The sequence below is a fragment of the Cupressus sempervirens genome, chromosome 10 (assembly GCF_028749045.1).
Source record: "Cupressus sempervirens isolate cs-2001-9-10 chromosome 10, ASM2874904v1, whole genome shotgun sequence".
NCBI lineage: Eukaryota > Viridiplantae > Streptophyta > Pinopsida > Cupressales > Cupressaceae > Cupressus > Cupressus sempervirens.
Window position 1 is genome coordinate 247,443,800 of NC_143127.1, and position 288,358 is coordinate 247,732,157.

Sequence of the window (288,358 nt, forward strand, 5' to 3'; positions counted from 1 at the left end):
CCTTTGACTAGCCTTAAAAAATTGACCAAAAGACCTAACCAGGCTCGAAAACCATACAAACTAATTTTTTGTTCTGCATACTATTACCATTTTGAATCTCATCTCATGAAGAATACTAAGTCAAAAGATATTGACTGTCAAAGTTGCCTCCTCAAAACTTCCTACAAGAAAACATGTCAGAAAACCACAAAATGCATTCGGATTTGGCTTTAAAAATAGGTCAAACTGATGCTTGGGGGTATGAAAGCCGGGGCATTAGTTCAATACCATGAAGAGAGTAAAATTTTTTGATTGGGGCTCATGATGAATAACGAGGAAAATTTGGCAAGCAGTCAAAGTGGGATACTCATAATTTGCAAATTCTAAACAATTGCAAAAAGGTGGTTTTTACAAATGGAATGGACCTGGGAAAGTGTGCAAATGGATTCATCAAGATGTGAAAATTGACACTCTTAAATTATCTTTATATAAGAATATAATGGTTCAATCCATTCGATCCCACCTATCACGGATTTGAAGATATGACATCATGAACAGGGGTATCAACCAATCTGCATTTACTAACACCAGTAAAAATTTACAAATTGTATTTGGAATCACGTTTGAAAACTGATCAAACAGATTCGTCATAAGCTCAAAATTGAAACATAACAAGTTTCTAATCTCTAAAATGCAATGCAAAAGGAATTTTAGCATTTTAGTCAACTGGGTCAAAGTTATAATGAGTCAAATAGGGCCTCCCAGAATTCTGAACAATTTGCATTAGCATGATAACAATAAATGACCAACTTTGAAGGATTCAAAACCTACTCAAAGCATATCAAAATGACTTGAAATTTGAAACATAGGTTCTCTGGTATAGACACTACATACTCTAAAAGTTACAAGTCATGAAATATAACTAGGTGTGAGATATTCAAATGCAAATGAGGACTCCTATTGTTGTTTGACACCTAGGCAAAAATGTAGATTTGGACATTGCTCAAAATGGAACTTCACAGGATGACTCAGAATGATGAGTTATCTTCATGGGATGAGTGGATATGCTGAATGCAAGGTGTTAGAAATATTAAACACTTCTTAGGCCTCTAACAGATAGTCGAGTGCACATGCACTAAAAAGCACTTTTAGGGCTTTTTTTTTAATGTTACTCAAAATTAGGGCTTTAATTTTGAGTCCCAATAGTGGCTTTGTCTAGGGATGCATGTCTCTTGTGGGCATGGAAAGGATTCAGATCTCTAGAAGAAGTAGACCACACACTTGATAGCAAAAACTTCTCTCGAAGGAAGGAAGGAAATTGAATTCATTTTCCACCATAAATTTTTGAGAGCTATTTGCAAAAGAAATTTATGTGCTTCCAAATGATCTATGTGTTTATTTTTGAAGATTTTTTTGTTTTCATAAACCCTACCAAGCATGGTGTCTTCTAGTAGCAAAACTAGGAAAGTATCTAAGATGTTGGTTCGAGGAATTGATTAGAAGGCACTAGACTTAAAGTTGAGTCTGAAAATTGCAGAAGCACTTGACCCAACTATAGCTCAATCATAGATTTCTCCCAAGGTATTACTCATTCATGATATCTATTAATATTTTTATTTTTTAATACAAGAACGTGGAACCCTAGAGATGGATGAGACTCTAAAAAAATTTATGTGTGAATGGTGTGTTAAAACCCAAGCATCAACATTTGGAGACCAAGGGTTTAACACATATTCCACATAGCCCCGAGACTTTCAAATAAAGTGGATAAGGTTTATCCTCAGCCATGTACACAATGGGAATTTATAGTTGGAGCATCCTATTTAAAACAAAAATTATTCATAAAATCACAAGGCTCCCAATGTTGAACAAAACCAAGACTACCAAAACCTTAAGTCGGGTAGAACTAGAAAACAAGACTCTTGCAGAGTGGGGATGGAAGAGGAATGAAGATCAGAAATGTAACTAACATAGAAACTAAATTTTAGAATTCATGTGATCACTCATAAGATTAATAGCTCCATTCACCTTAACAGTGTGTTGGGTAAGGCAATTAATCTAGCTCTCAAGGTAGTGAAGAACAACATGTCCTTTGACCTTGCCGAGTTAATGATGAATCAATTCAACAAGAACATGGAGAGCATCAAAACTTCCAAAAATATTTTTTGTAAGTTTGGTTCACTCTTAACTTCTTTATTCTTTTATTTGCAAAAATTTTTCCCTTCTAAAGGCACAGTTGTACGGAGAAAAGATGTACCAGTTTTATATTAGATTAATCAGTATGTAGCAGAGATGGGTGAAAACTTTGTAAGTATCATGGACAAATATTTTGATTCATTCAAGGAAAAGATGAATAGAAAATATAGAATAGCAAATAAACTTGTAGAAGATTACAAGGATGATATTACTTTTTATGGTAGACTATGACAAAGTGTACATTCAAGCAATCAGACCTAGAGTGGTGTGGGTTAAGCCTCTAAACTATGAGGTTAACATTGATGACACCAAGGATATCATTGAGGCACTACTAAATGAACCTATGGATCCCAAGGCCACATATTTTGGTACTTATGAAGAAGCCAAGGTGAGGGTAGAACTTGAAATTAAAGTTACTCAAACAGTTAACAAAGGAAAGAAGAGGATAGCAAAACTAAGGCAAGCAAGTTCTATTCTCCTATTGATAGAAGGAAAAGGAGATGATGTGGAAGAAGATGAAGTAGAGGATGAAGCAAAAGAAATAAAGTCTAAGGAAGAAGAGACTATAAGGAAGAAAGGCAAGGTTATCATAAGCATACTTACTAAGTCATCTACTACAATATTCACAAGAAGAGTACCAAAATCTAGGAAGAAATTGAAGTTAGGTGAGGAGGATGCCAAGAAAATTATTTTCAAAACTCTTCCACCTACATTTCAATAAAAATTAAATGAAATAGAAAGAGGAGTTGGAATGGAAAACTTCAAATCTCTCAGATATGAAACTAGGAATGCAATTGAGAAAAAGCAGGTTGAGGACATGATGATGACAAAATTGGGTAAATGGAAGTACTCTCCTGATCAACTTGTACAACAAATTCCAAATGAGCTTATGCAAGCAATCAAACCTAGATGGGAACATACTAAGAAGACTATAAAAGACATATTTGAACAAACTTTGAGGCAATTCATGTCGAGTCTTAGTGACAAAGAGGTGAAAGAATTAATGAAGAAAAATGAAGAAAAACACACTCTTAAATTCAACACATGTCTTGTGTTAATGAAAGATATAGAATCTGCAATAAAATTTGCCACTACCACATGGAAAGACATTTATAGCCTTCATCAACTGAGTGACTTCATTGTCCATGTTAGCAATAAAGATGATGAAGATGTCAAGGAAGATGATGACAATAATCATGAAGAAGATGTGGAAACAGAAGATGTAAATATGGATGATAAGGAGGAAGGATAGGAAGCTACAAAGGAGAATCTCCCTGAGATTCAAAGTATTGAGGAAAATAACCCAAAAAAGATTGCAGCAATAGTGATGGTCTCATTTCCTCATTCTCTTAGAAAAGTTTTAATTCCATCAAGCTCTAAGAAATCTTCTACCAAGTTGGTTGTGGCAACCACTACAACACCAAGCATCCAACCAATCTTTGCACCTATTTAGCTGAGTATGTAGTGTCTCTCATGTTTGCAGTCTACTCCATGTTGTTATTTTGATTCGAGAGATACTTGACGCTCTTAGTATTAATTTTTACTAGAGATAACCTGAGGGTTGGATGTTATACTTACATTTTAGTACCATAGATGCTTTACTGCTATGATGTTTAGTTTATCATATTTTCATGTTGATGCCATTTTGAGATGACTTTAGGTCTATGATGATATCTGATTATCTGGTATTTGGACATATCTTTGATTCTATCATGTGATAGATTTTATGCTATGGTTATGTACTTCATTGTTGTCTCTTTATGCTTTATGTGAACACAAGTGATGTAAATGTATTATTTAGGTATAATTGAATAAATGGTCAAATTAGTTATTTAATGCATTTATTGCTTCAACTATGATATTATATGCAATTGCACTTGATCATGTGTGTTAGTGTATATGATCTATATCCTTGGTAGTGGCACATGGAGTTAGTGATTCAACTATTCATATTTTACCAATGTCATCCCTATATGGTTGACGTATCCTTATTTTAAATGTTTAATTGAACCATTCAGTGATTATTAAATCCAAACTCATATGCATTATGTGATTAGACCAATGAGCATGTTTGTTCATTTAGAGGTTCACATTGTCACAAAAGTTGTTAAGGGATTTTATGTCATTTTGGGCTTTCAAGCTTTAAATCTTATTGAATTTAATTTCTAGCAGCTTTGCCTTAGGTGAATTCCTATTATGAGGGATAACCTATTTTCATTTGGGTCGATTTAGAGTTTAGCTAGTCTAACTAGCTATTTTCCCTAATCAATTATTCACTCAAGAAGTGAATAAGTATTAAAAAGGGATTTGTTTTCTCACTTCTCACTTTTGAAAAATACAATTTTGAGAGCTTTTTGAGAATCCTCTTCTAGAGGATCACATTTCAATTTGTTGTGAGAGCTATGAGTATGGTATCTTCATGAGCTTAGTCTCATTGGATCTGACTTGGGTAGACCTTGCTTTGCCATGATTTCTGGTAGTTTCAGTGGGCAATTTATTTTATTATGTTGCTTTTGGTTTTAGCCCCTTTTGCTATCAGGTAGGGATTTCCTTTTTTCTTGTTTTTGCTTCATTTTAGTTTTTGTTTCTAGTAGCAGTTTGTTAGGAGGCTATGAACTAGTGTTCCCCACTATTTTTGTTTGTTGGTTCTACCAAGTTGGTCGAGTATGAACTTTTTTCCCTGATTTTACCTGATTGGTCGGGTATGAACATTTTAATGTTCTTCTAGATCAGAATATTCATATTCATCACACATATTAACCATATTGCAGCTTACATCATCATGATTCTTTCCTCCTCCTTCTTCCTCAATTTGCACATTCTGATCTACAACAGATGACTAGGCTATGGCACAATAGTCTAAGTGAGGTGACTGGCATACGATGCACCATGGTACATCATCATTCATATTGATAGAATTTTTCTACAAAGGATCAGGGGTACCCTTTTCTTTCACATTTTGAATCTAATTAAGAATAGGTTTACCATCTTTCCACTGAGTGGTGTATGGGTAGTTTTGCATTCTTGGTTGCTTATTAAAATGATTGTTTCTCACTAGGGCCTTTTCACCAACATTAGGTTTGTGTGCATTGAAATTTGGTGGGTTCATCTTTTTCAATGAATCCAACACTTGACCCATTGTGGCTTCTTTAGGTTTCTTATCTATAGGATTTTTATCATTTCCTTCTTATTTCTCTTAAGGTTGAACAATTTTGGGTCATCTCACCTTCCTAGCTTACCAGATGCTTTTCTATTGTTCTCAATATTCACAACTACTTTATAGGCATCCCTTAAAGTTTTGGGATCTTTATCTCTCAAATGATAAGCCATTTTACTATCAAAGGCATTGAAATATGTTGTAAGACATACATCCTCATTTAATCTCATTACCTAAAATAGCTTGTACGTCCCCTTCTGGAACCTTACATTAAAATCAAAGGTAGATTCATTAGGGTTCTTTTTGATGTTGTTGAAATCATTCAACATGAAGCCAGTGTTAGTGTTATCTCCATATTGTTCTTTGAATAACTTCTCCAAATTACTCCATGAACTAATGCTACCATCTAGTAATCTTCTAAACTAGTCCCTTGCATCTTTAGTTAATGAGTGCACAAACAACTTCATCACTACATCCTCACGTTCTACCTCAAAATCATTTTGCATGTCTATGAAAATTCTCAAATGTTCCTCACAAATAACAATATTATTCCCTGAAAACTTCACAACTTTATCTCTGTGAAGAACCTCCTTATAGCAATATCGTGAGAATGCTCGAAATAACAGAATACAAAATGATAGCAGAACTCAGAATGAATCTACTGATCGCAGGCCACTTCGAGGGGGTAACCTCCTTTGAGCAAGCTCAATACAATAAATTCGTCCATGCCCATCAAGGGCCTCAACCTATTCTTATATACTGGGTACGATCTAGAAAAGTAATACTACCTATGCATGTGGGATAATAAAATATACTCACGGGACGACTTACAAAGCATATGCGTCCAACACTATTCTAACAAAATAAACAGAAGGAACACACAGGTTCCTAACATCCCCTCTCCCTTAGAAAAAAGCTTTTTCCTCAAAGCTTAAGGTGTGGAAATTGTTGTTGAATCTGAAGAAGGGGTTCACAGGTAGCATCCTCTGGTTGCATGCCATGCCACTGAATCAAGACCTCAGAGATGGAGCGAGAGTGAAGCTGGCGAGTGCGCTGGTCAATGATTGCCACCGACTCTAGGATAATGGATCCTTCCGTATCCATTTCAGGGAGAGTAGTTTGTGCTCTGACAGTGGTACCCAGAACTTGCTTTAGACAAGAAACATGAAAGACTGGATGAATGCGGGAAGAAGGAGGAAGTTCCAGTTTATAAGCAACTGAACCAATCTTCTGCAGAACCTTATAAGGCCCATAAAATTTTGGGGCTAGCTTATGACGCCCTTTCAGCTTTAGGGAGGATGGTTTGTATGGCTGTAGACGAAGAAAAACCATATCCCCAACTTGAAATGAGCACTCAGAACGGTGTTGATCTGCTTGTTGTTTCATCCGATTACGGGCCATGTGAAGATTATCCTGTAAGGTACGAAGAATCTGATCCTTGCTGCGGAGAACTATGTCAACTGCCTGGACTGGTGAGCTGTTGGGAGTGTAGGGAAGGAGCACTGGAGGTGCCTGACCATAGACTGCTTCATATGGAGTCATTTTAGAAGCAGTGTGGTAAGAGGTATTGTACCACCATTCAGCTAAAGGGAGCCACTTGGCCCACTGATGTTGCTGTTTGGAAGTGAAGCAACGAAGATAAGTTTCCAAGCATTTATTGACAATTTCAGTTTGACCATCAGTTTGTGGGTGATAGCCCGAACTCATCTTCAGTTTGGTGCCAGTTTTCTGAAACAGTTCAGTCCAAAAATGACTGGTAAAAGTTGCATCACGATCAGAGACAATGGAAGAAGGGAGTCCATGAAGACGAAATATCTGGTCCATGAAGATTTGTGCAACAGAGGACGCAGTATAGGGGTGGCTGAGGGCACAAAAATGACTATATTTTGAGAGACGATCAACCACAACCAAGATCACTGTCTTGCCACCGGATTTAGGAAGCCCTTCAATGAAATCCATAGAAATATCAGTCCAAATCCGTGTAGGGATGGGCAATGGTTCGAGCAAGCCAGGAAGGAGGGTCGTTTCACCCTTGTGGCGTTGGCAAGTATCACATTCAGCCACCATCTGTTGAATCGTCTATTTCATCCCTTTCCAAAAGAAGTTTCTCCTTGCTCGCTCATAAGTTTTGAGGAAGCCTGAGTGCCCTGCTGAAGGAGAAGTATGGAGTTCATAAAAAATAGCCTGATGTAGAGCTGGGTTCTGAGGAAGCACTAGCCGACCCTTGCATCGAAGAGAAGCACCATCCCAAGAGTAATGTGGTATAGCAGAAGGATTATTGGCTAGCTGGTGAATGATTTGAGATAAAGAAGAGTCACTGTCATAGCCCTGCTGAACAGACGCTAACCAATTGGGAATGGGCATAGAAATAGCGGAAAGGGAAGCTTGATTATCAAATGTGCGAGAAAGAGCATCTGCCACAATATTCTCCTTACCCTTCTTGTAGGTGATCTCATAATCATACCCCATGAGTTTGCTGACCCATTTTTGTTGTGTAGGAGAGGATACCCGTTGTTCCAGGAAGTATTTCAGACTTTGGTGATCGGTTCTGATGCAAAAATGACTCCCTAAGAGGTATGGCCGCCACTTCTGTACAACATGCAAAATAGCCATCATTTCTTTTTCATAAGTAGAGAGGGCTAGATTCTTACCAGAGAGAGCTTTGCTAGTGAACGCAATAGGATGGTCATCTTGCAGGAGAACAGCACCCAATCCATTGCCGCAAGCATCACTCTCAATAGTGAAGGGTTTGGAAAAATCTGGCATCGCGAGAACAGGTGTACTGCACATAGCCTGTTTCAGTTGTTCAAATGCAGTCTCAGCAACAGGGGTCCAGGAGAAGGCATCCTTTTTTAACAGAGCTGTCAATGGTGCTGCAATTTTCCCATAATCTTTGACAAACTTGCGGTAGTAGCCAGTCAACCCCAAAAAACCCTGAAGGCTCTTGAGAGTTTTAGGATGCGGCCAAGTTTTCATGGCATCTATTTTTGTAGGATCCACCCGCACTCCATGGTGTGCAACAATATGCCCGAGATACTCCACTTCCTCCTGGCCAAACACACATTTAGATAGTTTTGCACAGAGTTGATGATCAGAGAGAAGTTGCAAGACAAGCTCCAGATGATGGAGATGCTCAGCCCAAGTTTTGCTATATATGAGGATATCATCAAAGAAGACCAGAATGAATTTTCGGAGGTATGGTCGAAATATGTTATTCATCACTGCCTGAAATGTTGAAGGAGCATTCATGAGGCCAAAGGGCATGACTAAAAATTCATAGTGACCATCATGTGTGCGGAAGGCAGTTTTAGGTATATCCTCCTCATGAACCCGAATTTGATGATACCCAGAACGAAGATCTAACTTGGAGAAAAAATGAGCCCCATGAAGTTCATCAAGAAGTTCATCAACAACTGGAATGGGAAACTTGTCCTTTATAGTGAGATGATTAAGTGCTCGGAAATCAATGCAGAGTCGCCATGACCCATCTTTTTTGCGAACAAGCAGAACTGGAGAAGAAAAGGAACTGGTACTAGGGCGAATAATACCTTGCTTCAGTAAGTCACGGACAAGTATCTCGATTTCAGTCTTCTGATGAAATGGGTAGCGGTAGGGCCTGATGTTGGGCGGAACACTGCCAGGAAGGAGCTGAATACGGTGGTCCTCTGGACGAGAAGGAGGTAATCCCACAGGTTCAGCAAATATACCAGAATACTTGTCCAAAATGTGTTGGAGATCGGCAGGAGTGCTAGAGACTGCTGATGGCGGCATCTGAATGGAATGGAGCTGAGCGATGACACCATGTGAATTCTTCTTAAGAAGTTTTTCCATACGGTGTGAACTGATGATGCTGAGAGACCCTGGTTGTAAGCCTTTCAAAGTGTGTTGGTGCCCCTCGGCTGAAAACTGCATCCAAAGTTCAGCAAAATCCCAGAGAATGGGGCCAAGAGTGCGTAACCATTGGGCACCCAAAACCACATCACAGCCACCTAAGGGTAAGGCAAACATGTCAGAGCGCATGTTATAATCTCCAATAGAGAGACGCACATTGCGACATTTCCCTTTACAAGGTAAAGTGCCCCCATTGGCAATCATGACTTCAAAGCTAGAGCAGGGATGGATAAAGCAATCAGCCTGTTTGGCTATTCGTGGATCAATGAAGTTATGAGTGCTACCAGAATCAATGAGTATAGTAAGAGGGATCTTCTTGAAGAAACCCTGGACCCTCATGGTTTGTGGAGTAGTGACTCCTGCCAAAGCATGGACAGATATCTCTGGTGGAGCTTCTGGTGAAGGAGGTTCAAGCTGGTGAGGCTCAACCTCATCATCCACTGTTTCCTGAGCATCTACATATTCTTCCAGTTCCGGTGGAGAATCCACATCCAAGAGATAGAGCTTTTTCTGAACACATCTATGGCCCCGAGACCATTTCTCATCACAATTATAACAAAGCCCTTTGTCTCGCCTGACTCGCATCTCTGTTTCAGACAAGTGCTTGATCGGAGTAGTTCTGGGAGCTGGTATGACTGGAGGGTTGTGAGAACCTGTATTTCTGAATGGAACAAAATTAGATCTGGAGCGTTGTAGAGCACTAATCTTGTCTTCCGCTAACTTAGCCAACCCAAGGGCTTCCATCATTGTAGTAGGTCGAAACATTTTGACTTCTGAGCGAAGTGCATCCTTCAGACCACTGACAAAACAACTACGGAAGAATTCATCAGACAAGCCCTCTGTGTGATTAGCTAATTTTTCAAACTCTGTCTGGTATTCTCTTACAGTGCCTATTTGACGCAGTTTAGTGAGTGCTGCTATGAAATCATCAAAGGAACTAGGGCCAAAGCGCTCCAAAATGAGGGTGCACAATTCTCTCCACGTTGGGCCTACATTAGCCTTGATGTACCAACGGAACCATTGAAGAGCTTCATGTTCCAAATGAAAAGATGCAAGGGGGACTTTGTGGGTATCCAAAGTATTATGCAAGCTGAAATACTGCTCTGCCCTATAGATCCATCCAGTCGGATCAGAACCATCGAAGCGTGGAAAATCAAGCTTTGGTCCACGGAAATTGCCAGAAGAGGACCCAGTATCTCCTGAATGGTTTCGGCTCATGGCTGACTGCTGAAAGTTAAGACCCAGAATTTTGTCATCCAGATCTTGAAGTTTGGTTTTGAGGGATGCAATTTCCTCTTCCATGATTTTTGCTCCTGTACACGTAACAACCATAAAACAAGGTTTTTTTTTTTTTTTTTTTTTTTTTTTTTTTTTTTTGGAATGGGTAGAAGATGAGAAACAAAAACTTTTTTAGTTATGGCAAACTTGGATTTGGGTAGAACTCATATAGGAAATGGGTGTTCGACGGGTGGTGGGAGACTATCTGGGGACAAGGGAAAAAGAAAAATGAGGGTTTCAAGGGTAGGGAGGCGAAATGAGGCGAACAGTCCAAGAGGGATAAGGGAGCAAAATGAGGAATTGAATCTTGTGGCTCAGTTTGGTGGCGATTGGATGAGAGGTGAAAAAGATAGGGCAAACCCTAAAATTAGATAAACGAGGGATTTAGGGCTTTGATATGTAAAATTTGGGGTTGGGTCGCCAAGGAAGGAAGTATGCGAAATGATATTGCAGACGTTCTGCGGAAGTATGAGCAGAAACAGAAAGCAAACAAGGAAGCTACGACTAAAAAACAGAAAAATTTTTACTCTTTTTTTTTTTTTTTTTTTTTTTTTGAACAGTCGACTTAGAAAAATTCACTCACAGACAGAACAACTGAAAAGAGTTATTGCAATAACAAGAGATATTAGAAGTGAGAGGAACCTGAAGGCCACGACAGAAAAAAAAAATTTGATGTAATTTCCACCCAGCGAGCCCAAGAGAGTGCTCTGATACCAGATGTGAAGAACCTCCTTATAGCAATATCGTGAGAATGCTCAAAATAACAGAATACAAAATGATAGCAGAACTCAGAATGAATCTACTGATCGCAGGCCACTTCGAGGGGGTAACCTCCTTTGAGCAAGCTCAATACAATAAATTCGTCCGTGCCCATCAAGGGCCTCAACCTATTCTTATATACTGGGTACAATCTAGAAAAGTAATACTACCTATGCATGTGGGATAATAAAATATACTCACGGGACGACTTACAAAGCATATGCGTCCAACACTATTCTAACAAAATAAACAGAAGGAACACACAGGTTCCTAACAATCTCTTAAATCAAATGATATTGGTAGTGGGATGCCAGGGATACCTAAGAATGACATTTGTCTATACTTTTCCATGTATATAGTGTTTTTTCCAAAAACCAACAGCATTTGATGTGCTTGTTGCATTGTTCTAGTTATGGACAATACCTTGAGATTGCTATATTTGAATAGCAGGGATCTGGGTACTAGTGGTAGATGATGAAGCAGGGGCAGATTGAGACATATTTTGGCTAGAGACTAATATTCCACAAGTAGGTATAGAAGTTTTGGCTTGGGTGGATAAATTAGGTCATGAGGCTAAGGCAGAGTTAGATTTGATGAATTGAATCGTCCTTCTAGTTTCTGTTGCATAAGCTTCATTTTCAACTTTCTCAAGTTCTTTTGCTAGATCCTCCTTCTCCTTCTTGGCCTTTTCTAAATCCAAATCTAACTTGTACATAGGAGAGTTTGTAGACTTGCTTGGTATAGCTTGAGGTTCATCTATCTGGATCCCTACAACCTTACTCTTTCCTTTGTCTATTGGTTTAACAGTAGGCTCTACATGATCTAGTTGAACAGGTTTATAAGGTTGAACTTGAGATATAACAGGCTCTTGCCTCTAGCTTATGAGTTTTTCTTGTTCTAGCACCTTGGCTCTCAACCTATCTACATCTCCAAGAATGTTAGCATGAAGGACTGAAGTCCTTTCCTCCAATTTTTTGTTCTACTCTTTTAGGGCGGCCATCCTTCTAATAAAATTATCTCTTTCAATAAGAGTTGTATTGCATAAAAATGTAATAAACAGAATTAACACTAAGAAACTAACATCTATTCCTACATGATTATGCAAACCTCAAAATATGTAAGAGAACATGTAACTAAGAATGACATGAAATAACAAAGATCTTAAACTATTCAAAATAACACCAATGCAAACGTCATGAAATCACCAAGTGGTTGATGATTTCTTTGCTTATGGGATGTGGTTGCTCACAATTCCTATAGCATAATAATAAGGTAGATAGTAGATCATGTGAATTGAGGAGAGAGCTCTCCTTTTATAGGAAAAGACATGCAATGGATGGTTGAGATTCAATACAAGATGGAGGGCTAGGATCTCTCAAGATTGATGAGGTGTCCATGAGGTGGAGGCCAAGTAGACTCCATGTGGATTAGGGTTTTGGCCAATTCAAAGGGGGAAAGATGATCATACATGTGTGAGAAACCTTTGAGGTGATAGATCAATGACAGTTGTAAGAGGTGTGAGAAGCATGGTCTCTCACACATGTGTGAGAGATCTTGACTCTCATGCAAGAGGACACATATACAAAAGGCATGGAAGGCATGAGGGGTGTAGGAAGTGTGAGTGTTCCTCACACATGTGTGAGGATTCCTCACACATGTGTGAGCACACAAAAGGGGTTAGCAAAGTGATTAGGAAAAGTAAGTGGGATTAAGGAAGTGGGTAGGTTTAGAATGATGAGTTAGGTTAGGAAAGTGAGGTTAGGTGAGGGTTAAAGTTAGGAGCCATGTGCTCAAATAGGATTAAATGTAATATTTAATTCCAAGTTGGATTAGGCAAGGACTAATTAAGTAAATGAAGTACTCAATTAAAGTGAATGGGGTTAGAATGCAAGTGGAAAGGCTAAGATTTAAATAAACCTTAGTTTATTTAAATCAAGGAAAGGCGAATATAATTAAATAAATATAAATTTATTTGATTAATGGTAGGGTGATTAAATAAATAATAAGTATCTATCTAATTGGTCAAGACATGGGATTTGGACAAATTTAGGTGTCTATAAAGAACATTCAAGGTGGCTTGCGCTCTCTCTTTCTCCAAATGAGCATGTTTGGCTTCTACTTTTGCAACCCATTTCTTTAAGACTCCTATTTTTGAGTAACCTCTTTTGGATCTGCAAAAGTTACTTCTACATCAGTAAGGTTATCAAGATCTATAAGGTTTGTTTTTACATATGGAGTTGTTTTGGGATTAAAAGGATCTTCCATAATATTTGTATACCCAAGCCTATGATTCATTTCATCTATCACATCTGGTCTATGTAATGCATCTCCTAGTAAGAAAATAGTATTGTCCTAATAGGCTCTCTCTTCTTGCAATGGCATACTAAACATCCCTCCTAAAAGTCTTGTAGTTTCTGATTCAGAGCTCAATGAAGAAGATTCTCTCCCTACCATAGGCTAGTATTGAGAGTTTACTGATACACTACCCCTTGGTTTCCAAGTAGGATTTAAATCTATTTTCTTCTTGTTTTGGTTCTTCCTACCACCTTGGGATAAATTAGTATACAATGGTACTTCTATATTGGCTCTTGTATAAGCACGTGTACTTTTCCTCTTGTCAACCATTTATGGGGATTACTTATTTGTAAGCACTAACTTCAAAACCTTAACTAAGTCACCACCCTATTCTAGGGCAATATAACATGAAATAGTTTTTGACTTAGGGAAAATATCACGAGATAAATATGTATAAGTTTAATACACAAAGAAACCAATCATAAAGGACATGGGACTACAACTCTTGCTTGATAGATAAGACACTTTTATAAGGCCAGCATATGTCAGTCTGTACCTATGGTACTAGGGTTTTCTCCTTTCTTAATTTATCAAGGTTTGTCACTGGAAAATTCCAAAATAACCATGAGCAATTACTAGTGGAAGCTGACAAACACGTATACAGACAGGATCAAAAACTGCAGTTTATTTCACACACAAGCATGTGTTGAACAACTTCCCAACAAAGTCACCATTTTGTTGGTGTTTTTACACTACTAAGAAAAAAATACTTAATACCAAGATAATGAAGATCAAAATAACCTAAGGATTAGCTACTTCCTATGCTTAGCTAGATGGTCTTTAGATTTGGATCCAACTTCAACAAAATCATAAAGATTTTCTACTCTTTAGGCTCTGCAAAATCAAGACAAGTGCCCCTAAGGGATTAAAAAGGTTCAAAACTTCACACAATCTTCACACATCATTCATTCAATGACAATTTATTACAATACTCATCCCATATAGCAGATTGGTCATAATTATTTTCAGATTTACAAGTATTTTTGGGTAACAATAGCTAACTAAAACTCAGAGATTAAATGCAAATAAGTATTGCCAACTATGATATTCTTCATACATTTAAAGTAAAATTGATTTTGATTTTAGGATTTTTCTTGATGCTTATCCATGACTTCTTCATATGCAAACTAAACTAATTGATCAGTGCCTCATCCATTGGAATTCAAAATCTATCCAACTATCTTGACCTAATTTATTGCATTATAATCAATATTATCAATAGTCTTCCCTAAAACTCATTCTTATGCATATCCTTCTTACTGCCTAGAAATCCTAACACATTCACTGAATCATTTACTTAATCCATTGAATTAAAAGCAATAGTGAACTGATATACAACCTATCCTAGTTGCATTTAATTGAGAAAGGCTTTGCCCATATAACCTCAAAATAACTATTCAATAAAAATGGAGACAAGATTCAGAGAAAACAGATATAGTGGTGATTAATATTTGTGTTAATTCTCTTTGAAAATTATGTAACATTGGATTAGAACTCAAAACAAGACACCATGATCCTAGAAAATTAATGTATCCTCAAAATTGCAGACAAAATACATCACAGAGTTGACATCAAGAAAAATGGACCGAATAAAGACTAGCAAAACTAAAAGTTGTACAATAGTTTGGACCCTTTCTCTAGCCTTGGAATCTCACTTATATAGTGTGAGATGCAACAAGCTTCAGGCTTAGAGAGTACTGATAGTTTTCCTTAAGACAAAAAGATATTTACAAGGTTATTGTCACAAAAGACAAAATTTGGTGCAACAGAATTATTTACATCATGAATATTCTTTTATGGGGACCACTTCCACTACACCTTTTGTTGCTAAGAGGTTCATGATTGGCTTTATTATTTTTGTTTTTCCTTGAAAGATGTAGCCAATGGACTTGCTTGTGATGGACCTAGTTCTAATGTTTGTAAACTTACTTCAACTCGAGGTTTTCCATCCACATCATCATGCACTGACAAACTAACAATTATACCTGATTGTCATGTTGTGAAGTCATCAATTTGGGTATCTATGCTTGTTACTATAGTTGATTTTTGATATTTGTCTTCTTCTTCTTTAACTAATGTATCAATTATTTGTGACTCATCTTGGTCTATCTCCTCTTCATTGGTCTCTCCAATCACTAACTATGTTGAATGCACAAAATCCTCCATCCATTTGTTGAAAATTGTGTCATCTGGCCAATCAAAACTCAAGACCTCTTGTTGTTTCTTCAAAAAAAAGTCTCCTAATTTATTTATTTCAAAAAATTCTTCCATGATAGAATTATAGAACATTTGAACTTTAACAATTTCTTTAGTTGTTGTTGCCCACAAAATATGTCTCTTTTCATTTATAACTCCATTAATTCTAAGGCATAATAAATCATCTATTTCTCTGGCCCATTCCTCCTTATCTTTTAATTTATCTACTTTTTGAAGTGCATGGGGAAAAAGTTCAAATTTCTCAACAAGATATCTTGAGAAACAAATTATTATTCTCTTATGTACTGCAACCCTCTTATCATCAAAATCAGATGGATCATTAGTCATGTCCAAAAAAAATTCTATCTATTCACAAGATAGACTAATGACTAAAATACACAAAAGGGAGACATCCTTATCCCTACTACCCCATTTACTCATAATGGGCTTCAAATAATCTTCACCACATTTTATTTCATTCCACATGTCCATTATTTTTACCAATTGTTCATAAAATGTTGGCTAGTCAATCTTATCTACTAGATACAAGATTTTTTTCCTAATTTTATCCTCATATAAGTCATTTAACTCCACATGTAATGCCTAGAGTTTACTCTTCTCTTCTTCAAATTTCTCATTTGTATAAATTTTTTGTCTTTGTGGGGTATCAGGTAGTTCAACAAGGGGAATTGATTTAAAAGGTTCAATTAGGGGGCGAGAAAGATAAGCAATTCTAGGCTGGCTTGATTCTCCCACTTTTCTCTTTCCAAGTTGCTTATCCATTTGGGCCACCTAAACTTCCAACTAGTGTATCATATTCCCTCTCTCCTCATATTCTTATAGCATTTCTTCAAATTTAGCATTTAGCTCCCAAAAAAAAAATTTGTTCTTTTCTTTAACAACAACCCCAAAATCTACCATTTCTTTGGTCATTCTCAATACTTTCTTGCTATCCACCTCTTCTACTCTGTAGACTATTAGGCTGCCTGTATGCTCAACATTTGAAACTTCCTATATTCAAGCCTTGTCCCTTTTCTTAGTGGACCATATCACCAATGCTTGATGATCATTAATAAATTTCAATCCCTTATGTGCTTGTAAGACCTTCTCCTCAGTTTTAAACTAACTATCCTTTACTTTCCTCATAGCATCAAAAATTGTAGCATTGGCTATGTCCTATTCAAGTAGAATTAAAATTCTTGAGTCTCTCAATAATTGTCTTCCCCCTTCAGGGGTTACCTATGCAAATTCTTCTATGAAATTGGTTTTGACTTCCTCTTCAATTTTAGAGTCCTTTTATTAGGTTTCTCTACTTTGATTAGTTTATACTTAGCCTCAAAATTATCAATATTTCTCCTCCACAAGAATTGAGAAAATGCTCTAGATTTTACAAAACTCTCATCATCAATAAATATTTTAGTAGGTTGTGCTATCACAAGATCTATTTCTTTACCTCTATAATCTCCCACAGTGAGAGCTAGTGTGGGCATAGGAGGTTCTTCAAGTACTCCTTCAATATCTATAGTTGTGACCACAATATCCCTCTCCCCTCCAATTTTTCTTAGCTATTCTCTCAAGGATACTTCATCATATATCTTGAGTGGGGTCTAGGTAGGTGAGTACTCTTCAACATTAGAAGATGATCCTTGCTCTAATTTTTGTTTCTTAGGAGCATGTGTGTTCGGTGGGCTCTCAGACCTTGGTCTTTTGTATGGAGGAACATATAGTACATTCCTATCCATTATGTACTTGGCTCTTTTCTATAATGTATACTTCCCTGGGTTCAAAATCATTTTTCTTGACAACCTCCTTTCCACCTCAATAGCTTTGTTTGGGTATGCTTATGTCAAAAAAAAAATTAATTCAATGTTTTCATAATTCCAAAAAAATTATCCATTAGTATATCTACTTTCATACCCCAATATTTCCTATTAGCTAAGGGATCATAATCTAGCTCAAAAGCATTTATAAAATCTAGGGCCTTGCTATATACTTTCCATTTTTCTTTCCTAAGCTCCTACTCTTGAAATGAAAATTTATTTCTAACTATGTCTTTAGGAAAGTATACAATTTGCTTATGAACTTTTGCCTTGATATTTTCTCTGAAGATGTCATAAAATTACTCTGTATCTATGAAACAAGCATGGGATTGAGCCATTTGATATTTATCTAAAACTTTCTCCAAATTTCTCCATCCCTTCTTAACAAAAACAAAATTATGAACAATAGTAACTTGGGGGAACAATTTACTTTTAGATTTACCCAACAATTCTCTCTCTTCAACTAATCCAATTTGTCACAAAAGTTTAGCAATTCCTACTTTTAGAGGCACTTGATAGGTATCACATGTGGTTTTCCCAAAAAACCATAAACTCTAAAAATAGTAGACATTACATATGGGATAGTATCTCCCTAGTTATGGCTCACCATTAATCCTTTAGTATAATCTTTTGGTCTAATCATTTCTAGTAGAGGTTGTGGTATCCTTAGGTTATCCCCTATTAACAACATTCTGAGCCTAAAATTAAAATCTCTATCAAATTGAACAAATCTAGCATCACTCACCTCCCATGTCATATTTGCACTCCATAGTTGGATGGGGAGCTTTTCTCCATCTCTTTCCAATTCTAACTTCATTTCTCTGGAGAAAAAGTTAACTCCTTTGTACAAACATATGTAGATCAACATGGAGTACCAACATAAGATCTTGTCAACCGTAGCCTTTGCAATTCCAATTAAGCCATTATGAATTTCTTCTACCAAGTGAGTAGCAAAGTCAAAAATTGAACTCATGCCATACTGAAAAGTTTGAGCAATAATGAAGACAATGGAGCCTAGGATGTGGTCTTGTTCATCCATGCCAAAGATCTTGCAAAGAGAAAAATACAAGGCATGTGCTCTAGGGTTGAAATATTTTTTCAATAGAGGCATAGGAGTGTTTTGTGTAACCAAGGGCAATGATCCAATCTTTACAAAATTCTCTTGCAATGTTCGTCCCCATAGATATAGTCTTTGTGCATCATACCTAGCCTAGAGGTCTTCCATGTCTATCTTTTCATGAACTACATGGTTAAGGTTTAGCTTTAAAACTTCTCTGATTAGTTCTAGTGAAACCCTAAAGAGATTATCACGAGCATGATTCTTTATAATTCTAGTAATTGGGTCATATTTTTTTGCCATTATGGCTAGCAAATCATCATCAAAGAAAACTCCTAGAATGATCAATTTACCTATATCGAATTCCCATACATTGTTCAAGGGAGTATCTAATTTTCTCTCTGTAAACCATTTGCAGAAAAATCCTAATCCTCCAATAGATACTTTAGCATCCCTTAACTAGTTTTCTTTATCATAAAAACCCTCACTGACCAATAACCTAGGGCTTTTTGAAATAAGCTTTTTTCCCCTAGCTAACTCATTCATGGACTATGGCATCTTCTCTACGAAATCATCATATATTGCTCTCTTCAAATAATCTAATTTCCCCAAAAAAACCTATTGTGGAAGAATTTTTGAAAATTACCCTACTGCAAATATAAATTCTCAATTTTCCAGAAGCTTAGAAGAATTACCCATTTTTCTTGCCTTTTCTTCTCTAGAAATTGCTTAGCAATATGTTGAAACCCTTAGAAAATTTTGCCCTTCACTTTGGAAATATTTGTGTTGTGAGAATTCTACAACCTTATTGATCAATAATGGAAAATTGGGAATTTTATATTACAACATTAAACTCACATGAAACAACATTGATCAAAATTAATGCTTTAATAGTCACATTCTTGTCGCATTGTGAATTTTGAAATTCCATTGTCAATCTTCAAGAATTGGATGGCTTAGTTTGAAACCAAAAAGACAACATTAACTCTTTTTTGGAAATGGCCAAGCATCAAAAAGACACTTCCCTAGATTCATTAAAATTTGGGCACCTTCATATTATAGGAAAGCATTGATCAAAGATCAACAATCATGAAAATCCTTATAACTTTATAAGTCCGCTTTAAAAATCTTGGGCCCATAGATACAATCACCTTCTAGCTCAATAAACACATAGACTGCTCAACCAATCAAGATGAACCATATCAACATGTGCTCCAACTTAGTGTGACTAAGCAACCTTCTAAGTGACTAGCCCCACTTATCTATGTGGCAACCAAGTGCTTCCTCGATTTGGTTAAACATCAAATACTTTCATAAAGTGGTAAAGCACTGATCATTGATCTTTACAAGATTTATGGTCCCATACAACTCACCTTTTTATGATCCTATCAGCAAAGATGACCAATAAAATGAGTTACCCTTTTCCAACGTGTCCTAATAGTTTCTAATTGTACTACCACCTTTTTCAAATTGGGGGCACATGACCTCACTAAGTACATGTGTTGCTAGGGCACTTTCCCACATTCTATAAACATTCCACATCTTTACATTATGGGGAAGTGCTCATCATAGATCTTCCCAAGATCAACAGAGCAATGTTGTATTACCTAAAAGTAACTCTGATGCTCAGCTTGACCAATGAGATGGCTTGAAATTCCCAATGTGCACTGATAACCATCTGACAGTTCTAAGCTTTTTTTGACACACCCAATTTTTTGCGATGCAGTAAGGAACTATTGTCACAAAGGTCCACATGTCAATTAGGCACTTTCTCACATTTGATAAAGTTCGAACAAGTTTGTAATGGGGGCAAGCACTCATCGTTGATCTTTTCAAGATCAACGGTTAGCAAATGTAAACCCTGCAATAGTTAAAACACTTTGGAGCAAATTTAGGATTTAACAAAGGGTAAGAACCATAGTTAAGACAATGTTTTATGGGAAGAGATATTTTTTGGGAAAGTAATTTTTTTTTTTAAATGGGACAATGTAAATATAAAACCTTAAGGCAAAAAGCTTCCTACACATTTTTTTCAAATAAGACACTACTTTCTAAAAAAAAAATTTAGACTAGGGCACAACAACAAGGGTTTCATGAAATTTTAATAATTCCATCTAGGGCTTTTAACACATCTCTCCTTTAAAAAAAAGAAACATCAAGTTTTCACTATAAAATGTAACAAAAGTATGCAAATTAAAAAACCAAGCCAACATCCTAGTTGGCAAAGGAAGTTTTTTATAAGTGATAACTAAATACACTAGGTGGTGATAAAATATAAGATCATTAAAAAGTGGGATTGTGTGCCTTCCATTGGGAAGTTGATGTTGCCTAGATTGTGTGCCTTCCTTTGGGAAGTTGATCTTGCCAATACTAGCTTGGGCTTGTTAATGCCAAGTAGCTCTCCACAATGTAAGCCCCTACTTAGTAGCCCATTGAGTGTCTGACCAGGACCTATAGTTTATGCATTGTCTATGATCTTGGTTTTAGTCATCATACTATTTAGCATGAGTGTTAGCCATGGATGTTGTGCTTTTTGTGTGTTTGTGGTTAGATCATCATCTCCATAAGCATGGTGGGAGCTACAAGTTTTGCATGGTTGGAAGGCATAGCTACCTTTATGACTGATGTGGACTAGTGTACAAAGAAGATCTATTTTCCTAGTGTGACCATTACTAGATGTTTTCACTTGGTACTTTAGGTTTTGAAGTATGCTTTCTTGTGATTTATGCTTTCATTGGAATGCTTGCATATCACGTTTAGATGATGTTAGTTTATTGACTTATTTCCTCATTATGATGATTAGCATATGATAGATGATGTTATCTTCTTTGTAGGATTATCTTATGCTTTACTTCTATCATGTTAGATTGTCGTATGCTTATGTTGTAGCATGTTTTAGTAGTGACATCCTCATAAGATAGCACCGATGATCTGGTCAGTAGGTTAGGATATTACGCATAGGGGATGACTAGGGCCCATGATGGTCTTATGATGTAATTATGGTTGGGAGGAATTGTGAACTTAGTTGGGTTGTTCAATCTATTGTGATGTTAATTCTATATATTTCGATGTTGCTTTTAGTCATTTTTCCCTTCACTGTAAGTTAGATGGTTAGATTTACCTTTCATCTTTCAGTTATTCATTTGAGTGTCTTTTCCTTAATATGTGGATCTGGTACTCCCTAGTGTAGAGGAATTCATTTTCTAGTTTTCTTCCCTTATTGCTATTTGGCTTGTTGTTTTGGATTCTTGCATGAAACTATAGTGTCATGCCCAGACTACGAGGGCAAAAACACACACACAAAAAAAAAAATTGAATAATAATTAATAATTATAATAAAAATGCTATAAGTCCGATATGGTCATATACACAGTTAAAGTAAAGGTTCTCTACATTTCATTTACGTGTATAAACTTGTGGAAGAAAACATCATTAAATTTGCACTCTCCTTATAAATCTGTTATCAACATTTGATTCGTTATTACATAATTTTACTTAATTTAAAGTGTTTTAATTAGACTCTAATTTTAACAATTGCTAACCAAGTCTCGATTAAACTAACACAATTACATATAAATATTAAGGGGAAAAAAACTCAAACAATGTAATTAAAACTACTTATTAACTAGTACTACTAAATAACATTAACTAAATCTAATTTAATCTAAATTTAATTACATTTGACTAACTTTAATGACTTCTTCTAAATTATGCTAAAAATAAATTACTACTACAAAACAAATATATCTATAAATTAAAATTCTATCAAGCATAAATACCCAACTAAATAATTAAATCTAACAATAACTAATCTAAACTTAAACTAATTTTAACAACATAAAAAAAAATTTAAACAAACTAACTCAATAAACTAACCTATACTACCCTAACCCCTCCTCCCTACACCTACCCCCACCCTACACCTACCCCCTACCCACCTCTATGGGCAGCACTTCCCAAGGAAGTGCTTCCCAAGAGCTGTCCTTGGGATAGCGCTCTGCCCAAAACAGGCTTAGCGCAGACCCAAGTCAACAGAGAAAAAAAGGCACGCAAGAAAAATAAAACAAGTTTAAAACCAAGCTAATTCCCCCCTCAATAAATTGCAAGCACATTAAGGGTGAAGCCATAACCATGGAGAGGACAGGATGACGTCACTCTCCAACACAATAAGATTTACAAAATTAACACAAGTTATCAAATCTCATGCAAAGAAGGCTACGCCCAAAAAGGAAAAGAGATAGCATTAAAGACATAAAGTTATATGGGTAGACTAGGATATTTAGGAGAGAAGATAGATAGTTATTAGTTTATACAAGTGTGTATTATTATGAATATATATTTATTATTTATTCTTAATATTCAATTTCAAATCTAGGAATATTCTTTGTGAATTTATTATTGAATTGTAATAGACATTCTCATATTTTGGTTCCCTCATACATTTTCCAGAGAGATAAATGAACACCTACAGCAAGTTATTCTTTGCCCTTATTCATTTTATGTTATTCACTTGATTTTCTTCTTTTGTAATCTAGGATACTCAAGATAAGTTAGTGCAAGGATAATTTGGAGATATTTATAAATTAAGTATAGTCTTTAAAATGGTGATTCACTTAACATTCAAACATTCAACTTAATACAATGGATATACATTCCATGACAAGGCTTGATATGAAACTATCTGAATTGTTCCTATCTATGCATTATGAAGTTTAAAAACTACTTTCTCAAAGATTGACATTATATTCTCATGCAGATTTAAATTTGAATGTACATTCACAGCTACTATAAATTAGAACCAAAATGATAATAATAATCAACAAGGATAATCATTTCTATGAATACTATCTCTGCTATGATATCAAATTTAGTTTGGAAAATACTTTTGTTTATCACTCAAACATCAAGTATTCTAAATTCTTGAGAGATGTTTCTATCCAAGACAATGAGACAACCAAATTATGGCAATGGACTTCTCTTCCTTGATGTTCTTATACTACACAAAGGTGGTGGTCACAATAATGCATGGTAAATTTGATCTCCTAAATAACTTGAATTGCAATAAATCAACCATAGCCATTGTTTTCTTTCCTTAATCATAATTTTCATTTTGAACATAAAAGGAACTAGAAAATTTTGCTTGATTAACTCATCATCATAACTCCATCCTATTTAGATATGATTCCATCCAAAATTAGAATTTATGATTAAATCACATGACAAGCAATTATACTTAACAACAATTTTATTGGCAAACCTGATTCAAGGCTCAGCCGGGAAAGAATCAGGAAGAAAACCCAGCTTCGTTGCCATTAACAAGAAGGTTTAAAATACAATTTACAATAGGATCTTAATCCCAAATTCAACAATTTTATCAAATTTTCTTCATGATCATAATCAAGGAGTTTGTAATGTTTTCTGAATCTCATTTCAAGAACCATGGAGGAAACCAATATTTGATCGGGTGATGACCAAGCAGAACCAAAAGAACATCAAGCATGCATAATCATACATGGTTTACACAATAGGATTCACAATGAATCAAGACTAGGGAAAGGTGGATTCTTCCAACCAGGAGAAGTCAAGCACAACACCAATTCAAATGCCCAATCGGAGCTAATAACCAAGAACTTCCATTCTTCCATTAAAACTTGCGATACTCATACCAGGTTTGTGCTGACGGGTAGGGGCCCATAACACCCTACCCTTTATCCCTCTTTTCATCCTGAGAAGAGACTCTACACCGGTTGGAGTCCAACTAAACAGACCTCTCCCAAAATTGGTCACTTCTGCCCTCTCCAAGGGTGAGTAATACCAAAACACCCATGTAAGGAAAACTCAAAATTGCAAACATAAACAAGAAAGGAAAACAACCAAAATGACATGGTTTTCAAATCTTCCCACATACCCACAACCATACAACAGTGAAACAACAACAAGGTAACACGAACATGAAACCAAACATAAAAACTGAATAAGGGAGATGAGAATTTCCTACCTTCACAAAGAGGTAATGGAAATGAACCAATTTGAGTAGAGTATCCCTTTCCTTCCTTCAAGCTTTAATAAATCTTCTCTAAATGTAGAGATTGGGTAACAACCAACTAGTCCAAGGAAGGCCTCTAAATAAGCCTCCAACTCAACCACCCAAAAGGAGCAATAACTATTTCCACCCACTAGCAACTCTAGAAACTCCTAACTCAACCTACACTATGGTTAAACCCTGAGTGGAGATGAGGTGAGGTAACTCAAGATGACCATGGTCAATTTTTGCACAAAGGCAAAAAGGGACTTTTTGAGTGACCTCAAAAGTCAATAAAAGGGGCTTGGGGGTTGGAAAAGACCCCTAACCCATACCCATACCCTTTGGGTATAATAATTTCATGATTTAAGCCTTAGGAAAGAGGTTTGGAGCCAAATAAAATCTAGGAATAAAATAGGTCCAACTCACTACTCTAACTTGCAAATAAGCACTAATCCAGATTAAGGGATGACTAACCTTGATTAAGAACCTAATAGGAAAACTGACACTAACTCAAACCAACTTGGTCCAAAGGTTAAACAATTAATCCTAAATAGCACACCGAAGCACATAAACATTTTTTGAGTGTCAAGCGACACTGAAAGAACATAATTACGAACATTAACATTCACTGAACAAAGAAGATACATATATCTCACAATACAATACGTGAATTACGAACAACAAGGTTTCCAAAATTAACACATAGAGATCAGTTCTGTTCCTCCGTAGGGTTTCTCGGCTAAATATTTGCACACTCATTGCACACATTAGTAGTCCCGTAAAATCACATGTACATAAATGTATACGTATTCAAAAATTCACATAAATTAAAGCATACATCAATAAGGGTTTCTTTATCCTACTTAATTCTTAATCATTTAAAATCTCTTAAATCAAAGTCTCAATCCTACATTTATTGATTTCATCGACATACATATACATGAAACATTAAATGACAATCATCAAATATATCTAAAAATAACATCACACAACATGAATTAATAAAATATGTTCTAAGCATCAGATAATGTCTCGACATCTTGAGTCGTGAATATCAAAAAATAATAGTAATGCATCGCTATGCTATGATGGGTCAGGGCGAGGCCTCACATCCTCCCCCACTAGGCATGAACTTCCTCCTGGAGTTCATCAAAAAGGTATGGGTACTGAGATCGCATCTGCGCTACATCCTCCCATGAAGCCGTGACCTCATTGTAACAATCCCATTGGACCCTAACCTGGTCCAGCTCTCGGCCTTGAAGTGCTAGGGTCCGTCGGGAAATAATGTGGATAGGCTCCAGTGCTAGCTGTCCGTCTGACTCCACCTACAAAGCATCCCAATCTATAATATGAGACTCATCATAAATGTATCCTCTAAGTACTGAAATATGAAACACATCGTGGATGCGTGACAGGCTAGGTGGCAAAGCTAAATGGTATGCAACAGGTCCTATCCTCTCAAGGATCTCGAACGGCCCAACAAACCAGGGTGCCAACTTAGAGCCCTTTCCGAAATGAATCGGAATCTTGTGTGGTCGCACCCTCAGGAACACTCTATCTCCAACCTGATACTCTCGATCTGTCCTCTTCACATCTACATACTTCTTCTACCTATCCTGTGCCTCTCTCAGGTGTTGTCTAATCAGGGTCACCTGCTGCTCCATCTCCTTTACTAACTGGGGACCAATAGATATTCGATCCTCGATCCTATCCCAACTCAAGGGTGTCCTGCACGGTCTCCCATACAAAGCCTCATAAGGTGGCATACCTATGGAAGAATGATGCCCATTGTTGTAGGAAAACTCAACAAGATGTAGGTATTCCTCCCATTTGACCTGATGATCCATCACGTACATACGTAGCATGTCCTCCAAAACCTGATTCACTCACTTGGTCTGGCCATCGGTCTGAAGATGGTATGTTGTACTAAAATTGAGCCTAGTGCCCAAAGCTGACTGTAACTCTCTCCAAAATGAAGAAGTGAACAAAGAGTCTTTGTCAGATATGATCTTACGGGGAACACCATGAAGTCTAACAATGTCTCGCAAAAAGACCTGAGCTATGTCTCATGCTGTGAATGTAGTACGCACGGGTGAAAAATGGGCAACCTTGGTCAATGTGTCAACTATCACCAAAATGGCATCATGGCGACGAGATGACATAGGAAGACCAACAATAAAATCCATAGATATAGTGTCCCATTTCCACACTGCCATCTCATGTGGTTGGAGAAGCCCGCCAAGATGACGGTGCTCCGCCTTCACCCTCTGGCACTCGAGGCATCTTGCAACTATGCTAGCAATTTGCACTCTCATGCTTGGCCAATGATACAACTGCCTCAAATCTGCATGTAACTTCTTAACACCAGGGTGCACTGCATAAGGTGCTCTGTGAGCCTCAAGTACAATGAGCTCGCGCAAACCCCCAATGGAAGGTAGACAGATACGTCCCCTATGCCGCAAAAGTCCATCGGACTCCAAGGAATACTCTCCAAACTTCCCTTCCAAAGGTCTCTGAGAATGTACTAATTGACTAACTTCTGCATAAAGCTCATCAGCTGGTAAGTGCTGCAAGATCCGCTCTCTCAAGTCAGTGCAAGTAGTCACAGATGAAAGTTCATGGCGCCTTCTGCTTAAGGCATTTGCAACCACATTCTCCTTTCCCTTGATGTAATGTAAATCAAAATCATACTCACATAGAAAATCCATCCACCTTCTTTGCCTAGCATTAAGGTTCGGCTAAGAAAATATGTACTGCAAGCTCTGGTGATCGGAATGAAGCTCGAATCTATGACCCAGAAGGAAATGTCACCATCTCACCAAGGCATGAACCACTTCCGCTAGTTCTAGGTCATGAGTAGGATAATTGAGTTCATGAGTCTTCAACTTCCTAGACTCAAAGGAAATAGGTCATCCTTCCTGCATAAGGACTACTCCTAAACCATCTAAAGATGCATCGGTGCACACCACAAAATTTGCAACAGGATCTGGTACTGCAAGAATTGGTGCACTTGTGAGGGCTCTCTTGAGCTCTTCAAAAGCTCTACCACACTTCTCTGTCCACTCGTACTTCTTCCCCTTTCTCTAAAGAGAAGTGATGGGGTGTGCCAATCTAGAGAATCCTGAAATGAAGCGTCGGTAATAACCTACTAGCCCCATAAAGCTCCTCACTTCGGTAACACTGGTGGGTGCTGGCCAATCCATGATGGCCCTAATATTTGATGGGTCTACTAAGACACCATCACCCGATATGACATGACCCAAATAATGTATCTCGGGTCTAAAGAACGCACACTTCGACAAGCTTCCAAACAACTGATTCTCTCTCAGCCTCTGCAATACCTGTCTCAGGTGCTCCTCATGCTCCCTCTCATCATGAGAATAAATTAGAATGTCATCAAGAAACACAACCACAAAATTATCCAAAAAGGTACAAAATACTCCATTCATGAGACTCATGAATACAGCTGGAGGATTTGTAAGGCCAAAAGGTACCACGGTGAACTCGTAGTGGCCATATTGAGTATGAAAAGTTGTCTTGGGGATATCACTATCCACAATTCTCAACTGATGGTAACCCGACTTTAGGTCAATCTTTGAAAATACTCGGGCACCCTGCAACTGATCAAAAGATCATCGATTTTGGGAAGAGGATATCAGTTCTTGATGGTCACCTTGTTCAATTGTCGATAATCGATACACAACCTAAGTGATCCATCCTTCTTCTTGACAAAAATCACCGGTGCACCCCAAGGTGACACACTAGGTCGAATATGCCCCTTCTCTAAGAGTTCCTCCAACTGAGCCTTTAGCTCACTAAGCTCATGAGTAGTCATCCTGTATGGTGCTCTTGAAACTGGCTCGGCTCCTGGCACTAGGTCTATGTGAAAATCCACTGCTCGAGGTGGAGGCATACCAGGAAGCTCTGAAGGAAACACATCTGCAAACTCCTGAAGGATTGGAAAATCATCAAGGGATGGCTCCCTTTCTAAATCTTCCTCTCGGTCACTAATAGTGATAGCAAACAATTGACAACCCTTTCGCATGCACCATCTAAGCTCCATAGCAAAAATCATACAAAGGGACACTGGCCTCTTCACTCCAAAGATCTCCCTAGAGATACCATCGTCATCCACACATTCCACCCTCTTCTATCGACAATCCATCTTGGCACTGTGGGCATAAAGCCAATCCATGCCAAGAACAACATCATAAGAACCTAGAGGGGTAATGTGTAGATCAGTCCTAGTGGACATGTCTCCAATCTGCATCTGACAACTCCGCACCATGGAACTAACTAACACTTTGGCTCCTGAGGCTAACTCTACCTCCCAACTAACATCCTGTCTAACTGCCACTAGCCCGCAACGCTCCACCACAAATGGAGATATAAAAGAGTCAGTAGCCCCGGAATCAAATAAAATTGCAACCATATGGCCTTGCATAATACCTATAGCCTCGATAACTGTGGCCTAATGCTCAGCCTGGCAGTTGTCAACTGCTGCAAAAACTCTATGGGATCTACCCATGTCACCAACTGTCGGCTTTGAAAAAGCCCTGCTCTAGCCACTGGATGCCTATCCCTGCAGACACTCCCTAGCTATATGACCCATGCCACCACAAGTGTAGCATGGTCCACGAGTATAAGATCGTGCACCCTGTGACCCAGACTGTTGTGGGCCTCCTGACCTACTAGATCCGTTGAATCCTCCCCTAGAAGACTGTTAAGTCTTCACTGACTGTGACTGTGGGGCCTATACTTTCTGATCCTGCCTAGGACCCTGTGACTGCCACTGCTTGGGCTTAGAGCCCTGATAACCCTGAGAAGGTTTATGCTGCTGCTGCTGGGGTTTTGGCTGCTGAGATTGCTGGCCCCTAGAGGACCCTGCTGTATAGTTCTGATTCCCTTTCCAAGGGGGTTTCTGTTGGGAGGAGTTTCGGTTCTGAGACTGATCCCGTGACTCCTACCTACCTTGAGTATCCTCAGCAACTAGTGCTATCTCCACTGCCTATCTGAAGGTGGTAGGGTAGGCCATCTTAACTAGGCCCTAAAGAGAGAAGTTCAGACCCATGATAAAGCGATGCACCCGTAGTTTCTCGTCCTTCATGTATTCCACATAGGGAAGGAGCTCAAGAAACCTACTCTCGTACTGAGCCACTGTAAGGCCTCTCTGATAAAGAGAATGGAACTCCTCTATCTGTTTCTGCCGGAAATGCTCTAACAAGTACCTCTCTCAGAATATTTCTAGGAAAGATTCCCATGTGAGGGTGTCCATCCTCACTCCACCAATGATCTCCTCCTGATGCCACCAGTTGGAGGCATCCCCTCTCAACTGATGAACTGCTAGGCATGCTTTTAGATTACTCCCATAAGGGTGTAACCCAAAGCACCGCTGTAAGCTCTGCAACCATGCCTCTGCTACTGAACCCTCAGTGGTACCGATAAACAATGGTGGTCTGAGTCAAATCAATTCCCTGATGTCATCTCCTACATGTCTAGGAGGTCTGTCAAAAGGGGGTCCTCTCTAGTGTATGGACTCTTCCTCGTGTTCACCCTGACCCTCTAACTGTCTCGGTGGGGGACTCCTAGTCCTCTCTCTGACTCTGGGCCCACCTCCTCTGGGTCCTTCTGCTTCCACTACTGGAATCTGCTGAACTAGCTGAACTACGGGTACCACTCTCTGCTGAACTACACCGATCAAAGTCTGAAGTGCATCTATAATGTCCTGGTTCGGGTTCGGTGGTGGTGGAAGTGGAGGTGGTGGTGGTCCATCCTCCTGTCCTGCTCTACCACCCCTAGCCCTATGACCTATGTCTCATCAGCTACAAGTAACAGGCGGCATCTACACAATTAAAAGTTGAGTTAAGTTTAGGAAGCACAATGGTTTAAGGTTCCTAGTGTTGAAACACGGGCTCTGATACCAAAATGTCATGCCCAGACTACGAGGGCAAAAACACACACAGAAATTTTTTTTTTGAATAATAATTAATAATTATAATAAAAATGCTCTAAGTTCGATATGGTCATATACACAGTTAAAGTAAAGGTTCTCTACATTTCATTTACGTGTATAAACTTGTGGAAGAAAACATCGTTAAATTTGCACTCTCCTTATAAATCTGTTAACAACATTTGATTCATTATTACATAATTTTACTTAATTTAAAGTGTTTTAATTAGACTCTAATTTTAACAATTGCTAACCAAGTCTCGATTAAACTAACACAATTACATATAAATATTAAGTGAAAAAAAACTCAAACAATGTAATTAAAACTACTTATTAACTAGTACTACTAAATAACATTAACTAAATCTAATTTAATCTAAATTTAATTACATTTGACTAACTTTAATGACTTCTTCTAAATTATGCTAAAAATAAATTACTACTACAAAACAAATATATCTATAAATTAAAATTCTAACAAGCATAAATACCCAACTAAATAATTAAATCTAACAATAACTAATCTAAACTTAAACTAATTTTAACAACATAAAAAAAAATTTAAACAAACTAACTCAATAAACTAACCTATACTAACCTAACCCCTCCTCCCTACACCTACCCCCACCCTACACCTACCCCCTACCCACCTCTATGGGCAGCGCTTCCCAAGGAAGCGCTTCCCAAGCGTTGTCCTTGGGACAGCGCTCTGCCCAAAATAGGCTTAGCGCAGACCCAAGTCAGCAGAGAAAAAAAGGCACGCAAAGAAAATAAAACAAGTTTAAAACCAAGCTAATTCACCCCTCAATAAATTGCAAGCACATTAAGGGTGAAGCCATAACCATGGAGAGGACAGGGTGATGTCACTTTACAACACAATAAGATTTACAAAATTAACACAAGTTATCAAATCTCATGCAAAGAAGGCTACGCCCAAAAAGGAAAAGAGGTAGCATTAAAGACATAAAGTTATATGGGTAGACTAGGATATTTAGGAGAGAAGATAGATAGTTATTAGTTTATACAAGTGTGTATTATCATGAATATATATTTATTATTTATTCTTAATATTCAATTTCAAATCTGGGAATATTCTCTGTGAATTTATTATTGAACTGTAATAGATATTCTCATATTTTGGTTCCCTCATGCATTTTCCAAAGAGATAAATGAACACCTACAGCAAGTTATTCTTTGCCCTTATTCATTTTATGTTATTCACTTAATTTTCTTCTTTTGTAATCTAGGATACTCAAGATAAGTTAGTGCAAGGATAATTTGGAGATATTTATAAATTAAGTATAGTCTTTAAAATGGTGATTCACTTAACATTCAAACATTCAACTTAATACAATGGATATACATTCCATGACAAGGCTTGATATGAAACTATCTGAATTGTTCCTATCTATGCATTATGAAGTTTAAAAACTACTTTCTCAAAGATTGACATTATATTCTCATGCAAATTTAAATTTGAATGTACATTCACAGCTACTATACATTAGAACCAAAATGATAATAATAATCAACAAGGATAATCATTTCTATGAATACTATCTCTGCTATGATATCAAATTTAGTTTGGAAAATACTTTTGTTTATCACTCAAACATCAAGTATTCTAAATTCTTGAGAGATGTTTCTATCCAAGACAATGAGACAACCAAATTATGGCAATGGACTTCTCTTCCTTGATGTTCTTATACTACACAAAGGTGGTGGTCACAATAATGCATGGTAAATTTGATCTCCTAAATAACTTGAATTGCAATAAATCAACCATAGCCATTGTTTTCTTTCCTTAATCATAATTTTCATTTTGAACATAAAAGGAACTAGAAAATTTTGCTTGATTAACCCATCATCATAACTCCATCCTATTTAGATATGCTTCCATCCAAAATTAGAATTTGCGATTAAATCACATGACAAGCAATTATACTTAACAACAATTTTATTGGCAAACCTGATTCAAGGCTCGACCGGGAAAGAATCAAGAAGAAAACCTGGCTTCGTTGCCATTAACAAGAAGGTTTAAAATACAATTTACAATAGGATCTCAATCCCAAATTCAACAATTTTATCAAATTTTCTTCATGATCATAATCAAGGAGTTTGTAATGTTTTATGAATCTCATTTCAAGAACCATGGAGGAAACCAATATCTGATCAGGTGATGACCAAGCAGAACCAAAAGAACATCAAGCATGCATAATCATACATGGTTTACACAATAGGATTCACAATGAATCAAGACTAGGGAAAGGTGGATTCTTCCAACCAGGAGAAGTCAAGCACAACACCAATTCAAATGCCCAATCGGGGCTAATAACCAAGAACTTTCGTTCTTCCATTAAAACTTGCCATACTCATACCAGGTTTGTGCTGATGGGTAGGGGCGCATAACACCCTACCCTTTATCCCTCTTCTCATCCTGAGAAGAGACTCTACACTGGTTGGAGTCCAACTAAACAGACCTCTCCCAAAATTGGTCACTTCTGCCCTCTCCAAGGGTGAGTAATACCAAAACACCCATGTAAGGAAAACTCAAAATTGCAAACATAAACAAGAAAGGAAAACAACCAAAATGACATGGTTTTCAAATCTTCCCACATACCCACAACCATACAATAGTGAAACAACAACAAGGTAACACGAACATGAAACCAAACATAAAAACTGAATAAGAGAGATGAGAATTTCCTACCTTCACAAAGAGGTAATGGCAATGAACTAGTTTGAGTAGAGTATCCCTTTCCTTCCTTCAAGCTTCAAGAAATCTTCTCTAAATGTAGAGATTGGGTAACAACCAACTAGTCCAAGGAAGGCCTCTAAATAAGCCTCCAACTCAACCACCCAAAAGGAGCAATAACTATTTCCACCCACTAGCAACTCTAGAAACTCCTAACTCAACCTACACTATGGTTAAACCCTGAGTGGAGATGAGGTGAGGTAACTCAAGATGACCATGGTCAATTTTCGCACAAAGGCAAAAAGGGACTTTTTGAGTGACCTCAAAAGTCAATAAAAGGGGCTTGGGGGTTGGAAAAGACCCCTAACCCATACCCATACCCTTTGGGTATAATAATTTCATGATTTAAGCCTTAGGAAAGAGGTTTAGAGACAAATAAAATCTAGGAATAAAATAGGTCCAACTCACTACTCTAACTTGCAAATAAGCACTAATCCGGATTAAGGGATGACTAACCTTGATTAAGAACCTAATAGGAAAACTGACACTAACTTAAACCAACTTGGTCCAAAGGTTAAACAATTAACCCTAAACAGCACACCGAAGCACATAAACATTTTTTGAGTGTCAAGCGACACTGAAAGAACATAATTACGAACATTAACATTCACTGAACAAAGAAGATACATATATCTCACAATACAATACATGAATTACGAACAACAAGGTTTCCAAAATTAACACATAGAGATCAGTTTTGTTCCTTCGTAGGGTTTCTCAGCTAAATATCTGCACACTCATTGCACACATCAGTAGTCCCATAAAATCACATGTACATAAATGTATACGTATTCAAAAATTCGCATAAATTAAAACATACATCAATAAGGGTTTCTTTATCCTACTTAATTCTTAATCATTTAAAATCTCTTAAATCAAAGTCTCAATCCTACATTTACTGATTTCATCGACATACATATACATGAAACATTAAATGACAATCATAAAATATATCTGAAAATAACATCACACAACATGAATTAATAAAATATGTTCTAAGCATCAGATAATGTCTCGACATCTCGAGTCGTGAATATCAAAAAATAATAGTAATGCATCGCTATGCTATGATGGGTCGGGGTGAGGCCTCAATTATAGTTTCTTGCACGAGAATGCAAGTTCTCACATGGTGTTTTGGGTTTTCTCACGTAGCTTCTAGCACTTTCTTGCACGAAACCCAACACCAATATTAGGTGTCTTGTATGTTGGGCCAAGTACATTCTTGCGCTGTTTGGTGAACTTCCTCATGCGGATGGTAGTTTCTTGTGTGGCATTTTGCACTTCCTCACACGAGAATCTGCCAATCTGTTGTCCTCACATAGAAAATAGGGGGTATCTAAGCTTGGTTAGGGAAATTTAAAAAGTTGGTTTTGGACACCATATTATGTTTTAGACCTTCCTAGTTCAAAATAGATTTCCCATGGTGTTTTAAATATATTGTTTAAGTATAAGTTGACGTATATTCAGACCTCTACAAGCTAAGATAAAGATTTTAGAAAATTTCAGGGCTTCAAGATTTTAGACTTAGCCAATTTTCAAGAGTCATCCTTTGTCTTTCAACATGGTGTTCAATAATTGAGTTGTGCTTCCTTTACATCCTCGACATGTGTGAGAACCTAGTTGGTCTCTTGTGTTTTCTTGTTTATGTTTTGGTTAGTAGTGATGCTTGGAGAGCTTTGGTGTTTGGTTGATGGTTAGTCTTCTGTTGTGATCTTCATGATCTGCATATGATGGTTGTCTTTTGCTTTCATACTTTTTCAAAAAAAAATTGTTTGGCTTTTATCTATCCTTGTTCCAAGGATCTCTAGGTGGGGCATTACAGAGTACCATATTGACTGAAGTGATCAACACTTCATCTACCAAGCAACAAGTACCACCATCATCAATTTTGACAATGCAGCAACAAGGTATTTCTACTATCAATGCAATATCTACTTTTGTTTCTAGCCCCTCTATTTCTACTATTGTTACAATTCCAAGTGTGCATATAGCAATTACAAGGACAATTGAGAATAAGTCTCAACCGAGTACTAAAGTTTCAAATAAGGATAAAGGTAAAGAAGAAGATATTGATCTAGATGAGGATATAGTTATCCTAAATTGGGATATCTCTACTCTGAATCCTAATCAAATGAACATTATGGGTGAATTATTGCAAAAGAGAGCTAAGAAATCGAAGCTTAGAGAAGAGAAGAGCAAGGAAAACCAAGTGCTTTAAGATGTAAAGAACATATTTGTAGATGCACTAAGTAATGAGGTTGACAGTATACAACCTATTTTGAATCCATCAGTAGAAGTTGTCCAAAAATTCAATGAAGATTTGAATGGACAAGAAACTTTACTACAAAGAGTAGAGAGAAAATTTGAGAACAAAGTATTGGAGCTAGTAGCACAAAAAATTGCAATGAACCAAGTAGAATTGTCTAAATTCTAAAAAATAATGTAACTTCATTGGAAACATCTACAAATAATGTAACTTCATTATTTAGTAAGTTGTATGATACATCTATCTTCACCCAGGGAATCAAGGAAAAATTATCTAAGATAGATGAAGATTTTAAGGAAAGTGCACACCAATTGTCACTTGACCCAAGCTATAGTTCTGCTTACCATTCAAAGATTAGATATCTGACAAATTTGCAAATGAAATTATTACACAAAGAAGCCACGATAAGGACCACACTTGCAGAAATCCAAGGCATGATTCTCCCAAACATGGATGTATTGAAAAAGCACATTGCACATGCCAAGACACTTATCCATGACAATAACTTCTCCATAGTTGATCACGTGATGGAGTTATCAATAGAAGTATAGATTGCATTTCATGCAAGCAAAGTGTTACAAGAAAATTTGGACAAGACAATGGCATTGATTTTGAATGTACATTCTAACTTCTTATCACATTTTGGTATCAACATGTAGTATACACCTTTGGCATTTATGTCAAAAAGGGGGAGAAGTATAATATGAGATATATATATATATATATATATATATATATATATATATATATAAGGGGAAGAAGTATAATATAAGATGAATGTATATATGAAGAATATTGGAAAAAGTATAATATGAGGTATATATGTTATATATTTATGGGGAAGCAACATAATATTATACAAATACATGTACAGATAATCAAAAACATCTTTTACAAAAGCAATTTTGAAAAATCTTTAAAATAGAGTATGTAACCAAGTTGAAGACATAGGATGGAGATAAAAATAATGTTTTGACCTAAAAAATTTGAGTATTCAATTTTGGATTGATAAGTGTTTTTTTACTAATGCCAAAGGGGGAGATTGTTGACATTAAGGTCAAGTTTTTTTATTAGTGACTCACACTTAGTCAATTGGCTAGGCTGCTACCGAGCTTATCTGGTAGTTTGTAGTGTTAACCAAGTAATCTAGTTACTAAAAAATTCTATAGTTGCTATTGAGTTTCAAAATCTACATTTAGTTATTTTTGAGTAATATCTACTAAGTTGATCAATGACAGTGCTAACCAAGCCTCATAGTATTAATTGAGTTGCACAATGTCAATCGTGTTCCCCAGTGTCTACCGAGCTTGTAGTGTTAGTGATTTCAATCTAGTGTTGACTGAGCCAAGGGGAAAGCTCACAATGTTAGTGTTGATTGAGCCACACAATGTCAACCAAGTGATTCAATTTATATGTTGAGTTTCACAGTGTTCACCAAGTCATAAGTGTTGATCGAGTCCAAGCTACTTGGAAGTGATTAGTACGAATTGAGCTTCTACATCTACTAAGAGCATGATGAGGCTAAGTTTTGACAATATTTTTCGAGTATCAGAACATCACCGAGTTCATCTTCAAAACCTGAGTGCCAATAGTTGGGCTAACTTTGTGATCTTGATGGAAATCTATGTTGTAGCCAACTTTGATAAATTATGATTTGGGTTGATATATAAGTAATGTATTGTATCACATCCAAATAAGAAGAAAGTATGAAGAAAATATAAAGAGAAAAAGTGCAAAGTAAGAAGGTTACAAGCAGTATAAGGGACATTAAAGATTTATCTATCATAGCAAGGTGATCTTCACATTTCAAAGGAATCTCAACCAGAAAATTAGATTTGCAGATCAAAGTTCAGCCATTGATTCATCCTAACAGGTTTATCAACTAAATCCTTTAATAGGATAGACTTAATAGTCTTTGAAAAATTCTTTATCGAGTGCATACTTCATTGTATGTTTTGTAAATCCTTTAACAAGGTGGACCTAGTAGTCCTTATTGCTCCTAATAGGGTAGTTCATTAGAAGTGATCAATTGTAAGCCTTAATCAATCAACTTTATACTATAGTACTAAAGCTTGTGGATATCATCCCCACCCTAGTTTTACTTTCTATTTGGGAGGTTTCTAGGTCACCATATCTTGTGTCAAAGTGTTATGAATGTTTTACTACTTTCATTCTTTCATGCATGTAGTTAGATCAGAATATTTAATGAAGGATTAATTGGTAAAATAAGTTGAAGTTTTTTGGTTTCTAATTCCCCTCCCCACCCCCCTAGTAACCTTTCCTACCTCATATTTCCAACATAAATTCCTTGCAAAAGGATGATTTTTTTAGGAGCCAATGAAATACATTAATTACATATCAGTCCCTATTAGGAGGGTTTAAATCCCTATGAGGAGATTCCATCCCTATTAGGAGTTGTGCCAACCTTGTTAGGAGTTGTGGAAGGCATAAGGACCCACTGTCCAAATAGCTTTAGGGGAAAGACCATCAAACTCATTTCTAACTAGCATCTATATTATTCCTTTTAGAGCAATACTAAAAGATCAACTATCCACTAGAACTCTCTGCCAAATATAATCACTTTGTTCATTCATTGTGCCTATGTTGGACCAAATACTTCTTAGATCTCAATATTAGATCTGCAAACTCACATCACACAAATCCCTTAGATCACTTACTTGCATATAATTCACACTTACAATTCACTTGCTTACTTAAATACATCATTTATCACAAGGAAAAAAACTTTCCTTTATACCAAGTCCTCAAATTAATTTATTGAGTTCGCCTTGAGTATTTCTCAATTTACAATTACAATAGGACCTCATTAAGATAAAAGAATACACATTGCATTACATCTTTTCATTATTACATAACATTATTGGCTCACAGCCTTCACAAATTTTTCACATTTGTAACCTCAGACTTTGTGCACTTACTCTTGTCATCAACATGATGTCTTCTATGTTTGTCTAATTGTACTCAACTTGATTCTATCCATGTTAGGAGATATAATCCGATTACCAAAAATCACTTCTCCAGAACTCAGTCTATATACTGTATTTTGTAAATCTTGAATAACTATCACCAATCTTCAAATTTATGCATGTGCCTTTAACCATGGAATCAAAACACTTTGTAGAACATATCTTGAATTGTACTTGACCTCATCTTCAATATTTTAATCATACGATCTCAATCTCTATCTGCTACTCTATCAGTCTTCATAGAATAACTAGTTTGTTGACATCAATGACAAATACTGCCATGAATGCAAAATATGATCATACTAAAAATCTCCCACATGCTCTAGTAATGCCAAGATACTCCCCCATAGGAATATCATTAGCATTCATACTAATAACAACCATTGTTTCCATCTCAAGATAATCACAGAACAACATTGTGATACCATATCAATCCAGGTAACCATTGGCACAAACCTCAGTGAAACCATCTAATACATCATAATCTCATCAACCAAGTATAAAACATAAATAGTCTTGTCAAAATAGAAACATAAATCCAATCACCTCAAGGGTGTATACCACTCTTGGGTCCCAAACATGAACATTCTAAAAGAAAGAACAAAAAGGTTGCATTCATCAGGATAACTTACATAAATCAAATGGGAGAGAGACTATAAAACTTCTTGAATGATTTTGGAGAGTACTTATTGCACATTTCACTTCCAATTTCCATGTTTCACCTTCCTTAATTAGCCGACCAAAATAGGGGGCATATAGCTACCTATAAAGTTTACCAACATTATTTAGTAAGTCTTAGGTGATTTTCATTATCACCAACATGTGGTTTTTGGGCATGCAATTACTAATGGTTTGTTGCAAGTTCTATGCATGTGGACTTAGCTATACCCTTTTTTACTCTAAATGCTTTTCTTAAATTAGCTTGCATATGTATGTAGTGTCATATACCACTAAAGTGGTGGCTAAATGTACCATCTTAAATTAGAAACAAATCAATTTATGATCATTTATCTCATCTTTAGTGTATTTTCATTATATACTTGCACTTGTTGCACACTTTTCTCTCACACTTTCTCTTTCCTAGGAAAAAGTGGGGTGGGACCTAAAAAATCCTTCTTGATTTTCCTTCTTCCTCTTACAGGAGGATCAAGGCAGGGTCTAATTTCTAGGCATCCTCCTCTTTCTAGGCATTTTTCTTATTTTAACCTCAATTTCTCAATCTGCAAAGCAATTATTCATGGAGCTTTCCTAGATTTGGGGCCCAGGGACCTGTTCCAAAGATTTGGGCCTCCTAGGTATAGACTAACATAAGTCAACCTATACCTTGGAGATTGAGTGTTTGGGCCTTGGTTGTGATTTAAATTTATAGGGTTCTTGCCTATGGTAGTTGGCTCCTACAGGAAGTAATCTGCAATTTTCACTATAAAAACACACCATCCCCTTCATTTGGAAAAATGAATGAGCATAATATGATGATGAAATCATTTGTCAACATCCCAAACTGACATATAGTAATTGTAAGTTGAAAGAAAAGGGCTTTAATTCATCCATTCATTGCCAAAAGAAATTTTTTCATCTTCATTCTTCAAATCAAGCACTCAAACACCATGGAGTTGCAAAGGGATTATGAGGATGGTTAGAGTACTTTAGTCTTGGGGGCTTGGTGTGATTTATACACTATTTTCAAATTTGATTCTTTTTTCCTTCATATATATACTTATTTGCATGCACATTTACATGCTAGGGTTTCACTCATTGAGTTAGACGCTAGAAACAATAATCCATCAAGATAACTGAAGAAGGGGGGTGGGGAGTGAATTAGTTATCCAACTATTAAAACATTTACCTTCTTTATACAAACTTAACCATTCAACCAAAATAAATAAAAATCCATAATAATATGCACATAGACAATTACACTAGATATGTTAACTAGGGAAACCATTGATCAGAGGGAAAACCTTGATGGGAATGATGCCCACAAGATAATGTGCTAATATAAATATTCCTTGTTAGAGGATGGACCCTATTAGGAGTCTATTACAACATAAAGTCCCTATTAGGAGACTTTGAATCCCTATTAGGAGATTCCAACCCTATTAGGAGTTGTGCCAACCCTGTTAGGAGTTGTAGTACAAAGTATGCAAGAAGAGCCCACTGCCCAAACATGCAATTTCAACTACAAGAAGAGCTCACTACTCAAACATTATGTTTACTATTTTCTTCTTCTTTCCTTTGTTCTTTCAACTAAACCAATCACTGTCAGACCTTGTAGACCAATTCATGAACCTCAGATCACTCAGCAAAACCTCGGTAATGAAGTTTCCTTCATTTCTGCACTACTCTGCTCAACTTCACATTCTATTCTTGTTGCTTACAAATACTTCTCCATATAATTTCTTGATAAAGGAAAATGTTCTTCCTTTATACTGAGTCCACAATACAATTCCCTGAGTCAACTGTTAGACCTTCATAATTAATTATTATAGGAACACACTAAGAACATGTTACACTTAGTGATAACATTAATCTTCTACCTTACAACTTAAATAACTTTCGGTACACACAATATTATGACAAGTGAACTTAGCAACATCATCACCAACATGTCTTCTTCATGTCCTCAACCTTGATCCTCAGGATAACAACTCTGCTAAGAGATATAACAAGTTTAACAAAACATGCCTTTGTAAACTCAATCTTAGAATAGACATCACCAAAACTTACATAACTTCTTCTAGACTTATCATTTCATCTTCTAATGTAACTACATATACCAAAGACTCAGATGTATCTCCCATAACCTCAAATAGTTAAAATACTCAACTAGTCATCCATACCAACTTGATCTTTCTATTGTTCTTCTGTCATATACCATAAAAAATTGCTATGTTGACATCAATGATAAACTCAGTCATGAATGTAACATATCATCATAGTAACATAGCTACAATACTCCCCCATGGGAATATCATTAGCATTCATGCTTGCAACAATCTCCCCCTTGGGCATTGATGGTAACATAGACGAAAAAATCTAGTTCCAAGAATACCAACAAAAGGATTGTTCATCTTTTCAAATCCTCTTCATCAATCATTCTCCCCCATGGATATACCTCAATGTAGTTTCTGTCAAACTATTATTCCATGTTGTACTTCTTATGAACATACTGTACTCATGTCAAACTTCTCCAACAGTCATGCATATTATTTCTCCATGTTGTTTTTCATGCCAAAATTCTCCAACAACATAATGTTTTTCATGCAATATTTCTCCCACATTGACATCAATGTCAAAGGTTTCAGCAACCAACTTCACTATATCAACCTTTGCAACAATTGATTCTTACTAGCTCAAGTGTTAAAAGACACTATTCACCACAATATCCCACAAGAGTCCTAGATGACTCTGTCCATCATAGATACTCCCCCATATAGGAAGTATCAACATTCAGTCCAGACAACAGTGGTGCTCTATTACACTAGACTAATGCATTCTTGCATCTTCTACTCTAATGTAGGAAGGAGTGTAAACCCACGCATACCTCACAAATACTAAAATGTCTCTTTGGGAAGAGGCTTAGTGAATATATCTACAATTTTCTCTTTAGTGCTCACATATTCCAATCTAATTTCCTTTTCTACAACATTCTCTCTCAACATGTGATACTTAATAGAAATATGCTTAGTCCTCAAATGTAATACTAGATTCTTAGACATATTTACTATGCTTGTGTTGTCACAATGTTTAACAACAAGCTCACTGATTTCTATCCTTATATTCTTCAACATCTACTTCATCCAAACAACTTGATTACAATTGTTTGTTGCTACAACATATTTTCCTTTCGTTGTACTTTGTGATGACAATCCAGCTTCTTGCTTAACAAAGAAACCAAACATCCTTCAAGAAAGAAGGCTTCACCACTGGTGCTCTTTTTGTCATCCATACTACCTGCCCAATCAACATCTGAATAAGAACTTGAGTAAAATCATTATATTTTTCATACCACAATCCAAACTCAGATGTTCCCTTCAAATATCTAAATATCCTTTTGACTGCTGCATAATGTGCTTCTCTAGGATCAGCTTGGAATCTTGCAACAATTCCAACTATGTTTTCTATATCTGGTCTTGTGAGTTAGATATTTCAATCCTTTTATCATAGATTTCTACTTCTTCTTCTTAATAGTAGGTGTATCATCCTTTGTAGATAAATTGTGTCCAATTATCATAGGTGTTCCAATGAGTTTTCATGTTTCCAAACAAAACCTTTTTAGTAAATCCTTCAAGTACTTAGTCTGACAAATAAAGATTCCTTCTTTACTCTGCACAATTTTCAATCCTTGAAAATATTTCATTTCTCCTATCATACTCATCTCAAATTCTTTCTTCATCTCCTCAGCAAACTTCTCACTTTCTTCATCATTTCCTCCAAATATGATATCATCAACAAATATTACCAAAATCATCAAACCATCATTAGTTTATTTCCATTACAAATTACTATCTACCATACCTATCCTATATCCAAGCTTTGTCAAATGTTTGTCCAACCTTGCATACCAAGTTCTAGGTGTTTGCTTCAAGCTATACAATGCATTCCTCAAATTTGTATACTATGTCCTTTTCATCTATCAAAGGAAAACCTTTAGGCTACTCAATGTACACTTCTTCTTCAAGTTATCGATTTAGAAATGTTGACTTGACATCCATTTGATACACTTTGAATTTCTTCTAAGCTACACAAGCTAAGAATAATCTTACTACTTCTATTCTAGCCACTGGAGCATAGGTCTCATCATAGTCTATCCATTCTTGTTGTTAGTAACCTTTACATACCAATCTTTCTTTTTTCCTTACAACCTCATCTTTTTCATTCATCTTGTTCCTAAATACCCAGTTAGTTCTTATCACATTCTTGTTTGTTGATCTGGGGACCAATTCCCATGTCTCATTCTTTACTATCTGATCCAATTCCTCTTTCATAGCTTATTTTCAGTAATCACCTTAACAAGATTCATCTATATTCTTAGATTCAACTTGAGATATCAAACATATTTCTTCATTGACTCTACTTCTTTTCATCACACCTTTGTCTTTGCTTCTGATGATCTACTCAGATGGGTGATTCTTTATCATATTCTTTCTTGAAGTAGGAGTTGCTATTTGAACTCTTGGCTCTACTGAAGGTTCCAAGCTTTGTTCCTACCTTTGCTCTCCTTTATTATGCAAATCATTGTTAGTCTCAAGAAATACTTCATCATTCCTTGGCTTAGTAACAACGTCATCATCTGAACTGTAATCAATTGTTCCCTCTTGTATCCTGAATTTCTCGTCAATTCTCACATTTGCACTTTTCATAATAGTCACCAAAGTTGTCTCTTCTTTTACTTCTTCTTTATTAATCAATCTAGGATCATTATCACACTCATTCAATACTCTTTCCATACTAGCTTTAAATTCTTCAACTTGATCAGAAAGAAAACTCTTTTTAGTTTTCCTTATTCTTTTAGGACATCTAGATGAAAAATGACCAAACTCTTTACATGTCCAACAAACCAAAATTTTCATACCTTCTAGTTCTCTCTTTGTAAGTAGATCAATACCTTTCTCTATCTTCATGTCTGCTTTGGATCTCAATTCATCTTTTCTTGAACTTTTGTTCTTTTGTATACAACAAAAAGATTCTGGATCTGAAAACTCAATACTCTGCTCTTTACACAAATCTGATAACTCACCAAGACTTTCCACCATTCAAGTGTCAAAATTTCTTCTATCAAATGTAGGACTATCTTTCCTGAACATGCTCACCATGGATCTCCCAAATTTGTCAAACTTTATCTTCAAGGACTTAATGCTCTGATACCAATTGTTAGAAACAATAGTCCACCAAGAATACTGAGAGGGGGGGTTGAATCAGTTATCCAACAATTAAAACATTTATCTTCTTTAAAAAAACTTAACCACTCAGCCAAAATAAATAGCAACCATAATAAGATGCACATAGACAATTACACTAGATATGTTAACTAGGGAAACCCTTGATTAGAGGGAAAACCCTAGTGGAAATTATGCCCACAAGATGATATACTAATATAAATATTCCTTGTTAGAGGATGGACCCTGTTAGGATTCTATTACAACATTTAATACATAGAGTCCCTATTAGGAGACTTTGAATCCCTATTAGGAGATTCCAACCCTATTAGTTGTGCCAACCCTATTAGGAGTTGTAGTACAAAGTATGCAAGAAGAGCCCACTACCCAAACATGCAATTTCAACTACAAGACGAGCTCATTTCTTAAACATGTAGTTTATTATTATTTTCCTCTTTCCTTTGTTTTTTCAACTAAACCAATCAATGCCAAACCTTGTAGACCAAGTCATGAACCTCGGATCCAAATATCAAACCTTAGATCACTCAATAAGACTTGGGCAATGAAGTTTCCTTCACTTCTGCACTACTCTGCTCAACTTTGCATTCCACTCTTGCTGCTTACAAATACTTCTCCATATCCTTTCCTAATAAATTAAAACGCCCTTCCTTTATACTAAGTCCACAAAAAATTCCTTGAATCAGTTGTTAGACCTTCTCAATTAATTATTATAGGACCACACTAAGAACATGTTACACTTAGCGATAACATTAATCTTCCACCTTGCAACTTGAATAACTTCTTGTACATGCAATATTATGACAAGAAAATTTAGCCATATCATCACCAGCATGTCTTCTTCAAGTCCTCAACCTCAATCCTAAGGATAACAACTCTACTAAGAGATATAACAAGTTTACCAAAACATGCCTCTATAAACTCTATCTCAGAAAAGACATCACCAAAACTTACATAACTTCTTCCAGACTTATCATTTCATCTTTTGACATGAACTCCATATACCAGATAGTTAGACATATCTCTCATAACCTTGGATAATTAGAATACTCAACTAGCCATCCATCCCAACTTGATCTTTCTGATGTTCTTCTGTCAAATACCATAGAAAATTGGTATGTTGACATCAATGAAAAACTCAGTCATGAATTTAACATATCATCTTAATAACATATCTACAATACTCCCCCATAGGAATATCATCAACATTCATTCTTGCAAAAATAGATCCTTAGCAATTTTTCTGTAGCTCTTACATTCTAGATCCATACTATAGGATTCATGAGCACTAAAGACACAACATATTTTTCCTAACAATTATTCATGGAGGTGGAAATCACCAAAACATGGGGTTGAGTAAGGAAAACCCCTATATAACCACCCATCCACACACACATTTTTTAGATTTGCAAGTTTTCAAGATAGGATTTGTGGACATTTTTTAGTACCCATTTTATAGAATTGTTGGGATCTATAGAAGTTTTAGGCCTGAGTATACATCAACCAAAAGTGATGTTTACCTAAAAAATGACCTATACCTAGTTTTATAACATACAAGTGAACTCAAAGTGATATATTTATAGGATAAAAAAATTCCAAGGTTTTGTTCCTCTCAACTTATGGATCATAGTTCCAGATCCATTCCTATTTTGGATATAATCTATTGCCCAAATCTCAAATTTGATTAGATCTACTGTTCATATTTTTGAGGTAGGGTTTCTATCCTTCTTTTTTATTTACAAGTTTAGATCTATTATGTACATGCTTTCAATCTCATATCAACTCTAGATATTATCATTCTATAGTGCTCTATAATCAATTAAAATTGCATAGGAAATGACTTAGTTGTATATTTCCTTAATGTAATTTTTTTATTATTAGAATCCCTCCATCTCATTAGGATTTATTAATCTAACTTGAGTTACATTGGTTGGTTATTCTTGGAAGTCCTTCTTTGTTGTGCATTGAATGTTTGAAGGTGGATAAATAATTCAATCATTAAGTGCTTCCATTTCCCCCCTTGAAAATTTAGTATTCAAAGTGTGGGATTGTATACACCATTTCCTATACCTAGTAGACATTGGGAAGATATTAGTATGGATTTTGTTTAGGGATTACTAAAGACATCAAAGAAGTAATAATTCTATATTTGCAGTGGTGAATAGGTTCTCTAAAATGCCACATTTCATTTACTATAAGAAGACATCTAATGTAATACATGTAGAAGACTTTTTTCTATAGGGAGATTGTAAGATTGCATGAATTTCCAAGGAGTATGGTTTTAGACAGAGATATCAAGTTTGTAGGTTACTTTTGGAGAACACTTTGGAAATGTTGGATACTAAATTAAAGTTTAGTTCTACTTTTCATCCACAAATTGATCGACAAATAAAGGTGGTGGACAAAACTTTAGGTAATTTGTTGATGATTTTAATTAGAGATGAACCTAGTAATTAGGATTTGGTTTTGGCATAATCATAGTTTGCATATAACAATTTCCTGAATAGGAGAAGAGGGAAAACACCATTTGAAGTAGTTACTAAAACAAGTCCTAAGAAGGCTATGAAGTTAAAAAGTTTTAAGAAAGGATAAAAGGAGTGTTGAAACAAAGGAATTTGTGAATTGCATGAAATTATTGCATGAAGAAGTTAAGCAACATTTAGAAAGTATGAATCAAAAGTATAAAGAGAAGGTTGACAGAGCTAGGAGAAAAATAAATTTCTTAGTAGGAGAGGAGGTTATGATTCATCTAAAGATAGGAAGGAGTATAGTTGGGACTTATAACAATGTTGGAATTATGATTGAAAAGTTCATTATGAGAAGAAGATTGATCAAAGAGGGAGATTGTTGCAAAGAAGGAAGTTGGTTGATAAAGAATTTTTTTAATCATTGTTTTGTCATTGATGTCAAACTTGTTATTTGTTGGAATGAAAATTTCTTATAAGATCCAAGTACTATCACTTAGTTGATTTATGAAGAGGATTTAATCAACAAGATGTAAAAAGAGCACCTAAGGGAAAGGTTGAGTTATGATTTTGTATTGAAGTGCAAGGATCAGTTAAGACAATGGTTAAATGATGTATTGGTAACATACTTGAAGATACAGAGGTTGGTCACACTTAGAAACATTAGAAGTATAAATTGTAACAAGGTTGACTACAAAGCTTAAACTAAGTTCATTAGTGGGTGCCAAGTAAGCTAGTTCAAGCCGACCAAATTTTTAGTTAGAACCGAGCAAATGAAAATCTAGTGTGTACCGAGTGGATTTCAGGTGCCAAGTGAAGTTCAAGTGTCAAGTGATATAGAAGGAGCTAATAAAATAGAAAACTTAATGGATGTTGAGTAAATCCACAGTAGGTGTCGAGCATTAGTAAAACATAGTTGATGCCAAGTATCTCAGTATGTGTCAAGCACCAAAATTTCAATAGTGTCGAGCTGTTGCATTATTGGAAATGTCAAAGATTCGCCAAATCTGAGTCAAAAAAGTTGTTACCTTGAATTATGTGAACTAGTTGAAGGATAAGGATGATGATATGGTGGCATAGAATTCTATGTAAACTATTTTTGAGCAAATCAAGAGGATTCTTCATGATGTTTCTAGAAATAACAAAATGTGGGTTAGATTCAATGAATCCTACCTAATCCATATGAATTGAAATTAAAGGAGGGAAGAATCAAGTGGGAAAAGAACTTCTAAGAATTCTATTTAAGAAGTCAAGAACCAAGAAGCAAGAGTTGTTGGTATGCTAAATTGCAAAGTGGTTAAAGGGTGTCAAGGAGAAGACATCTAGGAGAAGGACAAATAGAGCACAAAGACTCTACTTCAAAAAGTGGTTAGAAAGAGAGGATTGCACTGATACATTGAGCATGGAGACTCAAGGAGACAAAGCTTGAAAGGATGGCAAGTTTTTAGAGCTACAAAGATTGGAAGCCAAACAATGTTATGAGTTGAAGAAGTGATCTGAAATCTGCAAGTTAAGTTGTAAATTGTAATCGGGTCAAAACCCCTTATTGTTACTCTCTAACACTTCTATCAGTTAGGGTAAAAATCCTATGGACTTAGGTTGGTTTAAAAACCATTTTTAAATCCTTTAATAGGGTGAAATTCCTAGTGAATGTTCTAAAGTCCTCTAACTAGGCCCACTTCTAACAAGGTGGTTAAATCCTTTAACCAGGTCACATTTAACAGTGTGTTGTAGCTTTTAATAGGGTAGGCCTTTCATAGGGCATCACTTCATAAGAGTGAGAATTGAGTAGCATGTTACTAGTGGCTTTTCCTAAATTGGGTTTCCACATAAATCATTGTGTTATGTGTTGATCTTTTATGTGTTATGCTTGCATGTTGATTTACTGTAACTTGTTGAATAGGAAAGTTAAAGCTTGGTTGAATGAATAAGTTTGATGGGCACACTTTACTTAATGAAAATTTTGAATAGGACATTTGGACCTTGAATAACTAATTCACACCCCCCCCACCTCTCATTTATTCTAAAGCATTTCTAACAATTGGTATCAAAGCCATCTACTAATTTAGTTTCAAGGTACTAGAAGCATGAAGATCAAGATGTCCAAGAGAGAAGTTCCCAAGCTTAACAAAGAAAACTTCATGGCATGGAAGAGTCTAATGAAATTGCACCTTGGATCAATAGGTGATTATGCAAAAACTTCAGTTGGAGTGGAGCATATAGACCTAGCTAGACCCCTATTTGCAAACGATTTGAACAAAAGGAAGGAGCACAATCAGGAAATGTTGGAGATTACCTCTGCACTCAACTATGTTGAATTTGATGACATCAAAGATTGTGACACTGCATTCAAGATGTGGAAAGCCCTATTAGGTATCTATGGAGGAGATCAAAATGTTTAGAGAGCAAAAAGAGAAAACCTTAGAGGAAAGTTTGATGACATGAAAATGGAGGAAGGTAAAAATGCTGCTCAATATGGCTCTAGAATGAAAGAAGTGGTAAGTGCAATAAGAAGTCTAGGTGGTCAACTAGAAGAAGAGACTATAAATAACAAATACTTAAGGACCCTACTTCCTATCTATGCTATTAGAGTTTCAACCATCCAAGAGCTAAGGTGTGTACAAGGAAACACACTAACCTTTGAAGGAATAGTGGGAAGATTTACTGCATTTGAACTATCCAACTTTAATAACTACAGACCTGAGAACCTTGAATCTACTTTCAAGGCCAAGATGACATTGAAAGACACTAAGGAGGTGGAATCAAAGAAGAAGAGTAGAAAAGGAAAACATGCATCCAGTGATAGCAGTACAGATGAAGAAGATGTCGAACAATTGGAAGCACCACTGGCTAGAAGATTCCATAGAGGCAAAGGTAAGTTTCCTATCATTTGTTTCAATTGCAATGAAGTAAGTCATATTGCTACAAGGTGTAAATAGAAGAACTACAAAGAAGGAAACATGTACAAGAACAAGAGAGAAGATGATAGCAGAGATTACAAGGACAAAGGCAAAAGATGCTACATTGTTGAAGAAGACTCTGATGAGAATGATGATGAAGTAGTATATGTGACCATGAAGGATGAATTAGATGAAGATGAAGCAACAACATTGGTAACCTATGTGAAATAGAATGACAAGTGGATCATAGATAGTGGATGCTCACATCACATGACAAGAGACAAAAGTAAGTTTATTACCTTTACTCAGTATGATGGAAATAGTATTAGATTTGGAAATGATGCTCCATGTCAAATCAAAGGAAAAGGTTCAATTAAACTTATAGAAAAGATTTCATGTGATAATGCATACTATGTTGAAAAATTGAACTACAATTTGTTGAGTGTATCATAGTTAGGCAATGTAGGTTGCAAAGTAGAATTTGGAAACAAATTTGCCAAGATCTATGACACTGATGGAAATCTGATAGGAAAAGGTGAACAAACTAGAAGTAACTTGTTTACCTAGATATGGAGGATGCAACTTGTCTTGTTGTTAAATTTGAGATGTGTGGTTATGGCATAAAAGGTTGTGTCATGTTAACTTTGACAATATGATTAGCATCAACAAAAAGAAGAAAGTCAGAGATTCGCCTAAATTGAAGAAGCCTAAAAACACAATGTGCAAACAATGTCAACTAGGGAAGATGACTAAGTCTAGTTTCAAAAGCAAAACATACACTTCCAAAGAAGTACTAGAGTTAGTCCATACAGACTTATGTGGTCCAATTGAAGTGCAAAGTTACCTAGGAGACAAATACATAATGTTGTTTGTAGATGACTATTCCAGGATGATGACTATCATGTTCTTAAAGCAAAAATCTAATGCATGTCAAATGTTTAAGTGGTATTTGGCTAGAGTTGAGAAGAAAATAGGTAAATTTCTGAAGTGCCTAAGATTAGATAGAGGAGGAGAATTTACATCAAAAGAATTTGAGATATTCTGCAATGACAAAGGTATCAAAAGGAAAACATCAGTACCAAGAACTCCCCCATAGAATGGTATTGCTGAAAGAAGGAATAGATCAGTGATAGACTATGCAAGAACATTGATGATGGAGAAAAATGTTGCTCTAAAGTACTAGAGAGAAGCTATAAGTACTATCATTTATACTCTGAATAGAGTCCAAGTCAAGAAAGGAACAAATGCAACACCTTTTGAATTGTGGTATGGTCACTCGCCTAATGTAAAACATTTCTAAGTATTTGGTTGTAAATGCTACATCCTTAAAGATACTAGAAATAGCAAGTTTGATGAAAAAAGTGATGAAGGCATATTCCTTGGATACTCCACTAGAAGTAAGGTAGATAAGTGTTTGAATACTAACACTAACAAGATAGTGGAAAGTGCAAATGTAAATTTTGATGAGCATGCAGAAGTCCAAGTTGATGAATGTAGAAAATCAGAAGATTATAGATCTTTTGTATACTTCTATGAAAGAATGACTATTGAAGATAATGTTGTCAATCAAGTTGTCAATCAAGTTGGAAATTAGCAACAAATTTCAGTATCAGCTAAGTCACAACCAGTGAATGTCGAGCTGCATTCAGAAGTTGAGTAGCAGAATGAAGAAAATGCACATATTGACTCTGAAATTAGTTCACATGAAAGAGACAATGAACTACCAGATGGGGAAAAACAAAATGACTTTGAAGCTAAAGAAACAAACATGGAAAGAAGGACAAAACCAAGACTAGCCAAGTATGTAAGGAGACATCACCCAGTGGATCAAATCATTGGTGACAAGGATGCCAGACAAATGACAAGGAATAGAATAAGGAATGAATCATGTTTTTTGAGCAAGGTTGAGCCTAAAATATTGAAATATTCACTACAAGATGATGACTAGTATAAAGCTATGGAAGAAGAGATCGACCAGATTGAGAAGAACAAAACCTAGACCCTAGTTCCTAGACCAACTGATAAGAATGTAATTGGTACAAAATGGGTTCTTAGAAACAAATTTGATGAGAATGGTGAGATAACAAGAAACAAGGATAGACTAGTTTGCAAAGGTTATGCACAAGAAGAAGGATTGGATTATGGGGAAACATTTGCCCCTATTGCAAAAATGGAAGGAGTAAGAACACTACTTGCATATGCTGCTTACAAAGGTTTCAAAGTCTACCAAATGGATGTGAAGTATACTTTTTTGAATGGTATACTAGAAGAGGAAGTCTACATAGAACAACCAAAGGGATTTGTTGATGACAACAACAAGGATATGGTATGCAAATTGCATAAGGCATTCTATGGTTTGAAGCAAGCACCTAGAGCATGGTATCAGAGATTGCACAAATATCTTGTGAAGATAGGATTTAAGAGAATAGATGACAACAATAACTTGTATATCAAGGCAAAAAAAGGTAAAGAAATTTTGATATCTGAAATATTTGTTGATGATATAATATTTGGAGGAAAAGATATGTCATACAAATATTTTGTTGAACAAATGAAACATGAGTTTGAAATATCAATGTTTGGAGAAATCAAATTCTTTGTTGGATTGCAAGAACATCAATTGAAGCATGGCATATTTGTGACCCAATCAAAATACATCAAGGAGATAATCAAGATATTTGGATTAGAAGACTCAAAATCAATCAGCACACCAATGGTAATAGGACATAAACTATCAAAGAATGATGAGTTAGTTGAAGTGAATTAGACAATGTACACATCAATGATTGGAAAGTTACAGTATGTTGTACATGGTAGACTAGACATTGCATTAGCTATTGGAATAGTGGCAAGATTTTTTGCAAATCCAAGGGATAATCATCTAATGGCAGTGAAAAGAATATTGACGTACCTTAAAGGAACTGATGACTTTGGTTTTTACTAGAAGAGGAGCAAAAAAAATGAACTAAGGGCCTACACTGATGCAGATTGGGGAGGTAATATTGATGATAGAAAAAGCATTAGTGGAGGAGAACTCTTCTTAGGTAGAAGATTGATTACCTGGACCAGCAAAAAGAAAAGTTGTACCTCACAGTTCACAACAGAAGCTAAATATGTTGCAGTTGCTATCAACTATACTAATATTGTATGGATCAAACATCTGTTGCAAGGTATGAAGAAAGAAGTGAACAAGCCTATGATACTTTATTGTGATAATACAAGTGTCATCAACATATCAAAGAATCCTGTAATGCATGCCAAAACCAAGCATATTGTAATTAAGTCACTATGTAAGAGAATTGGTGGAAGATAAGAAAGGATGGAATATGTAAGTTCAAAGAACAAATTGCTGACATCTTCACAAGAGCACTACCTAAAGATGCTTTTGAGTATCTTAGAGGTAAGTTAGGGGTGATACCCCTAGCCAAGGCTACTTAAAGCAAAGCAAGACTACCCTACATCAAATGAGTTGATTGTTGAAATATTACACATTGATGCAAAGGATACTTACTTTAGGATTTTTTATGAAGTAATTAAAGTGCCAAAGTTTCAAATCAGTCACAATCAAGGTGACAAAGGGAGAAATTGAAAGAACCTGTAAATGCTACACTTGCATGTTAAGATGTTAAGTATTATGTCTTTGGAATTTTTGTCAAAGAGGGAGAAGTAGTAAGAAACTAATCAACAACATTCAATTGGATCAAGGGAGAAGATAAAGAATGAAAAAGAATGAAGATTGAGGGAGAAAATGTAGAAACTGATCAATAGTTGAGGGAGAAGATGAAGAAGAATGGAAGAACTAATCAGATTTATGGATAGAGAAAGAAATAGTTAGATATTAGAATAGAAAAAGATGAAGTACTACATACAAAGGGAGAAAATGTAAGAAGGGAAGAAAGGAAAGGAAAAGGATACAACAACTAAGAGGGAGAAGTAGAAGCAAAGCAATCAGGATAGTAGAGGAAGAAATTGTGTAATCCAATCCAATTTTCTTTTTTTGGCATTTGACTTACTATTCTTACCTAGTTAATCTTTTGATCACATGGTTGAATAGTTTGGTCTAATGGTTGGTCAGTTTGGTTTTCCATCAATGCCAAAGAGGCAGATTTTTGAAAATTTGATTGAAAAGATCATTATGAGAAGAAGATTGATCAAAGAGGGAGATTGTTGCAAAGAAGGAAGTTGGTTGATAAAGAATGTTTTCAATCATTGTTTTGTCATTGATGTCAAACCTGCTTATTTTTGGAATGAAAATTAATTATAAGATCCAAGTACTATCACTTAGTTGATTGATGAAGAGGATTTAATCAACAAGATGTAACAAGAGCACCTAAGGGAAAGGTTGAGTTATGATTTTGTAATGAAGTGCAAGGATCAGTTATGACAATGGTTAAATGATGTACTGGTAACATACTTGAAGATACAGATGTTGGTCACACTTAGAAACATTAGAAGTATAAGTTGTAACAAGGCTGATTATAAAGCTTAAACTAAGTTCATTAGTGGGTGCCGAGTAAGCTAGTTCAAGCCGACCAAATTTTTAGTTAGAGCCGAGCAAATGAAAATCTAGTGTGTGCCGAGTGAGGTTCAAGTGCCGAGTGATATAGAAGGAGTCAAGAAAATAGAAAACTTGGTGGATGCCTAGTAAATCCATAGTAGGTGCCAAGCATCAACAAAACATAGTTGATGCCAAGTAACTCAATATGTGTTGAGCACCAAAATTTCAATCGTGTCAAGTTGCTACATTATTGAAAATGTCAAAGATTCACCAAATGTGAGCTAACAAAGTTGTTACCTTGAATCTTGTGAACTAGTTGGAGGATAAGGATGATGATCTAGTGGCACAAAATTCTATGTAAACAATTTTGAGAGAATTCAAGAGGATTCTTCATGATGTTTCTAGAAAGAACAAAATTCAGGTTAGATTTAATGAATCTTACCTAATCCATTCAAATTGAAATTAAAGGTGGGAAGAATCAATTGGGAAAAGAACTTCCAAGACTTCTATTTAAGAAGTCACGGACCAAGAAACAAGAGTTGCTGGTGTGCCAAATTGCAAAGTGGTTAAAAGGTGTCAAGGAGAAGACATCTAGGAGAAGGAAGAATAGAGCACATAGACTATGGTTCAATAATTGGTCAAAAAGAGAGGATTGCACTGATACATTGAGCATGGAGACTCAAGGAGACAAAGATTGAAAGGAGGGCAAGCTATTAGAGCTGCAGAGATTGGAAGCTAGGCAATGTTATGAGCTGAAGAAGTGATCTAAAATCTACAAGTTAAGTTGTAAATTGTAATCAGGTCAAAACCCCTTATTGTTACTCTCTAGCAATTGTATCAGTTAGGGTAAAAATCCTATGGACTTAGGTTGGTTTAACAACCATTTGTAAATCCTTTAACAAGGTGGCATTCCTAGTGAATGTTCTAAAGTCCTCTAGCCAGGCCCACTCCTAATAGGGTGGTTAAATCCTTTAACTAGGTCACATTTAACAGTGTGTTGTAGCCTTTAACAGGGTAGGCCTTTCATAGGGCATCACTTCAGAAGAGTGAGAATTGAGTGGCATATTACTGGTAGTTTTTCCCAAATTGGGTTTCCACATGAACCACTATGTTATGTGTTGATCTTTTATGTGTTATGCTTGCATGTTGATTTATAGTAACTTGCTAAATAGGAAAGTTAAAGCTTGGATGAATGAACAAGTTTGATGGGCACACTTTACTTGATGAAAATTTTGAATAGGACATTTGGACCTTGAATAACTAATTCACTCCCCCTCTTAGTTATTTTAAAGCATTTCTAACAAGCAAATTGAAGATGAGGAAGTTTTGACCTTTTAGTATTTTGAAGACATTGGATTTTGGGAGTTCTTATGAAGTTGAGTTACCTAAGGCTATGGATACTTCACTTATATTTAACAATTTAGATTTGTATGAGTATCATGAAGATAAAGGAAGTTCTGATGATGAGGAAAATTCCAAGTAATAGTATTCTAAGAAATAGTTGGACAATACAGACAAAGTATTGAACAGTGAAATTGGAAGGATTACAAGAGGTATGGAATATAAAGAGTACTCGATCAAGTAGAAGGACAAACCAATGGAGTATTATTCAGGAATTTCTCAAGTTGAGTTGGATCTTTTGGATTATTCTTAGGAATTAAAGTGAGAGACTCACTTTCTTATGAACCTTTGGTGTTTGATGGAGAAACAACTTGGGTTCAGAGCAATCTTGCATCAACCAAAAATATTTTGTGTTTAGTTTTTCAATTTTGTCTTTTTTTTCCAATATGTTGATCATTTTGGTTATCCTTGTTTCGTTTAGGTCAACATTTGTGATGTTTAGAGTATGATCTATACCTAGTTTGGTTCTTATTCCTTGTTTCATAGATCATTTGGTTCTTTATTGCTTGAGTTCTGATTCATTCTCTCTCATGTAGCATGTTCTTGCTAGTTTTCATATCTGTTGGTGGATTTCAATCTTGCGATGAAAACATATAATCGTATATCTTTAGTGGCACATTCATCTATGCTCTTGGATTATGGGAGGACCTAAATATGGAACTATAAGCTATCAAATGCTTTATGTAACACATTCCTTATGATTTGGGACCAAAACTATTTGTTGTAATATTCTTGGGGAATATTTTGGATCTTGATCTCAACTTGCATGTTGTGATTGCTATTTATTGTAATGTAATGTATCTTAGGTAGGATAAAGTTCCTAAATAAGGATTTTAGTTTTTTAAAATTGGATCTAAGGTCTCTTACCCAAAATTATAAGCAAACATACATGTATGAGCTTAGCATGGGAAGAAGGCCAATTTTTGAACCTTTGTACATTTGATTTTTTGTGAATGAATGTTGATCTCGCTTGGTTATCTCCACATACTTGTTATTTTTGTTGTGTTTAGTCTTGATACATGATTGGACCAATATCTTTGAGCTCCCTCCAACTAGGATAATGCCAATTTTGTATTGTCATTTGAAGAACAACATTTTCATTTAAGAGTATTGAAAAACTATATGGGTCTTATTAAGCTATAACTAGTTTTAATGTTGATCTTTGCATGTAAAGTATTGGATAATGGTGCATGATAATTAAAATGAATAGAAATAAGAAACATTTCAGTTTCTTTTATTACAAGTAAATATAAAATATAAGTTATGTTGTTGGTCTACTAGTGAAGTTGAATGATTTTGAATGAGCTCACTAGAGATAAAGGCTTTTTGAATGCATGACTTTGATACCACAAGGGATGAGGTTGAGATTGTGCACCATATTGAATTTTGATAGAATTTATACCCCTGAACCCTTTGCTCTGAACCTTCAACAACAACAAAAGTTTTTATATGATTTTTTTACAACGTACTTATTAGGACTCAAATACATAGGTTTGAGACAAACTCATTAATGCATATTTCATGAGTAGTTGATAGATATTGATCTTTTATAATCTTAAGATATCCACTAAAATCTAATCATATATAGATGATATTCACAAGGGTGAAATATTGAGACTTCCTTAGAAGGTACCCATCACAATACTCCTTCAAGTTAAATGTGTTATCCGTGATTTTTTTTCTCAAGATCATGTCCATTTATCTTAATACTATTTACAAAACCTTCATTGTCATGCCTTATAAGCCATTCATGTTGAGGGCCCCTTGACAAATAAGAGGTTTTTTAATAGACTAACTTGCATCATTTTTTTCAAAGAACAAGTAGATAGAATAGATTAAAAATTAATATTTATATATTGTAAAACCAAGATCAAAGAAGTATTTTAGTTTAGTTTTTAAAATTATAGCAACATACATATCAACTATACAAATAGTTTAACTTTCTTTACAAAGTTAATTACAAAATACATTATCTATCTATCCAATAGGCATCAAATTATTTGACATGAAAGAATAGCTCTTTGCGAGTTGGAGCCCCTACCTTTTGGGATCATTGTTGGGGTTATAGGTATTAGTATGTTGGAAATAACCAAGACTAGCTAGGTTATTGAGAGGGGAGGGGTAAATCAATAACCTTAAAAACTTTAAATCAATTTAGTACTTAACCATATAAATCATTCATCATTCATTTATCTATTGCATGCATGAGAAAAGATAAACATTCATAACACATAAACACAGTATTTTGGTGACCCAGAAACCTTCCAACTAGAAAGTAAAACTGGGGTGAGGATGATACCCACAAAACTTCACTACTGCAGTATAAAGTTGGCATGTTAGGGATTACATTGACCACTTCTGATGATCTTCCCTATTAAGAGCAATTTGGACCGCTAGGTCCACCTTGTTAGAGGTTTTACAAACATACAATGAAGTATGCACTCTATTAGGAGATTTGTACAAAGACTATTAAGTCTACCCTATTAAAGGATTTGGAAAATTGATTCACCTATAAGGATGAAATAGTAGATCTACTTATAATTTGATTGTTGAAGTACAAATCACCTCTTTTGACTGATATGTCTTTGTTGCTCCTTAATGACCTTGCTGAAAACTCTACTCTGCTGTTGATTCGCATTTACTCTTCTCTGACATTACATATCCATTCCTTGAGATTCATGACAATAATACATACATTGCAAATGATACAATACATTACATATATATCATTCCAATAATTACAATTTCAAGGTCGGCTAAAACACAAGTAAACAAAACATAATTGAGCCATCCAAATAGTAGAAAACTCAGGCTCTTCAAGTTGACTCAGTGACCTTCTAATACTTAGCATCCACTACATTACTCAGCATCGTCATGCACTCGATAGAAGTAGAAGCATGGTCCATACTAATCACACAACATAGCTTGGAGCTCAGTAACCATTGGAGACTAGATAGATATAGTGTCACTTGATAAATATTGAAACCTTTGTTTACCTTTCTATAACTCGGTAAACACTACATATCCATCACTCAGTAGAAACTAATTTCATATCATGCAAACTAATGACTCGATAGATATTGTGAAGCTCGGTGACCATTATCTATTTGGTAAACATTGTTGAACTGCATATTCACTCGATAGCCATAGGAATGCTCGGTGTGAATTGCTGAACTTACAAGGTAATCACTAAATGCTCAGTATAAACTATGAATTGAGTGATGAGCTCAGTAGCCATTCAGAATCAAATAAGTGTTGTCACTAATGACAAATACAATATAATGCCAAAAATCCCCCCCTTTGGCATTAGTGACAAAAACACTTATGAGCCAAAACTTATGTACATTGACATACTGATTTTGATTTTTCAAAATTGATCTTTGTAAAGTTGTTGTACATACATATCTTACATATCTCCCCCATACATATGGCATAATATATACATAGCTTTATCTATACATATATCAATCTATTTTCTTTCTTATTTCTCCACAAGTCTCTTTACTCACCCTGTTCTCTCCCTTGTTCATCTCATACTCCCCCTTTTTGATAGTAATGCCAAAGGGTATATACAATATATTCAAATAAAGACATAAAAATGTGAGAGAAATTCATAGTGTACCTTGAGAATAAGAGCCAATGACTTATCCCAATTATCTTGCAAAAATTTGCAGGTGGAGAGTGCCACTTGAACTTCTGCATAAAGCTCAATCATATGATCTACTATTTAAAAATTGTTATCTTGGACCAATATTTTTGAATATGCAATATGTTTTTGCATTGGGTCCATAACTGGAAGGATCATATTCTGGATATCAATCAATGTAGACCTGATCCTAGCTTCCTCTTTGAGTAACTCTATCTGCATTTCTAACAAAAATTTCACCTTCATGTCCATATCAATATTATTCAATTTCTCCTTAATATCCTTGGTATACTCGGTAACATCACAAAGCTTGCCAAAAAGTAATGTTACATTTGTGAAGGATTGTTCAAAGGTTGCTCAAAATTGAGGATAAGTCTACCTAATTTATTGCATGTGCTGAGCAATGTGCTCAAGCACCTTATTGTCAAATTTCTTCTCTGCCTTCTCAATGAGCTTCTCTTGACCAGAAGTGCCCTTATTGAACTTAATTATAGCCTCTTTTAATTGTAACAAAATGTGTTGAGATGAATCAACATTGACACCTATAGCCTTAGTAATTATGTTTTTGGCATTCTCAATCATTGTTAATTCTTTGTCTCTCTCTTCCCATAACTGTTTATGCTTTTCCTTTTGCTCTAAAAGCTAACCAACCAATCTCATTTCATTGGCTGAGGTAGTGTCCAAATCTATTTTAGGGATAATAATTTCTTTATCCAAGTCTATATCTTCATCAATTGCTTTGCCAGTAAGCAGAAGTTTTAGAGAAGTCTTTGCTTTTACTTCAGTGTGTACTTCCTTGGATTTAGAAATAGAAAAATAGTTGATGTAGATGGACTAGCAGTAAAAACTTGGATTGGTCCAACTAGAGGAAAACTGAGAGAAGTACCAACTATGTCCAAAATTGATGTACCAATAGGTAATGTACAAGCTAGAATATTTACAATTGAAGAACTAACTGGAATAAAAATTGGTGTAGTTAAAGCTATAGTAGACAAAATTGTAGAATAAACTAGCAGACTTATTGTACATGGTGCAGAAAAAGTTGATACAATTATAGAACTAGTAGCTATGCACATTGCTGAGGTGGATTTCTCAGGTGTTAATGAAGAGGGATGCAACTCAGTAGATGAAGTAACTAATACTTCCATTGAAGATACCTGGAGCTGTGAGGTGGTAGGAGCAGATGATATTTCTGATGTAGTTGCAATCAATCCTGCTAAAGCTGACTCCAACCCTGATGATGTTGTTGGATTAGGTGGAGAGTGAGGAAGGGAAGTAATGACTTCTATTGCAATCTTCATTGGGTCATCTTCTTCATCTACTTCCTTGGCTTCCTCATCAACTTCTTCCTCTTTCTCTTCATCATCAACCCTTAGTGACTGATAGTCTTCAACATCAATAGTAGCATATGGAGTGTTATCATCTTCTTCATCATCACTATCACCATCATCATCCATGATCTCGACTAGATCACCACTAGGCTTATGCAAATGATCGATATTCTTCCACATGTTTGTTGCATCTCTTACAACATGCTCAATGTCTTTAATTAAAATCAAACATGTGTGGAATCTGATCATCATTTTACCTTCATTGTTCTTCATGGCTGCCTTTACTTCTGCATCAGCAAGATTTGGCAATAGTTTCCTCAAAGATTGTTCATAGATATCTTTAGCTATCTACACAGTAGATTCCCACCTTGGTTGTAATCTCACTAATAATTCCTTTGAGATTTGAGGAGCAATCTGGTCCGGGGAATATTTCCATTATCCCATTTTGGTGAGTACCAGCTCCTCAATCTGCATTTTCTTAGCATCAGTTCTTGTTTCAAACTTTAAAGCTTTGAAGTTTGTGATGCCAGCTCCTTCTTCCATCTGTTTCGGCCTTTCTTAGAAGGTAAGTTAGGGCTTGCTGAGCACAACTTCACCTTTGTCTTTACCTTTGCCTCTCCTAGTGAAAACAACTATGGTGGCCTTTGGTGGCTTGGTAATGATTACCCTGCCCTTCTTCTTTCCTGGCTCTTCCTCCTTTTCAGCTTCTTTCTCTTCTTCTCCTTCTTCTTCTTCTTCTTCTTCTTCTTCATACTCTCCTTTTCCCTCGGTAAGCATTAAGGAACTAGTGGCAGTTTTCATCTTAGCTATTTTCCTCTTGCCTTTGTTGATTGCTTGAGGTAGCTTGATTTCCAGTTCAATTATGGCTTTTGCCTCATCATAAGTGCCAAAAACTAGTTTCTTAGCATCCACAGGCTCATTCACCAATGCCTCAATGATGTCCCTAGTTTCATCAATATTCACCTCATAAGGAAGAGGTTTCACCCATGCAACTCGAGGCATGACTGCCTAAATATATACTCTATCATAGTCAACCATGAAACACACATCACCTTTATAATCCTCAACAAGCCTAGGAGGAATCCTAAACCTATTGTTCATCCTTTCTTTGAAATCTTCAAAATAATTGTCCATTATGTTGTCAAAATTTACACCCATTTCTACAATAAACTCATTTATTTGATACAAAATGGGAACCTCCTTTCTCCATACAACAAAACTTTTGGATGGAAAGAATTTTTGCACATAAAAGAAAAGGCATGTCAACAAAGAACCAAATTTACAGGGATTGTTCTTTGATGTCCAGATGTTGTCCATATTCTTGTTTAATTGTTTGAGTAGTAGCTTTGACAAGTCAAATTCCATGTTTTTCTTCATGACTTTGACTGCTAAGTCCACTACCTCACATGGCACATTGTTTAAACGAATTAAACTATAGATTTTATGGGCAATCACATGAACTTTGAACCTCAACTCCACATCAAAAATGGTGCTAATTTTCAAACCTCTACCATCCCACTCAGCTAGGGTTTTCTTTTGGAGTTCATCCTGACCTAAGGTTTTGGTGGATTTTGCTTTGCTAAGAATGGGAAGGCCAATAATCTTGTGAATCATCTTTTTGGTTATTAAAACGAGCCGCTCCAACCATAACTGACCATTGTGTATGCGACTAAGAATATACCTAATCATTTTATCTGAAAACTTCTCAGCAGGTGTGATATGTGTGTCAACCCTTTTGTTTCAAGATGCTTGTGCTCGGGTTTCAATGAGCCATCAACACACATTTTCTCTAAAGCACTATCCATTTCTAGGGTTCCTATCTCCTAAATTAAACACTTAAAATGAGTGCGAATATCGTTAATTAATAGCACCTTTGGTAGAATTTGGGATTGCGCACCATTAGGCTTGAGTGCCTCTGCCACTGCTGGAACAAGTTTGAAGTTCGACGCTTTCCATTCTACACCCTTGACCAACATCTCTGAACCCCTTTTCACCTTGCTTCTATTGGTACTTCTGGATGCCATTGCTACTCGGTAAGTGATGGAAATTTTTGAACAAATTTATTAGCTGCAAATTCACTCGAAATCACTTGGAAATACTTGTGTGCACCTGGAAATCTATTTGCTCTTTGAATACTGAAGACGCAGTGAAAAATGGAGTTGAATTTTGCCCCTTTTGATGAAAATTTTCCATTAATGCTAGGTACCATACTGACATAGTGTGTGACAGACTGTCATCCACTCAATAGCTCGGTAGAAACTTGTAACTCAATGATCAAACCAAACTTTCATTGCTCCCAACCTAGCTCGATTGAGTCAGTGACCATCCTTGCTCAATATGAACTAAACTCATGTGATCCTTTTGTATCTAAAACATTGATTTGGATCTTCTGCTTTCTTCCATTTGGAACTGCTTGGGATATAGCTTAAAGATACAGTTCCAATCCCTCCTTAGAAGAATCTAATTGGAAATCGTGGAGTCACCCACTTCTTGAGTGACATTGCCATCATTTGAACTGTTCTGCTCGATAGATTTGGGAATCCATTGCTGTCTCATGTACTCCCTGATGTTATTAGCTTTAGCTTTCTTCTCATCTTCAACTCTTCCTATGTTCATGCAATTTTTAGCTATGTGACCAATTTTAGTGCATGTGTAACATCTTACTATTGAATCTCTTTTTCTTAAGTGATGCCTTGTGCAGTCTATGCCAATATGTCCATATTCTCCACAATAGTGACATCTGCACCAAGTGTTGTAATCCCAGCCAAATATTGCTTTGATAAGTTGTTCAGCTAGATTAAATGGTTTGGTTTTGCATTCAGATGCCTTGTGACCTTGTTTCTTGCATTTGTGACATTTACCTTCAAATTTTGGTTTCTCCTTGCATTCATTAGCTTTATGACCCTGTTTACTGCAATTGTAGCATTTTCCATTGAATTTTTTCTCTCCATTGCTACAACATTTGTTTGATGTATGACCTAATTTTTCACAATGATTGCAAGTAGGTCTTTGATTCCTTTGGGCAGCTTGTTTGAAAGATTCACCTTCTTCTTTGTAACCAAGTCTTGCTTTACCTTTTTGTCTATGAAGATTCTACTCACTTTGTTGATTCAATTGATCCATGTCTTCTTGAGATTTTATCATCCTTTCATTGAGTTTCTTTTCAAAGATTAGATCATCTTTCAATCTTTCATTGATCTATCTTTCAATGATTAGATCATTCCTTAAGTTTTCATTTTCAGATTTATAGATTCATGATTTCCTCATTAGCATTGGAGAGCTGATTGATAAGATTTTCTTGCTAAAGGGATTGATTTTGATTTGCATTGTTCCTTTCCTCCAAGTCTTCACTTGCCTTATTCCTTTGTTCCAAGATTTTACACATTCTTATTGACAGAACTTCTTGTTCTCTTTTCAATTTTCTTACTTCTTCTTGTAGAGAACCATTCTTTGCTAAGAGTTCTTTGATTGCCTAATTTGCTTCATCTAAGTTGCTTGATGGAAAAAATTCTTCAATCTTTTCTTCAACATACTGATGGTCATTCTTTTGTCTTCCAAGTTCCTTCCTTCTTTTCAGAGATTGGGCAAGATGCTCTTTTGCTTCCTTGAGTTGAGCTATGACCATTTCCAGATCTAGCTTCTCATTCTTAATAGCTTTGTCAAGTCTAAATATCTCCATTGTCCTTGATCTTTACTCAAGCTGTCAAGCTTTATCCTGAGAACCACAAAGCTTTGATACCAATTATTAGAAATAATCAAGACTAGCTAGGTTACTGAGAGGGGAGGGGCGAATCAATAACCTTAAAAACTTTAAATCAATTTAGTACTTAACCATATAAATCATTCATCATTAATTTATCTATTGCATACATGAGAAAAGATAAACATTCATAACACATAAACACAGTATTTTGGTGACCCAGAAACCTTCCAAATAGAAAGTAAAACTAGGGTGGGGATGATACCCACAAAACTTCACTACTGCAGTATAAAGTTGGCATGTTAGGACTTACATTGACCACTTCTAATGATTTTCCCTATTAAGAGCAATTTGGACTGCTAGGTCCACCTTGTTAGAGGTTTTACAAACATATAATGAAGTATGCACTCTATTAGGAGATTTGTACAAAGACTGTTAAGTCTAGCCTATTAAAGGATTTGGAAAACTAATTCACCTATTAGGATGAAATAGTAGATCTAACTTACAATTTGATTGTTGAATAGATCTTGAAGTACAGATCACTGCTTGTGACTGATATGTCTTTGTTGCTCCTTAATGACCTTGCTGAAAACTCTACTCTGCTGCTAATTCACATTTACTCTTCTCTAACATTACATATCCATTCTTTGACATTCATGACAATAATACATACATTGCAAATGATATAATGCATTACATATATATCATTCCAATAATTACAATTTCAAGGTCAACTAAAACACAAGTAAACAAAACATTACTGAGTCGGCCAAATAGTAGAAAACTCAGGCTCTTCAAGCTAACTTGGTGACCTTCTGATACTCGGCATCCACTTCATTACTTGGTATCATCATGCACTCGGTAGAAGTAGAAGCACAGTCCATACTAATCACACAACGTAGCTTAGAGCTTGGTAACCATTGGAGACTCGTAGATATAGTGTCACTCGGTAAATACCAAAACCTTCGTTTACTTTGTTGTCACTTAGTAAACACTACATATCCATCACTCGATAGAAACTAATTTCATATCATGCAAATTGATGACTCGATAGATACTATGAAGTTCGGTGACCATTATTTGTTTGGTAAACACTGTTGAACTACATATTCACTTAGTAGCCACATGAATGCTCGATGTGAACTGCTTAACTGCTAAACTTACAAGGTAACCATTGAATGCTCGGTATAAACTATGAATTGAGTGATGAGCTCAATAGCCATTCAAAATCAAATAAGTGTTGTCACTAATGACAAATACAACATAATGCCAACATAGTAATTGTTTGAAAATTTATTTTGTATTTAAAATTTTGTGTATCTATAAGTGCACTATTATTGTTTTTTAAATATTTGTATAAGATGCTTTTAATAGTGTGAAGTTTTGGTTCACGAGAAGATAGGTATGCAAGCATAGTAGAAGAAAAAGTCAAATGATAGTTTACCATTTTTAATGTATTTTCATTCCACTAAATTCATTTCATTGAATTGGAATTAAAGTTATAAAGATAATGATTAGAAATATGAAAGAAATTATAAAATATACAATAACATATATTTAGATATTTTAGATACTATTGGTCCATAAAAATAGTTTGTATATTCATTTTTAATTAAAAATAATAACTGACACCAATAAATAGTAATATAATTTTAATTGACTCTTTACTATATTTGTATTTTAAGGATGCTTCTTTATAATTTATATTGAATTTGTAGTTTTAAATATTTTTTCATTATAGTTTTTAATAAAAATAATACAATTTCAAGCTCAAAATATTTAATTTATTAATTATTTATAAAGAAGTTACAAAAAAAAATTGATACAAACATTTTTTTTCCAATCTCATTGATTTCAAAATATTTATAATCCTTGCATTAGCCATTTACTCGTCTAATTTGTATTCCTTTCTCTTCTTCCATTAATTTTTTATAAAAATATTATTTATTATTACATAGATGGATTAGACAATTCCTTTAATGACTATTAATAAATAGATAAATTAAACAATTCCTTTAATTGCTATTCTTAGTAAGATAAATTTATAAAGAATATCTTATCATGTTTTTACAACGGCTTAAATATGTTCCTTGTCATTTAAAAAATAATAAAAACAAGAGACGGAAGGGTCAAAGTTTATAAGAATAATGCAATATATTTAGATTTAAGATTTGGTGGAATTAGTATGATTGAATTGTATAAATAAAAATAGTGATTAAATAAGTCTATTTAGTGTTTCATTATAAATAAACACATTAAATTTGAGGTTTTATCTTGAAAAGTAGAGTGGCAATTAAGACTAGATATTTAAATTTATCAAAATTTAAATATGTCTCGGTTGTCTTGTTCCTCATTAATGGGATATTGAGCACGCCTTGCACCTAAATTGTTCTTCAAATTAATACACCTCAATTTTTATTGCTAACCTTGTGCATTTATGAGATTGCTAAAGTCATAGGATTGAATCATGTGTGTTAATGTAAGGGATGATAATGCTCAATTAAATAAAAGAATAATGTTGACTTAAAATGGTGATTGAATGAATTAAGGTAGTGTGGAATTTATCAATCTATTTTCAAAATTTTAATCTATTGATCTACCTGTCTTTGTTTTATTCACTTTAGAAATTAGTTTTGCACCTATCACCTAATCATAAATAATTATTTATAAATTAAATTTTATCATTTATAGTATTTCAACATTTTAATGAAATTATTTGTAGATACACTAATGATTACCTTTACTACTAGTATATATTTAATTATCATTTATATTAGGAATAGATTAGTTGGATTCTCAAATACTCAATTTGAACTATTTTATTCAAAATGACATATATATATATATTCTTTCAACACATCTTTTAATATTAATAAAACATGATTCCTAATCTATGAATGGTTTATAGTTTTATTAAAAACAATAAGTAACATACCATATTTCAGCAAATCATCAATTCTATATGGCTATTTGTATTGCAATGTACTTTAAGGGCAAGTACATGTCATTGTTTTGAATTCTATCTATTGTTCTTTGGATTTGATTATGTATATTTTTATGTCCAACATTTTGAGTTCCACTATATAATCCATTGTCAAAATTTTAAAAAGTCTATCTTATTTTAATATTTTTTTCATTTTAATTGTTGTAATTATTTGGTTATAAATAATTTCATGTTCAAAATCTATAGAAAAATTTGAATATATAATAATATAAAATTTTAATTAAAATAATAGAATAGAATAGAATTAGTGTACTAAGACTTTAAAAGATAATATTTAAAAAATAGAATTAAAAGATTAAACAATATAGCATCTAACTATGATATAAACAAATTTTAATTTATAAGAAAATTTGATTTTTTTTAAAATACAATACTTAATAATAATAAAATAAATCAAAAACATTTGTAAAACCCAACAACAATATACATATATAATAAAAATAAAAATAAGTTAAGAACAATATATTCTAATATCATTTTAATAAAATATAAACTACCTACATGCATTTAATGAATATTGAATATTGAACATTTAATGTATTGTGGGAGGTTATTAATGATTTTGTACAATTAATTTTCAAAATTTCTTCCTTATTAAAGTCGATAGGCATTGTACAATGGTAGAATGGGGGAGTGGGATGATGTGAGCGTGTTAATGTTAACTTTTATTCTTATAAGTTAAATTTGACAACCATCTACATTTCAAAAGTTTAAATCTTATTATATATAGAATATACTTTTAAAAATAGAACATAAAATATCTGTTTAAAATAATATTTGTAGATATAAATCATCTACTTTTTAAGAAATTAAAATAAAAAGTTTATATTAGTAAAAAAAACTAAATAAATGAAGATAAAGGAAATATAAATAATTTTAGATGTAGTAAACTAAATTATAATTATTTTGTAGTGGATATCTATCAAATCAATAGAATGAAAAATAAATAAATAAAATAAAATAATAATAATAATTTCATAATCATAAAAATAAAAAATTAAATAAAACTATAGTAAAATTGTCTAAAGATTTTAGTTCTTGAATTGGAAGAATTAATGAAAAAATTGAAAGAGTTCCATTATTATGAGGAACTAATAATGCTTTTTTGTGACACTTTGGAATGAATGCTAAGTTCTGTGAGCGAACAAGTTATAACAAATTAACCATCACAATAATACACCAAATAACCCTCAAATTATATAAACATGAACATCTTTCTAAATATTGAAAACTACTTGTCTATTTAACTATCAATACAATCTATTAAAAAACATTATCCATGAACCAAAAAGCAAACTGTAATAAACTTCATCAAATTTATTATCATCTTTATTGGAGAAACATTTGCCTCCATGAGCTGCATTGAGAGTAGTTGGATGGAAAACTCAACGAATATGTCATGTTAGTTGTTAGCATTAAAATTTGAAATTAACGTGCTGCCTTTTTATGCTAAACATGTAATAAGTTGTGTCCTTTTTATGTCAAACATGTTATATCAGGACCATACAACAAAGTCAAGCAGCGGAGTAATGTAGTCCAAATATAATTGGTAAATTGCACATTCAATTATAGTTGTACCCATAATAGTTAAAGTAAATGAAAAATATAGATATGCAATAACACTGATACATTTATTAGTCAACAAGAAGAGCAACAACCAAGTATGGGATTTCGATAAGAACAATATTAATGTCTTGTCTTTAATATGTGTTATATCATAGATGCATTTTGTCTTGTTAGTTGAATACTTATGCATTCATTCATGTCAATGCAAATATGATATTAACACTAATCAATCAAATCAAAGAATTTAAAAGATTATATGAGATTTCAAATGTTTATATTTTTTTTCTAATTTTTCATTATTTTATAAGTCATATTTTTCATTCATTTTATTGGTCCATACTATTTTTGGTTGGTGAGAAAATTAATTTTCTTCAACAAAAAAATATAAATATTTTCTAACAGCTTCATCTTGCATTAATGAATGTATTAATAACAATTTTATCTTTTCCACATTTGTGACAAGTTGATAATATTTTTTTTTTCAATTAATTTATATTCCACCTCACACAACATGTCTAATCAATATTAATTATCACAATCTATTAAATATTTTTAATTTTTTATTTCAAATATATTTATTATTAGTTTTACATTGATGTTTATTTTTGACTATTTGATATAACTTGTTCCTAAAACTTCATGTAATGCATAAGTTCTATATATATATATATATATATATATATACTACTAGGGGGCCTACTAGGCTATTAGCTCAGTGGTAGAGCGCGCCCTTGATAACTGTGTCATTGTGCTTGGGCTGTGAAGGCTATCAGCCACATGGATAGTTCAATGTGCTCATCAAAGCCTAACCCAGAGATGTGGATCATCCAACGCACAATTTTTTTAAATTTTTAAATCTTTCTTTTTTAATAAAAGTAGTTAAATTATTACTATTATTTTATTTTTATAAAAATAAATTAAACAATTTTAATTTTAAAATTATATTTTATAATAGTGTTTGTAATATGTATAATTGATAAGTGTTGCAATTTATAAATTATATCATTTTTTATTATTAATATTTTTTATTTAAACAATTTATCATTTAGTTTAAATACATTTAAAACTTTGGCCTCTTATTCTTGGGCTTAAATGCCCAAAGATATAATAATATAGCACAAGAACTTAACAACAAAATATGAGCCATCCTATCAAATCACAAGCGCATTTCTAGGACGAGAATTTAACAACAAAATATGAGCAATCCTATCAGATCACAAGTGCATTTCTAGGCTAAAATTAATGCATTCATAATGTTAATTTAGATTCTCACTCATCTACACTTCTACAATCATTATGCGTTAGGCAAGAACTATGACGCATTTTGTCTCTTGTTCTAACATGAATTTGCTTTATTTCTACATCTTTAAAAAAAAAAAACTACCATGAAATTCGTTTTTATGAATCTAGTGGTTTCAAAGAAGGGATTTAGACTTTGGTACAAGTGTTCAAAAGCTAATGTTGATGTAGATTGTTCTATATATTAATATATGTTCATTTGATATAATTATATGTGTATTCCCTTATTTTAAGATGCACTCTAATGTTTTATTATTCACATCTAAACATTATATCTTAAGTAATATTAAGTTTAAATAAATTGTCAATCTAAAATTTTATTACTCATATTTAAACATTATATCTTAAGTAATAATAAGTTTAAATATTTTGGTGATCAAGTTGATAAACAATGAATCAATCTAGTGAAACAATTGTTTCAAGGTACGGTAATGTGAATTTGGATAAGGAAAATGAGAACAATTTTGAGTCTATTGAGAGAACAAAATTGTACCTACATTTTATCCCATGATTGGAAAATTTTAATGAATTATGAGGGGCTTGAATCATTAGAGATGAAATGGTTGAAGACGAAGAAATTTTCTAGGTTATATTAGATTATACACAAAAAAAGAAACAAGTACTAGGATGTCGTATCCTATCACAAGGCCAACTTATGAAAATATTAAAAATAATGAAAGAGTGAAGTATGCACTTTCTCTTGTATAAATATTATTTTTTTGCGTAGGTGTTAGGAGATGCATATAAATAATTTGAGATTATTGTAGAGCCTAAAACATATTGTTAAAGGAGCATGTGATGATTAGACTGTAAATTAAGATGAGTTGTGACTGATTTCTATTAGAGTAATAAAGTTTTTTCTTATTAATTAAATCAATATATGATTTAATTATTAAGTCACTTATTATCTCTAGTTTACTTATGCTAAACTTTGAGCATTTAATAATCAATTATTTTATTAATTATTATCATGCAATCTAGGTCAGATTCATGTTAAGGTTTAGATCTCCTTTATAAGGATTGACCTCTTTGTAATTTATTGATTCAGTTTTAATAATATCAATTTCTCTTTTTTTCTCATAAAAAATGTCTCATCTGCAGATCTAAAAATTCCAACCTCCATAGCTTTTGTTTCTCTCTTTCTGTGACAGGTGTTTGCATGCATGTGATTCTTGGGAGCTATGAGGTTGATCCTTTATCAATTTCAACATGGTATCAGAGCTCCAGATCTTCATGCCCCTATTCTATTTATGAGAAATTTGGCTTGGCTTTTAGATCTATGTTTCTTTTTGTTAAAGGGTTTCATTTTTAAAGCTTTTTTATATTGGATCTAGGGGGTCACTAATTTTTGGGTCACCTTGAGCTACAATGGACATCATCGTTGAGCTCGAAGTGCCCAAAAATCGCTATTTTCATATAAAATTTGTCCAATTTTGACACAGATGGAATTTGAGGCTAAAAATATTGCTCCCAAATTTGGCACATTTCTCAAGGTGGTGATTTTATGATTTTTGCTATGCAAATCAAGATTTTTTGGCTTGAAAATCGAGATTTTTGCATGCAAATTTAAAATTTTGGGCACATAAATCAAGAATTTTTGTATGCAAATCAAGATTTTTCAACTCAAAAATTGAGATTTTTGCACACAAATCAAATTTTTGGGCACATAAATCAAGAATATTTGCACGCAAATCGAGATTTTTGTGCACAAATAAGGATTTTATGAGTGCAAAACTCAAAATAATTTGATATGATAATAAAAAATATTTTGACACAAAATCCCAAGGCAATTTTGGTTTTAATGGGGACGCTTCCCAAGGCAGTGATTTTTTTAATTGCAACACTTTTTTTGACCTACCTATGGTTTTTTGGCAGTAACTTGCTCATCCGGACTTTGTTTTTCACAAACACAATATTGCCAGAAAGATGGTTCTGAGCCTATCGTGATGGTGTAATTTATTTGAACTTTTTATTTTTATTTAGTTGTCGATTTATGCAGTCAAAGTTAGAGGTTCTATTTTGCACTCTACTGCACACATTTTGGGACGTTCTATTTTTCTAGAGTCTATTCTAGGCACATCCCATTCAGTTTTTTTGTTTTTTTGCATTCTGGTGGATATTTTGGTTATTTCAAGTTTGGGGATTGATTATGTTTCTTTAGATGATTTTTTATGAGTTGTATTATCTCTTGTATCAACCTTATGTCTCTTTTGATCTTTGTTGACATCCTTTTGTATTATTTTTGCAAACGCACTGAGATAAAGTGTCACTTTATTGCATTTTGAGATTTTGGACATCTTTGTGTTTTATTGTACTCGCACTATATTATAAAGTGCCTTGAGGGGTTTTATGTTGGCCATATTTGTCATCTTCCTTTGTCAAGTGAGTGTTCCTTCCATGACATTAGCCTCAGAATGTGTCAATGACACGTGCTATTATAGGGGTTTGTACTTCTTTTGCACTCTCAATGTTCCTTGTTCTTCTTTCTACAGGAGATATTGCATTCAGTTTTAGTGTTCATGTCTTATCTCTTAGCATTATAGGGGGGTTATGTCAATTCTATGGTTTCCTTAATTTGATGGAATGAGCTATGAATTCAGTATTTGATCCTATATACTAGGCGATTACAGTGGCTGGATACCTATGCATTTCGGTCATATAGATATTCTTTCATTCCTTTTTTGGAGGCCATGGAGATGTCTTCCACCTTTGATTGATCAGCTCTTCAAACTTAGTCTTCTTTACCTGATCATGTTCTATACAGTGGATGTTCTTCAGATCAGTAGTTTGGCAATGTTTGCAGCTTCGTGCTTCAATGGTGTTCTTCATGATCATCCTTTTGTTCCTATCTTTTGAAACATTCTTTCCATCTCCTTTTGGAGTAGGGTTTTTCCCATGTGGTTTTCTTTATTTCTTCTCTTTTCAGAGATTTGGTTGTGCTTGTGTACCTCATCAGGTTTTGTTGTTAGGACCCAATTCTACTTTCAGTTATAGTTTCTAGTTTTTTAGCTACTCCCTAAGTTTATCTTAAGGGGAGGTGTTAGAGTAATAAAGTCTTTTCTTATTAATTAAATCATATTGATTTAATTATTAAGTTACTTATTATCTCTAGTTTACTTAAGCTAAACTTTGAGCACATAATAATTAATTCTTTTATTAATTTTTATCATGCAACCTAGGTTAGATTCATGTTAGGGCTTTGATCTCTTTTAAATAAGGATTGATCTCTTCGTAATTTATTGATTCAATTTTGATAATAGCAATTTCTCTTTTATGTTCATTAAGAATGTCTCATCTGTGAATCTGAGAATTTCAACCTCCATAGCTTTTGCTTCTCTCTTTCTGTGATAGGTGTTTGCATGCAGGTGATTTTTGGAAGTTGTGGGGTTGATCTTTCATCAACTTCAACAATTTCCATGATCTATGATCTAGGTTGTAAAATATTAAAAAAAATTGAGATAGATTTTGGTGCTTACCTAGAACTTGACACAATGTCAATTTTAGTTGTGATCCATTGAGACATTGTGATAAAGGCCTATAACTCAACTTAATGATTGTAGACCTATGATAAATAAATTCTAGGTTTTTAATATTCCAGGACTAGGTTGTACCCATGATTTGGTCATTTTTCCCTGGTGCAATTTCATTCAATGTAGAATTATAAATTTAGTAGCTACAAAAAACTATACACCAATGTGTGCGGTTTATTCTAAGAAAGAATGGTGTTAAGAAGAGCATTTATCATCTTGTTATGTATAAGGGAAGACAACTCTACTTCCTTAGTGACAATCAAGCCCTTATTGTTGATTTCACAAAAGTGAAATAACCTTTTTTTTGAAAATGACAAAAATTGATTTCTATGTAGACTACTACTGACTAAGTTGATATTGGGCTATGATTGAGAGATAGACTAAAAAAATCTATGAATTTGAGATAATACTTATCAATCAAGAAAGTGACCTAAGATTTTGTAGACGCAATTTTTATAAATTTGGTGTGAACACTAATAAGTAGTAGTTGAAGATAAAATATCTTGAAAAACTTATCTTGAACACTAATAAGTAGTAGTTGAAGATAAAAAATTATGTCATGTATTATATGTATGAATCGATGTCATGTATTATATGTATATATGTGTATGTATGTATATATATACATACATGCATATATCTACATACATACATACACATATACATACATCTACACACACATGTATGTATGTATATGTATACATGTGTGCACATGTACATGTACATATATGTATATGTATATGTATATACATATACATATATATCTATGTATATATGTATATACATGTACATGTATATATACATATATATGTATGTATATGTATATGTATATACATGCACATGTATACTTATACATATACTATATACATATACATACATATATACACACATATAAATATACATACATACATACATACATATTGTTAGAGTAATAAAATATTTTCTTATTAATTAAATCATATTGATTTAATTATGAAGTCATTTACTATCTCTAGTTTACTTAAGCTGAACTTTGGGCATATAATAATTTAAAAAAAAATTAATTATAATCATGCAATCTAGGTTAGTTACTTATTAGGGTTTTGATCTCCTTTATAAGGATGATTTATCTTTATAATTAAACATTCATTCGGTTTTGATAGTAACAATTTCTCTTTTTGCTCATTAAGAATGTCTCATTTATGGAACTAGGAATTCTAGCCTCCATAGCTTTTGCTTCTCTCTTTTTATGACAAGTGTTTGCATACAGGTGACTCTTGGGAGCAAGTTTATCAATAGGCCCATCAATTGAGATTGAAGATATGTGTCGAATCATGTTTGCCCCTACAATGAAAAAATAATTTGTTTCTAATTGCCAAATGAGACCCCTTCCTATTTGCTTCGTACCTACAATTGCTTACTTTCCTTTTGATTCATAAATGTTAAATTATTGGTTTTACATTTGCCTTATTTCTTATTCCATATTTGGTGACATCAGATCCAGTTACTCAGAGATATTGCATAACAAGGACTTCAACTACTTATTTGAGGAAGATCAAGTGAAGAGAACAACGCCTTTGATTATCAAACTTCAGAGAAGGAATGACAAGTTAACCAAAACTTTGCAACTAGATTAGTTCTGCTCTTGCTATGAGGTGGTGATTATGTGGGTCCCATAGACTACTTTAGCCTCGTGGATGTCATTAAAATCTATGATTAGTTCTGCTCCTGGTATGAGGTGGTGATTATGTGGGTCCCATAGACTACTTTAACCTCGTGGATATCATTAAAATCTATGATATCATATCATACCATACCATATGAAAGAGAATGTAGGAAAAAATGAATATACAAAAGAAGCCGCAGAAAAATTCTCTACTAGTATACCTGTACATTGTCTGGCCCAACAAATGTATGAACAGTTAGAATATAATACTTTCGTCGCGTTGTCTTGAACCTGGATCTACCTTTTCGCAATTTGCTTCTCAATAACTCTGTCCAGTGCACTGTGTATTCTCCGGTCTGGCTGTCCTGAAGGTGATTATATAATTGACTACGCCTATAAAGCTAATATTATATATACATACAAATATACGTCCTCCAAACAAATTCCATGAAATAAGCGGACAGGTTGCCCGTCACATTCTGGTTTGCAGGCGACCTACTTGTTGGGTTTCTTTCGCCGGGTGGCAAAACATGTTGGCCTTCGTTGCAATTATATAATCACCACTCGTTTGAATCAATGACTACAAGTTTCTTTTCACGTGAAAAGATACAGGGGACACTGAAATGGCCCAACTTTTGAAGAACAACTTCTGCAAAATTTGATAGTTGCAAAACAGAAAACAGGCAAAAATGACAGAGACAGGGGAAGGGGAGGAAGTAGTAATTGTGACAGGGTGTACGCCTGGCGGGATCGGGCATGCCTTGGCCGTTGAATTCGCCCGCAGGAAATGCCGGGTGGTGGCCACCGCTCGATCCATGTCCTCCCTGGAAGCCCTTCGTGCCAATTCCCTGGTGGACCTCCATTCAATGCAACTAGATGTTCTATCTGAGACTAGTGTAGAAGATGCAGTGCGAACTGTTATGGAAATGTATGGGCGCATAGACGTACTTGTCAATAACGCGGGCGTCCATTGCGTTGGCCCCCTTGCTGAGCTGCCTATTGCCCTCTGGCAATCAACTTTCGACACCAATGTTTTCGGTTAGTTATTTCAGTACTCCGTCGAAGCGTTAATTTTTTTAGGAGGACGATTCGCCTTTAAATACTCTTTTTAAATTTGAATTTTCACTGTTTGCAAGGTACGATGCGGTTGATAAAGGCTGTTGTGCCGCATATGGTATCGCGAAGGAAGGGGAAAATAGTGAATTTAGGAAGCGTTTCGGTGTTGGTGCCGAGCCCGTGGACTGGTGCATACACCGCCTCCAAAGCAGCAATTCATTGCTTATCTGAGAGTTTAAGGTCATTAGAATCTCTGTCTTTTTTTTCAAATGGCTTCTCTTGGCATTCTGCAATCTTGATATTATTATTTGTTTTTCGTAATTCCTGAATTGTCAATTTAAAGTAAATTCGCAGAGTTTTGCCAGAAACACCACCTCAGTGCTTCTTATACCAATTTTTTATTCTAAGATTAGAAATATCTGCTGAACTTAAATTGGACACCAATATGCTGTAAATTAATTTTTTTAATTCATGGGTTATATTATGTTGAAGTTGGGCTGTTTGATTTAGGGCATTTATAGAGGAGATGTTTAACATAAGGAAATAAGGTTGGTTCTTAGTTTCTTAGTATGATTATTTAGGTGAATGTGTATTATATCGCATGGATTTGGGCCTTTTAAAATGATGGTTGTTGTGAAATCATTATTGTGTTAACATCACATCGGCTCATAGACTAGTTAGCAGCGGAGGGGACTTTGCTACAGCTTGTTTCAGGATCAAGTTTTCTCTGAACTCACAAAAAATTCACATGCAATAGAAGTTTAATGAAAATAAAGTCACTTAGAATAATTTTTTTTCATTTTAGAAACTTTTCTCCAGCCTCAAATTACCATAAAAACTTAAGTTCTATTTTAGAAAAAATCACATCCAATAAAATTCTATTTAATCCAGAAACTCTTTGTTGTCTCCACTCTCCGGTTAATACTATAACCCTATCTACGTAATAACTGGCTTCTCTCCCTTAGTTTCAATCCCTTAAAGTTTTCTTACACGAATCTCCTTGTAAATGCAAAATAAGCGCTACAAAATCTGACCCCTGTTGCACAGTTGAGTGCTCTCTATTGAAGCCATTCTTAGCCATATAAAATGAGGTCTCTGTTAGTAACTACATTAGTTTATTGAAATCATTACTTGACCATAGCTGTTAAAAGTGCCTTGTCAACTTGGTAATCATTTAACTGCCACAGAGAGGGCTGATGTGGTTCAGATGCAAGGTAACACACTTACATTGGGTTTAAAACATGATAGGCACACCGCTTTCCGTTTATGTGGATGCCCTGGGAATGCTGCATGGTATAAAATAGTACATATGTAAATAAAATAAAAAGATTAACTGATTAAAAAGAGGTAATGTTTATTACAAGTGCTAATTCTCTACCCAAAATTTGGACCTATCTCTCTATATATGTGTTTTATGTTAGTATACATCCATGCACAAGAACTGCACTTATGGGTACAGTACAGAGTCTTTGGCTTTGAAGATGACTTTTCCAGAGGCTATGTGCTTAAGCCTCAAGGCGATTCCTGGAAATTACATTAGCGACCAGGTTTCCAGTATTTCAGCTAGGTGGTCACACCATTTCTGTGTAATTTATAGTGTTTCAGAAGGTGAGGAGTTACATGTGAAAGATTAACTACTTCAACTTTGACGACAGTGTTTGGCTTTCAACACTTTTTAGCATTATGTATATATATCTAGAGCGGTATTTCTCTTCAGATACCATAGTATAGGTGTAGCTAGTGGATGCAAGACAGATATGAGTCTCTCTTGGGGGTGTGCTATGCACAAAACACACAATTAATGTAATTTTTAGTTCTTTGTTCTATTATCTTTCTGATGCAACTTTCTTTGATCGATATTATCATTTGTGGTTTGTTTGTTAAAAATTAATATTGCTTCCACATACATAACACCTCTAAATTATCTCACTTAATACAATTTTGAGTGTTGTCCCTTTTGTATCCTCTGGGATGCAAATCAATGTAATGTCTGTGCTAGGCACATTACAATCTGCTGCAGTTTCAATTATTGTTAGGCTAATTTTTATGTAATTGATGAATTTTAAGGTTAGTCTTTGTAGGCATAGCACATTTGTTATGAATATATAGATATGCTATATAAATAACATTCTATTCCAATATGTCGATTGTGATCGAGTTTGATATTCTCTGTAAATTGTAGACAGCAAATTAATTGTCTTTATGTTTTACGCAAGAAGCATCACAAGGAAAAAAGTTGCAATGGTGATGCCCATGAAAACTAGCAGTCATTGTTTTGTAGAAATTTTTTAAAGTGGATATGCGAAATATAGCATGGATCATTTAGAATTCAAGCCTAGAATCTGCCTTTGGCATGCTGGGGTGCTTTTTCACTAAGCTAGCTGTTTCCTCCAAGTTCTTTTGTTCCTCCAAAATTTTGATTGACCAAGCCACTCACTACATATACTGGGTCTGGTTAGTTCTTGGTCCAGGTTTATTGTCTGATCCAATTTTGGTTGTGGGCAAGGCATGAACTTTTGTTCTCAAATTTGGCTAGGTACATCCATGGATTTACTTGGGCAATCCTAAGGTCCAAATTTTGTCTCCAAAGCAGACATTTTGTGAACTGTGAACTTTTTAAATTGCTTTTACCTTTTTATTTGCTTTGTAATTTTTTTTTGTGCAAGCATTTCACACAAACAATAAATAAAACATGTCAATGCTGAAGAGCTTAACAAACAGCATTGTTGCAAGAAGGAAACTGAGAAGAATGTGGCAATAAGTTCATCATTCCCCAAGGGTTGTCATTCTGCTGCTTTTGTTGGCACCAAAATGAAGCAATTTGTATTTGCATCATATTTAATGCCTAGCTAGAGGTAGGAATGCATGACCTTGTGAGCATGCATATGATTAATTACATATAACCATGGATAAGATATATATGCAGGATGGAATGCATCTGCAACTTGTGGCTAGCTTTAAAGCAAGATTGCTTTCTGCATGGATTATGCATTGATCTCTATAGTTTAGATAGTGCGAAGGGACAAGTGCCTATATATGTCCCTATAGCTGTACAATAAGAGACAGATGTAGACACAAAGGAATGCCTTATTAGTTTCAGAGTGTGTGCAGAGATTCTTTTCAATATAAAGATGTTTGTACTAAGTAATTTTGTGCATGGTTTAGATACAAATTCACATCTAGATCATATTGTGTAGCTCAAGAAAAGGGTTGACAAATTAGTGTTTTGTATGTAATTTTGTGCTTGGTTTAGATATGAATTTGCATTTAGAGCAGATTCTGTAGCCCTTGTTACTAAGGAGGCGTATTAGATAGCATGGCATGCAATCAGTGTTACTAACGCCATATAGAAAATCAGCTTATTTGCCCTCATCTTTGGAGGGTTTATGCAAGATTGTTGTGCCAAATATGATGTAGATGAGATTAAGGATAATGTGGATGAGGTCAGGGATAATTTTTTGGAAGAATTTGACCATCTAGAGCGTGTGAATATAGCCACATTGGAGGAACTAAACAAACAACTTGGAGATTCCTTTACGAATTATAGCAAGAGATTTTAAGAATTGGTGGCTAAGATACCTTAGATATCAATAACACTTTTTAAAGTAAATGGCTCATTACAGGATTAAAGTCACGTCCCCGTCCTAGCTGGGTTGACCAATAGATGATTAAAAGGCATTTTATAACACCACATTGATATAAAATTAAATAATAACTAAAATTTTAATAAAGCAAAATATAAATTTTGAAATTTGGTTCCACCATTTGGGCCCTAGCATCCTTATCTTAGCCTATATATATTATGCTTTTGATGTTGGCTGCTATCTCATGAAATGTTGGATCAAAAATTTAGGGAAATCCAAAATAGGTGTGTCAATATGAAAACCGAATTCCCTGCAAGGTTAGGACTTGAAACTCTAGCTTTTTTGATTAGATTTTCCTATTTGCAATGAAATATTTTATCCTAATTTCAGTAGTAGTCTGGATTAGATTTGTTCTATATGCTGATGTCTATTTTGGGTGGTTTGCATTTTTGTTATCTGGGCTGTGGGCCATCATTTTCACTTATTTAGGCACTACCAGCTACAGGTGCTCAAGATTTATTACTGATTCAAGGCTGTTGGGTGCAGTTTCCATGTGTGTGTGCACCTAGAAGCGTGGAGATCCAATAGAGGATAGTGAGTCTGAGGGTATAGTCAGCGAGTCAAATCTGACACCAGTGAACTAGCAAGTGGCCTGCTATATTTCGATTGCTATCATCCTAAGTGGTGGCCATTAAATCTCAGGTCCATGTAACCTAGAGGCATGTACAATAGAGATATCAAACTGTAGGTGTTACCTCCTAAATTCGTCATTACAATCACCATGTGCCAGGTCATTGACATTGAGACTACTATATCAGTGATCCTATGAGGTCTGTGAATTGTAATTGTAAAATAAGGTAAAACATAGTATATCTGTAATATTTCTTATGTTGGGCAATTAATCATTGAAATTCAGACTTGGATTTAATAGCAGTGAATTTCAAATAGTTTGTTGCTATACCTGTGAATTGTGAGTGGAATATGAAGTTTACTTTTCTTTCTGCTCATTGTCAGCTCAGTACATCTTTTTATTGAATTACAAATCTGAACTACTTGTAGAGATTAACCCTAATGTAACATTACCACGTTTTTATGCCTATCTGTGGGTTTGTGTGATGCAAATCTATGCAAAAAAAGTGATTGAGTAATTAGGCACCAGTGAATTTGTGTTACAGCTTCCAGACTCTGTGCGCTGCAAGTTTCAACATGTTATTTGTCCAGTCTTTAGCGCCTGAGGATATGTGCATTGAAATCCGTGCCTCAGGCTCTGTGCAATTTTGTAATCCCTTGTTTCTCATACCTTGAGAAGCATACAAATTAGTTTCATTAACAATTATCATGCTTGAAAGTAGTCAAGAGTTCAATGGGAAAAATTATAATACCCGGGAGCAGCACTTGTTGACTATCTTTAAGTATAGGTGTCTTGATGCGGTTGTTCTAGGCACGTCCACAGACTCTACACGTCCAACCACTGTTGAAAAAAATCAGGACAAATGGGATGAGCTCAACCGAGAAGCTATTATGCTCATTAAACTCAGTCACTAACAATAGCTATCCCAGGTTCTTTTAGGCAAGTTAGTTGCTGAGATGTGAAAGCATCTGAAGGATCTCCATGAGCCGTCACATAAGGGCCATGTGTGCTTTTGCTTATGATGGATGAGAGGATATCTGTGCAGGATCCTTTGACAATGATCGAGGACATCAGTGATTAGCTTGAGGCAATTGGATGAAAAGTGGAGGAAGAGGATATGGTGGCCATTACTTTGAAGAGTACCAAAATCCTATGAGCATTTCATAGAAATGCTCTACATTATTAATCTGATGTTGATTTGAAGTTTTCTGATCTTTGCAATAAGCTTCTACAACAGAATTGTTGGAGATTGTAGTTTGGGATTAGTACCAATTCAACCTCCACAAGGCAAGCGTTCTCTGAAAAATCTTGTGCTAAGAACAAAGGGAAGGCTCAATCTTCTCAGCCGCAAGGTTCTGGTTCTTCTCAGGACAGCAGGAAGGAAAAGAACATTCAGTGTAATTATTGCCATAAGTATAGTCATATGAAGGTTAACTTTTGGCTTTTGAGAAAAAGAAACAGGGAGGGTCTCAACCCAAAACAAATGCCGTGGAGCACTTTGATTAGAAAGTATTTGCTTTCCATGCCTTTATGGCCAAAAGGAATGCAGATCCAATGAATTCTTTTGCAGGTATATTGATTCAAGAGCTTCTTGGAATTTTACTCATTGTCGGGATTGCTTCAAAAAATTTGAACCATTCACTGATTCACTGATCTTTGGAGGGGATGAGCAGTATACATTTGATGGTAAGGGCAATGTATAGATTCACTATAGAGGGAGAAATTTAATATTTCTCGATGTATACCATCCTCTAGGTATGTTGGAACTTAATTTTCTCTTAGCTAGCCAGACCATGAGGTGTTTTCCCCATTTGGATATTATTTTCGGTACCCCCATCTACAACATTGTTGATAGGGAGACCCGCACTAAAATTGTTATGGGACTTGAGGATCATGGTCTTTATAGACTTGCTGGTTTAGGTGATTCCCAAGAAAATGCCATGGCAGCCAGGAGTACTTCCATTAACAAAATTTGGCATCATTGTTATGGGCACTTGAATGTGCACCATCTCTCTCAGTTATCTCAAGAGGGTTTAGTTGCTGGTCTACCTGAGATCCAAACTCAAAATCACGGAGTTTGTGGAACCTGTCAAGTTGGGAAGCAACATTAGACACCATGCTTGAATTGCGATTCTTGGCCAGCCTTCAAGGTACTTCAATTGGTTCATGTTGATGTATATGGGCCAATGAACACTCCTGCTGCTACTAGGTCTAGGTACTTTTTATCATTTGTTGACGATTTTAGTATAAAAATGTGGGTGTATTTTCGTAAAAATAAATAATATGTGTTGAACACATCTTAGTAGTATAAATCCATAGTTGAGAAAGAGTCAGGTTCTCAGATTGTTACTCTAGGGTCAGATAAATCGGGGAGATTTGTTTGTCTGACTCTAATTTTTGTGCTACACATGGCATCAAGTGCCAACTCGCTACACCATACACTACGCAAATTTTCTAAAAAATGCCATATGCAGTTTCCCTACCTACTAACTATGTGATACTTCACACTATTTTTCAAGTAGTACACATGTTAGTTTTCTAAACACCAACTATAAAGGCATTGTTATGCATCATCAAAAGGTTTAAACAATCAAACTAGCATTAGAAAACACTTTGGGCTATCCTGAAAGTGTAGTTTGTGCACCGGACAATCTCCCTATGAAGTTTGGTGGGAACAATATGATATAGGTTGCTTGTATTGTGCTAAACCTAGCTGACTATTCACTAAGGTCTTTTTCCTTCTTTTATAATTTGGTCAATTTGACCGTCAAATTGTATTAGGCTCTTATTTTCGTGTACTTTCTATTTATCATTTGTAGGACATATTCTATTGTAGTCTTTATTCAAGAAGTTGTGGCATACTTTATAAACACGAGCATGCAAGTTATCTTAAGTTTTAACTTATGTGTAGGAATAGTTTTGCATAAGATATGTTGCTAGTTGTCGAGTCAATGTGCATTGTGTATAAATAGTTTTGCATAAGATATTTTGCTAGTTGTCGGTCAATGTGTAGAAATAGTTATGCATAGGATATTTTGCTAGTCATCAAGTCTCTCAAACAAAATAAAAAAGGTGTTTTGCTACAAGAGCCTACTGGCCTATGCAAAACTACTGGTGTGTATGCAATAGTCCTACCAAGGCTCACACCATAAGTTGGGATAGTTGGAGATATAGTGTTATAATGTATGAGGTTGCCTATTGTATGTAGTTGATTAAGAGCAATTGGGAGAATTGTGCATGACACCATTGCAAGTTCAATGAGAGAAGTAGTAGATCGTCTGTTTATGGTGAAACACTGCACTTTATGACATCCAACTGTAGATACGTATTGCCCATTATAGACTAAGCATTATACATGCATTAGCAATCGAGCTTAAGAGAACAAGGGATTGTGCTCAATCCATATTGTGGGAAGGAAAGCTATGCAACAAATAGAGGGAAAAGTGCACCCAAGACTAAGAAGAATGTGTTAAATTTTCCTAAGAAAAGAGAAATGTCAGGGAAAGGGCCATGTTTGAAACTGTTTTGACAGATAGAGATGCTTATGACTTGAAAAATCAGTGTAATTTCAAAATAGAATGATGATTCAATGATGACAAGATGCACATGAGAGTCCAACCAACATAGATGGGACAAAAAAGTTACATGGGAACTAAAACAACAATCCAGTGGGACTTGATTGCTAATTTCCAATGGGACATGATTTCTATTGAAAGATATAGTTGAGGTAACACCAAGATTTTCTCATCAATTCTAGGGATGTGGATTTATTATCGCAATTTTTTGTAAAAATCTATAAGCACAGTATAATATCCCCAAATTCTGAAAATAATGAAAAATTGTGAACAATTAAAATAAGTTTAAATTAAAGATTTAAACTTATTATATAAGGAATATAAAGTATCATAAACGTCAACACTGAAATCTTCAGACAACGACTTCCATGTTTGTCAGACAATCAACTCAAAGGAAGAGTATTGATGTCCCCGATAACTATTAAAATTATCAGGAAAGCATATGGTTATCAGTATGAAATTCATGACCCGGCATATTAAATAAAATAATTAAAATGTCTAAAGCAATGTATACTTACCGACACTCGTTTTTTTATCATTTCATACATTTAGCCTTAATCTTCTATAATCGGTTCATAACAGCCGATCCTCTTCTTCTGTTTATTGATTATTCATGGCTGCAAACATAACTAATGGTGGCAATGGTTCATTGTGCCTATTCAAATGCTATATATTATCAAAGTTGATTGGCTATAGAGGGTGTCAGTTGAAGAATTAATATTATATTTGTTCCCTTGTGGACTTTCTCTCTCATCGAGCATTATTGGTTGCTGATGCAACCTCTACATATCCAAGTGCAAGCATCTTAACAGTAATATTAGAGACGACACAATACAGAGCACATTTATATCTCCATAGCAGAGACGGCTCCAAATAGCTGACTTCATATACACTTCAGAGAATATCAGAGGTGGCATACTGCCTGTGCCCATCCCTATAGCAGCAACATATTATTCACTGTTTATCAGAGACAGCTAGCAGGGACTGTGCATAAACTATATTGTCGTATCAGAGACAGCCATAAAATCACATTGAGATTCAAACCATTATTGCAGACATAGCCTTGTAATTTTGTATTCCATTGTGGCATTGGAATCACAACTGTAAATATATACATATTGTCCATCTCCGTTTACAGTCATTGCATTATCCCATAGTTACACCGCCCTGGGAGACTGGGGGACAAGTTTCCAACATCGGGGGATAGAGGGGCCTTGATTTGGGGACGGCAGCAGGGGACAGGGGGTGGCGGAGGGAGTAGGGGTGTATTTACTATACATATGATACTTAAAATGCTAGTTATGAAAAGATGTACTACAATTATACAATATAAGATACACAGATGTAAAAAATTTAAACATTGAACATTGCATTGAAGTTTTCAACTAGAATGTCATGATTCATGATCAAATAAGTTATAACAAACAAACAATGAACATTGAACATTGAACATCAAAAAATAATAAATATTAGTCTACATATCAGTCTTCAGATCAATAGTATGAGTATCTAGATTCTACTATCTAATAGTAATCAATGATCATATGAGTCATGACTCGTGACATAAAGATGATTACAATAAGTATCATGTACCATGAATCATAATATCAAAATAAGTATATAATGCAAACAAAAACTACAAGTCTCCAAGAGTCCAAATCAAAATGCCAAATCAATGATCAATGATCATCCCTTGGAGGTTGAAACTCATTGCCACTGGAACTATCAGTCTCTCCAAGATCAAGAGCCAAGAAGGGAACACCAACTAGCCCTGTGGCTGGATCTAAAGCATCCTCCTCATCAATCTGCGATGGCTCCTCAGGCTCTACATCCCATCGTGATGCTGGGCTTTCCTTGTACACACTTGTGGTGTGGTCATTGATACGCAACACATTGTGTATAGCCACTAGCTTCTCTGTTCTTTGAGAGGTAAGTCTATTCCTCTAAAGAGAGTGGATGAAGTTATATGTAGACCAATTCCTCTCAGAAGCTAAGGAACTAGAAACCTGAGATGAAAAATAATTGGCCAATGTAAGACTTGGGAATTAGAAGTTGAACAATGAACAATGAAAAGTTAAAAGTTGAGGAACTAAGTACCTGGGACAGCAAACGAATAGCTAGTGTGGTGGTTGTAGATTTCGGTCCATAAGCTGACCACCACAAAATGGGATCCTCTTGTGCCATAGTCTTGATATCCACCTTTGCCGCTTGTCTGTAACCCCTAAGAGTAGCAAATTTGGTCCAATCAATGCGAACCTTAGTTGCTGTCTCAGGGTCATACATCCTATCTATGCACTTGAAGAACCCTTCCTTCACCTGAAAAAATTTAAAAAGTACAAATTATTAGCAAATAGAAGAATCAAGATACTAGTAATGTAAATGATTTTAATTTATAAAATGATAAGAATCTAAGTGTTAAAGTGTTATATAATATAAATCACCTCATCATCGTGAAGTGGTGTAACTCTACCAGGCCTAGTCATGTACCACCTCGGATTCAATGCATATGCAGCCATGTGTAAGGGTGTGTTAAGTTTGTCCCATCTACGTTGAATAATAGGCCGAATGTGATCATTGTAGAAGGCTAATGTGGGGTCCTCTCGCACAACTGCCCTCATCTGCCCAAGCATAGAATCAATGCACTCATACATCTCTCCAAGTGTGGGTGCATCCCCATCTTCATACCTGATCACTTCGAAGACTGGCCTAATAATAGAGACAATGTATTTTGCATCGCTCCAAAATACATCACTCTTAACTATATCCTTCACCCTCATCCCCTGCTCTGACCTGGAACCATCCCACCTATTCCATTCATTTGTCATAACCATTAGTTGCAGTGGCTCCTGCAACTCAAGCGTTCTCTCCAAGAGAATGAAATAGGATGCATATCGTGTCTCAATTGGCTTCAGAAACTCCTTGTTGGCGAAGCTCCTAAATAGTGCATGTGACGTGTGGTGGTTGCAGATATACATTTGCACATCTCTAGCATCACTCACCACTCCCTTTATCCAACTAATCTTCCCCATGTCCTTTAGAGCATTGTTCATAGCATGCACACAACAAGGGGTCCACCAAATATGCCAATATGTGGCCTCAATAAGCCTTCCTACAGCTCTGCACACGAGAGTTGCATTTGTCACTACTTGGACCACGTTTTGTGGCCCAATCTCCTCAATGACTTCCCAAAGAATTTGAAACTGAAAATCAGCATCTTTTTGATGCCCTGAACAATCAACCACCCTAAGAAAGAATGGGCCCTTTGTACATGTGACTATGACATTGATGAGTGGACGGTGTCTAATGCCCGTCCACCCATCCATGACAATGCTGCACCCCAATTCCTCCCAAACAGCCCTCATAGTCTCCATGGACTCACTAATCTTGGCATACTCATCATCAAAGATTTTAGTCCTCAATTTGTGCTCACCTAGTGGCACATATGATGGTAATCCCGCCTTCGCTACTTTTTGAAATGCCTCCCTTAAATAAGGAGACCGAGCAATGTGAAGTGGAATGCCATTGGCAAATAACATTCTCCCAATGCATGCATCTAACTTCTCTCTCGTTTGGGCTGCAAACAATTCTGCTATAGGGTTGTTGTCACTAGACTGTGCCCTGCGTTTCCCCTTGCTCGTCTCAGCTGCTGCTACACCTATAGAGCTATAAGTAGAGGAAGGTCCAGAGGCTGCCCCTAGCAATGAAGTAGATGAAGCTCTATGCTGTGGTCTAGAAGAAGACATGCGTTGATTTTGTTGTCCCTATATTTGTTGCTCATGCACCTCCTGTATAGTTTGAATTTGTTGCCTATTAGCCAAAGTAGTAGGCACTGGAAGGCCCAAGTCCTCTGGAACTCCCCAAAGCTTGTAGAATTCAATTCTAATATTCTAGTTTTTGGATTCAGCCAAAAACTTACATGGCAAGACACCTTTACCTGTCCAAAAGAGGAAGTGTACATTTTCTTTAGTGATGCTACCATACCAGTCTTCACCACAAATATTGCATCTCCACTTTCTTGTGCCACTTGTTCCTTATCCGCTTGTTATTCTAGTGGCAAATTGTTTTAAAAGAGATTTTGGATCAAACTTACCCCTAGCCCACTGTGCCAAAGCTGGGGAGGGGCAATCAGTAGATGGAGTACCAGATAGTATAAAACCAGTACCCATGGAAGTGGAACTAGTTTGGGCCCCTTGCTGATTTGGCCCAACTGGAATTGCAATGTCACTCTCATGTTCACCCCTCTCAACAGTGTCATCATCATCCTTAGCCCCAACCTCAGACTTAGGTTCATATTCTGATTCACTGCCACTATCTGAATGAAATTCCATCTCATCATCACTATGAGTATTCATTGTGACACTGCATTTCACAAAATGAAAAAACAAAAGTTAATAAAGCTAAATAAAAAAACTATAAAACTAAAACATCAAGAATCTTAATCTATTATTGAAATTTATAAATGATAATCATAACCATAACAAAATGAAACAAGTTAGAACCAAAGAACAAAAAATTGGAATAGGCAAGGGTTATTGTTTATTAATAATAATAATTTAAAAAAAGAAAAGAAAAAAAAGAGTAGTATAAAACGAAAATTGACTTCCAATGGTTCCGTAGGATTTGGGCTTTTCTAAGCTGATTTCAGTATGTAAGAAATAACAAAAAAAGTTAAACTTTTTTTGTTATTTCTTACATACTGAAATCAGCTTAGAAAAGCCCAAATCCTACGGAACCATTGGAAGTCAATTTTCGTTTTATACTTTAAAAAAAAAAAAAAAAATCCCATTCCCCCAAATATAGTTCAAAGAGAGTAGAAGTCGTCGGTTTAAACAATCGAAAATAAACATTTCAAAGAGACCACAGATAATAGAAGTCGTTTAAACAAATGGAAACATTCATAAACATGCATTTGAAAATCATACAAATACGTTAGAAACCCTACCTTTTGCTTTAAAAAGTCCAACAAGATTCGATAAACTCGGAACCACCCTCCTCTTCTTCTTCTTGCTCCTAGGCTCTCCTTTTTCACTTGCAAACACTTTCTTCCTTCTTGCACAAACCCTTATCTCAGCTCTTCACTCTTCTTCTTCTTGCTGTTGCAAACAATGAGAAATGCAAATGTGAATCAAAATGAAGAATATAAGGGTTTTAAACAAAGGAGGAGGAATGGATGGGCCCCACAATCCAATACAATAAATAAGAAACATTAAAACATTTTAAAAATCAGTTCAACTTTTTTATTTTTTATGTGTCTTTTTTGCTTGCCGCGGGAGATGTCTAGGCGTCCCCCCACAACAAATGAGACTCCTTGGTGTCCCTCCGCACCCATCTCGGAGGCTTCTTGCTGTCTCGGAGACGTCTCCCCGTCTCGGAGACGTCTCGCGTTTGCGGCGGCGATGGCGCTCTGAGTGGCACCGCCTGAAATGTCGAGACGCTGTCCCCCCGTCCTGGGGACGTCCCCGTCTTTGAGACGGCCTAGATTTGGGGGGGGGACATGGTCCCGTGTTACACTGCATTATCCATTTATTGACTGTAATACATTGCCATTGCATTACACATTACACAATGCTTCATTTTGTATCACAAGTCATCAGTTCTTTTAATTCAATATAGCATTTGGAACTATCGGTCATATAGAATTGCATTAGCATAGCATTTCGAGTATCATCTAATATTGCAATTGCACACATATCTAGTAATTCTATGAAGGGGACCTTACAATTGGTATCAGAGCTATATTCCTGCTAGCTTGCAAGATGAACATTACAATGGGGACATTAAGATGGAGAAAATTGTGGAATTAGTATAACAAAAGGTTTAAAAATGGAAGAGAATGAAAGTCTTAATAAACGCTGGGATCAATTCATCAATGACTAGAGAGACATTCAAGAAAAATTGGCTCAGTGGAATTACTAACCAATATTGACCGTAGCAAACAGGAGGAAAAAAGAAGAAATGATGAATATTCAAGACATCATGCCCTCAAATATAGATGAACAGTTCCTACTTTTCTTCCAAAGAAAGAACGACAAGAAGATGCTTTAGCCGGTCTACAAGATCAATGGCGATAAGAGCAAAAATCAGTAGGATGTATATGAGCAATTTCAACATGATTGGTTGTATAGTAGTCTGCAACAAGATATTTCATTAGAGGACTGTTGATGCGAGTTTTGTGTCACTACATAACATATTAGTAATTGGATGCTTGATACAGAATATCAAATACACAATTCCTCTCTTGAAAAGTTATCTCTCATGGGACATGAGTATAACTCCAATGTTCCTTACACTGTTGGATACTCGCTCAGTTTTATCAATGTGATTTGCTGGTAATCACGTAGGCGGCCTTACGTTTTCTTGTTTGAGAAAAATTTGGATCTTGGTGAGAAAATGGAGATGGTGGTTCAGTGTGAATGCTAGATGATGTTGATGGCGCGATGATGGCAATGTAGGGTGAATGGCGATGGAAGGTGAGAATGCCGATGTTTTGGTTTACTTCTCTAACTAACCTCTTCTGAGCATGAAATTTGGCTACTCAACTACTCCTACTCCTAAGAATGGAAGGTTAGCAGATGGACGGGGATCGAATCTAATGAAGGCTAACCAGCGGCCCTACCTCCATAGATGCAACGCTTCAAAGGAAAGTAAACTAGATCACCACACAAAGCCTCCCAACCAGCCGCTAGGATGCTAGTGGCCTAGTGTTGACCCCTATCAAACATCTACCAAAGCTACCATGCAACTATCCATTTTATTTTACTCTTACTCTAACAACTTGAAATGAAATTGCTTCAACTTGAAAAGAAAATTTAACTATGTGGAAGTAGAAAACATGCAATAACACCCAATGTTCTTAGTCAACATGCAATGAAAAAGAGAGCACTTTGGTATTATTTTCGCAACAATTTCTCCAACCCCCTCCCTTTACAAATGAGAGCCAATGGCCTTATATAGAGGTCCAAAATACAATGGACGGTAGAGATCAAAACAAGATCGACGATCCAGATTGGATCCAAAAACCCTAATTAGGGTTGCCACCCCATCGGCCAATGAGAAGATGCCACCTCATCAATGGACCAATGTAAAAAGTGCAAAAGTGGCAACCAATGAGAAGGCACCAAAATGGTGGCCAATCAGAAACAAACACTTGTCCTATTCTAGAAGAAAGAGAAAGTTGCCACTTGGGCTTACATAAGATGATCTTCTAATATAATTCTTCCTTTTTCTTTTGTTCTTTTAGCTAAGGCAATGAACTTAGCTAGCCTTTCGTTAACTTCTTCCATAGGAGGACAAGGTGTGTGCTTCGCTCGGAGTTCTGCTGACTTTGCCACGCTGTTTGCTGCTTGTAGTATCCTTTCGTGATCCTTCTCATATTCCTTTGCAAACCCAATAAAAGCATTGAGTGAGGAAAGGGTGTTCAGATGTCTCCTTTTGACGGCAGCCTTTCCTAACTCATCCAATCTCGATCCAAATCCTGTCTCACTGACATCCCCCTCTCTAATACCCTCAAAATCAAGCGCCACCCCAACGTCGCTCATCATGGTCGAAATGGAAGTGTCGACGCTTGGGCCGTGTTGTGAAATCTCATCATGAATTTCTTCAAGTGTTCTGAATCTGGTAGTCAATGCGACATACCAAGATTCAACTATGCTCAATCCTCTCTCATCAACCAACCGGGCTCTTTTCAAATATGCCTCCGGTAGCCTAATGAACGCCTGCAGCCTAGGAATAACCAAATCCTTGATGGGAAGAAAATTCTTCCATTCCTCTTCAAATAATCTGAATTTGTTTCTAACAGTCACCAATGACTGGAATGTTGAGATGAAGGAGGGCAAGAAATTTCGCCCATCTTGGGTTGTATCATAGATCCAACCCCTTACTTCATGTAACTGAGCTGATACCTCTTCTGAATTGCTCCCGCTGTCTTGAGGAAGGGCTGCCTGATGCAGCTATTGGATTGGCTGGCAATCTTTCTCTGATTGATGCTATGCCTTCCTGAACCTCCTCACATTCCATATCATCTGTATTTCTTCCCAAATTATGTTCTACTATTTCGTACTCCTGGGCTGCAATCTCATCCGCTGCCTTATTGACTGTTGGTATAGCAATCTGAACCCTTCGGTGACCATCACTGTCGCTTCTGATTACCCTTGCCACCGTATTTGCCATCTGTTTTTGGTTCTCGCTATCATCCTTTTCTATTAGTCCTTGGATATCATCAACTGCGTGAGCCATTACCACCTCGCCTCTCGGCATAAGCATTTGCCTTAACCATAGTGGTGCAGTGCATCTCCCCAAATCCGGATTCGGTTCGACCAACAAAGCATCACCAACGGCCTTAGACGCCTGACTTATCTCTTCAATATCAATCGGCCCATCTTCTTCTCTACTAGTTTCTGCCATATTTCCTTGCTGGTTCTCCGAGAGAGGGGAGTAATCCGTACTTTCACTGTAGCCACTTGATTCCGAATCAGAGCTCACCTCCACTGTGGCCCCTTTATCACTCGAATTGACCTCTTGGCTTCTAGCCTTAGTTATACTCTCCCTTGACGGCGCTGCCCGCTGTCTCTTGGTTGGAGGTTCCGAACGTTCTTGGCTTTTCTCTACCTCCAAAGCCCTCTTCTTGCTATTTCTAACTGTCTCCGATTGCCGGCCACTTCCTTCACCCTTCTGTCTGATTGATTCTACTAGACCTTCCTTCGGTTTCATCATCTCATAAGTAAGGAGAACCTTTTGTCTTTGTAGCTTTCTCAACTTGGCATTATACCACGACTCGGTATGCAAATCTACTGTCCTTGTGACTGCCTCCAAGGAAGGATCCTGATGATCGTCCCAATCCACTGGATTCAACTCTGTTCCAACTACTGTCTCATAGTCTTCTCTCAACACACTACGATCATCCTCCAATTGATCGGGAATATCAAGGCCTCTCCATCTGATATCTCTCATCATGTTCACCGACAATCTCGAGAAAGCTAGCTTTCTCACGTGAAAATCATCCTTTGCATTGGCCCAAAAGTCCTCTATAGTGGGAACATGCTTAAATTCGCTTCCATGAGATGCCTTGATAAGACCAACAGGGTCGAATCCTTGCCTTGCTCTGTACCATCCTAGATGATACCACTCCAATTCCTTTTCCGCAGCCTCAAAGGCGGCCCGATTTGGGCAACTATCATTGCCAATTATAATTGAGAAGGAAACGCCTGTTTTCCCCTCATTCCTCATTACTCTATCATAGTGCTCAAGCTGCCTAGCCAATTCCATCAAAACTACCTTGTTGGGCGGGTATCTTGGAAGCCTCTTGGGACAAACTGTACTTCCTGCCACTCTAATGTATGTGAATTGCGGGAATTGGATGAACCAACTCCCAAACTTCTTAATCCTTTCTTCTGCTTCCGATGAAAGTCTCTTAGCAGGCGCCCCTTGTAATACCCTTACTGTCTTCATGGCGAATGCATCGCAAAACATCTTGTAATCCTTGTTATTGTGCAAATGAAGCTGCGGATAGCATTCATGCACCAAATATTGCCCCGGCCCATTACCAATCTCTCCTAAGGCCCTAAGTCCTGGACTCTCATACAATCTAGCAATTAAGTAAAACAGATAGGATCCCATGTAGAATTGCCTTTGGTTTTGAACTGTTCTAAGTTGCAACTCTAAATTTTCACTTATGATCCTAGCCCAATCAAATTTTCCTTTTCCCTTTTCAATTTCATCAATGAAGAAGTACATCCAGTTTTCGAATTGCATAGCTTGAGCTAGGCCCATGATCCGGCTGAGAAGAACAATGAGATCGCCATATTCCGGCTTGAAATCTGCCACTGTAAGCCTTGTTGATTTGTTAACTCCTTTCCTTCCTTCGTGTATCCAATTCCGCTTTAGATGTGAGAAGTAGGCCTCTTGGTTACCTTGAAATGATTTGGCCGCTTGATCCACCATTACAACTGTCATGCCCTTGCTCTGGGGAATATTAAATGTCTCTTCAATTGCTTGTTCGCCAATGTTGGCCAACACTCTCTTCCCTTCGCCAAAAATGATGGATTTACTGTCTAGATCAAATCTGGATGCACACTCCATAATCAATTCCGGACAAGGCAAAGTAGGAGGAAAAGCTGCTGCATGTACAATTCCGCTCTTGTATATCCTCTTTGCCAAGGGGGATTGTCCTTTCTTTAGTCTGTCCCTCATCCGTATCATGTCCACTGTAGCGATATTAGTATCGGTTATTTTCTTCATTTTCGAGAAGAAGGAAGTTTTGGGCGTCATATCCTCTTTGTCTTTCTTAGCGTTTGCCCGCTTGGGATTCTTACTTGCACTATCATCCTCCATGCTCGTCGCCCTATTACGGGATGGTAGAGTGGTGGACCAAAAGGCAAGAAGAACCAAGTAGTGCAATTCTTAGAAAAGAGCGAAAGAATGGATGTCAGCTTAAGCACTCCTTGCAACTCTAGATGATGACTTTCACCTTAACTAATAATCTTACAGCAACTTTTCGGAACCCGGGATATGACATCAAAGAATTACAAATCCCTTTGCAAATTAGAAAACAAAACCTCTAAGCTTATCCAACACTTGCCTTCTATGCAAAAATCAAACTTTCATATGTATCTCTTCTCCCAACAAAATTGCCCAAATCTGATATAAAAATTGCAGCCCCTCTAGAAAATCAGAATTTTGTCTTCCACAAATTTCGGCCCCCACAAAATTCGCCCAAGCATGAAAAAAATCTGCCCTTCCACAAAATTCGCCCAAGCAAAGAAGGAGCAAAATCTGTAAAATCTGCCACCTAGGGCACAAATCGCAGCCCACAAAGTGGGGCAAAAATCCCCAAAAACGCAAAAAATCCGGCCCTTAGACAAATTGCCCAACAATGGCAATGGAGAAATTGCCCAAAAATCGCCAAAAAACTGCCTTCCACCAATTTCGCCCAAGTCTGGAAATCTGCCCTTGCTTCAAATTCGCCCAAGCATGAGGAGCAAATGAATTGATGAAAATGAAATGGGAGGGGACTCCCTTTATAGCAGCTTTCACCTTCCTCCCAGGCTGGCCGACTTGGTCCTATAGAGGAAAAAAAACTAAAATTAAAGCTAAGTTAGTGGCCCACTTTAAATACTTTGCCAAAATTTTAATTTTCTAAAATGAAAACTGCACTTTTAATTTACTAATTAACCACAAATTGCAAAACGAAATTAAATGGTGCCTTGGGGATGCTAAAAATTTCTATTTAATGAGGGTTTGCTAATTAATACATCCTTGAAGTTGAATTTTGGCTAACCAAAAGCCATTTCTTAATATTAATTTACCAATTTCATTAAATACCAAAAGCTTTCAAGGCAAATTTAATCTATTAAAGCCAATTTTTGCAATTTTCCTCTAAATCGATTTTGCTAAATAATTAAAATTTTATGACAAAAAATAAAATTGCCTCTAGAGTAAAAATCGATTTTGCAATTTAACTTCATCTTACAAAATTAAATTCTATTTCACCAAAAAAAAAAAGATTTTCCAAGAACCTAAGTCTAACACAATCTTATCCTGCCAAGTTGAAATCAATTTTGAACTTATTCGGCCTAAGGATAGAACTGATAGCTCTGGAAAATCAAGTTGAAACCGGGTGAAAAATACATCTAACCTTCTCCACTGGCCCTAAAGGCGATTAAAAAGGGGGTCCCCAAGATTTTGGGGCGATGTGTGAAAACCTCACAACAAGGACTACATTGATCAACAGATAAAGTAGTCTCATAAGAAATGTAGAAGTCATCTCTTGGAGTTTTAAAGGCATGTCCACTATAAGGAATGAGGAATAAATGACTGCAACACAACAATTGCACCACAAATCTGTTTCATCCATCCAACACCAAAAGAAATAGTAGTTACACCAAAAGAAGGTATAGTCACAAAATAGAAAACCAAGAAAAGATCAGAGAAAGAAATGATCATCAAACATCACAGGTGCAAAGAAAGGAAAACAAGGTTGTTAACTCTTCATGTATCACATGATTTCATCAAAATCATAAGGATGACCTTACATTGTCACAAAAATCATGTACAGGGAACACTGAATTAGAAGGTGAGTCTAATGCACAATTGGTTGAATTCATTGGAGATAAAAAGTCTCCTCTGCCCTCTGAAGAAAACTTAGCAGTCCCTTAGAAGTCACATTCTGCATTCCGCTCCATCATCTTGACATTGATAAACAAGGGAAATTGGCACTAAGGTTAGAGATGAATCTCAAGAGATAGTATATATAAGTAGAAGAACATCACACTTCAAGGAACTAGTGGGCGTCATAGGAATAGATGAAGACTTAGAAGATTGTCCAAGAGAATCACATAAATAGAAAGGGGAAATGTGGAGCTTAGACTTAAGAACAAGGATCAATTTAAACCCTTATTCGAATTGAACCAGACATATAGTAACCCACTCTTGCATCTAAGTGAAGAGGTTGGTTTGAAATCACACCTCGGAAAGGATGAAAGCAAATTTTGGGATCCTGGTGCATCTGCAATCAATAAAGCATTGAGGCCCTTGTGGAACAATAAATCAAATTCCAACAATGAAGGCACTAAGCATTTCCCAATCAGAATGTATGAGACTACAATCCAGATTGACATCGGAAAGAAATATACTAATGTTTTGATTCCATGTTTAAACAAAGTTCCTTTGTCATCAATGAAGATTGAGACTGTGAGTTTAAGTATTTAGAACATCCTAAGGTATTCAAAGGGGCATTAAAACTTCGATACCGAAGTCAAACTATTCAAAACAGAACAAAACGACCTCATGTTGATACACAAGTAAGAACAATATATAGTTGGAGCTCAATGACTACTGAATATCTTTCCATTCATAATGAAGGAAAGCATACAGTTATCAATAGACATCCTTGCAAAGAATTCATACCGCTTTGGGTGAATTACCTTAAAGAGGAATACTACAAGATCATTGTTCTGGATAATCACCTTAAGAGCCATTGGAACTCTAATCTTCAAGATCTGGAAATCTGCCTGACAAGTGAATTGAATAATGAGTCCAAAGACATGAACATGAGGCAATGGAGGTACACTGAGTCACTCTTAACATTTCCTTGGGATCCACGGAGCACTGCAGAAATTATAAGAATACTTGTGGGCAAGCATTTTTCCAAGAGGGGGAGCTGTAATATCCTCAAATTCCGAAACTAAAGATATATTGATAAATGATTTAAAATAAGTTCAAATTAAAGGTCTAAACTTATTATATAAGGAATATAAATATCATAGACGACAACTCTGAAATCTTCAGACAACGACTTCCATTTTCGTCAAACAATCAACTCAAAGGAAGAGTATTGATGTCTCCAGTAACTATTCAAATTATCAGGAAAGCATATGGTTATTTCTATGAAATCAATGACCTGCCATATTAAATAAAATAACTAAAATCTCTAAAGCAATGGATACTTATCGGCACCTGATTATTTTATCATTCCATATGATTGGCTTTAATCATATTGCTCTTACATTATAATTGGTTCATAACAGCCAATCCTCTAATGGTGTTTATTGATTAATCGTGGCGGCAAACATAATGTTGGTAATGGTTCATTGTGCCTATTTAAATGTTATATATGAACAAAGCCAATTGTCTATGGAGGGTGTCAATTGAAGAATTAATATTATATTTGTTCCCTTGTGGACTTTTGCTCTCATCGAGCATTATTGGTTGCTGATGTAACCTCTTCATATCCAAGTGCAAGAATCATAGCAGTAATACCAGAGATGGCACAATACAGAGCACATTTATATCTCCATTTCAGAGACGGCTCCAAATAGTAGACTGAATATACACTTAGAGAACATCAAAGATGGCAGACTGCCTGTGATCATCTCTATAATAGCAGCATATAATTCACTGTTCATCAGAGATGGCTAGCAGAGAATGTGCATAAGCTATATGTCATATCAGAGACAGCCATAGAATCACATTGAGATTCAAACCATTATTGAAGACATAGCCTTGTAAGCTTGTATTCCATTGTGGCATCGAAAATACAATTGTGAATCTATATACATATTGTCCATCTCCATTTACAGTCATTGCATTATCCATTTATTGCACTATAATACATTGCTGTTGCATTACACATTACACATTGCTGCATTTTATATCACCATTCATTAGTTTTTTTAATTCATTATAGCATTTGGAATTTACCAGTCATATAGGATTGCATTAGCATAACATTTCGAGCATCATTTCATATTGCAAATGCATGCATATCTAGTAATTCCCATAGTGTCCTAAGTATTGTAAAAAGGGGACATTATTCAAATTTTCCTACTAAATCCACCAAATGCTCAAGCTTTATGAAGAATAGATTCCATACTTTGAAATTCTCAAATTTCTAAGTGCATTGGTAAGCAGCTAAATAGTAAGAAATTGTAAAGTAGCTCTAGAGAATAATAATAGCACCTTGATGATAAGATGCTCATGCATGGGGACCAGACCCTTGGTAGGTTCAAACAATAGTTTTAGGTCCCATTTAAAGGACACAAAATATTAGGAGTGCAGATGAACCAAGAGGTGTTGTGGCTGCTACCATAGAATTAAAAATAATGCAGTCATGCAAGTGCTGAAGTTCGGCCCATGTAAATGGAAGGACTTAGGGAGCTTGGCTACCTTCAAAATTGGAGAACAAAACCATCTAAGCATGTTGACCAATGCATCATAGGAGGGTTGATCTATGAGGTTGATAAGAAAATGACACTAAAACGCGTGAGCAGAACATGTCGAGAAAATTCTTGGTGAAAACCACAGTTTTTCAATTAAGAAGTTACCTCCCTTTTACAACACAACCATTGTTGAAAGCCATACTTTTTCAAATAAGGAAGTTATCAATTGGTTCCACAATGACATTATTTATTTTAACATCCGCTTTTTCTAGGTCTTAACTAACAACTAACATATCAAGAAATACAATTATTACTTTATTTTCATAGGAAGATAGTTATATTAGATATGTTCATGCAAATGAGATTAACGGTTACAATCAGTTAAATGGAAATTTCATAACTAACAATTGAAAACACCATCAATGAATTTACTATGGAAATTAAAATCTACATACTATAGAATTCGAAACTGAAATCAATTTAGGGATGCTTCTGCAAAACCCAGGTTAGTCCACAAATACCACTTAGGATCAAATGATGATTACCATCAAATACCACTGCATCAATTAGGGCATCAATTACCATTGGATCATTTAGGGCATCACATACCACTGTATCAATTAGGGCATTAGTTACTGTTGGATTATTTCGGGCATCACATACCACTGTATCAATTAGGGCAATAACATTTAGTTAGGAAAATATGCTCATATTCATTATATAAATAAATGAAGACAGAGATAACAATCCATCAAATAAACCTATCTCTTGCATATAGTTATATTTCATGTTCAATTGGAAGATCAACTGGTCTAACTAGTTACCAATTATATTGACGAGAAAAGCTGCTTTCAATAAAGGAAAAATGTAATATCCCCATCATAAAATAGATTATTAATCTGATCTTTGTTAATGGGCCGATTGATGTAAAATATCTCAGACTCATTTTAGTTTTGTTTCCATAGGTAAGTGTAGCCATCGACTATCTCTGTACACCCTTAGAAAGATTTTCCAATGGGTATTTAAGCACGGCTTGTAGGTAGTCGTAGGTATGCATTCTGATTATTTCTTTTGTACTGCGAATTCCTGTTGGAGTTCCCTGTTGTTCGCCATTTCTGAAGTGAAAGATCTTCCGTACTTGGCTATTCTGATTTTGGTGGGATTCAACCCTCACCCTATTCCATCGCCTATAATACTGTGTTCGGATCTGGCAATTTGGAGCACCATCTTTTGGCTATTAATGAGGAGTATATGTGTTCAATTTCCATTTCCTGTTCAGTGTTATTTAATAAATTTGGATCGGTAGGTTTATGTGTGCATTTTTCTCTATCCGTCCATCTAAGAAACACTCATTTTGCTCACCTTTCATACAGTATGTCCTTGTTAATCTGCATTGGTTTTCTATCGTATGGACTACTAATCATACGACCTTCTAGGCCCTCACACCTTACTTCCCTCTGCCCTTCAGTCATCGTACGGCTCCCCTGTACCACTGTATGATCTCCATCTCTTGTCCACCGTATGACACATTTGGTGACCAACTGCATATCGTACGACCTTCACCCTTGATCGCACATCCTTTTTTGGCATCCCTACAAGTGTTTTATTTCACTCAGGTTATTGTACAACTTCGACTTAGTGTTTGCAAATTGATTTGAGAGGAGTTGCAGGTACGGGTTATTGTAGTGGTATCAAAGCTTCGATCCTGCCAGCCTATGCACAGTAAATGAGAGTTTATAGCCGGAAGAGAAGAAGAACCCATTCTATTGACAGAATGGCTACCGAACCGGAACCCACAACTGCCGAACTCGTGACACTACTAAGAGAACTTGTGAGGAATTAGGCACAAATCAATGATACTCAGCAACTCATGGAAGAGACTCTCAAGAAGTTGGCAGACAATAAAATATCCAGAGAACAAAATGGTCACAACGTGGACTTGGTATCGAGTAAAGCAAACCCTCATCTAACACGCTCTCGACCTTCCATGCCGTCTTTTCCCCCATGGATAGAGACACCACCCATAGGGAAGCAACCGACCTTTGAAGAAATGCAAAAACAAATGAGAGAAGACTAGAAGAGTGCGAATTTGGAGGAAGATATATCCTACAAAGATTATGCAGATCTGAGAATGAGATATTCGAGAGGTGGAAACAGAGGATATTTTAATGATGATCTCAGGAGGAAGTTGAGTAAAGTAAATTTGTCACCATTTGACGGATCTGGATCCATATCTGTGCAAGTGTGGGTAATGAAGGTAGATACCTACTTCCAGCTTAATCCCATGCCAAAAGAAGAAGCAATTGAATTTGCGGCCTTACACTTGGAGGGAATTGTGCATGAATGGTGGCATCATGGCACCATCACACTGGGGCATGATCAAATAAATACTTATGCGGAATTCATTGAGAGATTGATAGATTGATTTGATGGTAAGATCCGGAACTCAATTTCAAAGATTTGGCAGAATTGAGGCAAACTAGATCAGTTGACCAGTACATTGCATAATTTTAGAAACTCTTTGTTTTGGTCATGAACATTTCTAAAAGAAGATAGATAGTCCTCTTCATGGATGGACTGATAGAACCACTGAAGGGTTGGGTAAAAGGGTTCAATCCTGCCATCCTGTTGGAGGCCATTAAGAAGGCAAGGAGTATGGCATCATCAACGACGTTATCCTCACGAAGTTACTCACATTCCAAACCGTCAGTGTTTCTGAGGAACAAAGATAACAAACCTCCACTGAGAAAGCCGTCGTTGGACGAAGCTACCAGATAGGAGCTCCGAAGGAAGAAACTATGTTTCAATTGCAAAGGACCATGGGAACTTGGGCACAAATGCCTCGGGAAAGGAAAAATCCACTACATTGAGGTCGTGTCCAATGATGAGGATGAACAGGAAGATATACCCTTTGAAGACAACCAACCCCACAGAGACACCAAAATGGTTAGTTTGAACCATATAGAAACAATTGCAGCATTGGTGTGGCACGGAGGAACTATCGCCCTAGCCGGTAGCCCGAGGTGCACGATATTTCGTGTAAGGGAAATCCTTCAAGGACAAAGGGTTATGGTGATGCTCGATAGCGGAGCCACTCTAAACTTTATAAACTCATCTCTGGTAAAGCGAAGAGGTCTACCTACGGAGATGCACACAGAATTCCAGGTCAAGGTTGCCAGAGGGATTCTTTTGCCCTGCACACACCTTGTTCGTTAGCTAAGTATCACAATGGCAAATCACACGGTGACTAAGGATTTCTTCATCCATAGTGGACCTTGATGATATGGAGGTTATTCTGGGCATATAGTGGATGGAGACACTTGATGAATACACTTAGAGCTTCAAACAGATGGACTTCACTTTTTTTGTTGATGGAAAGAAGGTTGTTCTCCGCGGAATCGCAAATGAGGGTCCGAAAGAAGTTTCTACACATCGGATGGAGGCAATTTTTTGTCGTGATGACGTTGTTTGGGCTGCACATTGTTTTGTCCCGGCAGAACCTATAAAAGGGCAATGAACACCTCCCTAGGATGATGATCTCTAGAATATTTTGAGTGAAAATGATAAAGTTTTTAGACATTCCTCCTGGCATACCGCCTCATCGAGGGTTTGAACATACTATCGAATTGGAAGCAGGAGCCAACATGGTCATAACCACACCCTACTGCCATCCCAAGAAATTCATAGATGAGATCAAAAAGATGATTCAAGAATTGTTGGAGAAAGGATGGATCTGTCCCAGCTCTAGCCCCTTCGTGTCAGCAGTGGTATTGGTCAAAAAGGATGGGATGATGCGCATGTGTGTGGACTACCGTGTGTTGAACAAAAGAACAATAAAGAATAGATATCCCATTCCAAGGATAGATGAGTTGTTGGATGAATTACATGGTGTAGTCTATTTTTCGAAAATAGATCTCTGTTCCAGATACCATTAGATCTGCATGAGGGAGGAAGACGTGGAAAAGATGGCCTTTCGTTGTCATTACGGGCATTATGAGTTCTTGGTCATGCCTTTTGGATTAATGAATGCACTTGCTACATTCCAATCATGCATGAATCGCATCTTCAACAAACAATTGCTTAAGTACTTATTGGTATTTTTTGATGATATTCTTATTTATAGCAAGACATGGGAAGAGCACTTGAAGCATCTAGATGAAGTCCCAAGGATCATGAAGGATCAGTCTTTGTTCGCCAAGCAATCCAAGTGTGAATTCAATATGATAGAAATATTGTACTTGGGACATGTCAGTAAATATGGAGTTCAAGTTCATTAGGAGAAGATTTAGGCTATCCTTGATTGGCCTCCCTTAAAATCACTCACGGAGTTGCGAGGATTTTTTGGACTGTGCAGTTATTACCGGAGGTTTGTAAAAGGGTTCTCTTAGTTTAGTGCACCACTAATAGATCTGACAAGAAAGGGGTCCTTCTAATGGAGTGAAAAGGCACAACTCGCTTTTGACAAGTTGAAGGAAGCAATGAGCATTTGTCTCGTGTTTGCTTTAGTTGATTTCACTCGACCGTTCATTATGGAGCGCAACGCATCCGGAGAAGGCATTGGCATGGTATTGATGCAAGATAGACACCCCATAGCCTATGAGAGTAGGAAGCTTACACAAACAAAATGCTTATATTCCATCTATGACAAAGAGATGTTAGCCATTGTACATGCACTAATCAAGTTCTGACAGTATTTGGTGGGTACCAAGTTTATTGTTCATATGGATCACAATAGTTTGAGATATTTTCTGGAGCAACGAGACTTGAATGAGAGGCAACAAAAATGGGTAAGCAAGATTCAGGCTTGTGATTTTGACATTGAATATGTGAAAGGAAAAACCAACATGGTTGCAGACGCTTTGTCCAGAAAACTCGCCATGTGCTTATTGACCCAGATTTCAACTGACTGGAAAGCACATTTATTGGTAGAATACTCCAAAAACACATTTTCTTGTGAACTAATGGATGACAACACCCAGGATGATTGGTACAAAGTGGTGGATGACATCATGTACTATAAGAATTGAATATATTTAGTGCCGGAATCCAAATTGAAGTAGAAAATTTTGAAGGAGGTACATGACTCATGCTTGGCCGAACACTCGGGCTTCCTCAAAACTTACAGTCTCAGGGCGAGGTTTTCATGGAAAGGTCTTAAAGGAGACGTATTGCAATATTTAAGAGAGTGTGCGGTTTGCCATTAAAACAATTTTGAACATACTCTACCTGCCGGGTTACTGCAACCTCTGCCAATTCTATAACAGAAGAGGGAAAGTATCTCAATGGATTTCATAACTGGACATCCCAAGGTGAACGGAAAGGATTGTATCTTCGTGGCGGTTGACAGACTGACAAAGTATGCACATTTCTTCGCCATCCCCTCAGATTTTTAGGCTGCACAAGTTGCCGATCTATTTTTTAGAGAAGTCTTCCATCTGCATAGGTTACCTTGAAACATTATCAGTGATCGGGATGGGCGATTTATCAGTATCTCCTGGACAAAACTGTTTTAGTTGGCAAGGACAAAATTGTCACCAAGTACTAGTTACCACCCTCAAAGAAATGAACAAATGGAGATTGTGAACAAGTGACTCGAAGGTTACCTTCGAAACTACGTTTCGGCACAACAACAGTCGTGGGTCAAATGGATACACCTAGGGGAATATTGTTACAATACCATATACTACATGTCCATCAGGATGACACCATTCAAAGCTTTATACCGGTACGAACCCCTTTTCTGGGAGACAGTTGCGCACTAAGGGCGAGGGATTGGCTTCAGGAGGGATAGGACATCCTAAGATATCTGAAGGGAAACTTACAATGGGCACAGAATCAACAAAAGATATACGTTGACAAACATCGAATAGAGAGGAGTTCCGAAGTAGGAGACTTGGTCTACCTCAGGCTCCAGCCATACCGACAATCCTCATTGAAAGAAAAGGGAAAAGAAAAACTAAAGCCACGATTTTATGACCCTTATCATGTAGTTGGCCGCATCGGTGAAGTTGCCTATGAGCTAGAACTTCTAGAGGGGAGCCGTATTCATAACATTTTTCATGTTTCTTTCCTGAAGAAAGCCGTGAGGTAGAACGTCACGATAGCTACAGACCTTCCGTCGCTCAATGAAGGAGGAAAACTCATATTGGAACAAGTAGAGATTATTGAAGTATGTGAGAAGACCTTGCAGAACCAAAAGGTAAAGGAATATTTGGTACGTTGGAAACACTTTCCATTGGACAATGCAACCTGGGAAGGCAAACACATTTTACAACATCTGGTATTGCGTTTGCTTGAGGACAAACAAATTTTGGGACGGGAGGACTATAATATCCCTATCATAAAATAGATTATTAATCCAATCTTTGTTAATGGGTTGATTGATGCAAAATATCTTAGACCCATTTTAGTTTTGTTTCCGTAGGTAAGTGTAGCCGTCGGCTATCTTTGTACACCCTCGAAAAGTTTTTCCGACGGGTATTTATGTACGGCTTGTAGGTAGTTGTAGGTATGCATTTTGATTATTTCTTTTGTATTGCAAATTCTTGTTGGAGTTCTCTGTTATTCACCATTTTAGAAGTGAAAGATCTTCCCTACTTGGCTATTCTGATTTTGGTGGGATTCAACCCTCAACCTATTTCGTTGCTTGTAATAGTTCGCTTGGATCTCCCAATTTGGAGCACCATCTTTTCGCTATTTTTGAGGAGTATATGTGTTCAATTTCCATTTCCTGTTTGGTGTTATTTAATAAATTTGGATTTGTAGGTTTGTGTGTGCATTTTTCTCTATACGTCCTCCATCCAAGAAACACTCATTTTGCTCACCTTTCATACCGTATGACCTTGTTAATTTGCATTGGTTTTTTACCATACGGAATACTGACCGTACGACCTTCTAGGCCCTCACATCGTACTTCCCTCTGCCTTTCAGTCACCATATGACTCCCTTGTACCACTGTATGGTCTCCATCTCTTGTCCACCATACGTCACATTTGGTGACCAATTGCATACCTTACAACCTTCACCCTTGTTCATACATCCTATTTTGGCATCCGTACAAGTGTTTTACTGCACTTGGGTTATCGTACGGCTTCGACTCAGTGTTTGCAAATTGATTTGAGAGGAGTTGCAGGTACAAGTTATTACAAAAAATAACTGAAACAATGATATATATCAAATCAATTTTATCTTCTTACTTGAATAAACATCACAAAAGTAAAATACCTGTTACCAATAAATGTTTGAATGCTCAACTTATCTTTGTTTGATGCACGTCCTGACATTTTGTGGAGAGGGGAAACATTGTCAGGGGCTTAACCTCCCAACCATGAACCTTAAACTTATTCACACACTATCTCTAACTAGAAAGGCCCTTCCTATTCGGAATAGACATGAAACACCTTGTCAGCCATTGAGCATCCTGGTACTTAATCACACTACTCAACTTGACAACAGAGAATGAATTGGACATGCACAAGCTATTGAATGATTTTAAAATAATATATTTATTGTATCACATCTGATTCTATTTCATATTCTTGTAGATTTTTCTCTCACCTCTTCACACTCTTCCTTGGCTATACAGTCGTGTGAGTCCCAGGTGTTTAAATCATAGAGTGATCCAACTCTTTTTGCTGAACCTCAACTGGTGTAAAGAATGTTACAAATTTTAGTATATCATATCACAGTCTTTGAGATTTGGGGAATTTATCTTAATGGACTTGCAAGGAATGTAGTTTGGTTTTGAAATCCATGAATAGAATTAAATGTATGAACATATCACATACACTTGACCTTTACTCCACAGGGAAGGATGGACTTATCAAGTATCTATTTCGATATGGCAAAGCTATGATAGTTTACGGAATTCATGAACACATTCCTACTGCTGCATATTCGAATGCAATTGTAATTTCTGTAACAATTCGTAATTAAAAGAGATAACCGCATAACCTGGTTTGGAACTTGTGGCCTGGCTTATCTCTATGTAGCTGAGACATGAGCAACCACTATGCAATACTCGGAAAGAATGAATATGGCTTGTCCTTGATTATACGCAGCAAAATGGAAATGGAGAAACGTGAGAGAGAAGAGGTATAGCGAGCAGAAAGATGAATGTTTTTGGTTCTCCGACTTACATACATAAAATAATCATTTGAAAATAGCAAAGGCTTTTAAGAAGCCGTAACTCTTGAGTAGTTAAAGCATAGTTCAAAAAATCGCCATGAAATCGCCGAAATCGCCGAAATCGCGATAAGATTCATGGCTCCCGATTTTTTTGGAATCGGAAATCGCTGGTGGCGATTTTTTCGTGTGAATCGCCTGAATCGCCTGAATCGGCGATTCATGGCAAAAATCGCCAAAATCGCCATCGTGAATCTCCAGAAATCGGCCGCGGCAGCAAGGATAGAAAGTTCAATTTTAAAAAAAAAACACATGTTTTATTTGTTTTCTAAGTTGACTTTCCTCTTTGTTATAACCCTAAAGAGCCTTCTATTTGCTTGGTATGAGTAGAAGAGAGGAAGAGTGAGAGAGAAGAAGAGAAAAGAGAATCCATAGGTTTCCAATCGGCAAGAAGGAAGAGCACCAAAGAGATCAGAAGTCCATTTGGGGAGGCCATAAATTGCATTGGGAGCATTAAGGAGTCAATATCAACACTCCTCAACTCATTTGCAAGAGGTAAGTGTTGGTTTTTTTTTTGCATGTTAGTGTAGTATGCATTTTTTGTTAAATTTTTTTAGTGTTCATTTGCAAATCTTGAATGTTTTTTATTTTTAGTTTTACTAAATTGCAAACTAGGGTTTGTTGTTTTGTAGTTTTTGTTTATTAGTTGCAAACTTTGATTTTTTACATGAATTTTTTTATTGCAGCAGCCCTTTGCTTTCATTTTCCAATTTCCACAATGGGTAAAAAAGATGAATGCTGGAAATATAATGAAGAGTTTCCTGGGAGAACCAAATATCAAACAAAATGTATATTTTGCAAAGAAAAAATAAATTCGGGAGGTATCTATAGATTGAAATACCACATTGCTGGCATACCTGGCCATGATGTCACAGTTTGCACTCAACAAACCGCTGAGGCAAAACGCTCTTGTTTAGTGGCATTAGAAAAAATTGAACAAGACAAGTTGACTAAGAAAATGCAACTTGAAGGGTTAAGAGGTATTGGCTCCCGTGCTCCCACATCCGCAACCGCATCTACATCTGCAAGTGCATCTGCATCAGCTTCCGCATCCGTAGGTTGTGTTGGGGAGGGTTCTTCTAGGCCTCCTTTTCATCCTAGTGCTAGTGCTCATGTGAGTGTTAGTGGTAGTCGGTCTCATACTGAGACAGAGTCCAACACCAACCTATTGCGGCCTAGAGTGCGGAAAAGCAGAATGGATAGTTACTTTGTGCCCCGCACTACTCCTGGCTCCCAACCCACGCTTGAGGGCATGGGTTTGAACAAGGAGATTCATGATGCTGCCAGAAAAGAGATTTGCAAATTCTGGTACTTTTGCAACATTCCATTTATTGCAGCCAGGTAATTGATTCTTTTTTCTTTGTTATCTTCAAAGTTAAAGTTAAAAGTAAAAGTAAAACTTTAATTATATCTACTTGTTTTATGATTTTAGTTTTTGACATCTAAATTTCTAATCAATATCATTATCTATTTGTGACAGGACTCCTTATTGGCAGAACATGATAGATGCAGTTGCCATTTGTGGTCCGGGGTTTAAAGCCCCAACTGAGGCTGAGTTGAGTGGATACCTCCTGGAGGAAATGGTTGAGGATATGAGGCATGAGCTTGAGGACAACCGAAAGGAGTGGATCGAAAAGGGTTGCACCATCATGACTGATGGTTGGACAGATAGGAGGGGAAGAACACTCCTCAATTTTCTTGTATCCTGTGGAGGTGATTGATCATTCTACTTTCCTACATACATAATTTTGAATCGTGATTGACTATTTCAAATTTTGATTTGTTGATTGCTAATAGTAATTATAATTCGTTGTTTTGTTACTTGTAGGATATACCATGTTCCTCAAATCCATTGATGCTTCTGCTCATGTAAAAAACGCCACATACTTATGTGAGGTTATTGAGGAAGTTATAGCAGAGGTGGGGGAACAACATGTGGTGCAAGTGGTGACGGATAATGCAGCAAGTTATGTTGCTGCAGGTAAACTTTTAACTTTTTAAGTTTTGAAAATAAATTTATTTGAATTTTGAACTTTTTCTAATTCTAACTTAGAATTTCTAAGTTTCCTAAGTTCTAAGTTCTAACATGTTTGAAATTTGAATTTCTAATTATCTTAAAATTGTTGTAGGCAAACTTTTGATGGAGAGGCACCCCACCATATTTTGGTCTCCTTGTGCAGCACACTGCCTTGACCTCATGTTGGAGGAAATTGGCAAACTTGAGTGGGTCAAGTCATGTGTGGAAAGGGCAAAAAACATATGTAAGTTTATTTATAATCATTCATTTGTCCTTAGCACAATGAGGAAGTACACAGGAGACAAAGAGTTAGCTCGTCCAGGGATCACGAGGTTTGCCTCGAATTTCATCACCTTGCAGTCCTTGTTGACATCAAGGGATGATTTGAGGAGCATGTTTGTTGGGCGGGAGTGGATTTCATCTTCCTATGCTACGACCACTGCAGGGATAGATGTGGTGGATTGCATATTTGATGATGATGGTTTTTGGAAACCTGCTAGAGAAATACTTAAGGTAATTTTATTGCAATTTAACATTTAATATTTTACAGTTTACTATGCTAATTGTTTAATGATTTAGTTTTACCTTATATTATTGAATTATTCTATGTTTAAGTTTTGACTCAAATTTTTGTTTTACTTTATATGTAGGCCACTGAGCCTCTTGTATCTCTCCTACGAACTGCTGATGGGGAGAAGCCCTCTATGGGCTACATATATGAGGGCATGGATAGGGCCAAGGAGGCCATTAGAGCTCAGTATGCAGGAGTGCAGGAGAAGTATGCCCCTATTTGGGACATCATTGATAGGAGATGGCAGAATCAGCTCCACAGACCCATCCATGCAGCAGCTTACTTTTTGAATTCGGCATTTCGTTTCCGTCCTGACTTCAAGGCGGATGAGGAGGTTCTCACCGGATTATATACAGTGATCCAGAGGTTGAGTACTGATGAGGATAGCAGTGCTGCAATTATTGAGCTTGATAAGTTCAATAATAAAGAAGGGCCACTTTTCTCTAGCAGGGTAGCCATAGATGCTCGGGAAACAATACAGCCAGGTAAAAATTAAATAATATATTCAATGTTCATGAATCTAGATTCTAAACTTAAAGTTGATTATGTAATTTTAGAGTTAACTTGTAATTTGTAATTTGTAAATGAGACTAATTATTTTTATTTTCCCTTATTTCAGATAGATGGTGGCAAATGTTTGGGGCCACAACCCCAAAACTTCAAAAAATTGCCATTCGTATTCTGAGTCAGCCAAGCAGCGCTTCTGGATGTGAGCGCAGTTGGTCCATGTTCGAGCACATCCACTCGAAGAGGAGAAACAGGTTGACAGTGCAGAGGTTGAATGATCTTGTCTTCGTTCATTACAACCTCCGTCTTAGGATCAGACAGATTTTGGGCACTGACTCCTCTCCGATCATTCTGGAGGAGATTGATCCAGAATCAGAGTGGCTCACAGAGGTTGTAGATCCAGTCTTCACTGAGGAAGACCGTGCGTGGATTGACCAGGTGGATATAGAGGCTGAGGCAGCTAGAGCACGTTCTTCAGGCATTGGTAGACGCACATGTGCACGCACAGACACAGGCCCTAGCGACATTCGTGAGCCCATCTTATATGCGGGAGATATGGCTCGACAGTCCTCTAGGACCTACATTAGACGCCTTGCTACTAGGCAGACTGGATACTCAGAGGCTGAGGCTGAGGCTGTAGCCGAGCTTGAGGATGATGTTGAGGATGATGATGACTATGAGCCTGAGGCTTGAGCTGGAGCCTTGTTTTTATATTTTGTTTACAGATATTGATACTGAATCATTGATAGACATATGTTTCAAAGTTTCAAACTTTCATGGATCTTCATCTTAGATTCTTACATAAATTTATGATTTGATGTCTTATGGATCATCTTACATACATTCTATGATTTAAATCATTATGATCATTTGATTTCTATTTACTTCAGCTAGCCTACAATTTACATTTTAGAATCTTAGATAACATAGTTACGTATGTGATGGATTTTATGTTTCATGTTTATGTATGTTAAGTTTTAACTTCTATTTGATGATGTTATAGTGTGCTTAAGTTATATTCAATAAAGGGTGCATGAAATAAGTTTTAAATTGTTAAAATCTTTAAATTTAAAGGGTTTTTTCAAATTTGCCGATTCATCGCCGATTCATTGCCGATTCATTGCCGATTCACGATTCGATTCGGCCTTGCCGATTCCGATCCGATTCCGATTCACGTTTCTATGAGTTAAAGTAAAGAGGAAGAATTGTTTTCTTGAATCACCGATAACATATGCCAAGTGTACATTTCCTCCTCTTACAAGGAAATAAATAAATATGGAAGAGAACTCAAAAGTTATAAATCAAAAGGATAATTTATAAACATATATATATCTATTGCACATATATATATTTTATTAAGATGACATCATATTTAATGTTAATCGAAGGTTGTACCTATAAAGTATGTATATCCAAATACATGTTTCACCTGGAAGATTATTTTATCTTCTTGTACACGCATTTAAATGTATGTATTAAATAGATATAATCTTGTTTAAAAATAATACTATGGTGTCACCTTATTTTTATATCTATGTGCACATACATAAATATGTATTATACTGGAGTGATGAGAATATCAATCATAAACCATTAAAGGTATGTACTTAAATTAAGTTAAAATGTTTAATGTTTTAATGTTATCCAATAGCTCATGCGTGTCCAATGATTGTATCTTGTTATACATGTCGCTAGGTCCTCAACCATGGTGATTCAAGATTCATACCCATTTGCCTAATGATGGTGATGCCCTTGTGCCCAATTCTTTTCTGACAATGCTGCCACCCCTTTCATGTGCTTTCCACAAGGAAATTCTCCACAGTTAAATCATATTACCATAACAAGTTATTATTCATAAATGATCGTAATGGCTAACCGCCTTTTCAATTCCCATGAATTCATCATAAATAATCAACTAGCATGTTATCTTCATATGAAATTATAACGACTAACCATCTTACCATTTCGCAGGATTATAACAAATTTTAACTGCCAACTGACTTCATGTGAAACTCAACGGCTATAAGAACATTTTAAATCGGGTCAAAAATCGGGATGTAACATGTATTTACAAGAAGGTACACAAAAATTGTAAGCTCCAAAACCATTTTTGAGCTGATAAGTTTTAATTACGATTAGATGTAGGGCCATCAGTTAGAACCCTACGAGGACCTAAAGCAAGCAATGAAAATTGGACCAAAGGGAACAAGGTACACTAGTTGTTAGAGAAATATAGGAGTTCAAGAAGGTTAGTGGACAATGCTATGCCAAACCCTAAGGTAATAGTGACATGTGCATGTGTAGAGATGAAATTATTGGACAAGGCACTTGAGGATTGAATTCCTAAAGGTCCAATATCTGCAAGCTACTAGATTGCAAGCTTTTATGCCAAGTATAGTTAGTACACATACCTAGAAAATGAAATAGTGGAGTCATACACTCTCTTAGGATCAAGATGCACATTTTTATTTCATGTCCTTTCTCATTCTTCATGTCTTACATTACAACTACCCAATTATTGGAGAAAGCATCTCAAGGAGTAATTTGATGACACTTCTGACATTGTTGCACATGCAAAATATTGCAAGATTGGATTAAGGCACTAAAATTACAATGTTTGGACGAGTGGAGATTTCAATTGGAAGTGTGACAATACCCCGCCACTAAATTCAATTTCTTCTAACACTTGAGCCATGTTCACTTTGTGGAAATTTAGTCCAAACACGAGGCAAAACTGTGTCTTATATCATCACAATATAAGGTGTAGAGGTTGATTGAAAATATTTTAGTGTATATTCTGTTATTTGTGTACTAATGGCAATGTTTATGATGTTTGAAACAACCGACCATCTTTGATAACAACGACAAGGATGATTGTGGACTACTAGCAAACTCCATAATTGATAAATGAAAGTGAAAGATATCTACTTCCTCTCTAAGTAGTAGAAGAGACTATAGTCAAGGGTATTGAATTTATAGAGCTAAGTATCAACTATGAGCCCCTTTAGAAAATGTGACAGCTTGTCTCAAGAAAAATTGACACATGCACATACTCATAAGAGTCCACTTGCATAACATTCAATTTAGATGAGCCTAACACTAGTAGCACCTCAACCTTCATAATGCATCCACATACAACTCCTTTAAAGACTCCAAAGATGCAAGGGTAGAATCAAGTACCAACCCATAGACCAACACCAACGCGATTACCAACTGATATACCTATTAAGGAAATTGAGGTACTAGAGCGTGTACACAAAAAAATTGCCCATATAGAGACTAAAATGAATTATCTTAACTTAGGTCTCAAATGTTGTTATAACCCACAAGGAATTACTAACCAACAGATTGAACATATTTAATACCCTCAATATGGTGGTGTTAATTCTAGGAGTATCAATTGAAACAATGGTTTTTGGGTGTTGTAGTTGATAGTGGACAATATACTTTTGATGGAGATTCAATGTGCATGCAACTACATGTTTGTTGGGCTTGATGTAGAAAATTCATTAAGTTGTGCACACAAGTTGGTGGTGCTGCATTTATTGAGTAGAGAGTAGAAGAGGTAAGCCATTTGAAGGAAGAGTTAGCCAAAGTGCTCGTGGATTGACAAGCAGCAGTAGATTAGGTATATGCACCCAATAGGAAAACATCAAATAGTACAACACATTCAAATGCCAATTTTTGCATGGTTAAAGCCTAAATGTAGACCAAGGAAGAAATTTTTCAATGCATGCTTCAAGCCAACAAATGATTACATCAGCTGTAGGATAAAGCTATCGTGGTATGCTTATATGCATTACAAGATGCAACGATTGACATCTAAAATTATTGGGTTAGATGAAAGTTTAGAGGGCCATATTGGTACCGTAAAATCTTTAGACCAATGCTTGAACGAGTTGGATGATGAAAACCATCATTTGGTGAAAGAGGAGGAAAGATAGATAGAGGAAGAACAAATGAAGGCCAAGAAAGAGCACGTGGAGAAGAAAAAGGAAGAAAATAAGTACTAAAAATGGGAAGAAGAGAAGCAGGGGAAAGCAATTGAGGAAGTAGAGTGATTAAAGCAAGAGGAATTTTCTATGCAGAAAAAGAAAGGTAAAATTGATAAAAGACCAACTAAGAATTTTATGCACACATTCTAGTAGTCACAATAGCCATCAACACAATCAAATACCTAGTAGTGGGATATTGTAATAACCCTTGCCAAGTTATAGCTAAATCAAGCATCAATTTCTTTCACATTTCAATGGTTTGACATTTTGTCAAACACTTGGCAGGCTAACTCAATATAACTGTAATGAAAAATCTCTCATGAAGTTTGAGTTAATTACCTTTGTATTTAGAACATATATATTGAATACTGAAACCATTATTGGTATCACAACTTTGTAAGCACAATTTTAAAGTGAATGCCAATGCTGAAACTAACACAATCACATAGACTAATAACCATCTTTATTCAATGCAAATCTGATTGCTATCATGACAGATGACAATGGTATAAACTAGAATCAATTACAATGGAACCTGTGTTTGACACAATGATGCAATTTCCTTGTAATAACAGCTTGCCAATCAATCGTAGCTTCCTGGCAACCAGACCAGACCTTCAAAATCTCCTACACAAGCCACCAATGTAGGCCTAGCAAAAACAAATTGCAGGGCCCCAAAACAATTTGCAGCCCCTTCAAATTACATCTGCAGCCCTCAAACAAATATGCAGCCACTCTCACAGATTTCAACTGATGCCAAACGCTGCTACAAGCTGAACAAGAGTCTCCAAACATGTACAAAAGATTCCCAAGCCAAACCGCAGGTCTGCAAATATATGCCAGACTTCCAAATAATGCTCGATGCTGCTCAATTCACGACAGCCTCACAAACACACATCAATGTCCCAAATTTGGAACTCTACAATTATTTTCTTCCAAGCCACGAGAAATACAGTAATGGAAGAGCTGGAACAATTCCCAGAATTGATTCACAATACCTCAGCTGTGAATCCAAACCCTTTTACCTCAGCAAGGGCACAGGAAATCAGAACTTCAGAAATGTCACTAAGACACAAAAACAAATAAGATAAATAAAATGATCAGATGCCTTTCCCATCAAATGGCCTCATATTTATAATCTTCAAAATGGCATAAGGTTCCCAAATGAACTTCATTTAAGAAGCTTCCTCCACACAACATTAAAATATAATAAAGTGCTGTTATAATATAATTTATTAATTGCATTTGGTTCCAAAAATGACCTTTTCCACCATAACATAATATTCTGACACGCAAGACCATTGTTTCTTGCTCCCACGATTAAAATTTTTTTGTCCCGGTTCCAATGATCTATAATACTAAGGTGACCAACAAACAACACCAACAAAAATAGCAACCTCAGCGTATTTAGTCTTTTAGATGAATAATAATAATAATTCACCTGTCTTGCAAAAACAATTGAAGAAGCATCTGAATCGAAATCTAACAACACCGAAGTGATCCTGATGATGAATGAACTTGATGGGGTGACTTACTATAAATAGACGCTCCCTCCAAGATTCTTGGAGCCCAAACCAAAAGCCCGAAATAAAAATTGAGAGCATCACTCAACTCTTCTAACTCAACTGAGCTCATCAGAACCAACAACTTGTTTTACTATAAATAGTAAGTCCCTCAAATAGATCCAAAACACACCATAGGCTACTGAAAAAGTCTATAACCTCACAACTGAGACCCTCAAATCCCACTGTCAGCTCACGAGGGTCGCGATGGTGAACTGACCAAGCCAACTGCAGGACCCTACTAAAAATGGGGACATTACAAATTTGTAAAAGTAGTTAAGGTCATACATAATTTAGCTAACTTGACTTGTTGATTGACTGATTAGTGCCAATGAGTGTTGAATATAATGAGCTTAAGGCTTAGCGGATTGAAGAAGACATATTTGATGCACATGTTCCTCAATCGATTGGATGTAAATTTTTCTTGAGGACATGACATTTACTCAAGCAATAGACATTGATGGGCTTACTCAAGTACATTTAAAATCGTATGCATAACTTAAGTAGATGTCAAAAGCATCTATATGACATAGATAAGCAATGAAACAGAGAAGCTCAAACAATTGACCACACCTAATAATGGTAGTCTTGAAAACATCAACATGATTGCATTAGCAAAAGGAGTTCATGGCACCTAGCCTTGCAAAATGGAAAGATGATTTTTTACCTTAAAGTTTCTGAGATGAACCAGAGCTGGCGCACATATTCAATCAAGCATTACAACAAATGGCCAATCCAGAGGAAATAGTTCTCATTTTTTGTACAATTGTTCCATTTTTTTTGTGTGTTTTAAATATTGATTATAGAATTGTGTCGAGAGATATTGGGGAGATAATGTAACAATTTGCATTTACACTTTTTTAGCACGTGGCTAGAGATAGAAATTCACAACTTCGTTAACATGCATAACTAATAATGTATAAGACATATCTAGGATACAATGTCAATGCAATTTGTATTGAGTTTTGAAGCAAGATTTCTTTATTCATCAATAATGCATGGATCTGTTTATAGTTTCAGTGGTGATAGGGGATGGGTGCTATACCCTTTAGTTATAGAATTGTGTTGAGAGATAATGTAACAATTTGCATTCACACTTTTTTAGCACGTGGCTAGAGATAGAAATTCACAACTTCGTTAACATGCATAACTAATAACGTATAAGACATATCTACATACAATGTCAATGCAATTTGTATTGAGTTTTGAAGCAAGATTTCTTTATTCATCAATAATGAATGGATCTGTTTATAGGTTCAGTGGTGACAGGGGATGGGTGCTATACCCTTTAGTTGTGAGGGAAGAGACAGACACAAACATAGAGTGCCTTAGTGGATTTAAAGAGTGTACCTAGATTCTTATCAATGCAAAGATATTCATACAACCTTAGTAACTTTGTGCATAGTTTAGCACAGGAATTTCTTTGACCTTTAACACAGAAGATTGAGGAGTCGATGTACTTTGGGTGAGACAGATTGCCAGTGTGTATATTATCCAAGTGTTTATCCATTAATTTTTAGAATGCAAGTAGATTATTATTAACAAATTTTCAATCTAATGGTGGCCAATGAGTATGCGTGCAGGAACTTGATGTTTTTGGCATGGTACTATTAATGTTAGAGCTGCTGTTGTTTTAATATCATAGGCTGTTCATTCAACTTTTTCTTTATTGATAATTTTTGGGGATGTAAACAGCTGTTGAGAGGTTTTATGACTTGTCTTTTTACATCAAGTCTTGGAGTATTACTTGCTAATAGCAATTACTGGCTTCATGATATTTAAAACAACACATGTTTTACATCTTGATGCCATTAAGTGCCCATTGTGTATGTGGTGTGGGTTTAATTTTTTTTACATAGTTCTCTACATGATCCTAGACAATCCTAACCAAGAGCAACATGAAGTGGAGCTTTCAACGGGTTCACAGAAAGAGTCTTACAGTGTGTAATATTGAGTAATACAATCTAATAATTTTTATCATTGTTATGTTTATTATTAGCACGTTATGTGTTAGTTGAGGGGAATTCCTCCTTTTAGGTTAAAACATACATATATTTATTATATGTTTTGTGTAATACTCAGAATGTACTCCTTTTTTTTTCTTCTGCCTACTGCTGTACCAGAACCTAAATCAATAATTTAACAATAGCATATAATATGTTTCTTGTTCAGATGGTTTCATCTATCAAAATAGGGTCCATGGTAGACAAACTGAATATAATTTCAGATCATAGGAAAGGGACCAAAATTGACAGTTTTAATAGCAAAGGAGTAGAGTAATTCCAATCCAGTCATTGGTAATTAGCATCTTACCTAAATGACTTTGTCTCTTTATTAATGAGTAGTTAGTAATAATAAGATTTAGGAGTTGCAGCTGTTGATATTATTGTAGCTATGGTCAGATTTCTTCATGCCAACATAGATAACATAAAGGTTTTGATAACTATTATTGTGAGATAATACAATTATATTATTATGTGATAATATATTTATATTATAACTATATTCTATAATTATTATATTATCTAATAATATAATAATCGGAACCATTTGGAAGAATACGTTCCTTGGTGAAGGGACACCACAAAAGGTATAAAGGAAGATTAATCTTCCTCTCCTCGACAACAATAAAAATAATACACACTCAATCTGTATTATGGAGAAGCAGCAGTGCTCGGGGGAGATGATAAATGTTTATCATCTATGGTTCGGAGGGCAACAATGATTGAGTCATTGCCCATAGTTAATTGAGCATCAGAAAAACATGGTATCAGAGCCAAGTTCTGTCTTAGGGACCTTCTGGTAGAAATGAAATGACATGAGAAGTGTTCTTTGAAACAATAAAGGACATGAGAGTGAGTTTATTAAGGCGCAGAGAAGCATCGGTATCTATAAAATTTCGTGGGAATGGATACACAGTAAATTGCTAGCAGATTGATGGATTCCAAGACTCAGAACAAGATATCGAGAGTTGGAAGCAACCGGTTGACCTGGCTACTATTTGTCATCCTTTCCATATTCGATTATAACTTGCTAATAGGTATAAAGTGTTAATATCTTCTATGTATTGACAATTACACTCCACCCCTGTGAATTTCTCTCTCCATTCACAAAGTTTGGAGTCATCAAAATAGCCATAACATTGGGAATGAAGTAAGAGGGAAGAATCAACAATGATTAAGAAGAAAGGTTTAGAAGATAAGACTCAAAATAGAGAGGGATTCCAAACACATGGAGAAAAGGGAATACAATTAGTTCATTCAGAATATCTTCATCATCTCATAGAACCAATAGAGCCACAAGTCATGATCATCGCCAATACAAGTCATGATTGGGGATTCTTCAACAACGATGGATAACTAGATCATAAACCAAATACCAAGATTGAATCAGCATGTGGCAGGATGAGACCAAAAATATATTCAATGTTTTTATATGCCCAGCATCAAAGGAGCATTTGCATCGCCTACAAATATGAAGTTGGGGAAAGAGTGTGGAGTATTGATGCAAAAGTCACAACAAATATTTAGAACAAACAACATCTATGTGGATTTCGACTATATTAACCTTCAAATTGTGAATTCAAGATGGGAGAAATAGGAGGCCCCGGATCATCATAAGTGCTAATAATCCAAATACTAGTGCCAACGTTGAAGAAGAGCCCAATGACAATACTAAATATTTGTAAATAAAAATCAATCATCCCAAACAATTGACACAACAGTTACACCGTGGAAAATGGCTTGGGATCTCCATACTCAGATGTTGAGTTTGCATTGAGATGGTTACATTGGATATTCACTAGAGTATGCAGCACATTGTGGAGAACAAAACTCAAGCGCTCAAGTGCACTTTAGCTGCCAAAATTTTGAGCTTGTATGGATTAAGACATATTATTCACCCACTCAACATTAGGAGAGATTTAGCATAATTCACAAGGATATATTTGGAACAATGATATGATTAAGTCAAGGTTCAGCTATTGCTAAACATGTGTACATCATTCTACTAAATCAAGATCTTTGAATGTTACATGAGTAGAGCCATTTAAATTAATCTCATATTGCATCCTATATGTTGGATCTATGTATCATGAACCCGAACATATATATTCCTACGCAGAAGTTCATCTAAGAGTTGAGGATGGTGCAAGTTCTTTAGAAGGGATCTAGCTTGGGTTGTGAATTTGCGAATATTATGATCAATGTATCGTGTCACTTCTATGTCAGTGAAAACTGAAAGCATTTGATTGGGGAACAATAAGGGATTCTTTGTAATCGAATGAGTGTGTAGAGCAGTGACCACCAATGGAGGTTGTTACCAAATCTATGTAAGAAGTCTACCTATCAAACAAATTTCTTAATGACACACATTTAGTACCAAGAGCTCCTTGAAAAAGGCAATGCAGAGGTATTACCGATTCTTAAAAGATGGCCTAAAGCTGCATTAGGTATCCAAACTTTGTGAACATTGGGGCATGGAAGAATCACTTTCTTTTCTCTATTATGTTACTCATCCTGGACAACTAAAAAGAGTTGGTGATTTATATCAAGGATGTGAGGCACAAAGTCAAGATTATGAAGAGCTTTCCTCAATATAAACCAAAGTTCTAGTATCATGAATTCTTCTTGGCACGATTTCGTATATGGCATTATTAAATTACTCAATAATGGTGCAGTACAAGGATGGTGTATTCCTGAAGGAGATGAGCAAAACTCCCAGTGAAGACAACATACCCGACATATGACACGATTCAATTAAGAACAAGCCAATTTATTATCAATAGATCTTGAATCAAATGAACTTCATTTATGTTGGGCTGAAAGTCCTTCCCGGTTACGGCCCATACATTCCAGATACAAACCAACTCTTCTACTTCGAGCCTTAGCTATCACTTCCTTCACTATACTAACCATGCTACCCTACAAGACGTATCTACATTACATATATAGTCATTAGGACACACAAGTCGGCTTTTAGTTCACATTTTCCCAAAGTAGGAAATGTGTTATACATTGTAGGACTGACCCACAAAGAATAAATGACCAAACACATAATACATCATAAAAACATTTGCGACCTTAGATATAGGTCCTCACATGATCCAAGAAACCATATACAAAGCCACAAAACCTCGCAGAAGCAAAACACCATGCATCATTGGAAGAACTGCGTAGGAAATCAACACCCGAGAAGATGAAAGAAACATAACCTTAAACATTTGTAACATTGAATTCTGTGAACATAGGAGAATGATCCAGGATAGGTCCACAATAAGAAGCCAGGTATGCAAAATCTGGAATGAGAAATCAAGTGATCACCAACTCAAACTGTCAGACAGGAATTGGAAACAGAAAACAAAGTAGATATCTTTTTGGGTGATAACAGCCCAAGGATGCTTCTGTATCAGATAAAGAGATAAGTGTTTAATGCTTGTACCTCGATATAGTTATGGACCTGTACATTGGAATAGTGAATAATGTATGCTTATTGCTTTTAGAAATTTGGATCAGATTATAGATAGAGGTATTTTAATTATTTTTCAATATGATATATCTGAACTAACTCTGTTTGATCTCTTTTCAATCTGGTATGATTCTTTCTTTGCAGAAATATACAAGAGGATAAGACTGCAGATCTCTAAGTATATTTTATTGTTTGTAAATCTGATATATACTGATCTTTTGTGTAACTTGTAATGGCACTCAATGTGTATTGTATGTGTTTTTCAGGAAACAATTGAGATCATTTTATATACCTCTCTGTACAAGCATGTCTAACATAGAGACACGTCTCTGCCCCTATTTTCATAACTCTGCCATTTCATATAAACAACCTGATAACAGTCATAATATATGCTCGAACATATGGTATAGACTTCTCTAAAACAGTCAATCGTTGTTGATTATTCAGATTGGTACTTTGTGTTTAATATGACTTGGCTGGTATCATTATCAATGCTATGATTGTATTATTAATATTTATTGGATTAATAATAACACATGTTTATGACATATATATGTGTGTGTGTGTCAGTCCAATAAACATTAACTATTAATAATACTCATAACAATTGTATAGAGAAAGGATACACATCAAATGCATAAGTGCAATAGATCATTTAATGATTTGATTTTATCAATTGGACTTATCCGGCTGAAGCTATAAATCAATAACACTCCCTCTTAGCTAGGGAGGATAGATTCTATCTAGATAAGCAGTACCTTATACTCATACCAACATGACATCTATCATAATTGATGTTACCTCACGGTATCATCGGGAGTATGTAATGTCCCCATTTTTAGAAAGTCTATGCAGTTGATGGAGTTAGCTCATCATAGCGACGCTTATGAGCTGATAGGGTGTTTTGGGGTCTTAGTTGTGAACTTACTATTTTTAGTAAGTTTATATTTGGCAGTTGCTAGTTTTGGCAATGCAGTGGGTGGCTTTGGTAGTTGGTTGTCACTTGCAGTAAATAAGGTTAATAATTGCTCGAGCTCTTATTTATTCAATAATTATCAAGTTGCATTATTATAATGATATTTATATTATTATAATAATGACATTAAGAGTTATTTCTTAAAAGTATGTTGGAAAGTTTCAAGTGTTGAGTTCTTTTGGGAAACTTCCACAATTTCTCAATTGGAGTTTTTTAGGAAACTTTGGCCAATGAAAGATTATAAATGAGAGCTCATTTCATTGGGAAAAACACATTTGAAAATATATTTGGTTTTTGTGCCTTTGTGGCTTTTTCCTGAGTTCTGAATTGTATGCCCTTGTTGAAGTACAAGGGTTTCTGAGGTTTTGAAGATTGTCTGGAGTCATTGTTGCTGCATAGTGATTTCATTGGTTAATCTCCTATCTGTGATTATTTGTCCCTGGGAGATTGGTATTATCATTCTGAATTATTTTATTCTTCTCATCTTATGATTTGGCTGAGGGTTTCGAAGTTTGGGAAGTTGTGGTAATTTCGTTGCAAGTTGTATACAATTTGCTTGGTCTCCTACTATATTTCTGTGACTAAAGAGAGTTTGGTTTTGAGTATTTGAAATTGTGGTGATTTGAATTTCTTGGTAACCTGTGAATTCCTATAAGAGAGACATTATTAATTTCTGAGGTCTACGCTTTTCACTGGCAGTGTTTTGAGGTTGGGCATTGTGTACTAAAGGCAACATTATATTTGGGAATGGCAGATGCCTTCTCCTAAGACCTGCATTTACCATTCTTGACTCACGCAGTGGATAATTGGCACCCACAACTGCAATTTTGGGTCCATACATCTGTCGTACAAAGTCCATGCAAATGCATTGTTTCACTAAACTTGTGGCCGGCTAGCATTTGTTCAACAGCTACCAGATTTGAATTTGGAAGTGTGGTGTGATCTGTACTTTGAAGATAATCATTGTTTGCTTCTAGGAATTGGCACTAAGGAGCTAGCGGTGACAATAAGATCGCAAGTTTAGTGGGATGGCTTGCCAATTGCAATCCAGGTGCTAATTAATAATATGTAAATTTGATTAATATTTAAGCAAATAAAGTGCAATGTGGTTTTCATTTCCAGTTACAGTCTGACTTCCCATATTGGCATTATAAATTTCTCGAAGTTGTTGATACATTTTTACAACGGGAAATACAAAATTACAAGATTTCATAAAATCTCAAAAAACATAAGTTGTGCATCAACATTTAAACTAGTAGCCAATCAGGGTCTTTACAGTGGTATCAGAGTGGTTCCTACCAGCTTGTAGGAATTGGGCTCTGAATCAAATGATAGTGGTCAGTGCTTGGTTAGAATTACAATCAGTATTTGATTCGTTATTTTCTATTCAGTATCATGGCTGATGTTAGGAGATTTGTGTTGGGTATGCACTATACCCAAAGACGATGTACCACTCCACCTAGGGAAGGTAAACCTGAGATACAGTTTGGTTCTGTTGGTAGTCAAGGCAGATCAGGCAGGTCTGGAGTTAGAGATGCTGATGTTGACAGAGAGGCTATGAAAACATTTAGGGACCTGTTAGTTGGACAACAACATATGATAGGTGTACTGCATCAATTGTCTAATACTTTGCAACAGATAGCACTTCCTCAAGGACGGAGTAGGGAGAGAGCTCGAGATGTTTCTGTTTGTTCTCATAGATCTCGAGTCGAGGATAGAACCCAAGATTGTGATAGGTACAGAGATGCAGATCGGGTTCAAGTTGAGGATCGTGGTGGATTGGCTGAGAGAGATGACATACATACTAGCCCTCATGATAGGCCACAATGGCCCATGTTTCTGAGACCTAAGGTGGATGTGGTTAGTATTGAGTTTGAGGCCGCTCCTTTTGCTGATGATGTGTTGGCACACTTTACGAAGTGGGATGCTTTACCACAGGCTATTAAAGAGCATTTGAATTTTGATAGGTTCTTGACTAAAAAACGAGAGCATTCCAGAGCGAGGTCGGGACCTGAGAGAGAATGACCTCGACAGACTGAGTTACAACAAGTTGCTAGTAAGATGACATTGGAGAACTTTGATGGTATTGGGAGAGTTACAGCTCGAGCCTATATTCATAAGCTCGACACGTTTTTGGCTGTCCTATGTCAAAAGTGGACACTATTAGATTTGCAGTGTTGCATTTGGATGGAGGTGCCCATGACTGGTGGTACCATGGGTTAGTCTCTTTGCAACATGATTAGATCACTTTTTATCAGGAGTTCATGGATCGCTTGATCGAGAAATTTGATAGGAAGGATCCAGAGGTGTACTTTCGTGAGTTGGCTTAGTTGAAGTAGTCTGGTGGATTGGAGACTTACATTTGTGAGTTCCAGAGGCTTTCAGTCATGGTTTATGATATTTCAGAGTGCAGACGGCTTATGTTATTTATGGAAGGATTGGCTAAGCCACTTTGTGGATGGGTGAAGTCATTGGATACATCTTCTCTACAGATAGTGATAAGGAAGGCATGTGACTTGGAGTCCTCTTCTTGAAGCAAGCTTGCTTCGAAATCTTTTGCTCTTCTGCTTGATGATGAGTCCCCACCAGTTGTTAAGGACAAGGGAAAGTCAGTGGGGAGATCTGATGACACTTCTGGAGAGAATTTAAGGAGGCGTCAGCTTTGCTATTGGTGCAAGGGGCCTTTCTCTAAAGGTCATACTTGTGTGTTGAGGCCAAAGGGAGCAGAAAATCGTGTTATGTGGGTTTACACTGATATAATTGAGGACGAGTCATCACAATAGCATGAGGATGTCGATGAGGATGATTATACTGAGGATAGAGTTTATATGGTGATGAGTATTTATAGCTTGGTATTTGACCCACATGTGCAGGATTTGCATTGGGTACAGAGTTGGTCCGAGCCTAAGTTGGATTATTTGTAGAATGATTGGGTGGGTATAATGAAGGAGAGTGTGTTGAGATCTCCTAAGGATTTGTTTGTTAGTGATATTCTAACTTTTACATCACCAACACAAGTTTTTGGTGCTATGTTGCGAGTCATGTTGGTCTAATGATGGTATTGGCATTCAATTGGTTTAGTGAGGTCAGGGACATGCTTGCTTCTTATGGGATCTCGGTGGAGGTTTTTGTATGATGCCATATTGCTTGAGGACAAGCAATTTCGGGGAGGGACTGTAATGTCCCTGTTTTTGGCAAGTCTATGTAGGTGATGGAGTTAGCTCATCATAGCGACCCTCATGAGCTGACAAGGTGTTTGGGGGTCCCAGTTGTGAACTTACTATTTTTGGCAGTGTAGTGGGTGGCTTTGGCAGTTGGTCGTCACTTGCAGTAAATAAGGTTAATAATTGCATGAGCTCTTATTTATTCAATAATTATCAAGTTGCATTATTTTAATGATATATATATATCATTATAATAATGACATTAAGAGTTTTTTTGGAAAGTTTCAAGTCTTGTTCTTTTGAGAAACTTCCACAATTTTTGAAGTGGAGTTTTTTAGGAAACTTTGGCCAACGAAAGATTATAAATGAGAGCTCATCACTGGGAATAGCAAGTGTGAAAATATATATGATTTTTGTGCCTTTTTGGCTTTTTCCTGAGTTTTGAATTGTATGCCCTTGCTGAAGTATAAGGGTTTCTGAGGTTTTGAAGATTGTCTGGAGTCACTGCTGATGTATAGTGATTACATCAGTTAATCTCTTATCTGTGATTATCTTGCCTAGGAGATTGGTATTATCATTTTGAATTATTTTATTCTTCTCATCTTATGATTTGGTTGAGGGTTTTGGAGTCTGGGAAATTGTTCTAGTAATTTCGTTGCAAGTTGTATACAATTTTCTTGGTCTCCTATTATATTTCTGTGACTAAGGAGAGTTTGGTTTTGAGTATTTGAAATTGTGGTGATTTGAAATATTTGGTAACTTGTGAATTCCTATAAGAGAGACGTTATTAATTTCTGAGGTCTGCGCTTTTCACTGGCAGCGTTTTGAGCTTGGGCATTGTGTACTAAAGGCAGTGTTACATTTGGGAATGGTAGACGTCTTCTCCTAAGACTTGCGTTTACCATTCTTGACTCACACATTGGAGAATTGGCACCCAAGGCTGCAATTTGTAATGACCCTTTCGAATAGGCCACTAAAAAAAATCCTAAATTTAATACACTGCTAAAGTATATTGCTGAAATAAGAAAATAATAGTGCCAATGTATTCATTCAATGAAAAATCAAATGTTTTTACAAATGATATGGCAGTTTTCAGCACCAAAACATTATGACATGGCACATTATAGACAAACCCTAACTGGCTGTATACAATTGAGAACTTGTTACAACTACAAATTGAAATGAAAAACCTGGATTGATCAGATACTGGAGACTGACTACTGAAGATGATATGGTGAAAGTGCAACTCCACTTGAAACTCCAAACCAGCAATTAAGCACAAGTGAAAGGACTGAAATATCCTTCCCACAGCTGCAATAATTCAGGTGATCTTTCACACCCTCAAAATTGCGTACCAATTGAGAGTTTTCGTTCTCAATGGCCAATTGTGACTACTTGCAGAAACCCTAGGCTCCACAATGCACATGAGCAAAAATCAATAATAAATCTCGATGATAGGCAATGAGCCCTCAATGCCTATTTATTTTTTTTCCTCGATAGCTCGACCTCTTTTTTTAATTATTTCTCTGCTTCTTCCAGCAACCTCTAGAACATTATTTTATTTAATGACTTTATAAGATATATCACTTAATTAAATATAAAGTTACCTTGTAATATTTTTTTTTTATCAATAACTTTATAAATAATTAACTCCTCCAAAACGGGGATATTACAAATTTTGGGTCCATACATCTGCCGTACAAAGTCCATGCAAATGCATTGTTTCATTGAACTCATGGCCGGCTAGCATCTCTTCAACAGTTACCGGATTTGAATTTGGAAGTGTGGTGATCTGTAGTCTAAAGATAATCATTGTCTGTGGCTAGAAATTGGCACTAAGGAGCCAGCCTTGACAACAAGAAGGAAAATTCAGTGGGACGGCTTGCCAATTGCAATCTAGGTGCTAATTAATAATATGTAAATCTAATTAATAATATGTAAATCTGATTAATGTTTAAGCAAATAAAGTGCAATGTGGTTCTCATTTCCAGTTATAGTTTGATTTCCCATAGTGGCATTATAAATTTCTTGAAGTTGTTGATACATTTTTACAACGGGAAATACAAAAATTATAAGATTTCATAAAATATCAAAAAATATAAGTTGTGCATCAGCATTTAAACTAGTAGCCAATCAAGGTCTTTACAGGGTATGGTATGAACATGAATACCAACCATATGATTTTCACAATTCTCGTATCATTTCTTGTATGTTCATTGGCATGAAGTCTCATGATGCCTACCAAATAAGATACCTATTAATGGCATATCCACGGATGCTACATCTCATAACATCCACCATGACATATCTCAGTAATATAACGTGTTGTAGTTGCACACTACTCAATACTAAGTAAGAGATATGAACTTTCATGATATATGCACAAATATCAACCATATGATATTCATGATAGTAGGTTTAGCTATTGTTAAAGTTGTCACTTTATAATATTAACCACAAATAAAAATTGATGAAAGATCATAACCTTTCGTAATGTTTCTACAAGATCATGTAATAACACACATGATAAAATAGTTTTTTAAATATGAAACATCTTTTAAATATTTGTACAATACATTTATTGAGACTCACCTCAAATAAAATTTACAATTTTACCTTACCAAGCTTACCTCCAAAGTGATCCACTCTTAAGCTTAGAGAGAGGCTTGGTTAGAATATTTGCAATTTACCCATAAGTGCTATGTATGTCAGCTGTATAACATTTCTCTCCACCATGTCTCTAATATAGTTGTAGGGAATCTCAATGTTCTTCGATCTATCATGAAATTCAGGGTTTACAGAAACCTTTATACAACTTTGGTTATCACAATGTATAATTGTGGAATCCATGGTTTGTCTAAACAACCCCACCAATAGTTTTCTCAACCACACGACTTCCTGATCTCCCATGGATGCTGCAATGTACTTAGCTTCGGTAGATCTTTGTGCGACTAAGGACTGATTTTTGCTAAACTAGGAGATCATGGTTGATCTAGTGTAACCCGGGTGCGCGCACCTGAGTCAAAACCTTGACGCACTCGGTGTGCGTAAAGCCCCAGTGTGGGTGCGTCATGCACTTGAGTACCCTCGCCGGAAAAAATTTTGCCGCCACACCTTGGCCGCACTGGTCAAGCACCTAGGTGGGATGCAGTGCTCGGGTGCGTGGCGGGTGCTTGGGTGTAGGGGTGCTCCCAGGGTGCTTGTGGGGTGCTCCTAGGTAGATGGCCGAAAAAGTTAAAAACAAAAAGTTTTTTTGCATTTTTTTTAAAATTTGTTTTTTATCCATGCTAACCCTAATTGGGTGTGGGTCCCATATGGTCTATTTAAAGGTTTAATAAGACCAATAAACCTCTTTTTCATTTCATCATTTCATTTCATTGTTTTGGAGCAACAAGGAGCTAAGTGAGCAAAAGAGTTTGGAGGAGTTTGTGAGAGCTTAGTGGGTGATTTTGCAAGGGATTGCAAGATCAAGAGGAGCAAGAAGATTTGATTTGGCAAGTGTCTCCTCAAGTTCAAGGTAGGTTTTTTTAATTTTACAACTTTTTTTGGTTTTAGAAATCAAGTTATGATTTTAAAATTTAGCATTTAGTTTTACTTTCAACTTAAATTTTTGAATGTTTCATTCTTGAATCTTGTTGATAGTAGATAGTTGATAGTTCTATGATCATTGATTTTTTAATTTTTGTTATATATATTAATTTTTTCATTGTTCTTAAAATAAAAATATGGCAATATGGCATATGCTGAAACATATTTAGTATTTAGCTTCCTTTTTAATATTTTTAAATCGTAAATGCTAAAATTAAATAGTAAAGTTTTAACTTTTAAAGTTTAAAGTTTAAAGTAGGCTGAAACTAGTTTGTATAACTTATTTTTACTTGGGCTGAAATGTATCATGATCATTCTTATATTTTTATTTTCATTTTGTGAAATGCAGTTTTATAAATGACACCTAGATCTAGCCAAAGTGCAAAAGACATAGAAATTAATGAGGCAAGCGCATCTGATTATGAGCTTGAGCCTGAAGGAAGTGATCATGGGGCTGATGTAGATGGTCAATCTGAGGAAGAGCCTCCTTATGTTGCACCAGGGGTACATTCTATCGATTGCCTTTTAGAGATTTTGACAAAGTATGCTAGGGGTCCTTATGATCCGAAGTCCTCTCTAAAACGGTTTGCTACAAAAATTACACGCCCTACACCTTCAGGGGGTGGCACACGTAAATGGAAGTGTAATATATGTGGCGCATAATGATTTGGCAACATTACAAGAGTTAATTCACACTTTTTTTGGAGTGGCTATGGCATGAACCCATGCATGTTCTTGTCAAATCCTAAGAATGTGAAATACAAAATTGAAGTGAACAAACTATGGGGCATTCTTGATGATAGTGATGTTCCAGTGCCTAGATATTTGTCTGCTAGGCAACAGGTACAAAATATACAACAGTTATAGGGGCAGCGAGATACATCTACTCGTATCTTGAATCAGAGAGTAGGGACTATGTCACCTACACCATCATTTTCCTCACCTACACACAGTTCAACAGGGGATAGCGGTAGGGGGAAACAGAAAGCAACTACAAGTCGTAGTGGTAGTAACCCCATTGCTCATTTATTTAACATGCACGCAAGGGACCAGTTAGATGATGTTGTTGGTGATTTCTTCTTTTCCAATGGCATCTCTACACATGTGGCTCGATCTCCCTATTTTGTGAGGATGATGTCCATGGAAGTGAATGAGGGAGAGCCATCATATGTGCCACTAGATGACCACAAGTTGAGGACCACAGTGTTGGATAGAGCCTATGACAAGGTTGGGATCTTGATGGAGCAGATGAGAGCATGTTGGATGGATTTAGGCTGCAACATTATCATGGACGGGTGGACGAACATTAGTCATTGTCCACTCATCAACATTATGGTTACATGCACCGAGGGCCCATAATTTTTGAAGGCAGTTGATTGTTCATGGCATCGTAAAGATGCTGATTTTCAGTTTCATGTGGTGAGGGAAGCCATTGAGGAGGTTGGGTCACAAGATGTGGTAGCACATGTGTGCAAAGCTGTAGGGAGGCTTGTTGAGGCAGCCTATAGGCATATTTGGTGGACTCCATGTTGTGTGCATGCCATGAACGATGCACTCAAAGACATGGGGAAAATAGAGTGGGTTAGAAAGGTGGTTAATGATGGGAGAGAGTTGCAGATGCTTATTTGCAATCACCATACATCACATGCAATTTTCAGGAGCTTCGCAAAGAAGCAATTCCTGAAACTAGTTGAGACTAGGTACACATCATATTATATTCTCTTGGAGAGAATGATTGAGTTGCAAGAGCCATTGCAACTCATGGTTATGACACAAGAATGGAATCAATGGCCTGAGTCCATAACAGAGTAGGGTGTTGGTTATCAAAATCACTAATTAGAAACTTACGAGCCTTGCCTGCTCGATGCTGGGTATCTAACTAATTTTGGCCAACCTAATAGGATTAAATCCTCTGTGCTTTAGGTTCCGCTGGACCAAGGCCTGTTTACCCAAATCCAAAACTCGGATGCAAAATGTATTATAGCGGATTGCAAAACAAATTCCTTCAACTGGCAAGCGTTAAGGAAAACTTCTAAATTTGGATTGCTTATTAGAATTGTATTCTGCTGAAAGAAAAAATGTTAAAATGATTGTTTAATAAAAGGTCTTTAAAGAAAGAAGATGAAAAATTGCCAGCACTCGATTTATGTAACTTTTAACAAATTCATGACCAGTGTCAAATTCCAATTGGGTAATAGAGTCAAATATATATATATTTACATACAACTTAATGATATTGATAATTTAAACTTTGCTTAGGAAATCACTAATTATGATGCCACAAGTTGTTATATTTTAACGTATCTCAGACCTGTCTATTATGTTTTAACCATTAACGGACACAATAGATACAAATAACAGGAAAGAACTTATATCTTACGCTATTTGTATTTGTCAAATCTGAAGAACAATAAACAACTTAATGTGCTTATCAAATTAGAGAATTATAAACAAATAAATAATCAACATTACAAAGGACGAACTATATGTATTCCAACTCTAAAACAATAGAAATCCTTACTATTTTTATTTGATGGGTAAACTATACTGAAGAGACTTAGCTTCTCGGAACTCTATTCAGCACAATTAGGTCCCTCAAATGTATGAATCAGTACTCAAAAGATTACAATCTCTATGCTTGGTTCAGAAATCCAACTTCTCCTTTAAAATAAAATGAGTTTCAAACACGTATGCGTAATGACAAAGCTCTTGCTTTTTCACTTTGAAAATGAATCCTCTCTATCTTTCTTCTTTTTTTTTCTCTTAGTTCCTACATCTCCTATTTATAAAACACCAAAAGGTGTGTGAGGAATGGACGCATCCTTTTACCACACCTAATCATAACTGAAAAATAATAAAAATAACTGTGATTCATTAATCACCGATAGGATGCAATGTTCTTCACTTCGTTAATGAAAACAAATCTTTTGAAACTTTACTGCCCCGACACAGCACACAACCGCTACTCCTGCCTGCGATCCATCCTCTATACAATGCAAGATATCATAATGCAATAGCTTCTTAGGACGCCACCACATTTCATGCTTCATTCATGAGCTTTCACTTGTGATTTTCTTTTAATTTCTCCCATGCGTTCGACCCTGCAAAACAAAATATAAAACGTCAGCAACCATTCAAAATAATAACATACGGATTTATGAGAAGCGAATGCGAGAACCCTCATATTCATTCTCGCGATGAAAGAAAACATTGGAGCCTTCACACAGACGGATTCCCTTCATGATCGTTATGACAGTCAAGGGTACGTGAACCTGAAGACCCCCAAAATCGCAGAATGCAAAGCACAGAAGGAAAACATGCGCGGGCACCAAAATCTGCTTTGAAAATCGACGCTCAAGACTAATGCTTTCATTCACGTTTGAATAAAAAGATGCCTCTGAACGGTGGACATTTCTATTCTCCTTTTTAAAAATAAGCTTCTCAATATGAACTTGTAGTGCTTACTGCCCTCATTATCATAAGCACTGACCTTGCATGATAGACTGTAACAGATTAGCCACGATATTCAAATTAAACGCATGCTAGTGAGATATACATCTGAAAGTGGAATTCTGGAATATATCAGTTATATCTTTGTGGCTTCATTATCACTATAGGAGCGGCTTATCCATCCTTCCACTAATTTCCTGTTACTAGAGTAGGAATCTACAATTTATCTTCAAATGATCACAATATGAACAATAATGCTTTGCGACAAACCTTTTGCATCTTTGCTTATAATCATGGAAAACAAACACTTCAGTGATGGCTATAAACTTTACCATAATGAACAAATTTCCATGAAACATTAAGAAGAGTAACATCAGATACATAAGTGCAGAAACTAAATGATCGAAGATCTGAATCGCTGCAACATGATTCAAAAAGGTTCATGGTCTCTGGTGACTTCCTTCTTTAATCATAGCGCTGATTTGAGATCTTCTTGAACTCCAAATGTGAGATTTTGTGAGGAGGGTCAACTCTGTTGTTGGGGCACACTGTGTTTGAAGAGCTCAGAATCTGTAGACAACTGACAGCGTCCTTGTCCAGATAACATCTTAGATGATTTCAAAAAAAGGGTGCTCAGGCCCATTTCATGTCAGATTCAACATGCTATTACTTGTTAAAATCATTACTCTGCACATACAATCCATTTTTACCTATGCCACGATTTTACTGTAACAGCATTATTTTTTTGCATTCTTTTAAAATTCTACACCGGTGCAGATACTGACTTGAAATTGAGACTCAACGGATGACCAAGTACGGAATACTTCTTTTGTATGCTTGAAGACTCTCATGAAGATCATATCTATGAATTGTTTGGATTATACACTTGAACAATTTGTTGTCAACAGGTAACATAGTGACCATTATTCCTTCTTATTTTTTGAATCTTGGTAGAAAACTTGGGCACCAAAATCTGCCTACTCCAGATAAAGGCAATCTTCAAACATTCTATTGAGGCTCTTATAACAATTCTAGAGATAAGGGTTTGCTCGGGCTTCTGATCTCCCCCGTCTATGATAGTCTTTACCAAAGATAACACTTAACACTCCTCTTCACAATAAAAAATGGACGCTAAAATTTTTGGGTTCCATCAGTGGCTCTTTCTGGGGACATATGCTCTATGCGAGGATAGTGAGATCTCAGTTATCTCTGGACAAGCAGACCTGTCGACAAATTTAAAAGAAATCAGTTTGCGAACTTGCACATAAAAATCTAGAAAATGAAATAAAATAAAAGATCTAAGCAACAATAAAAATAAAGAAAAAGGCAGAAAATCTTCCCTTTCAAGCTTACTGAAAAAATGGTTTGAGATACTGTCCATGAACTGGAAAATTTTGTATATGACCTTCCGTATCCTGCAAAAAGTAAGATTGCTCTCCAGCTTTATCAGAAATAACAAATGGTCCAAGCCACAAGGCTTCGAACTTGCCATGCTTACCTTTGTCTTGATCCTTAGCGTTCCACTTCAAAACCCAATCACCTGCCTTAAAAGATCGCTTAGAAGATTTTTTATCATGAAGAAACTTGACCTGCTGCTGCTTATTTATATTCTGCTCTTGCGCTAACCTTCTTACCTCATCCAACTCAATCAAAGCATTTAGCCTATTTTCCATAAAATTGACATCTTCTAATTGCTCTTCGATAACAAATTTGTAAACAGGTAATAAGTTATTTAAGGGAAGCTTGGCCTCTTTGCCATACACCAAGTTAAAAGGAGAGAAACCTGTTGATTTTTTTACCGTAATTCTGTCCGCCCATAATGCCAAATTTAGCTTTGAATCCCAGGCGCGTTTGTTAATATCTAGCATTCTTCTGATGATCTTCAGAATGTTTTTGTTGCTGGATTCCGCTTGTCCATTACCCTGGGGGTGATATGGGGGTGAATATGAAACTGCAATACCATACTTCCTGCAAAACTCAACAAACTCGTTAGACCTAAAACACATACCATTATCTGCTACGATTTTTTGCGGGACTCCAACTCTAGTCAAGATATTTTCCATAAGAAATTTAATAACCACTTTACTTGTTGATTGCCGTGTAGGTATAGCTTCCACCCATTTGGTAAAGTAATCGGTGGCTACTAAGATCCAACTATGTCCACCACTTGACTTTTCATTGATTTCTCCTATAAAATCAATCCCCCACATTTGGAATGGTTCTTCCACTTGCATTGTCCTTAATGGGAGAGCGCTATCATATTTTAATTTGCCGGAAAATTTCTGACAGGCTTCACATTTTCGAATATAGGCATGGCAATCCTTGAAGAGCTGAGGCCAATAGTACCCTGCTCGCAATATCTTATGAGCTGTAGTCCTTGCCGAGAAATGCCCCCCACAAACCCCTTCATGCATTTCCTTGAGAATAACTTCTGATTGCGCAATGTCTAAACAAAACAAAAGAATCCCATCATGATTTTTCCAATACAAATCACCCTGAATTAGAACATACTTTGCAGCTTGTAACTTAATGGTCCTTTTTTGATTCTCATTCAAATTATCTCTACATTTAGTATGTTGCAAATAATACACTATATCTGCGTACCATGGGCATCTCCCAATACTAACTTTAGCACGTTCATCACTAATTTGGTTGACTTGCATGGCCTCCAAATTTGACTCCGCCATAAGCTTAGCTAAACCCTGCCCTCTAACTAATTTAGTAATCTGAATATCTATGTTGAACTCTTTGGATTTGATTTATCCAACGACATCGTCTTCCAATGGTTTCAGATTGTCTAAATATGTCTTTAATGGCAGCATTTGGCACAAAGGCGACAACTTCAGCCCCTACTAAGTAAGGTCGAAAAGATTTAACTGCTTTAACCAAAGCATAAGCCTGTTTTTCATTTATATCATAATTCAATTCAGCGGCTTGCAAACTCCTGCTGAAGAATGCAATTGGTTGTTCATACCCTTCATCGTTCTTTTGTAGCATGACTGTGGCTATGGTATGGTAAGAGGCAAATGAAAATAATTGAAATGGCTTCTTAAAATCAAGAGATTTTAGAACTGGGGCTTCTTTTATAGCTTGCTTTATCTTAGAGAATGCCCCTACAGCCTCACTATCCCAAGCAATTTTAGCACCCTTTTTAAGCATCTTAGCAATAGGTTTAACAATTTTAGCAAAATTAGAAACAAACATCCTCACAAAATTTATTTGCCCGAAGAAAGATTGGATTCCCTTAGTTGTTTTAGGTATCTGAATGTTATCAATGGCTGCTACCCGTTCAGGATCAATTCTAACCCCTTCCTTTGAGACGATATGACCTAACAATTTTCCTTCAGCTACCCCGAATTGACATTTTATAGGATTCAAAGAGATTCCAAATTCAAGGGCCCTTATGAAAATCTTTTCTAAGTGCTTACAATGGTCTTCTGCTTTCTTTGAATAAGCAGTAAGGTCATCTTGGTAAACAACCATGATTAAGTCAATCAATCCATCGAAAGCAACATCCATTGCCCTTTGAAAGGTAGCCCCTGCATTTGTTAACCCAAAAGGCATCCTAGCATAGACATAGGTACCCCAAGGTGTGGTAAAAGCAATCTTATACTGTTCAGATTCTTTCACTTTGACTTGATTATAACCCGAGAATCCATCCATCATAGATAGTAATTCATTACCGGTTACCTTTTGTAATAAAATCTCCATGTTAGGTAATGCATAATTGTCCTTAAGGGAAGATATATTCAAATTTCTAAAATCTATACATAACCGTATATCTCCATTCTTCTTTCTAACTGGGACTAAATTCGAAACCCATGTAGAATGCCTTATATGTTTTATAACGGCGTCTCTTAATTTGATGAGTTCATCTTTCATTTTTGGAGCTAATGTTGGATTTATTGGACGTTGTCTTTGTCTAAATGGTTTGGTGTCGGGTTTCAAAGGTATTTCATGCTGAAACAAATCTTCCCTATACGCTTTAAGCTCATCATAGCTCCAAGCGAAGACGTGTCTATATTTTCTTAATAAAGCAATTAGGTCAGCCCTTATTTTTGTTGACAATTTCTTTCCTATGTAAACCTTTTTGGGAGAACTTTCACTTCCCAAATTTATTTCCTCAATTTCATTTTGGATCTTGGTAGATTTGCTATTTTTTGGACTTTCCTTTTCATCAAAGATTTGCTCTAAAGAAACTAGACCTTTTGGTATTTTATTGGTTTTTAATTGCATTATTTCCTTTCCAAACAATGTTTCCTTACCGTCTTCTTCTTCTATGTACCCATTCCAATCAATGAATTGATTTTCATAATCTTCTTGGCATGTCAAAAATTTAATGATATCATTATCGTCCTCAAAAACTTGCCAGTTTTGAACATTGTCTGGTATAGAAGGTCTATTTTTCATTTCAACCTGAATAACTTCATCAAATGGGATATCCATTTGCCTAATAGCCAGATTAGCCATTATATCAGCTAGGTAATTGGTTGATCTATCGACCCATTTGATTGAAAAGGCATCAAAGAATTCTATCAAATCCCATACATAGTTCTGATATTGTTTTAATCTCGGGTTCCTAGTGGAAAATTTATGCCTAATTTGTGAAACAATTAAATCTGAATCCCCTAAAACAGCGAGCATTTTAATCCTATATGCTTTAGCAATACCAAGACCAATGACTAACACCTCATACTCAGCAATATTATTAGTGCATTCAAAATTCAGTAAGAAAGAAAATTTAAAAGTTTTACCTGATGGCGAAACAAAAATAACACCAGCCCCATTTCCTTCCTTACTACATGCGCCATCAAAAAACATTTGCCAAATATCATTACAATTTTCTTTTACATAAATTGAAAATGGATCAACAATCTTAAAAGTAGGTTTGGTTATACTTACTTGGAAGTTGTCCATGTCCGAATGACAAAAGTTAACCTTGGGATCCGAAATGTAATCTTCAACCAAGTCGTATGACTGGGGTTCCCTTTTGATTCATATTTCCTTGCCTCCCATAGGTATGGTAGCATAAGACATATCTAACTGCACATGACCTCCAACCAAATTTGACCATTGCCTAGATAACAACATACCATAACTTGCTGATATTTCAACTACTGTAATGTCAGTTCTGTATGATATATGCGGAAATGATGGAAAACGAAATTCAACATTTTTAATTATTCCAACTACAGGTACAGATCTGTTATCCATGGCATAACATTTTCCAAAAGGAGTATCAACTTTAAGTCCTATTTCCTTCATTACATCAGCAGACATAATATTGACTGCTGTGCCAGAATCAATCATACAATTTTTTACCAATTTATTGTTTATCAACAATGTTAAATAGAACGGGTCTACTTGATTTGTCCTTTTATTTAATGTTGTTCCTAGATACACAATAGGTGTTTCTTCATTATTTTTAACATCATCCTTATTGTCAATATCTTGCACACTAGACAATATCTTCACAGTTTCCTGCCTGTAATCAGAAAATTTCATCATATCCATTAGAGGCACAGTAATCTTTAACTGAGATAAAGCATGAGTCATAAAACTATAACAATCAGATATTTTCTTACCATTAATTTGCGCAACTGGTTGCTTGGTAATTTAATGAGTTTGATTACCTTCCTTTTGTTTGGTTTGAGTTTGATTTTCAGGCTTCTTAGATGCTTCAATCTGCTGCTGATTCCTTACAAATATACCAGCAGGAGTCCCTTGATCAGCATTATTTTCTTTATTCCTTCTTTGATATGTATGTTTAGCGTGCTCAACTGCTGCGATAGTATAGGTTCTTCTTTCTTCTGGCGTTAATCTATGAAAGGTAGGATTGTCTTCCTCATCTAAAAAGACTTGTTGAGTACATTGTTGCTGGTTAGAGCCCCTATAATAATAATCAGCATTATGATCTTCATCCTCAGAATCATCTTCATCTCTTCCTCATATTGGTTTAGATGATATTGTGTTGACTACGGGTTGTTCCTCACTTTGATTTCTTTCTTCAAAAATAGCTTGTGCAACGATACAATGATTAGGATCGTGGGGCAGCTTGCATGCATCACACCATAGGCCATCATCAACAATATTCACTTTCTTCAAAGGATTAGGTGTATCTTTAGCATGAGTTGGTCTCTCCGGTTTTCCATCCTTCCAGTTTGTGTTATAAGGCATATCATGTAATCTTACTCTGTCATTTCTATTAAAGGTGGCCTCTCACTCCTACCTTGTTTGACTTTTATCTCTTTTAACATATCCATTATTTCTTTGAGTTCATCCTTCTTAGGATTTTTTGGATTATACAATTTGGAATCATCCCTCTTATTAATTCTTCCTGCCGCCTTCCTATCATTTTCAATGGTCATGGCAACTTTAAAAGCTTGGGGTAGCGAGGAAGGTCTATGAGATCTTATTTCATAGTGAGTTTTGCTATCAAAGGCACTTAAATAAAAATCAATCAGGAATGAATCTACAGGCTTAGTTTCTCTTGGGATTCTGTTGAGGACTTTATTAAATCTTTTGTTAAACTCTGACACTGATTCATTTGAGTTCTTCTTAATGTTAGTCAATTCATGTGACGTGAAAGATGTATTAGTGTGATCTCTGAATTGCTCAATAAATTGATCTGCAAAATTACACTAGCCAGAAATTGATCTATCTGGCAAACTTTTATACCATTCCGCAGCGTCATCAGTTAATGATTGAACAAATAATTTCATGAACACATCCTCATGTTCTTCTTCAAAATCTTCAATCACATTTTTCAGGTTGATAACATGTCTTTTGGCTGATTCAGTTCCATTTCCTGAAAATTTTGGGATGGCATTCCTCAAATCATTTGAAATAGGATTCGGATATCCTTGAATCCCATTGAAATCAAACTGCCTATAGCGTTCAATTCCCATAGGTTGCCGCATCACTTGGTTTCTATTGCCTTGATTTTGAGCTACATATCCTTGAAGGTTTTGATTATTGTTATTCTGATTTGCCCCATAAGGCTGTCTAGTATTCCCACTATTTTGCTGAATTCTTCTATTATTTTGTCCATTGTTCCATGCTCGCTGATTATTATATCTATTAAAATAGTTATCTTGATTTCTCTCTCTTCTATTCTCATATAGTGGATTATCATGATTAGTAGCATATTGTGCCTCCAAATTCTTTCTGTGAGGCGGATTATACCTAGGCGGAGTATTTTGATCTGATTTTTCTTCCCTCCACCTATCAGATCTTTGTTCATTAGAAGGTTTAGGTGGGGAATTAATAAGGTCTTTTGACATTCCTATTTTCGCTAGGATATCATCCGGCTGCATTTTTAATGCTTTTGCCAATATTGCGCTATTTCCATTCGTAGTTTCAGCCATTTTCCTTATTATCATGCCGCATTGCATTATTTGTTCTTGTTCATCATCGTCTTCTATACGAGTTATTTCACATTGAGGCTCTTCATCAATTCTAGGAATGTGAAAGAACAGGTTTTTTTCTTCATTTTCTGGGCTATTATGGCTTGATTCACAAACTTTAGGTTGTTTATTAGCTCTTTCGTGAAAACTTCTATGTCCTGTATAAAACATTTTTACCTTTTGATTTTTACCTTTCTTATTCTTTGGCTTCTTTTCAAAAGTGAGTTGCACAAGTCTTTTAGGCTGGGGGTTTACCGATCTTCTACCCCACATACACTTGCAAAATTAAACAAATGCTGATCCAAATATACAATAGAGTCGCCAATTTCTTTTAAACACAAAGAAATGAAAATTTGGGTTCTTTATCCAGCAGAGCACTATGCCAATAACTTGAAAAACAATTTGCTGAAAGTAAGAAAAGAGATCTCCTTTTAGTTGCTGATTTTATGTGAATTAAATAAAATGAAAATTTTAGCCAAAACTTTAAGATTTTTTAGCACAGCTTTGAAATTTTTAGAAAAGATTTGTAGATTTTATCACAATGATGATTAAAAATCTGAATGTTGGAATCTAAAAATTATAAACGACAAATGGAAACAAAAGAAAACTTACTAATGTATCTATATCTAAGTGAAAGAAAACGAAATCAAAAATCTCACCTCTAGGCTTTTGCCTAAATAAAACTCTAAACTGGTCCTGGAGTAAGTAAACCTTACTTGTGACGTTCCCCAGTAGAGTCGCCAATCTGTTCTTTATCAAAATCACTGATTAGAAACCTACGAGCCTTGCTTGCTCGATGCTGGGTATCTAACTGATTTTGGCCAACGTAATAGGATTAAATCCTCTGCGCTTTAGGTTCCGCTGGACCAAGGCCTGTTTACCCAAATCCAAAACTCAGATGCAAAATGTATTATAGCGGATTGCAAAACAAATTCCTTCAACTGGCAAGCGTTAAGGAAAACTTCTAAATTTGGATTGCTTATTAGAATTGTATTCTGCTGAAAGAAAAAATGTTAAAATGATTGTTTAATAAAAGGTCTTTAAAGAAAGAAGATGAAAAATTGCCAGCACTCGATTTATGTAACTTTTAACAAATTCATGACCAGTGTCAAATTCCAATTGGGTAATAGAGTCAAATATATATATATATATATATATTTACATACAACTTAATGATATTGATAATTTAAACTTTGCTTAGGAAATCACTAATTATGATGCCACAAGTTGTTATATTTTAACATATCTCAGACATGTCTATTGTGTTTTAACCATTAACGGACACAATAGATACAAATAACAGGAAAGAACTTATATCTTACGCTATTTGTATTTGTCAAATCTGAAGAACAATAAACAACTTAGTGTGCTTATCAAATTAGAGAATTATAAACAAATAAATAATCAACATTACAAAGGACGAACTATATGTATTCCAACTCTAAAACAATAGAAATCCTTACTATTTTTATTTGATGGGTAAACTATACTGAAGAGACTCAGCTTCCCGGAACTCTATTCAGCACAATTAGGTCCCTCAAATGTATGAATCAATACTCAAAAGATTACAATCTCTATGCTTGGTTCAGAAATCCAACTTCTCCTTTAAAATAAAATGAGTTTCAAACACGTATGCGTAATGACAAAGCTCTTGCTTTTTCACTTTGAAAATGAATCCTCTCTATCTTTCTTCTTTTTTTTTCTCTTAGTTCCTACATCTCCTATTTATAAAACACCAAAAGGTGTGTGAGGAATGGACGCATCCTTTCACCACACCTAATCATAACTGAAAAATAATAAAAATAACTGTGATTCATTAATCACCGATAGGATGCAATGTTCTTCACTTCGTTAATGAAAACAAATCTTTTGAAACTTTACTGCCTCGACACAGCACACAACCGCTACTCCTGCCTGTGATCTGTCCTCTATACAATGCAAGATATCATAATGCAATAGCTTCTCAGGATGCCACCACATTTCATGCTTCATTCATGAGCTTTCACTCGTGATTTTCTTTTAATTTCTCCCATGCGTTCGACCCTGCAAAACAAAATATAAAACGTCAGCAACCATTCAAAATAATAACATACGGATTTATGAGAAGCGAATGCGAGAGCCCTCATATTCATTCTCGCGATGAAAGAAAACATTGGAGCCTTCGCACAGACGGATTCCCTTCATGATCGTTATGACAGTCAAGGGTACGTGAACCTAAAAACCCCCAAAATCGCAGAATGCAAAGCATAGAAGGAAAACATGCGCGGGCACCAAATTTTGCTTTGAAAATCGACGCTCGAGACTAATGCTTTCATTCACGTTTGAATAAAAAGACGCCTCTGAACGGTGGACATTTCTATTCTCCTTTTTAAAAATAAGCTTCTCAATATGAACTTGTAGTGCTTACTGCCCTCATTATCATAAGCACTGACCTTGCATGATAGACTATAACAGATTAGCCACGATATTCAAATTAAATGCATGCTAGTGAGATATACATCTGAAAGTGGAATTCTGGAATATATCAGTTATATTTTTGTGGCTTCATTATCACTATAGAAGCGGCTTATTCATCCTTCCACTAATTTCCTGTTACTAGAGTAGGAATCTACAATTTATCTTCAAATGATCACAATCTGAACAATAATGCTTTGCGACAAACCTTTTGCATCTTTGCTTATAATCATGGAGAACGAACACTTCAGTGATGGCTATAAACTTTACCATAATGAACAAATTTCCATGAAACATTAATAAGAGTAACATCAGATACATAAGTGCAGAAACTAAATGATCGAAGATCTGAATCGCTGCAACATGATTCAAAAAGGTTCATGGTCTTTGGTGACTTCCTTCTTTAATAATAGCGCTGATTTGAGATCTTCTTGAACTCCAAATGTGAGATTTTGTGAGGAGGGTCAACTCTGTTGTTGGGGCACATTGTGTTTGAAGAGTTCAAAATCTGTAGACAACTGACAACGTCCTTGTCCAGATAACATCTTAGGTGATTTAAAAAAAAGGGTGCTCAGGCCCATTTCATGTTAGATTCAACATGCTAGTACTTGTTAAAATCATTACTCTGCACATACAATCCATTTTTACCTATGCCACGATTTTACTGTAACAGCATTATTTTTTTACATTCTTTGAAAATTCTACACCGGTGCAGATACTGACTTGAAATTGAGACTCAACGGATGACCAAGTACAGAATACTTCTGTTGTATGCTTGAAGACTCATGAAGATGATATCTATGAATGGTTTGGATTATACACTTGAACAATTTGCTGTCAACAGGTAACATAGTGACCATTATTCCTTCTTCTTATTTGCTGAATCTTGGTAGAAAACTTGGGCACCAAAATCTGCCTACTCCAGATAAAGGCAATCTTCAAACATTCTACTGAGGCTCTTATAACAATTCTAGAGATAAGGGTTTGCTCGGGCTTCTGATCTCCCCCATCTACGATAGTCTTTACCAAAGATAACACTTAACACTCCTCTTCACAATAAAAAATGGAAGCTAAAATTTTTGGGTTCCATCACAGGGGAAGAGGGTAAAGGAGATAGTGAAGAGTGATCAGTTTTGGAGTGATGCAAAATACACTCTCCATCATTACTCTAGTGTTTCAGGTGATCAGATATGGAGATGTAGATTCACCTAGCCTTGGAGAGGTTTATGAGTGCATTAATTCCATGCTTGGGCAGATGAGGGCTGCTGTGCGTGAGAGAGACCCCACTTTAGCATTCTATATGGAGCACATTGAGCCTATCATTCACCGTAGGCGGGAGAAGTTGAACACTCCTTTTCACATGGCTGCCTATGCATTGAACCCAAAGTGGTAAATACCTAGGCCTGGTAGAGTCCCAACACTTTAGGATGATGAGGTGAAGAATGGGTTCTTTCGATGCATTACCAGGATGTATGATATTGAGACTGCTAGTGAGATTCGCACCAAGTGGTCTGAATTTGCTAGTCTTTTTGGTAATCCTTAAATCTTGACTCAGTGCTCTAAACTCTTTATAATTATAAATTCTTTTAATAATTAATTGTTACTTATAAGTTATAACTTTATTTAAGTTATTTTAATATTATGTTGTAAACTTTAAAACTTGTATCTTGTAGGATACTTGGGTATTGCAAAGGTGGATCTCAAAACCATGGCACAAAAGAATCCCATTTTGTGGTGGAAATGTCATGGGTCATAGAAGTCAAAGATCACCTCACTAGCCATCCAACTGCTTTCTTAGGTTTGTAATACTAATTACTAATCCTAGCCCTTTATAATCTTAACTTTAAGAGTTTTACTTTACTAATTTTAATTTATGATTCATTGATTCAATAATCATTGATTTACCATTTATCATTTGTTACAAATTGTATGAACATTTGTTTGTAACTTGTAAGTTGTAACTTTCAACTTTGTTATCTCAGGTGTCTAGCTCCTCAACTACAGAGAGGAACTGGTCCACCTATAGCTTCATTCACTCTATTAAGAGGAACAAACTTACCTCTAAGAGAGCGGAGAAGTTGGTTGCCGTACATGGTTACTTACAGCTCAAAGATCACAAGACAAGCGAGTACAAGGAGAGCCTTGCAGCACGATGGGATGTCAAGCAAGAGGATCTAGCTTAGATTGATGAGGATGACAATGTAGCAGAAGCAAATGTAGGGCTAGTTGGTGTTCCTTTAGAGGATCAAGATCTTACCCACGAGGAGTCTAGTAGTTCCAGTGATGAGGACTTCGATATAGGGGATGATTAGAGAGCACTTGAGATGATTCCATTCTCATTATTGACATTTTGTCATTTTGTTGATTGTCCTCACTTTGATATGGCTATGATACATTATTATTATTTCACTGTTCCATGCTATTCGGCTCATTGTCATCATGAGCATCTTAATGATATATGCTATTCGTAGAATCATATTTGAACAATGAATTTTGAATCTTGCATCGTGAACTAAGTTAATTTGTTAAATGGTCATTGGTAATGGTTATGAAGTTTCAAGTTTCAAGTTTGAACTTATGGTTTGTGAATCGCATTTCAATTTTCTCTATTCATTGTATTCAACTATATTTGGTATGTTAATGTTATTTAATATATTGAATTATCATTTGATATTAGCATTTTCAGTCATATATATTATATATATACTATGCAACCACCTCCCCCAACTTCCCCACCCTCCCCCCCGTCTCCTCTGCCATTTCCAAATTGAGGCCCTTTTTTTCCCACACCCAAAACTCGTCCTGACGTCCCCCCTGCATCCCCACGTCGGGGTAACACTGGGTTGATCCCAAGTTGAAACAACATCCAAAGGTACTTTTGCGATCAACACTTCCAACCAAATATGTCTGAATATCCATGCAGATTTAGATCTATAGTATCATATTTTATCCATATCCAATAGTCCCTCACATGTATCGCATAATATGTTTTGCTACAACAAGGTGTATTTTTCTATGTTCACATAGGAACTAGCGAAGTGCATTTTTTGCATAGAAAATCTCTGGTCTGGTGTTTACCAAATACATCAAGGATCCAATTATTTGTCTGTACAGAGTAGGATCAACAAGTTTTGATTCTGAGGCTACTTTCTTTAGCTTATGTAGATTTGTCTCCATGGGTGTTGATATAGGCTTGTAGTCCCTCATTCCGAATACGTTTAAAACATCAATAGTATATTTACCTTGATTTAGGATAATACAATTATCTTCTTACCATACTTCTAAGCCAAGAAAATAGTGCAGGGTATCCAAGTCCTTCATGTCCAATTCAGAAGCAACTTCTTGTTTATATTTGGTGATAAGATGATCTTCTCTTATGATTAGTAAATCATCAACTTAAAGAATGAGAATTAACATATTACCATTTACTATCTTGAAGTAGAGATTAGGATCGACGTCATTTTTGGAGAATCGTTATTTGGAGAGGTAATTGTCTATTCTCTCATACTAGGCTTTAGGGGCTTGTTTGAGACCATATAATGTCTTCTTTAATTTACAAACATGAAAAGCACTTTCATGAACAATAATCCCTTCTGGTTGTTCCAAGTATACTTACTCTTCTATGATGTCATTGACAAATGTGGTTTTTACATCCATTTGGTGAATTGTCCACCCTTTTGATGCAGCAATAACAATTATTGCCTTGACTAAGGTGTAATAAGCAATTGGGGTGAATGTCTCTTCATAATCAATTCCTTACTTTTGTGAGAACCCTTTGGAGGCAAATCTTGGCTTATGTTTTTTGATGCTTCCATCTCTTGCATTTTTTATTTTGGAGAGCCATTTGGATGAGACAATTGATTTCCATTTAGGTCTAGATACGATGTCCCAAACATCGTTTTTAAGAATAAATTGATATTCTTTGATCATGGCATCCTTCCAAACTTGATGTTGCAGTGCTTCCTTAACATTAGAAGGTTTAGACTTAATAAGTTCACTCATGAGAGCAACATAGTTTGAGTAACCTCTAGGTTTCTTGCTTTCTCTGAAGGTACCCTTTGGGGCTACACATTTTTTGCTTCTTCAATAAATTTCCTTGCCTAAAGAGGCCTTTTTCGAGTAATAATAGTATCACCAGGTTTAGGAGTAGGGTTCAAAGGTTCATTATTTTCTACAAGCATCTCCATCTAAAGCTTAGGGCCAAGATCCTCTTCTATATTTTGTGGAGATTCATCATCTATTTCATTGATATCTTTGGATCTTTTGAATGCAATATCTTCTTCAAAAATTACATCTTTGCTAAGCTCGATTAATTTCTAACCAAGGGATATCTGACATATATCCCTTTCTTTTCTGATGGTTCTAGTTTGGACCTTTTCTCTTTAGGGATGTGGATATAGGTTGGACAACCAAATATTCTAAGGTGGCTTATATCAGGTTTGCTTCTAGTAAATGCTTCTTTGAGGATTATATTGTCTAGTAGAGGGTGAGGGCATCTATTTTGTTTGTAAACAACGGTGCTAGAGGCTTCAGCCGAAAATGAAGTGTGAAGGTTTTGATCATGCAACACAACTTTCGCTGCTTCTACTATGGCCCTTTTTTCCCTTTCAAGTACCCCATTTTGTTGTGGGTTGTGAGGAACAATGTACTCCCTCTTAATCCCAATTTTATTAAAAAATTCTCTAAAACTTTTAGAGATATTTTCTCCCCCATTATTTGACCTTAGGGTTCTGATTCTTTTCCTAGACATGTTTTCAACTAATGCTTTGAATTTTTAAAATCTTGATGGAACTTCATTAGATTCTTTAAGTTTCAAGAAATAAATCCAAGCTTTCCTTGAATAGTCATGTGACATGCTAAAAATTCATACTAATTTAATGAATTAGAAATATCTACTAATAGCGTTTCTTTTCAATATAATATGAAAGACAGTTATAACTACCTATCCATGGATATCGTTTTCCTTTCCATTTATACATAAACATGTAAAGAAGTAATTGAATTAACTGCTTTAGTACAAATAAAGAGAAACTAACTATATCATCTAACTTTAATACTTAATTGAAAATGCAGAACATAAATATAAAGTAAAGTACCCAATTTTTAGATGGTTGCATAAAGACTTTGACCTTGAATTGTGCAAGTCTTGGCTACCAGAGGAGAGAAGCATTGCCATTGGGCTTAACCTCCCAACTGTGGACCCTTAAGTATGCCCACACATTCTCTACCGAGAAAAGCCCTCCCTACCTTGGAAATTAGGTTCAAGGCACCACTGTCTAGCCAGCGAGCATCGTGATGTTAGAGCGTTGACTAAACAACCAACTAGGCTTAGGATTCCTTACATACACTTATCCACCAACTATTAGCACTCTGACCTTTAGTGATCACAACAGCAAGCATGCTCCTAACCTACATTGGCCAAGGATTTGTGAGGGCACTATGTACTTGATCACCCACCGCTCGACTTAACAACAAGACTACACTAAGGACTATCATGAGATGACACGGGTTTTTATTCAAATCATATTACTTGCTTGAGTTACTAATGGTTCTTTTCTTTTTAACATGCAAGAGTAACCATAGTTCAATGATTTCTATCTCACAGCCTTCATCTCGACCATGTTGGTCTTCTTGGATGATTCATTGGGTGGATGTATGATCAATTGTAAACATAGCCAATGAATTTGCCAAATTGGCCTTGGCATTATAAAGAAAATTTTGAATCTTAAATCATTTATGTGCACAACCAATCCGTTTTCCATTCTAGTGTTGGCATTACAAAAAGATATTTGAAATGTTTTAAGCATTCATATGCACAATCAATACATCTGCGATTCTGGCGTTAGCAATATAAAGATATTGTTTTGTTAAATAACTAAGCACTTATACTTGCAGTCATTACTTTTGCCATTCCAGCTCTTTCATTATACAATGGTATTGAATTTAGAAACATATACACATCTCTTTCCGAAATGAATTAAAATTAAAGAATGAGTTGCGATTTTGGAGCTCTGCAACCGTGTACGGAAGCCAGACACCTATGTGCCTTGACTTCCGTGCCCTGTAGCCTTTTTCTGTTCTTTCTTTTCTCCTCATGTCGTTTGTTTGCCTTGGTTTTGAAACTTTTTCATTCTTTTTGGCTTGTGTGGTTTATTGCTAATCTTTCTTGTGTTACCTGTATGTGTCCATTGGGCTTCAATTTTGTGTGTAAACAAACCTTACCCCACTATTATTTCCTCACCTTGGATCACTAATGGGAGAACTGAGAGATACAATCATGAATGATAGTGGAGGAGGTAATTCTGCAGAAATGATGAAAGAAGATGAGGGTATAAACAATACTCATGCCCAAGGTATTTCGCAAAGTAAAGAAAAGGATTTGCATGAGAAACCATCTTACAAGGCAATTGTTTCTGAGAACTGACAATATCTTGCCCACCGTCAGCTTGTTTTTTTGGGAAGGTTTGCAAAGTTGCTGTGATGGAAATTGAAATGACGAATCCTCAACCAATGGAGATAGACTCGGAGATGGAGGAAATATTGCATCTAGTAACTGTGGAGGAGAGGAGGAGGGTAAGCCTTTGTCCCATGAACTGAGGACCCTTTCTCTCTTGTTGAATGAGGATATGGAAAGAGCTATTAGGGCAAAACAAACACGGTTAAAAAATATTGCAGTTTTCTTTTCTTGTTTGGATAAATAGTTCTTACCTTCCCGTAAGTTTGTTGATGAATGGATTGTTAATGTATTTGGTAAGAAACTTAGGATTCATGTTACATTTTGTAGAATGATTCAAAAAGGGCTTTTTGTTCTATTTGTCAAAACCCACAATATGCAAGAAAGAATCCTTAGTAATTTTTTTTGGAATGTGGGTAAATCTCTTTTTCGAGCCTTCCCATGGTCTTCGATTGGGAATGTTGAAGAAGTCTTTGCTAGGGCTTCACCTAATTGGGTAGAAATTAAGAATTTGAATCTTGAATTTTGGCAATTTATCCATTAGTTATTGAAGCCTATTGGCTCAGTTTTGAAGATTGAACAGTCTAAAACTACCCTTCCACTTTTGAATGCTAGGGCTTTGGTTGCTCTTGAACCAGGAATTGTATTCCCTAATAATATTTCTCTTACTATTGATTCTGAAGTTTTTTCATTGAAATTCTCCTGGCTTGGTAACTTAGGTGCTTGTTTTCATTGTAAAAGAAATGGACATGCAAGAAGAGATTGTCCGGATTTATGTAGAACATAGACAACTAACTTTGAGATTTCTAAAGATATTGGTAGTAAAGTATCTAGTTTTGAAAAAGGAAAATCTATAGAGCCATCTTCCGGTAACTCTGAAATTAATCCAGGGCCTAGTAAGCCTAAGGAGATTGATAAAAATAAGGCTATTCACTCCTTCCTAGAGGAAGAATTTGATACAGTTGCCAACCCCTTATTTGAATCTGAGGCAGGTCCTATTAATGATGTCATCCCTAGCTCTAAGGTCATCCCAACTATTCTTAACTGGATAAAATCCATTATTTGTCAAAAAGAATATATAGATCCAATGCCTTTGATTGAAACCCCCACCAAACTTAATGCCCAACAACTTGCTCTTAATTCTCTAGCTAAGAGGGCAGAGATGGTTAAGATTTCCAAAGAGTCATTGACTGGTAAGAATATGCAGTTGAATGGAACGAAGCTTTTAGGGATGGAAATATCTCCTGAAAAAAAAATTGAGACCCCTTTTGTTGAAGTCACAAATGAAAGAAGTAAGAAAAGAAAGGGAAATGATAATTAGAGTTTAATCAACTCTAATGGGTATAAAAGTAAATAGGGGGATATCTCTGATTGCTTTAACAAACTATATAATAATGGAAAAAACACCTCCAAAAACATGAACATGATCAAAGTCCATAGCTGGAATGTTAGAGGTTTGGAGATGAATGATAGAAAATACATTGTAAGAAGATGGTGCAATCAGATTATGCAAAAGGATTTCATATGTTTACGAGAGATTAAAGTAGTTGGATTTCAGGCTCACTATTTTGAAAATGCTTTGGGATCAAGCCACTGCATATTACTCCAATCATGAAAGAGGTAGAGGGGGAGTTGCTATCCTTGTGGGACCTAATTAGGCTGATTATATTGTAAACAGAGGGGTCTCTCCTTGTCATAGGGCATTGTGGATTGTATTTTGTAAAGATGGTCATAATTTTGGGATTTGTAGCTTCTATGCACCTAATGATTATAGAGACAGAGCAACACTATGGGAATGGGCCACATCTAATCTGCTTACTACCCATTGGATCATTATTGGAGATTTTATTATGGTTGAATATAGAGAGGACAAAATAGGAGGCAACTCCTTCAGCAGGAAAGGTAATGAAATATTCTTCTGGAACAAACTTCAGAGAAAGCTTAATGTCCTAGATCCTTTAGAAATAAGAAAATCTGAATTTCAAGACATTTGGTACACTTGGTGTAATAATCTCTCAAAGAGTCTATTGTAGGCTTGATAGAATTTATGCAGTTTTTTCCTTCTGCTTTCAAACCGAATCTGGACACTCACCTATTTCAGTTAATCTTGCTTCTCTTTCAGATCATTCCCCCATCTCTGCAAGGATTGGTTTTCAAGATGAGGAACCAGCTCCTAGGGTGATTACTCACAAGACCTTTAAGTTAGATCTTTTCCTCCTCAAAGATCCAGATACAGTTGGTGCACTTCAGCAGGTGACTTATCTGTCTAAGATGGTTAGTGGTAATATTCAACCAAGAGAAGTATGGGAAGGACAGGTTGAATTTGGGCAGAAACTCTTTCAGGTTATTGGCAAGAAAAGATGTATGGATGTGAATATGGAAGAGACAAGGGGACAAGCTAACCTTAATTTGTTAGAGAAGGAACTTCAGGTCAGAATCCAAGATTTAGAGCTAGAAACTGCTTTGATTAAGACTAAAAACTCCTTGAGGAAGATTCAAATTTAGAAGATCCAAGGACAGAGAACTAGATCCAAATTGAATCGGATTCTTGAAGGAGATAGAGGGTCTAAATTCTTTTTTAATATCATCAGAGCTAAAAATAAAAGGGAGTTCATTGAGAATATTCATTTCAATGATGAAAATTCTTTGGACTCGGATATAATGGAATCAGCTTTCTTTTAATACTATTCCCAACTTCTTTCTTCTGAGATGTTTGATGTTAACTATGAGGCTCTTTACAAGTGTCTCTAATTGATTCCTAAGAAAGTTCTAGATGAAGATATTATCAGACTCAGTAATCCTATCACTTTGGATGAAATTAAATGGGCTATTAACTCTTTAGCCAATAATATATCTCCAGGAATTGATGGTCTTCTTGCTGAGTTTTACAAAACCAATATAGATTGGATTTCCAGTGATCTGTTGGCACTCTTTGAGGACTCATTCTGTAGAGGATCTTTAGGTGGGAACATCAACAAAGGCATGATCAAGTTGATCCCAAAGAATGGCGATACATCTGAAATCAAGAACTGGAGACCAATAACATTATTGAATATTTCTTATATCATTGCAAAGTTGTTAGCTAAAAGAATTGAGGACATGCTTGATAGGTTTATCTCAGTCACACTAACAGGTTTCATTAAGGGCAGATATATATTGGAGAATTTAATAACAAGTTGGGAAGCAATGCACTGGGCTAAGAAGAACAATCAGAATGTGGCTATGATACTACTTCATTTTGAAAAAGCCTATGATAGAATTGAGTGGCCTTTTGTTATTGAAATGCTGAAAGCTTTTGGATTTCCTGAGTATTTTTGCAGGTGGATAAAGGTGTTGTTTAAAGATTCTTCCACAGTCATAAATGTGAATGGCAATCTTACCAGTCCTATTCACCTTGGGAGATCAATTAGACAAGGTTGTCCCATTGCCCCTTCCCTCTTTGTGATAGCAGCTGATGCTATATTTTATTTGCTTAGAGCCCCTTCCCTTGGCCCCCCTATAAAAGGTCTCCTCCCTAATGAAGACACCTTACTGAACTCCTAGTTTGTTGATGACACTGCATTGTTCCTAGAACTTGAGGAAATGAATTTTCATAATACCTTGGATAGACTTGATATCTTCTGTTTAGCCTCAGGTGCCAAAGTTGCTCCACATAAATCTTCAGTTCTAGGTTGGTCTGACTCTCCCCCTAATTGGCTACAGTCGATGTGTTGGCAATGGAAAGACCTTAATGAGATTGTCAGGTACCTTGGTATCCCTTTCGCTGTCAATCCTTCAATTAAAGATATTTGGGAGTGGGTTTTTGATAAAATACAAAAGAAGCATATTAAATGGCAAACCTACTATCTCTCTTTAGCTGGGAGGGTTCAAGTAGTTCAAAAAGTTCTGTCTTCTCATCATCTCTACTTTGCCTCTACTCGGTTGATGAAAAATCATCAAATGGATAGGATTGAAAAGATATTGAGAGATTTTTTGTGGTATCATGGGATCAGTAACAAAAATAGACATTGTGTGAATTGGCAGTGGTGTTGTAAACCCAAACAATATGGTGGTTTGGGATTGAAAGATCTTAAAAGACATGTTGTTTCTCTTGCTTCTAATTGGATTCTAAAGGCTATATATGGCAATAAACCTAGGAAAGTTCTAATTAGACATAACATTCAATGCTCTACCATTTCCAAAGGTAAAAATTGGAGAAATATTCCATACTGCGACCTGCTATTAGGTGAATTTAAAATCAAGATTTATGGATATAATGTATTTGCTACCCTATGTAAGGCTTGGACCCATTCAAGGATATTCCTACCAGCTAGAACAACTGTTGGCTCTTCTCCATCTTATATTGTTTTAGATAGATCAAATTGGTGGGGATTATATCTAAATGGAAAACCTTTGGCACTTACACAAAGTTGCTCAACAAAACATTGGAATGTGCCGGGTGTTTCTTTAAGCAATGATCTAATGATTGTCAACTGGATGGGCACATGGGATGAAATTAGAACTAGATATGGCATCACATAGACTCAGAAAAAAACTTATACACTAATTAGCAAGGCAATTGGCAACTGTAATCTTTCAAAAGTTATTGATTCTGATAGTTTCCTCAAACAATTGATGTGGTGTGATGGAACAGTGATTAATGAGGCATCTTCAAAGAAGATATACAATATGCTTGTCTCGGATCCGAATATCTACTAAAGAGTGATCCAAGGGTGGTGATTGTGCTCCCCCTTTTCTGATTGGTCTTTCTTTTTTCAACACTTTTGGCAGTCAAAAGTGGAACCCAAAAAACTGTATTTTAGATGGTTACTATTACTTAAAAAACTTGCTTTAGGATCTAATATGGAGTCCTTAGGTCTTACTCCTGGACATTGCAAGATTTGTGATTCAATCGAATCTTTTGAACATGTTTTTTTTCACTGTGATTTTTCTATCACGATCTGGTCAAATTTTTTAGGTAACCCCACGTATGAAACTCAAAACCAGTCTTTCCTAGAGTGAAATTTTATCTAGATATGTTGAAGCTTTTGACTCTAAACTTAATTCTTGTTGGTCTGTTCTTACCTGTGAGATCTTATGGTTCCGTTGGAAGGTGAGAAATGAAGAGGTCCTTCAGCAGAAAGATAGAAGGCTTACTGGGTTTACTTGTAAACTCACACATTTCTCAATGTCTCAGGTATCACTCTCATTGGAAATCTATATGGCTCAGTTTATGATGCTAGTCCAAGATGGTATATTGTTTATCCATAAAGATGAGGTCGTGGCATTCCAGTATCTTGATCAGTTCAAAGATATGATGGATCCGAATGATATAAGGCAGCTTGAAAGAATGATGGATGATCTTCATATCTCCAGTAATACTAAACATTCTGCTCCTGTGATCAGTGGTAGTGAATAGAATAAGATGAATAATGATTTTACCTCTAATGAGTATGTATTAGTAGGTTGGAATGATGAACTCTTTGACATAGTGTTCCTACAAGCACTGGACTCTAATGATGGATGGGGCCTGATTAGAAAGGAAAAACATGTTCAGAAACTGTTAATCAATCATATGTTTCTTTGATAAGCCTTGTAAATACTTTGTCCTTTTAGGTACCTTTCCCAGCTTGGTTAAGTGGGATATCTTTTTAGCTGCTTTGTAAGTAATGATTAGTGTTGTTTCTAGGCTTTTAAGTACTTGATTCATAAAGGCACTCTACGTTGATCAGTTTCAGCTGAACTTATTGTATTCAGTTTTTTGTACTATTCTAACATCAAACATATACAAATCTTGATTTACAAGGTGCAGATCACTTATCTCAGGGAGTATATTTCAAATACCTTTGCATAAGTCACACTCTTGTCAATTATGATTCCAAAAGAGATTTTCTTAGATGAGAGATGCTACAGCTCGGTATATTCATATGGTGTGTGCATCAAGAGTAAACATCGATTCATTTCATGTTCGATACAAACAACATTATATGATATTTCCAAATGGCTTCTGTTAAGCCTCACAATTCATTAGAACATATTACACAAGCAAAACAAAGATGATAACATGACCTGATTGACGATTGTATTTGCACGGTATGAACAACACTTGATAGATACTCAAAATGCCCAACTTTGAAGGCTATAGAAGCAATGATTGACTATGCACTGTAATATGGAATTATGATTAAGCAATGCTTGTAGAAGGGTGTATGCAATGGTATGCTTGCTAGAGATGAGAATATTGTATATCTTCAATGAGCTTTTGCACAAGAGACTTAGCCTTCTCGGCTGCATGCTCATTTACGAGCAAGATTGCAAAGGTGGCAAGAGTTACAAGATACAAGGCCATTGGTTCAATGTGGCAAATAAAATAATATTAATGTGGTCACCCATAAACAAAATAATATAAGGCTGATGAAAAACATTATAGAATTATAGCCATTCAAGAGGAAAGATAAACTATTGCTAAAGAATAATATTAATCCATGCTATTTACCTTTGTATAATAACATCATGTACCACCTACTTGTGTATGTATGTACACATACGTGTGTGTGTGTGCATATATATATATGCGTGGTATTTTTAACAATGTATTTAACGCGTGTACATATATATGTGTGGTATTTTAACAATGTATTTAACGTATACATCTTATATTAAGTGGATGTATACATACACCTGAGTCATGCATACATATATATATGTGTGTGTGTGTGCACGTGTGCAAGCATACGTAAATAATATGATATTATTGTACTAAGGCACAACAATATCACATGAGGCTCTGAGATCATCAATCCATAAGCTAACATATTTTAATTAAATGTTCATTGTTCTTTAATAATGCATATTTATTGACCGGGTAGCTCATGATAGTCCCTAGTATACACTTGCTTTCCTAGCCGTTTACCCCTTAGCCTTGGTGGTTAGAATTTATACCTGTCGGCTCATAGGTGAAGTGGTGTCCCTTGCCCAATTTGTTTCTCGGCAATGCTTTCCCCCTTCGACATGCTTCTGCAAGAAGAAATTCTCCACGATAATATCATATTTCTCAAATAATCATAAATTAACTACAACAAGTTATTGATTATAAAACATCATAACGGCTAACTACCATTTCACTTCTCATGACTGAGTAACCATCTTTCCAATATTTCTAAATAACAATATAATATCATAACGACTAACTAACATGTCATCTTCGTACGAAATCCTAATGATTCACCATCTTACCATTTCACATGATTATAATTAATTTTAACAGTCAACTGACTTAAGATTTGGCAACAAATGGGATGTAACAAGTCACCAACAAGGATATCATAGTACAAAAATCCCCCCAAGGAAGTTACTGACATTGGTCCACATAAATCAGTATGAATAAGTTCAAGGATATGTTTTGATTTATTCCTGCTACTATGAAAAGTCCCCTTTCTGTTCTTACCTAGAGCACTCTCCTTGCATATTCCTTTATGATCTTGATTTAATTAAGGTAAGCTTTTAACAAGTTTCTCTATGGAGGGTAGAGCACGATAATGGAGATGTCTAACCTCCTCTGCCGTATTTCATTTGTAGTAGAGACATCATGGACTAGGGCTTTATATTGAACGGTGCACAGTTTGTATAGATATCCATCTCGAGTCCCTATAGTGTATGCCTTCTTTATGTTTGAGTTCTTAGGCCATGTTAGAACTTTCCTATCTAGGAAGGTGATTCGATATCCTTTGTCCTCAAGGGCTGAGATGGAGACTACATTTCACTTGATGCGAGGAACAAATAGTACTCCTGTTAGTTGAAGAGAAACTCCACATTTTAGCTGAATTGTACAGGTCCTAAACAATGGTGACTTCTTCATTTGAGTTTTCACCTAGACCATCCAATTGTTCTCTGAATGCTGTTATGTATCGACATGCTCCACTATCATGACTCAAATATTTCTGTTGGTGGATGTTTCGCTTGATAGTGCTAAAAAGAATACCATTCTTTCTGCATCCTTAGCCTTGCCTACTTTTGCTGTTGAAACTTGATTTTTGAGTCAATCAGGGCATTTCACAGCAAGGTGTCCATATTTGTCACATCTAAAGTGTTGTACTTTAGACATGTCCTTCCTGCTTTTGAATGAGTGTTTGTTGTTGCTGTCCTTTCCTCTCTTCCCTTTCTTGTGAGAATTTGCATTCAATACTCGGATCTCTCCACCAGAATTGATTATTCCGATCCCTTTGTTGATTAGTTTTGATTCCTCCTGAATATAGTCAGTTTTAAATTTTAATCAATCAAATTTTGGAAGTTTGGATTGAGCACTTATTCCTTGTATGAATGAATCCCAAAATGTGTGGAGTCTGTTGAGGGCCAACATTTTTAATTCTTTGTTGTCAATTATATGGCCAATGCTGGATAATTGGTCCCTTAACTCAGTTATTCTTAAAGTATGATGTAACAGTTTCACCCGTGTTCATTTTTACATGATGTGGTTGTTGTTTCAGGGCAATGGCTCTACTAGTATTATTTATCTCATACATGTTTTCTAAGAAAGTAAACATGTTCTATGCAGTGTCTAATTTTGATGCAACTGGAACTATATGGTCCTTTACTGCATCCACTAGAATCTTCATGGCTTTGTTGTTGTTCTTTGTCCATAGAAGTTTCTCATTATTGGTATTTGAAATAGGTATAGCCTTTTCCACAAATGAGTCTAATTTTTGTTTCTCTTAGTGCTATCATTACTCTGAGTTTCCAAAAGACGAAATTTGTGGCTTCCTCAAGTCTATCTTCGAATCTAATTCAACTCACCATTTTTGCTTATTTGAATCCTTTTGACGTTGATTAGATTTTCTATGGTTGGGAGGGGCAACCATGATTGAGTCATTGCCCATGGTTAATCGAGTACCAGCAGATGGGTTGGAATTAGAGTTCATTCCGTCATTTAAAAAAATCGGAAGTTTTTAAGTTAATAAAAAGCATTTGTTGTTGTTTTGTTCACAAAGATATTTGCAGGCAAAATGTATTTGGAGGATGACGAAATAAAATGAAAGGAAAGGGAACAAATTAGTCTGAAATCTAAGCTTCTAGCATTAAATATACATCTCTGTTCATATCTTTAATAAAGCTTGAAAGACTACTAAATGCTTGTTGCTGCTGAACCTTTTTCTATTATGTATTTTGGAAGTATGAATATATGTTTTATCTTTTTAAGCTTTCTGGGAACTACAGCCTACTGAATATGCACTTTTCAAGGTTATTTATGTGCACTTATTTTGTCTTAACAAGTCCTTATTAAATGCCTTGAATTACATTTTTAATTGAGATTCAAACTTCATGGTGTCAAGTAGGTCCTACGTTTCTGATATATCAGGAGTTTTTTTTTCATATGGTAAAATAAAATCCTTTTGAGGTAGATTGAATCACTTACAATTCTGACATATCATGAGAATTTTTGCAGGGTAGAATTAAAGCCTTTTGGCATCAATGTAATCACCGTGGTTCCTGGGGCAATCAAATCCAATCTAGGGTCTAATTCCTCAGCTATATACGGGAAACTTCCTGAATGGAGGTTCTACAAGCCTTTTGAAAGCGCAATTCGTGAAAGGGTTGTATTTTCTCAAAACCCAGGCTCTACACCAACAGAGGCTTTTGCAAACAAAACTGTGGATGCTGTTTTGAGAAGGAAGCCCCCTCCTTGGTTTTCATATGGTCAGTTCAAAACTGTAGCATCCATCTTGTATTATTTTCCTATATGGCTAAGAGATGCAATAGCAAGGAGGCTATTTAAAGTATCAGCTATTGAAAATGCCAAGAAAAAGTAGTGTGGACTATCTTTGTCCGTGTTTCTGGCATGGGACTATAGCATCCTAACACTAAGTTCCATTGTTATCCTCTTTAATTAATGATGATACAGAGCCTATTTTAATTTCCATGTTTATTTTTTATTTTTCCCTAAATCTTCTTGGTCTTAAGAAGATGGATCTAGGCTGAATAAGATGCTTATTTTCATGGATCCGGAACATTATATGGATTATATAAATAGCACTGTATTTGTTATATAGAAAACATCCTTCAAGAGTTTATAGAGGATATATTATTTGAGGCGATTTCTTGTTTGATATATCATGTGTAGGGATCATTCCTTATATGGTTTAGCTAAAATATATTTAAATTCTTTTGCAACTAAAAGCAATTTATCATCAAATCAGATTTGAGAAACATAGGCTGTATTTTATGATTACTGATGTGTTTGTTGCTACGATGTGAGAATTGTTTTTGCATGCAAATGGCTATGCATATAACAATTGTTGATTTCATTCCTTTGTGAAATACTTGCGGTAGTGGTTGTGACTTTCAAAGAAATATTGTCCACAGGAAACAATTTTTTTTCATGGGAAATAAGGTTCTTTAAAGGTGACAAATAGATTGAGCATCTTTAAGATGTGACTATTTGAAACTTCTTGAGTTATCGACATATATTTTTAGCATTATGATCTTTGTTTGCCATTTGAATGGAGGTTTTGATTGGCAAATGTAAGAAACTTATTTTCATGGTACTAAGCTGGATGAATAGCTTCAAGGATTGATAAACATTGCATGTTAGTTCATGGCGATGACGGGGTGCAAGTTGGGTCATTGGGACCGGTACTTGATCAGAAACTAGGATTTGATCTGAATCCTTGCCTGAAAGTTTGATATCAAGGAAATATCAGAGACCATCTTCAAAACAGACAAGCTAAGTCATGCTTTTCTATGGGAACATAGGATTTCGTAGTTTTTTGCGATGTTCCTTGGCACAAAAACCATGAAGAGACTTCTCGACCTTCAAATTTTACTCAAATCACTGAAATATGATCATAGGACCAATTAATTATGCATGAAGGAATACTATGTTGCCCTGCATGTTGTCTTCTGCCATGGAGTAGTTGGTCATAATATGTTTGAAAATATATGCTTAAATGTTTGGAAACTTTAATACTATGATAATGCCATTAGGATTCCATTGTGAAATTTTTGACTCAGACTTATTGACCCATGTTTCATAAGAAGTGGCTCACAACAATCCATCTCTAATGAGAATGAATGGAACACTTAGCACTTATTGCATCTAAGTGATGCTCACAAGGGTAAAGCATCAAGCCTTCCGAGGAGGTCACCCATCTTAGTATAGCTCCAGCTCAAGTGTGCTTAACTATGGAGTTTCCTTCAAAGTTAAGCCCACTTAGCTTGCTAGCCCACATATCAATTTTAATACTATTGTATTGACACATTGTCAATGGACAAATGACCTTAGGTAACTAGGAGAGACTCTTTGGAGCATGGATTTCAGTTTCAATCAAAAGTGAAAGGCTTTCAATATTTGGATTGAAGAATGAAGTAGGAAAGTTTGGTGTAATTTTGTGACTTTTTTGAACAAATTATTTTTCTTCACATAGACGGGCTTCCGTTATTATTCCATTGGTGTTGGTGTTTGGTTAAATTCCACTAAAGGTACCTATTTGGATTGAGTCTCCTTATAATCCCGATGGATTAGTGGGGTCGGTTATGAAATTATTTGTATGGTATTTATGTCAATTTTGGCACATCATTGGAATTGTACCTTTGTGCTTTAGAAATTCGGAAATTCAGGGGGATGGCTATATTTTGTGTTGAAATTGATGTGACCATAAAAAAAAGGTACGGATTGATTGTTGGGTAGCTTAGCAAAAGTGGATTATGAAAGGTTTCTTTTTAGATAATCATTTTTCGTGTAGTAGGCCACATGTCTCATTTTATCTATGGTTGTAGGATCAAACAAGAAGTTTTGAGTGCACAAAACTCTAATCACCCGTCCAATTTTAGGTTGATTTCATAAAAGGTGGCTAGTTTTAACCTACTTTTTATATATCATTTTCGTATTCTTACCCATAGAAAAATAATCAGTAGAAAGAGATGCCAATAATCAATGGAAAGAGATGCTAATTTTGCCTTTTAATTGTAGCACAAACCTCATTATCTAAACCAAAAAAATCTATGTACTGATCCCATACCTCGTGTAGAGATTAAATATTACAATTTGCTTTTTTTGGGGTAAAACACAATTGCATGTAATATGTTAGATAAGGAGAAATTACAATAAGAGCACATAGAGACTTATATAAAACTAGAAAACATACAGAGGAAAAGAAGAAAGCAATGGAGGGCAATGTAAAGGTGGGATAGAGTCCACCAATCTTCAAAACATGCCAATACAACAAAAAAAAAAGGCTAATTGAACAAAAGAGAAGCTAATATAATAGGACAACTGAACATGAGCACATTAACCTAAGAGAGAATAAAAAAATGTCTAGTTGAAGTCCCTCCTCCAAAAGCTAAAGATCTTCAAATTTGGAGACGAAAAGCCAAAGATAAATCCCACAACATATTCTTCGCACTTGAAAATAAGTCTTTGTTGTTTCTATGAAAGATGCTCATGGGTACAAAGTTATATAACAAAACACAAGGCATAAAAATATCTTGGGCTAGCATCATCTTCTCTATACAACCATGTTTAAATCAAATATGCACCCAAGTCTATGAAAGATATCATTAGGTTACTATTTTTTTATCCCCTGTGTATTCACCCAATGTAGAGGCACATAAATTTGATTTCCAACAAGAACCCACTCCATACAACTGATTAAAGGACATAGAAAAGGAATATAAACATGGTCATCATGTAAAAAATTTCCAACCGTATTATGCTGAACAAGATAGATAACTACTTTTTTTAGGTCATTGTCCTTGATTGAGAACAACTTGAGACATTTATCTTGCAATGATTCTTCAACAAATTCACATGAAATACCAAATGTGTTATCCATTCAACTCCTCTCAAAATAAAAACACCCACAACAACAGAGAGGCCAAAAGTAGGACAAAGAGAGGACAACATGAAGAATTGAAAAAAATGAAAGGAACAACATTAAACCCATCCCACTAAAAAAGAGTAAAACACAACAACATCCACGAGAAAGAGGAGCACATAAAAATAATTTGAATCCAGAGCATAGATCAAGCAACACTAATGTTGAATGAATAGTATCATCTCTAGTCATAGAAGGAACACACAATAGGTAACAATGAATAAATTGAAGAGCCTAGAAATGTTTGCAACACACAAGTCAACCTGTCTAGCTTAACCACTAATAAGAACATATGAGCATCTGGCCCAAGAAACATAGAGGATGGCTGCAAGAAGAAACACTCAAAACATCTAGGGAAACTATGTCAAATCTATTTGTAACAAGACAATAAAATGTTAGAGATCTTGCTCAAGTCGATTACACAACCCACATGGATAAAACGAAGAATCTAGTAAATGAAAAATTGAATATAGTACGCCTACACAATTTGCAAGGTAACTCATGCACTATCAAGGATCTCATAGTGCAAATTTGGAGCAACAAGGAAGGACAATACATTATCGACATAAACTTGACCAATCGTTGCTAATTGGACCTCCTCTAATAATCATATAGCAACTCCCAAGCAAACCAACCAAAGCTAAAACATACCGAACATCCAAGCAAACAAGGCTACTAGTCTACTTGAAAAACATAATAGAACCAAGAATGCAAAAAAACCTACCAAAAGATGCAAGCCAATGAGAGAGGGTGGAGCTAAAAGTCTAAAACCAACTCGATTTTGACATTGAACCCAATTGAAAAGAAACCAAAAACTTGAATCTACTTGTCACTGAATCTAATCTCTAATCCTAAAAATCCATAACAACCAAAGCATAGCCAAGAGGATGAAGAAAGCACCAAACACATTTTATGAAGATGAAGATGAAGGGCAAAGAAACCATAACTACCAAGAATCACGTAGCAGTATAAAAAAGAATGAAAGTCTGAAGGATCAAGTCATCCATAATTTTCCTACCAAAAATTATTGTATTGTTTAAGTTTGGCATGCCTTTATTAGGAAGACCATTAACAAAGTTGTTGGCTTCCCTATAATAGTGGAGAACTGTAACAAACGGATTTTCATAACAAATTAGGTTTCACATAGAAATGAAAGAGTTTTCTTCAACCATCTTTCGAAACAAAACATTCTTAAATCCTTTTCATGAGACAATAACTGATTTAACTACTAATGATTAACTGAGATAACCATTCAACTGAAATAACTGGAATAATGATTAATTGAAGTAATTGAATAACAATTAACTGAAGTAATTGAATTAATGATTGACTGAAGTACTGAAATAACGATTAACTGAAATAACTGAAATAACAATTTCCTATCTTCCCTTGCATATAGTAAAGTAAATACATGATCAATTACAAGAGGAATATAAATGCATAACAGGATTGGAAAGAAGAAAACATATAGGAAGTAACTGGCAGTTCTTTAACTAGTTGTGCAAGTCTTGGCTTTTGGTAAGAGGACAAGCATTGACTTAGGCTTAACCTCCCAACCTCGGACCATCTCTATCCCCACACAATCTTTTGAAAAAAAAGACCCTCCCTACCCTGAGATCGGGCTTGGGGTACTACTAGTACTGCCACTTGAGCATTTTCGATGTTTAGAATGTCCGCACAGTTATAGACAAACATGTATGAATAATTGTAGTACTGACACCAAGCAATCTTATGAAGGCAAACATGCCCTTTAACGACCATGGCCAAGGTTTTTTTGGTTGGGTTCAATTACCCAATCACCACCGCTTGACTTGACAACAGGGAAACAATAAATAAAAACATGCATGAGCTATTAAATGGTTTTCCTTTTCTTTAAATATTATATAATTGTTGTATCTAATTCTATTTCCATGTTATTGCAAATTTCTTTATCACCTCTTCATCACTTCCTTGGCCATCCAACTGGGTGAGTCCCTAGTGTTTATATCTCAGAGTAAACCAACTCATTCTGTTGACACTCAGTTAGTGTATGGAAATTACATGTTCTAGTATATAATCAGCTTTTATAACTTGAGGAAAATAATCTTAAGACTTGTAGCATTACAATTCGATTCTATCATACAATAGTAAAATGATGTATAGACTTGTCATGAACAAATGATCTCGACTTAGCAAGGGAATAATTGGCTTACTAAGAAACTATTTAGTGACACCAAACAAGGTGAAGTTCAGTATTTTGTGGAAATATACGTTACTGCTTCAAGTATGAATGCAATAATAAATTGATAAGGAAAATATATATACGTATCAATTGATTATGGAAGGTTGATCACACAACCTAGTTGTTGAAAGAAGGAAGAGCCTTGGTTGGGTGCTAACAATCCAGTTCTTCCACAGGAGAAATTTCAAACTCACAACTCTAAGTGATTAATAATCATGACTTTCAATAGAGGTAGAAAGAGAAGGTAAGGACGCGACAATTATTGCAGAGATAAGTCAGAAAATAGAATGGGGAGAAGAAATGAATTCATGTCCTTGGTTTCTCACGGCTCCCAAATATAAAGAGGCATTCAATATCTCCAGGCTTTCAAGAAGCCGTAACTCTTAAAGAATGTTTTTCCTTCTTGGACGTCGATATAATATGCCAAGTGTACAATTTGGTTTCTAGTAAAGAATTGAATAAATAAGGAAAAGAATTTGAAGGGTTATAAATCAAGAATAATTTGTAATATATTTATCTACTTGCGCATAGATGTATTTATAAGATGACATCATATTGTATGTTTTATCCAAGGTCGTATCTTATGTTATGTATATATAAATGCATGCTTTATTTGGAAGATTATTTTATTTTCTTGTACATGTATTTAAATGTACGCATTAGATAGAATCTTGCATAAAAATGATATTATAGTGTCACCTTTATTTTTATATCTATGTGCACGTACATAAATATGTGTTACAATGAAATGATGGAAATGTCAACCATAATCTGATAAAGGTATGTATTTTAATTAAGTTAAAATCATTAATATTTTTAATATTTATCTAATAGCTCATGCGTGTCCAAATGATTGTATTGTGCTATACAAGTCACTAGGTCCTTACTAAGATAGTTAGAGGTCATACCTTTCGACCAGATAAGTGGACTAAGATAGTACCCCACTCCATTGATCCCGTTTAGCAATGCTTCTCCCCCTTCAATCTTCTCCTACAATCACCCGTGCAACATTTTCCACGATAATAACAAGTTCCAGGATAAATCCATAATAATGTTTTAAGAAAGGAATTTAATCATTAACCATAATTCTGAAACCAAGCAACTGCAAACTATTATTATCATATGAAAAATAATGGATAATGACCATCATCATTAAATAGTTAAACAATAATGAATACAATGGATATATTTAACTACCTTTTTCACATGATTATGAAAGAAAATCCATTGAATTCAATGACTATAATAAATTTAAATTAGGTCAAAATTTGGGATGTAACAAGAATCTAGTATTGATCAAAAAAGGTAAAGCATCCCCACACTTGGAGTATATAATTAATTTCTCAGTTGGGGGGCTCAAATCTCTTGACAGTTAAGATAATATTTTTGTGAATCCCCTTCGATGACCAAGTTTACTACCTTGAAGGAGACTGCTAGTTTTACTCTAAATAGGAAGGCTTTTGTCTCAACAATATTATTTGAGCCATCCAAAATTCTTTCTACGAGCGCAACAATTATATCTCCTTTTGGAATCCTTAAGACACCACTAGTGTTTGAGATTCTTGGGTTGCTTTTAGAGGCACCATTAATATTGAGTTTTATGATATTTAAATCCAAAACTTCCTATCTAATCTTTTTCCTTTTTGTCTTATTTGGTTTGTGTTCAGAAGTTTGTCTGATAGGAAGAGCAATATGTTTCCATTCAGATAATATGCAAGAGTCTTGTTAGGTGAAACATGAGTCTACATTCTTGGACTTAATACAATATGCATTAAAAAATCATATATAAAGGTTTCCATTTTTTGAATAAATATGTCAAGAGAGTTGACTTGATTATGAATTATCTCAATGATATTTCTCCCACCAGATGTTCCAAATTAGAATAGTTGGGCCACCATCCAAAAGGAAACAAAGTATGAGTTCTAATGGAGAAGAGGGAAAGCTTCACATACCTCAAACGAGTTTTGCATTAAGAAGGGCTTCCCAATGGATTTTACTTTTGAGCCAAGACTAGCATGAAGAGGAAAAATAACACTAAAGGAACATGTGATTTATTGTTTCAAGTTGAGCACCACATAAAACACAATTGAAACTAAGGGTGATCCCAAAGCACTCAAGTATGTCACTTGTAATTATTCTACCCCTTAAGAATAATCAAGTGGAGGAGCTCACTTTAAAGATAATTTCTTTCATCCAATGAAGTTTAAACTTGTTTGATCCTAGAATGAGATTTGAGTTGAATATGATCTTATATCCTTCACAATCATATCCTTCAGTTTCAGATTCTACAATATCTTAAACAACTCAAGTTCATAATCAACAAGAATGAACTTAGCCTTCAATTTTGTCACCATCAGTCTCCACCTAGTTATCTTTATTTCACCTTCCTCTTCTTTATCTCTCTACAATTCTTTCCACCATAAAGAAGCATGTCCTTCCAGCTTAGTTTGTGCCAAACCTACCTTGCATGGATATCTGTCATCCAACACACCAATCTAATCAATCAGGTCCTCAGGATCCAAAGTACCTAAAATTTTAGAAACATCCATCTTGTACTTCATCTTCAATTGAGCTCTAGATTTTTCCAATTGACTACTTTTGTCTTCCACAAGTCTCTCCATCTGATCGGTTCTATCTTCTTCACTAGATCGAACAACCTCAAAGTCTTCAAAAGCTTCCTCATAGCCATCTTCCGTACTCATGTTCCTCAATACACCATCTATAGCTCTCATGATCTCAATGACCATTACATTTTTCATCAACTCCATCTCAGATCTGAAATATGATCTAACCTTCTCTAAAATCTTAGTCTCCACAACATCATAAAGATCTGCAATCGCCCTAGGGTCCAATCTTCTCGGAGACATCTTCCAAAATCTTTGTAAAATCTCTAAAACAAATCCCTAGCAGTCACTAACCAGATCAAACCTTCGCTCTAATTCCACTTGACATAGTGTGAGTCAAGTGAGTCTCCAAAGTAGATGACCTATCCCCCATCAAGTAACCACACAATGAAATATAAACAATAACTCACAAATTTAGATCAATTGCAACACATATTCTCATAATGGAATAATCATATTTACATCCAACATGCCCGGTTGTAAGGCCTTCTAGATTACGAACAAATACAAAGAAATCACAATAATAGTTTTGCAAGACCTTGCAAGATCCAACCATTAGCTAGCCTAGACCCACAATCTGGTAGAAACCCCAAGAAGAACCTAAACTTGTGCTTGCAAGCCACCAACCAACCTCCTTGTTTCCCAAGCCCACACTTAGCCATTGTCTCTACTAAAATTTGTTCCCTTTAACTACTCCACCTTCTCCATGATGCAATAATGTCTCAAGACAATACATGACCCCTTACTTATACTAAACCAAGCCACATGTCGACCTAGCAAGTTACATTAAATAAACACTCACATTAAATAGACACTCAGCCACAAGTCAGCCTGACAAACTAAATTAAATAACACTGAGGACATGCCCTGAGTTACAATGCATAATTAATTCATATGACAACATAACATTATGGGTCCTTAGACATAGGACCACACACCATCCAAGGATCCACATCGAAGATCACACAAGATAACTCCCATAGATTGAAGCTCGCAAAAACAATCTCCAAAGTTTGTTAGGAAATAAGGAACACATTACCAACAACCACAAAAAGGGTTCTAACTCCAACACGATCACTCCAATCCTTATGCACACATATGACAAGATCCACCAATATGCCTCGAACATAGCCCTAACTGCATGAAACATAAGGTCCACAAAATCAAAGCCTGATTCTCCTGCAAGATTGTCCACTACCCTAGGATGCTCCTACATCATATTCCTTCTTTCTCTACTATCTTTTCTACTTTTTTTCTTTCAAGTTCCTTTGTGCAATTCTTCTTTAACTTCACTGAGTTTCTCTTTCACTACAACATTTGGGGTCAAATTGTGACAATGGTGTAATTTATGGTGATTTTCATGTTTTTTTTTTTTTTGCAATTGTCCCTTGAAGTTATTGCAATACCGATGTTGGCATCATAATTGCGACATCCACATGGGTATAAAAAGAAAAAGAAAAAAAAAGAGATAAATCATTCCCCATTTGTTTTGATTGTGGAGAGCTCCGCGCGAAAGAAGGTGGAGAGCTCCGAAGGAGGGTGGGGAGTTCTGAACATTGCCATTCCCTCGTGAATGGTGCATTTCATTGTCATGCCCTTTCTCTGTGATTTTGTTGCCGCACCATGCCCTTGTGATCTTCGTGCCCTTTCTCTGCGATTTTCTTCAAGGGCTATGTAAATGTTCTTTTCTTTTCCTTCTAAACATGTATATCTTGGAGATCCTTATTAAGGTGCTTATTACATCTTAGCACAACAAAAAAATTGATCTAGCTGCACATATATTCTAGAATCCAAATAATAAAATAATAAAACTCACTCAACTTGTGCTAAGTGACTTACCTCAAGATCCTGCAAAAAATAATGCAAACAGGAAAAATGGGTAGAGTTTGCAAGAAATTTTACAAAAATGTATCATAGAAGATATTTTTAGAAAGAAAGTAGCCATAACCCTGTTAAATGGGTCTAGTTGCTGATTAGCTAGGTTGATTACAAATTCTTGTAAAACTATCATTACATTAGGTACAATAAAATGAACAATCAACTATTCCCAGATAGTAGGATCAAATATAGTTTTCCAAGGTGATAAAATTGCATATACAAATGCATCACTTGCATGCCAAGCATGAAGCGCATTCCCCAACTTATAAGGAATGGTTGGATATAAAGGCTCCATAGAGTTAAGGGTGGTGGGAGTCAAAACCAAGTTAACCCCACTTGAACCTATAAGGGAAGTACAAGGTTCCCCAAACCCTCTACAAAGAAAAAGTACACAAACGACTCCAACACCTCCCCAGTGATTAGGATGGGTGTCTTAGGCCAAATTAAGGTGGATTCAAAAGGTTTCAACTGATTTTTGGTCCTCAAGTCCCAAATTGATTTAACTTGTCCCTCAAACTGTCCTAGAGGCCTAATTGATTTCCCAGTAACCCTGCAACGACACAGAAGTGAACTTTCCTCTCAAACTTTCCAAAACACTCCCCAAACAAATGGTGGATTTCAGATACCCATTAAGCCATACTACACCATATCAGAAGGGTTCAATGTGTTCCTTTAGACCATATCCTAATCTTACCATACCGTGGCTTAAAAAAGCATGAAAAGAGGGAAATTTAACAAAACAACTACAAATTTCTTGTATTCCAAAGACCCCAAACTCTAGATAGTCTCTCCATATGTTGTAAGTGTTCCAAATCCGAATTTTTCCCAAAACTTTTGTAACCCCAAAAGCCCCAAATCAGTCTCTTACAAACCCTCAAAGGTAGGGTTTTCTAAATCTATGCCTTCCAAGCACCTTCAAACTCAATTAAAGGTTGTTTCACCTTGTCACCTACATACCAAAGCACTTCCAATTATTAAAGATCAACCTCTAATGGATAGAACTCTTGCTGCTGCTCCATAGCCATGAATTTAGTGCCCTTTACTTCACAAACTCCGATGGTGATCACCAATGCTTAGAACTTCCTGTCAAAACATTGTTAGCTATGATTTGTACATATTATTACAAGATCATTCCATGAGAATTAGGCTCCTACATTCATGGAATGATCAACATTTCAAGTAGAAACTTAGCTTGTTAATGAAAACATTGAAACCCTTAAAGCAATGATAACAAACTTGAAAGGAATGAACTTCACAAATCTTAGTGCATAAGGAATTAATCAAACAATATTCAAAAAGGCTTATGAGACCATAAGACTACAAGAAATCAATGATAGTCAAGCCACCATGCACCAAATGCTTGAAAAATGAAGTTTTTATTGGCTCTCTTTACATAGTTTATACAATTGATCAATCCCAATATTGCTCTCTTCATACAATGCCTCAAACTTGACTTAATAGAAAATTTTATAACTATCCCAACCAATTTGGATCAGTTTTGTTGAGTTGTCATTTTGCATGATGCTTAACAATAGGAATCCTTTCAAACTCCTCTCTTGAAAAGCTAATCTAGGATCAACTCCAAGGTTTCAGGCGATCTTGCAACCTACTAGAATTTGCTCAATTGAAAACAAATGTGTAAGTTCATGAGGAGGCCTTTGTTGGTTTGACCAATTTTGGATAATATGTTTGATCTGTTGTTTTGAAAAGTAACCAAAAAAGAGATATATTTTTGGTATTTTATCTTGTATGATGAATGCAATTTATCAGTGCAACTATATCAATTCCTATTTTAACCAAGTGTTAGCAAAGCAAATTCCATCCTACAGTAGACTTCACATGGTTAGAAGTTAGATGAATAACAACTTCTCATATTGGATAAGACCAACATCCTTTAGGTTGATTTATGTCTTGAAATAGAGTAGCAACTAAATCAAACTTATTTGGAAGTAATAGTCCTTCCTCTAGAAGCTAAGTTGAAAGGAACTTCATCTCTCATGGGTTTCCCTTCTAAGGGAGATGAACTAGGAATATCTAATCTTGATTGCCAAGCAGGATCCAAAATCATATTTTCTCCTTATCATTCAAGTTTTATCCTATAGTAAGCTTTGCCTCGACAAAGGTTAATTTGACGAATAACAACTTTTCGCCTTGGATTGGATCAAAATGCTTTGGCTATAATTAATATTTTGACTTGACATGGAGCAACAACTAAATTAAATTCAAACAAATCTATATGATCAAACCCAGTCTTTGATTGAAATTTTGTTTGTATCAAGGTTTCTTTTCCTTGTTAGAATTCCAATTTGTTATGAAAATATTGTGTGTTTCTTATCCATGACTTGTACTCTTGAGGGTTTCTATTGCAGTTTATTCAATCTAGAATTTGTAGGCTCCCAAAAATTGATTTTGGTTTATTTTACCATAAATGAAGGTCTTATTGGACTCCTTATCATCATTGGAATATTTGAAGTCTTAGTACAACTTGTGGCAAAGTTGTAGAAACCAGAAACAAGTATGTCCTACTCAAAACAAAATTTCTAATAAACCCAAGTGTTGCTAATAAAATGAGTTGCATTTTTTATGGAGACTGATGATGGTGATATCCTGTTGCCCTATCCAAAGAATTGAATGTGATTCTTAACAACCTCTAACTCTATTGTGGCTGAGGAGAATTCCGTTTTATACTATGGCATATAAGGGTTTCCATTCCCTCAACTATGTGGGTGCCATTCTATGTGCAAATAGTTAGAATTCTTGGGCACATTCCTTTAGTTGTCCAAATAGGTTCACTATAGTTTCTAGCTCTTCGCATCTCCTTGGGATCTTTTAGAGTGGGATCTCATCGGCTACATATTCAACTGATAATTAGATTGGTAGGAAGGACATGATGTATCGACTTTGTCACCTCGGGGAGGTTGAGGCCGAGTCTCACTTTATTTTTTGTTGTCCCATTTACTATGAGATTTGAGGGAGATTGTATTTTTTGTTTAGAGAGTGCTAGTCTCTTCCCTCATTCTTCAAATATATTGACCAACACTGTCTTGCACTCTACCTTTAGGAGGCCATGCATCTTCACGAGCACACTATACAACTCTAGCTTTGCTCGACATCGACCCCTACGCAGATCATCACCTCTTTCTTAAGTCCTACAATCCTTGCCAGAGGATTGAAGCAACATCCCTGTACTATCTTGGGTCACACCAGATCTGCGAGACCCTGCAAAGATCACACTCGGCAGTGACCTTCCAGAGTACCTAATTACTCTAATGCCTACCTTTTCATTATGGACTACTTCTCACCTGTGAGGAGTTCTTAGTTATTGTTATTCCTTTTCTTGGTTCTTTTGTTGTTTTGCTTTCACATTCTTTTTGTGGACACTGTTTGGTGCTCCCCTTGATGGTGTTTTCCCTTTGTACTTTTTCTAGTACTTTTTCTAGTCCCTTAGACACTCATTGGTCTCCTATTGGACATTAATAAATTTATCTTATCTTATCTATCTACATTTTGTCTCTCTATTTCAAGCTTATGATGATGGCATATAATATATTCTTTAACCAAAGTACATGATGTTTAGGACCTCATGATTTAGATCAATGTTCCAAATCCTTTTAAATTTCACAATGCTAAATCAAGACGAATACAAGAGATAACTTATTGCAATAGACTAGGGCTGAGAAAGGGTCTCTAGGGAGATAACCTTGCTATTGGTGACAATAAGTAGTATAATATTCTTGTGTTATCATAATTGACATTGATATAAAAAAAGGTTTAGATCCATGGTGGAGCATGGGATGTGCTTATATTCCCTTTCTATCTAGTGTGTATGTAAGGGGTTATATGTTAATGAGATAGGAAAAGGATAAAATATTTGGACAATAAATAACAACTACTTTTTTCTTGTTAGTTGGCTTATATGTATACACTATACATCACTAATTTAGTGACATTAGGCATATGTGATTTATGTATGAGTTAGTCACATCACGTGCATGAACTAATCACTTTCTTAAATTGTCATCTTATAGATGAGTTAGTCACTCACTGTCAATATCAATGTGTGTTCATTAATTCATATACTAATGTTAACATGAAGCTAACATTTGATTATAATGTATTATACATGGATAAAATTAGTAGCACAAGATCAACTATTGATCAAGGGTAAAGATCTCATGTCAACATTGTAGATGAATTATTTCTATTTTATCTAGTTAATTATGGTGCTTTTGGTTCCCAAAAAGGGATACATAGGTAAGACCATCTCGAATGAACTCTCAAGTTTTTATTGATATATGAGCTTATTTTATTTAATAAATACTCTATAGTTGTGGTGCAAAAGTATTGATCTTGCCATGGTTTGATAGGTTTGAAAAATTAATAGTAACTAGGGTTGATTCTTGCAATTCAAAGGTTTGAAAAGGTAATTTTTATCTTTCTTTAGAGGGAGCTGTACCCTTCCAATGACCTTCAATATTATGGATCCCTCTCTATATAAACTTCTTGTATAATAACTCCAATTTATCAAGTGATAAAACTCCTCAATGTCAATAACTATTAGAGGGAATGAGAGAAACCAAATATCAAAAGAAACAACTTCATTGCCAATCACAACTAACGTATATCCCTATGATTCCTACTTACATTAGCATCATTAGCCTATAGAGTAACATGACTTGCACCATGCCTCAATAGATAATGCCAACTATCCATCTACCAAAATTCCAAAATTTAATATGCTTTACAAATGTGGTATCCATCTTGTTCTTTCTAGCTTGTCATGCCTTGTTAATTTGTACCCTATTGACAACTTTTCTAAACTTAAACCATTGCTCCAAATTTAATCTGCTACCCTCCTATAATTAGGGATGTGACATGGACTTTATGTAAGTGGGTTTAAAAGGTATAATGTGATGTTCTTAATTAATAAAACCTTGTGCATTAAATTTCATTCCTTTTTATCATGTATGCTTTTATATAATTTATTAATTTTAGATTGAACATTTTTGTGAGATCTTTAGACATGTAAAAGGGTTGAGATTATTTATGATTGGATATTATTTAAGCATCAAACTTTGCTATTATATATATTGTAACCATCATTATGTTTTTTGTATAATTAGAACTAGATTATGGTAGAAGTACATTTTATAATAGTTTAATATTTAAAATTATAGCAATTTGTCCAAGTGGCACAACAACTTAATTACTACAATATGCAAATATGCATATAAAGTGAAGTGAAAGAATAACAGAATGGAACGAGCACATCCTTATATACTATTTTTTAATGAAAAAATAATATAGTGGACATCTTCTTTGAGGCATCAACGCATTAATATATTATAAATCTCTATTCCTTAATTGGTTAAGTCGAGATTGTTTGTTGTTTAAAAATTGTTGTCTAGACAATTGGGAAATGGAACAATACCTCTAGTTATGGTTGAAAAGTACTTGGTGAGCAAGTTAGAATTGAAGAGTATATTAGAGATATAAAGTGGAAAGGTTTGCAATTGAAACATAAGAAACAAGAGGTGGGAGAATGGTGAAGAAGGTTTTTGAGGGCTTTTGCAAGAAGGTGATGAAGGCTTCTTCAAGTAGAGATGGAGGCATCAACTTTCTCCTATAGGTTTTCTCTAGCTAAAGTGTAGGTGGCCTTGCATGTTCGATTCCTTTTCCTTGTTTTGATGCTTTTTTGTTTATTTGTTTTGTTTTCATTGCATATTGTTATGTGTTTTTGTGAGATCTTCCATATCTTAGTAAATATTTATTATGTTTCATTGGTTTTGTGTGTTTTTGGCATAAAATGAGTGGAAACCTTTTTGTTGGCCCAAAAGGGTCAGTTAACAAAAGTGAAGGGCTCAAATCCTTTTGTAATATAGTTGTGAAGGATGCAAGGAAAGTTTAGGTCTTTGTTATTATTGTTTTAGGAGAGAGGAGCTTGGAGCTGACTCAAACCCCAAAAAACTATCTCTAACCCCTTACACAAAAATGGTTATTTTGTTGGCCAATGATAAAGCTAGGTTAAATAGTGTTGCATCTTAGAGGGGTTTATTGATCATTGTGCTTTAAGGACAGTTAAATGAAAGATATTGTTACAAACAAACAATACTTGAGCATAGGAACTTGATTTTCCATGCTCTAAAATCATCACTACAAGCCATAAATGATGAATTTGGGCATTGTCTTGTCCTAATTGGTTGACCAGAAAAAGATGTTCTTCCTTTGTGGATTTTCCTACCACAACTCCTAGTCCCAATTGGAAAATTTTAAGTAGTGGCGATTCCACACAAATTCTTCAACACATGGATGGGAGAGCTTTTGTCTCTCTCCTTTTAGGGGTTGAGGTGCTAAAGATTATTGAAATTAATTTGGATGATTTTTTCTTTTGATGAGAAATGATGTAGGTACACTCTGATACCACTGACAAAGGTATGCTCTGATACCACTTGATGGGGACACGACCCAAGCACAAAATGGACACAATAGGAAAGGGAAAATTTTATTAATTGTAAAAATATGCTAGTACACTTAGTGCAGAGAAATAGATTCCAAAACAGGCCCTATGGGCTTACAATAGCATAAAACTGGAGATAATTTCTTCTCCCAATACCTTCTCTCAAACTCCACTTTGAATTGCCTTTTACAATGCTAGAAATGTTCTTAAATAGACCCCGAAGGGTTAAGGATTAGGAATACATTCTAGGGAGTGCTAGTTGGCATCCACCAACCAAATAGAAGGCTCTAGAAGTCACATTAGAAGTCGACACAAAATTAGAAGAATCCAGAAATGGTAACTGAACTTCTGGGAGGCATAACTTTTGAACCGTAGCTCCGATTGATGAACTGTTTACATTTTCAAAAAGCTCTCGAAGCGCTCTGTAGCCCTATGGACAAGTTTTGCTCGTTCCCCATTTTTTGGCCCTTTTAGAGGTCATTTAATGTCCCTAACCTGACTTTGAAGCATTCTTAGGAGGTCTCCAAAAATCAAAAAATTGCAATAACTTTCAAACCGTGGGGCCTTTTGACCTGATTCTTTTTTTGGAATGCTCTAAATTACAATTACATTCACTTGGCCAATTTAAACCTTCTAGTTCACCAAAATGATGGCTCAATTACAGACTCCTATTTTTTTGACATTTACACGTATGCCAAGGTGATTAAAAACTCTAACCCAAAACACTAATAGTGGAACTGTGAGAGTTGGAACCTTTATTTGACCCAAATGGGTATCCAAAAATGAAAACACATGAAATAGAAACTAAGTCTAAGTACATTTTTTTGGATGACACAGGAATGCCCTTATACCTCTGGATGCTCTTGCGTCAAGAAATTAAAATTCTAGGTAGTTTTAATGCTTGCTAACATCAATAAAAAATGCCCTATTATCCTCAACTGACCTAATAGTTTGGTTCACAATAAAATTTCTAGTGACAACAAAGTTATGGATAATGTAGATAATTTTGACACCTTTGAATCAAAATTTAATCCCTAAGCCTAGGCTTCTTGTTTCTAAAGAAATGGTTAAAAGTGCTAAATTATTGGTTTAGGTTTAGATTCAAGGAACTCATTCACTAATATGAAAAAAATTTGAAATGGGTTTTGTGTTCATTTGGATTTGTTAGTACATAAACATGCAAATGATATATATCTATTATATATATATGTGTGTGCGTATGTGCATGTCTACCTCTATGACAACCCTAGTATCAAATGAAAGACCAAGAATCCAAGATAACTTCCACAAGAGAATGACAAGACAATTACATTAAGATGCATAGATGATATTATTAACAATGTACATAATATGTATTCTTATATAGATATGAAAGGTAATAAGAGAGAATGATAAGGAGTAGATAAGTTATCACCTATACAAGGTGGAATCACATATCCACCAAACATGGATCATCCTCCATAATACAATAAAGTATGTTCCATATGATGAGGATGATAATGTGATATGTGCACTAAAGTTAGATTTCAGACATAAAGTGAAATTGGATAACAACTATCAACAATTGAAATTCTCCTATAACAATACTATTGGATCAAACCCTATGAGAATGATCATTTATGACTCGATCTATAGTCTTGGTTCAAGTGATTGATGGTTTCTTTATTCCATAACACCACCTTGGCCAAGGTTTATAATTACAAGCACTGTACTTTGTGCTATCAATGTCACCACCATACTCATATATTTGAGTCCATAAGACTCTTTTGGTCTTCCCAACCTTATATATACCTACAATCCAATATGGAAATAGTGACATCTCATTGGAAAATCAAGATTATGTATAGTTTACATCCCACTGCGGTGTATCTTCCTAGCTTTAAATACCATTTCTAGTTTTTGAATCATTGATTTAATATACTTCACAATACAATAACATAATATAGAATCCTAATTGGGGAAAATTTATCCCATACTTATCAAGATTTGCTTAACCCAAGATAGGATTTCATTTGGTACTAGAATATTAGTTCTTTTATGGTTCATCATTATGTTGACGAAAGTAATATTTAGCTTGGAATGTTTTTTAGGCATTTGAGCTATATTGAATTTTTGTCTACTTTGAAAGTTTCACTATTGAGTTTAGGTTTCCCTAACATGTTTGTTTGAAATAGATATAATCACAATGTATAATGTTTTTTTGATGTTTAGATGAATCAACAAATATATAGATATAACCCAATAGATTTCTTTTTTGAATGGTTCATGACAATAAGACAATTATGGATTGCATTTTTGAGGTTTAGTTTACGTTATGATTTTTAGATTACTAAAATGTAACAAAGTAAAGGATACGCTGGCCCATAGGCTATGGTTTCTAATCAAACTAGTTTCCTATTTTGGCTGATACTATTGGATAATAGTTTCTATCTAATCATGATCTTTTGTTTGATATAAACGTGCAAGTATTATCATCTATACAATATGATGTCTTGTAGCCTTGATGATTTCGAATGCCACAAGGTACTAGCAAAATATAGATTTAATTCTCATGCAATACTTTACAAGATATTCCTTATTCATTCTCGTTCATACTTTTCATGCAACAAGATCACACTTTTAGTAAATTCCATTTGATGATGATGACTAGTAATCAATATCAATAAAATGAAAATGCAAGCATTACCCAAAAGGAATTGCTTTCTTGTTCTTAACAATGCTTAGATGAATGCAGTTCAATCCCTAAGAAAGTGAGTTGATGAGATGAAATGAATGCTTAAAAGTTTGATGAAACCCTCCAATGATTCAATGGTGGTGTGATTCTTTTTTATTAGCACTGTAGCTCTCCCAAAATTATTAGGGGTAACCTCCAAAATGAAAGGCACAAGTTTTGAAAAAAGGAAAAGCATTCTTCAAAGGACAAGTGACCTAAGAAGTAGATTAAAAGAAAGAAGGGTAACTCCTTGTCACCTCAATGATAGGGAGCTACCTTTGCTAGCCTCAAATAAAAGAATTTGGTGCCATAAAAAAAAGAGATAATTCATGGAATAAGAAGAAATATGATGTTAATAATTTATCTTCAATTATATCATTCATGAATGCTCATATACCATACATTACACAAACACATGTACATACACACACTCATCACATGTATACCAATTTTCAAGCTCATTACAGATACATACATACACTTCCTTATTATTTCAAGATTATATGTATGTATGTACATAGTTATATCATTTGGATATATGCACATATGATAATTGATATACAACACACACACACACACACAAAATAGTTGTATATTTATGTATAATTATTAAATGGGGAGAAAAATAAAGTTGTTACATTAATTGATAAAGGAGATTCTCAAGGTAATTCCTTTCATGACATATAAATGCAACATTCTTATTAGATAATTTTTTTAGACAATAAACAAGGAATTTTTTTCCAACCTTACATTTACCATAGGTGACTAAATGACCAACTAAATCCAACTGTCAATGGGTTGATGACTTACCATAGGTGACTAAATGACCAACTAAACCCAACTATCAATGGGCTAATGACTAAGTTACTTAGCTATAAAATTTGACTTAGATTAAAATTCCAACCTTGCACCATATGCTTGCACTCTCTCTGATGACATTCTCCCTCCTTAGCTATAATATTTGACTTAGACTGAAATTCCAACCTTGCACCATATGCTTTCACTCTCTTTGATGACATTCTCCCTCCCTTCTTGAGGGCAATCTTATCCTGCATTCGTTGACACATACAAGAATTAGCCATGCATTTATTCTATAAAACATTTCAAATTAATCTAAATCATCATACTTCTGTGAAATCACCAATATAAAACATTATTCATGCATGAATATTTACTTCTATAAAATATCATTGTAAATAAATAACTTAATACTTCTCATGAAATAATTATAACCATTATTTGAAGGAAGGGATGTAACTTCTCTTTCCAATTCCATTTGGTTCAATTCAATCCAATTGGTTCTAATGCATTCTTGGTGAGAACATAATTTATTCTTGTCATACTATTTCTCTCTTGTTATTGTACTTTCCATTAGGCTTGTAGATCCTGGGTTGCAACTTTCATAGCCAAGACTTATAAGTTACATACATCTTGTGATCATCTCTTCTTAGATTCGGCTCATAAATTTATTGGAGATCTCTATGGTGTACATGATACTAGGGTGTATAAATTAGGATAATAATGAAATGTGTTCTATGCTCAAGGTCCTATCAAAAAGCTCACTTAGAAACCACATTTTGAGTTCCTCCATGATGAAACACTTTACAAGGGGAAATAATCCAAGAATTTAGTAGAACACTCATTCAAAGAATTTATACAACTAATTTCACAATCACATCCTCTATAGATATTGATAGTCCATAACTCCATAGAATGACAAGGTGAATTAGTTGTGAACAAATATTGCACTTTTTTTGTGATAGAAACTTATCGCTTATCTTTATCCAGCTATTTATCAATGAAAGATGTTGCAAATAAAACACAAATACATGAAGACCAATTTATTTACATGGAAAATGAAATGTGGGAAAAACCACAATAAGAATCACACTCACTAGATGAAAAATTGATTACAATATTCTAGGCTAGAGGCTAAGGAGCTCATTGCTCTTGGAAAGGGCTTATGTGCTAAGGCACACAACCTTAGAGAAATATACAAAGGACTTGCATAAGTGAGAAACATGATTATGGGGCAACTCACAAGACCTTACAAGGTTCCAAAAGAACTCACTATTGTCTAGAAAATATATGGAATTGATGAATTGAGAAGATGTAGGATCTCCTAATCATGCTAAACACTCACTTCCACAAACACTATCAACTATGAAATGTATTAGCAATTTTTAAATCTGCTCTTCTACATTTACACCATACTAATTTTATATTCAATTCAGACTCACTCCATGATCAACTTAAACACACAATTGTTTATATATATGAACATGATTATTGAAAACCTCAACTAGGTCGGGTATAGATAAGGTAATATTATATAAGATAAATCTATTAATGTCCAACAAGAGACCAAAACGAGTCTAAGGGACTAAAAGAAACCAACTAGGTGTTAGATTGTGGCGACTGATCTAGAAAGTACTGTACATACTTCATAAACTCTTTGGGGCTTAGAGCATCGGCTTGAATTTTTTTTTTTGGGCCCTATTTTATCAAGATTTTGGGCCAACATGTAATTATTAATTATAACCATAAAGTGGTAAAAATACTTGTATAAAAGGGCTTAGGGTTAGGGATTGTTACATAGTTGTGATGCAAAATTGCTTCTTGTGGCAGTATTGAGCTGTAAGGGATTATAGATTGTAATTAGGTAATCACTTGATTGTAATAATGTGAGACTTGCTGTATGGTGGACATAGCCCAGAGATTGGGTGAACCACATTAAATCTTGGTGTTTTGTGTTCTTTTTTGTGTGATCTATTATTTCTTGATATTGGTTATATTTGCATATACTTGTTATTTCTATCTATGGTTTATTCCTAACAAGTGGTATCAGAGCGAGCTTTTTTTTTCAGTTATCCTCTGCAGGAAAGTCTCATAGTTGAGTGGGAGTCTCACGATTGAGTGGGAGTAATGACAGACAAGGGTAAGCTAAGGGTTGACAGGTTTAATGGGCAAAATTTCCAATTATGGAAGATGCAAATGAAAGACTATCTTTATTAGAAGGATTTATGGAAGCCATTAGAAGGCGAAGCCAAGAATCAGGGATCTATGTCAAATGATGAATGTGATCTTTTGGATAGAAAGGCACTTGGAAGCATTTGATTATGCTTGGCACCATTGGTGGCATTTAATATTAAAAAAGAAAAGACAATAGAAGAATTGATGCAAACCCTAGCAAAACTAAATGAAAAGCCCTCTACTTCAAACAAGGTATTTCTCATGAAGCATTTATTTAATATGAAAATGGTAGAAGGTAGATCTGTTGTAGATCATTTAAATGAGTTTAATACTATTACTATTCAGTTATCTTTTGTGGGAATTAATTTTGATGAAGAAATAAGGGCTCTCTTGATTTTGTGTTCTTTGCTTGAAAGCTAGAATGGCTTGGTAATGGCTATGAGTAATTCTGTTACTGGATCTAGTACCCTAAAATATGATGATGTGATTGGTGTTATTTTGAGTGAGAAAACTTCTAGGAAATCCTCAAGTGGATCTACATCAGGAAGTGCTTTGAATGCATAAAGCATAGGCAAAACAACTGAGAGAGGAAATAATTCCAAAAATTGTGTGAAATCAAGAGGAAAGTCAAAGGAGAGGAGATCTCAATCGAGAGGACCAAATGACCGCTGGTTGTGGAAAACCAAGGCACTGAAAGAAAGATTGTTGGAATTGAAAGAAAAATGAAGGAGATAAACCAGATGGAGACAAGGAGGCAAATGCGGTAAGTAACAAATCCGAAGAGGATGCTTTGCTTCTATCTTTAGAAAGTGTTGATGATTCATGGGTTTTAGATTTTGGTGCTTCATTTCATGCTACACCTTATAGAGGTTATTTCATTGATTATGTCCAAGGGGATTTTGGACTTGTTTATTTGGGGGATAATGAACCCTGTCAGATTGTTGGAAAGGGAAAAGTTAAGATTAAGTTGCAGAATGGGAATCATTGGCTACTACATGAGGTAAGACATGTTCCAAGGCTGAGTAAAAATTTAATTTTAGTAGGGCAACTTGGTGATGAGGGTTGTGTAGTTACTTTTAATGATAAAAATTGGAAGGTTTCAAAAGGTTCTCTTGTAGTAGAAAAAGGTGTTAAAGTAGGTACCTTATATCTTTGTATAGGTCATATTGTTCCTTCTACTTTAATTATTTCAGGTAAAAATGAATGTTTAAGAACAATTGTTGTAGTTGAGAAGGGAGAACAAATAGTTGCTGTAAATTCTGATATAGTGTTGTGACACAACAAACTTGGGCACATGAGTGAGAAAGGTATGAAAGTACTTTATTCAAAGAAAGTTTTACCAGGTCTAAAATGTATTAATATAGATTTCTATGAAAGTTGTGTGTATGGAAAACAAAAAAAGGTGAGTTTTGTGAAGACTGGGAAGGAAAACAAAAAGGAGAAATTAGAGCTTGTGCATACAGATGTATGGGGACCAGCTTAGGTATCTTCCCTTGGTGGCTCTCATTATTATGTTACATTTAATGATGACACAACTAGAAAAGTATGGGTTTATTTCCTTAGATAGAAAGCTGATGCATTTTAAACTTTTAAGAAATGGAAATGCTTGGTTGAAAATGAGAATAGTAAGAAATTAAAATGTCTTAGATCTGATAATGGTGGTGAGTATTATAGTCATGAATTTGAATATTATTGCTCCACTAATGGTATTTTTAGAGAGAAAACTGTTCCAAGGACTTCATAGGAAAATGGCATGGTTGAATGTATGCATAGGTCTATAATGGAGAGTGCAAGGAGCATAAGGTTGCATGTTGGGTTGCCCTTACACATGTGGGTGGACACTGTCAATACTACTATATAATTGATTAATAGAGGTCCCTCTACTCTTTTGGTCTATGGTATTCCAGAGGAAGCATGGACTAGTAAGAAGTTGAGTTATTCTTTTCTCAAGACCTTCGGTTGTGAAGATTTTTCTCATATAGATTCTAGAAATAGAACCAAGCTAGAAGCTAAGTCAAAGAAATGTATATTTTTTGGATATGACATTAATGAATTTGGTTATAGGCTTTGGGATTTTGAAAATCATAAAATTGTAAGAAGCATGGATGTCATATTCAATGAGAAAGTGTTGTATAAAGATCTATTGTAGCAACATGAGAAGAAAGAAGATGATTATGTATTGTTGGATGATACTCCAAAAGCTAATGTTCCAACCACTCATCATGATGTGCAACAACCGCAACAACAAATACCACACACACCGGTGAATGTTAGATGGTCAACAAGGAAAATTAGACCTCCAAAAAGATTCTCTCCCTCTTTGTACTCAATTTTACTTACTGATGTTGGTGAGCCTAAGTGTTATGATGAAGCTGTACAAGTGGATACTAAGATTAAGTGGGAGTCTACTATGAAAGATGAAATGGACTCTTTCCTAAAGAATAAGATATGAGATTTATGCAAGTTGACTGCAGGTAAAAGAGCTTTAGAGAATAAGTGGGTTTACAGGTTAAAAGAAGAGGATGGAGGTAAGAAAAAATTTAAAACTAGGTTAGTTCTAAAAACATTTGCACAGAAAAAGGGCATTTCTTTTGATGAGATATTTTCTCCTGTTGTTAAGATGACTTCTATCTATACTGTTTTAAGTATTGTGGCTATTAAAGATTTTCATTTAGAGCAGCTTGATGTTAAAATAACCTTTCTTCATTGTGATTTGGATGAAGAGATATATATGGCTTAGCCATAGGGATTTGTGGTCAAAGGTAAGGAGAACTTAGTGTGCAAATTGAAGAAAAATTTATATGGCTTGAAGCAAGCACCTCGACAATGGTATCTAAAATTTGATAGTTTTATTTATGAGCATGCATACAATAGATGTCATTTAGATCATTGTGTTTATTTTAAGAGGTTGGATGATGACAGCTACATTATTTTATGTTTATATATTGATGATATGCTTGTAGCTGGCTCTAACATGGATCATATTAAGGGGCTAAAACATAAGTTAGCACATACATTTGCTATGAAGGATTTGGGGGAAAAAAAAATCCTTCGTATGAATATTTGCAGAGATAGGAAGAACAAAAAATTGATGCTATCTCAGACTAATTATATGGATAAGGTATTGCAACATTTTTCTATGGAGAATACTAAAGCTGTCAGCACATGTTTACCTAGTCATTTGAAGTTGAATAAGGAGATGTGTCCCAAGAAATAAGAAGAGGAGGATAAGTTTTCCAAGGTACTCTATGCTTCAGCTGTAGGAAGCTTGATGTATGCTATGGTATCTACCAGGCCAGATATTGTACATGTAGTGGGAGTTGTTAGCAGGTATATGAGTCATCCAGGAATTGAGCATTGGAATGTAGTTAAATGGATTCTTAGATCTCTGAGAGGAACATCTAGTAAGTGTGTACACTTTGGGGGCTCTACTACTAATCTACAGGGCTATGTTGACTTAGATTTGGTAGGTGATATTGATACCAGGAAACGTGCTACAGGTTATGTCTTTACTGTTGGTGGGGCAGCCATGAGCTGAGTTTCTAAGTTATAGAAGATTAATTCTCTATTCATTACAAAGGTAGAGTATGTTGTTGCTACAAAGGAAACCAAGGAGATGATCTGGCATTAGTTCTTCTTAGAAGAATTGGGACATCCTTAGTAGGATAATTATTTGTTCACAGATAGTTGGAGTGCCATTCATCTTGTAAAGAATTCAACTCTGCATTCAAAGACCAAACACATATAGTTGTGGTACCATTTCATTTGGTTAGTTTTGGAGGATGGATAGTTAAAGCTAGATAAGATACATACAAACGAAAATCCAATAGATATGTTGACAAAGGTAGTAACAAGTGAGAAGCTAAACTCCTCTTCAACTTTAGTTGGTCTTCTAGAGTGAACATGAATAAAAGAACAACAATGTCTAGAGTGGTTTGATCCAGTGGGAGCCTCATGGAGTAGTGACATAACTATAGGATCAGTCTCCAAGTGGGAGATTGTTGTTTAGCGTGGAGCATAATCAGTCCCCAAGTGGGAGATTGTTAGATTGTGGTGACTGATTAGGAAAGTACTGTACATACTTCATAAATTCTTTAGGGCTAAGGGAAATTTTTTTGGGCTCTATTTTATTGGAATTTTGGGCTGACATGTAATTATTAATTATAACTCTAAAGTGGTAAAAACACTTGTATGAAAGGGCTTAGGGTTAGGGATTGTTACATAGTTGTGATGTGAAATTGCTTCTTACAACGGTATTGAGCTATAAGGGATTACAGATTGTAATCACGTTGTAATCACTTGATTGTAAGAATATCAGACTTTCTGTTTAGTGGATGTAGCCCAGGAATTGGGTGAACCATGTTAAATCTTGGTGTCTTGTGTTATTTTCAGTGTGATCTATTATTTCTTGATATTGGTTATATTTGCATATACTTGTTATTTCTATCCATGGTTTGTTCCTAACACTAGGGAAACAACCAACAACAAGAGCACCAAAAAGTATCTAAGAAGAAAAAAAAAAGGAAAAGGAAAAAAAAAAAAAAAAACTAAGAAGAAAGACTAAGGGTCCTTTCTGAGTGAAAAAATTCCTACACCAAAGAATATGCTCTAGGGATGGGAGGAGCCTTGAACCATTGCAAAGTATTGTTGGAAGTGGAGTGTCACTAATGAATATACCTACTATGAGGCCTCACACATCTGGAGTGACTAGAATTGGGAGGCTCAATTTGTCACTTCAAGCCCTATGTAGGGGACATTGGCAATAAAAAGTAAGTGATAACTTGATAAGAAACCTGCCTCAAAGGGAAAAATCCTCCAAGGTGTGGTTGCGAAGCCCTGTGGCCTCTTTAATGTAAAGAGAAAGGCACCATTAGTCATTGTAGTTGAAGAAGGATGAAAATGATCTACACTCTTTGAATAAGTAATGGTACCTCCCTCTAATCTCATAGTAGATGAGATACTGGAAGATAATGTGAACCTCAACCTTGATCTCAACCAAGGTACAAAGGTAGTAGATCTGATCAACACTATTGATTTGGTGGTTAGTCTAGATGTGAAGATGGTGGGAGTTGACACAAAAAGAACCTAATGAGATGTGAAGTGCGTGGTTCCATCGCAGAGATAAATAAGGGGGTTACACAATGAAACCATCTTGAATGTCCAAAAAGTGCTTAGCATAGAAAGCCATCATCGACTGAAGACCACTTGTGGGACTGCACTAGGTTGTGGTAATGTATTGTCTATAGATGTCAAGTTTAACATGGCCATTCAACTCTTGTTGAGAGGGAAGAAAGTGGACATGGGCATCCTTAGAGTACTAAAAAGGAGGGAGGTTATCAATCTCAACCCCAATCGATCTTAGCAAGGAAAAATCTTGCACATACTAGAAACACACTCTACCACTAGGGTTGGATCCAATAATGGACACAAAAAAGAAATAAGCCAAGTAAGCGTATCTATGATGCCTGTTGACAGAGTTTGTGAAGCCTTAAAGATGGTGAAGAAGCTAGATTAGGTCATACATGGCTTCGAGCTTAAAGGGATGAGCATTGAAATCAGCCAAAATAATGCTATGAGGAGTGGATCAATGGTATTTAATGGTGCATTGAAGGAGAAGGATTTGAGCCCTCTTAACAAAGGTCCAATTGGTGTCAAGAAGAGATGGCCCCACACAAAAGAACCATAAAGAACAACTGGTCTAACCAAGGAGTCCATGAGGGAAAACTTAGATGTAGTGTTCTAAAAAGTGATGTTTGAAGTAGTTTCTCTCAAGCATAGTTTGGAATTTGAGCCCTTTGTTGACTCAAAGCTGCATGACGGGTCTCAAGCTAAAGTGGGGACCAAAGATCTTAACCCTGAGTTAAGTATATGAGGAAGTGATCTTGATCTTGTGCCCTTGAAAATAGAAGTGAATATGGGAAGTCTTCAAGAAATTAAAGACCATCACCCTAGTCTTTTCTATATTCACCAATAATTGTCTCAAGTTACATAAAGAAGCCAAGCCATCAATAAGTTGTTGGAGGCTCTCTAGAGAAGAAGTCAAAATAACTACATTATCCACAAAAGGAGAATGTAGATTTGGACCTAGTGCAAACACAACCATCACTAGCGAGTGAAGAGTCTTAAAGGAAGGTCTCATGCTCATCAATATAGATGCAAAATAAAGTGGGGGAGAGATGGAAGCCCCACTTCACCCTGATGGTGCTTAATATCAGGTTAGAGAACCTATCAGGGGTCATGAATCTACCCACCAAAAACTTGTATAATATCATAATGGTTTCAAAAAGATTCATGAAGATCCCAAAGTCTCCAAGCCACTAAAAAAGGGCCTCCTTGGGAACATAGTCAAAGGCTTTGCGAAAGTAAACAAAGCAACTATAAACTTTTGCCAAGCTATAACAAACCTCCTCAATAATAGTCTGAAGAGTTAAGATGTTATCTATATTTTGGTAATTAATTTGAAAGATGACTAACCTCCTCCTACAAAAACCCCTCCTATTAAGTTCTCTAGAGAGAATAATGTTCAACATAGTAGCATAGAGTTTGGAAAAAGTGTGCCTAGTCATGATAGCCCTATAGTTGTCGAGGTCAAAAGTCAATCTAGACTTGTGAATGGGGTAAATAACATGTCTCAACCAAGAGTTAGAAAATCCTGTGTAAAATACCCTATTAAAGAGCATAGGAAGGAAAGATCCGAAGACTGTGTAACCAAGCTTGAAGAGTTCCTCTTGAAACCCTTCCTCATTCACCATCCTAATGCAACTCATGGAGCTAATAGCCTCATTGATGCCAAAAAAGATGAAGAGGTGGAAATGGGTTGAAGGATTGAGGTAGAGGGAGGGATGACCCAAGATGTCAAAACTTTGATTCAATGTGGTCTTCTCTAGGAGACTAAAGGGGACCCAAATACATAATAACACATTTGTAATTTAATTAATTGAGGCATAGTCAACACACCATCCTCCATTAGTGGCATCATATGTAATGTGTAGAAATGTATTAAAACATATTAACCATTTGACCTAAAAAACATTTTTGATGCACATAACATAATGTAGACCTCAACATAGCATGGTAGGATCCATATAAATCTCTTATCTCTTATTCCTAGACCAAAATTACATTAATTCTATAACATTATCCATTGAGTTAGACATAAATAGACACAACCAACTATGACAAACACATAACAACATATATTCACTTATGGAGAAAACCAACATAATATAGTTAGATTGGAAATCTACACTAATGTCATAATAATGTCCACCACATTGCACACCCATACAGATCAAAGATAAGCACTTTTTGAACCCATGTTGACTTATTTTTCTAACTATCCTTACTATTAGCAAACACTAAAAAAAATTCAACTTGTGAGCTCCTATAGAACCAAAAACAAGATATTGAAACATTCATAGACCATACTCATAAGCTCTAGAATTGTAATCCTTCAACTTCATACATGGAGCAATGCATAACATTCTCTCAAGAGGACTTCAAATGCTATTTCCTACATATTTCAGCTTCTCATACTATCACCTTCTAGATACATTTCATAATGAATAATATCCCCACTAAACATTAGAACAACATCTAAACACTCAAAATTGAACCTCTACCATCTTACACACATTAGGCAACACATCACTTATTTGGGTTGACATCAATGCGAACAACTTGTTGACATCAATAACTACACATATTGCTAATGGATTGCACATGGTTAATATTGATTCAAGTTTCCTACCATGATTTTAGGTACATATTCCTTAAGCCTAAAATGAAAATGATGTAGATATCCATGGAGATTTCTAAAATATAGCGGGTCACACTTTTCTACAGCTAGTACCTTTACTTGTGAACACATCTCATACTTTTGATTATATATTACATTTGGAACCATACAAGGTAAGGGAATTGATTTAAACTTATGTATATAAGGTTTTCACATAGAGATTTTTTTGGAATTAAAAATATAAATACTTGGACATGTTGTTACTATTTCTTTCTTTCTTTCCATGATAGGACACTCTGAGACTAGGATCTTCTTTATAATTTATTTTAGCTTCACTTCACAGAGTCACCACCACTCTCAAAGAGGAATACATTTTAAAAAGCATTAGGTTCCTTAAAGACTTCTTTAATCTTCAAGAACTTTTCCAATATCAAGGCCACTTTATCAAATTTTTGTGCATGTTGTAGCAAAATTAGTTCCAAGTTTGAAAAGTAATGCTTTAATTCATCACTTTCTAGACTCTTGTCTCATATATATTGTATTGGCTCCCTAGTAGAGTCACCAATTTGTTGGTTATTTGTATTGTGACCTTTAATTATAAGGATAAAAACAATACCTAGAGCACATGATTAGGGATATAGGACATGGAACCAACACTATCAATAGATTGAAGACTTAAAAAATTAGTGGACAAGGCTATGAAATCCTTATGTACTTTGAGTTGCATAGGACTCAAGAGAGTGTTCCTAATTACTAGTCTGAGTGAATGATAAACTTTTTCCAAATAAGAAGCTACATACTTGTGAAAGTGGATATTTCTTAGATGCATGAATAATGGGTATTTACATTCCTCTAGCCTCAAGCATAATAAAATTATCCTTGAATATTGCTAAGAAAACACAACTCAAGCAAAGCATCTCCATCTCAAACACATAGAGGAATGGTAGATGATAAATCTCTTTCAAACATAAACTTTGTACCTTTGAACTCCATGAACACATGAAAAACTAAAATAATTGACATAAAAGTAAAAGAGATTTTATGATTTTAAATTTGGGAGGAAATTGGAAGTAGAATGTGCGAAGATTGACATGTACTAGAAAAAAGGCTATAGAGTCGCAAAACAAGGATTTTATGGAACTACAAAATCAAACTTGTTTTGAAAGATATTATAGAGTTTCACTACCTTGTAATAATAAGATTTTTAAAGCCTACTAAATAACCATTCTTTGAAATCCACCTAAAAACATAAAACACCCATTACACTCATAAAAGCATTTATGCTACTCCTTGAACAATTGACAATTACAAATGCAATTCAAAATGCAACAAATGTGTAGGAAAAATCAAATAATCAATGATGATCAATTTTAAAGTAAATATCTCAAATTAGAGTTAGTCACAAAATAGGACACATTCATGAAACACAATTCAAAACACAAAAACATTTTAAACTAATGACTAATAGTTATGATGCAAATAATTTAAAATAGTAATGATGCCCATTAACAAAAAAAAAAAAAAGACATGAAATATGGAATGATGGCTCTTCTTTACTCTCAACAATCTATTATGAAACTCAAAGAAAACTACAATATCTAGTAATTGAAAAGTACCCTTTTAGGCAGTTTTTGTCAACTTCAAGAATTTAACATTTTTGGTAAATTCCAAACTAATCTATAAAATCATGAAAATATCCAAATATCTAAAAAAATAAGACTATGACACAAATTACCAACTTTATGAACTATCCAAAATTACTACTTTGAAAAAAACTAAAAAACTTTCTAAAATGTAGAAAAAAACTAAAAAAAAACTTTATAATCGCTTAGGTGAAGATATTTCATCCTAAATCGAGGTCGATTTGCACTAGGTGCATGGACAATCCAAAAAACTACTCATAATAAATCTAACTTGATTTCAACTCAATCAAACAACCAACTAATAAGTTATGACTTGGAAAATCCTTACATCATTCTCCTCTAGTTGAAAATAATGAAGTTCCTACAAATTCCCATCCTTAAACTATTGCCACTTGTCTTATCTAAATTCTTAAAGTATGAGTCTATAATCCAGGTGCTATTTGATAGTGATAATCCCTCTCAATGCATCAAACATTTGTATTTCTTGCATTACGTAGTAATGATCTTTCTTGTCAAGTATCTATGCAATTTTTGCCTTGGGCTTATGTGGAATCTATTGTTCCTAATCAACTTCATCTTTATTGTGCTCATCATGAGTCTCACCATGGAAAGTGTACACATATAAAATTTTAAATACATGTGAAATATCCAAATTCTCTAGTAGATATACCTCATAAGAATTATCACTAATATTCTTAGCAATCTTGCAAGGGCCAATATTTTGTTCTCAATTTTGTTGTATGTTCCTATGGTAAATTGTTATCTTCTTAGATAAACCATTGCTAGGTCACCTTCATCAAAAACCTTATATGTATTTTACTAACATTATCTGTGACTTTGTACATATCATTTCTCTCTTTTATCTTTTGTCTCACTTCATTAAGTAATTGTTGAAGATGCTCAAGATGGTGTTTTCCATAATCACTAATTCTATCACAAATAGGTAGCTATAGAAAATCCAACATACCTTTAGTATTCCTATCTCAAATAACTTGAAATGGGGACTTTATTTTAGATCAATTTATTCAATTTTTTAAAGTAAATTTAACTTGATGTAGTGCTAAGTCCAACTATTTAGGCTTTTTCATCAATTATGCACCTGAATGCATTTCCAAACGTTAGTTTATCCATCTATTTTTGGTTGATAAGCACTATTGAACTATAATTTAGTTTCCATTTTTTTCCATAGAGTTATAGAAAAGTGACTTAAAAGGTATCTTGATCAAATGAGTCCTAGAAAATCATGTAGTATAACAACTTCTCTAAAAAAAAAGTCTTTTAGCTTAGATACATCACTATTTTTGTAGCAAGAAAATTAATTGAGGCAATTTAGAGGATCTATCTATAACAACAAGAACATACTCATTACCTCACCATGTATTTGACAATTCCAACTAAAAACCCACACTTAAATCTATCTATGGTCCTTAGGTACTCGTAATGACATATAAAATCATGTATGTTGTGACTGACCCTAAGCCCCTTAACAAACTCTACACTTCATCAAATAACTAATGAGATCTTGCTTGATTTTTGGCTAGTAGATTTGTCTCCAACCAAAGCTATTGTCTTGTCCCTACAAAGATTCCTAGCTAATTCTCTATTATGGAGCTCTTGAATAATATCCTCTTGCATAGATCTAGCTATATTACATATTTAGTTTCCCTTGAAGATGTAGTCATGCTGCATAAAATACTCACTCCTATTGTGTTGCAAACTATCAACTACTAGATCTTTCAACAATTTCAAGATATTCCAAAAGTCATTATCAAACTCATATTATTTCTTTGTAGTATTAAACCCAACTACCTTTGTTTCCATAGTTGAAAAAAGGAAAACATGCCTACTCAAAAGATTTGAAACTTGGTTTTACCTACCTAACTGATGCTTCAAAACAAGGATATAAACCTATAAAATGAGAGCCATTTTGAATGTTCGCTATTCAAATATTTTTTGAGGGTTTGGATATTTCAATGAAATATAATATGAAAACAACACAAGATCCTTGGGCACAAGCTAATGCCTTGCCTAAATGCTTTCACAATTGCATAAAATTGTAAATCATGGGTAGAATAAGTTTTCTTGCTTCTTTCAATTTTCATTAAAAAAGAAATGAGCTTACAAGCTTGACTAAGCATAGATCCAATGATTACATGTGAGTCATCATAATATACATCAAATTCTTTATCAAAATATGATAATGATGGCATAAGAGCTTTAGTTATCTTGTTCTTCAAAAATTAAAACTCTCATCTATATATGAGCAATGTTAGTATGCTAATAGAAACCAAATTTAAATAAAGCTTCTACAAACTAAACAAAATTCATAAACTTCAAGATAGACTAAGATGAACTCTCAATTGAGAATATGAGCCATTAATGGAATCTCTCAATAAGAAGCTCTCTTGTTGAGTAGCTTTATCTAAATGGATAGGATGTATGCTCAATATGCTTCCAAAGGCTTCAATGGATGATTGTGGATTTTTAGTGTGGATAGATGGCTTTAGTATGGATTTGGCTATCAAAATAGCATTATAAATTTACTTCATGGATTGTGTTATTTCGCAAAGGGGAAGGATCCATTTATAGGCAAGAGGCTTGAGGGATTGAGGGCTAAGATGCAAGGATGGGAAAAAGCTCATGGAGGGCTCAGATTGCATGAGAAGAGAGCACATGGATTGTGCTTCCTTATAGCCAATCAAGGAGTGACACATGTCACATGGTGAGAGGATGGAGGAAAGGGGAAGGATGAGTCAACAAAGGAGGCTCAAGGGATAAAATCTTCATAAAGACCCTCATAATGACTTGTAAGAGCAATAAAAGGGCTTGTAAGAGTCATTTATGACCTACTGGACTTCATAAAATTTTATGGTTGAGATATTTTGAGGGTGATGAGAGCAATTTCGACTTGGACTTGATTAGGAAGGTTTTAAGCTTGTTTAGGCTTGTAAAAATGATTAGAGGAAGGGTTAGAGATGGCTTAGGACTAGGCAAGTGGATGGCAAGTGGATTGCAATTAATGAGGGTGGGTGAAGGAGGAGATATTTGTTAACTTTGGCTTGAGTTAGCAAGTCTTAACCCATGTTTAGGGAATGTGACAAGGTTAGGAGGGGATTAGGATTAGGGTTAAAGACATCTTCTAGAAGAGTCTAGGCTTTGGATGAGGATAAAGACTTTCTAGAATAGTCTAGAATTTCCTAGGATGAGGATGAAGACTTTCTAGAAGAGTCTAGAACTTCTTAGGATGAGGATAAATTAGATTTTTAGGAAATAAATAAAGTTTTATTTATTTCAAGGGTTTGGGTTGAGGAGATATTTATTAAAACTTTTTTAATAAACATGAGGATTAATATTTAATCTTAATTAAATATTTTGAGTTGGGATTACGGGTAGCAAATGATGGGATTAACCTTTAATCAAAATTAAAGAAGGATTATAAGATTTTGGAAGAGGTTAGTGGTCTTAAGGAAATTGGCCAAGTTTTGGGCAAAAAATAAATTTTTTTATTTATTTTGGGTTTTTTGGTCAATTTATTAATTAAATAATTAATAAATAAGGAAATAATGTTTAAATAAGATTTAAACATTTTTGGGAGGGATTTCTTAATTAAATATTTTTAATTAAGATAAAGGGATTTAATGGCATAAAAATAAATAAATAAATAAATAAATAAATAAATAAAATAATTAATTAATTAAATAATTAATTAGTTAATAAATGATGATGTCATCAGGAATTTTTTAGAAAATAAAAATATTTTATTTTCTAAAGGTTTTTTAGGTGTCTACATCATCAACTTCATTAGTACATGCAAATCCCCTACCCTTGGTAGAATCTATTATGGGGGATACAATGCTACTAAAATTTTGAATAAAGTTTTGATAAAATGTAGCCAAGCCATGAAAACTTCTTATTTTTGTTACACTTTTTTGACTTGGTAATTCCAATACTGCTTCAAGACCCACTTCCCTCCCCCCCCAACCAAAAAAAAAAAAAAAAAAAACAATAAAAAGACTTTCTTGCATAAACCTACATTTCTTTAGGTTTGTATTAAGTTTATCTTCTCTTAATACTCCCAATATGACCTTTAAGTGTTTCAATTTCTCTTCCTTTTACTAAAAATCAAAATTTCATAATAAAAATACAACAAACGTGGCACAATATTCATTAGCCACATAGAAGTACTAGGTACATTAAATATTTGAAATGACATCAACATCTACTTGAATATGCTATAACTAGTCTTGAAGGATATTTTGTATTTGTCTTTTTCTCAAATTTGAATTTTGTGGTAGCTCTTTGCATATCTTTTTTTGAAAAAATATTTAGCTACTAGAAGTATATCCATTATGTCATCTAGGTGAGGTATGGGGAAATGATTTTTGATGGTGATTTTATTGACAACTCTTCTATTTGCACACATACTCCAAGTTGCATCCTTTTTGGGGGTTACCAATGCTAGTACAAGACATGGACTCATGCTTACCCTCACAACACCTTTCTTTTAAAGTTTTGTCGCTTTCTTATTAAGTTGATGTTTAGTAAGGCTCTTTAGTAGGGCTCATTACATAGGCTTTATGGTTAGGTAGAGATGCCCTTAGAATTAGAACAAACTAACATTGAATTTCCCATTTTGATGGTAGACTATTAGGTATCATCAAAAAACTAGATTCTAGCACTTATGTAGGTATTGACATTTCCTCACCTTCATTTTTTTGTGCCATTAATGAATAAGAGAACCTTGTTACCTTAATTTATTTGGTAATATCTTTTGCATTCAACATACTCTCAACCTTCTCTTCATCATTGAGAGACAATAATATCACTATAGAGTTGTCCTTCTATAAAGTATATATATTTTTACCCATCATGGATAACCTTTATATCAAATTGCTATGATCTCCTTAGCAAGTCATGTCATGCATCTATTAGGATGACATCACAAAATATTTAATATTTATAATTATTCCCTATTAAAAACTTGATTAATCATCTCTTATTGACAATGACTTCATTCCATTTTAAACCATGCAATATGGTAAGGATGGGGAGGTTTTCTAAAGTGTAAGTTTAACTTTTCTACCATTTCCCTAGAAATTGTATTTTCATAACTACCACTATCAATAATGACTTTACATATCTTTCCTCTTGAGGTACATTTGGCTCAAAATATATTTTTCTGAGGCCCTGATCTTCATTTTTCCTTGTTTGAATTTGATCCTTTCTAGGAATAACCATATTTGCTCTCCTTTTTATGAGAGTATCCTCAACATGTAGTGAAATTTGAGATCCAACTCCTTCCTCAACCTATGCTAGGTTGAATATAGGATGATCTCCATGTCTCTTCTCTTGTATGCATAGTTTAAGCATTCAAACTCTCTATGACCCTATTCTCCCCATCTAAAGTATATGAAGGGCCTTCGTTGTGATTCCCATATTCTACCACCATTATTTCATCCACTTATTTGGAGTCATGTTCATCTCTATTTTTGGGTGGTAAGTACTATTGAACTATAATTTAGTTTCCATTTTTTCCCATAGAGTTATCAAAAAGTGTCTAAAAAGGTATCTTGATCAAAGGATTCTTGGGAGAACCATGTAATCTAACAACTTCTCTAAAAGCAAGTCTTATAGTATAGAGACATCACTTGTTTTGTATAAAGCAAGTCGATTGAGGCATTTTAGAGGATCTATCAATAAAAAAAAAGCATACTCATTACCTCATCATCTATTTGACAATTCTAACACAAAACTCATACTTAAATCTATAGACCTTAGGTACTAGTCATGACATATAGAATCATGTATTTTGTAAGTGACCCTATTGCCCCATTTTTGGTCACCTTATTTTTTGAGCTTTCCCCTTAGAATGTCTTGTTGCCAAAACCATGATCTAAAATTGACTAAGTCCATAATTAGGTTTTGGTAGGAGTTGCTTCTCATCGGGAGTCCCTTTTTCCCTTGGTCAGATTTTTAGGAATCTTAGTGCACTTGTGCTCCATCCCTTATCTTTATGTAGAAAATCCCTACATCATGTGTGCCCACTAGTTGATTGGTTATAATAATGTTTTCCCCTTAGGAGTCTAGGCTTCCCCCTTGATGAGAAGAATTTTTTCTACGTACACAATGTTCTTTGAAGAAAGTGGAGTTTAGAGTTTCCCCTAGTCCTCTTCTCTCCTACTTGGAGGTGAAGCATTCTCAAGGAGATCCCACATAAAGGAAAATTTCACTCCGGTGGCTATGTAAAAGTCCAAAACTCAAAAAAATGTCAAGCAAAGACTATTATAAAGGGAATAGTTTAGAGAGAAGGCTATTTTAAGGATTCTTGCATAATGAAAGGTTTTTCTCCTGCAACACTCAAAGTTTTTGAAACATGAAGAATATTCAAGCAAAGTACTCAAAAGGAATAATTTTTTGGGGAGCATTTCTTTTTGAAGATTCTTGGATGGAAGAAAATCTAGGCATAATGTAAGGGTTTGAGAAAGAAGTGGAAGCACTCCCTTAGCACCAAAAGTGAAGATTTCACCCTCAGAGGTCGAAAGTTCAGAGCTCAACAAAAGCTTAATGCCTTAGCCAAATTTTATGTTAGAAAATTATTATTTTTGCTTCTGTCACCTAAGGTGGTGGATTTATAAAAGATCAAATAAAGGAAAAGGTTGTAGAGAAAAAGAGCACATGACATCATTTCTACCTATTAAGCTACTACATTAATAGAAAATCTGATTATTAATCTTAAAGCATGCCAAAGTTGAATGAAAATTAGATTGTGAAGATCTCCAACCAATGATCAAAAGGGAAAGATCTATTAAGAAGGATTTCCCCTGACACAATTCATTTGTTTCTCAATGACCCTTTTTGAATTTTGTAGCCAGCTAATTTTTCAAATGCTATAAAAGAACCATGATTGCAAGGTTCATTGGTTACAAAAGTTTGAATGATATTGACTGTATTTTGAGGAACTTGAGCGATAACTCACTAAAATTGTATGACCTGGGTAATTTTCTCCAGAGATTAGGAAATAAACCAATTCATCTATCCACTCAAAGGTTGAAGGAAAGTAGCCTAGTAGAAGCAACAACATTTCAAATGGTAGTACAAGCATTAGAGCTCATTTTGGAGTGCATATCACTCTTTGATGTTAACACCAAACAAATAAAGATGCCTGGAGATGAGGTGCTTCTCACCCGTGACCAAAATACATTATAGAGTAGTTTTCAAATGACAAAGAGGGAGCTATACAATGAAATAGATTTCTTGAACTCTACTTCCATGTTCAATAAGAAGATGATTCTATGAGAAGACATGATGATGAGCTACTTCCAAACCCCTCGAAGTAAGAAAAGAAAATTGCCAAGGAATTTGTATGGTAAAAATTTGAAGAAAAGGAAGAAATTTGTATGGTAAAAATTTCCAAGGAATTTGTATGGTAAAAATTCATGGTCCTTTTGCACTGGTTGAAAGGAAAGAAAGATTCACTCAATTTCATAAAGCACTACTTCTATCTGGTGTAGGTGGTGTGTGCAAAGGGAAAGTATGTGGATTGGGTCCAGATTATGTGTGACAATATCACAAGTTGGCTAAAAAGTGCTAAATCCTAGAGGGAGTTTTACATGTCCTCCTATTTGATCTATGCCTTAGCAACCATCCAATTGTGGTCAGGATTGTTGCATGTAGAGGAGTATGATGAAGGCATCATGGTCTACCATTTCTTCCCATTCTTGTAACTACATGGGAGTTATGAAAATTTTATCAAAGTTAATGATGCATGTACCATGAGGATCTACAAAATGTTGTAGGGGTGTCCTAAGCATTGATTCTCTCTAGAAGTGATGGTCACAGTGCTTCAATTCAGAAGGTTTTTCATTTAGTTCACAACCTTTTTGTATATCAGGGTTGCAAGTTTTGATGGCTTCCCTTAGAAGATGCCTAGATATTTGAATGACCAAATTGTGCTTGTAGAGATGTAAAGGCAAATATTAGAAGTGAATGAGCTCCATTCAAATGTGAAGAAGGTGAGAATCTCATTTTTGATCACAGTAGGAGCCTACTCTTGTGTCTCCTAATCAAATGTGAAGAATGAGGTAAAGAATTTTGAGGAGAGATATAATCCATCTTCCTATAAAGGCATTAGGCTTAAGTTCAACCCTATTGATTATAGAAAAACCAATCTGCAATTGGATCAATGTTCAAACATGTTCCAGCTCTAGAGGACTATTGGGCTAAGCATCCTAATAAATTGGAGAGCCGAGAAAGATATTTTTTGAGGATGGCTTTATATCAAGTGAAGCTATATGGTTTTAATATTAATGTAGAAGGAATCAATGATGATGGAAAACATATGTTTTCTTCTACATATTTGAACTAGGTTAAGAACACACCTATAGAATTGGCTCCTCCCCTCGGCCTTACAATTGATTATTTGGAAATCTTAACTAAAGGATTCATTAGAAGGAAATATAAGTGGTTTGAATGGATGCAAGATCAGATAAAGAGGACTGGTGGTTTGTCATTGAATTCCTAGCTAGTGCAATCCACTTCCACTACCTCCTCAAGCACAATTGTTGCAACTATCACTACTTTAGCAAGCCCTTCATAGATGGTTAGACAAAATGATGGAGATGGAGGAGATTAGCATGCAAAGAAAAATGTTCCAATCACTCCAACTTGTAGAGGTGGGCCAACCCTAGTAATCACTTCAAATGAAGAATTGGAAAAAGACAAAGACAAGGGTGTAGAGAAGGGGAAGGAGGCACAATTTGAAAGTGCAAAGGACCAAGACTCTTCTGACTTAGTGATAAATCTTGATGGACATAATGGAGCAGATCAAGGAGTTGGATAAGATCAAGGAGCTCCACCCTGAAAAACAACTAAAGGGCCAGATATGCAAGGTAATGTTCTAGCCACAACTACTACTACTAAGATAGTTGTGCTTCCATTTTCTAGTAGGAAGACTAGTACACCTCTAGTGGTGAGAAAATTGTTCCATGGCACAACATTTCAGTCTTCATTGAATGTGCTTCAATATGAGTCCTAGTTGGAGAATACATTGGAATAGAAAAAGAAGAGAATAGATGAGAGTGTACCCTCGAATGATTTGATTTCTCAGATTGTCAAGAAAGCTCTAGTGTTGAATAAATGAATTCCTATGTTGGTATCCTTGGGAAAAGATGTGAATATTGAGAACTATGTCATAGAGATCACTTGAGCTCAAAAGGAAGGGAAGTTAGCTAGAGATTACTTTAGTGGCAAATATTCACCTTTTGGCAGTCCCATCTCTTGGGTCGATTGTCATTTGGTGAATAACACATACAATGTAGGGCAACTGCATCGCCGAATGTTTATCAAATTTGGGTTCAATGCCCATGGTAGTTGCCCATTAATTATCAAATGATTGGTCAAAAATATTGGTCCAATTGCCAATGCAATATACATTTTAGATACATTTATTTTAAACATTTTGCCAGCCTTTGCATGTTTATTTCTTATTGGCCCACATTATTTCACCATTACTACAACCAAATAATTTTCCCTTGGGTTGGGTATCACCTACCATTTTTCTGACATGTGTCAACCACTAACCCTATTTAGCCAACTGTTTCCTACTATGGGCTTGCATAGGAAGGTGAGCTTCGCCTATGTTTGACATTCCTACTTGTTAATCCTATGTAATTCACCAAGTATATTGGAATATAAGATATTATTATTCTACACATTTCATAATTCACTCTTTTCTATTTTGGAGACTGGCATTTGCTAATGCCATCGAAGTTTTAGAGTGCTGAGTGCATTGCCCATTGACTCGTGGACCTTGGCTTTCATAAAAGGCAAGTGATTTTTTATTTTTATTTATGTCCACAGTGGTACTACCATACTTGTAAAGTGGTATTGGTTATTTTTTAGTTTTACTATCCAGTGTCTACTGGTGACTGGACATCTTACATGCTAAGATAGCCTATAGGTTTGCAAATTATATTGGGTAAAACTGTAGACTGTGGTACCATTTTTTGGAGAATGAATCATATTATTGTTATTATATGTAGTATACTATCACTATTAGTATACTATCACTATTCATAGTCTTTGAGTCGTCACTATTTGAGTCTTTTGTTCAACAACTAAGTTGATTTATTTTTTACAACCTTTGTTGGTTTGCAATGTCAAACAAGAGTAGTAATAGGGGTTCTGATAGGATCCCTGAAAGCCAAGAGAGGCCACCATTACCAAAACATAGAAGCATAGAGGCATATTTTGGTTATGGAAATGTTGAAAACCTACAAGATTCACAAGTTAGATTTCCAGTGCTTATTGAAAAAGGAGATTCATCACAAGTTGGAGACTCAAACCGTATTGAAGTTCAAGTTGGTGAACTTGATATCTCAATTGAGGACAAACTTGAACATGATTTGGAGGCACTTCCCTTGAGTAGGGATCATAAACTAATATTATAGTGTTGGAGCCAGTCCCAGACCAGTTGGGTGAGAAAATCAAAAGTGATTCCATAAATCATGTTCATGCACAAAAGGGGAAAATAAAATTAGAATCAAAGAAAGATTGATCTCGCTAGGATCTATCCAAAAGAAATTTTCAGTTAGAATGGGTGGAAAAGTACTGGTTCATTGAACTAGTGGCCAATCCAATTGATGGTGAGCCTCCTATAGAATGCAAATGTAAGATTTTCACAGAGATAACAAAGAAGGAGAAGATGTTGTAGCTTAAACTTGATACCATAGAAAAGCATGTCGGTAAAGTTTACAAAAAGGAAACTATAGATGGAGTTGAAAAATCTATGCTAACTTGGAACACAAAGGACAACTGTTTACATATCAAGAATGCCAATATATATGAGTTACACTAGCAAATATAGGAGAAGCATTCTGCAGTAAAAGGTTCCATTGAATATTTCATTAGGAAAGCAATGGAAGTGCAAAATATGGGAAAAGTAGTTCAATTAAGTGTGATCTTTTATATTTTGAGTAGAGGATGTCCTATGATGGAATACCCTTCAATTAATACCTTATTGCATTTTTTCAAACTCCAAAACTATCTGAATAATCACTGGTTAGTAAAAAATCGGTGGGAATGGGCTAGATGTCTTGCACAGGTTGAAAAAGAAGATATAAAGGAAAAAATAAAATAGTCAAATTTCATTGCACTGTCTCTAGATGAAGTTACAATAATTGATAATACTTCTTGGGTGTGCATGCATGTTTCTACTATAAACAATCTTTGTCGTCAACCCTTTCTACTATCTATTGCTAAATTGAATTATAGTGTGATAGTTGAAAATTTATATGATTTATTAATGAGTACTCTAATTAAATGTGGACGTTTGGATAAAATAGAGATTGCCAAAAAGTTGGTGTGTGTTGGAGCAGATGGAGCTTCAGTTATGCAAGGTTATAAATGTAGTTTTTGCAAAAAGATCAAGAATGATTTGCCACCATACGCTATTCCCATTCATTGCATGGCCCATCAATGAATCTAGCTTTTGGAATTGTTAGCAATTTTGGTTGTGTAAGTAAAGTGGAATCTCTAATCAAAGAAATTTACCAATACTTTTGTCGAAGTCCAAAATGAGTCCAAGAATTTTAACACTGTACTCAAGGACTTACTAATGGGAGGAAGCTTCTTAAAGACAATGATACTAGATGGATCTCTTTGGATGGACTAGTGCATCAAGTAATCTTTGAATATCCATCATTGCTTGGACTAATCCACTCTGTGCGAGATAGATTCCCTTGGCTATATTCAAGTCTAACTAATGTTAAGATACTCTTAACTTTAGAAGCTATTCTCCCCATGCTACAGGACATGAGAAATATTATAAAAAAAAGGTTTAACAAAGAGCTATGTACATTGCAGAATATAATAAGCTACGTAAAATGACATGTAATAGCCTAGATACTCTGTATCAATTACTATCATTAGATGAATCAAAGTTTGAAAAGTGGATAGAAATCACATATTTGAACAATCCTGGGAACTTTTTAGATATTGGTGCAAATAATGAGGTTTATGCCAGGGTACATGGATTTGACATACCAATATAGTACTATGCTCGCATCAACCCCAACTTCAACCCCAATGAAGTAGGAAGTGAAGTTGAATCAGAACCAAAAAAGGTACTTTTATGTGGTACAAGTGAAGATTTCAAGAAGATCAAAGACTCTATGCTTAACTCTGTCAAGTGAGTTTGCTACAATCTTTTGTCAGATATTAGATTCAAATCCCCCCCAGAGGAGCTACTTGAAGCAATGTCAATTATTTTTCCACAATATTGGTCTCTAAATTGTCTAGCTGATTTTTGAAGAAGGATGATGACTTTGATTCAAAATTTTTACAAACCTAAAGTAATCAATGGAGTAACTATAAATGGAATTTTAGATGAATCTCAACTAAGAGATCAATCATATTCTTTTGCAAACATAATGAGAGAACAATATGATCTTATGAAGAACCCAAATGAAGAGGGAGCAGTAACAAAGCTTTAAAAAACTTTGGTGAGCAATCAGTTGAGAGAGTCAATACTAGAATATTTAAAGCTTACCAATTTATGTTTGACAATGATATTGGGTTCAGTGGAGGATGAGAGAGTTTTTAGTACTTTGGGCTTCCTAAAGTCAAAGGTTAGAAACAAATTAGACAAAAATTTGGATAATTATTTGAGGTTCTATAATTTTAGGTATGAGGTAGATAGTTTCCCTTATGATAGGGCTCTTAGCATTTGGAGAAACCAATTTCAAAGAAGAGGGATTGCCAACTTTTCAGACCCAAGTGGCAGTGGCAGTGGCAATGGCAATGGCACTGGCAGTGGCGGTGGTAGTGGTTCATGTCCTGATATTGGAAGCAATGAAGATGATGTTGAATTTGACATGCATATTGATGTTGATAGTGAATATGAAGAAAACACAATGAATAATGAAATGTTATATGCAATAAATGAGGAGGATTCTGATGATAGTGATGCTGAGCCAGTCCAGGTGGATTGGCAACTATAGCAGCTTCTCAACCTCAAGTTCTAACTTCTACGTGAGTCAAGTAGTAGGCTACCAATAGTAGCTCTGATCTAAGACTTTATCTACTAATTAATTATGTTTGTAGAAGTCATTGTCAATTTATAGCCTTCATTCACTATCCTTTTATAGATGCTTAATTTCTTTTTTTAAACATGTTGATGTTACAAACTTACATGTTGAGATTTTCATTGATTGTATTTTTTTAACATGTTGAGATTTTCATTGATTCTAGTTTCTTTAAGAAATTGTAACATAATGCATTTAACATAATAAGCTCTATTTAAAAAAATTGTATTATAATTTATAATTATAAATTAGCCTGTAACATAATACATTTAACAATTACAAACAATTACAACCCTTTACAAATGACTTGATGTCAAATTGAAATGATCATGAATTCCTTTTTGCAGATATAAGGGAGCAACAATAGCTGTAGGTCGATTTGTAATTGTATATATAATCAAATTACTACTACATAATAAATTATGTGTATACAATCACATTGCCAATTTGCCGCATTGCCAATTGTACATTTTTTTCAAGTAGTAGGGAATTTTTTTCCATCTGCTCTATGTAGTAATAGTATGCCAGTGCTTGGCTGCCCAACTATCCTTATATGCTGGATCTTGATTCCTGTAACAATTAACATTAAACAAAGTTGAAATTAAATCCAAAATTTGAAATTAAAGAGCAACAAGTAACAAAATGATTATAGTACTATCACTTACTAAGTTGTTACTTCTTAGTGCTATCAGCTATGACTGCCACTGAAAACAATAGTAATAGTTTGAGAAGATGACCCAGCTTCAATGAATTTCTTTCGGGCACTCCATTCTACATCATTTGTAAGCTTCTTTTGTTTGAAGTTGTAGCTAAATAGTTGTAGTCTCATCAACAATGAATACTTTAGAGAGATAGTTTCACATGAATCGAGGAATTTATGTATAACTTCATTCATTGTTGATAGTGGTTTGATGCAACTTGCAATTATTTCTAGAGTGGTTTCCTCAGGCAAGTTGCCTAAATCAGAATTCATGCTATCCTACAACTTTTTTTTATGTAATCTTCTTTTCCAATGAATCTGGCATCTAAGTTAGCTAGATTTGGTAATCCAACATTTAGCAAGTTTAGTATGATGTGATTCATCTTCATCAAGTCTTTGGAAGCAGATTTGAGAGCTTCAACTATTTCCATTACTTGTTCACAATTGTGACATCCATCAATGGTCATTACAGAGACATCCAAGTAGTTATTTATTTCATGGTTTGCCAAATCCCTATCACTAGATCTCCGTACTTTATTCAAAATTTGGTTAGAAATATTTTTAAAGAAATTTGTGAAGATTCATCTTTTACCCTGAACATCATTTTTGACATTTTCAAAGACAAGTCTGAGATTGCTATTTAAATCAAGCCATTCAAACAAACTAACACTGTTCTTCATTATTTTGTCCCAATTTTCTTATTTGATAAGCTTAACCATGTTAACTATAGTATCCTTCACATGATGGTTTTCGAAAGAGGTTGTTCTATTTTGCGCAATTACATTCTCCATCTTTTTCTTCATCTCAGACATCTCTTTTTCACTCTTTTTCTATATTTCCTCTAGTTGCCTTTGCCAATTAGTTACTCTCTTCCTCTCATCCTCCAATTTCTTCTTCAAATCTTGGATTGTATTTGCAATAGTTACCTCTTTTTTCTTCTCATCCTCAAGTTCCCTTTTCAAATCATGGATTGTCTTTGCAATGGACTCCTTTTTCTTCACATTGTCCAATTCCTTCTTCAAATCATGGAGTCTTTGAGTAGACTCCTCTTTCTATTCCATTGATAATATTGAAAAACTTGATTCATACTATGAGATTAGTTAGCATAGTGTATATGCTTAGGCTACACTGAAATCTGTACCTTGATAGAGGCTCAATTATAGTATTAACTAACCTTCCTAGATAGCTTAAGTGGTCTGTAACTAATTGACAATATGTTTTGTCATAGGGTCAACAATCCCACCCTTTGGAATTAGTGACAAAAACACTTATCTTGACTAGTCCAGTCTGTAATAAAAAATTACTTACTCAAAATTTTTCTGTCAAACACCCCCTTTGCCTAGTTCTATAACTTGGTTTGAACTAGAATGATGTTGCTCATTTACAACTTTTTTGAATTTGGATTTTTCAAAATTGTTTTTGTTTGATTGAACATTTGATCTATATCATTTACATATTCCTCTATATTTATCTATACATTTCCTCATGTACATATTTCCTCCCTAATTATATACATACCATGTTTCCCCCTTTTTTGTTACAAATGAAAAAACCATATACATACAAAGTAATACCAAAATGTGTGAGGAAATCATTATGAACTTTTAAAATTAAAGACATAATTTTATCCCAATTCTCTTTTAGTACCTTCAAAGCGTGCAATTCAATCTGAAGTTTAGCTAATAGCTCCATCACGAGGTCTGCAACTGAGAAGTTGGTTTCATGTACTAGTGTCTTTACATGTGTGAAGTGATTTTACATTACATCCATATGAGAAAGTATCATACTTTGGATGTCTGTAATGGTTTCCCTTATTATACTTCCTCCCTCAATAACTCAGCTTGAAAATCTATAAAAAATGTGACCTTTACAAAATATTTTGAGCTGGTACTCAGGTCAGGTGCTAACTAGATAGCATTGCTCTTCAAATCTTCATTAGTTTTTCTTTTATTTATTTTCTAAAAATTGATGTATCACATAATTTTGTGAACAATGAAACAATATTCTTTAAAACTCCTTCAAGTGTTCTAATTAGAGTGGAAAGCTCCACTTGATCAATAGTAATATTCTTTGTTATATTTTCCAAAACTTTATTCTCAAACTTTCTTTCTGCCACTTGTAGAATTTTTCCCTACCCATCTATATCCTTATTGAATTTATCTACAATATCTACTAATTATTCTATAATAGGAGCCTCATTATTTACCTCTATTTGTAGTACATCCAAAAATATGTCCTTAATGTCTTCAAGAACTTCCCCTCTATCTCTTTTTGCTCTCAACTTTCTATGTTGTGTCCTCTTTCTCCATAGATCATTGAGGATTTCCATCTGATGAGCAGTGAGATTTGATTGATCCTAATTTGGAATCACAATCTTAGTATCCATGTCTATCTCATTAGAGATCTTTACCTTTTCTTTACCTTTTTCACTAAGAGAGACAATGATCGCTTTATCTTTATTATCATCTATCTTCTCCTCTCCACTTGGTTGACTCATAGGTGCTTCTTTTCTTTCTTTGTTAACCTTGTCTTTATCCTTAGATTCCTACTTAATTAAAACTATCCTAGAGGTAGATTGACCTTGTAACTTGGTTCCTACTTGGGTGACTTTGCACCTTCTTTGATTGGTCCACACCAGGTGTAGCAATGGCTTGGTTTGGAGTGGAGGGTAGAGATGCAACCATTGCTACTGCCATCATCCCTATATCAGACTCTTCAACACTCTATACCTCTTGCTCTTCATCTTTCTTCATTTTTCCTCCTTCCTCAAAATAGTTTTCCACAAGTTTTTTTGTGGACTGCACAACATTCTCAATATTAATTGTAAAAATTTGCAAGGCTTTGAATCTGGGAGTCTACCCATTCTCATGTGTCATGACCTCCTTTATTTCTTCATTTGAGAGGTTAGTCATGACACTCTTTAGAGATTTCTCTCTGATGTCCCTTTCTGTCTTAACATTATTAGTCTACCTCTATGTGAGTGCCTTTGGTAGTACATTAGGGGCTTGGCCTTTCAGCTCATTAGGGTCATATTTCCATTTTTCCATCTTCTCCACTAGAGCATCTTCAATCATTTGTTGCTCTTCTACACCTCTAGTTTCATACTTGATGTATTTGAAACCTACCATGCTACTTCCTTCTCTTAATCTTTTAACTTGTTTCTCCAAGGATAGTGGAGGCTTCTTTAGCTAGATGATATGAGTGTTCTCCTCTTCATCATCTTCATTCTAGAGCTTTAGCTTCCTCTTGGATTTCCTACTAGTAGTGAATACAGGGGTAGCTTCGTTCTTGGGTGTAGCCTTCTTAGGTACCCTTGTAATCACTTTTCCCTTCTTCTTAGTAGGTTCTTGCTCCTTTTCTTCCTCTTCTTGATCTTCCTCTTCTTCTTCCTCTTCATCTTCACCTTTTCCCTTATTAAGCATGAGAGGGCCACCTTTTAATTTCTTCTTCAAGGTCTCCATCCCCTTCTCCCATCTTTTCAAGACTTAAGGAATATCTATCTCTAAGATATCCTAGTATTTTCTTCATTATAGGTGCCAAAATATGTTGCCTTAAGGTTAGTAGGATCATTAATAAGAGCCTACATGATAGCTCCTATATCATCAATGTTGACCTCATATCCCAAAGGTTTCACCCATGTAGTTCTAGGAATAACTTCCTGAATATGAATTATCATAGTCAACCAAGAAACAAATATCTTGAGCATATTGCTCAACCAATTGTTGAGGTATCTTTAATCTATTCTGCATTTTCTCTATGAAATTCTCAAAATAGGCTTCCATTATGCTATCAAAATTTTCTCCTAGCTCTTGAATTTAGTCATTAATTTTGTAAATCATAGGTCTGTCCTTACTCCATACCACACTACCTTTGGATGGACATAACTTTTGAACATAAAACAATAAACACATGAGTAGGGATCCAAACTTACATATATTCTTCTTTGGAGCTCAGATGCTTTCCATGTTCTTGCTAAGATGACTAAGCTCCAACTCAAAAATTTCAAATGACAAGTTGTTCTTCACCACCTTGTAAGGCAAGTCAATAGCTTCATAGGTGACACTGTTTGGTCTACTTGAGTTGTAGATCTTATGTGCAATGACATGTATCCCAAATTTGATTTCTATGTTAGTGCCATTTTTTAGCTTCATTCCTCTTCCATCCCATTCAGCTAGGGTCTTCTTTGTCAATTCTCCTCGAGATATAGTTACCATTGTTTTGGGCCTATCCAACAAAGGGTAACCCATTACTCGGTGAACCATGTTCTTCATAATCTTCACAGGTTTCTCAAGCTAGAAGGACATGCCATTCACTCTTCTTAAAACAAACTTGATCTACTTGAACTTAAAATCCCTTGGCATGTATATGGCATGAATCAAACCCTTTATTTCCAAGTGTATATGCTTGGGTTTGAGTACTCCATTGTCACACAGGGCATTGCATGGTTCATTAATCTTAAACATATCTAATTCTTGAAAAGTGTAATGGTAGAATGACTCAATATCATTGATTAACACTACCTTTGGTGTTATGGTAAAATTTTCTCCCATTGGATCCTTTTTCTTGGAAATTGCTGGGGGTAGCTTGAAATCTAGTGATTTGCAAACCACATTCTTCACTAGAATTTTTGAATTCTTTCCCCCCTTTTTTGTTGGAGTTGGATGCCATTATACTTGATGAATGATGAAATTTGTAATTACTTAAACTTTCACTAGAAATTTTCTCTCCAAAACTAATTTTCCTATAGATCGCTCTGGTGCTCAAAATCACTTTGAAAATTTAATGCAAGGTAACAACAAAACCCTTTTATCAAATTTTTTTCAAAAATTAGGGCCTCTTAAATGTATTGTATAGTGGCAAGTGAGACAGCTCAGTTAATTTATTCTAACTTGGCATGAATTAATCCTTCCATAACTCAGTTAGAACTAGGTTCTAACTTTGCTCAATAACAAGCAACTTGGTTACAACTAAGTTGTAACTTAGTTAAAACAAAATCTAATTACTTTTCCTTATGCATCTTTCTATGCTAATTTGAATTGTTTCCTTCTTGTGCATCTAGAACTTGTAACGCCCTGCCAAGGGATCCGAAGAATTAACCTAAAATTTCACTAAGTCTGGTAGCATTTTATTATTTTTTTAAACATGAAAGTAAATCCATTTACAACTTATACATAATAACAGAAGCAATAGCAATGTCCATCTAAAAGTAAACATAATATGTTATATTCTTTAAGGATCCCTTAACATTGAATTACATCTAAATCAACTAACATTATTGAATCCATCTAATACAACAACCACATGAAATAATAATGATATGTCCAATGTTCATAAGTTACATTTTCGAATGCTCCATCATCCACTATACATGTCATAGGGTATGATAGGCTTAAAAGAATATACATATGTGAAATAAGGTACATCATCCTATTCTAATCCATGATGCAACAAAGTAAAAGTAATCACATGTCATACATGATACATCATCATAGAAGATATAGACATCCATCGTAAAAGATCAAACATAATAAACTAAGTGCACAGTTCCTCCCAACTGTAAATAGCATCATTAGACCATCGTGGGTCCTAGCCATCCCTCCGTGTGTAACATTCCAAAATTTATCGAAGAGATCATCAATATTAACATAGTAGGAATGTCACACCTAAACATACTACATCATATATAGAAAGTAATCTAACATGCAAATAAAAGCATAAGATAACATCATCTAACATATGCTAATCATCAATGAAAGAATACATATCCACCATCATACTCCAAGAATGCATCAGCTACGGTGTCTCAAACGGATTTCAAATGATAAGAGTAGAAAAAAACACTACCACCCGATTGCGTGGAACCTAAGTGGTCCACTCCCACCTTGCTGAGGAGATAATCTCAAGTCTCAAATAGATTAACAATCACAAAGTATAAATACTCTCTAAGTACAGGAATCCTAAAAGTATACTAACTCAAAGGTTTCAATCACAAAACTAACATCTAATCCCAGAGGCACACAATGACATGTAGGAAATCTACTCTGTAAGTGGGCAAGTGTCATCGCATTAATCATGTAGAAGTTACCCTGGCAATTAGCTTAGGACTCCAGGGTCCCTACTAATCCTTATGCGGCCACTAGTATCTTCTCATATTGACAAGGCATACTATGGAATGCAAGGTTGCAACCAAGCATTCTCTCTACTCCCATCCTAGTCTGTACTAGCACTCGAGGCATGGGTGAGAACAAAACAATTATCTTTTTAGTTTCATTTGGTTAGTATTAGGTGTGAATGTTTTCACTTATTAAGGAAACTTACAATGAGTTACCCTGGCAGCCTCTTAGGGCCTCGGCCCCCATTGCAAGCCACTTCCTATCACTACAAGTAGATAACCTACCCTAAGGTCATGGAATCATAAATCACAAAAGATAATCCACAATATAAACATCAAATCTCCATGAGTCAACTGAAAAGCACAATAGATAATCATGACCACAACAATTCTCTATTGGCAACTGAAGGTATCCCTGATAAGCATAATAATCAATGGTTCTCAATAACCAAAATATATCTCAAAATCATACTAATCGAAGACTCCAAAATGGTTGAGTCAAACATGTCACGACATGACATCATCAAGAATAAATCAACATTTTAGTCCCATCATGGCAACTGGAAAGTAGTCCAAGGATAACTGATCGATGACTCAAAATGGTTAAGTCAAGTGTTTCAGATACATATAACTCAGCTTCACTCAAGAAGACTGAAAAGCATTAACAATCAATGAATACAAACATCTCATAGAGCATACCATCACATTACCATGGTTGGGTTTATAAAGAATTGAGATCAAAACATCATCATGACATCACAATCATAACCCCCGAGCCTCTAGTAGATGTCCTATATTGGTCGACACTAGTCATCCCAAAAACCCAAAACAAGAAGCATGGAGTAAACACAATACAAGCACATGTTTTGGTTTGCTAAAATCTTATAATTCAACTAAGTGTGGAGGTCTCAGTTTTCATTTTTCCAATTTAAATATTGAGTGGAGGAACAGTTTGTACGTTTTCCTAACCCATGTATTTGTTTGATAAAAGTATTCTCCTCATAATTCATTAAATCAATATTCCAAGATGTATCTAAGAGTATATAATATTTGTAAAAGACCCCCTTCGTGTTTCATTAAGGCATCTAGAAGGTTCAATACAATTCATCCACATTTATCTGTTCATCATTTCAATCTGATTAAATTAAATAAAAATATTATAAAAGATTAATTATTTAAAAAGATAATCTATTAATATTATATTAATATTTTATAATACATAAAAAGAATCAATCATTAAAGAAACAATCTTTTAATATAATTTTATTTATAATATTAAATAAATTAATATTGTATAATAATAAATATTTTATAATATATAATAATTAATCTTAACAAAAATATTATTAACATTTAATAATTTAATAACAATGCAATGTTATTAAAAATTGAAATCCAAACGCAAAGCAAAATTTTAACTTACCCCCCCTGAGGCACTGTGCCGACAGCGGGTACAGAGTACCCCTGTCGTCCCAGTCCTGCGATGGTAGGCCTCTGCTACTCGCAGGGGTATGGGGTACAATTCGTGCCCCTCCCTATTTTATATAATGTTTGATATAACATTTTAAAAAAAAATGTTTTGCACAGACACGAATTGCGATTCGTTTATTATTATTATTTTTATTTAAAATTTCTTTGTTGCAATTTAATGAATATACATACATACATACATATATATATATATACATGTATATATATATGTATATACATGTATATGTATATGTATATACATGTATATGCATATACATATACATATACATGTATATACATATATATATGTATATACATATATATATGTATATACATATATATGTATATACAGATTTTATACATATTAAAGGAGAATATAGACTTAGTTTAAACAAAAAGGGCTTTCTGATTCAATGAATTAAGAAATTCTCCTAAGAAGTTATTGTTCTCTAAATTTACCCATAATTTTTTTCTAATAGGTTTGATTATAAATTTTAACTTAGAATTCTTCATTAACATGCAAACCCTTGTCTAATCAAATCTTTGATTCTGTTACAATTTGAACCCAAACCCGATTTAAAACTAATTTCTTTCCTAATTGGAACTAGGGTTTATCCTACTTGAGCTCTCTATTGATTTCTTCGCACGAGGAGAAAATCAACATGCAAATTTGAATTAAACTTTCATCACAAGATTATCCTAGTAGTCATCTAGCAGACACGATGAAGATATGAAGAGAAAGTGTGCAAGATGATAATATGCAAAAATCACGAGTGCACCTGGATACTAATGCTAATTCCCTTCTCCTCAGAATTCGTAGAGCAAGCTCCTTCCTTCTCCCACGTTCTTGGTCCTCAAACCATGCTCCAAATGCTCTTCCTAAGCTTCTAAGAGTGCCTCCTTATAAAGAACTCTTAGGAAGCACCTATAATGTCTCTAGAAATAACCAAAAGGTGTTGACAACTAAGCATGAGTCTATTGCAACCTTCTAGATGAGTCATAAGGTTGTAGACACCATGTGCTTAATTGGTGCACTAACTCCTATGTTGTCTACATGACAACTCTCGAGAATTCGCAAACTCCTAAATATTAAAATAATGCACATTAATTAATTTAATATTCACTTTACTCTTTTCAATTTGATTTATTAATTTTTAAATCTTACGCACTCACTTTAATAAATCCACTTGTTTTTATCTTAATATATTTATATTTTAATCACATGCACACATCATGCAACTTATAATATTTTCCACTTTTACATTTATTTTCGAAACTTAATTGCTAAAATATTTATTAACTTAAATAAATATTATCACATTCCAACTTTCAACTTATAACTTTTATCTTCAAATTTAATTATTTTATTTAATTAATTTCCTAATTAATTAAATAAAATAAATATTAAAATACCATATTAATTTTCCATTAAATTAAACCATTAATTAAATCTTTTAATTAGGCTTAATTAATAGAAAATACACCAAAACTTTATGAAATAAAATAAGAAAAACCCACTATAGCAAAACACATACAAAATCAAACCAAAAGAGTTAATATCAAGAATTACGTCATCTGATGCATTCAGAGGGTACTCAACTCAGATACTTGTCCTAATTTCCAATTAGGACAAATGGCTTAAAGGGTTGGGATTTTGACTTGAGAATTTATCTCCCCTTTCTTATCATTGAGATAATGTGATAGGGTACGCTCATCCTGGCAATTCAGGGAAGTTGATACCCGGTGCCTACAACTTGCGTAAAACCCACGCATGTACATACAATATATATAATGCTAAGCTAAATAGGCAATGGCAGGAAGTGATGCATCGTGTAAATCCCAACTAGTAGGTGACTACGACTCCCTTCCTTAACCACATTAGAAATGCCATACAATAAGAACAAACACGCACACCATACACATGCAAGTATGGGGTAAGTATCCATAATAAAACACATGTGATAATAAACCATCCAATTAATCATCATCAATAATAGAACTCAATGTAATGATCATCATGCATACATGAAATGTAGAGTCTAAATAATCTCATCATATATCAACTGAATCCATAACATAATGTCTGATAGTCTCGAAACAATGCTACTAATCCATCAACATAAAACTAGTCTAACATAGTCCGATAATAATAGCAACAATGTGTCCAGAAAAATGTAAATGAGGGCAAGCACTACATCCACCCCCCCTTGGATTAGGCTTACTCCTGGAAGCATATAAGGAAAGTAAAGCTAAGAACTCACTGTGCGGGTCCCATTAGACCCTTTCCCTTTGTAGAGGATGTGACTCCACTGAGTACACTCTCTGGGCTCTACCCATGTCACTAACTATAGGTTCTGAAGCTACAGGTCCCTAGCCTGAGAACTGAGGTTTCCCTTGAGGGTAGTGATATGACTTGTGTCCCCGTTTCCCACATGAGAAACATTCTCCATTGAAACTCCTCTGAACTTTAGGTGCACTAGATTGCTGGAAGCTACTCCCACCAGGATAAGACTGAACACTCTGAGATGGCTGATCATACTGGTTGAACTTGTTGTGCTGAGTGTTGTGATAGTTCCTAGTATTGGAACCACTGCCACCACTTTGAGCTAGAGGGTTTGATCCCTTTTACTGTTGTGTCTGTTGAGACTGCTACTGATTACCCCCCTTAGAAAAAGAAGGCTTCCTATTCCCACCTGAATTGTAGTTGCCTTTAGATCTCGACATTGTTGGCACTCTTACAAAACCTCCTTGTCCAAGGTTGAAACTTTTTTCAACAAGGATGGCTTGATGTACCGCATCCTTGAGGGTTTTTGGCTCAAATACCTTGACACCCCCAATTATATGGTTGTTCAAACCTCTAATAAAGTGTTGTATCAACTGAGCTGAATTTTCATTGAATCCTAAAAAGGACATGAGCTCATAAAATTTGCACTCATACTCGGTCACTATCATAGTATACTGCCTGAGATTATGGAACTCATCTGCCCTTTGTTGCTTCCATTCCTCTCGTAGGAATCATTCGTGAAAACTCTCTAAGAATAGCTCCCAAGTGACACTGCTCATATCAATACCCAACTTCTTTTCCTTAATTGTCCACCAAGTGGCCCCAAAATTCTCTAGATTGGTAATGGAAAATCTTGCCTTCACATTACTGTCAAAATCTTGCATGGCAAAAATCCTATCAAGGGCAATAAGCCACTGTTTGGCCACATAACCAGAACCTTGCCCGTTAAAGAGCTTGACCTTGGATCTTGCAAGGTCCTTCATCTGAGTAGATACAATGGACCTCTAACAATCCTTCTGAGGGCTCCTAGACCTAGGTCTATGCTCTTGTTCTCTCTGATGTGCTTTGGGCTGATCTTGAACAGGAGGTAGACAGTCAAGAATGGTCTGCATCATCTATCTCAAATTAACCTCTTCAGACTCAGCTTGGTCCTCTCTATGGCTCTCTTCCTACTGCTCACTATCATGCTCTCCTCTGCTCTCTTCATGAGAAGATCCCCCATGGAAAAACTCATGGACACTAATAGCTCTGCCACAACCACGGCCTCTACCACAACGTCTAACAGAAGACCTAGTCCCAGATACCATCCTACAATAGTACAAAGTACTATTACAACCAAAAGACACATGTTTGCGATAGACTAAGTTCAATATCAGTTTTGTCTATGTTTAGGTTTAAGTAACATTTTCAGGTTTAAAACCTAAGTGTTGAGGTATAAAAAAAATATGCAAGTAACAGTTTAAGTTCTATTTAAGTTCACCTAGTTTCAAACTGATGCAAGTAACAGTTTAAGTTCTGTTTAAGTTCACCTAGTTTTAAGTTTTAAGTTTGAAAGAGATACACATGATAGTTCAAAGTTTTTGTTTTGCTCAACTAGTTAACACTAATGGCATTCCAATATACCCAGAGCTCCCAATGTTGAAACTAGGCTCTGATACCAAATGTAACGCCTTGCCAAGGGATCCAAAGAATTAACCTAAAATTTCACTAAGTTTGGTAGAATTTTTTTTTTTTTTTAAACATGAAAGTAAATCCATTTACAATTTATACATAATAATAGAAGCAATAGCAATGTCCATCTAAAAGTAAACATAATAGGTTATATTCTTTAAGGATCCCTTAAAGTTGAATTACATCTAAATCAACTAACATTATTGAATCCATCTAATACAACAACCACATGAAATAATAATGATAAGTCCAATGTTCATAAGTTACATTTTTGAATGCTCCATCATCCACTGTACATGTCCAGGGTATGATAGGCTTAAAAGAATATACATATGTGAAATAAGGTACATCATCCTATTCTAATCCATGATGCAACAAAGGAAAGGTAATCACATGTCATACATGATACATCATCATAGAAGATATAGACATCCATCATAAAAGATCAAACATAATAAACTAAGTGCACGGTTCCTCCCAACCGTAAACAACATCATTAGATCATCGTGGGTCCTAGCCATCCCTCTGTGCTTAACACTCCAAAATTTATTGAAGAGATCATCGGTATTAACATAGTAGGAATGTCACACCTAAACATACTACATCATATATAGAAAGTAATCTAACATGCAAATAAAAGCATGAGGTAACATCATCTAACATATGCTAATCATTAATGAAAGGATACATATCCACCATCATACTCCAATAATGCATAAGCTATGGTGTCTCAAATGGATCTCAAATGATAAGAGTAGAAAAAAACACTACCACTTGACTGTGTGGAACCTAAGTGGTCCACTCCCACCATGCTGAGGAGATAATCTCAAGTCCCAAATAGATTAACAATCACAAAGTATAAATACTCTCTAAGTATAGGAATCCTAAAAGTATACTAACTCAAAGGTTTCAATCACAAAACTGACATCTAATCCCAGAGGCACACAATGACATGTAGGAAACCTACTCTGTAAGCGGGCAAGTGTCATGGAATTAATGATGTAGAAGTTACCCTAGCAGTTAGCTTAGGACTCTAGGGTCCCTACTAATCCTTATGTGGCCACTAGTATCCTCTCATACTGAAAAGGCATACTATGGAATGCAAGGTCACAACCAAGCATTCTCTCTACTCCCATCCTAGTCTGTACTAGCACTCGAGGCATGGGCAAGAACAAAACAATTATCTTTTTAGGTTCATTTAGTTAGTATTAGGTGTGAATGTTTTCACTTATTATGGAAACTTACAATGAGTTACCTTGACAGCCTCTTAGGGCCCTGACCCCCATTGCAAGCCACTTCCCATCACTACAAGTAGATAACCTACCCTAAGCTCATGGAATCATAAATCACAAAAGATAATCCACGATATAAACATCAAATATCCATGAGTCAACTAAAAAACATAATAGATAATCATGACCACAATAGTTCTTTATTGGCAACTGAAGGTATCCCTGATAATCATAATAATCATTGGTTCTCAATAACCAAAATATATCTCGAAATCATAATGATCGAAGACTCCAAAATGCTTGAGTCAAACATGTCACAACATCATCAAGAATAAATCAATGTTTTAGTCCCATCATGGCAACTGGAAAGTACTCCAAGGATAACTAATAGATGACTCAAAATGGTTAAGTCAAGTGTTTCAGATACATATAACTCAGCTTCACTCAAGAAGAATGAAAAACATTAACAATCAATGAATACAAACATCTCATAGAGCATACCATTGATAACCCCCGACAATCATAACCCCCGAGTCTTTGGTAGACATCCTATACTGGTCAACACTAGTCAACCCAAAAAATCAAAACAAGAAGCATTGAGTAAACACAATGCAAGCACATGTTTTGGTTTGCTAAAATCTTATAATTGAACTAAGTGTGGAGGTCTCAGTTTTCATTTTCCAATTTAGATATTGAGTGGAGGGACGTTTTGTACATTTTCCTAACCCATGTTTTTGTTTGATAAAAGTATTCTCCTCATAATTCATTAAATCAATATCCCAAGATGTTTCAAAGAGTATATAATATTTGTAAAAGACCCCCTTCGTGTTTCATTAAGGCATCTAGAAGGTTCAATACAATTCAGCCACATTTATCTATTCATCATTTCAATCTGATTAAATTAAATAAAAATATTATAACAGATTAATTATTTAAAAAGATAATCTATTAATATTATATTAATATTTTATAATACATAAAAAGAATCAATCATTGAAGAAACAATCTTTTAATATAATTTTATTTATAATATTAAATAAATTAATATTATATAATAATAAATATTATATAATATATAATAATTAATCTTAACAAAAATATTATTAACATTTAATAATTTAATAACAATGCAATGTTATTAAAAATCAAAATCCAAATGCAAAGCAAAATTTTAACTTACCCCCCCGTTGTGGTATGCAGTACCTGCAGCTGCAAGCACTGCGCCGACAGCGGGTACAGAGTACCCTTATCATCGCAATCCTACAACGGCAGGCCTCAGCCACCTGCAGAGGTATGGGGTACAATTTGTGCCCCTCCCTATTTTATATAATATTTGATATAACATTTTAAAAAAAAATGTTTTCCACAGACATGAATTGCGATTCGTTTATTATTATTATTTTTAATACAATTTCTTCACTACGATTTAATGAATATACATACATACATATATATATATATATATATATATATATATATATATATATATATATATATATATATATATATATATATATATATATATATATATATATATATATATATATATATATATATATATATATATATATATATATATATGTATATGTATATATATATTTATATATATATTTGCAGACTGTAATTAAGAATCTTAGCATTTAACAACAAATATGTATATATATATATATACATGTAAGCAGATTTTATACATATTAAAGGAGAATATAGACTTAGTTTAAACAAAAAGGGCTTTCTGATTCAATGAATTAAGAAATTCTCCTAAGAAGTAATTGTTCTCTAAATTTACCCATAATTTTTTTCTAATAGGTTTGATTATACATTTTAACTTAGAATTCTTCAATAACATGCAAACTCTTGTCTAATCAAGTCTTTGATTCTGTTACAGTTCGAACCCAAACCCGATTTAAAACTAATTTCTTTCCTAATTGGAACTAAGGTTTATCTTACTTGAGCTCTCTATTGAATTCTTCGCACAAGGAGAAAATAAACATGCAAATATGAGTTAAACTTTCATCACAAGAATTATCCAAGCAGTCATCTAGCAGACAAGATGAAGACAGGAAGAGAAAGCATGCAAGATGGGAATATGCAAAAATCACGAGTGCACCTGAATACTGATGCTAATTCCCTTCTCCTCAAAATTTGCAGAGCAAGCTCCTTCCTTCTCCCACATTCTTGGTCCTCCAACCATGCTCCAAATGCTCTCCCTAAGCTTCTAAGAGTCCCTCCTTATAAAGGACTCTCAGGAAGAACCTAGAATGTCTCTAGAAACAACGAGAAGGTGTTGACAACTAAGCATGAGTCTATTCCAACCTTCTCGATGAGTCATAAGGTTATAGACATCATGTGCTTAATTGGTGCACTAACTCCTGTGTTGTCTACATGCCAACTCCCAAGAATTTGCAAACTCCTAAATATTAAAATAATGCACATTAATTAATTTAATAGTTACTTTACTCTTTTCAATTTAATTTATTAATTTTTAAATCTTATGCACTCACTTTAATAAATCCACTTGTTTTATCTTAATATATTTATATTTTAATCACATGCACACATCATGCAACTTATAATCTTTTCCACTTTTACATTTATTTTCGAAATTTAATTGCTAAAATATTTATTAACTTAAATAAATATTATCACATTCCAACTTTCAACTTATAACTTTTATCTTCAAATTTAATTAATTTCCTAATTAATTAAATAAAATAAATATTAAAATACCATATTAATTTTCCATTAAATTAAACCATTAATTAAATCTTTTAATTAGGCTTAATTAATAGAAAATACACCAAAGACTCATGAAATAAAATACGAAAAACCCACTATAGCAAAACACATACAAAATCAAACCAAAAGGGTTAATATCACAAATTACATCATCTGATGCATTCAAAGGGTACTCAACTCAGAAAAATGGCTTAAAGGGTTAGGATTTGGACTTGAGACTTTATCTCCCCTTTCTTATCATTGAGATAATGTGATAGGGTATGCTCATCCTGGCAATTCAGGAAAGTCGATACCTGGTACTTGCAACTTGCATAAAACTCACGCATGTACATACAATATATATAATGGTAAGCTAAACAAGCAATGGAAAGAAGTGGTGTATCATGTAGATCCCGACTAGCAGGTGACTATGACTCCCTTCCTTAACGACATCAGAAACACAATACAATAAGAACAAACATGCACACCATACAGATGCAAGTATGGGGTAAGTATCCATAATAAAACACATGTGATAATAAACCATCCAACTAATCATCATCAATAACTAAAAGAAATGTAATGATCATCATGCATACATGAAATGTAAAGTCTAAATAATCTCATCATATATCAACTAAATCCATAACATAATTTCTGATAGTCTTGAAACAATGCTACTGATCCATCAACATAAAACTAGTCTAACATAGTCTGATAATAATAGCAACAATGTGTCCAGAAAAATGTAAACGAGGGCAGGCACTATAGAACTGATGTAAGATCTTCTTGATTTCCCAATTCTAGTCATCTCCATGGATTCCTAGTTGGATGTGGATACTTCACCCAACTCACTAGATTGGATAGCTTCTTGATTTAGAATTTTCTCTATTTTCCTTACCCATTTCTAATTTCCCCAAGTTCTTATCTCTTCAATCTTTGACTTACCTTCATTTCCTTTGTTATAATTTGTTGTATCTCTATTCATGCGGTTTCTTTCCAAGTGACCTATCTTCTTGCATACAGAGCATCTTATATTGGTATTTCTTTTTTTGATGTGAGCTTCTACACAATTTATACCAATGTTCCCATATTCTCCACAATAATATCATCTTCTCCATGTATTGTAGTCCCAACCAATAAATGCTCATTGCCTAGTTCTATTGTGCTAGATGTTTGGATTTGATCTGTACTTTGAAAATTTGTGACGTTGTTTATGATGTAAAAAAATTATCTTAAAATTTTGATTTGGTTCTACTTTCATTTTTCTTGTGACCATACTTATTGCAATTGTAGCTTTGACCTTTGAAATTGGATTGCATGGCATTGCTTCAACAAACATTTGATGTATGACCTATTTTTCCACAAGTTTTGCATGTAGGACTTTTGTTCTTCTATGCTTCTTGTTTTGATAATTCCCCTTGGTTTGTATACCCTAAGCCAGTATTGCCTTTTGATCTATTCAAACTTTTCTCATATAATTGATTCACATTTTCTTGTGATCTCAATCTTCTCTCATATAGTTCCTTTTCAACTTTTAGTTCATTTTGGAGTCTCTCATTTTCTGCCCTTAGATTGGAAAATTTTTGATTTGCATCATCTAGGTGATCTACCATGCATGCTTAATTTTGAGATAACTATTGAACTTCATTTTTCTTTTCCTCTAGCCTTGTAGCAAGTAGTCTTCTATCTTCATTTGAAATTTATTTATCATTTATTACTTTGTTCTTTTTCTCCATGACTTCACATAGCCTAACTGAGTGACTTTCTTGTTCTCTTTTCAATTTTCTCACTTCTTCTTCTAGAGTAGCATTTCTCACTAGTAGATCTTCTATAGCTCCATCTACTTCTTTTGAACTTCTTTCTTTTTATAGGTCTTGTATAGTTTCTTCTATGCAGAGATTGCCATTCATTTGTCTAGCCAATTCTTTTCTTCTTTCTAGAGAGTAATTGAGTTGTTCATTGAGTTTCTTGAATTTCTTTATGGCCATGTGTAGGTCTAATTTTTCATTTTCAATAGCTTTCTCTAACTTGTACACTTCCATTTCCTCAAATCTTTACTCTCTACTTGTTAAGACTTTGATAGAAGAACCTTTCTTTAATGCCAATTGTTGGAAATGTAATGACAAGAAAGCTGGGGGGGGGGGGGGTGGGGGTGTTGAATTGGGAACCAATAAAATTTTTCCCACTTAGATTACTGATATAGATTATCTAATCTACTGCTACACATGAACATAAAGTAATAAGGAAATCAACACCATGACACTTCGACACAAGATATGGTAACCCATAAACCCTCCAAGTAGAAGGTAAAATTGGGGTGGGGATGACACCCAAAAGCTTCACTACTGTAGTAATAAAGTTGGCCTATTAGGGCTTACAATTGATCAATTCTAGTGATCTACTCTATTAGGAGTATGAATGTGTAAGAATTTGGTATAGCTTTGATACCATGTAAGAATTTACCTAAGGAAATAATTTAATGCCAAGATAAGGAAGCTTAGTAGATAGCACAAGAGAGACAAGTAGTGATCAAATGAGAATCTCAATAATGATCAAAATGATAATGGATATCAAATAATTAGATGAATACATTATAAGAGCGCTTTGTATATAAAGGTAACTGATAAGACTAGGAGTTAGCAAAGAGATAAGCATAAAAACTAAGTACATGTCCACCAAGAGTGGATTATCCTCCATTGTGCATGAATGTATGTGCAACAATGAGAGGATAAGAATACAAAGATGTATCTCATAAAGAGATGTAGTAGAAAACATGTGCTCAATTGGCGTGCAAACTATTGTGTTGTCTACATGACAACTCGTATGAATATGCAAACCCCTAGGTGTCTACATGAAAAATGATATGCAAATCCATTAACCTAAGTAAGCTTAAGTAAAGTGTAATTAGTAAATACTTAATTACACCGATAGAAGGAATAGTAGGTCCACCTTGCAAAAGGATTTTATAATACAATGAAGCATCTATGTTGTTAAGAGACTTAGCATAAGAATGTTAAGTCCACCTAGCTAGAGGATTTAACTGATGCATTTGTTAGGATGAAGCAACAAGATGATCTCTGCAATACAACTTGATTTGCTGAATAAGATCCTTTGAATAATCAGATCATGTGACTATGATGGATGAGTCTTTTCTTTTCTATTTACACTATCTTGTAACTTGATTACATATTTTGCTCCATACTCACCTTTTGTTTCCAAAATAAACATATATATTCTTCTCTTTCAATGGTACAAACTTAGACAAATGCATTCGTCTTATATATTCTTCAAATAATAACTCTATATGAAGTCGACTCCCACACTAGATATCTCCAAAAAAACCAAATATACCTTTTGGTTGGCTCAAGTATTGATGCTAAGGTAATATAGTGCTTTTGATCTTTTGTTGTTGCTCATGAAATACAGAGATCTTAGGTGACACTAAACCTTGGTTAGAACTAGATTCTTAGGTAACACTATAGAGCATGGGTGATATAGCTAGCTTGATTTACATAGAGAGCTCATTTAACTCTATGAACTTAGTTTACATATGAAGTCTATTCCTATTGATAATACTAATCAACTTAGTTCACACTATGGGATTGGTTAGCATAGTATATCTGCTCAGGATACAATGAAATCTGTTCCCTGATAGAAATCTTGGTTGCAGTATTAACCAACCTTCATGGATAACTGAAGTGGTTTGTCACTAATTGATAATATGTCTTTCAATTCGATCAATATATGGTAGACACCATGGAATTCTTAGCCATAGACCATGATTACTAGTTGGTTAGGTCAAACAATGTGTCACTTCCAAATCCAAAGGATCTAGTGGTAATTGTTGGGGCAATGAAGTGTCATAAGACCAATCAAGAAACTACCAAGACAAAGGATGATGGAATTCAAAATTCCCTAGCTCCCCCAAATCATTCATGACTCTGTACTGAATAATAAGTGTCATTCCTCTTCTATTCTTGGCTATTTCTTCTACCTTCTTGGAATGTAATATTTTGTAAAGGCCAATTACAATAGGCCTATATATATTTAAATTTTGATAATCAATAAAGGATCAAAAAAATTTAGTGCAAATTGTCCCTCTATAACTGTAATTACTAAGTGAGAATCAAGAGTTTGCATTGAAATGGAGAATTTGGGTTTTTCTTGAAACTGGGAATTGTTGATCTTCAATGGTCATTGGGGTTAATAATTATTGTAGCCTATGTTTTATTTTGGTTTTTTTCATTTTCTTCTCCTCTATTGTGCAACATTGCATATTGTCTTTGGAATTTAGATATGAAAGAACTAGGGAATTATTGAGTTTAACTATTGTTGGGCTAATAGTTTCGACTAGTCTGAGAACCACTTGGTTGTAATTTCATCTATCTTCTTCTATGTTTTCATTTTGAGGTAGATTGCATGCCATTCAATAGCTAGTAGATGCACACAAGAGTTGAAGTAGATTTAGCCAATCTACAGAAAGAAGGTTTGGTTATTTTCATAGTTGTGGGAGTGATTGGATTGAAAATCTTAATCTTGCCTGGGTTTTTTGTAGTTGTGGGAAATGTGGAGAAAGCCTCTCCTACTCTCTGGTTAAGATCATATCCCTTTTTAGAAATAGAAACCCAAAACAAACTCATTAGACATCCACTAGGAGGGACTTGTACCTCTAAATTTAGAGGGAAGCTAAAAGAGGAGCAAAGCCAAAAATTCTTCCCAATCTATTGGTGACACTAGTTCCCCCCCCCATCCCCCCCTTGGGTGTGAGAGAGATTCATTTATATTGAGAAATAAAGGAGGAAAATTTATCAACCCACAAACCCTACACCTTTTAAAGAATGCTACACCTCATCACATACCTAGTGACATCTCACTTGATTTTTGGCTAGTAGGTTTTGTCTTAGACCAAAGATATTGCCTTGCCCCAACCAAAATGCCTAGCTAATCCTCTATTATGAAGATCTTACAATATTCTCTTGCATAGATTTGACTAGATTATATAGTCTATTTCCCTTGAAGATGTATTCATGTTGCATAAAATATTCACCTGTATTGTGTTGTAGATTGCCAACTGCTAGATCTTTCAATAGTTTCACAATCTTCCCAAAACTATTATCAAACTCATATTGTTTCTTTGTATTATTGAACCCAATTACCTTTGTTTCCATAGTTGACAAAAGGAAAACATGCATACTCAAAATATTTGCAAATTAGTTTTACCTACTTGACTTATGCTTCAAAACATAGATATAACCTAATAAAATGAGAGTCATTTTGAATGTTAGATATTCAAATATTTTTGAGAGTTTAGATATTTTGATGCAATGTGATCTATAAACAACATAAGATCCTTGGGCAAAATATAATGCCTATAATGTCTAAACTCTTCCACAATTGCATGAAATTGTAAATCATGGGTATAATACTTTTTTTTCTTGCATCTTTCACTTTTCACTAAAAGAAGCAATGGGCTTTCTAGCTTGATTAATTATAGATCCAATGCTTACATATGAGACATCATAATCTGCTTCAAATACTTTATAAAAATTTTCTAGTGATAGTATACATGATTTACTCACCTTTTTTTTCAAAAAATTAGAACTCTCCTCAACTTCATTGGTACATACAAATCTCTTGCCCTTGGTCTAACCCGTTATGGGGGATATAATGCTACTAGATTTTTTTATAAACTTTTGATAAAACATAGCTATCCCATGAAAACTTCTTATCTTTGTTACACTTCTTGGACTTGATCATCCCAATACTACTTCAAGAGCTTATTTACATCCATATTGACACTCTTTATGGAGATTCTTTTAAAAAAAAATTCTTGCATAAACCTACATTTATGCAGGCTTGCATAAAACTTCTCCTCTTACTAAAAATCAAAATATCATAATAAAACTACAACAAACTTACCAATGTAAGGTCATAACACATTGTTCCTTAGTCACATGAAAGTACTTGGTGCATTAGATGCTTCAAATTACATCACCATCCACTTGTATATGCTACTACTAGTCTTAAAGATTATTTTCTATTTGTCTATTTCTTGAACTTGAATTTTGTGGTACACACTTTGTATATCAATTTTTGCAAAAATATTTAACTACTGGTAGCATATCCACCATGTCATCTAGGTGAGGTACTGGGAAATGCTATTTGATGGTGATTTTATTGATCACTCTTCTATTTGTGCACATCCTCCAAGTTCCATCATTTTGGGGGTTAACAATGCTAGTACAACACATGGACTCATGCTTTTCCTCATGACACCTTTATTTTTAAGTATTTTTACTTGCTTATTAAGTTCATGTTGAGTAGGGCTCATCTAGTAGGCTACCTGATTAGGTAGAGATTTCCTTAGAATTAGATTTAAAAAATGTTAATTTTCCCTTTTCCATGGTAGACTATTAGGTAACTTATCTAGTATAGCATCAAGAATCTCTTCTAGTACTTCTGTAGGTATTGAAATTTAATCACCTTCTTTTCTTGGGCCATTAATGCATTAGAACTCTTTTTACCTTTATTTCTTTGGTAATATCTTTTGCAATCAACATACTCCTAATCTTCCCTTCATCCTTAAGAGACAATGATATCATTTTAGAGTCATCCTTCTAGAAAGTATATGCATTTTTTCCCTGTCATGCATAACCATTATATCAAATTGCTATGATCTCCTTAGTAGGTCATGACATGCATGTATTGGGATGACATCATAATATATTTGATATTTATAAGTCTTCCCTACAAAAAACTTGATTAAGAATATCTTATTGACAATGACTTTATTCCCCCTTTTAAACCATGCAATATGGTATGAACGGGGATTATTTTAAAAGTTTAATTTCAAATTTTCTACCATTTCCGTAGAAATTGTGTTTTCATGACTATCACTATCAACAATGACTTCACATATCTTTCCTCTTGAGGTACATTTGGTTCAAAATATCTTTTTTCAAGGCCTTGATCTTCATTTTCCCTTCTTTGAATTTAATTCTTTTCAAGAATGACCATCACTCTCCTTATTATGAGATTATCTTCAACATGTAGTGAAATCTAAGATCTAACTCCTTTCTCAACTTGGGCTAGGTTGAATATGAGTTTATCTCCATGTCTCTTCTCTTTTATGTTATATTTTGAGCATTCAAATTCTCTATGACCCTATTCTCCTCATCTAAAGTATATGAGGGGCCTTCATTATGATTCCCATCTTCTACTGCCATTATTTCTTCCACTCTGTTGGAATAATGTTCCTCTCTATTGATTTCATTAGTATTGGCAAGTATATTCTTATTTCTTTGTCCATTGGGATGATTCTCATTAATTGTAATTAGAACTAACATGTAATGGGGATGATCTACCACTTCTCACTCCTCTATTTCTTCAAAAATAATGTTGACTTTATTTTTCACTTTCTTTTAAGGCAAGATGATATTCCTCCTCCAAAGTAGTGACTATATGCATGTGTATACAATTTTGGAAAAAAAATTAGGCCATTAACATACCTTGCAACACTATATTCATTAGTTTCATGGTGGTCCACATGAATAGATAATTTGTAGAATTGTTTTGTATAATCTTCTATAGTAGACAAATTTTGCAAAAAGTTTTGAAACCATCAAAAAATAAATTGTGCATTGTCCATAGGTAGAAACATCTCTTTTGATTTCATTTCCATCTTATCCTAGGTTCTTTTCTTCTTCTTTCCTTTTGCAAATGATCCTGCCAGACCATTACATGTCCCTTCAATTTAGTGCACACAATGCTTTATTTTATTTCCTTTTTCACATATTTTCATTCAATGGATTTTTCCATGCTATTCAACTGATATGTTAGTTTAAGATTGCCTGCATAATTGATACTTCAATTTTGATCCCATTATTTCTCCCTTCTAATGCCCTGACAATCATTTTGTTAAGTGTTAGTTCATTTAATTGTCAACTTCTACATGCTAGTTTGTACCTCTTATGTTGCCTACTTTTTCATTAAAATCATCTCCTCTTTGTCTTCTTCTTTGAGCCACTACCATTTCTATTAATTCTACTAAATTCCTTTGGAAGTTTCAAATGTCTCTATGCATCCATGCAAGACCTCCTCATCTTTTTCCTATCACAACAATCTTCCCACTTTGATACTATATGATGTAGCTAATTCAAAACATAAATGATGTCATTAACAAGAAAATATCAAGAGACATGATATATGGAATAATGATTTTTTGTATTGTCATTCAATAATTTGTTCTACAATTAAAAGAAAAATACTATATCTAGTAATCCAAAACTAGGCTTTTTGAATTTTTTTAGATTTTTCCATTTTTAGTAATTTCTAAACATATCTAGAAAATCATGAAAATTGTCAAATAGCTAAAAAATAGTCCGTGACACAAATTGCCAACTATCTAAACTAATAACAATCACTAGTTTGAAAATTACTGCAAACAAAGCTTCTAAAAATCTATAAAAAAATAGAGAAAACCCTTTTAAAGGTCCAAATAAAGGATTATATGTCTAATTATGTGATCAAGTCAAGGTCCAACTAAGATAGGTTTAGTTAGTAGTCTAAAGTATCTCTTCATGATATATCTCCTCACTAACTTTTGACTCAATTAGACACTTGAGTCAAAAGTAATGACCCCATAAGGTCCTTGCATCAAGTTTTTGATTTTCACTCATGTGACACTTAACAATATTTTTCAAAGCCTTTATTTTCCTTGTAGATATTCAAAATTTGGAATGCTTTATAGTGAGAAAGAAGTGAAAAATATGGAAGAGAGTAAATCCTAAAATTAAATCTGAATGTGACACTTGGCATTCTTCTATTTACTCGATTCGCAACAAGAATTCATAATCCTTTTATTTTCTTTCCTGCTCTTCTTGCAGGTGTCATTGATCTTCATTTTCCATCTTATGGTTGGAATTAAGTATCTTTTTTTATTTTCCAATGTTTCAACTCTTCATGTGAAAATAATTTAACTCGATGAAAGATTTTTTTTTTCACTTTCTTGCATAATTTTACCTTTCATGTTAATAACTTTTACCATTCTATAAAAAGGTTAATACTTGTTTCATTTTTTTCCCATGGAAATATCTATAATTACGTATAAATAACTTTTCCTTTTAGTGAAAATCACCATGATTCTCATTACCTTTATCTAATGAATAATATTCATTTAAGATAGCTTCATCATGTTCTTCATTGAATTATTTTCACATGGATGGAAATAGGATTTTCAATTATAGTTAGTTCCTTTACTTACCACCCATGTAAATTTTTTTAATTTAGGTGGAAACATTTTATTTATGTGTATCTTATTATAGGTGGAAATATAGACATGGCAATCTATGTCTTATTTTAGAAAGCCACAATAGTTGGCTTAATTGTACATTTCTTCTTATTGAACCCATGCATATTATTTCCTTCTCTCTTTAATTTTTTAAATATAAATTTAAGCTTTGAATTTAACCACATAAATATAATATAATGAAACACATTATCATGAATTTGCCCAAAATTTATTGAACAAAAACCTCACCCCATTCTAGGCCACTACCTCACATTAATCTTCATGTCAATTATATCACCTTTAGTTCAATTTTATTTCTTATTTAATTTTTTAGTAATTCTCATTACCACATGTATGGTCAAGTCCATGCATAATACGAATAATCTCAGAGAACCTTGATCTGTTTTGTTTGTAGACCTTTTGGTGAATAAATTTGGCTAATTTGAATGGTACAATAATGATCATACACATTAGAATAAATAGTCCTAAATAAATGCAAACAATTGCTAGTTTTGAGTTGGACTCTTTTGAAGACCTAGAGTAAGTCCCACAAGATGATCCAATCTAGTCACCACAAAGGCCTAGATTTTCTAGAAATTTATTAGCAAACCATGAGAAGTTTTTTTAAGGAATGTCCATATACAAATTATCGTTGAGAGGTTTAATATAGCAAGGTTTAAATTGTTTGCCAACTCCACTGACACATCTCTTAATAAACTATTATTTTTCATCATCTATAGTCTAGAAACACTTTGTGAGTAAAAAGTTTGGGATTGAGCAGACTATGAAAGTATCTATAAGGCATAAGGCAATGAAAAAAAAAAAGGTTACATTGATATTGAAAAATGATCATTTATTAGGAGAAGTGTCACTACAATTGACTAACTATTATATCCTTTCTATATTAAACCTCTTGTACAATTTTTTTAACACATGATTTCCCCTTGAGATCATCCTAGAAAATTGAAGCCTTTGTGGTGGAGGGTCTGGATAGTATTGTGCAATTTACTCTAGGCTCTTTAAAGAGTCCACCTCAAAACAAGAAATTATTTGCATTTCTTTGGGATCAATGATACTAATATGCATGCTTATTTTAGTAGTTTGTTATTCAAATTAGACAAGGCCATTCATAAAATATCTACAAACAAAAGATCAAGGCTCTCTAAGATAAACTATACTTCATATGAACATGTCCTTGCACATGGGGCTAGGTTCTTGTCTTTAATGTAGGGTTTTTGGGAAATTTATGATAAGGTGTCTAATTATTTACAACTATCCGATTAAGTTTAAATTTTAATTTACAAACGAGAGAGAAGGAGAAAATAATATGTCTAGATTCAATAATAAGAAATAAATAAATTAAGCCATCTAACATGACTTTCCAGAATAATACAAGTGCTTCCATGTTTGATTTGCTAATATAGATAAATATTTTTCCCCTACGCTAAGATGCACATAATAAAATGATTGTACAATGATTAAGAATATTCATATGGGTGGAAAAAGGGGGAAAAATTTAAGCATATTCTCCATCTTAAGGAAAATAGTTAAAAAGAATGCGAGAAGCCAAGAAAAATACTTACTTTTGTTTCGCAAGTGGTTTGCAAGATTTTTACTTAAGAGTGAAATGATTACACATGCATATTATGAGGAAGTGATGCTTCAAAAAAAACATTCACTATGTAAAATTTATTTCATAAAAAATAGTTAAAAGAGAAAATAAGATAGATTTTCATATGCAAATAAAAATAGAAAATGCCGATTTATGGAAAAAGACATAAATAAGAGGGAAAACATTTTGTTTGCAAAGCCATTGAAGGGAAGAGGACATATGTCATTCATAATTTAATCTAAAGGCTTCTTCTTCTTCTATATCATATTTTCTCTTTCTTATTAAAAGGGGTTGTAGTTTTATTTTTTGTATTAGGGAAAGAGGGAAATGAGAAAAGTTACAAGTCTACTTTCCTTGAAGTTTTATAAATTCATATAATTATGTATTCATCTTTCTATTAATGAAAAGAGTTTCAATCTTTGTATACAATGGTTTATGATATTTTAAGGTCTCTAAAGTGTAAATCAATGTCTTAAAAAATAATCAAGAATTTGTAGGGTTTTCATTGCACATTTGTTTTGATTAAGTAAAAATAGGTTTTGCAAGGACCCAAAACCTTTTACAAAGAGACAAAAAAGATATAACAATGAAGGATCTTAATACAATTGTGGAACACCACCCAAAAAAATAGAGGGACACACCAAAATTTATTCATTGCAAATTTGTTCTAATGAGCATTGAATTGATTATTTTTTTTGAAGGGGTAGATTGAATTTGTTTTCAATTGATTGCTAGGGATTTTGTGCTTATAATTTTGGTCTATAAGAAGATTATTAGTATTTTTTAGTGTTGGTCTTATTTTTGGTAGGAAGTAATGATTTAGTTTTCATTGAACTTTTCTTTATATTGTTATTGAAAGAGCAATTAGATCGCAACTCTGATGAATAAGGACTGGTCTAGATTTGATTCTTTTGTCAAAACTTGGTTGGGAACACTTAAAATCAATTAATTTTCTTTCATTTTCATGTTTAATTTTTTTTTTTTTTTTGGTCCTTATGGAGTTTAAATGTATAGAGGTAATGTTTAAAAGATATTGATAATTTACTACTCCTCTATGGGTTTAATAATAAGATATTTTTCTTACATTATTTGTTATCATTAACATGCAAGGAAGATGGTAATATTCTTGAGACTATTGGAACATAATATATCTTAGACTTCTTAATTTTATTAGGTCAATAGCTTGTTTTTTAACATAAGTTTATTATTCACTCAAACTTGTAATTATAAACACCCTCATCAATCATGTTGGAGCTCAAACTATAGAAGGTTTCCATAGCCTTGTTTATCAACTTTTTTTGTCTTTACCACGTTGATAGTGCTAGTTCCATGTCCTAAATCCCTAATCCCATGGTTTGTGCATTATGTTTCTCCATAAGATTGAAATTTTCAAGAAAAATAACCTATATGTTTGGTGACTCTACTAGGGGGAATGGATCTAAGTTTATGTCCTAGAGTCTCTAGTATTACTTGTTAAATAATCAAACAATTGAGTTATCCCATCTGAGTCTCAACCAATAGATTGACAACTCTTCTGAGTTAAACATAGAATCTTTGATTATTTATTGAAATTTATGAGGGCACAACATGAGACAAAAAATGAATACAATAGAAAAATAAAATTTATATTACTTGAAATAAGAATCTACTACATGCATCACAACCAAAATAGACCCAAATACATGGCCTAGGGGCTACAATATTATCTAATTATGGAAAAAAACCCTTCTCAAAGTACCTTATCCCAAAATCCACCAAAAAATTGCCTATACACCTCAAGAATGGGACTTAGATAGTCAATCTTAGGTTTGGGGTTAGGAATACAATTTACATGTTTACACTTAAAATTAGAAGTTAGTGCAAAAATAGAAGGTTCCAAAAAAAGTAGTCCAACTTATGGGAGGCATAACTTTTGATCTAGGATTTTGATTAACAAATCATATACATTTTTAGAAAGCTCTCTAAGAACTCTATAACCTGATTGGGCACCTAAGGCCCATCCCTTCACCATTTTTTAGGGTGATAAAAGGGTTTAGTGCCTCAAATCTGACTCTAAAGAATTTTTAGGAGGGCTTTAAGAAACTTAAAATTGTAATAGCTTAATTGTGAAACCTTTTGACCTAATTTTTTTTTGGAGAACTTGAAATTTCAATTACAACCTTCTCTACAACTTATGCCCTCTAATTATTCATAATTATGACTCTATAAAAAAAAATCCATTCTCTACCTTTGTACGTATCTCGAGGTGCACCAAAATACTAACCCAAATAAGAAATAATGGAAATCTAATAGTTGAAATATCTATTTTTCCTTAATGGTTATCCAAAAAAAAAAAACAATAAAAAAAATATCACTTAACATATTTTTGGGTGATACATGATTTCCCTTACATCGCTAGATGCTCCTCCACCAGACACCCATGGTAATTTGAGAAGTGACCTTGTCATGCCTCGATTGGTAGAAGAAAACCCAAGGGAATAACTAACCACTCATATAGACCCTCCTTGGTCTTGAATGTGATCTTTCATTCATCAACCTCTATAATCTGTATCTAGTGATAGCCACTCTTGAGGTCTATCTTTGTGAAGTACTGAGCTCTACTAAAGAAGTCCATAAGATCATCCATCCTTGGAAAGGGAAACCTTTTATAGTTATCTTGTTTATGGCCCTAGGGTCTATACACATCCTCCACTCTACATCCTTCTTTGGTGCTAATACTAGAGGTGTCGTATTGTTGGATACAAATGTTCAATTGTGTGTTGTCTTTGATGTTACACAAATGTCATATCAGTTATTAGACAGAGTCTAACGAGCCCAATTGGTCAACAAAGAAAATTACAAAGCCTACCAAGCTTAGTTGGTCAGTAAAACAAATTCCAGAGTCTACCAAGCATTCCTGAATATACTTTGTGGAAATAGTGTTTACCGAGTTCACTCGATCTCCAAAGGATTTTACAAAGTTTGCAATGTTCATCAAGCTTCAGTTGGTTAACACTGAAAATTATTTTTGGAGTAGTGTTTATTGAACAAGGTCAACCAATGAAGAATTTCATTATTTTGGGAAATAAAGTTTAATTATTTTATGTAATAATTATAGCTGACTGATGTAATGATTATTAGTAATTGTTACTTGTAAATGAGTTGACTTGACAATTTGCATGGTATAAATAAAAGGTCAAGTTGTGAATTCTAAAGTGTAATGAGTGAGTATACAAGTGTGTTGATTGTGAGAAGAGGAAAGTGTGAGAAAATTTTGAAGAAGGATTAGATATCCTTGTGGAGTAGCAAAGTTGTATTCAATTAGAAAGGATCTAGTGAAGCAGAACAAAGATTTGTATCAGCAATTCTATTGCATCTCATTCATGTCACCTCATTGTTACTTTCTCACCATTGTAGTAGTGATTCCTAAATCTCTTAACAGAGTTGGCTTAACAACTATTTTGTAAATCCTCTAACAAGGTGACAGTTCTATTGAATTGTTCTAAAGTCCTCTAGCAAGGCCACTCCTAGCAAGGTGATTAAATCCTTTAACAAGGTCACACCTAACAATGTGTTTTGTAACCTTTAACGAGGTTGGCTCCTAATAGGGCTCACTTTAGAAGAGTGAAAATCAGTAGCTAATTACTTGGTGGTTTTTCCCATATTGGGTTTTCATGTTAAAATTGGTGTATCATGCGTTCATGTTATTTCTTAATGCATGCATGTTAATCACTATGAATGATTGAGTTTTGTTAAAGATAACATATAGTGCATCTACCAAGTTACAACATTTTTCTATAGAGCTACCAAGTGACAATAGTAACTAGTTTTAAAAGACATCTAAAGGATTTGTGGATTTGTTTTTGTGGTAACTGATTCACCCCCCCTCTCAATTACTCCATCTATATTTCCAAAAATTGGTATCAAAGCATTTGTTGCTTGTAGGAAGGATTTGAAGGATCTAAGCTAAAGATCAGGATGTCTTACAAGAGGGAAATTCCAAGGCTTAACAGGGATAACTTTTTAGTATGGCAAGGTCTCATGAGACTCCATCTTGCTTCCATTGGAGATACAAGATTGAAATATATTGATGAAGAATATGTAACTCATTCTAGTACACTATCTGCCAATGACATTGCTAAGAAGAAGACTCATAACACCATGATGATAGACAATGCATCTACCTTAAGCTATGAAGAATTTGATGATATCAAGGATTGTAAAACTACCTTTTCTATGTGGAACAAGCTGAAAGATATCTATGGAGGTGATGATAATGTGAGAAGAGCCAAAGCAGAAAGTCTAAGAGGACAATTTGATCAGATGAGGATGAGAGCATTGCCAAGTATGTTGAAAGAGTCAAAGAAAGCATTAGTGCAATCAAGGATTCTAAAGGAGATATCAAGGAAGAAACAGTTGTAAGTAAAGTTCTTAGAACATTGCTTCCCATTTATGCAATTAGAGTTTCTACAATTCAAGAAAGAAGATGTGAAGAAAATCATAAGATAAATTTAGAGGCCATAGTAGGAAGATTGACTACATTTGAGCTAGATAACTATGACAACTATGTTCTAGCTTCCAAGAATATTTTATCAGCATTTGAACCAAAGATTTCACTCAAAGAAAAGGGCAAGAAGATAAAGGATTCTCAGTCAAAAAGTAAAGAAGAATCAAAAAAAAGTTTTGACAGTGATCTTGAGGTGGTTGAAGCTCTTCTTGCAAGAAAATATTCTAGAGGCAAAGGAAAATATAAAATTAAGGTTCCTCTAATCTGTTTTTCATGTGAGGAAATTGGTCATATTGTTGCTAGGTGCCCAACCAAGCAAAACAAGGATGAGAAGAAAGATCATAAGTGCAATGGCAAGAAAGATTTCAAATTATTCAAGGACAAGGGTAAGAAAACATGTTTCATGGCTAAGGACTCTGATAATAGTGAAGATGAAATTGTTTACATTGTTGTGAAAGATGAATCTAATAATGATGAGGAAGATAAGATGGACCTTATCTCTCATGTAAGAAAAAATGATACATAGATCATAGACAGTGGTTGTTCACATCATATGACTGGTGAAAAAACAAAGTTTGAACATTTTGAAGACTATGATGGTGGTAGTGTGAGGTTTGGTAATAATGAAACTTGTTGCATAAAAGGAAGAGGAAGAATCTCACTAACCAAAGAGCTTGTATGTGATAATGCCTATTGGGTTGAAGAACTAAAACACAATCTATTGAGTGTGGCACAACTAATCAATATTGGATTCAAAGTAGAAATCATGCATGGAAAAGCAAGACTGTTGGATGACAAAGGAAAGCTGATTGGATTAGGCATACAAACAAAAAGTAACTTGTTTTATCTTGAAATTGGTGAATGTTCATGTTTTATTGCTCAAGTTGAAGAAAGTTGGTTATGGCACAAAAGGTTATGTCATGTGAATTTTGATAACCTAGTGAAAATAAGAAAATTGAGAAAAGTAAGAGGCATTCCTAGTATAAAGAAACCTAATGTTGGTCTATGCAAGAATTGTTAGATTGGTAAGATGGGAAAGACTAGCATTAAAAGTAAGAACTATCAATTTGAAGAATTTTTTGAAATTGTGCATACTAATTTGTGTGGACCTATTGGAATTGAGAGCTATACTGGAGAAAAGTTTTTCATTTTTTTTGTAGATGATTACTCTAGAATGATGACTATCATGTATCTAAGAGAGAAATCAAAAGAATTTGAGAAATTCAAATGGTATTTGCCTAGAGTAGAAAAGGAAACATGGAAAAGACTAAAATGTCTGAAATTAGACAGAGGTGGTGAATTCATCTCCCATGAATTCAATAAGTTTTGTATTGAAAGAGGAATCAAAAGATAGGTATCAACACTTGTAACTCCCGAGTAGAATGGAATAGGTGAAAGGAGGAACATATCTATCATGGACTGTGCAAGAACTCTAATGATTGAAAAGAACATTGCTATCAAATACTGGAAGGAAGCTATCAGCACTATAGTTCATATCTTGAACCAAGTATAGTTGAAGAAGAACTCATTCAAAACCCCAATGTAAGTTACCTAAAAGTATTTGGAAGCAAATGTTACATTTTGAAAGAATCTAGAAAAGGAAAATTTGATGTGAAGGGTGATGAAGGTATATTTTTGGGATACTCTTGCAAAAGTAAGGCATATAAATGTTTGAATTTGTCTACTCACAAAATCATAGAAAGTGCACATGTGAAAGTTGATAAGTTTGTAGAAAGGACTGAACAAGAAATCAAAAATGAACTAGAAGATTATAGGAGATTTGTTTTTAATAAACTTGATACAATACCAGATACATCTGTCAATCAGGAAACTTCTACTCCCAAGTCTTCAATCACCAAGTTGTAAGAAGTTCAAACCAAGTTGTAGAAACCTGAGTCACATTCAAATGCCACCGAGCCAGTGCCTATCGAGTTTGAAGGACCTGAGTCGTAGTCAGATCAACCAGAGCTAGAAATTGAAATTCAAAATGAAGATAGTGGAACCCAGTCAAAAGGAAAGGAACCTATATTGGCCAAGTATGTCAAAAGACATCATGCACCAAATCAGATTATTGGAGAAAAATTTGAAGGTACTATGACAAGAAGTAAGCTAAAAGGTACTTTTTTACTTGTTGATTTTGAACCTAGAAATCTCAAAGATGCATTGAAAAATGAAAGTTGGATTGAGGCTATGAACAAAGAGATAGAGAAAATAGAGAAGAACAAAATATGGACTCTTGTACCTAGGCCTAAAGATAAAAATGTGATTGGAACTAAGTGGGTATTCATAAATAAGTTGAATGAAGATGGTAAGGTATCAAGAAACAAAGCTAGACTGGTATGTAAAGGCTACTCTCAAGAAGAAGGAATAGACTATGGAGAGACTTTTACTCTTGTTGCAAGACTGGAAGGTGCCAGGACCTTACTTGCATATGCTGCATACAAAGGATTTAAGGTATATTAGATGTATGTCAAATAAGCATTTCTCAATGGTATTCTAGATGAAGAAGTCTACATTGAGGAACGTGAAGGTTTTGTTGATCTAGACAAGAAGGACATGGTTTGAAAATTACACAAAGCATTATATGGTCTAAAACAAGCCTGTAGAGCATGGTATGAAAGATTGCATAACTATCTTATTCAGATTGGCTTTCAGAGAACTAATGATAATAGTAGCTTGTATATCAAGGAAGGACTAGATAACAAGATTGTTTTGGCATAAATATTTGTGGATGATACTTTGTTTATAGGGAATGATGATCTATGAAAGGAATTTTTAGAGAAAATGAACAAGGAATTTGAGATGTCAATGTTTGGTGAGATTTAATATTTTGTAGGTCTTTAGATTCAATAGAGAAAGAATGGTATCTACATCACTCAATCTAAATACATCAAGGAGATACTCAAAAATTTTGGTATGGAAGATTGTAAACTAGTTGGGACTCCCATGTGTATTGGACAAAATATTACCAAGGATGATGAATCAAAAGAGGTAGATCGGACCTTGTATAGATCAGTGATTGAAAAATTGTAGTATGTAGTTCATACAAGGCCTGATATTGCTTTTTTAATTGGTATTGTAGCAAGATTTTCAGAAAAACCAAGAGAAAATCACATGATGGCAATCAAAAGGATCTTGAGATACTTGAAAGACATTAAAGATTATGGATTGTGGTACAAATTTGGAGGAAATTTGGATTTGAAAGTATTTACTGATGTTGATTAGGCATGGAACATTGATGATAGAAAGAGTACAAGTGGTGGAGCATTCTTTCTTGGAAAGAGGTTGGTTTCTTGGACAAGTAAAAATCAAAATTGTACATCCCAATCTACAACAGAAGTAGAGTATGTTGTAGCAATAGTAAATTGTTCTAATATTGTTTGGTTTAAATAGTTATTGGAAGGTATGAAGGTTGAGATTAAAGAACCAGTTGTTATGTTTTGTGACAATACGAGTACAATCAATATATCTAAAAATCTAGTAATGCATTCCAAAACCAAGCACATTGCAATAAAGTATCACTTTGTCTGAGAATTGATGTAGGATAAGGAGATTAGACTAGAATATGTCTATACAAAGGAGAAAATTGCTGACATATTCACCAAGCCATTACCTAAGGATGCATTCTTGTATCAAAGAGGTAAGTTAGGGGTCATTCCCCTATCTAAAGCTCACTAAAATGAAGTATTAGTGATGCATCAATATGAACCAAGTTGAAGATCTTTTAGTTGATGCATCATAGTCATGAAAACATTGCATATGAATCAGTACTTAAGGTACATTATTACTCATTTGGCTTGTGTTGTCTTTGGCATGTGTTGTGTTGGCTCCTAATTTAATAGTTTTGAAAATGACCAAGAAACTAGATGAATGCATCTAAGGCTAGCAACTTCCTATGATGGATGCACTTGACTGCAGTCTTGGGCTAACTATAAGGCATAACTCCTTCTTCACTTTAGGCTCTACAAGACCTATACGGGTGGACCTATAGATTCAATTAATACCATATCGGTGCAAAACATATCCCTTAATCTATTTACTATAGATAAAAGACCTTATTTCTCCTAATAACCTATGCAATAACAAGTAAGTGTAGTAGAAAATTACAACTCTATGGAATGCAAAAGCTAAGTGAGGGCATCACATTTAGGTTCTTCAACATGAAAGAGAAAGAACATTTGATTAATAATGTTGAATTCAAGAAAACCCCTAGATATGCAGTAGTAAGACTTTAATGATCCTGTAGTTGACTAGTGCCTAATCCATTGGGCAAATCCATGAATCAAATGCATACATATGGATATCTGATACTTGTGTATATATTCAGATATACAATCTATCTATTTGCCTTGTAAATAAACATTTATGCTAAATCCAAACCTCATTCTTACATGATATCCTTCTTAATAAACTTGCAACCCTGTTGATTCATTGAAGCATTTACATAACCCCTTGAGTTACAAGCAATAATAAGACAACATACAACCTTAAGGGACTGCAACTATGATCTAGGTTCTTTGTTCAAAGATCATAAAACATTGAAGCTCACTGAGATAGGAGACAAGATTCAAGATGAAACTCAACCCATTGTTCTTTTTATTAATTTCTTTGAAACAATACAACCATATACATGAAATAAAAACAAGAAAAACACCTAACTAATCTGAACAATCTGTATTATCCTTCCTAAATCTATTCATATAAGAGAAATTGCTAAAAGAAATGGTGTCACAGTCATGGAAACACATCAAAAATTGGAACCAAAACCTGGTATCAGAGTAGTGAGTGAATTTTTTCTCCCTAAAAACTAGAACCTATATAATGAGAAAGAAAGGAAATAATATAGTAGGAAGTGAATTTTTTGATCTTTTGTAAAGATGACATGTGTCCACCTAGAATTCCTTCCCAAGAAGATGAAAAATCTCCTTCTACCCTCTCTCTTCAACTAAATATCAAAATCTCATCACTTGGCCTCAGAGGTATAAAATATCTCAAAACGTAATGATGAAAGGATGTAACTGATTTTCATGTAAAAATGAACTCAATGTAAAGAGTGAAAAATTAGTCACTTAGCTTCCAAAAAACAAGAAAACCTTTTTGATTCAATTTTCTTCACCATCAAGCTCCAACAAACTCTTATATCTGCCTCCTAACCACTTTTGATTATCCATGATCAAATTTGTTTGTTCTACTGCCAATGCCCTAGAAATCAAAAACTAACCTATATCTCAAATTAGTGAGCACCCGTGCAAAGACCAACCTCAAATTTGGAAAGTTCGTCTCATTCTGGTTTTGGTGGTATATTGAAGTGTCCATTTTTGACAAAAATCACCCTAGATATGGCCATCTGAAGATCAGGTCTCCATTCATGGCTTCCATTTAAAATTGCAAAAATTAATTCCTCTTTCTATAGTTTCAAACTATATTAAAGTTCAAATATTTATTTAAAATTTCATGATTGCATGTGATTCTGAGAAAAATCCTTAAAAAACAACTTTTTAAAACCCTTTGAAATTTTCCCCACAGGTTTCATTTCAAGTCAAACATGGTTTGACCACCATTTCCATGTGTCATCTTATTATTGGTTTGGGCCTATACAACTGGGTGCCACATCTCACCACATTATCGATCCTTGACCTCAACCTTGGTGCCACATATCATGATCTTGGCAACCCTCGCTACGTTGCTATGGTTATCCCATGAGCACCTTCACTTGGCGAGATAATGAGGACCATCAGTTGTGCCACATGTCGCAATCTTGTTCACTTGATTCTATGTCAGCATCTTGTCATCCTGCCGGCTTCCATGTCAGCACCACATCATCCATGCCACATCAGCATCAGTATCTCACTATGGTTATCCTGTGAGCATCTTTTCTTGGAAAGATAGAGATAATCACATGATCTACCATGTGGCAAAATCTCATGAGTCCAAATCCACATCATCGCACTCGCATTTCGGTTTCAAAATTATCCATTTGCTTCCTTCTACTGACGTCATTCATGGGGCCCCTCCGCAAGCTTGCAATTCCAAAAGCCCTCTTTCTTTGTGACATTAAACTAATTGTAAAGATTTGTATTTAAACCATAAGAAAAACTCTCCCACAAGCAATGTGGGACAAATTCTTTGAGTGTTTCTCCACCCTGTTCTACTCTTTCAATGCTAACACCAACTAGCTAGCCTTGACTACTAGATTTCTTGCAAGATGTAGTTTGAATGCTCTCTGTGGGATGTCTTGAATCTAAAAGGTGGTCCTTCATAGAAGTTCACTAAGAAATCTTCTCCACAAGTGGCAATACAAAATGGTCTTTTTGGCTTAAAAGAACAACTTAGGACACGCCTTGAATGTCCATCAAAATCACCAATATCTATGCCAAAGTTCCACATAAAAGCCTAGATAAGAGATTCGTCTTCTTGCTACCCTACGACTTCTTTATAGCTGCTCCCCTGCCACTGACTGCCCTCAAATGACTTCTGTTATTGTCATTACTAGGGGTACTCCTTTCTTGGTGATGTTTTTTTTATTCAACTAATTTCTCCCATTATGTTTCAGGATTTTGTTTGTGTGATGCATCGAGACATTTTGAGAAATCATCACAGACATTACATTGAAACTCATAGATTTCTATTTATTGTTCTTGGATTTATGATCAAACTCTTGCAATCCCAAACCTTCCTCAGGATTCTGCCTTTGTTATCAACGTGGGGCCTTCTTTTTAAAAAGCTGCATGCTCATTGCCTAGTTTGATTTACCCCTTCATTAGCTCTGGCAACGATTTCCTTCTTTGGCACACATGGATGCCCTTTTACATGAAATTGTCCTCTCCTCTTCTTACATTTGATGTTAGCTATTCACCTTGCATCTGCTGCCACTGTTGCTAACTCCTCCTTCATATGTCAAAATAAGGGGGCCCTTCACCTTATTTGGCATGAGGTGCTCTATTTTGAATGCTCCCCTGCCTTCTTCTTCGTGGGCTTCTTCTTTCTAATGCACGCTAAAACAATCTATGTTTTTCTTTTTACTTGGTCTGCCCTGCCATTCCTGCTTTAGTGTGACATTTCTTAGCTTTTCTTTATAGCTTGCTACAGGTTTGACCATGCTATGGGTGTCTGTGTTTTCTCTAGCGTGAGTTGTCTTCAAATACTGCCAGCTGGTTCTCTTTCTAAGAAAATGTGATCCCCTTTTAAAATGGCGTGGAGGCTTCTTTCCTTGCTAGTGGCTCTTCTTCATGAGTATGGTTCCATGCTCCCATTTACTTGCTAGATGGCTCCTCTATCTTTTTAACTGGTAGCTTGCGTATCTTACCTTCTGCATTACGCTAGGTCTTCAAATGTTGACTATGCTTTCTTTATCTCCACATGTTGCCTTCTTCTTTGCAAGATGCTGGGAGTGAGGCTCCTCTCAATTTGGACATGGGTTTCCTCTATTTTATCTTCTGGCATGCTACTCTTGTTGATGAATGCCTCCCCTATTTTCTCCAAGTTGGCAGCTTCTTCTTTTAACAAGGTGCTCAAAGAATCAAAGAAAAGTATCCATATTCATGGGCATTATTAGAGTTTGCAAAGATTTGACTTTGCTCACGTCTCCAATTGGATAAACAATTTGTCCTTTATGAGAGGATTTTTTCTAAATTTCTTCAATTCTAGATTTTCTCTTTTCATCAGCAACTAAATACAACATTTCCTCTCCTGGCGACTTAGAATTGCTACTAGAAGGATTAACTAAAGATGGTTCCCCGAGATCCAATGTCAAAATTGATGTTGTAGTAGTCAAACCTTGACCCAAGTCCCTAGTAGGGGTTGAAACTTGATAGTTCTCGCTGCTTCTAATATAATGCTCTTTACTTAGGTATGTTATTACTTTAGAATATTCCACTGAATTATAGTTTGGATCATGATTGGATGCCTCCCTATTGCTAGAAACTTTCCCTGGTGAGCCACTCCTAGAGTACATAGTATGGTCCTATTCATAAAAATATAGGCCATCATTTATAACTGTTGCAACTTCATTTGAGATGGCATCTTATTTTTACCATTGGATTGCATGCATTTTTTTTGAGCACTATTATAGAATATGCAAGTATATAAGTTGTGTTTGCACTTAGTAAATGCCTTTGAACTCCTCCCAATCAGGTTCCTAAACTTCGAGATTAATAACTATCTTAATTGTGAATTTATGATTTGTGTTTCTAACTACTGCCATTAAAGTGATTGATATTGAAGAATTCATCTTGGATTTGCCCTGATTTCTTATTTGTAGTAGCTCACTCCTTCCAGAAAGTACAAATTTTCAATCTGCTAAAATCAGTCGGGCCCCAAAGTGGGTCCGGCTAATTTTTTTTCATTTTCAAACATTTGAACCATCAAACTAACCCACTAATCATCTCAAACTTATTTGAATCAAATTTAATCACTGACTAATTGTTAAACACTCATTTTATCACTTTCTACCAACTGTCAAATTTGCGCTACAAGATCTGTTGACTGGCCCTAAAATTTGATCCAAACACCTGACCAAGCTTTGAAAATTGGCACGCTGAATCTCTGTTATGCATTCTTGCATCTTATCAAATCTTGTCTCATGAAGAATTCAGGGTCAAAAGATATTGACCTCTCAAAACTACCTATAAGAAAACATGTGGAAAATAATAAATCTCATTCAGAATTGGCTTTGAAAACTAGGTAAATTGACACTTGGGAAGACGAAAACTGGGATATTGATTCTCTGTTATGATGAAAATATGAATTTATGATTTGGACTCATGACGAATAACTGGATACATTTAGCAAGCGGTCAAAGTGAGCTACTCAAAAATTTGCAAATTGGAAACATTGACAGAAAGCGATTTTTTGCAAATGAATTGACCTGGAAAAGTGTGCAAATGGATTCATCAAGATGTAAAAATTGGCACACTTAAAGTATTTTCAAAGGAAAACACAATGGCATAATCCATTTGACCTCACCTATCATGGATTAGGAGATATAGCACCACGAACAGGGGTTCTGACAAATCTGCAAATGCTGACACTAGTAAAAAGATAGAAATTGCATTTGGAATTGTGTTTGAAAACTGATCAAACGGATTTTTCAAGAGCTAAAATTTGAAACATAACAAGTCTTTGATGTCTAAAATGCAAAACAAAAATAATTTTAGCATTTTGGTCAATTGGTCAAAAGTTACAACATGTTAAACAGGGCCTCCCAAAATTTAGAATTAATTGAAAAAGCATGAAAACAATAACTGACCAACTTTGAGAGATTCAAAACCTAGTCAAAAAGACTCAAAAAAACTCAAAATATGAAACATAGCCTCTTAGGTATAGGCACTAGATACTCCCAAAGTGGTGAGTCACAAAACATTTCTGGGTGCAAGATATTCAATGCCAAACATGCCCTCCTATTATTGTTTGATACTTAGGGTAAAATGCAGATTTGGCAAATGCTCAAAACAAGACTTCACGGAATGACTCGAAATGACAATCTAACTTGATAGAAATATTATATGCATTAAATGCAGGGTGTTAGAAACATTAAACACCTTAGGGGCCTCAAAGGTACAGTCTATACAATCTCATTTAAAAGCATTTTTAGGGCTCAATTTTCTCAACAGTGGTCAAAATTTGGGCTACAATTTTGAGCGCAAACATGTTGTCAAAGAGGGAGAGTTTACTGTCATATCTTTTTCAAATTTGAAACTATTTATTGGAGAGTTTACTGTTCGAAAAGAAGCTATGTAATTCCTTCATAGAGGGAGATTACTACATTAAGAGAAGTTTGTGGCATAAAATCTAAGAGGGAGAAATATTTTGTCAAAAAAAGACTTGTTCTCAAATTTTATTGTGCTATGACATGTTGTGTTGCCATAAATTCCAAAGAGGGAGATTTTTGGATACAATTGTTCAATTTGTTGGAATGTTCGAGGGGGGGTGAATCATAAGTACCACACTTTTAACTCTTTTCTACAATTTAAACATATAACTAAAAACAAAATTGCATGCAAGTAAACATATAAATGAACATGAAGTAAATCGTATGCAATAACACATAACACCAAAATTTGGTAACTCAGAAACCCTCCAAAAATAAGAAGGTAAAACTGGGGTGGGGATGATACTCACAAAAATCACTACAACAATAAATGTTCAACAACTTCTGATGGTTTGCCTTGTGAAAGGCTTGCCCTATTAAAGGCTTTATATTATGTCAATAGTGACTTGATTAGAGGATTTAAAAACACTTTACATTGAGTGTCACCCTATTAAAGGATTTACAATAGGCTGTTAAACCCACCTAATACATAGGATTTTCAATCACCTTCTCCAAAGGTTCTCCTACCTAGCAGTTAAGCTAGCCTATCAATATAGGATTTCCATCTTGTAATACAATGACAAGAAAGTACTAGAGCAATAAACCTGATAGTATGCAATCTCTAATCACTAGATTTAGGCACTTGATCTTCTCTCTTTGATCTTGATCTTCTAAGATCTAATATCTGATCGTGTCCCTTGTTCCTTGTGCTATTCTAACCAACTGGATGTATAATTGTTGCTCTATTCCTCTAAGTCTTACTTTCCTCACACTTAATTTCACTATAATCTCCCCACACATTACTCTCTATCACATATGCAATGGAGTTTTTGACCTCCTTTTAAAGATTGTGAGGACTTAGGGTTAGGTATGGATCTACGATCCATATTGAATCTCAAATTCCTGCTCACACCTTGTATTTTTTCTCATTGGTTGCATGCCTTCTCCATTTTTTTGATTGGCTGCATGCTAATCACATAGGGAATGAAAAAGATTCATCCTTATCCTTTTTTTTCTTTGAAATCCTTCTATGTTGGCTCCAAAAATAGTTTACATCTTAGTTTGTGAGGGCACAAACTCGTATGCTAATTCTATGTTACTTGGCACATACTGGACTACTAGTGCTCGACACACATACTATCCTAGATTTCTCGTCACCTATTACACTCTGTCTTTCTCAACACATACATGATTCTAGCTCACTCAGCATATGAATAATTCTAACTTTCTTGGCATCAACTATGACTCGGCACCTATATGTCACTTGGCACTTATATACTGCTCGGCACTTGAAGTCACTCGACACCTGTTGAAATACTAACTCGGCACACATTGTGGCTCGACATACATAGTGTACTCAGCTTCAATGTAGAAAGTGGTTAAGTGTGTTGACACTCAAATGTCAAAACTATCTAAGCACCAACAATCTCGCCCTTTGACATGAGTGCCAAAAACACTTAGCTAGACATTTATTCATCTATCCTTATGAGTACCTTATCCACAAAATTTCAAAATTTTATTCAAAATTTGTTCAAAATACCTTAACTCCCCCTGAGCTGATTGTGCCTTGACATTCTTGCAACCAAAATTCTTGTGTTGAATGTGCTTGATACTCTTTGTCTTCTACCCTATACCTATATTCTATACCTGTGTCTCTATATCTGATCTATCAAAACTTATGGAATTTTTGCATTTTGCATCAGAGCATATATGATTGCCAAAATTTTTGTATCTCCCCTTCTTGGATATCAAAATTTATATCTCCCCCTTTCCTTATTATTTCTCCCCCTATCTTATTATCTCCCCTTTTTGACACTTATGTCAAAGAGCTCTAGGGAGTAATACCATACTTAGCGAAAAAGTTACTATTTACCTCCATTATTATTTTTAGAGCTGCATCCCAATTCTCCAAATCCATGTTCAATGACTTGTGCTAGATGGCAGTCTTTGTAGCAAGGTGTACAAGTCCATCAAGTGTAGAAAGATTTGGATCTTTCTTTAAAATTGTTTCTGCATAAACTTGTTCCTTATGGAGGACTTCTAAATGAGGGGTTATGGAGGATAGGATTTGCATCAATTTTTCCTTAATATTTGCTTCCTTTTTTGTTAGTATAGCTAACTCCCTTTGTGTGTGAAGAAATTGTGCAAAATTCTTCTCACTTTGAGCTATATCTCTAAATAATTCCATGCTAGAGATTTTCAAGTTTATTTCCAAGCTGATTATTCTTTGATTAGTTTCTTGTGTGAAATTGGAAAAATCACACAACTTCCTACACAATGAAAAATTGTTTTCAAGAACTATTTTGACCTTATCAATTTTCTTGGCCAACTCAACTTGTTCAAGTGCTATGCCACTTGATATCTTTTCATTCAATTTTCCTTGAAATTTTCTCTCTAACCATCCCATGAGTTTGACAATGGTATCCTGGTCTTCATTAGTCACCTGGTCAACTATGTTTGATAGTTGCTCAATTATTGGCTTTGCCTCATCTAGTGATTGCAAGCTAAAGGCATCCATTAAGATATCCTTGATGTCATTAAGTGCTTTCTTATGTTTAAATTCTTTCCTTAGTATTTCCTACCTCATCCTTCTATCTAATGTATTTTGCATTTCAGTCATTTGTGCCATTGTAATGGTCTTGGAATCATAGGAAAGAATCACTATGTCTTCATCTAGTTCAGGGTCTCCATAGTGAAGTACCCTAGCCACTCTAGTTGAACTTGAGCCTGGATTTGAAAATTGCAAGGGGATAGCTTCAATGCTTGGCTTTTGAATCATCTTTTTAGGAGTGCTAGTCTTTGGTAGTTCTACCAATGTTTGAATGGCAACCTGCTCCTTTTCTTTTGTTGTGTCCTCTTTCTCATCTGATTTCCTCTCCTTTGCACTCATCATGTAATCAGTATTACTTGTTGCACTTAGTGGAGTTGGTGGTGGAAGCATCAAAATATTAGTGCTAGTAGCTGTGTATGTGAAAGGTGGTATCTTTGGTTTCACCTTTTCCCTTTGTGGTGCTGCTACTGCCTTTTGTAATTCATCAACACTCACCAATATAGGGCTTGTGCACACTGTGCCTGTAAAGTAGATTGGTGAAGGATCTTGGAGAGATCCTTTTTAATAATTGAATTGATGTTCTAAGCTATCTTGTTAGTAAGCTATCTTGTTAGTAACATCCTTTATGATTACTATTTTTGTAGGTGTGATGGCTGTATGAGGTGGATTGCGACGTGGCAATTGTGTGTCTGGCACACTCTATTCTTCTTCTTGCTACTAATCAACTATTTCCATAGTTTCTTCTCCCTTTGCTAATTCCTCCTCTTCTTTCTCCTTATTCTCTTCTTCTCCTTTCTCTTCCTCACCTTTCTTTTCCTCCTCCTTCTTTTCTGTTTCCTTTGCTTCCTCCTCTCCTTTCTATTCTTCTGCTTTCTTTTCCTCTTCCTTCCCTTTAGCACTAGTTTCTACCTTATTGGTTTCCTCTACTTTATCATCAAAAATTTTATATATTGTTTTCCACAATTGTGTGGATTTATTTACAACATCCTCAATCTTTTTTTTATTTTATTGAAGGATGTAAAAGGCTCTGTACTTGGGTGCAAACTTACCACTATGTTTCTTGTTTGCCCTAGTTATTTGAGCCTTTGTCATATCAGGCTTCACTTGAGCTAGGGTAGATTCTATGATCTCCCTCTTCATCTTTAGACAATAATTCCACTTATTCTCAACAATCTCATATAGTTCCTTTGGCATGGTATTGTCAAGCTCTAGAGGTGTGTTTTTAAATTCTGCCATCATTGCATACACAAATTCCTCTACTTCATTCTGCTCTTCCCTACTAAGTTTGTTGAAATTAAGAGATTTTAAATCATTCAAATCTAAATTTTTAATCTTATTACAAAGTTTTTCAATTGGAGATTTTGGAGGATGACTTACCACTTTAAACTGGCTAATGTCCTCTGACTCTATCCTCTCTTCATCATATGTATCTAGTTGAGATACATACCTTCTTCTTTTCTTGGGATCTTTAGTAGCTTATAAAGTGGTTTTCTTCTTTTCCTTTGATGCCTCTTTGGCCTTTTGAGTAGATTCTCTTATCGTGGCCCTTGTTGTTGGAGTTGGTTTGGTTTTTGTTGGCTTTGTGACCTTTTTAGGCTTGGGCTGAGTTGTAGGCTATGTTTTTGTCTTTCTCTTCTTTTGCTTGATAGGTGTAGGTGCTTCCTCAATTTCTTCTCCCTTGGCACCTTCCTCTTTGTCTTCGCCTTGGCCTTGTGTCAGCTCAACTAGGCCTTGCCCTTGCTCTCCTTCTTCTTCATCGTCTCCTTCTACTTGCTCTTCTTCTTCTTCTTCTTCACCTACTTCTCCCTCAATACTTGCTCCAAATGTTTTCTTTATCTTTCTTACCATTTTATCTATCTTCTTAATGATAGAAGTAGTTTCAATTTAGTCTCAACTTTGGACTTAACAACATCATAGGTCTGAAAGTGAGGAGCATTCTTGTCTATCTCTTCTACTAGTAGTGTTGTGATTGCTAAAGAGGCTTCATCTACATCAAGTTCATATCCTAATGGCCTTATCCATCTTACTCTTGGTATTTTTTCTTGAATGTAGGTGAAATCAATGTCAACCAAGAAGCATATGTCATTGACATGTTTCTCAACTAGTGAAATTTGTATTCGCATTCTCTGCTTCATGGACTTCTTAAAGTCTTCAAAATAACTTGTCATCTGAGCCTCAAAATTGTCTCCCATTTGATCAATGAACTCATTAATTTGGGTGACTACAGACTTGTTAGAATTCTAGTTTACCTTCCCAATTGAAGGGAATTCTTCCATTAGATAAAAGAATATACACATAAGAAGTGAGCCAAATTTTCATTGAGCACCTTTTGATCTCCTTATAGCTCCTAGGTTCTCATTAATTTCCAAAAGCATTAGCTCTGCCAGATCATACGTATGATATTTCTTCACCAACTTATAAGCCACATCAATAGCTATGTAGGGTATGCTATTTAGTCCATTGGATTGATAGAATTTATGTGAAATTATTCTCATAGAAAAATCAAGTAAGGGTTCAGTTATAGTATCTATGGTCATTCCCCTATTATTCCATTTTGCACCTATATTTTTCTCATTAACCTCCTTTCTGTCACTTCTCAAAGTCTTTAGCCAATCTAGGGTTGGGAGTCCAGTAACCCTATGAACTATTCTCTTGGTAATCTTGACAGGTCCTATCTCCAACCACAGACATCCATCATGAATTCAACTCAAAATAATGCAAATCCATTCTGTCGTAAACACCATAGGAAAGACTAGGGTTTTGGTTAGACCCTTCTTCTCAACAATTTCAAATTCATTCCTTAATATCCCATTGTCATATAACTTATCATAGGTATGGAAGATTTCTAGATCACCTATGGAACCAATTTTGCAATTGTAGCACTTTCTTACATCTTGAACCATGACAACCTTAGGTGGGATAATAGATAATGCACCAACCGAGTCATTTTTATAGGAAACTTTGGGAATTGGCCTAAATTTAGGCTATTTGACTTCATTGCTAAGTAGTTGGATCTCATGATCTTCCTTTGCCTTAGGATTTCTCTAAACTAGATGCCATTTTATCAAACTAGGGTTTTAAATGTATTAAAACTTTAATTTTGCATAGCTTGGCACTTGATAAATATCTTTGAATCGATGACCTTGTTCTAAATTGCTATTGGAATCAATGCAAACAATTTCTAGGTTGTTTCTTGATCACCTCTTTGCTCTTCTTGTCTTTGCTTTGTGTTTGAATTCCATGAAAATGAACAATAGTCAACCTTATACCTGTCAAAGACCTAGCATTAAATGCTTCATGCATACAACTGTAAACTCGACACTTGAAGGTTTTAGTATGATTCGGTTCCCATTGTAATTAATTTACTTGACCTCCACTAGACTTTTTCTTCACTAAGCTTCAACTATCAACTCAGTAGCTATTAGAAACTTGACATCCACTGGAGCTTCACTCGGCGTCTAAGGGTAACTTGACAGCTTCTTCAAGATTTTTCTTGGCATCTTTTCTTATGCTAATTTCTTCTTTGCAATACTCCTTTGTCCTTTGGGACTAATGTATGATATAACTTTTTATATCAGTCCCATACACCTATTTTGCTTAGTTGGATGAAGTGTGATCACTTGACCTTTTGGGTGAAGTGATCCCTCCATTAGATGTGTTACATTCACCTTTCTTCTTCCAAGTCTTGTTCATTTGCCCTCTTATTTGTTCAACATCAAACTGTTGGAATTAAAGATAGAGTAACTGAAAGGGGGGGGGGGGGGGGGGGGGGGGTGTGAATTAGTTACTCACAAAAATTAATCCATAGATCCCTTAGATGTCTTAAGGATCTAGTTACTATTGCTACTCGATAAACATAAAAAAAATACTGTAATTCGATAAATTAAACTGTTACTTATCTTCAAGCAAACATGCATGCAATTGAAAACAAAATAAACACAAGAGACACGAGATTTAATGTAGAAACTCAATATGAGAAAAACCACCAAGTAACCAGCTACCAATTTTTCACTCTTCTGAAGTGAGCCCTGTTAGGAGCCAACCTTGTTAAAGGTTACAATACACACTGTTAGGTGTGACCCTGTTAGAGGATTTAATCACCCTGTTAGGAGTGGCATTGTTAGAGGTCTTTAGAACAATTCAACTGAACTGTCACCTTGTTAGAGAATTTACAAAATGACTATTAAACCAACTCTATTAAGAGATTTGAAATGACTACTACAATTGTTAGAAAGAAACAATGAATTGACTTGAACAAGATGCAATTGAATTTGCTGACTACAGGTCTCTGTTCTACATCATTAGATCCTCCTTGATCAAATATGGCTTTGCTGCACCTCAATGATCTCTGATCATCCTTCAAATTTTCTTCCACAATAATTAGTCCTCATATCACATTAATTCCACTTCCACACTTAGAATTTGCAACTTGACCTCTTATTTATACCATTCAGATTATCAAGTCAACTCATTCTCATGTTACATTTACCAATAATCCATACATCATTCGAATACAAATGTTACTTTAAACAAATAAACATTATTTCATAAATCAATGAAATCCTTCATTGGCTAACCCTTCTTGATAAATACTACTTCCAGAAATAATTTCCTGAGTTAACCATCTTGACTCGGTTAACATTGCAACATCTGCAAAATCCTTTGGCTACTGAGTTGACTCGGTAAGAACTAAATTCCTTCTCTGTCCATGAGAGCTCAGTAAGAACTTCTTTTTCCATAATTCCCTTTGATGACCAAGTGAGCTCGATAATAACTAAATTTCCTTGATTAACCTTGAAAGCTTGATAACAATTTTCTACTTGATAGACATTGCAAATTTTCTTTACTAACCTTCTGAGCTTGGTAGACTCTATCTTTTGCTTTGTTGACCATCTGAGCTTGGTAGACTCTGTCCTTTGCCTTGCCGATCATCGGAGCTCAATAGACTCTTTTCTTGCCTTGCTGATCATCTAGGCTCGGTAGACTTTGTCTGATGACTGATATGACATTTGTGTGACATCAAAGATAACACACAATTGAACAACTGTATCCAACACAACCTTCTCTTTTCCTTTGTTGACTTTTGTCTTGGGTGCTCTTGACTTTGTAGGATAGTTCCTGCTGATATGACCAGTCTTCAAGAAACTAAAGCATGTAGTTTGATTCAACCATTTGCTAGAACTTCCCCTAAAATGTGTCCTTATGCAATTTTTAGGAATGTGTCCATACTCCTAACAATAATGATAGCTATACCTGGTGTTATAATCCTAGTTGTAGTGATGTGCATGATTGGTTCCTCTTGCAGGCTAATTAGGCATCCACATAGGCTTTGATCTTCATTCAAATGCTCTATGTCCTTATTTCTTGTAATTTTATTAGTGGCCTTCAAATCTTGGTGTCCTCATAGTTTTGGTTCTACATTCATGTGCTTGATTTCCTCACTTTTTGCACTTATGAAAAAAGTTTGCATTTGTGGGCTTATCATGCTGGTGATTGTTCTTGCTCCTACACACATTAGAGGTATGTCCCCTTTTACCATAGAAATGAAAAGTAGGCTTAGTATTCTTACCTTTGTTACTCCTTTTTTCTATAGTTTTGGATGATTCTATTTATTCAGTGCTGGTGTAACCAATTCTTGAAGTATCATTACTAGCCCTTGGTGATTTTAGTAATTGCTCAAAGTACTTGATGGCCTCATTGGGTTTGTTGTAGCTTTATCCTATCTCTTTCTTTCTTTTCAAATTCATTCTACAATTGTTCATTCTGCATCTTCAAGGTGGAAATCTCAATGTCCTTCATGTTTAGCTCATGATGAGCATTCATCATCTGACTTAAGGTGTCTAACTGCATGTTTGAGATCCTTTCAAACTCAATTGTCTTCTCTTCCAGTCTATTGGTAAGATTTTGTCATGCCATAAATTTTAACGGAATTACACAACAACTTTTTTTTTCCTCGTAGAATACCTTAACATTTCTAGATTAGCTAAATGATCTGGAGTGAATCATGAAGGGGAAATTATACTCCTATCGGGTTGCGGTTGTACTTGTTTGTTACGTTGTATACTTTAGATGTGTGTGTAGCATTCTAATCTTATAGTTTATGATGAAGATCCAAAAATTACCTAACTAAATTTGTCAATCAGAGTAAAGGATACGCTATCCATATTTAAGCTAAGAGGCATTTAAGATCACAATGGAGCAAGATGGCTCCACCTTGAGGTTTAGGTTACGAGACATTATTCTTCTGTACTGAAACCGCGACACTCTAATGTGTCGGTGTGACTTAACTTCTGTAAATACAATGATAGCACAGGGAACTGCAACAAGAGGATGATTCCTTAACCAATTTGCCTCCGTCAGTATTTTGGTTATCATTACATTAATTAATATTATACATACTACTATGAGTTAACTTGTGTTATAGTTATAACTTACAAGCACCTATATCTCCTCCTCTTAATTTACATCTTCCATGGAAATGCTAACATTGCTATTAATCAATATTAAACCAAGTTACTATATTTGGCATTATCGTGCAAATATTAACCCGATCAAATTATCATCTAATCCCGTACCTCCTTGTAATGACATCTAAATATCATTAATTCATATTCAAATTAAGTGCCCTACTTGTTTGTTTCATCTATACTACACTCGATCAAAATAACCACAAATTACTATAATGTATCTCTAAACAATATAACATAAGTTAAATAATATCTACCTAAATAATATATTATAATATATATTTGTTTACATAATTAGAGTAATATAATACATATCCCTAGTTACCCCTTACATCCCCACATACCTTTAATCACCTTTAAGCTAAATGTCTTAAATTCAATAACATGTTAGTATAACCATTTAAATGACTAACAATTATAACCCATTTTATATTAATATCTACTATAACATGCCTTTGTTAATTTACATGTCACTTTTAAATTTCAAACAAAATATTAAGTTAAGATTTAATCCTACTTAGAAATATCATTTCATTATTCCTATTTTTCCTAAGCTATAGGGGTCTAGGCTTACATCATTGGTACATTAAAAGCTGTCATGTCACTCAACATCATGCAATTCAAGTTTATCCTTGTTTCAAGTGCATGCTTTAGGTCTACTTGACTTTGGGCATGTTTGTTTTGTTTGAAAACTTAACACAATGAAGTGCACCCAATCCCATCATTTCAACATGCCACATGGGTGCCTAGGAAAAAGTGGGAGTGGGTGGACAGCTGATAGGACAATATATGCGTCCTTCTAGGTGCTCTCCCACATCATAACTTTATCTTCCCTTCCTAAAACACATAGAAGATGGCACTGCCCAAGGAGACAAGGGAAATGATGACATGGGCAACAGTAATAAAGTCTACCAAGTACTTTTTCCTTGCCTCTAAATGATAACGTCTAAGACTGAATGCAATCTGCACTAGTTATATCAATTTGCATTTTTTTATACCCATTTTATTTTATTAGCAAGATTTGTTTATTGTCATGAATGGAAAAGGCGGCACCTTGGAATTCAAGGCTAGCCCAAAGGTCAAATAACATTTATTTAGCCTCATTATATTTACCTTTTAATTTTGTTTCTCCATGGATAATGATTAGACATTTTGGTTTTATAGATTCTTTGTTTATTTTTGATTTAGTTTTAGCTAGGAATGTCCAATCTCTTAGAGTCCTAGGTAGGTCCCTGTTCATTAAAATATTACTCTGTGTCAGTGGAACTTTTTTTTTTCTTTTTCTTGAGCCCATACATTTTCCAGAATACACATATCCATCTACAAGTCTCTTTTATACTTAGCTAATTTGTTAGTTCTAGTGATGGTTGGAGAATGATTTATTTGCTCTAAACATTAACATCTTTATTTTAATAACAAAATTCCATTTAGTATACTATCTTAATGCTATGGAAATTCGATTTAGAATATAACTCAGGAAATATTGAGCTAACTTTTAATTCATCAAATATTTCATTTACTTTAATATCATTCAAATTCATGTTTTAAAACTATCTTCCATTCTTTCTATCAATTGCATACCTTATTATCAATTCCACTATTAAACATCAAACTTCTGAATTATTCCTTATGCAATAGAGAAATAAGATATCAAGGTGGTAAAGCTCAGTTTCATTCCTATTGTTATTTTAAGATACTCAATATCTTCTTCCTGCATATTCCTATTCAATATAAATTGAACAACATCAATGTAGCATACCCTCTCTAATATGATCCTTGCAAATTTCTTTCAATACAATATCAAGCATGAATTCTATCAACCTGAGCACAATAGAAAGATCATATATAATACTGATACATCAACTTCTCTTCCTAAGAACATATGAAATAGAAACAACACCACACTCTACAATACAAACTCTTTCACATAACCAAGGAGGATTTCTCTCTCCTTAACACAATAATAATTCATCTGCTCCTAAGCAAGAAATGGTGTCATGCCACATTTCTCTGAGACAAAACACAACTAATTTTTTGTTTTGTTTCTGCTTCCATAAATGTGAGGTAGATCCGTAGATTGCTATTATTATTATTATCTTGTAATTATTTCAATTATTATGTTTGATGGTTGATAATATCACTTGAACTTATTTATGTCTATCACTCTGATATTATACATATAAGTATGTCAATATCTTACTTACCACTGACTATATCTTCTTTCCATGAATTACTATCATTTAATCAAATCAATTGAAGGCTGAATTAGGAATCAATACCTTAACAAGATTTGTTAACCTGGATACAAATCAATTCTAGATGCTCCAATTCGGGAGCTAATAGTTTCACTAATTCCACTAACATTCACAATAAATGCAACTTACCTTAACAATTGATTCCTACCCTCTGACGGGCTAACATGATCCTAGACAATGTCATACCTTATCTATATATACTCCTTTATAAAAGAATATCTGCTACAATATAATAACTATACCTATATCTAAATATATATCTAATCCGATCCACTACCCTATTGAATCCTTCTTTACTTTTTAAACTATATTCTCATATATCTCATGGTCACTTGTTTCCCTCCACCAATTTAACCCTTCCTATGAGGAATTCATATTTGATCAACATACCGCATTTAATTACTTTTATATATATATATATATATATATATATATTATTAATAGTATTACTATTATTGTTACTATTATCCATGTGGCAAATAATTAATATAAACATTTATCTTTACTTACATGAAGACATTTAAATAAAGCACGACTTTGTATATATTAAATACCTATGTTAATTCCAAAATATTGTTAATTCAAACAGAAACTTTGCTTCTCAATTGTATTTTATCTAATTCAACTAATACTTTTCCCTATTTAATACCCATCCTACACTTGTCAGATCTTATCTTTAAGTCTACCTCTACACACCTATTCTCCCTTAATATTTACACAAATCGACCCCACATGCTACTTCCCCCAAGTTAAGTTTCGCAACCCCCAAGGAATGCAATAAGAGGCATTTTCTCATGGTCAATAAGATTAGTTTTGCACACATAAGCATCTGACAAGATGCAATTAATGAGCCTTGACTTTTGCAAGATGTGGATTGGAATTTCTACTTTAAAATCTGCATTTTTCCATACTAGCGCCTTGGGTTCTAGAGAATGTGCCTTGCGTGGCTCAAGGTGGAAAGATATGATGACGTGCTGATGTGACTTTATGTCAGATTTGTCCCCTTTTTGCATTGAGCGCTAGGTAAGCTAGTGAGTGTTTATTGGATGCTTATATAAATATATTTTGTTCTCCATGTCAAGCGCCACTTTTTCCATGGTAGGTAGGTGGAACCCAAGGTACTAGCCTTGTTCTATGGGCAAAGTTTAGATTATTTATAGAATGTTTTTATATTATTTTCTTAGCCATTACAAGATCCAAGAAGGTCGTGTCTCATGAATAAGGTAAGAGACTTGGACCTTTTTTAATTACTAAATCTCATTCTATGTATTATTCTATTAATATTTCAAACACCAAAATTTTGGGTACATTTCTTGAATTAAATATTGATCTGTAATCTAGGATTAATTTATTTCTTCCTCCATACATTTTCAAAAGGACTAACTTTGCACCTACAGGATTTGCTCTTATGTTTGAGATTGTTAGTTTTTTTTTTTTTTGGTTTGCTTCTTTCCCATTTCATTTTCTATAGGTATGCTTATTTGAAGACTAACATACTTGACTATTACTTCATAAATTTCATAGATTATTCCATATTGGAATTTATCATTGGAGATAACAACTATTCTATTTACTTTCAAACTTGTAATACAATGCTTTTATTTGTAAGACAATACAACTTTTGCATGGAAATATAGAAACCTCAAATGCTCTAATTTATCATTAATAGTTCAATTATGATCATTGAATCATTATCTTTTCAACATAGACTACACTTGATATAATTTCAAGATTAACTAAAATGTTCTTGAAGCATTCTTAAGAACTTGTGGAAATAAAAATAACAAAGATAACCTCCTATTCTTCATCCAATGTACATTCTGACACACATTTGCAATTCCTTCAATAAGTTTAACCATGTGGATTGGCAACACTTAGCAATAATCTTTTTTTTTTAATGTTCCTCTCAATCACACACTCAACACAAACACTAACATCAGCTAGGGTGGTGATACCATCTTAACAAGATACACAATGTAAGACCTTTACAGATTTGATGTTTAACAGACTTTCTCATATTGGAATATTCATGAGAATGATAATATTACTTCCACAGCTCAATGGAATTTCACATAACAAGATAAAGTTAACCAACATTTCAATACAAATACAATAGTATTCTATCCACTATGCAAAGGCATGTCTCCACAATTTCCAACTGTCCAAAAACTCCAAACAAGTACCTACAATAAGAGACAACATGACAAACCATGGAGGCTCACCACCCAAACTAGGCCTCAAGGAGACCACCCCCGCGCTAGGGGAAACAAGGCTCAATCGGGTTTCATCCAAACATCATAACAACGCATAGACTAACACAATCACATATTTTGCAACACATTTACAACCCCAACCAAGGTTTGCACAATGATTCACACATGGAATCATAAACATTGGGTGAAGGTGGGCTCAGAATTAGGAGATTTGCCATATCCTATAAAATGTGTAACAACAATTTCCATGCCCTTTTGGGGCTTCATTGATCAATGATTTCTATGCCTTTCGGGCTTTCACAAAATAATAAGTTTATGCCCTTTCGGGGCTATTCACAAACATCCTCCAATCATACTACCATCAACCAAAGCATCACTGAATTTCCATACTTCATCAACCTTCTTCCATACCATCACTCTCCATACTGTCCATAACAAATTATGAAGGCATATGGCATACAATGAAGACCATTCTCCAAGGTTCTCAACTATATCTCAAGCCCAACTAACCCCTTCACCCAAGGCTTTCTCTTCCCTCCCAAGGGTGAGTGAAGCCTTCACACCCATGTACAATTTCAACACTCAAACAATGCAAGGAAATCCAAGAAAAAAAAACCCCAAGAAATTACATGAAACAACATACACCTGCACAACACAACACAATACAAAACTCCAATGACAACACATGATTCCATACTACACTCATAGACCCTATGAGAAGCATTCTTACAATATCTAACTTCAACTTCATGAAAGGGAGAACCATGGCATGAAGCACTTACCTCCATCAAACTATGGCTTTGAAATGGTGAACCAGAGCTCTTCCTATTTTCCTTGGCTCCTAAACTACTCCTCCATAACCATATGTGTCTCTACAATTTGAGAGTGGGTAAGTAACTACCAAGGTTAGCACAAGCTCCCTATAAAGACCTTCACTTTGCTCCTCACCTACCCCTCTTATTTTCTTGTATCTCCCACCAATAAGAACTTATCCAAGTGGTGTAATGAGATAAGAAGTCATGTTACAATATGATTTTCGAATTGGCTTGAAAATGACTATTTTTGAGGGTTTCCTAGGTCTCCTAGACCAACTTATGTTTATATTTAAACTCCCAACCCATACTATTACCATGTGAGTAACTTATTTTCACAACATTAACACTTGGGACTCATTTTAGGCTCTCTAAAGTTCCTATATCAACTTATAACTTGGATTTTCATCACGAAGGTGACTCTTCCTAACACTCTCCAAGGTGGGTTAATTGATTTCATAATGAGTGATAAGTGACTTCATGCCAAAGAATCCCATTGGACATGTCATTTACACATAAACATTACAAGTGTCAAATGACACACACACACACACATACACATTAAAACACTTTACACATCACGATTAAATGTCTTTAATTAATCACACTTTCCAACTATAACACTCATGCGCAATCACATTACGAAAGAAACACAATACAACGAGGTTTTGAATCTTCCAAAGATTCACCTTGGCTTCACCGTGTTCACATAAGATTGAACCTTGTTTCCCCATTAATCTCCATGGTTCAACTTTCCTACACACTCAACTTAAACATCAGTAGCCCAATAAAATAATATAGGATACATACCAAAAAAGTATAGTATAGATCTAATATCTCATACTTCTCGTTAGCGTATACAATTAATTATCATCTAGTCATTTTTGGTTTAAGTACTATCAATAAAACATTGCAATGTCATAGTCCATTTAACTTTCATCTAAGTCCATATATAATTAACTTCCATTTGATTCATATTCAAAACATTGCAATATCAACATATGGGTTTCAACATTTATCATAATGAACTTTCCATTCTAAACTCTATTATCATACTGATAATCATGAAACACTAAAGTCATATCCTTTGGTGCTAATTTCCATTTGAACATTACAATTTGACATTCAAGTATTGATGCAATGTAGTTCCTATTAAAGAAATTGAATTAATTTAGAACATGAAATGAGACCATTAAATATATCAAATAGGTTCTAATAATCGCAAATCACTAAAATGATGATATTAAAATGACATAACCCTTTAGTCTTGAAACTATATCAAAACATCAAAGTAAAAGTACCACAATGCAATTGTCATCTATACTACAGTGGATTGGGTGAGGCCTCACAAATGGACTCCATAACATTAGGTTTCCAAAACTCTCCAAAAGAATACTTGCACAAAAGGGAAACAACTAGGGAACCATGGAGGCTCACCTCCCAACCTAAGCCTCAAGGAGGCCACCCCCACGCTAGGGGAAACAAGGCTCAACCAGGTTACACTCAAACATCATCACCATAACAAAAACCAACATGAATATCTTAGTTTAACATCACATTTACAATTCCCAACCAAGGCTTGCACAATGATTCACACATGGAATCATAAACATTGGGTGAAGGTGGGCTATCAAATTAGGAGATTTTCCATCTCATATAACATTTGTAACAAAAATTTCCATGCCCTTTCGAGGCTTTGAAGTATCAATAATTTCCATGCCTTTCGGGCTTTCACAAAATAATAATTTCATGCCCTTTTGGGGCTATTCACAAACATAAAATTTTCATGCCCTTTCAGGGCTTTCACAAACATCCTCCATTCATACTACCATCAACCAAAGCATCACTGAATTTCCATACTTCATCAACCTTCTTCCACACCATCACTCTCCATACTGTCCATAATAACTTGTGAAGGAATATGGCATACAATGGAGACCATTCTCCAAGGTTCTCAACTATATCTCAATCCCAACTAACCCCTTCACCCTAGGTTTGCTCTTCCCTCCCAAGGGTGAGTGAAGCCTTCACACCCATAAACAAAATTCAACGTCCAACAAAACAAGAAAATCTAATAGAAGCCCAAGAAGTTTCACAACCATACATACACTCACAATACACCACAACACAAGAAAGCACGATACATGATGCCATATCACTCCCACAATTCTGCAAAAGACACTCTCTTACAATTTCCAAGGAAGAAGCATGGCATGAAGCACTAACCTACTTACAAGCTATGGCAATGAAGACCTCATCCTACTTGGCTTCCAAGTTTTCCCTTCCCTGGCTATCTCTAAAATTAGAGAGTGGGTGAATGAATCCCCAAGATTGGCACAACTTCCCTATAAAGACCTTCACTTTCATCCTCACCTACCTCTTTTACTTTTGTGTTTTTGCACCAATGAGGAGTTAACCAAGTGGTGTGATGAGGAAAGAAGTTATGTCACAATATGATTTTCGAATTGGCTTGGAAATGAATTTTTTTGAGGGTCCCCTAGGTCCTCTAGACCCACTTATAATTATATTTTAACCCCCAACCCATACTATTACCATGTGGGTGACTTGTTTCCACAAAATTAGCACTTAAGAATCACTTAGGCTCTCTAAAATTCTTATCACTTGCAACTTGCATTCCATAAAAAAGGTGACTCTTCCTAACACTCTCCAAGGTGGTTTAATTGATTTCAAAATGAGGATTAGGCTTAGGTTAAGTACTTCATGCCAAAGAACCCTATTTGACATGTCATTTGCACATAGACAATACAAGTGTCAAATGACATGCACACGCACATAAAAACACTTTACACATTATGATGACATGTCTCTAATCAACCATGCTCTCTGACTATAACACTCATACACAGTCACAGTACAAAATAAACACAATTCAATGAGGTTTTGAATCTTCCAAAGATTCACCTTGGCTTAACCGTTTTCACATAAGATTGAACCTTGTTTCCCCCATTAATCACCATGGTTCCACTTTCCTGCACACTCAACTTAAACATTAGTAACCCAATAAGATAATATAGGATCCATACAAACACGTACAACATAAATCCAATATCTCATACTACTCATTAATGTATACAAGTAAGTATCATCTAATCATTTCTGTTCTAAGTACTATCAATGAAACATTGCAATAGCATATTCCATTTAACTTTCATCTAAGTGCATATTCAAAACATTACATTATCATTCTCATAAATATTTAAAACATTGAAATATCGAATATGTGTATCAACGGTAATCTCTCTTAGTATAAATCATTTTTAATTAAAGTATCATCATAACTCTTTCTCACATAACAATGAAACTTTGAGTCATCTTTAGTAAATCGTAAAAATAATATAAAATGGATATTTGCAGATTGGTTAACTAGTAACTTTGATTAAGTTAAACATAAAGGTCAAACATAGTGACATTTCTAGCAATATCCCCTTATCACATTATGAGGGGTTTGTGTGATTTTCTAGGTTTAACTCCACAGACTGTTAGAATGTTTCAATAATTATGTCATAATAATTTAGAACCAAGTTTCAAACATATCCATGTATCTGATTATCATCATAACCTATACTCATAGTTGTTCTTAGTAGGCTGAATGTTATTTTATCCTTCATAACTGCCTAGTAAATCATCCATAGTGTCTCATGGTCAGGTTCTTGTCTTAAACATTTTAAATCTCATTTCCATGTGGTCTTATCTTATCGACCTAATGTTACTAGAGAGAGTATCAAAGTCCACATTATTCTCCTATAGGATCCCTTAAATCATGCTTTGTAATAAAACAAAATGTAAAGCATAACTCAATTAACTCCTAACCAGTTTTATTTCATCAGGATCTAGAATAGGGTACTAGAGCAAGCCTTACAAATTTCTCTTGTCATCTTCTATCATGGCCTTGTCTTCAATGTATCTCTTCTTTTGTTTAGTCACTTCACAAAACATTATGGCTTGTGATTCTTGTTCAAGCTTGAGTAATCTAATTTCTTTAGCTTGTGCTCTATTTTTCTCCATCAGTTATGCTATTGCTACATCAAATTCCTTGGAATCTCCATTGGAAAACACTTGTGTGTATCAATCTCTTTGTAGTGTATGTTGTTTTCATCTATAGCTATCTCCTTCCTTCATTTTAAGGATTTTCTCAATTCTTCTCTGGCTTCTTCCACTTTGTGTAGAGCTAGGTGCACATCAATCACTTGATTGTCTATGATCTTCCCAAGTTTGAAGACTTCCATCTTTAGACCTTTTCTCTAAGCTGTTAGACTTCTTCTTATGAGAACCTATGCTCTGATACCAATTGTTGGAATGTTCAAAATGGGAAGAGTACTTCTAAGAGGGGGCATGAATCAGAAGTACTACATTTTTAACTCTTTTCTACAATTTAAACATATAACTAAAAAAAAACTTGTATGCAAGTAAAGATATAAATGAACATGAAGTAAATCACATGCAATAACATATAACACCAAAATTTGGTAACCCAGAAACCCTCCAAGAATAATAAGGTAAAATTGGGGTGGAGATGATACCTGCAAAAATCATTGCAGCAATAAATGTTTAACCACTTCTGATGGTCTACCTTGTGAAAGGCCTGCCTTGTTAAAGGCTTTACACTGTGTCAATAATGACTTGATTAGAGGATTTAAAAACACTTTACATGAAGTGTCACCCTATTAAAGGATTTACAATAGGTTGTTAAACCCACCTAATACATAGGATTTTCAATCACCTTCTCCAAAGGTTCTCCTACCTAGCTGTTAAGCTAACCTATCAATATAGGATTTCCATCTTCTAATACAATGACAAGAAAGTATTAGAGCAATAAACCTGATAGTATGCAATATCTAATCACTAGATTTAGGCACTTGATCTTCTCTCTCTGATCTTGATCTTCTGAGTTTTGATATCTGATCGTGTCCCTTGTTCCTTATGCTATTCTAGCCAATAGGAATTATAATTGTTGCTCTGTTCTTCTAAGTCTTACTCTCCTCACTCTGAATTTCACTATAATCTCCCCATACACTGCTCTTTATCACATATGAAATGGATTTTTTGACCTCCTTTTAAATATTGTGAGGACTTAGGGTTAGGTATGGATCTACGATCCATATTGAATCTCAAATTCCCACTCATACCTTGTATCTTTTTCTCATTGGTTGCATGCCTTCTCCATTTTTCTAATTGGCTACATGTTGATCACATAAGGAATGAAAAAGATTCATCCTTATCCTTTTTCTTCTTTGAAATCCTTCTATGTCGACACCAAAAATAGTTTACATCTGAGTTTGTGAGGTCACAAAATCGTATGCTAATTCTATGTTACTTGGCACATACTAGACTACTGGTGCTCGACACATACTAGACTACTGGTGCTCAACACACATACTATCCTAGATTGCTCGACACCTATTACACTTTATCTTTCTCGACACGTACATGATTCTGGCTCACTTAGCATATGAAGCATTCTAACTTGCTCGACATCAATTGTGACTTGGTGCCTATATGTCACTCAACACTTATGTACTACTCAGCACCTGAAGTCACTTGACACCTATTGATATACTAACTCAGCACACACTATGGCTCGACATACATAGTGTACTCAGCTTCAATGTAGAAAGTGGTTAAGTGTATTGACACTCAAATGTCAAAACTATCTAAGGACCAACACAACTGTGTGTTGCTTTTGATGTTACACAATTGTCATATCAGTTTTTAGATAGAGTCTACCAAGCTTAGTTGGTCAACAAAGTAAATTACATGGTCTACTGAGCTTAGTTGGTTAGCAAAGAAAATACCAGAGTCTACCAAGCATTCCTGAATATACTTTGTGTAAATAGTGTTTACCGAGTTCACTCAGTCTCCAAAGGATTTTGCAGAGTTCATAGTGTTCACCAAGCTTTAGTTGGTTAACACTAGAAATCATTTCTAGAGCAATGTTTACTAAGCAGGGTCAGCCAATGAAGGATTTCATTATTTTGGGAAATAAAGTTTAATTGTTTTATGTAATAATTATAGCCAACTGATGTAATAATTATTGGTAATAATTATTTGTAAATGAGCCAACTTGATAATTTTCATGGTATAAATAAAAGGTCAAGTTGTGAATTCTAAACTGTAATGAGCTAGCATGCAACTGTGTTGATTGTGAGAAGAGGAAAGTGTGAATGAATTTTGAAGAAGGATCAGATATCCTTGAGGAGCAGCAAAGTTGTAATTGATAAAAAAGGATCTAGTGAAGCAAAATAGAGATCTATATCAGCAATTCAGTTGCATCTCATTTAGGTCACCTCATTGTTACTTTCTCACCATTGTAGTAGTGATTCCCAAATCTCTTAACAGAGTTGGTTTAACAACCATTTTGTAAATCCTCTAACAAGGTGACAGTTCTATTGAATTGTTTTAAAGTACTCTAGCAAGGCCACTTCTAGAAGGGTGATTAAATCCTTTAAAAAGGTCACACCTAATAGTGCATTTTGTAACCTTTAACAGGGTTGGCTCCTAACAGGGCTCACTTCAAAGAGTGAAAATCAGTAGCTAGTTACTTGCTAGTTTTTCCCATATTGGGTTTCCACGTGAAAATTGGTGTCTCATGTGTTCATGTTATTTCTTTATGCATGCGTGTTAATCACTATGAATGATTAAGTTCTATTATAGATAACATACAATGCATCTACTAAGTTACAACATTTTTCTATATAGCTACCGAGTGATAGTAGTAACTAGTTTTATAAGACATCCAATGGATCTGTGGATTTATTTTTGTGGCAATTGATTCACCCCCCCTCTCAGTTACTCCATCTATATTTCCAATACATACATGGACTCAAACTCTCCCAAATCATACCTTTCCTCAATAATTCCTAAACTTTCTTGTTCATATCCTTAGTCTCATCAACACAAGTCATCCTACAAGTAGCCTTGTTAGGAAAACTAGCTCTAGGGACTAAATCTATTTGATTATAGATTTTCCTTATTGTTGGCAAAACCTCAAGGAAATTATCAAATATAATATCTCTAAACTCATCTAATAGCCCTAAAACTTATAATAAAACTTCTTTATTACCTTCCTTGTCCACTCTAAGAAATAAATCATAACACAAGAGTTGATGTTTCATGTCATCCAAAAAAATTATTTCATCAACAAGAAATACCTGAACATTGCTGCATACCTTTTCTTCTTCCTTCATTAAGGTTTGAGCTTGTCACAAACTCCATCTAGAGAATAGTTGTTTGCATGACCATCATTTACAACTTTTCTATCACACTTTCATGACCTTCCTAACAATGTATGACATGTATCCATTGGTATGATTTCACAAAGTACATCATGATGGTAGCTTCCATTCTTGAACTTCACCACTTGTATTGTTCATTAATTCTAGGAACTTTTGGTCATCCTACACCTAGGAAATCTACTATGGACATGGGCATTTCTCTCTCTTGAGATTTAATTTATGATTAGCTCTTTTGATACCAAATTGTTTGTGCTTCCACCATGGATGATCACATCACAACATTTACCCTTACACTTGTACTTGGTATGAAAAAACTCCTCCTTTGTTTAGGTTCATTTTCACCACTTAGCAAGACTCTTCTATAAACTAGGACTTCTCTTTCAACGTCTTCCAAATGTGATGACTTGGCATCTTCATCCACATGTGCAACCCTTTCTAGACCTTACGCTCCTATCTGTCCTACCTTGGTATTGAGCGTTTTCATAAGCCTGATGGTATTCTTTTCCACAGTAAAAACATGTTCCATAGATGCCTCCTCTTCCTATGCATTGTCCTTTTCCTCTTCCTCTTCCTCACTGGTCTCCATAATCTTGATCATGGGAGTGGTCAAAACCCTCATTCCTCTAATTTTGGCTGGTACCCACATCTTCATTTTTCTTCTAGTCCTTGTTTCAACCTCAAAATAGATACCACTTCCCTTTCCTCCTTGGCATCTCCCTCTTTGATTTACATCAAACCTCTTTTTTAGCTTCTTCTCAAACCTCAAGTAAAATGGGTATGCATGTTCAATGTTGGTCATCTAACCATACTTAGCTTCTCCTTAATGCATGGTCTCAACTCATCAAGGTAACAAGAACCCTCCTCTTTGTTAGCTTCTACATGCCCTATCCTGAGGAGGACTCAATAGAACTCCCCTATATATTCCTAGAAAAAGGTTCCTTCTTGCTTTAACCCTTGCATTTTTTTGAACAAATAAAGCTCATAGTCAACAAGAATGAATTGCTACTTTAGTTTTTCCACCATCTAATCCCACATTGTGATTTTCTCCTTTCCTCTTCTATTTATTTCCAATTGAATCTCCTACCACTATATTTTCACATGACCCTTCAGTATGGCCTTTTCAAACTTGGCCCTATCAAGATCCTTAATATCTTCATACTCAAATTATTCCTTTAATTCATTTATCCAATCAACCAAATTCACTAGGTTAATATTTCCCAAAAATGTTGGGGGGGCTCAATGTTAGGTCTTTTCCCAATCTTGGAAAGGACCTTGAAAAGACTTTCTTTGTTGCTCAAGGAATTTTTCTTTTCCTTCCCCTTCCTAGTCTTCATTTTCATCCCCACTTTCTTCTCTTACGATAAGATTCATCCCTTTGTGTATCTATTATTGCAATGCCCACACTTGCCTCTAGAGGGCTCTAACCTTAGATGAAACACCTTGATGCTGGAGCATCTTGGGTATAAGAGAAATCTTGCATCAACCAAAAATATTTAATTTTAGTTGATTGAATAAGGGTCATCTTAATGTAAAGTTTCTATCTATTGAGGCTTTCTACTTAGTAAGTAAGTCATACAAGCTCAGAATGTCCAAATTTTAGAGGTGGATGTTCATCTTGGATGTATTAGCCTATTAGTTGAGGTTTACTGCCATATAATGAGTATTCATGGATTTATTGCTGATTTTTGGTATAAAAGCTTTAGGCTCACATTTGAAGGCCTAAATGTGCCTAAATGAGGCCTAAAAACTCAAGGGATGGTCTGTAGATTAGAAGTCGAGGACTCTAAAATGTGGTTATTATAGCCAATTAGAGCAATGGTTTGAAATTTATGTCCTTTAAAAGTTAGGCCAACCAAAACATCCAAAATAAATGTCAAAGGTGTAGTTGGTCGACTCTATATGTATTGTTAAGGTTTGTTGGCCCTAGGTATTAAGTTTGAGTGTCTAGAACCTTCCTAGGTGGCATAAAATTACCTATTTAAGAAATGCTTGTACATTGTCTAGGACAACTCTAGGTGATAGTTTGTAGCTTTGTCTTGTAGATTATGTTAGAGTAATTATTTGTTCTAACTTATTAATTAAATCACTTTGATTTAATTAATTAAGTTGCCTATTACTCTAGTTTTCTTAAGCTATCTTGTAGGTGCATATAATTAATATTTTATTAATTATATTGTGCAACCCTAGCTTTTTTAGGATTTAGTTTCCATTTTCAGGTTTCATGATTCCTTTATAAGGATTCACCTCTTTGTTTTTTATTCATTCACTTATTTGATTATATGAGATATTGCTCTTTGCATGTCCATAAGATGGATCTGGCTTTTTGGCCTCCTTGATTTTTCCTTGCCTCTGTTATTTGCTTCATCCATGTGATAGTTTTATGCATGCAAGTGTTCTTGGGAAATTAGTTTTTCACCTAATCTAACATGGTATCAGAGCTAGCTTGCTTCTCGTTGTTCGTGGTTTGTTGAAGCGTTTCAGAAGCTGCATTTTTCAGAGTAGTGGGAGGCCATACGAACAACTTTTTAATTTTTTTTGGGGCACTTTGGGCTCAAACGAACACTTCCATTAGATCCGAAAGGCCATTTACAGTCAGAATCCATATAAAATTTGTCCATTTTGGACACCGTTGGTCTGGGAGGCATATTTTTTTTTTCGATAGGGCCATACGACCCCCTGCATGCGTTACGAGGTGTCAAAAATTAAAAAAATTGCAAAAAAAATCATATTGTGGCTTGTTTTTTGCTGCAACAGTTATCTAACCACTAGCGGCTCTGCTGCGGTTACCGCAGCGGTCACCGCTGGCGGCCCGCTTAGTGGCTACCGCTAGCGGCTCCGCCAGTGGCTTTGCCAGCAGCCTGCAACGGCTCCACTGACGGTTCCCACTGCAGCCCCACTCGTGGCAGCCTCTACCCTCCCACCACTCAGCCACCGCTTCGTCGGTGGTGCGGTGGTGGTGGAGGTTTTTTGTTTTTTTTATTAAAAAAATAAGTTTTTCTTGCATCCAGAGGCCCTGGAGGTTTTTTCTCCGTAACTTGAGCATACAGATGTATTTTTTCAATCTGAAAAATATGTCAGAAAGCTAGTTCCGAGATGGAGATGCTGGTATAGGTGTTTTTGGGTTTTGATGTAGTTTGGTTGCCTGTTTTGGTAGTCAAAGCTGGATGTTCTGTTTTGCACTCAGGGAGGCATATCTTGAGCTTCTGATCTCCGATTTTGGACTTCTTTATATCGCTGGAAAGCTCTTTCTGTGCTTTTTCTAGTGATGCTAGTTGTTGTTCTAGATTCTATTCTAGGCACATCCTATTTGGTCTTATTCATTTTAGCATTCTGGTAGATATTCTATTTGTTTCAGGTCCAGAGATCAATTTTGTTGCTTTAGTTGCTTCGTTTTGGGCTTTACATTCTGTTGTTTCAGCCTTATGTTTTTTTTTTTATCATTGTTGATATTCATTGTAAGCATCTTTATGCAACACACTGAGATAAAGTGCCACTCTTGCGTTTCAGGATCCTTTTCATCATTGTGATTCATTGTACTCGCACTATTTTATAAAGTACCATGTGGGGGGATAGTTGTTTGCCACTTATAGGCCCTCTTTCTCTATTTTCTCATGCAGTGTCAATGAAATGTGCCTTTATTGGTGTTTTTACCTCACTCTCGATGTGTTTGGCTCCTGTGTTGTAGGAGATTTTAGGCCCATCTTTTCAGCTGCCTGTCACCTCACCTGCCTTAAGGGGAGGTTATATTTCTGTTCTATACTTCTTTGGTTGATGGTTCATGCCTTCTATTTCAATGGAGGTTCCTTTGGTTAATGGTTCATGCCTTCTATTTCCATGGAGGTTCCTTTGGTTGATGGTTCATGGCTTCTATTTCCATGGAGGTTCTACAGATCAGCATTTTGACAGAGTTTTGCCGTTCTTCAGGCTTCAATGATTCTCTTCTGATCTCTTTGTTCCTTCTTCTGGAACATTCTTTGCTATCTCTTTTTGGAGTAGGGTTTTTCCCATGTGATTTTCTCTATTTCTCCTCTTTATAGAGATTTTTTTGTGATTGGGTACCTGATCAAGCCTTGTTGTTGGGACCCAATTCTTCTTTCTGACTTCTGAGCATTGTATGCTTCTATTCTGTTGCATTCTTTTTTCTGTAAATGCACTGAGATAAAGTGCCTACTTTTGCATATCTGGGATCTTGTACACCTTGTGTTTGTTTGTACTCACACTCAGTTATAAAGTGCCATGGGGGGTCATGATGTTTTTCCATTTTATGCTCATCCACCTTTGTCAAGTGAATTTTTCTTCCGCGACATTAGCCCATGTAGTGTGTCGATGACACCGCCCTTTATCCTATGCTTGTACTTCTATTGCATTGTTGGTGTTCCTAATTCTTCTTCTTGTAGATGTTTTTGGTATTGCATTTCAGTGTTCCTGTCACCCCTCTCCCTGTTCAGCATTATGGGGGGGTTCACCCGTTGGCTCTTTTGCTTCCTTGGTTCGATTGAGTGATCTATGTATTTAGTTTTTGTTCCTATGTACTAGGCAGATGCAGTGGCTAGGCACCTATGCATTTCGGTGAGATGGTTCATCTACTATATAGACACTCATTCATTCCTACTTTTGGAGGTCATCTCTTTGATTGATCAGCTCTTCAGACTTTGTCTTCTCTACCTGGTCATGCACTATTTCAGTGGGGGTTCCAGCAGTTTCTTCTGACAGTGTTTGTAGCTTCATGCATCAGAGATGCTTCATGCTCTTTCTTGTTCCTTTCTTTGGGACATTTCCTAGATTGAGGCTTAGTTTCCTTCATCTAGTTCTTTTTCTTGTATTTGGGTACCTAATCAGGCCTTGTTGCCAGGACCCATCTTTTCCTTCTTTCATAGCTGTGCTAGGTTAGCTTCCTCCCAAGCTTTGCTTAAGGGGGGGTGTTAGAGTAATTATTTGTTCTAACTTATTAATTAATTAGGTGGATGCAGTGGCTAGGTACCTATGCATTTCGGTGAGATGGTTCATCTACTATATAGACACTCATTCATTCCTACTTTTGGATTATATGAGATATTGCTCTTTGCATGTCCATAAGATGGATCTGGCTTTTTGGCCTCCATGATTTTTCCTTGTCTCTATTCTTTGCTTCATCCATGTGATAGTTTTATGCATGCAGGTGTTCTTGGGAGACTAGTTTTTCACCTAATCTAACAGATTACTGTAATGAAGGAACTTATGTGGGTTAACATATTGTAATTCCAAATTTTTTAATTTTGCATTTACGATGATAATAAGTAGCCCATATTTTGTTTTCACAATTTGTTGTTACTTCTTTGTTTCTATTATGTGTTTATGGTATTAAGGGGAGCACCCTTCATCAAGTTGTATCATAGCTAGAGTTCTTGAATGTGTGGACTGATTGTTGACTATGAAGTAGTTTATACTAGGACTATGGTTTGGGCTAAGTGTTTAGATAGATCACCAATTGTGAGGGAGTTTGCACTAAAGTTTTAGTGAAAGCGTGGAAATGCCTCCTCAAAGAGAGCATGGTGGAAGAGTTGTAGGTGTTATGCCTAAGTGTTTTAGAACCTTCCAGAGATAGATGCAAGCATTGGAAGAACAACTGCATAGAGGAGTAAATCTTGCCATAAGAGATGAAAGCAAGGATGATGACAAAGAAGAAGAAATGTTGAAGTAGAGGTGGTTCTGAACCCAGAAGAAGAAAAACTTTTCAAGACCATTTCCAAGATTGGAATGAAACCTAAGTTTGATGTTCCCACATTTTTGGAAAATATTAGCCATAGGAATTGATTGATTGGATCAATGAATTGGAAGAGTACTTTAAATATGAAGATATTAAAGATCTAGATAGGGTCAAGTTTGCGAAGGCCAAACTGAAGGGCCATGTGAAGATCTAGTGGTAGGGTAGGAGATCCAATTGGAGAGAAATAGAAGAGGTAAGGACAAAATCACCAGATGGGATTGAATGATAGCTAAAATGAAATGATAATTTATTCTTGTGGATTATGAGCTTGATTTACTAAAGAAAATGCAAGGGTTGAAGAAGGTGGAAAGATCTATTCAAGAGTATACTGAGGGGTTCTATTGAGTTCTCATCAGAATTGGCCATGTGAAAGCTGATAAGGAGAAAGTTGTCTATTATTGTAATGGTTTGAGGCCAAGAATTTAGGAGGAGTTGAGTCTAGTTTGAATGACCAATATTAAAAAGGTATACTAGTTTTCTCTAAGAGTTGAGGAAAACCTAAACAAGAATTTTGATAACAAGAATAGTGAAAGAGGTCACAGTGGAAGGTCTATAGGTTGGTGTTATGGAGACCAAAATGATGATCAAAGGAACAAGGATGAGGCAAGTAGTAGTAGTTAGAACTATTGGGGAAATAATTCCAGCCATTTCCATTATCATAATAATAGAGATTTGAGAGGAAGAGGACAAGGATATGGAAGAGGAGGATTTCATGGGAAATGTTTTCATTGTGAAGAAGGGCATAGAGAATTTGAGTGTTCCTAGTGCCAAAGAAGGAAAAATTAGAGAACTAAAGGCTAGGCTAGAGTTGCACATATTGATGAAGATGGAAAATCATCCCATTTTGAAGATGCTGAAAGGGGAGAATTCTTAGTTAATAGGAGAGTCTTGCTGAGTGGAGAGAATTAACCTAATCAAAGGAGGAGTTTGTTTCATTCTAGGTGAAAATGTGAAGATAAGTATTGTGATATAATCATTTATGGTAGAAGCACTGACAATCTAGTGTCAAAAAAGATGGTCAAAAATTGAAGCTAAAGTGGTAGAAACACTCATGTCCATACCATATTTCCTAGGTGCAAGATGACCACATGGTCATGGTTAGTGAGAAATGCTTAGTGAAGTTCAAGATTGGAAGCTACCAAGATAAGGTGCTATGTGATATCATATCTATGGACATATGTCATGTGTTGCTAGGTAGGCCATGATGGTTTGATGGGCATGCTATACATGATGGGTGAATAAATACCTACACTCTAGCAAATGATGGAGTGAAACATAAGTTGAAGTCATTGAAGGAGAAAGAAGAAAAGGTATGTAGTGCTTCCATAATTTGTTTTGTTGATGGAAAGGAGTTCTTGAAGGTATGAAGCATGAGCCTATGCATTTCTTTATAGTTCCAAAAGATGGTAAAGAAGAAGTAGAGGAGGTACATGTAGAAGTTGTAGATTTGTTAGGAGATTTTCCTAATGTTGTGTTAGATAATGTACCTAAAAGACTACCCCTAGTGAGGAAGATTAGTCACCAGATGGATTTGATTCCAACAGCCAATTTTACAAACAAGGCAACACATAGAATGACACTAGGAGAAAGTGAAGAGTTGAATAGACAAGTTCATGAGTTGTTGCAGAAGGGGTTGATTTGAGAGAGTTTGAGTCCATGTGCTATACCAATAATATTATCACCAAAGAAGAATGGAGAATGGAGAATGTAGGATGTGCATAGATTCATAGGCTATCAAAAAGATTAAAATCAAGTACAAATTTCTATTGCCAAGGATGGATGATATTATGGACTAGTTGAGTGGAGTTGTATATTTCACAAAGATAGATATGAATAGTGGGTACCATTAGATTTGAATCATAGAAGGAGATGAGTGGAAGACTAGTTTCAAGACAAGGGAAGGATTGTATGAGTGGTTAGTTATGCCTTTTGGGATAACCAATGCACCAAGAACTTTCATGAAGCTCATGAATGAGGCACTGAAGGAGTTTCTAGGTACGTTTATCATTTTATGATATTGCTATCAAGATTTAACTATGTGATTTTGAGTCAAACTCATTGACCCATGTTTCATGAGTAGTGATTCAACATGAATCTATGTCTCATGAGAATAAATGGAACACTTAGCACTCATTGGATCTCCTACTTATCGAGTTTGTCATTGTTTACCTAGATGATAAATTGATCTTTAGTAAGACCTTAAAGGAGCATCTAATGCATATTAGAAAGGTGTTTGATATGTTGAGGGAGGACATGTTGCTGATAAACCCAAAGAAGTCACTTTTTTTTGAAGAAGCTGGTGTACCTAGAATTTGTCATCTTAGTAGAAGGTCTAAAAATAGACCCGAAGAAAGTGAAGGCTATCCTTGAATGGCCTACTCCAAAGAGTGCTACAAAGGTAAGATATTTTCATGGAATGGATAGTTTTTATAGAAAATTTATAAGAGGTTTTAGTAGTATTTGTGGACCCTTAAGTGAAACTGACAAAGACACAACCAAAGACTAGAATGAACACAAAGGAAAAGGGAAATCTTATTATCAATTGAAAAATGCCCTATGGGCTTACAATAGTATGATTCTGGAGAAATAAATCCTCCGCACAATACATTCTCTCTAACTCCACTAAGAACCACCTTTACAATGCTAGGAGTGTTCTTAAATAAGCCCTAAATGATTTAGGGTTAGGAATAAATTTTAGAATATGCTAGTTGGCATCCACTGCCAAAATAGAAGGTTCTAGAAATCATGTTAGAAGTCGGTGTAAAATTAGAAGAATCCAAAAATGGTAGTCCAACTTTCGGGAGGCATAACTTTTGAAGTATGACTAGATTGATGAATTGTTTACATTTCTAGAAAGGTCTCGAAGTGTTCTATAGCCCTATGGAGGATCTTTGCTCATCCCCCATTTTTTGGCCCTGTACAAGGCCGTTTAGTGCCCCAAATCTAACTTTGAAGCACTCTTAGGAGGTCTCTAGGAAAATTAAAAATGCAATAACTTTCTAACTGTAAAACCTTTCAACCTGATTCTTTTCCTGGAGTGTTTTAAATTACAAGTATAATCATCCCTCCAACTTACACCCTCTAACTCATCATAATTTTGAATCAATTACAAAATAGCTCATTTTTTATATTTACATGCATCCCAAGGTACTTAAGGTGCTTAAAAAATCTAACCTTGAAGACTAAAAGTGGAACTGTGAGAGTTGGAACCTTTATTTGACCCAAATGGGTATCTAGAAATGAAAGCACATTAAACAGAAACTATGTCTAATCATATTTTTGAGTGATACAGGATTGCCCTTACACCATTGGATGCTCTTGCATCGGAAACAATGAGATGGAATAGGAAAGAATTTAAGTGGATTGTAGGAGAAAATAAGAGTTTTAATCTATTGAAACAAAAGTTATTGAGCAACCTATTTTAGCAATTTGTGATTTTAATAAGGTGTTTCAAGTAGATTGTGATGCTAGTGGTATTGCAATAGTAGCTATTTTGAGCCAAGAAGGTAGACTTGTTTCTTATTTTAATGAGAAGTTTAATGATGCCAAAAAAAAATATTTTGTTTATGATAAGGAATTTTATGTTATAGTTTAGACATTGAAGAAATGGAGACACTATCTTCTTCTTAAGGGGTTTGTTTTGTATACTAATCATCAAGCTTTGCAATATTTGAATAGCCAAGGAAAATTAAACTAAAGGCATTTGAAGTGGGTTGAGTTTTTGCAAAGTTATACATTTATTTTGAAACATAGGTTTGGGAAGTCTAACAGATTTGCAAATGCTCTTAGTAGAAGACACCTTTTGCTGACAGAAGTGCAGATTGAGGTGGTTGGGTTCAAGGAACTCAATAATGTGTGCCTAGAGGATCCTAATTTTGGGGAAGCTTGTAAAACTTCTACAAAACTTGATACACTTGATAGGATGAAGTGGTTGGATTTCATAAAACATCCTTCCACAAATTCTTTGGTATAGGTAATGGCTGATACAACCTCATATTCAGGTTCACTCCTTTTTCCATCTAACATACTCTGCAACTTTGTACAAACTTCTTGACATCTTGCTACAACGGTGGCCAATAATAGTTCTTAGCAACCAAAGCAATGGTTTTATCTACAATAACTTTCAAACCATGAAACCTTTTACCTAATTCTTTTTCTAGACCTCTTAAAATTTCAAATAAAACCTTCTCTCCAATGTCAACCCTCTAGTTATTCATAATTATGGCTCTATAAAAAAATGACCCATTTTTTCATTTGCACATGTCTTGAGGTGTACCAAATACTAACCCATAAAAGTAACAATGAAAATCTGAGAGTTGGAATTTCTATTTTTCCCAAATAGGTATCCAAAAATTAAAATACATGAAACAAAAAACTATTAAAAAATGTTTTTGGGTGATATAGGATTGCCCTTACACTATTGGGTGCTTCTGCATCAGAAATCTTTACTTGAGTTTGTCGTATCCAAGCCAAAATTAATAGATTGATGACTCAACTGGGGAGTTAGCTCAATATCCATCAGAAAATAGTCTAGAATGGGATGAATCCAAGAATTTGGTCTAGATGTTTAAGAATTTTTTAGAACTAGAACTAATTTTTTTGCACCATACATTAAAATTTGATAAAGTGACACTATTGTTGGAAAAGAGTTAGGAGATTAAAGTAGTCATCCTATTGCTTTTTACAATTCACCTCTCTTTGAGAAAGGTGACAACTTTGTGAAGTGAACCTCAAAGAATATATAAAAAGATCTTAGTCTTATAGTTTCACATAAAAAATAGAAGTAAACTAGTACTCACAACATATCCAAGCATTTTTATTTTTATTTTCAAAAAGTCTCTGTGTGAAAACCATGTATATATAAGTTTAGATCAAGTCCCTTATCAATAATTGTAACACAAATATGAAGTAACTTTTGGGTATTAAGTTTACATAATTCTATGTTACAAATTAATTAGGTATTATATGAAAAGTATGTTGTGTTATAATAAGCTCACTTGGGATGATCTTAAGCCTAGCTTCAGTTATCTCATGTATTTTTTTCCCCTTAAGATTCTATTGTAAATGATAAGGACTTAGAAATGTGTAGCTGAAAATTTTATGTGATATATTTGTGTAGGTAAAAACAACATTTATCTCCTTGTATGGTTCAAAGTGTAATGTATATCAATAGTCTTAGATGTGCTCACAATGAGTGGTATTGGTCCTTGGATCTAGAAAAGTATAACCCACTAAAATTTAGTAATATCCTTGATTATCCACACCAGTTCTCTCTTGAATTCAAGGAATATGCTTCTAAATTTTTGGGAGGGAGTTTGAATCATCATTTTATCTATATGTAGTCATTCAATGGATTTATGGTTGACTATTACATATATGTAGAGGAAGTAGTTATGAAACTATTTTATATGTTCTTTGAAAGAAAATGCTAGTAAGTAGTTCAATACTTTTCTTAACTTGGAAAGTATTTCATCATGGGAGAAACTTAGAAGGTGGTGCTTAAGTCAATTTGTTGACACTCCCAAAGATAATGCATCTATCCTTGTACCAATTTGTCCACCCTAGTATCTTATGCACTAGAGTCACTGCTAACCAAGTTATGAGCAAAATATAAGTAGCATTGATCCCAATATTTATGTTAATAAATTTATTGACATAAGGAAACTAGAAGGAGAGTGACCATGTTCTCTATTCAAAATGATCCTTGATGCCTATGTGTTTATTGTTGAGGTGATTACTTAAAATACTAAAACTAAGTATCTTCTTTCAAGTTTCCAATTGGATATATATTGTTGAGATTACAAAGAATCATGGTACAAGAAATATCAAAACAAAACATGATCATATTTATACATCTATATAAAATGTTGAGTATATTGATTAGGTTCCATTGTCACTGTTAATTGAAGATGCCAAAGATGTTGAAAAAACCTCATATCAAGCTTGTTGAGAGAAAAATGATGAGGTAAAGTGTATGGATATAAATGGGGAATGATCTAAGGATAAAATTATCATTAGTGTTGAGTATGATTACTTTTGTATTTATACAAATGACATTCATGACAAAGAGACATAACATGATAATGAATTTGAAGTCATGGAAGCACATAAACGCTTAGAATCTCATGAATATTTTCACAACAAAATGATTCACAATTGATACAAACCAAAATTTGAGGGTTTCCAAATGGATACGAATAAGTGGTTGGAGATTGAATCACATTTTTATTGAATAATAAATGAATATTTTTGAGTACACAAGATATTGGTGATATCAATATACCTTGCAAGAGGCAAAAACATGCAATAACATGGTAGAGTTAAAAATTTCATATGTTCTTTTGTCAATATTTTTGAGCCATATTTTTACACAAAAAAAGAAGAAGAGAAAATGAGATACAATTCCCTCCTTTGAAAATGTGATAAAGTTATCTTCAAGGTTCTGTATGGCTATGGTACAATAGGCTAGATAAATCAATTGAAGATAAATGTAATTGTTCACAAGGAGACCTTCACTAGTTTGATCATTTGAAGGCTAGAATTTTTTTTAAAATTTTTTTATTTTTTTAAAAAAAGTTTTACATTTACCATGTTTGCAATTTACAACTGATGAAGGTTATGCTAATTATAGTATAAATCTCGTACTTTTAACCAGTTTCCCAAAATAATTGCAAATGAGCAAAGTAACAAAGAGAAAACTAATGAATTTGAATCCTAATTTGACATCAATCATCATTGTATCATTCATGTGAATTAAATTTGTGGAGAAACAAAAGACTCACACATCATAAATCAGAGATACTCACAATTCATATTATGCAAATGCAATCATCAAGGGAATATGATCAAGATGTAGAATATTAAAAAAATTATCAAATCATGAAGCCTCATTAGATGCACACACATGAGACAAATTTATCCTTTGGCAAAAAATTAAATAATTTCTCAAATAATATTTCACAATAAGAAGATCCAACAATAACTATCACCAAACTAAACAATCACGAATACATTCACAGTAAAACATAGTTGACTCTTTGAAATAAATGAGCAAACGTGCACATATTCATTAATTTTACATAGATAGTAGAACATTGACACCATGGATTGAACAAAAACTACAAAGAGATTTATTTCATAAATATAAGACCCTAATTACATCTAAAGAGCGTGTTTAGATAGACATGTACAATTGAGAAATGCAAATCTATAACTAGGGTTTTTGGTTGTGGAAAAATGGTGCAACAAAATAGAAAATCATAGTGAAGCACCTAGAATGACTCTCTAACCTATCTAATCATGCTGAGATGTTATTACATGTATTTTCAAGATCAAATTATATAAAAATGGTTCCAAATTGAACCCCAGATTATAGGGATGAGCTGATGTTCCATTACTCTTGACAAAAGAGTGTCTTTTTTTGACCACATCCCTTTTATTTCCACCCAAAATGCATGGAAAATATGTTTAAGTGGTAGAATACTGATGGAGAACTATAAGATAGAATCAAATGATCCATGGCAATTTGATGCTTTTGAAAATTTGGACATTTCACAAAAAAAGTGAATATAGGTAATTTTGGGGTTGTAATGCACGACTTCCAAAAATTGCAAGGAAAAAAATGATTGCAAGGAAAAAAAAGCTAAGTTTTGGATAAATGCATTTTTACACAGTGTGTTAGAAGGATGCCCGAGTGTTTAGCATGATTTTTTTTTATAGCCTTTTTGATTTCTTTGATGCCTAGAAATCTAAGGGATTGAAATACTCTTGTCAAGTCTTAAAAAATAATGTGAGCTCAAAACCAAACCATTAATTATTCCACATGTTCCATGATTTTTCACATCTTTGGCCACCCTTAAACATCACACACTAAGGGAAGAATTAAGTTTGAGAAAAAAGTCAATTTTGACTATTTAACACTTTTAGTCTAGGAATTAAGCTTAGTGTATGATGTTTAAGTTGTTACCACATCTTCCTTCACATAAATAATCCATTAGACGTATTCTTTTGCAATAATATTGAGAACCATGCATTTAAATTGTTTAAGCATACTCTTGATAGCTTGTAACAGTCACAACCCATTTCTTCTCTAAATGAATAAAATGAGTATTATGGTGCCATGTAGATTTGTTGAATGTATTTATTTTGCACATAAATAAAATTTGATAAGAAAGAAAAATAATAGAAATTTTGTAGCATCAATTACAATTTTGAAATTAAAACAATCAACTACAATTTGGTTCTAGAACTCTTTACCACTACCTGAGATAGGGAGAGGGTGGAATGAGCATAGCTGGTGAAAAAACTAATCTCTAGATATGGAGGACAAGTTTTAAGTTAACAAACAAAAAAATGGGTTTGGTCAAAACAACTTGGGAGCCAAGAGACACAATGAGGAGTTGTAGAAGGAAGTGAAGGTAGTTACATCAGTCAAGTTACAACATTCTTTCTTTGTTGTAGCAAGTTTTGGAATTATTAGTAGAACAATTAATCTAAATTCTAATTGACTTCGTGAATCAAGAATAGAATCTCTAAGGGTCTATTTGGTTCCTGGAAGATGATAGGAATTGACTTTTTCAAAATCTAGATTTAAATATTTTTGCATTTATTTCAAAATTGGCAAAATGGAATTAGCATACCAGACTTCCAATTTTGCCTCAAAACCAAGTTTTCCAACTTCCTACTAGCAAGTAGGAATTGAAAATCAAAACCTGGTTATGTTTTCTAAGGAGTGTAAAAACAATGGATTGGACTACTTTTTGAAATTTTCCTTCAACTCCAAGCTTATGCACAAAAATGTGTCTTCACATGCATCTTCTAAGTGAAACACACGGTTTGAGTAAAATCCCAAAAATCAGAATGAAGATTTGCTAAACCTTGATTAAGCTTTGTAGAAATCTAGGTTTTTAAAATTCCACGAACCAAATGAACCCTAAAAGTTTCATGCTTTATGAACTAGTGGCAGCATATAATTGGCATAAAGTTTATATATCTTCTATTGGAATAAATAACTTAGCACTAGAATGTATTCTTGTTGTTAGAAGAGTAGTGAATTAGATTCTAAAATTATGTTCACCATTGCCTATCATTTAGAACCATTGTGATATGGAAGTAGATAAAATTATTGTATTGAAATGGGGTAAATTCTTGGAGTAAAATGTATCTTCCAGATTGTAATTGGTATATCAAATTGTGGTCTAATACCAACTTAGTGTAGATGCTTTTTTGGAAGTTGTGTTCCAACATTTTCTTTTGATATGTATAATAGAGGTAGATATCGTATATCAAATGTGCCAAAATTCTTTATTTAATCATTTAAAACTTGGATCCTTAATTAAGCCATAACCACATTCTTTGTTCTTATTACTTACTATTGAAGGAAGAAGGGAGATATACTTCTAACTATTTTCTTTTACATTATACAAAATTGTAAATTCATAGTGGTTGACTAAAGCTGACTATGGGAATAATATTGTCATTGTTGGCTTATTAGATTAGAAATCTACACTTGATTTGAAGATTTAATACAATTATTTGAAGAAATGAGATTGTGTCTAGAGATGTACTTCCTTATTTCATAGTCACTACACCCATTCTTGACATGAAATCTGGAAATAAATGCAAATTATTTTTACTAGGTCACATTGATCAAGTAATTACAAACTCAACCATTGCATGAAATAAAATATAGTCTAGATTGGATGAAGGCATTGCTATCATGGGATTGTCTCGCTAGCTAGTATTCCTTAAGCATAATGTTTAGCTAAATGTGTGTTATCATTACTCAAGCATGAATAATGATTGGCTAAAGTTGTATAGTCATATGCAATGATCATGTATATCCACCCTTGCGTTATTGGAAAAAACTTTTATTCCTTAATTTGTGGACAATTGTATACTTGAAAGAGTTTTTTTTTTGCACTATGAGTGTTACCTTGTAAATCCACTAATTGAATAAGAACTAAGTGTTGCTTTTGTGACTTTAACATGCACAAGGAATTTCACATGATATCTTATGAGTTGGCTTCATGAAGTTTTTCTTTTGGGGTTACTTAATGACTGAAATTATTCAGTAACATGAAATGATCTCATGTATTAATGTTTTGGAGGATATACTATATTTTGGATAGTTTCCATTAATCTTCTCAGTTTGCTTGGTTAGACTTCCTCAATGCTAGGCTAACTATCTTACATGTCATGAAAGATTATGGGGGAAGCTTAACAAATTCATTATAGGGTGGTAAAGCACTCCTACAATATCCTTTCCTTATGTTTTCTCACCAGGTTCTGGAGCTTATTTAGCTTAGTCATCTTGTTTAGATAATCTTGGTATCTAGTATCTATTAGTTTGTGGTGACCGATTAGGGAAGTACTGTACATACTTCATAATTTTATTGAGGCCTATATTATCAAAAATAATTTTTTGATAATTTTGGGCCGACATATTGTAAGTAACTATAACCCTAAAGTGGAAAAAATAATTGTATAAAAGGGCTTAGGGTTAGGGGTTTTTCCTTAAGGTGTGATGCAGAATTTTATTCTTGTAGTGGTATCAATTTGTAAGGGATTATAGATTGTAATTAGGTTATAATCACTAGATTGTAATAATATTGGACTCATTGTTTGGTGGATGTCGCCTAGATATTGGGTGAACGACATTAAATCTTGGTGTCTTGTGTTCTCTTCTGTGTGATTTATTATTTTTTGATATTGGTTATATTTTCATGAAATTTTTATTTTTGTCCATGGTTAATCCTAAAAATATATGGTGCAATATTTTTGATGCTTGATTCATGAGGTTCTTTGAGTAACCTAGTATGATATGTAGAAAGAATATTGATTTTGTTTGAAAAAGTATTGCATGCTATATTTTGCATTTGGAAATGTGTGAGATTATAAAAAAGAAGAAGATGTGATTATCAAGATGTATTGCATGTGATTCATGTTGAAGTTTGGTTATGTTCTTAGCGCTTCTTGGATGCAAGGTGTCATGTAGAATATACTCCGTCTTGGTGACTAGAAAGAGTCACTGTGTTTTATGTGAATTGGTTTTCATTTGATTATGTGATCCTTCATTTTTTATGAAATTTAAAGTGATGAATGGATAGCTTGAGAAATTTTTACGTTTCTTGTGACCACCAAGCCACCTATTTTCTTGGTGATCTATCTATTGTGAATCTTGTTTACTTTTATTTTATTAGTTTTGTGCTTCCTTTTTGAACTTTGATTTGAGAATTGTGAATCTTGATTTCAAGATTTATTTTATCTTGAGGTGGCTAGGGCATGTGTGTTTTAATGATAGGAGTCTTGTGATTTGAAAGTGATGTCATCTATCATGTTGAGTGTGGAACATTGATAGGATGTTTAAGGGAGTAGATTGTAAAGAACATGTCATTCTTCCTTTGCATTAAATTTTGGCTACTTTATGTATGAGATTTGGAAATATTACCTTCGGGTGTCAGTGTAATGTGGCTATTTAGGACTGATATAAATGGATAAAATATGTTTTGTTTCTTTCTATTTGCCAAATTTGATTATAGATGGATACAATGTATTTTGTTTCTTCCTATCAATTAAGTTTGGATCAAAGTGCTTTGTCCAAAGCCATTTATTTTACTACATATGAGTAGATATGTTGTTACTTTATTTTCATGCCATGTTTCATGATTAGAATACTTAGACATATGTGGAAAGTAGTATTTTTCATGATTGCATCATATACCTCCAACCTTTTGTATTGTATGGGTATTAGAATGCTAGGAATTCTACTTGTTAGGTAGGGTCCAAAGGAAGTCTAAGGCTTCATGGTTGGGAAGGAAAGCACCTCAACCATATTTTATATCATGATTCAATGGTGAGAAGGTCATACATCACAACTTGTGCTTATATGTTGTTTAAGCACACTTACATAAAGGAAACTATGAATGCATATTAATGTTAATATGTAACATATATTGACTTAAATTTGCCTTGAACTATTGTGGTGATGAGATGGGCTTGAGGGCCTAGGTCACAGAAATGAGAAAAGTGTGGATATGCTAATCCTTACAAATGTTTGGTGAGAATACCTAGATGATTTCATTAAATTATTCAAGTCACATGATAGATGGTATTGTACTTGATTGATTTACTTATTGATCCATGTTTGCTGTGCAAGTCAACATTTTATATGATGCTCATTGAGGTATGATACTTTAGATTATACTAGCTATAAAATATGATGGAATAAAGTTTGATGTGTAGGTCAAATTCTTGAATATATTCATTTATGACATAGTCATGTGATGAAATTTTGTGTTCAATAGTTTGGCTAATAATTGGCTTATGAAATGTACTTATTATTGTATCTATCACTTCGAGATGTAGGTCAAAAAATAGAATGAAGTTGCATAATTAATTGGAAGATATTTTATTTACTTGTTTATTTGACTACATGTAGTTGACTTTTGACTTTGACTTGACATGATTTTTTTGGCCTATGTGGCAACTGTATGGAAATGCAGTCTTCCTATGTGAATGCAAAAGAGTATGTATAGATCTATATTTTACCTATTTTTGAGAATATATTGCATTGGTGCTATGTATATTTTATGATCCACCTTATGCAACTCCTAATTTATAGAAATTAATCGATACATTTTACTTAGTCAACCTAGTTGATGAACGCTGACCAATGATTTGGTTATCTTGTGTTGTCTATTAGTCTCCTAGTCATAATGTTGTTTGACATAGGCTTAATCATTATGTATTTGACATAGACTTTTGGTCAATTTTTCTTTGACACACATGACTATGTAGCCTTTTATCATTCATTTTGCTTATCATATTAGTTAGATACATGCCATTAATATTGGTCTAAATGATGCAATATGATGTAACTTCATTTGGATGTCAATTAATATAACGCCCTGCCAAGGGATCCAAAGGAATTAACCTAAAGTTTTACTAAATTTACCAAGCATTTTGAAACAAGAAAGATAACATTATACGTGTCATATGCATAGTCACGAAAGAAATGACATACAATCAACTGTAAGTATACATAATAGGTGCATTCCTTAATGATCCCATGATGTTGAGTCACACTTAATTTTAATTGAAAACTAAGTCTAACAACCATCACATCCATGTGGATGAATAATAGAAAGTCCAAAGTCCATAATATTCATTTGTTCCAAATGCCTCTTGGAAAATGAGATTCATAATGCTCAATCATCCACTGTTCATGTCACAGAGTATGAAAGGCTTAAAAGAATATACATATGTAAAAGTAAAGATGCATCATCCTCATTGAATTTATAATAAAGCAAATGAAACTAAAAACATACATGATACATCCATCCATCAATAAGGATATAAAAATCATCATAAAAGATAACCATCCATCATAAAACACAATTAATCTAAGTTTGCGGTTCCTCCCAACCGTCAATAGCATCATTAGACCATCATGGGCCCTAGCCATCCCTCCTCGTGTAACATCCCAAGTCACCAAAGAGATCATCGGTATTATCATAGTAGAAATGTCACTCCTAAAACATACTACATCATATGCAGAAGGAAATCTAACATGCTACAATATATACATAAGAAATATAATCACGCAAAATAAAGCATAAGATGATTCTATAAGTAAATAGCATCATCTATCACATGCTAATCATCAATATAAAGAATCATGTTAGCAATAATCATCCAGCATAAGATATAACATCCATCATAATGATCCAAGAATAAAAGGAAGATAAAAGCCAACAAAGAATGTGCTGGAGGAGATAGGCTCAAGTCAAAATCCATATGTCAAGAGTACATCAACCAAAAATCACCAATCATCATCAATGAAAGTAAATAACCATAATAAACACATTCAACAATAAGTACACCACCAGAGGTACACACAAACTCTACAGAGGAGACTTAGGCTACATTCTAGGGAGTGTCATCACATGGCTGCTTGAGTTACCCTAGACTAGTCTCTCAATAGACCCCGAACCCTCAAGCATTGAGTTACCCTGGACTGGTTACTCTGAACCCTGGACCCTCAACATGGCACATGTGGAACCAGAAAGTCCTCTCAGGAAGATGAGGCAATCATCCCATTCCCATCCTTAGTCTATACAAGCACTCAAGGTATGGGCAGGTCAAATATCTCTAACTTATCTTTTTAGTGTGTTTCCCCAAAATTATTAATTACTAGATTATCACTTATTACTTAACTTGCAATAGGTTACCCTCATACTTACCACTTTGAGCCCCGGACCCCTACTACAAGACACTCCCAAAGACATGTACCTAGAAAACCTCTCTTAAGAACATAAAGCACAGTTGTGTCCCATATCACAACACACATAATTATCAATCTCAATTCCTTAATAGGCAACCTGACAATAAGATGGTACTCCCACTCAAGTGCACATAAATGTTGCACAAAGTAAACCTCACAAATATAAAATTTTCAGTAGGTTACCCTCATACTGACCACTTTGGGCTCCAGACCCCTACTACAAGCCAATCCCAAAGACATGTACCTAGAAAACCTCTCTTAAGAACATAAAGCACAATTGTGTCCCATATCACAACACACATAATTATCAATCTCAGTTCCTTAATAGGAAACTTGACAATAAGATGGTACTCCCACTCAAGTGCACATAAATGTTGCACAGAGTAAACCTCACAAATATAAATTTTCAATTTGAATCACAGGACATATTATGACATCCAACCACATGCTCAGTATAAAATATATCTCACAACACCTCTAGTATATGCTTATGAAATCGCAAATCAAGAGTCATATAAATCACTTCAGTCATAAATAAACAACTGGAAAGTATCAAAAGATAATCCACACTATCTACAATAGTTCTATACGAGCAACTGAAAGACATTAAATGACAATTCACAATATCTACTAGTCCTCAACAAGCAATTGGTAAATATCTCAAAATACTAATGAAAGACTCCAAAATGCAGTTAGCACAGAGAAGCAAGGTACAAACACATGTCTTGGTTTGCTTATGAAATCACATGGTTAAGTTACACACAAGGCTTCAGTTTTTGTTTCACATGATTGAGTTGAAGATTAGGGTTTCCATTTTGGTTTGAGTATATGTTTTGAGTAAGTAATCTTATAGCTTCCCCTTATAATTAAACCCCATTTTGTTTCCAAAACGTCCACAAGTTACCCCTATTCGATTTAGGACAATTTCCAAACAATCAAAGAGTAGAGATATACTATAATCTTTGCCGATTCTCAATCAAATAATCTATGACTTAGTTTTAAAAGTCAGTATTAAATAATGTTAATACTTATTTGAACATTTCTTTTTATTAATTAATTTTAATTAAATTGCATTTAATTTAAATTAATTAATTTATATATTATTCATATCAATATTTAATAAATCACTTTAATAATAATTTAAATCATTATTAATAATAACTCTTTAACATTTAATTATTCAAAACAAACTGAATTGACACATATTAAACAATAGTATCATGTTTATTAAATAACATACATAATGCTAATAATCTTATATGTATATTATTGAATAAAACTATTGATAAAACTCTTAGTATTAAAAAGACTAAATAAGATTAACAAAGAAACAACTTAGCAACAATTTAAATATCACTGCCAACCCTCATTACCCAAATAAGATAGGGAATACGTAACTGACTTGGTAGGCATACAAAGATATCATACGGAATATAGTAAACCAAAGCACCCTGATAAATATTATCTCATATTTTATATTCCAAAGTATGCACAGTAATTTGATAATAATTTCTTAAGCATTCTCCCTAAGGTTTGCAACAGTTCTACCCGGTTATCATAGTCTAATGTTTCAGAGCGATACACTTAAACATCTAATTTCAAAAGTCGAAACTTAACTGCTAATCGTAAACTCTTGCAATGGAATCTAAACAAAAAAAAAACACCAAATACACACACACACTTTTGAGCCTTAAAACTCTAATATTAGAGATTACAAGCAGAGATCTCAGCCAATTATAAAGTCCCTCTGCGATATAATTCAGCACTCATAGCAGTTAAAACTGATGGCTATCAATGCCTCCAAACAAAGATACTTTTATTTAAATGAACAGTTACCCAATCTGATGAACACACAGAATTCTTGACTCATGAACAAATCATGTTTCTGAGGGGGACTTTGGCAGAGATGGAACCATGGGCGGTTTTGCTGAAGGAACGTTGGGAGGAATAGTCAAAGAAACCTTATGTTGGAAATTTAAACGTCAATGCCTGTAGGTTGTCCTCGAGCCCCACTCCCATCTACCCTATCAAGTCACCGTAGGTGAGATTTTGAATTTGAACATTGAGAGGGAAAGGAAGGATGTGACAAAAAGGAATGTTCATTCATTCATTAGTAGAGTTCAAGTAGATCAAAAGTTGCAGAGGAGAGCACAATAGAAGAAGGAAGAAGAAAAGAAGTTTGTGCTTGTAGTTGTACGTGTTTCCCCTGTTCTCTCTATAAGTTGTTGTTTGGATTTGTCCTGTTGAAGCAATGATTGCTCCAGGCACCATTGTATGCAGCCATTAGAGTTGCAAGTTTAAAGTTTATTGAAGTTTGAAGTTTACCTGTTTAGGGTTATTTTAGGGTTTTCTGGTTGAAGCCGAATGC

At 34.9% G+C, this 288,358-nt stretch overlaps 2 protein-coding genes across 2 annotated transcripts; both read left to right on the forward strand.

Annotated features, from left to right (window-relative positions):
• The first annotated feature begins 75,707 nt into the window (after positions 1 to 75,707).
• LOC149533554 (NAD(P)-binding Rossmann-fold superfamily protein) lies at positions 75,708 to 158,917 on the forward strand. Its single transcript, XM_089803940.1, has 3 exons — positions 75,708 to 76,591; positions 76,690 to 76,849; positions 158,269 to 158,917. The coding sequence occupies exons 1-3, from the start codon at positions 76,243 to 76,245 to the stop codon at positions 158,630 to 158,632; spliced, it is 873 nt and encodes a 290-aa protein (XP_089660066.1). The 5' UTR covers positions 75,708 to 76,242; the 3' UTR covers positions 158,633 to 158,917.
• Positions 107,586 to 111,216, forward strand: LOC149533555 (uncharacterized). Its single transcript, XM_089803939.1, has 7 exons — positions 107,586 to 107,732; positions 107,924 to 108,578; positions 108,718 to 108,950; positions 109,066 to 109,218; positions 109,367 to 109,767; positions 109,905 to 110,310; positions 110,445 to 111,216. The coding sequence occupies exons 2-7, from the start codon at positions 107,956 to 107,958 to the stop codon at positions 111,023 to 111,025; spliced, it is 2,397 nt and encodes a 798-aa protein (XP_089660065.1). The 5' UTR covers positions 107,586 to 107,732; positions 107,924 to 107,955; the 3' UTR covers positions 111,026 to 111,216.
• Positions 158,918 to 288,358: the final 129,441 nt, after the last annotated feature.

Bases quoted from the DNA above. Each gene is read 5' to 3' on its own strand.
- LOC149533554 (XM_089803940.1), top strand. From the start codon at position 76,243: ATGACAGAGACAGGGGAAGGGGAGGAAGTAGTAATTGTGACAGGGTGT. The intron at 76,592-76,689 runs GTTAGTTATTTC...ACTGTTTGCAAG, and splicing joins TTTCGACACCAATGTTTTCG to GTACGATGCGGTTGATAAAG. The intron at 76,850-158,268 runs GTCATTAGAATC...GAATTTTTGCAG, and splicing joins TGCTTATCTGAGAGTTTAAG to GGTAGAATTAAAGCCTTTTG.
- LOC149533555 (XM_089803939.1), top strand. From the start codon at position 107,956: ATGGGTAAAAAAGATGAATGCTGGAAATATAATGAAGAGTTTCCTGGG. The intron at 108,579-108,717 runs GTAATTGATTCT...TATTTGTGACAG, and splicing joins ATTCCATTTATTGCAGCCAG to GACTCCTTATTGGCAGAACA. The intron at 109,219-109,366 runs GTAAACTTTTAA...AAATTGTTGTAG, and splicing joins AGCAAGTTATGTTGCTGCAG to GCAAACTTTTGATGGAGAGG.